The following is a 288,358-nucleotide window of genomic DNA, read 5'->3' as shown; positions in this document are numbered from 1 at the left end:
TGACCAGAGCGGTCCAAGATGAACGGAAGGAGGATACTATGGATGTTCCTAGTGTTGCAGATGCTTCCTGCAGTGATGACTGAAGACCTACGCTGAGGACTTTTATCTGTATTTCCCAAACCCCTACCATTGACGCATTCTGCACAAGTGTTTCCCCGGTTTTTCTCTTCTAATGCTTTGTTACAGTTACCCTTTTTGCCATGGAATGGAGAAATAGCGCCTGTCAGTGATTCATTGCAGCTTCAGCTGAAATGATAATCAATCAGCTGCATGTTTTGACATGCCTATCAATAGTTCTACCAAAGCTAATGCCACATGGATTCGAGGGGTGTCGCCTGCCAGTATTTCCAAAGGCAATGATACCATGCCTTCCCAACATAGATGGGCTCCCTTTTGCAAGGGTACGCATGAGTCACTTGCGCCATGGACTGGACGTCAGGCTAGAAAGGCAACATGGGCTGTAAAAGAAGTATTTTACCTTTTCTCCTTATATTAGCACAGCCCATAATGGCTCATTTTCAGGGTATAATTGGACCTATGAGGATCCTGCTCAGGCAGTAGCTAGTAATCCTTTTAATGTGTGGTTGTTATGTGGAGTGAATTGAATTTACACAGATATCTTTCCTCTGAGCATGTTAATGGGAGGGGGTTGGGGTAATGTAAGCTTTCATTGGAATGGATCTATAGGGTTTGAAACCTCTGTTTCTCAGCTTGCTTATGGGCTTAATGTTTCCTTTAAGGCTACACCTGTCTGTATGTGGCCTCCTTTTGTGTTTATTGTACTGGTTCAGGAGCTTAGACAATCTATCGTCCATATCAACTCCACCCGTGTGGACGTATCTTTAGCTGGAGGACTGGCCAATTGGATCACTACAGCTGCCTCTCGGCTAAAAGAATGGGCAGGACTCACTGGACTCGCCCTGTGCCTGATTCTTATGAGCGTCCTGGCCTTTTAGTGCATTTGCCATATGCGGTTTCATCAACACAGAACTCAAGCCTTAATGATTCAGGCTTTTGCAGCAGTGGAAACAGAACAGTCTCCTTAAGTGTGGCTTGGTATGCTAGAGAAGTAGTCAATGACGGGTAAGACTCCCTGGGCGTGTCACCAACCTAAGACAGGGATCAAACCTAAGCTAATTGTCTCCCAATGATGGGTAAGGGGCATTGCTGCAGGGGGCAATCTAAGACAGGCATTCTCTCTGCCAAAAATATAAAGAAGGGGGAGATGTGGGGAGCAGATGTAGCAACAATCCCAAGATAGTGCACGGACTGCTGCCGAGTCAGCACCTGAAAGTAAGCCACGCCCCATCGTGACAGCTGCGCAGGCGCACCATGACAATAGATCAGGCCATGTGACATGGACCTATGAATGGAGGTTATGCAGACTGGACGGTTGAAGTGGTTGAGGGAGGTTATAAGAGAGTGCGCTCGGGAGCTGGAGAGAGATTGTTGCTGCTTGCATGCAAAAAGGTTCCTGAATAAACTGCTTTGAGAAGAACGTCTTGGTGTTACTCCTTTCCTACTGGTAGGGGTTGGAATCGACACACCCCCCCTCCACTATCCTGCCAGGCTTTGCCATTCCCAGGGGCCTCAAGTCTTTGGAGGGTTTATTGAGGTCAGAGCAGTCAGTGCTCTGCTGTGTATGTGTCCAGGGCTTCATACCAGCAAGTGTATGCTACCTGGTTGGTGGTTCAGTATCTGAGACATCTCAGGGATCTGGGTTAGTTGAGACTGATGGGCTGTTAGTTGATCCTATGGGATCGCTCTCCTCCTCATTTTCTTCTAGCTCTTATCCAATTCAACCAAAGGTGTTCCAGACTTCAGTCCCCTGGCTACATGAAATTATCTGTGTCTGTCTCAGGCAGCTGCTTGTTGGGCCTCTTGCATGGCAGCCATGCTAGGCTCCTGTCTGTAAGCACAACTTAGCATTAGTAATAGTGTCAGGCCTTGGAGCCTTCCCTTGAAATAGATCACAACTTGTATCTCCTTTCTCTCAGCCTCTTCTCCATTTTTGTCTCTGCAGTTCTTTTAGACAGCAACAATTTTGGGTCAGTGTTTTTGACTGTGGGATGGCAACCTCATCCCTCCACTTGATGCCCTGTCTTTCTACTGGTGGTGGACTCGACAAGTTCCTTTTCCCCACTGTTGGGCATTTCATGGAATGTCCCTCCCTTTGAGTCCTGAGAGTCTTTTACCTCCCAGTTTTCTGGTACATTCTAGAGTGTCCCCCCACCTCCCACACCCAAGGTTGCATATTTCCATTCTTTTTGCTGGCCCTAAGGACAGCTGTCCTGTTCCCTCCCACCCTAATATCTGATCATGTTCCCCCTTTCCCCTTCTGCTCTCCACTTCCATCCAGGTGCCTCCTTGCCCCCCCCCAATCCCCATGAATGCTTTTGTTTCCCAAGTGGGATTGAATCATACTCACTTGTGTCCTTCAGTGCTTCTTTACATTCTTGAGCTCAGTGGATTGTATACTGGGTATTAATGTACTTTTATGGCTAATATCCACTTATTAGTGAGTGCATAGCATGCATGTCCTTATGGGTCTGAGTTACCTCACTCAGGATAATATTTTCTAGTTCTATCCATTTGTACCCAAAACTCATGATGTCTTTGTTCTTAATAGCTGGGTAGTACTCCATTGTGTAAATGAACTACATTTTCTGTATCCTTTCTTCAGTTGTGGGACATCTGGCTTGTTTCCAGCTTCTGGCCATCACAGTTAAGGCCACTGTGAACATAGTTGAGCATGTGACTCTTTGGTATGGTGAGAATCATGCATGCTCAAGAGTGGTATAGCTGGGTATTCGAGTTTCCAGAGTTTTGTACTAGTTTGCAATCCTACCAGCTATGGAGGAGTGTTCTTCTTTTTCCACATCCTCACCAAAATGTGCTGTCACCTGAGTTTTTGATGTTTGCCATTCTGATTAGTGTAAGGAGTAATCTCAGTGTTGTTTTAATTTGTATTTCCCTGAAGACTAAGTTCTTTAAATATTTCCTTAGATGTATCTGGGCCATTCGAGATTTCTCTGTTGTGAATTCTCTGTCCAGCTCTATACTCCATTTTTGCTTAGGTTGTTTGGAATTTTGGAGGTTGCTTCTTGTGTTCTTTATATGTTTTTTATATTAGCCCTCTATTGGATGTGTGGTTAGTGAAGTTTTTTCCCAATCTGGAGGTTGCCAATTTGTCCTACCGACTATGTCCTTTGTGTTACAGAAGTTATTTTCAGTTTCATGAGGTCCCACTTGTCAATTCTTATCTTAGCAACTGAGCCATTGGAGTTCTGTTTAGGAAATCCACCCCCACCCCTCCCCGTGCCCATGAGTTTGACACTCTTTATGAATTACTCTTCTGTTTGTTTCAGTGTATCTGATTTTATGTTGAGGTCCTTGATCCACTTGGACTTGAGCTTTACGCAAGGTAACAAATATGGATCTATTTTAATTTTTCTCCATACAGACAACCTGTTAGACCAGCACCATTTATTGAAGATTCTTTCTTTTTTCTGTTTTATATTTTTGCTTTTTTTGCATTTTTATTTTTCAAATAATAAGTATCCATAAGTATGTGGCTTTATTTCTGGGTTCTCAATTCTCCTCCAATGATCAACCTGTTGCCTCTATAAAAATATAATGACATATTTTTATCACTATTGCTATGTGTATAGCTTGAGGTCAAGGATGTTGATTTCCCCAGAAGTTCTTTTATTGTTAAGGAATATTTTTGCTATCCTGGGTCTTTTGTTTTTCAATATGAAATAAAGAAGTGCTTTTTCCATATCTTTAAAGAATTGCGTTGGAATTTTGATGAGGATCTCATTGAATCTAAAAATTGCTTTTGGTAGGATAGCCATTTTTACTATGTTAATCCTACCAATCCGTGAGCGTGGGAAATATCTCCGTTTTCTGAGGTCATCTTTGAATTCTTTCTTAAGAGACTTGAAGTTCTTGTCATACAGATGTTTCACTTGTTTGGTTAATGTTACCCCAAGACATTTTATATTATTTATGATTATTATGAAGTCTATTTCACTATTTTCTTTCTCAGATCATTTAGTATTTGTATAAAGGAAGGCTACTGATTTGTTTGAGTTAATTTTATATCCAGCCACTTGGCTGAAGTTGTTTATCAGCTGGAAAAGTTCTCTGGTAGAAGAGTTGGGGTTGATTATGTATACTATCATATCATCTGCAATTAGTGATACCTTGACTTCTTTGCCAATTTGTATCCCTTTGATCTCCTGTCATTGTCTTATTGATCAAGCTAGAAATTCAAGTACTATATTGAATAGATACAGGGAGAGTGGGCAGCCTCTTCTTGTCCCTGATTTTACTGTGATTGCTTCAAGTATTTTTTCCATTTAATTTGATATTGGCATTTGGTTTATTGTATATTGCTTTTATTATGTATGGGTCTTGAATTTCTGATCTGTCTAATACTATTAACATGATAGTATGCTATATTGTGTCAAATGTTTTTATAGCATCTAATGAGATGGCCATGTGACATTTTTAAATTTATTTATATAGTGGATCACATTAATGTACTTTCATGTATTGAATCAACATTGTATTCTTGGGATGAAGCCTGCTTGATCTTGGTGGATGATGGCTTAGATGTGTTTTTGGATTACCTTTACTAGAATTTTGTTGAATATATATTCATTGATATTTATAAGCGAAATTGGTCTAAAGTTCTCTTTCTTTGTTTTGCTACTGTGTGGTTTAGCTATCAGAGTAATTGTGGCTTCATAGAATGAATTAGGTAGTGTTTCTTCTGGTTTTATCCCTAAAGTGATCTGGTCCCAGGCTTTTTTTTTAGTTGAGAGGTTTCTAATTTCTATTTCCTCAAGGGATATGGATCTGTTTAGATAGTTTACCTGTTCTTGATTTAACTTTGGTACCTGGTATCTGTCTAGAAAATTGTCCATTTCTTCCAGATTTTCCAGATTTGTTGAGTATAGACTTTTGTAGTAGGAGCTGATGATTTTTTGAATTTCCTCAATTTCTGTTGTTATGTCTCCCTTTTCATTTCAGATTTTACTAATTTGAATTCTGTCTCTGTGGGCTATAGTTAATTTGGCTAGGGTTTCTCTAACTTGTGGATTTTCTCAAATAACCAGCTTTTGTTTTCGTTAATTCTTTGTTTATATTGTGTTAATTTCAGTCCAGTATTTGACTATTTTCTCCAGTCTAGTTTCTCTTGGTGTGTTTGCTTTCATTTGTTCTAGAGCTTTTAGGTATCCTATTAACTTTGGGGTAAGACCCCAAAGTTTCTTTAAAAGTGAACTTAGTGCTACAAATTTCCCTCTTAGCACTGCTTTCATTGTGTCCCATATGTCTTTGTAAACTGTGTCATCATTATTATTGAATTCCAGGATATCTGTAATTTCCTTCTTTATTTTTTTCCCTGACCAAGTTATAATTGCATAGAGTGTTGTTCAGTTTCCATGGGATTTCTGTTGTTTTTTGTTGTTATTGAAGTCTTCTTTCTCTTGTATTCTGTTGGTGATGCTTACTTCCATAATTCCTGATATCTTTCCTAGGTTCTCCATTTCAATGGTTGCCTCCATTTTGGCTTTCATTATTGTTACTAATTCCATTTTAAGGTCTTGGACTGCTTTATTCAATTCCTTCACTTGTTTGATTGTATTGTCATGTATTATTTGAAGAGATATATTTGTTTCCTCTTTAAGGGCTTCTACCTGTTTATCTGTGTTTTTATATATTTCTTTCAGTGAGTTATTTATATCCTCTTTTTTTTCATCTGTGACTCCAGACAGGATCCAAAGAGGAGGTGCAGTTTTTCTCTCTGGGTTTTATGGAGACTTCCTTTACCCTTCTGTGTTAGCCTCTTAAAGTACTGGGGCAATATTTATATCCTCTTTAAAGAACAATATTATCTTCACGATCTAGGATTTTAGATCAGCATTATTGTTCTCAGGTGTTTTGGGTTATCCAAACTATTCTCCACAATAAAAGTACTTCTGGGGGATCACCATCTCTGACCTTGAGTGGTATTACAGAGGAATAATGATTAAAAACTGTATGGTATTTGTACAGATATAGGCAGGTAGATCAAGGGAATAGAATAGAAGACCCAGAAATGAATACACATGTCTATGGTCACGTTATCTTCAACAAAGGAGTTGAAACCATCCAATGGACAAGTTAGAGCATTTTTAACAAATTAGACAACAAAAGAAAGTCAAAGGGATACAAATTGGAAAGGAAGAAGTCAAAATATCACTATTTGCAGATGGTAGGATAGTATACTCAAGTACTGTGACTCCAAAAATTCCACCAGAGAAATTCTACAGCTGATAAACAACTTCAGCAAAATGGCTAGATATAAAATTAACTCAAACAAGTCAGTAGACTTTCTTTACTCAAAGGATAATCAGGTTGAAAAAGAAATTAGGGAAATGACAGCCTTCACAATAGTCAAAAATAACATAAAATACCTCAGTGTGACTGTAACCAAACAAGTAAAAGATCTGTATGACAAGAACTTCAAGTCTCTGAAGAAAGAAATTGAAGAAAGTCTCAGAAGATGACAGTTCTATGCTCATGGATTGGCAGGATTAATATAGTAAAAAGGGCCAACTTGCCAAAAACAATATACACATTCGATGCAATACCCATATAAATTCAAACTCAATTATTCATAGAGTTAGAAAGAGCAATTTGCAAATTCAATTGGTATAACATAAAACCCAGAATAGCAAAAACTATTCTCAACAAAAAAAAAGAACTCCTGGGGGAATCACTATCCCTAACCTCCAACTGTATTACAGAGCAATAGTAATACAAAAACTGTATGATATTGGTACAGAGACAGGCAGGTAGATCAATGGAATAGAATTGAAGACCCAGAAGTGGATCCATACACCTATGGTCACTTGATTTTTGACAAAGGAGCTAAAACCATGCAGTAGAAAAATGACAGCATTTTTCAACAAATGGTACTGGTTCAGCTGGAGGCCAGCATGAAGAAAAATGCAAATAGACCCATTCTTATTTCTTTGTAAAAAGCTCAAGTTCAAGTGGATCAAGGACCTCCGCATCAAACCAGATACACACAAACTAATAGAAGAGGAAGTAGGGAAGAGCCTTGAACCCATGTGCACAGGGGAAATTTTCCTGAGCAAAATATCAATGGCTTATGCTCTAAGATCAAGAATCTACAGATGGGAACTTATAAAATTGCAAAGCTTCTATAAGGCAAAGCACACTGTCATTAGGACAAAACAGCAACCTACAGATTAGGAAAAGATCTTTCCCAACCTACATCTGATAGAGAGGTAATATCCAATATATATAAAGAATTCAAGATGTTAGACTCTAGAGAATCAAATAACCTTATTAAAAATGGGGTACAGAGCTAAAAAAGAATTCTCAGCTGAGGATTTCAATGGCTGAGTAGCATGTAAAGAAATGTTCAACAATCTTATTCATTAGGGAAGTGCAACTCAAAACAACCCTGAGATTCCATCTCATATAAGTCAGAATGCCTAAGTTTAAAAACTCAGGTGACAGCAGATGTTGGCAAGGATATACAGAAACAGGAACACTCCACCATTGTTGGTAGTATTGTAAGCTTGCACTGCCACTCTGGAAATTAGTCTGGTGTTTCCTCAGAAAATTGTACATAGTCCTACCAGCTATACCACTCTTGGGTATACCCAAAAGATGCCCCAACATAAAACAAGGACACATGCTCCACTATGTTCATAGCAGCCTTATTTATAATAGCTAGAAGCTGGAAAGGATGAATATGTCCTTCAACAGAATAATGGATACAGAAATTATGTTACACTTACACAATGGAGTACTACTCAGCTATTAAAAACAATGACTTCATGACATTCTTAGGCAAATCAATGGAACAAGAAAATATCATCCTGAGTAAGGTAACTAAATCACAAAAGAACACACATGGTATGCACTCACTGATAAGTAGATATTATCCCAAAAGCTCAGAATAGCCAAGATGCAATTCACAGACCATGAGAAGCTCAAAAAGAAGGAAGTCCAAAATATGGATGTTTCAGTCATTCCTAAAAGTGCAACAAAAATTTTCACAGGAAGAAATATGGAGACAAAGTGGGGAGCATGGACAGAAGAAAAGGTCATCCAGAGACTGCCCCACCTGGGGATTCATCCCATACACAGTCATGAAACCCAGAAACTATTGTGGCTGCCAAGAAGTGCATGCTGACAGGAGCCTGATGGCTGTCTCCTGAGAGGCTTTGCTAGAGCCTGACAAATTCAGAGGCGGATGCTCGCAGCCAACCATTGATTGGAGAATGGAGTCTCTAATAAAGGAGTTGGAGAACTGAGGGAGCTTAAGGGCTTTGCAACCCTGTAAGAATATCAATATCAACCAACCAGACTCCCAGAGCTTCCAAGGACTAAACCACTCTCCCAAGAATACACATTGATGGATCTATTACTCCAGCAGCATATGTAGCAGAGTATGGCCTTGTCAGGCATCAATGGAAGGAGAGGCTCTTGATCTTGTCAAGGCTCAATGCTCCAGTGTAGGGGAATGTCGGGCAGGGAGGTAGGGAGGTGTGTGGGTGGGGAACACCCTAATAGAATCAGAGGAGATAGTGGGTTCTGGATTGGAAACTGGGAAAGGGGATAATATTGAAAATAAAAATCAAAAAGTATCCAATAAAAGAAAAATGTAGAAACAAATCAAATATAATGTCTGCGTGTGAGTGCGTTTCATTTGTAAACATAAACTTTTGAGGCAAGTAGCAACACTGGTCAGGATTTATAATTAATATTCAACAGTTAGTGCCAAACATGTCTGGCAAGAACTCACTTTTAAAAGTTACTTTGAGAGCCTCCTGGACACAGGAACTTAGGAGCAGTTGAAAGAATAAAGATTTTAAACTATCCCCCACTGACCCTGCTGTGAGGACAAGTGCACCTCACAGCAAAGAATAGCATCACATGTTATGGGGAAGTAGTCCAGCCACAGACCACCTGGCCTCGATAAGGTCTGGCTCAACATAAACCATCCGGCCTCGATAAGGCCTGACTCGATGTAAGCCATCTGGCCTCAATAAGGCCTAACTCAACAGTCCTGAGAAAAACAAAAGTTGGGGTCAGCTCGCCCCAGATGCAGGGTGGCCTGGAGTTGAACTGAGCCCAAGTTAGATCATGTGTGCCAATGTAAACAAACCAGTAAAATTGCTTTGCTTTGTGTAACTGTTGCCAACTACCTATGTAATTTTCCCTATAAATATCTTCCCCTAATTGGGCTCGGGGTCGAGTCTTCTGTCTCCTGTGTGAGATACGTGTCGTCCCCAGAGCTCTGGTTCCTCAAATACACCTCTTGTTTATTACATCAAGACCAGTTTCTCGTGAGTTCTTGGGGGGTTGTGTCACCTCGAGATTTGAGTGGGGGTCTTCCCCACTCCGCTGGTCTTTCACAGTCAAGGGCAGGATTATTCTGGTCTCTGCCTGCAACCAGATCAGAAAGCAAGTTGACAAGGGTGCTGACACATCTGAGAGCAGAGTTAAGACCACCTCTTCTGCTCTAAGGGACCTGCCTAGAGCCCTCAGGACATAGCAACCCGAGAGCAGTCTGGGATGGGACCCTTCTGGTTTCTGCCTGGGCCCAGAGATGATCCGGTCCCCCAGCTCTCTGTATCAAGATCCTGCTAGGAGAAAGCCAGTCTCCAAGAGTACTGATACACAGTCTTACAGGAGAGTCAAGGCACTGTAGGAGACGGCAAGACCAGGCAATATCAGAGACAACTAGACGGTGAGAGAGGCAAGTACAGATACCTAAGCAACAGAAAACAAAACTAACTGGCATCATCAGAGCCCATTTCTCCCACCAAAGGAAATACTGGATATCCAAACACACCAGAAAGGCAAGATTTGGATTTAAAATCACATTTCAAGATGATGATAGAGGACTTTATGAAGGACATAAATAACTTTCTTTTAAAAAAAAATACAGGTAAACAAGTAGAAGCACTTAAAGAGAAAATACAAAAATCCCTTAAAGAATCATAGGAAAACAACCGTACAGGTGAAGGAACTGAACAAAACCATCCAGGATCTAAAAATGGAAATAGAAACTATGAAGAAATCACAAGGGAGACAACCTTGAAGATTAAAAACCTAGGAAAGAGATCAGGAGTCATAGACGAATGTATCAACAACAGACTACAAGAGATAGAAGAGAGAATCTCAGAGGCAGAAGATACAATAGAAAACATTGACACAACAGTCAAAGAAAATGCAAAATGCAAAAAACTCCAAACCCAAAAGATCCAGGAAATTCAGGACACAATGAGAAGATCAAACCTAACGACAATAGATAGGGAAGAGAAAATTCCAAATTTCAAGGCCAGTAAATGTTTGCCCTGGAGTTATTATATTTTGATGCTAATTCCACTGCCCCAAGAACAGCTGCCTAGTCACATACTCAGGAATCAGGTGACTTCACCAGAAACTTCTCCCCCACTGAATTTGTAAAATACAGGTGAAGGGCAGGTACAGGATAGAAAGAGGCCTGTCATTGGAGAAGGATGGATGGGAGAGAATTTTGAAGAAAGAGGAGGAGACTGGGATAGAAAAGGAAGAGAGAGAGAGAAGGGGAGAAGCCGTGGCAGGATGATGGTGGCTGACATAAAGATCTCGCTCTGTGTATTTACAGATTGTTATTAATGTTCTCAAGGGATGGATGACACCAGGCTTTATATGCTTAAGTGGGCAATTATATCTTACCAATTAGGTCAAACATTATTGTGTTGTGTGTTCTTTTATGTGACAGTTTGAATGTAGGAAAGTGTGTGGTGGCAAGAGACACTGGGCCACCATGGAATTGGGATGTGTTTCCGCCCAGATATCTTGGGGCACTGCGGTGTTGGGAGCGATGCCCTTGAGACCCTCCATTATTAATGTTATTATTACGGTTAGAACTAAGTATGACTACGTTCTTGGAAAATCCCCAGCCAGCTGCAGAAGACTAATACAAATCTGGTGGTCAAAATAAATAAAAATATGATACTGTGACCTTGCTGAGAAATACATCTGACGTCAAGAATGTGATGATCTGTAACCTTTCTGAAAGACCAACATCCTGCTGACTAATAGATATGACAAACCTGTTACTTTTCTGACAACCTGTCAACACCAGCCTACTCCCTGACCACACGAATATTGTGTCCTTGGCCTGCATAAATGTTTCTTACTTCCCCCCTCCCTCTGTTACCCATGTTATGGTATAAATTCAGCCTTGGGGAAAAATAAAGTTGTCGCCTTGATCAGACTCTTGTCTTGGCGTCCTTCTTCGCGACCCTTGTCCCCCATTCTCTTCCAGGTACCCCAGACCCCTCGTTAAGTGTCCTGCAGGACCTGACACTGTGACATGACCTAGTGGGAGAAAAGACACCTTACTTTTTTTATTTTTATATTTTTACAAAAACAAGTAAATATCTTCAACAAAATTATAGAAGGAAACTTCCCTAACCTAAAGAAAGAGATGCCCATAAATATACAAGAAGCCTAAGGAACTCCAAATAGATTGTACCAGAAAAGAAACTCCTCCCATCACATAATAGTCAAAACACCAAATGCACAAAACAAAGAAAGAATTTTAAAAGCAGTAAGAGAAAAATGTCAAGTTACATATAGGGGCAGACCTGTCAGAATTACATCAGACTTCTCACCAGAGACTATGAAAGCCAGAAGATCCTGGGCAGATGTCATACCTACCCTAATAGAACATAAATGCCAGCCCAGGCTACTATATCCAGCAAAAGTCTCAATTAACATAGATGGAGAAACCAAGATATTCCGTGACAAAACAAAATTTACATAATACCTTTCCAGCCCTACAAAGGATAATAGATGGAAAACTCCAACACAAGGAGGGAAGCTACATCCTAGAAAAAGCAAGAAAGTAATCTTGCAACAAACCCAAAAGAAGAGAGCCACAAAAACATAATTCCACCTCTAATAACAGGAATAGCAGGAAACAACAATGACTACTCCTTAGTATCTCTTCACATCAATGGACTCATTCCCCAATAAAATGACATTGAATAACAGACTGGATACTTAAAGAGGACCCAGAATTTTGCTGCATACAGGAAACACACCTCAGTGACAAAGGCAGAAACTACCTCAGAGTAAAATGCTGGAAAACAGTCTTGCAAGGAAATGGTACCAAGTAACAAGCTGGAGTAGCCATTCTAATATCAAAAACAAACAAACAAACAAACAAACAAAAAACATTGACTTTCAACCAAAAGTTATCAGATAAGAAAGGACACTTCATATTCATCAAAGGAAAAATCCACCAAGATGAACTCTCAATCCTCAGAGCACACATTGCTACTCACACAATAATAGTGGGAGTCTTCAGCACCCTATGCTCATCAATGGAAAGATTATGGAAACAGAAACTCAACAGAGACACAGAGAAACTAAGAGAAGTTTTGAAACAAATGATTTTAACCTATCTACAGAACATTTCATCCTAAAACAAAAGCATATACCTTCTTCTCAGCTCCTCATGGTACTTTCTTCAAGATTGACCATATAATTGGTCACAAAATATGCCTCAATGGATACAAGAAGATTGAAATAATTCCATCTGGTCAGATCACTACTGACAAAGTTGGTCTTAAATAACAACAAAAATGACAGAAAGCCCACATACACATGGAAGTGGAATGATGTTCAATGATAACTTGGTCAAGGAAGAAATAAAGAAAGTAAAGACTTTTTAGAATTTAATGAAAATGAAGGAACAACATACCCAAACTTATAGGACACTATGAAAGAAATGTTAAGAGGAAAACTCATAGCTCTGAGTGCCTCCAAAAAGAAAACACAGAAAGCATACACTTGCAGCTTGACAGCACACTTAAAAGCTCTAGAACAACAACAACAAAAAAAAGGAAATACACCCAAGTGGAGTAGATGGCAGGAAATAATGAAACTCAGGGATTTAATCAACCAAGTAGAAACAGAAAAAACCATTCAAAGAATCAATATAACCAGGAGTTGGTTCTCTGAGAAAATCAATAAGATAGATAAACCCTTAGCAAGACTAACTAGAGGGCACAAAGAGTACCCAAATAAACAAAATCAGAAATGGAAAGGGAGACATAACAACAAAATCTGAGGAAATTTTAAAAAATCATCATATCCTACTACAAAGCCCAAATTCAGCAAAATTGGCAAATCTGGATGAAATGAACAATTTTCTAGACAGATACCAGGTACCGAAATAATATCAGGATCAGATAAACCATCTAAAAAATGCCCATAACTCATGATGAAATAGACAGAGTTATTAAAAGTCTCCCAACCAAAAAAAAAAGGCCCAGATGGGTTTAGTAGACAATTTTATCAGACCTTTCTTAGAAGACCTAATACCAATACTGTCCAAACTATTCCACAAAATAGAAAGTGAAGGAACACTACCAAATATCTTCTATGAAGCCACAGTTATACTTATACCTAAACTACACAAAGACCCAACAGAAAAGAGAAATTCAGGCCAATTTCCCTTAAGGATATTGATGCAAAAGTACTCAATAAAACTTTCAGAAACTGAGAGAAACAAGCCAAGAAAGAAATTAGGGAAATGACACCCTTCATAATAGTCCCAAATAATAAAAAATAATTTGGTGTGACTTTAACCAAGCAAGTGAAAGATCTGTATGGTAAGAACTTCAAGCCTCTGAAGAAAGAAATTGAAGAAGACCTCAGAAGATGGGAAGATCTCCCATGCTCATGGATTGGCCGGATTAATATAGTAAAGATGGTCATTTTACCAAAAGTGATCTACATATTCAATGTAATCTCCATCAAAATATCAATCCAATTCTTCACAGAGTTAGAAGAATTTGCAAATTCATCTGGAATAACAAAAAAACCCAGGATAGCTAAAACTATCCTCAACAATAAAAGGAGTTCTGGGGGAATTACTATCCCTGAACTCAAGCAGTATTACAGAGCTATAGTGATAAAAACTGCATGGTATTGGTACAGAGACAGACAGATAGACCAGTGGAACAGAATTGAAGACCCAGAAATGAACCTACATACCTATGGTCACTTGATTTTTGACAAAGGAGCCAAAACCATCCAATGGAAAAAAGATAGCATTTTCAGCAAATGGTGCTGGTTCAACTGGAGGTCAGCATATGGAAGAATGCAGATCAATCCATGCTTATCACCCTGTACAAAGTTTAAGTCCAAGTGGATCAAGGACCTCCACATCAAACCAGATACACTCAAACTAATAGAAACCAGTTATACCTCTCTTGGGCATATACCCAAAAGATGCCCCAACATATAACAAAGACATGTGCTCCACTACGTTCATAGCAGCCTTATTTATAATAGCCAGAAGCTGGAAAGAACCCAGATGCCCTTCAACAGAGGAATGGATACAGAAAATGTGGTACATCTACACAATGGAGCACTATTCAGCTATCAAAAACAGTATTGAATAAGTAGGGAGAGAGTGGGCAGCCTTGTCTAGTCCCTGATTTCAGTGGGATTGTTTCAAGTTTCTCTCCATTTAGTTTAATGTTAGCAACTGGTTTGCTGTATATGGCTTTTACTATGTTTAGGTATGGGCCTTGAATTCCTATTCTTTCCAGGACTTTTATCATGAAGGGGTGTTGAATTTTGTCAAATGCTTTCTCAGCATCTAATGAAATGATCATGTGGTTCTGTTCTTTCAGTTTGTTTATATGATGGATCACGTTGATGGTTTTCCTTATATTAAACCATCCCTGCATGCCTGGGATGAAGCCTACTTGATCATGGTGGATGATTGTTTTGATGTGCTCTTGAATTCGGTTTGCCAGAATTTTATTGAGTATTTTTGCGTCGATATTCATAAGGGAAATTGGTCTGAAGTTCTCTTTCTTTGTTGGGTCTTTGTGTGGTTTAGGTATAAGAGTAATTGTGGCTTCATAGAAGGAATTCGGTAGGGCTCCATCTGTTTCAATTTTGTGGAATAGTTTGGATAATATTGGTATAAGGTCTTCTATGAAGGTTTGATAGAATTCTGCACTAAACCCGTCTGGACCTGGGCTCTTTTTGGTTGGGAGACCTTTAATGACTGCTTCTATTTCCTTAGGAGTTATGGGGTTGTTTAACTGGTTTATCTGTTCCTGATTTAACTTCGATACCTGGTATCTGTCTAGGAAATTGTCCATTTCCTGAAGATTTTCAAGTTTTGTTGAATATAGGTTTTTATAGTAAGATCTGATGATTTTTTGAATTTCCTCTGAATCTGTAGTTATGTCTCCCTTTTCATTTCTGATTTTGTTAATTTGGACGCACTCTCTGTGTCCTCTCGTTAGTCTGGCTAAGGGTTTATCTATCTTGTTGATTTTCTCAAAGAACCAACTTTTGGTTCTGTTGATTCTTTCTATGGTCCTTTTTGTTTCTACTTGGTTGATTTCAGCTCTGAGTTTGATTATTTCCTGCCTTCTACTCCTCCTGGGTGTATTTGCTTCTTTTTGTTCTAGAGCTTTTAGGTGTGCTGTCAAGCTGCTGACATATGCTCTTTCCTGTTTCTTTCTGCAGGCACTCAGCGCTATGAGTTTTCCTCTTAGCACAGCTTTCATTGTGTCCCATAAGTTTGGGTATGTTGTACCTTCATTTTCATTAAATTCTAAAAAGTTTTTAATTTCTTTCTTTATTTCTTCCTTGACCAGGTTATCATTGAGTAGAGCATTGTTCAATTTCCACGTATATGTGGGCATTCTTCCCTTATTGTTATTGAAGACCAGTTTTAGGCCGTGGTGGTCGGATAGCACGCATGGGATTATTTCTATCTTTCTGTACCTGTTGAGGCCCGTTTTTTGACCAATTATATGGTCAATTTTGGAGAAAGTACCATGAGGAGCTGAGAAGAAGGTATATCCTTTTGCTTTAGGATAGAATGTTCTATAAATATCCGTTAAGTCCATTTGGCTCATGACTTCTCTTAGTCTGTCTACATCTCTGTTTAATTTCTGTTTCCATGATCTGTCCATTGATGAGAGTGGGGTGTTGAAATCTCCCACTATTATTGTGTGAGGTGCAATGTGTGTTTTGAGCTTTAGTAAGGTTTCTTTTACATATGTAGGTGCCCTTGTATTTGGGGCATAGATATTTAGGATTGAGACTTCATCTTGGTGGATTTTTCCTTTGATGAATATGAAGTGTCCTTCCTTATCTTTTTTGATGACTTTTAGTTGAAAATTGATTTTATTTGATATTAGAATGGCTACTCCAGCTTTCTTCTTCTGACCATTTGCTTGGAAAATTGTTTTCCAGCCTTTCACTCTGAGGTAATGTCTGTCTTTGTCTCTGAGGTGTGTTTCCTGTAGGCAGCAGAATGCAGGGTCCTCGTTGCGTATCCAGTTTGTTAATCTATGTCTTTTTATTGGGGAGTTGAGGCCATTGATATTGAGAGATATTAAGGAATAGTGATTATTGCTTCCCGTTATATTCATGTTTGGAAGTGAGGTTATGATTGTGTGCTTTCATTCTCTTTGTTTTGTTGCCAAGATGATTAGTTTCTTGCTTCTAGGGTATAGCTTGCCTCCTTAAGTTGGGCTTTACCCTTTATTATCCTTTGTAGTGCTGGATTTGTAGAAAGATATTGTGTAAATTTGGTTTTGTCATGGAATATCTTGGTTTCTCCATCTATGTTAATTGAGAGTTTTGCAGGATACAGTAACCTGGGCTGGCATTTGTGTTCTCTTAGGGTCTGTATGACATCTGTCCAGGATCTTCTGGCCTTCATAGTTTCTGGCGAAAAGTCTGGTGTGATTCTGATAGGTCTCCCTTTATATGTTATTTGACCTTTTTCCCTTACTGCTTTTAATATTCTTTCTTTATTTTGTGCGTTTGGTGTTTTGACAATTATGTGACGGGAGGTGTTTCTTTTCTGGTCCAATCTATTTGGAGTTCTGTAGGCTTCTTGTATGCCTATGGGTATCTCTTTTTTTAGGTTAGGGAAGTTTTCTTCTATGATTTTGTTGAAGATATTTACTGGTCCTTTGAGCTGGGAGTCTTCACTCTCTTCTATACCTATTATCCTTAGGTTTGATCTTCTCATTGAGTCCTGGATTTCCTGTATGTTTTGGACCAGTAGCTTTTTCCGCTTTACATTATCTTTGACAGTTGAGTCAATGATTTCTATGGAATCTTCTGCTCCCGAGATTCTCTCTTCCATCTCTTGAATTCTGTTGGTGAAGCTTGTATCTACAGCTCCTTGTCTTTTCTTTTGATTTTCTATGTCCAGAGTTGTTTCCATGTGTTCTTCCTTGATTGCTTCTATTTCCATTTTTAATTCCTTCAACTGTTTGATTGTGTTTTCCTGGAATTCTTTCAGGGATTTTTGCGATTCCTCTCTGTAGGCTTCTACTTGTTCTCTAAGGGAGTTCTTTATGTCTTTCTTGAAGTCCTCCAGCATCATGATCAAATATGATTTTGAAACTAGGTCTTGCTTTTCTGGTGTGTTTGGATATTCCGTGTTTGCTTTGGTGGGAGAATTGGGCTCCGATGATGCCATGTAGTCTTGGTTTCTGTTGCTTGGGTTCCTGTGCTTGCCTCTCGCCATCAGATTATCTCTAGTGTTACTTTGTTCTGCTATTTCTGACTGTGGCTAGACTGTCCTATAACCTGTGTGTCAGGAGTGCTGTAGACCTGTTTTCCTGTTTTCTTTCAGCCAGTTATGGGGACAGAGTGTTTTGCTTTCGGGCGTGTAGTTTTTCCTCTCTACAGGTCTTCAGCTGTTCCTGTGGGCCTGTGTCTTGAGTTCACCAGGCAGGTTTCTTGCAGGGGAAAAATTGGTCCTACCTGTGGTTCCAAGGCTCAAGTTTGCTCGTGGGGTACTGCCTAAGTCCTCTCTGCTGTGGCAGCAACCGGGAAAATCTGTGCCGCTCCTTCCGGGAGCCTCCGTGCACCAGGGTTTCAGATGACGTTTGGTGTTTTCCTCTGGCGCCTGGATGTGCACAGAGTGCAGTCTCTTCTGGTTTCCCAGGCGTGTCCGCCTCTCTGAAGGTTCAGCTCTCCCTCCCACGGGATTTGGGTGCAGAGAACTGTTTATCCGGTCTGTTTCCTTCAGGTTCCGGCAGTGTCTCAGGCGCAGGGGTCCTGCCGCTCCCGGGCCCTCCCCTACGGGAACCCAGAGGCCTTATACAGTTGCCTCTTGGGCCAGGGATGTGGGCAGGGGTGGGCAGTGTTGGTGGTCTCCTCCGCTCTGCAGCCTCAGGAGTGCCCACCTGATCAGGCGGTGGGGTCTCTCTCCCACGGGGTTTGGGAGCAGAGAGCTGCTGCGGGCCGGGATCCGCCGGTGTGGGACTTCCGATAAACACAGGAAGTGCCCGGCCTTAGAGGAATTTTGCCTCTGTGTGTCCTGAGTTCACCAGGCAGGTTTCTTGCAAGGGAAAAGTTGGTCCTACCTGCAGTTCCAAGGCTCAAGTTTGCTCGTGGGGTACTGCCTAAGTCCTCTCCGCTGTGGCAGCAACCGGGAAGATCTGCGCCGCTCTTTCCAGGAGCCTCCGTGCACCAGGGTTCCAAATGGCGTTTGGTGTTTTCCTCTGGCGCCTGGATGTGCACAGAGTGCAGTCTCTTCTGGTTTCCCAGGCGTGTCCGCCTCTCCGTAAATTTATTTTTAAAAGAAGCAGAGTGTATTTCGTTTCACACAGACATTTCAATCACTGTGAGCAGTACATTATTAATTAAAGGTTTGAGATAGAGAAATGAAGCACGCTCTCAACTCTATTCTGAACATGATAAAATAAAAATAAAAAAAAAATCAAGGTCCATCTTGTGGTCAATTGAAGAAAATTTGCTGAAAGAATATGGTGGGTTCTAGGTAATATGACATTTCAGTATTTTCGTAGCACCTGGGTATGGTGATTGGTCATCAGGTCAAAGCAGAGGAGAAGAGAAATATTTTAAAAATTAAAATACCATTAGCTAGTGAAGAGCATTTTTCCCACTTTGTCAGAAATTGAAATAGGAGCATGATTATAAGGATCCCAAATTGCACAAATGGATGAAATATTTCATGTGGATCATCATGTCACCTAGGGATAATTTTTCTTTTAATTTTACAAGATATATCACCACTTGGTTACTCTTTTGTCTGCAGTCTAGTTTAACCATATAGGGTTCATTGTACACTATGCCCTGTGTTGCTCCAGACAGAACAGTAGTAGAAATCTGCTACAAGCAGTTCACATGCAGTAAAACAGATTTAAGTGCCTGGCTCGTTAATTATGAAGAAGGACTTGTCATGAAATAAGGAAATAGAATGCTCAGGTAGGGGTGTTTTTTTCTATATATTAGAAATATATTTGCTTCTGTAAAACATTTTAAAGTATCTGGTTATGCACAAAATAGTTGATATCAATATGAAATATTGATATCTACTAATCTTATTTTATTTGTTTATATTTTACTTCATTCTGCAATACTATATTTTTAAAAAAAGTACTTTTGTATTAAAAAGAAAATTGGAAGCAGAAAGAACATTGTGATAAGCTTGAAAACACCAATCCAAAATATGTGACACATAAAAAGTGGTTTAAATGATTAATCCGTTTTCTGTAGATTAGTTTGTACAAGTATAATATTTTTCAGCAAACTTATAATTAATGTTCTAAGTAACAACAGATTGGCATAATATAGAACACAAAAAATCATAATTTTTTACTTTGTAATATACTTTGTGTAAGATCATTAAATTTACACAATCAGTCACAGAAGTCAGTCTATGTTAATAAACATAGTAAAACAATGTGTCCCTTTTTAAAAGATGTTATTGTCATTTGTTACATTTTTGCATCTTCTCTTAAGCCCTCCTTGTTAGACAGCCTCTCTGGGTCCTTAAATTGTTGCTTGATTATCTTTATTTCGTAGTTACTATCCACTTATAAGAGAGTACATGCCATATTTGTATTTCTGGGTCAGGGTAACATCACTACTCAAGGTATTTTTTTTCTAGTTCCAAATTTCATGACATCATCTTTAACAGCTGATTAATACTAAATTCCATTCTTTGGTTGAGGTACAATTAGGTTATTTCCAGATTCTGGCTATAATGCATTAAACTGCAATGAATACAGTTGAGCAAATATCTTCTTGTAGAATAGAGACTACTCTTAGTATGTGGTATGGTAGGCTCTTGAGGTAAATAAATTCCAAATTTTCTAAGGAACTAACATATTGGTTTGTGAGGTGCCTGTACAAGTTTTTTCTTCCAGCAACACTATGGTCCCTATGCACCACATCCACAACAGCCTGAACTGTCAGTTGGGGTCTCAATCTTACCCCTGCTCACATGATGAAATCTCAAATAGACATTTCGATTCAGATTTTTCTGATGGATAAGGATATTGAACATTTTTCTAATTGTTTCTCGGACATTTGTGATGTTTCTCCTGAGAATTTTGTTTAGATCTCTACCACATTTCGATTTAAGCATATAGTTTGATGTTATCTAATTTCTTGAAATATTTAAATATTTTGGATATCAGGTCCGTATCAGATATAGATTTGGTGAAAATCGTTTTCCACTCAGAAGACTTTTTTTTTTAACTACTGATAGTATACTTGCATGAAGTAAGCTTTTCATTCTGGTGAGGTTTCCTGTTATTAACTGCTGATCGTACACCCTTGATGATTGCTGCTCTGTTGAGAAAATGGGGCTCAAGACCCCATAAGAACAACAATGCCAACCAACCAGAGCTTCCAGGGACTAAACCACTACCCAAAGACTGACCCTGGGCTCCAACCTCATAGGTAGCAATGAATAGCCTAGTAAGAGCACCAGTGGAAGGGGAAGCACTTGGTCCTGCCAAGACTGAACCCCCAGTGAACGGGATTGTTGGGGGGAGGGCGGTCATGGGGGGAGGATGGGGAGGGGAACACCCATAAAGAAGGGGAGGGGGAGGAGTTAGGGGGATGTTGGCCGGAAACCGGGAAAGGGAATGACAATCGAAATGTAAATAAGAAATACTCAAGTTAATAAAGATTTTTTAAAAAAAAGAAAAAAAAAGAAAATGTTCTCCTGTGCCAGTGCATCTAAGGCTGTTTTCCAATTTTTCTTCTATCACATTCAGCGTTTCTGGTTTCGTGTTGATGTCTTTGATCCACTTGCACTGGGGCTTTGTACAGGGCGATCAATGAGCATTCTTCAGCCTACTGACATGCAGTGAGATCAGCCATACTTCTAAGTTTAAAGTCTTTTTTTTTTCCAGAGCTGAGGACCGAACCCAGGGCCTTGCGCTTGCTAGGCAAGCGCTCTACCACTGAGCTAAATCCCCAACCAGCCATACTTTAAAAATGGATCCTTTTTTCCATTGTATATTTTGCTTTCTTTATCAAAAATCAGTTGTCTGTAGGTGTGTAGATTTACATCAGGGACTTCAATGCAACTTCGTCACTCAGTATGTCTGTTTTAATGCCTGCATGTCGTTTTTATTACTATTAATCTGCAGTGCACATCGAAATCGTGGAGATTGTTACACCGGGATGCACCTTACTATGTAGGATTGTTTCATATTCCCTGGGGTTTTTTTGTTTGTTTTTTCCATATGAAATTGAATTTTTTTTTTTAGTGTCTGCAAACTACTGCGTTGGAATTTGATGCATTGAATCTGTTGATTGCTTTTGGTAAGATGGCCATTTTTATTTTGCTGATTCTTCAAATCCATGAGTTGGGGAGGTCTTTCTGTCTTCTGATTCCTTTTTAAATTTCCTTCCTCAAAGACATGAAGTTTTTACTCGCTAGGTTAACATTAGCCCAGAAATATTTTATATAATTTGTTGTTGTAAAGGGTGCTGTTTCCCTCTCTCAGTTCATTTATTGTTTCTATAAAGGGTTGGTGATATATTTTTTTGAGTTTACGTTTTATTCTGCTTCCCCCATGAAGGTCTTTATGAGCTAGAGAAGTTCCCTGGTACACGTTTTGGATGATCTATGTATATCACTATCATATGAAAGTTATATTTTCATTTCTTCATTTTCAATTTGAATTATGTCACACTCCTCTAGTTGTATCATTGCTGTATCTAGAACTTTAAGTACTAAATTGAAAAGATATGGAGACAGTGGAGTGCTATTCCTTGTTCCTGATTTTAGGGGAATTGCTTTGGGTTCCTCTCTGATGTTGGCTATAGGGCTGTTTTATATTGCCATACACACACACACACACACACACACACACACACACACACACACACACACACACACAGATTTTCTCCTGAAGATTTTTACCATAAAGCAGTGTTGGATTTTGTCAAAGGCTTTTGAGTATCTATTGAGACGAACATGTGCTTTTTTTCTTTCACATAGTTAATATAGTGGATTACATTGATAAATTTCCATATATTGAGCTATTACTGCATCTCTAGGATGATTCATAATTGGTCATAGCGGATGATTTTTGATGTGTTCTTGGATTCATTTGCAACCACTTATTGAATATTTTTGCTTGTGTGTTCATGAGGGAAAATAGTGTGTAATTCTTTCTTTGTTGAGTCTTTGTGCTGCTTGGATGCGAGAATGTACGTGGCATCATAATGTGAATTTGACAATGTTCCTTTTCTTGTCCATTTTGAGGAATAATTTGAAGAAGTTTGGCATTAGCTCTTCTCTGACAGACTGACAGAATTCTGCTACCAAATCTTCTGGACCTAGTTAGTCCTTTTTTTTCAGTCATGAGGAGTCTTTTAATGGCTCCTTTTATTTCTTCAGGGGTCATAGGTCTATTTAAATTGTTTAAATGTTCTTTATTTAACTTTGGTAATTAGTATCTTTGAAGAAAACTGCCCCTTTCTTTTAAAGTACTCAACTGTGTGGAATACAGGTGTTTAATGTATGATTTTTGGACTTCCTTGGTATCTCTACTTGTGTGAACTCTTTTGTTTCTGATTTTGTTCTTTTAGGTATTCTTATAGTGATTTGGGGTAAGTGTCTATCTTGTTGGTTTTCAGATAATCAACTTTTTTTTTAACTGATACCTTTTATTGTTCTCTTTGTTTCTATTTTACTGATTTCAGCCTTGAGTTGGATTATTTTCCGCTATTCATTTCCTCCTGAGTGTGTTTGCTTCTTTTTCCCTAACATTTTCAGGTGTGCAGTTAAGTTGCTAGTATAATTACTAAATTCTTTATTAAGGTACTTATGTCATACATTTCCTTTCATCACAACTTCATCGTGTTCCATAAGATTGGTTATGTTATGCACTCACATTCACTGAATTATATTAAATTTCCTCTGTTTTTATGCTTCATCCCATTAGCCATATGTTAGAGTTGTTTGGTTTTCATGAATTTGTGTGCTTTCTACTCTTTTTGTTGTTGTTGATATTGATATTGAGTGGCTATTTGATAGGGTTTGGGGGATTATTTCAATTTTCTTGTATCTGTTAACCCCTTGCTTTGTGACTGGGTACATGGTCAGTTTGGAAGAATGTTCTGTGAAATGCTGAGAGGAAAGTAAACTCTTTTGTGTTTGAGTAAAATAATTTTTAGATATCTGTTATGTTCATTTGGTTCACATCGTCTGTTCCTGTATTATTTCTATGTTAAGTTTTTGTCTGGTGACCAGATCATAGGATAAAGTCGGGTACCGATGCCTTCCAATATCAGAATGTGACAGTTGATGTGTGATTTAAGTGTTAGTAATGTTTCATTTCAGGTATGTGTGGCATGAATGTGGGACTTAGATTTGAGAATTTAAATGTCACCTTCTGAGAAGTATGAAGTGGCCTTCCCATCTCTTTTGATTAATCAATTTTGTTTTGAAATCTATTTCGTTAAATATTAGAATAGCTAAATTAACTAGCTTCTTGGTGCCATTTTCTTGGAAAAACCATTTTCTAGCTCCTTCTCTGAGATAATATCTATCTTTCATGTTCAGGTTATTTACTATAAGCAGAAGAAGGATGTCTGCTGTTTTTGAAGGGATTGTGTTAGTCTGTTTTTATTTGGGGGGATTTATGATCAATGATTGTCAATACTTTTATTTTGTTATATGTCATGGTATGGGTTGGTGTGGTAGGAGTGTTAAGGTGTCTCCCTTCTTTGGTTATACCGGTATGAAATTATTTATTGCCTGAGACTTCTTGGCTGTAGATAACCTCCTTAGGTTGGAGTTTTTCTTCTAGTGCTTTCTGTAGGACTAGACATAGATAAATAATGTGCAGTTAAGCTTAGGCTGGAGTGTTCTTCTAGCATATTTTACAAGATACAGAAGGGCTTGATATGTGCAAAGACCATGTTTGAATTTGACTTTAACCATGAAATACCCTCTTTGCTCCTTTGATGTCATTTATTTCTTCTTTTGAGTCTTCACTTGAGATTCCCTCTTGCATTTCCTGGATTCTGTTAGTGTTTCTTTTAACTGTAGTTCCTGATGACTTACCTAGATTGCCCATTTCCAGAATTCCCTCACTTTGTGTTTTCTTTGTTGCTTCTGTTTCCATTTTTAGAATTGAACAGATTACTTAATCCCACTCAACCTTCAACTCTTTGTTCATTGTTTGTTTGTTTGCTTTTCTTGGCTTGTTGACATTTTTACTGTATTTATTAATTTCCTCCAATTTTTCATTGTCTTTTCCTCGATTTATTTCAGGGACTTATTCATTTCCCCTTTAATTTCATCTACTATCTTCATAAAGTTTATATTAAGGTTGCTTTCTTGCACTTGAGGCAAGTTGGAATATTCTGAGCTTGCAATAGTGTAATGGCTGGGCTCTGATAATATCATGTTTCCCTGACAATTTAATTGTGTTCTTACTGTAATATCTACACATCTGGATTTGGAATTATTGCTAGTCTAGGCACCTATTTCTGGCTTTGTTATTGGTGGACTCTGTGTATCTTTGTTCTCATTTTGTTTCCTCATTAGTCTCTGGTCTTCCAGCTGAAGAGGCCCATTCTTGAGTAGTGGATTTATGTCCCAGTTGGTGATTATACTTCTGATGTCATGAAGCCTCTGGTCCAGCAGAGGGTTTTCTGCCAAGTTGGGTACTATATCTCTGGTGAGGTGTGTGGCCTCTTATATGGGCAAGGTTCCTACGGAGTTCAGATTACTGACCTGACCTCTGAAAGAGTTAGAGACTCCCAGGAGAGTTGTCAGATAGTATATTGTGATAAGGAGAGGAAGAGTCATGGCATTACACTGAGTGGATTCAGGCAGGCCATGTGGGAGGCTTACCTGGTTCATAGTAAGCTGGCCAAGATTCTGGTTGTATATAAACCTTCTTCCAGAAGTGTGGACCAGGAAATAGTGGTGAGAGAAATGGTGACTGAGATTATGCTGAGTATGGTTACCATGGGACAGTAAACTTAGGTGGTGTTCAGAAATCTGGCTGGCTACTGGTTTGGTAGGAGGCTTCTGCCAGAGTTATGGGCTAGGATATGGGAATTAATACTAAACTATACCTTCTCAGATTATCAATGAAATGTAGTCATGAAAAAAGTATTTATTTTTATTAATTTATTAATTATTTTATTTACATTCCAAAGGTTGCACCCCTCCTACTCATCCATTCTAGAGTGCTTCATCCATTTACCCTCCCCTTCACCTCTAAGAGGATGCATCATCCCCCTTCTCCATCCAGGCATCCCACCTCCTCAGGGCATCAAGTTTCTATAGGAGTAGGCACATCCACTCCACCTGGCATAAGACAAACCAGTCCTCTGCTACATATGTGTCAGGGAACTCAGAAAAACTTGTGTGTGGTATTTGGTTGGTAGCTTAGTCTTGGAAAGCTCATAGGGTTCCAAGTCAGTTGACACTGTTGGGCTTCCTACGGCGTTACCATCCTCTTCAAACTCTTCAATACTTTCTCTAACTCTTCTATAGGGGCTCCTGAACATAGGCCATTGGTTGGCTGTAAGTATCTGCAATTGTCTCAGTCAGTTGCTGATAGAGACACTTAGAGGACAAACATGCCATGGTCCTCTCTGCCAGCACAGCATAGCATCAGTAATAGTGTCAGGGTTTGGTGACCACCTATGGAAAGAATCCTAATTTGGGTCAATCCCCTTTTCTTCAATCTCTGCTCTATTTTTGTCCCTTCATTGTAGACAGGAACAATTCTGTGTCAAAAAAATTTGAAGATGAGTTGGTGATCCTATTCCTTCACTGAGTGCCCTATCTATCTCCTGGAGGTGGTCTTGTCAGATTCACTCTCCCCACAGTTGGGCACTTTAGCCTAGGTTACCTCCATTATGTCCTGAGAGCCTCTGGAATCCCAGGTCTCTGGGAATTTCTAGAGGTTCCCCACTATCCCCACCTAAACGAAATGCATATTTCCATTCATTCTTCTGGCCCTCTGGGCTTGTGTCCTCTTTCTTGACATATATCATCCTGCCTCCCTATTCCATAAACTGTTTCTTCTCCCACTCATCTCCCTCTAGCCCTCTGTCTCCAGTTATCATTTTTGGTTCCCCTTCAAAGTGGAATTGAAGCACTGGCGCTTGTGCCTTCCTTCTTCAATGTTGTACAATATGTTAGTTGTATCATGGGTATTCTGTACTTTTTGGCAAATATCCACTTATCATCACCTGTTGGTTCTAGGTTACCTCACTCAGGAGATAATTTTTTAGTTCCATCCACTTGCCTGCAAAATAAAGGAAGTCCTCATTTTTAGTAGCTGAATATTATTCCATTGTGTACACAAACCACACCTTCTACACCTATACTTCAGTTCATGGGTATCTGTTTGGTTTTCAGTTATGAATAAGGCTGCTATGCACATAGTGGAGCACACGTCCTCATGGTATTGTGGAGCACTCTTTGGGTATATGCCAAAGAATGGCATACCTGGGTCTATTTCCAAAATCTGAGGAAGTGCCAGATTGGTTTCTAGAGTGGTTATACCAGTTTGCAATCCTATTAGCAGTGGAGGAGTGTTCATTTTTTCATCACATGCTTAAAAGCATGTACTATGACTTGAGAAATTCTTTTTTCTTTTTAAAAGATTGTTGCTCTTTTATCCTTTTTTATAGTCCAATTGTTATCCTCTTCCTGGTCTGTCCTCTGACTGTTCCTCATCCCATTCTTCCTCCCCCATCTCAAAGAGGATGTCCTAATGTCCCACCCCCACCCCCACCAAATCTCCTCACTCTTTGTGGCCTCAAGACCCTCAAGGGTTGGGTGATTTTTCTCTCACTGAGGCCGGACCAGGAAGTCCTCTGCTGCCAGGGGCCTCTGACCAGCTCATATATGCTGCTTGGTTGGTGGCAGGCAGTCTGAGAGTTTTAGGGGTTCAGGTTAGTTGAGCTGCTGGTTTTCTTATGGGATCACCCTCACCCTCAGCTTCTTCCAGGTTTTCCCTAATCAATCACAGGGGTCCCAGGTTTCTGTTCATTTGTTGGGTAAAATTGTCTGCACCCTTTCAGCTGCTTGTTGGGACTTTTAGAGGGCAACCATGCTAGGTTCCATTTTTAAGCACACCACACCATCAGCCTTGGAGCCTTCCCTAGAGCTGGATCCCAATTTAGATTGATCATTTGACCTCTTTTCCCTCTGTCTCTTCTCCATCTTTTTCCTACAGTTCTTTTTGACAGAAACAATTCTGGATCAGAGTTTTTGACTGTGGGATGGCAACCTTCTCCATTCCTCTTGATGCCCTATCTTTCTACATGAGACCGACTACAAATTCTTTCTCCCCACTCTAGGGTATTTAGTATAAGGTACCTCACATTGAGTCCTGAGCATCACTCACATCCCAAATCACTGGTCCATTCTAGAGGGTCCCCATACTTCCTAACTCTCAAGGTGGTCCATTTCCGTTCTTTCTGCTGTCCCTGTGGGCTTCACTCCTGCTCCTTCCAATACCCGATCATGTTCCTCTCTCCCCACACACACTTTCTTACTCAGATCTCCCTCTTTCCCTCCCCCATGGTTGCTTTCTCCCCTCCCCCACCAAGTGGAATTGAGGCATCCTCACTTGGTCCCTTTGCTTCGTTAACTTTCTTGAGTTCTATTGATTGTGTCCTGTGTCTTCTGTACTTTTGGGGCTAATATCTACTTATTACTGAGTATATACCATGCATGTTGTCCTGGGCCTGGGTTACTTCCCTCAAGATGATATTTTCTAGTTTCATACATTTGCCTATAAAACCGATGATGTCATCAATGTGTAAATAAAACAAAGTCTCTGTATCTACTTTTCCCTTGTGGGACATCTGGGTTGTTTCCAGCTTCTGGCTATGAAATAAGGCCTTTATGAAAAGAATGGAGCATGTATCCCTATGCTGTGGTCAGACATCTTTTGGGTATATGCCCAAGACTGTTATGGCTGGGTCTTCAGGTAGATCTATTCACAGTTTTCTGAGTAACCCCCAGATTGATTTCCAGAGTAGCAATTGTACCAGTTCGCAATCCCAGTAGCAATAGAGGGATGTTCCTCTTTCTCCACATCGTTGCCAACAAAGGCTGTCTCCTAAAATTTTTATTGATTTTATTTGTTTGCATTTTAAAATGTTATCTCTTTTCCTGGTTTCCCTTCCAGATATCCCCTATTCCCTCCTCCTTTCCCCAGCTTCTATGAGGATGCCCCCCAAACAACTCATGCACTCCTGCCTCTCCACCTACATGGCATTCCCCTACATGGGAGCATCTAGCCTTCCCATGACCAAGGGACTCTCCTCCCATTGATGTCTGACAATGCCATCCTGTGTGACATATGCAGCTGGAGCCATGGGTCTCCTCATGTGTACTCTTCGATTGATGGTTTAGTTCCAGGAGGCTCTGGGGGGGTCTGGTTGGTGGATATTGTTCTTCCTGTGGATTACAACCTCAGTCAGCTCCTTCAGTTCTTTCTCTAACTCCTCCACCTGGAGCCTGTTCTTAGTCCAATGGTTGATTGTGAGCATCTGCCTCTGCTTTTGTCAGGTTCTGGCAGAGCCTGTCCAGAGACAGCTATGTCAGGTGCCTATCAGCAAGCAGTTCTTGGCATCCACAACAGTGTCAGGGTTTGGTGTCTGTGTATGGGATGGATCCCCAGATGGGGCTATCTCTTGAAAGCCTTTCCTTTAGACGCTGTTCCATGCTTTGTCTCCATATTTCCTCCTTCGAGTATTTTGATTCCCCTTCTAAGAAGGACTGAAGTATCCACACATTGGTCTTTCTTATTCTTGAGCTTCATGTGGTCTGCGAATTGCATCTTGGATAATCTGAGCTTTTGGACTAATATCCACTTATCAGTGAGTACAAACTATGTGTGCTTTTTGTGATTGGGTTACCTCACTCAGCATGGTATTTTCTAGTTCCATCCATTTGCCTATGAAATTCATGAAGTCATTGTTTTTAATAGTTGAATAATACACATTGTGTAGATGTCCCACAATTTCTGTATCCATTCTTCTGTTGAAGGGCATATGGGTACTTTCTAGCTTCTGGCTATTATGAATAAGGCTGCTATGAACATGAGTATGTGTCCTTATTATATGTTGGAGCATCATTTGGCTATATACTCAGGAGTAGAATAGCTGGGGCCTCAGGTAGAGCAATGTCCAATTTTCTGAGGAACCTACAGACTGCTTTTCACAGTGGTTGTACCAACTTGCAATCCCCTCAACAATAAAGAAATGTTCCTATATCTTCACATCCTAGCCAGCATCTGTTGTCACCTGAGGTTTTCTTTTTAAATTGGATTTTTCAAAATTTACATTTCAAATGTTATTCCCTTTGCCTGCTTCCCAGACATAAGCCCCCTATTCTATCCCCCTTCCCTTTTTCTATAAGGATGTTCCCTTCCCCATTGACCTCCCCTTCCCACCTGCTGACATTCCTCTACACTGGGGATCCAACCTTGACAGGACCAAGGGCTTCTTCTTCCATTGGTGCCCAACAAATCCATCCTCTGCTACATATGGAGCCATGGGTCAGTTCATGTGTAGTCTTTGGGTAGTGTTTTAGTACCTGGAAACTCTAGTTGGTTGGCATTGTTGTTCTTATGGGGTTGCAAGCCCCTTCAGCTCTTTCAATTCTTTCTCTAATTCCTCCAAATGGGGTCCGGTTCTCAGTTCAGTGGTTTGCTGCTAGCATTCACCTCTGTATTTGACATGCTCTGGTTGTGTCTCTAGGGCACATATATGTCCGGTTCTTGTCAGCAGGCACTTCTTAGCTTCATCAATCTTAACTACTCTTGGTGCATATATATATGGCACATGTGGGGCAGGCTCAGAATGGCCATTCCTTCAGTCTCTGCTTCAAACTTTGCCTCCATATTCCCTCGCATGAATATGTGTGCCCCCCCCTTTTAAGAAGGAGTGAAGCATCTGCATTTTGATCATCCTTCTTCTTGAGCTTCATATGGTCTGTGTATTGTATCTTGGGTGATTTGAGCTTTTGGGCTAATATCCACAAATCAGTGAGTGCACAGCCTGTGTGTTTTCCTGTGATTGGGTTACCTCATTCAGGATGATATTTTCTAGTTCAATCCATTTGCCTATGAATTTCAGGAAGTCATTGTTTTTGATAGCTGAATAATACTGTGTTGCGAAGATATATCACATTTTTTTAATCCATTCCTCTGTTGAAGGGCATCTGGGTTCTTTCCAGCTTCTGGCTATTATAAATAAGGCTGCTATGAACATAGTGGAGTATGTGTCTTTGTTATATGTTGGAGCATCGTTTGGGTATATGCCGAGGAGAAGTATAGCTGGGTCCTCAGGTAGTCCAATTTTCTGAGGATCATTCAGACTAGTTTCCAGAGTGGTTGTACCAGTCTGCAATCCCACCAACAATGGAGGAGTGTTCCTCTTTCTCCACATCCTTGCCTGCATCTGTTGTCACCTAAGTTTTTATCTTAGCCATTCTTACTGGTGTGAGGTGAAATCTCAGGGTTGTTTTGATTTGCATTTTCCTGATGTCTAAGGATTTTGAGCATTTCTTTAGGTACTTCTCACCATTCGATATTCTTCAGCTGAGAATTCTTTGTTTAGCTCTGTACTCCGTTTTTAATGGGGTTATTTGGCTCTTTGGAGTCTAACTTTTTGAGTTCCTTGTATATATTAAATATTAGCCCTCTATCAGTTGTAGGATTGGTAAAGATCTTTTCCCAATCTGTTGGTTGCTGTTTTGTCCTAATGACAGTGTCCTTTGCCTTACAGAAGCTTTGCAGTTTTATGAGGTCCCATTTATTGATTCTTGATCTTAGAGCATAAGCCATTGGTGTTTTGTTCAGGAAATTTTCCCCAGTGCCCGTGTATTTGAGGCTCTTCCCTACTTTTTCTTCTATTAGCTTGAGTGTATCTGGTTTTATGTGGATGTCCTTGATCCATTTGGACTTGAGCTTTGTACTGGGATCGATTAGCATGCTTCTACATGCTGATCTCCAGTTGAACCAGCACCATTTGTTAAAAATGTGATCTTTTTTCTTCTGGATGGTTTTAGCTTCTTTGTCAAAGATCAAGTGACTAAAGGTGTGTGAATTCATTTCTGGACCTTCGATTCTATTTCATTGATCTTCCTGCCTGTTTCTGTACCAGTACCATACAGATTTTATCACTATTGCTCTGTAATATAGTGTAAGGGACAGTGAAACCCCCAGAAGTTCCTTTATTGTTGAGGATAGTTTTTGCTATCCTGGTTTCTTTGTCATTCCAAATGAATTTGCAAACTGCTATTTCTAACTCTATGAAGAACTGATTTGGAATTTTGATGGGGATTGCATTGAATCTGTAGGTTGCTTTTGGCAAGATGACCATTTTTAATATATTAACCCTGCCAATCCCTGAGCATGGGAGATCATTCCATCTTCTGAGATATTTTTCAATATGTTTCTTCAGAAAGTTGAAGTTTTGTCATACAGATCTTTCACTTACTTGGTTAGAGTCACACCAAGGTATATTATGCCATTTGTGACTTTTATGAAGGGTGTCATTTCCCTAATTTTTTTTCTCAGCCTGTTTATCTTTTGAGTAGAGGAAGGCTACTGATTTTTTGGGGGGGTTAATTTTTTATCTAGCCACTTTGCCGAAGTTGTTTATCAGGCTTAGTAGTTCTCTGGTGAAACTTTTGGGGTCACTTAAGTATACTATGATATCATCTGCAAATAGTGATAATTTGACCTTTCCAATTTGTATCCCTTTGACCTCCTCTTGTCTGATTTCTCTAGCTAGGACTTTGAGTACTATATTGAAATATTAGGGTGAGAGTGGGCAGACTTGTCTAGTGGGCAGACTTGTCTAATTTTAGTGGGATTGCTTCAGGTTTCTCTCCATTTAGTTTGATGTTGGCTGCTAGTTTGCTGTATATTGTTTTTACTCTCTTTAGGTATGGACTTTGTACTCCTGATCTTTCTAAGACTTTTACCCTGAAGGGTGTTGAATTTTGTCAAATAATTCTCAGCATCTAATGAGATTATCATGTGGGTTTTTTCTTTGAGTTTGTTTATATAATGGATTACTTTGATGGATTTCCACACATTGAACTATCCGTGTATCCCTGAGATGAAGCCTACTTGATCACGATGGATGATCATTTTTGTATGTTCTTGTATTCTGTTTGTGAAATTTTTATTGAGTATTTTTGCATTGATTTTCATAAGGGAAATTGGTCTGAAGTTCTCTTTCTTTGTTGAGTCTTTGTGTGGTTTAGGTAAAAGCATAATTGTGGCTTCATAGAAGGAATTTGGTAGTGTTTCTTCTGTTTCTATTTTTTAGAATAGTTTTGGACATTATTAGGTCTTCTATGAAGGTCTGATAGAATTCTGCACTAAACCCACCTGGTGCTGAGCTTTTTTTTTTTTTTTGGTTGGGAGACTTTTACTAACTGCTTCTAATTCTTTGGGAGTTATGGGACTGTTTAGATGGTTTATCTGATCCTAATTTAGCTTTCATAGCTGGTATCTGTGTAGAAAATTGTCCATTTCATCCAGATTTTCCAGTTTTGTTGACTTTTGTGGTAGGATCTGATGAATTTTTTATTCCCTCAGATTTTGTTGTTATATCTCTCTTTTCATTTTTGATTTTGTTAATTTAGATACTGTCTCTGTGCCCTCTGGTTAATCTAACTAAGGATTTATCTATCTTTTGTATTTTCTCAAAGAACCAGCTTCTGGATATGTTGGTTCTTTCTATAGATCTTTTTGTTTCCACTTGGCTGACTTCAGCTCAGAGTTTGATTATTTCCTGCCTTGTACTCATCTTGGGTGTATTTGCTTCCTTTTGTTCTATTGTTTTTAGGTGTGCTGTCAAGCTTCTATAGTATAGTCTCTCCAGTTTATTTTTGGAGCCACCCAGTACTATGATTTTTCCTCTTAACATTGCTTTCATTGTGTTCCATAAGTTTGGGTATGTTTTGCCTTCATTTCATTAAATTCTAAAAAATCTTTAATTTCTTTATATCTTTCTTGACCGAGTTATCATTGAGTAGAGCATTGTTCAACTTCCATGTGTATGTGGGCTGTCGTTTTTGTTATTATTGAAGACCAGCCTTAGTTCATGGCGACCTGATAGGATGGGATTATTTCAATCTCCTTGTATCTGTTAAGGCCTGTTTTGTGACCAATTATATGGTCAGTTTTGGAGAAGGTACCATGAGGAGCTCAGAAAAAGGTATATTATATTGTTTTAGGATGAAACAAAAGATAGATGTCTTTTAAATCTATTTGGTTCATAACTTCTGTTAGTTCCTCTATGTCTCTGTTTAGTTTCTGTTACCACATTCTGTCCATTAATGAGAGTAGGGTGTTGAAGTCTCCCACTATTATTGTGTGAGGTGCTATACACATAGCACTCTTTAGTAAGGTCTCTTCACAAATGTAATTGCTCTTCCATTTGGAGCATTAGATATTCAAGATTGAGAGTTCATCTTGGTGGATTTTTCCATTGATGAATATGAAGAGTCCTTCCTTATCTTTTTGATAACTTTTGGTTGAAAGTAGATGTTTTTTGATATTGGGATTGCTACTCCAGCTTGTTTCTTGGGACCCCTTTTTGCAAAATTGTTTTCCACCATTTTGCTCTGAGACAGTGTCTGTCTTTATCACTTAGGTATGTTTCCTGTATGCAACAAAATGTTGGGGACTCTTTATTTATCCAGTCTGTTATTCTATGTCTTTTTATTGGAAAATTTAGTACGTTGATGTTAAGAGATATTAAGGAATAGTAATTGTTTCCTGTTATTTCTATTGTTAGAGGTAGAACTGTGTTTGTGTAGCTCTCTTCCTTTGGGTTTGTTGCTTTTTCTAGCGTGTACTTTATGTCCTTGTGTTGGAGTTTTCCATATTATCCTTTGTAGGTCAGGATTTGTGGAAGATATTGTGTATATTTCATTTTCTCATGTTCTATCTTGGTTTCTCTGTGTATATTAATTGATAATTTTCCAGGATGTAGTAGCCTGGGCTGGCATTGGTATTCTTTTATTGTCTGTATGGCATCTGCCCAGTATCTTCTGGCTTTCACAGTCTCTGGTGAGAAGTCTGGCATAATTCTAATAGGTCTGCCTTTATAAGTTACTTGATTGTTTTCCCTTACTGCTTTTCATATTCTTTCTTTGTTTTGTGCTTTTGGTGTTTTGAATATTATGTAACAGGAGGTATTTCTTTTCTCGTCCAATCTAATCAGAATTCTGTAGGCTTCTTATTTGTTTATGGGCATCTCTTTCTTTAGATTAGGGGAGTTTTCTTTATAATTTTGTTGAAGATATTTACTGGCCTTTAAATTGGGAATCTTCACCTTAGATTTGATCTTCTCATTGTGTCCTGGTTTTCCTTCATATTTTGGATTAGGAGTTGTTTTGCGTTTTACATTTTCTTTAGCATTTCTGTCAAAGTTTTCTTTTTTTTAATTAACTTGAGAATTTCTTATTTACATTTCGAGTGTTATTCCCTTTCCCGGTTTCCGGGCCAACATCCCCTAACCTCTCCCCCTTCCCTTCTTTATGGGTGTTCCCCTCCCCATCCTCCCCCCATTGCCAACCTCTCCCCAACAATCACGTTCACTGGGGGTTCAGTCTTAGCAGGACCAAGGTCTTCCCCTTCCACTGGTGCTCTTACTAGGCTATTCATTGCTACCTATGAGGTTGGAGCCAAGGGTCAGTCCATGTATAGTCTTTGGGTAGTGGTTTAGTCCCTGGAAGCTGTGGTTGGTTGGCATTGTTGTTCATATGGGGTCTCCAGCCCCTTCAAGCTCTTCCAGTCCTTTCTCTGATTCCTTCAACGGGGGACCCATTCTCAGTTCAGTGGTTTGCTGCTGGCATTCGCCTATGTATTTGATGTATTCTGGCTGTGTCTCTCAGGAGAGATATACATCTGGCTCCTCTCGGCCTGAAATTCTTTGCTTCATCCATCTTGTCTAATTGGGTGGCTGTATATGTAAGGGCCACATGTGGGGCAGGCTCTGAATTGGTGTTCTTTCTGCCTCTGTTTTAATCTTTGCCTCCCTATTCACTGCCAAGCATATTCTTGTTCCCCTTTTAAAGAAGGAGTGAAGCATTCGCATTTTGATCATCCGTCTTGAGTTTCATGTGTTCTGTGCATCTAGGGTAATTCAAGCATTTGGACTAATAGCCACTTATCAATGAGTGCATACCATGTGTATTTTTCTGTGATTAGGTTACCTCACTCAGGATGATATTTTCCAGTTCCCTACATTTGCCTATGAATTTCATAAAGTCATTGTTTTTGATAGCTGAGTAATATTCCATTGTGTAGATGTGCCACATTTTCTGTATCCATTCCTCTGTTGAAGGGCATCTGGGTTCTTTCCAGCTTCTGGCTATTATAAATAAGGCTGCTATGAACATAGTGAAGCACGTGCCTTTTTTATAGGTTGGGGCATCTTTTGGGTATATGCCCAAGAGAGGTATAACTGCGTCCTCAGGTAGTTCAATGTCCAATTTTCTGAGGAACCTCCAGACTGATTTCCAGAATGGTTGTACCAGTCTGCAATCCCACCAACAATGGAGGAGTGTTCCTCTTTCTCTACATCCGCAGCCAGCATGTGCTGTCACCTGAGTTTTTGATCTTAGACATTCTCACTGGTGTGAGGTGAAATCTCAGGGTTGTTTTGATTTGCATTTCCCTTATGACTAAAGATGTTGAACATTTCTTTAAGTGTTTCTCAGCCATTTGGCATTCCTCAGCTGTGAATTCTTTGTATACCTCTGAACCCCATTTTTTAATAGGGTTATTTGTCTCCCTGCGGTCTGACTTCTTGAGTTCTTTGTATATTTTGGATATAAGCCCTCTATCTGTTGTAGGATTGGTAAAGATCTTTTCCTAATCTGTTGGTTGCCATTTTGTCCTAACCACAGTGTCCTTTGCCTTACAGAGAAGCTTTGCAGTTTTATGAGATCCCATTTGTCGAGTCTTGCTCTTAGAGCATAAGCCATTGGTGTTTTGTTCAGGAAATTTTTTCCAGTGCCCATGTGTTCAAGATGCTTCCCCACTTTTTCTTCTATTAGTTTGAGTGTGTCTGGTTTGATGTGGAGGTCCTTGATCCACTTGGACTTAAGCTTTGTACAGGGTGATAAGCGTGGATTGATCTGCATTCTTCTACATGTTGACCTCCAGTTGAACCAGCACCATTTGCTGAAAATGCTATCTCCTTTCCATTGGATGGTTTTGGCTCCTTTGTCAAAAATCAAGTGACCATAGGTGTGTGGGTTCATTTCTGGGTCTTCAATTCTATTCCATTGGCCTATCTGTCTGTCTCTGTACCAATACCATTATCACAACTTTATCACTATTGCTCTGTAATACTGCTTGAGTTCAGGAATAGTGATTCCCCCTAAAGTCCTTTAATTGTTCAAAATAGTTTTAGCTATCCTGGGTTTTTTGTTATTCCAGATGAATTTGCAAATTGTTCTCTCAAACTCTTTGAAGAATTGGATTGGTATTTTGATGGGGATTGCAGTGAATCTGTAGATGGCTTTTGGTAAAATGGCCATTTTTACTATATTAATCCTGCCAATCCATGAGCATGGGAGATCTTTCCATCTTCTGAGGTCTTCTTCAATTTCTTTCTTCAGAGTCTTGAAGTTCTTATTGTACAGATCTTTTACTTGCTTGGTTGAAGTCATACCGAGCATATTATTTGGGACTATTATGAAGGGTGTCGTTTCCCTAATTTCTTTCTCGGCTTGTTTCTCTTTTGTGTAGAGGAAGGCTACTGATTTATTTGAGTTAATTTTATACCCAGCCACTTTGCTGAAGTTGTTTATCAATTTAGTTGTTCTCTGGTGGAACTTTTGGGATCACTTAAATATACTATCATATCATCTGCAAATAGGGATAATTTGACTTCTTTTCCAATCTGTATCCCTTAGATCTCCTTTTGTTGTCCTATTGCTCTGGTTAGAACTTCAAGAACTATATTGAATAAGTAGGGAGAGAGTGGGCAGCCTTGTCTAGTCCCTGATTTTGGTGGGATTGCTTCAAGTTTCTCTCCATTTAGTTTAATGTTAGCAACTGGTTTGCTGTATATGGCTATGTTTAGGTATGGGCCTTGAATTCCTATTCTTTCCAGGACTTTTATCATGAAGGGGTGTTGAATTTTGTTCAATGCTTTCTCAGCATCTAATGAAATGATCATGTGGTTTTTGTTCTTTCAGTTTGTTTATATCATGGATCACATTGATAGTTTTCTGTATATTAAACCATCCCTGCATGACTGGGATGAAGCCTACTGATCATGGTGGATGATTGTTTTGATGTGCTCTTGGATTCGGTTTGCTAGAAATTTACTGAGTATTTTTGCGTCGATATTCATAAGGGAAATTGGTCTGAAGTTCTCTTTCTTTGTTGGGTCTTTGTGTGGTTTAGGTATAAGAGTAATTCTGGCTTCATAGAAGGAATTTGGTAGTCCTCCCTCTGTTTCAATTTTGTGAATAGTTTGGATAGTATTGGTATTAGGTGTTCTATGAAAGTCTGATAGAATTCTGCACTAAACCCGTCTGGACCTGGGCTCTTTTTGGTTGGGAGACCTTTAATGACTGCTTCTATTTCGTTAGGAGTTATGCGGTTGTTTAACTGGTTTATCTGTTCCTGATTTAACTTCAGTACCATCTATCTGTCTAGGAAATTGTCCATTTTCTGCATATTTCAAGTTTTGTAGAATATAGGCTTTTGTAGTAAGATCTGATGATTTTTTAAATTTCCTCTGATTCTGTAGTTAGGGCTCCCTTTTCATTTCTGATTTTGTTAATTTGGACACACTCTCTGTGTCCTCTCGTTAGTCTGGCTAAGGGTTTATCTATCTTGTTGATTTTCTCAATGAACCAACTTTTGTTTCTGTTGATTCTTTCTATGGTCCTTTTTGTTTCTACTTGGGTGATTTCAGCTCTGAGTTTGATTATTTCCTACCTGCTACTCCTCCTGGGTGTATTTGCTTTTTTTTGTTCTAGAGCGTTTAGGTGTGCTGTCAAGATGGTGACATATGCTCTCTCCTGTTTCTTTCTGCATGCACTCAGAGCTATGAATTTTCCTGTTAGCACAGCTTTCATTGTGTCCCATAAGTTTGGGTATGTTGTACCTTCATTTTCATTAAATTGTAAGAAGTCTTTAATTTCTTTCTTTATTTCTTCCTTAACCAGGTTATCATTGAGTAGAGCATTGTTCAACTTCCACGTATATGTGGGCGTTTTTCCCTTATTGTTACTGAAGACTAGCTTTAGGCCGTGGTGGTCTGATAGCACACATGGGATTATTTCTATCTTTCTGTACCTGTTGAGGCCCATTTTTTGACCAATTGTATGGTCAATTTTGGAGAAAGTACCATGATTTGGTGAGAAGAAGGTATATCCTTTTGCTTTAGGATAGAATGTTCTATAAATATCTGTTAAGTCCATTTGGTTCATGGCTTCTCTTAGTCTGTCTATGTCTCTGTTTAATTTCTGTTTCCATGATCTGTCCATTGATGAGAGTGGGGTGTTGAAATCTCCTAGTATTATTGTGTGAGGTGCAATGTGTGTTTTGAGCTTTAATAAGGTTTCTTTTACGTATATAGGTGCCCTTGTATTTGGGGCATAGATATTTAGTACTGAGAGTTCATCTTTTTTTTTTTTAATTAACTTGAGTATTTCTTATATACATTTCAAGTGTTATTCCCTTTCCTGGTTTCCGGACAAACATCACCCTCCCCCCAACCCTTCCTTGTGGGTGTTCCCCTCCCAAACCTCCCCCCATTGACACCCTCCCCGCATAGTCTAGTTCACTGGGGGTTCAGTCTTAGCAGGACCCAGGGCTTCCCCTTCCACTGGTGCTCTTACTAGGACATTCATTGCTACCTATGGGGACAGAATCCAGGGTCAGTCCATGTATAGTCTTTAGGTAGTGGCTTAGTCCCTGGAAGCTCTGGTTGCTTGACATTGTTGTACTTTTGGGGTCTCGAGCACCTTCAAGCTCTTCCAGTTCTTTCTCTGATTCCTTCAACGGGGGTCCTATTCTCAGTTCAGTGGTTTGCTGCTGGCATTCGCCTCTGTATTTGCTGTATTCTGGCTGTGTCTCTCAGGAGCGATCTACATCCGGCTCCTGTCGGTCTGCACTTCTTTGCTTCATCCATCTTGTCTAATTGGGTGGCTGTATATGTATGGGCCACCTGTGGGGCAGGCTCTGAATGGGTGTTCCTTCAGTCTCTGTTTTAATCTTTGCCTCTCCCTTCCCTGCCAAGGGTATTCTTTTTCCTCATTTAAAGAAGGAGTGAAGCATTCACATTTTGATCATCCGTCTTGAGTTTCCTTTGTTCTAGGGATCTAGGGTAATTCAAGCATTTGGGCTAATAGCCACTTATCAATGAGTGCATACCATGTATGTCTTTCTGTGAGTGGGTTAGCTCACTCAGGATGATATTTTCCAGTTCCAACCATTTGCCTACGAATTTCATAAACTCGTTGTTTTTGATAGCTGAGTAATATTCCATTGTGTAGATGTACCACATTTTCTGTATCCATTCCTCTGTTGAAGGGCATCTGGGTTCTTTCCAGTTTCTGGCTATTATAAATAAGGCTGCGATGAACATAGTGGAGCACGTGTCTCTTTTATATGTTGAGGCATCTTTTGGGTATATGCCCAAGAGAGGTATGGCTGGATCCTCAGGCAGTTCAATGTCCAATTTTCTGAGGAACCTCCAGACTGATTTCCAGAATGGTTTTACCAGTCTGCAATCCCACCAACAATGGAGGAGTGTTCCTCTTTCTCCACATCCTCGCCAGCATCTGCTGTCACCTGAGTTTTTGATCTTAGCCAATCGCACTGGTGTGAGGTGAAATCTCAGGGTTGTTTTGATTTGCATTTCCCTTATGACTAAAGATGTTGAACATTTCTTTAGGTGTTTCTCAGCCATTCGGCATTCCTCAGCTGTGAATTCTTTCTTTAGCTCTGAACCCCATTTTTTAATAGGGTTATTTGTTTCCCTGCGGTCTAACTTCTTGAGTTCTTTGTATATTTTGGATATAAGGCCTCTATCTGTTGTAGGATTGGTAAAGATCTTTTCCCAATCTGTTGGTTGCCGTTTTGTCCTAACCACAGTGTCCTTTGCCTTACAGAAGCTTTGCAGTTTTATGAGATCCCATTTGTCGATTCTTGATCTTAGAGCATAAGCCATTGGTGTTTTGTTCAGGAAATTTTTTCCAGTGCCCATGTGTTCCAGATGCTTCCCTAGTTTTTCTTCTATTAGTTTGAGTGTGTCTGGTTTGATGTGGAGGTCCTTGATCCACTTGGACTTAAGCTTTGTACAGGGTGATAAGCATGGATCGATCTGCATTCTTCTACATGTTGCCCTCCAGTTGAACCAGCACCATTTCCTGAAAATGCTATCTTTTTTCCATTGGATGGTTTTGGCTCCTTTGTCAAAAATCAAGTGACCATAGGTGTGTGGGTTCATTTCTGGGTCTTCAATTCTATTCCATTGGTCTATCTGTCTGTCTCTGTACCAATACCATGCAGTTTTTATCACTATTGCTCTGTAATACTGCTTGAGTTCAGGGATAGTGATTCCCCCTGAAGTCCTCTTATTGTTGAGGATAGCTTTAGCTATCCTGGGTTTTTTGTTATTCCAGATGAATTTGCAAATTGTTCTGTCTAACTCTTCGAAGAATTGGATTGGTATTTTGATGGGGATTGCATTGAACCTGTAGATTGCTTTTGGTAAAATGGCCATTTTTACTATATTAATCCTGCCAATCCATGAGCATGGGAGATCTTTCCATCTTCTGAGGTCTTCTTCAATTTCTTTCCTCAGTGTCTTGAAGTTCTTATTGTACAGATCTTTTACTTGCTTGGTTAAAGTCACACCGAGGTACTTTATATTATTTGGGTCTATTATGAAGGGTGTCGTTTCCCTAATTTCTTTCTCGGCTTGTTTCTCTTTTGTATAGAGGAAGGCAACTGATTTATTTGAGTTAATTTTATACCCAGCCACTTTGCTGAAGTTGTTTATCAGCTTTAGTAGTTCTCTGGTGGAACTTTTGGGATCACTTAAATATACTATCATGTCGTCTGCAAATAGTGATATTTTGACCTCTTCTTTTCCGATCTGTATCCCCTTGATCTCCTTTTGTTGTCTGATTGCTCTGGCTAGAACTTCAAGAACTATATTGAATAAGTAGGGAGAGAGTGGGCAGCCTTGTCTAGTCCCTGATTTTAGTGGGATTGCTTCAAGTTTCTCTCCATTTAGTTTAATGTTAGCAACTGGTTTGCTGTATATGGCTTTTACTATGTTTAGGTATGGGCCTTGAATACCTATTCTTTCCAGGACTTTTATCATGAAGGGGTGTTGAATTTTGTCAAATGCTTTCTCAGCATCTAATGAAATGATCATGTGGTTCTGTTCTTTCAGTTTGTTTATATGATGGATCACGTTGATGGTTTTCCTTATATTAAACCATCCCTGCATGCCTGGGATGAAGCCTACTTGATCATGGTGGATGATTGTTTTGATGTGCTCTTGAATTCGGTTTGCCAGAATTTTATTGAGTATTTTTGCGTCGATATTCATAAGGGAAATTGGTCTGAAGTTCTCTTTCTTTGTTGGGTCTTTGTGTGGTTTAGGTATAAGAGTAATTGTGGCTTCATAGAAGGAATTCGGTAGGGCTCCATCTGTTTCAATTTTGTGGAATAGTTTGGATAATATTGGTATAAGGTCTTCTATGAAGGTTTGATAGAATTCTGCACTAAACCCGTCTGGACCTGGGCTCTTTTTGGTTGGGAGACCTTTAATGACTGCTTCTATTTCCTTAGGAGTTATGGGGTTGTTTAACTGGTTTATCTGTTCCTGATTTAACTTCGATACCTGGTATCTGTCTAGGAAATTGTCCATTTCCTGAAGATTTTCAAGTTTTGTTGAATATAGGTTTTTATAGTAAGATCTGATGATTTTTTGAATTTCCTCTGAATCTGTAGTTATGTCTCCCTTTTCATTTCTGATTTTGTTAATTTGGACGCACTCTCTGTGTCCTCTCGTTAGTCTGGCTAAGGGTTTATCTATCTTGTTGATTTTCTCAAAGAACCAACTTTTGGTTCTGTTGATTCTTTCTATGGTCCTTTTTGTTTCTACTTGGTTGATTTCAGCTCCGAGTTTGATTATTTCCTGCCTTCTACTCCTCCTGGGTGTATTTGCTTCTTTTTGTTCTAGAGCTTTTAGGTGTGCTGTCAAGCTGCTGACATATGCTCTTTCCTGTTTCTTTCTGCAGGCACTCAGCGCTATGAGTTTTCCTCTTAGCACAGCTTTCATTGTGTCCCATAAGTTTGGGTATGTTGTACCTTCATTTTCATTAAATTCTAAAAAGTTTTTAATTTCTTTCTTTATTTCTTCCTTGACCAGGTTATCATTGAGTAGAGCATTGTTCAATTTCCACGTATATGTGGGCATTCTTCCCTTATTGTTATTGAAGACCAGTTTTAGGCCGTGGTGGTCCGATAGCATGCATAGGACTATTTCTATCTTTCTGTACCTGTTGAGGCCCGTTTTTTGACCAATTATATGGTCAATGTTGGAGAAAGTACCATGAGGAGCTGAGAAGAAGGTATATCCTTTTGCTTTAGGATAGAATGTTCTATAAATATCCGTTAAGTCCATTTGGCTCATGACTTCTCTTAGTCTGTCTACATCTCTGTTTAATTTCTGTTTCCATGATCTGTCCATTGATGAGAGTGGGGTGTTGAAATCTCCCACTATTATTGTGTGAGGTGCAATGTGTGTTTTGAGCTTTAGTAAGGTTTCTTTTACATATGTAGGTGCCCTTGTATTTGGGGCATAGATATTTAGGATTGAGACTTCATCTTGGTGGATTTTTCCTTTGATGAATATGAAGTGTCCTTCCTTATCTTTTTTGATGACTTTTAGTTGAAAATTGATTTTATTTGATATTAGAATGGCTACTCCAGCTTTCTTCTTCTGACCATTTGCTTGGAAAATTGTTTTCCAGCCTTTCACTCTGAGGTAATGTCTGTCTTTGTCTCTGAGGTGTGTTTCCTGTAGGCAGCAGAATGCAGGGTCCTCGTTGCATATCCAGTTTGTTAATCTATGTCTTTTTATTGGGGAGTTGAGGCCATTGATATTGAGAGATATTAAGGAATAGTGATTATTGCTTCCCGTTATATTCATATTTGGAAGTGAGGTTATGATTGTGTGCTTTCGTTCTCTTTGTTTTGTTGCCAAGATGATTAGTTTCTTGCTTCTAGGGTATAGCTTGCCTCCTTAAGTTGGGCTTTACCCTTTATTATCCTTTGTAGTGCTGGATTTGTAGAAAGATATTGTGTAAATTTGGTTTTGTCATGGAATATCTTGGTTTCTCCATCTATGTTAATTGAGAGTTTTGCAGGATACAGTAACCTGGGCTGGCATTTGTGTTCTCTTAGGGTCTGTATGACATCTGTCCAGGATCTTCTGGCCTTCATAGTTTCTGGCGAAAAGTCTGGTGTGATTCTGATAGGTCTCCCTTTATATGTTACTTGACCTTTTTCCCTTACTGCTTTTAATATTCTTTCTTTATTTTGTGCGTTTGGTGTTTTGACAATTATGTGACGGGAGGTGTTTCTTTTCTGGTCCAATCTATTTGGAGTTCTGTAGGCTTCTTGTATGCCTATGGGTATCTCTTTTTTTAGGTTAGGGAAGTTTTCTTCTATGATTTTGTTGAAGATATTTACTGGTCCTTTGAGCTGGGAGTCTTCACTCTCTTCTATACCTATTATCCTTAGGTTTGATCTTCTCATTGAGTCCTGGATTTCCTGTATGTTTTGGACCAGTAGCTTTTTCCACTTTACATTATCTTTGACAGTTGAGTCAATGATTTCTATGGAATCTTCTGCTCCCGAGATTCTCTCTTCCATCTCTTGGATTCTGTTGGTGAAGCTTGTATCTACAGCTCCTTGTCTTTTCTTTTGATTTTCTATGTCCAGAGTTGTTTCCATGTGTTCTTTCTTGATTGCTTCTATTTCCATTTTTAATTCCTTCAACTGTTTGATTGTGTTTTCCTGGAATTCTTTCAGGGATTTTTGCGATTCCTCTCTGTAGGCTTCTACTTATTCTCTAAGGGAGTTCTTTATGTCTTTCTTGAAGTCCTCCAGCATCATGATCAAATATGATTTTGAAACTAGGTCTTGCTTTTCTGGTGTGTTTGGATATTCCGTGTTTGCTTTGGTGGGAGAATTGGGATCCGATGATGCCATGTAGTCTTGGTTTCTGTTGCTTGGGTTCCTGTGCTTGCCTCTCGCCATCAGATTATCTCTAGTGTTACTTTGTTCTGCTATTTCTGACTGTGGCTAGACTGTCCTATAACCTGTGTGTCAGGAGTGCTGTAGACCTGTTTTCCTGTTTTCTCAGCCAGTTATGGGGACAGAGTGTTCTGCTTTCGGGCGTGTAGTTTTTCCTCTCTACAGGTCTTCAGCTGTTCCTGTGGGCCTGTGTCTTGAGTTCACCAGGCAGGTTTCTTGCAGGGGAAAAATTGGTCCTACCTGTGGTTCCAAGGCTCAAGTTTGCTCGTGGGGTACTGCCTAAGTCCTCTCTGCTGTGGCAGCAACCGGGAAAATCTGTGCCGCTCCTTCCGGGAGCCTCCGTGCACCAGGGTTTCAGATGACGTTTGGTGTTTTCCTCTGGCGCCTGGATGTGCACAGAGTGCAGTCTCTTCTGGTTTCCCAGGCGTGTCCGCCTCTCTGAAGGTTCAGCTCTCCCTCCCACGGGATTTGGGTGCAGAGAACTGTTTATCCGGTCTGTTTCCTTCAGGTTCCGGCAGTGTCTCAGGCGCAGGGGTCCTGCCGCTCCCGGGCCCTCCCCTACGGGAACCCAGAGGCCTTATACAGTTGCCTCTTGGGCCAGGGATGTGGGCAGGGGTGGGCAGTGTTGGTGGTCTCCTCCGCTCTGCAGCCTCAGGAGTGCCCACCTGATCAGGCTGTGGGGTCTCTCTCCCACGGGGTTTGGGAGCAGAGAGCTGCTGCGGGCCGGGATCCGCGGGTGTCGGACTTCCGATAAACACAGGAAGTGCCCGGCCTTAGAGGAATTTTGCCTCTGTGTGTCCTGAGTTCACCAGGCAGGTTTCTTGCAAGGGAAAAGTTGGTCCTACCTGCAGTTCCAAGGCTCAAGTTTGCTCGTGGGGTACTGCCTAAGTCCTCTCCGCTGTGGCAGCAACCGGGAAGATCTGCGCCGCTCTTTCCAGGAGCCTCCGTGCACCAGGGTTCCAGATGACGTTTGGTGTTTTCCTCTGGCGCCTGGATGTGCACAGAGTGCAGTCTCTTCTGGTTTCCCAGGCGTGTCCGCCTCTCTGAAGGTTCAGCTCTCCCTCCCTCGGGATTTGGGTGCAGAGAACTGTTTATCCGGTCTGTTTCCTTCAGGTTCCGGCAGTGTCTCAGGCGCAGGGGTCCTGCCGCTCCCGGGCCCTCCCCTACGGGAACCCAGAGGCCTTATACAGTTGCCTCTTGGGCCAGGGATGTGGGCAGGGGTGGGCAGTGTTGGTGGTCTCCTCCGCTCTGCAGCCTCAGGAGTGCCCACCTGATCAGGCGGTGAGGTCTCTCTCCCACGGGGTTTGGGAGCAGAGAGCTGCTGTGGTCCGGGATCCGCCGGTGTGGCCTGAGAGTTCATCTTGCTGGATTTTTCCTTTGATGAATATGAAGTGTCCTTCCTTATCTTTTTTGATGACTTTTAGTTGAAAATTGATTTTATTTGATATTAGAAGGGATACTCCACCTTGCTTCCTTGACCATTTGCTTGGAAAGTTGTTTTCAGCATTTCACTCTGAGTTAATGTCTGTCTTTGTCTCTGAGGTGTGTTTCCTGTAGGCAGCAGAATGCAGGGTCCTCATTGTGCATCCAGTTTGCTAATCTATGTCTTTTTATTGGGGAGTTGAGACCATTGATGTTGAGAGATATTAAGGAATAGTGATTATTGCTTCCTGTTATATTCATATTTGGATGTGAGGTTATGTTTGAGTGCTTTCCTTCTCTTTGTTCTGTTGCCAAAACGATTAGTTTCTTGCTTTTTCTAGTGTGTAGCTTGCCTCCTTATGTTGGGCTTTACCATTTATTATCCTTTGTAGTGGTGGATTTGTAGAAAGATATTGTGTAAATTTGGTTTTGTCACGGAATATCTTGGTTTCTCCATCTATGTTAATTGAGAGTTTTGCAGGATACAGTAACCTGGGCAGGCATTTGTGTTCTCTTAGGGTCTGTATGACATCTGTCCATGATCTTCTGGCTTTCATAGTCTCTGGCGAGAAGTCTGGTGTGATTCTGCTAGGTCTGCCTTTATATGTTACTTGACCTTTTTCCCTTACTGCTTTTAATATTCTTTCTTTATATTGTGTTTTGACTATTATGTGATGAGAGGAGTTTCTTTTCTGGTCCAATCTATTTGGAGTTCTGTAGGCTTCTTGTATGCTTATGGGCATCTCTTTCTTTAGGTTAGGGAAGTTTTCTTCTATGATTTTGTTGAAGATATTTACTGGTCCTTTGAGCTGGGAGTCTTCACTCTCTTCTATACCTATTATCCTTAGGTTTGATCTTCTCATTGCATCCTGGATTTCCTGTATGTTTTGGACCAGTAGCTTTTTCCGTTTTACATTATCTTTGACAGTTGTATTGATGGTTTCTATGGAATCTTCTGCTCCAGAGGTTCTCTCTTCTATCGCTTGTATTCTGTTGGTGATGCTTGTACCTATGGCTCCTTGTCTCTTCCTTTGGTTTTCTATATCCAGGGTTGTTTCCATGTGTTCTTTTTTGATTGCTTCTATTTCCATTTTTAATTCCTTCAAGTGTTTGATTGTGTTTTCCTGGAATTCTTTCAGGGATTTTTGTGATTCCTCTCTGTAGGCTTCTACTTGTTTATTTATGTTTTCCTGCGTTTCTCTAAGGGAGTTCTTCATGTCTTTCTTGAAGTCCTCCAGCATCATGATCGAATATGATTTTGAATCTAGATCTTGCTTTTCTGGTGTGTTTGGATATTCCATGTTTGCTTTGGTGGGAGAATTGGGCTCAGATGATGCCATGTAGTCTTGGTTTCTGTTGCTTGGGTTCCTGTGGTTGCCTCTCACCATCAGATTATCTCTTGTGTTTCTTTGTTCTGTTATTTCTGACAGTGGCTAGACTGTCCTATAAGCCTGTGTGTCAGGAGTGCTGTAGGCCTGTTTTCCTGTTTTCTTTCAGCCAGTTATCGGGACAGAGTGTTCTGCTTTCGGGCGTTTAGTTTTTCCTATCTACAGGTCTTCAGCTGTTCCTGTGGGCCTGTGTCCTGAGTTCACCAGGCAGGTCTCTTGGAGCAGAAAAGTTGTTCTTACCTGTGGTCCCGAGGCTCAAGATTGCTCGTGGGGTGTTGCTTATGAGCTCTCCGAGAGGGCAGCAACCAGGAGGACCTGCGCCACCCTTTCTGGGAGCCCCCCATGCACCAGGGTCCCAGACGGCGATTGGTGTTTTCCTCTGGAGTCAGAGATGTGGGCCGAGTGTAGACTCTTCTGGTTTCCCAGGCGTGTCTGCCTCTCTGAAGGTTTAGCTCTCCCTCCCACTGGACTTGGGTTCAGAGAACTGTTTATCCAGTCGGTCCCTTCAGGTTCTGGTGGTGTCTCAGATGCCGTGTCAATGTTTTCTATGGTATCTTCTGCCCCTGAGAGTCTCTCCTCTACCTCTTGCAATCTTTTGGTGATGCTTGCATCCATAACTCCTGATCTCTTGCCTAGGTTTACTATCTTTAGGGTTGTCTCCCTTTGTGGTTTCTTTATTAATTCTCTTTCCATTTTTAGGTTTTGAATGGTTTCATTCAATTCCTTAATCTTTTTTATGTGTTTTCCTGTAATTATTTAAGGGATTTTTGTGTTTCCTCTTTAACGGTTTCTACTTGTTTACCTGTGTTGTCTTATAATTTTTTAAATGGAGTTGTTTATGCCCTTCTTAAAATCCTCTATCATCATCATGAGATGTGATTTTTAATACAAATCTTGCTTTTCTGATGAGTTAGGATATCCAGTATTTGCTGTGGTGGGGTAAGAGGGTTCTGATGATGCCAAGTGGCTTTGGTTTCTGTTGCTTAGATTCCTGTTGCCTCTCGCCATCTTGTTGTCTCTGGTTTTAGCTAGTCTTGTTGTTTCTGACAGTAGCTTGACTCTCCTGTAAGCCTGTGTGTCAGCACTCCTGGAGACCAGTTTTCTCCCAGCAGAATTTGGGTACAGAGAGCTGTGTCACAGGGTCAACTCAGAGAACAAATTGAACAAATTGGAAGGGTTCTCTCTCTGAGTGCTCCTGGGTTTCTGTACCCTGAGTTCTCCAGGTGGGTCCCTTGGAGCAGAAATGGTGGTCTTTCCTCTGCATTCATTTGGGTCAGAGCTTCTTTAGACCGGCTCTCAGCTCTGGGTGGAGCCAGAGACAGGAAGTATCCTGTGCCTGAGTTCTTCTAGGTGGCTGGGTCCAGGGGCTCTAGACAGGTTCCTGTAGTGCCAGGAATGTGAGTAGAAGCAGTGGTCTCCACTGAGCTCTCAGGATTGTCTCCACTTCTGAGAATCCAGTTCTCTCTCCCATGGCATTTGGGTATGGAGAGCTGTGGGACTGGGTCTGCTCTGGGCACAGGCAGAAACCAGAAGGATTGGTATTAGCCTTCTAATGTATGTGGGGTCAATGTAGATTATTTTCCCAATATGTATGTTATTAATTTGTCCTATTGAGTTTGTCCTTTGCCTTATAAATGCTTTCCAGTTTCATGAGGTCCCATTTATCAATTACTGATCTTAGAGCCTCAGCCATTGGAGTTCTGTTTAGGAAATTCCTCCGGTGCCCATGTGTTTGACATTCTTTACCAATTACTCTTCTATTAGTGTTGAGCCCACCTCGTCTGGCAAGGATGACGCAACACCGTCGGATCCTTGTCAACAGCCTTTATTCCAGGACACCTTCATTGCTGATACGGGGACCTCAAGCAGCAAGAGTGCTCACCTTATATACACAGCAGGCTGAGGCTATGTTAATTGTCCTTCAGGGATTGTCGGAGCACGAATCACCTCATTAGCATGGTACTGCTCCCTCATTAGCATATTATCAGCCAAATGATGCCAGGTGCAAAGCCTGCTCATGCGCAGTGCCGTTGTTCACCACAGGAGGGCGCCCTACATCTCCCCCTTTTTTGTTTAATAAAATGACTGGTCTAGATCTGGGTGTCATGTCAATCTTGTCATTGCTCCTGTCTTAGGTCGTTCTCATCGAAACTCGGCCTTACCCGTCATAGAGTTACCCCATCGCCACCGGGCCCCATGTCTAAGGTTGGTCCGAGCTCGAGGAAAGTTGCCCGTCTCTGGATACAATGACTGCACATGACAGTGACAAAAATGATCTAGGGCGAACTCTTAATCTTTCAAAGAGGCCAGCCATATGTTGGGAGAGGCACCCTATTTAATGGTGGTCATAGCCTGGTAAACAACCATTTTGTGTCTGGCATGGTCTCTTTTTAAAATGGCCAATAAGCCAGAGACCTACTCTGCATCCCAGGCAAACATGCCCACCCACTCCTTAAAAAGGGAGAAAGCATTGGTAATCCATGAGGTAAAATCTTCAACTGTGATGGGGTCCAACCTAGTGCTGTTGAGGACAGCAATCTGCATCAGCAATTGTCTTGATAGTTACTCTGTTTTCATGGACCAGTTTCCTTTCAGATAATTTGAGATTTCTTTGCTCTGTTGAAAATGCTGAGAAAAGTTAGCTCGCAAAGAATAAGGCATAAACTCTAAAGATGGAAACACAGGACAGCTGCGTCATATGACACAGTGCTTCAATTTGTTCTTAAACTAAATCTATCCTTTGATTAGCTAATAGAAAGCCAGATGCCAAATGGGTACATTGCTCACATTAGAGCTTAAATTATATTGAATATTGTAATGTGGCTCTATGCAACAAAACGCAGGGCAGGGAAGAGTTCTTAACAGTAAAACATAAGGTATGCGACAGAGAAAAGTTAATGGTGGCATACCGTTGGGGCATTTCTCCATTGGGCACTCTATAGTGAACATCATGCAAACAGGAGATAGAGAAAAAAGTTGGCAAAACAGTAGAGTTGCTATGAACTGGCATGGGTACTGGCCAGGATCTGGCAATAGCCCACAAGATGAGTGAATCAACCTGATTACCATTCCCAGTAATAGTAGGGTTCGTAGTCTCATCTTCAGGAAGAGCAGAAGACAATCTTCGAGTCAAGCGCTCAGGTACCCAAATTGGATTCTCTTGATTCTGTGGAAAAACACAAATCGCTCCCCTAGATCTCGAAATCACGGGATCTGGGCCACGCCATTCATCAGTTAAGACATCCTTCCACTTTACTTCTGCATTAGTCATAGGTGTAGTGTCGCGCGCCTAATGTCCTGCCAGTAAGAACGACTTGAGGCAACAGGATTCTTCTGCGAACAAGCCTTTACTGTGTTACAGCTCTTCTTAGTGTTACAGCTCTCTTAGTGTTACAGCTCTCTTGAACAGGGACTCCGAGCAGCAAAATCGCTCGGCTTATATAGACAACAGTATGCTAATTATCTCTCAGGGATTGGTGGGGCTTGGATCACCCCACTACTTGTCCTCCAGGGATTGGCGGAGAATGAATCACCTCATTAGCATATTAACGGTCAACTAACACCTGGTGCATAAACCGCACATGTGCAGTACCGCTGTTCACCACTAGAGGGAGCCCTAGCAAGGGGACAAGCCTGCACATGCGCAGTAAGTCGTTTATATCCAGACAAGGCTGGATGTCGGCGCCATCTTTGTTTCGCCGCGCCGCTCTCTACAGTGTAGTAGCAGCATGGTGATCCGCGGCAGAGCGGCCATGTGCATCCACAATTAAGAAATTTAGAGTAAAAATAGCCAAAGAAAGTTGTTCTTTTGGTGTTCGGCCGCTGGCAATTCCCTCTTTTTGTTTTTGTATAAGCTCTTTTAAGGTACAATGTGCTCTTTCCACAATTCCTTGACCCTGAGGATTGTATGGTAATCCTGTAGTATGACCAACCTGCATTATCTGGCAAAATGCCCAAAAGGACTTTGCAGTGTAGGCAGGCCCATTGTCTGTCTTGAGACTATCAGGCTTTCCCCAGGCTGCCCATGCCTCTAAGTAATGACTAACGGCATTACATGCCTTTTCACCAGTCATCAGAGTAGTGTGTATCAACCGGAACAGGTATCAACAGAAACATGAGCATATTTTAAATTTCCAAATCGAGATATGTGTGTGACATCCATCTGCCAAAGTTTTAGCGGGATCAGACCACGAGGGTTAATCCCCACATGAGGAGGGTGGTGAAATTGAACACAACTCTGGCAACGTAACACCACATCACGAGCTGTAGCCCTAGAGATGTTAAAATTTTTGTTGAAGAGTAAAAGCAGGAACATGAAACATTTGATGAAATTCTCTAGCGAGATCAACCGGAGCAGCATGAAAAATAAACTCTCTACTAGTACTAGCATCCACCAGGGTGTTATTACTGGTCATGGGACCAGGCAAATTAGTATGGGCTCGAATATGTTGTATGAAAAATTTATTTTTTCTGGCCCAAATCAAATTTTGTAATTCTAAAAGAATTTGACATATGGTACTACTCGACCAAATTGGCCCTTCAATTTCAAGTAAGCTCACAACATTAACTACATAAGCAGAGTCAGAAATTAAATTAAAAGAATCATGAAATCTTTTAAAAACTTCCAATACAATTTTACATTCTGTAATTCGGGGGGTGCCTGTACTGTATTGAATTAATACTGGTTCTTGAGAATCAACCTTATAGGCACCTACACCTGTTTTAGAGCCATCTGTATAAATATTTAACGTTCCAGACAAAGGCTCTGATGCAGTGACCTTTGGAAAAATCACTGGATGTTCAATGAAAAATTGTAGCGAAGGATCCTTAGGATAATGATTGTCAAATTCTCCATCAAAACTACAGTGTAATATGGCCCAATCATGTATCAAGGCACACAATGTTTCTATCTGAGCTGTTGTATATGGTATAATAATTTTCTTGGGTAAAATACTAAAATGCTGAATACAAGATTTTACGCCTAACACAGCAAGCTGTGCAACAGCAGAAGGGTAATATTCAAAGGTCTTATTAATCCCATCTCTTTCCACACCTCTGGGCAAAAGGAAGTAGCTTTTGTAGGCTTCACCATGCTTTTATGTTGAGGGTTATATGGAGGTGCTGTTGGTATAACCGCTTTCTTGCCTAATTGTCTGCCACGTTGCCACGTGCACTAGCATGTGGCCAGTCTGGATCATATCTCTCCCTCTCACACTGAGTAGCCTCTTCCTCGAGATCAGCCTCTTCATCCCAAAATCCAGTCTCCAAAACACCGAGTCTATCCTTTATGCTACAAGGTTTGACTGCCAATTCCTACATATGAACGCATGATGGTGCGGTCTCCAATACCCCAACAAAGAGACATTGCCTTAAAATCTTTTAGAAGCCTGGTTTCTAGGATAAGATCTCCATAAAAATATCATCCCAATTTAGACCTGTTTCCCTAGATTGGCTCATGCTACATGTTGTCTAGAATGACTCCATACCAGTTTTATGTCAACTTTCTGTTACCAATGTTACATTTTTTTAACCATATCCAATAACTTAAAAGCCAATAGTCCATAACCAAGGCATGTAGAGAATATTTATACATTTAAAACCAATCAGAAACAAAATTGAAGTGGCTACACATATCTTAGCTACAGGTGCAAGGCTCCAAGGGCCAATTGAAACTGCTTTTTTAAGAGAAGCACCTTGTCACCTGCTAAATCTTCTTGAGACCAGGAATCCAAGTAGGCACACTCTATACAATTCTCAAGACAAAAGTTTATCTTTTTGTTTGATTCTCCTGAATAAATTTTTCAGGCAGTCTACCTCTGTCAAATCTGATCAGTATGACTCTGTGAGGTTTCCAGAGCCTAATCACATACCTAGCAATAGCCTCAACTTGAGCCACAACAAAAGCTGCACTGACCCCATTTTTGTCTCTGCCTTCTCTCTGTTCCTTTTATCTCCTTTTCTTTTCTTTTTTTCTTTTGAGACCTTTTCTCCCTCTGACATACTTTTTTGTTGCTCTGCAAGGACCCTCTGACCTGTCCTAATGGCTTCCTCACATCGTTTATCCTCTAAGCAGGCAGGGACCATTCCCCAAAGAGGTTTTGGTCCCGGCTTAAGCTTGCCCTCTGTGGCTTCTCTATCCCACACAAAGAAAAAAAGAAACAAAATTACAAGCCCTACCCACAAAGGATCAATTGGAAACAGCATTGCCGTAGTTCCCAAACCTTTCAGCCTCTATACCAAGGTTTTCAACTTCACAAACCTTTCGGCCTCTATTCCAAGGCTTTCAACTTCACAAACTTTTCGGCCTCTATTCCAAGGCTTTCAACTTCACTAACCTTTCGGCCTCTATTCCAAGGCTTTCAACTTCACTAACCTTTTGGCCTCTATTCCAAGGCTTTCAACTTCACTAACCTTTTGGCCTCTACTCCAAGGCTTTCAACTTCACAAACTTTTCGGCCTCTATTCCAAGGCTTTCAACTTCACTAACCTTTCGGCCTCTATTCCAAGGCTTTCAACTTCACTAACCTTTTGGCCTCTATTCCAAGGCTTTCAACTTCACTAACCTCTCAGCCTCTATACCAAGGTTTTCAACTTCACTAAACTCTCAGCCTCTATACCAAGGCTTTCAACTTCACAAACCTCTCGACCTCTATACCAAGGCTTTCAACTTCACTAACCTCTCGGCCACTATACCAAGGCTTTCAACTTCACTAACCTTTCGGCCTCTATTCCAAGGCTTTCAACTTCACTAACCTTTTGGCCTCTATTCCAAGGCTTTCAACTTCACTAACCTTTTGGCCTCTATTCCAAGGCTTTCAACTTCACTAACCTCTCAGCCTCTATACCAAGGCTTTCAACTTCACTAACCTCTCGGCCACTATACCAAGGCTTTCAACTTCACTAACCTCTCGGCCTCTATACCAAGGCTTTCAGCTTCTCTGCTTACCTCCAGAGAACCTTATCCGGGAATTTACCGACGTAGTCGTCCTGAATCTGAAGACTTCTGGATCCACGAGAATATTCTCGGGTCTACGTGCAGGCCACCAGTTGTTGCGCCCACCTCGTCTGGCAAGGAAGACGCAACACCGTCAGATCCTTGTCAACAGCCTTAATTGCAGGACACCTTCATTGCTGATATGGTGGACCTCAAGCAGCAAGAGTGCTCACCTTATATAGAAAGCAGGCTGAGGCTATGCTAATTGTCCTTCAGGGATTGGTGGAGCACGAATCACCTCATTAGCATGGTACTGCTCCCTCATTAGCATATTACCGGCCAACTGATGCCAGGTGCAAAGCCTGCGCATGCGCAGTACCGTTGTTCACCACAGGAGGGCGCCCTACATATTAGATTCAATGAATCTGGTTTTATGTTGAGGTCCTTGATCCACTTGGCCTCAAACTTTGTGCAAGATGACAAAAACAGATCCATTTTCATTTTTCTACATATTGACTGACAGCTAGACCAGCATCATTTATTGACAATTCTTTCTCCTTCCCCATTGGACATTTTTGCCTTTTTTGTCAAAGATCAAGTGTCCATAAGTATGTTACTTCATTTTTTTATGTCTTCAATTCTATTCCGTTGATCAACTTCTCTGTGTCTGTACCGATACCATGCAGCCTTTTTCACTATTGCTCTAGAGTATAGTTTGAGGTCAGGGATTGTGATTTTTCCCAGAATTTTGTTTATTGTTCAGAATTGATTTTGCTATGCTGTTTTTTGTTTGTTTGTTTGTTTGTTTGTTTGTTTTTCAGATAAGTTTGAGAATTGCTCTTTTCATGACTTTGAAGAATTGTGTTGGAATTTTGGTGGGGATTGCACTAAATCTCTAGTTTGCTTTTGGTAAGATGGTCATTTTTACTGTGTTAATTCTACCAATCAGTGAGCATGTGAGATCTCTCCACTTTCTGAAGTCTTCTTTAATTTTTTTTTCCTGAGAGACTTGAAGTTTTTGTCATAGAGATTTTTTATTTGTTTGTTTGTTTTATTTATTTATTGTTACAACATATTTTGTATTATTTCTGACTATTGAGAAGAATGTGGTTTCCCTAATTTCTTTCTCAGCCTATTTATCATTTGTATAATGGGAGGCTACTGATTTGTAACAATTAATTTTATATCCAGCCACTTTGCTGAAGTTGTTTATCAACTGTAAAAGTTCTCTGGAAGAATTTTTGGGGTTGCTTATGTATACTATCATATCATTTGAAAATAGTGATACCTTGACTTCTTCTTGTCAGTTTGTATCCCCTTGATCACCTTTTGTTGGCTTATTGCTCTTAGCTAGAACTTTGAGAACTACATTGATTAGATATAACAAGAATGGGCATCCTTGTTTTGTCCTTGATTTTAGGTTATTTCTTCAGGTATCTCTCCATTTAGTTTGATATTGGATTTTGATTTGTTGTATATTGTTTTTATCATATCTAGGTATAGGCCTTGTATTAACGATGTCTCCAATACTTTTAAGATGTATTTTTTTCAAATGCTTTTTTCAGTATCTAATGAAATGACCATGTGCTTTTTCTGAGTTGGTATATATAGCGATTATGTTAATGTATTTTTGTATATTGAAACAACCTTGCATTCCTGGGATGAAGCTTACTTGATCATGGTGAATGAAGGTTGTAATATGTTCTTGGATTTGGTATGTGAGAATTACATTGAGTAAATTTGCATCAATAATCATAAGAGATAATTGTCTCAAGATCTTTTCTTTGGTTGGATGCTCATGTGGTTGCGGTATCAGAGTAATTGTGGCTTCATAGAATAAAGTAGGTAATTTTCCTTCTGATTCTAGTCTGTGGAACATTTTGAGGAATGTTAGCATTAGCTCTTCTTGAATGTCAGGTAGAATTCTGCACTAAAACTATCCATCCCCAGGCTTCTTTTGGTTGAGTGGTGTCTAATGACTACTTCTATTCCCTTAGATGATAAAAAACAGTTTAGGTAGTTTACCTGATTGCGATTTTACTTTGGTCCATGGTATCTATCTAGAAAATCATCCCTTTCACCTAGATTTTACAGTTTTCATGAGTACAGGCCTTTTTAGTAAGATCTGATGGTTGTTTTTAATTTCCTCATTTTCCTTTGTAATGTCTACTTTTTTATGTCTGATTTCATTAATTTGGATACTGTCTCTGTGACCTTTATTTAGTTTGAGTAAGGGTGTTTCTATCTTGTTGATTTTTTTCATTAACCAGCTTCTGGTTTAGGTGATTCTTTGTATTGTCCTCTTTGATTCTATTTGGTTGATTTTATTCCTGAGTTTGGCTATTTCTTGCCATCTACTCCTCTTGGGGGTGTTTGCTTCTTTTTTTTCTAATGCTTTAGGCTGTACTATAAGGTAGGTAATATAGGATAGATATAATTCCTTTATGAAGGCAGGAAGTGCTATGATTTTTTCTCTTAAAAAGGCTTTCATTGTGTCCCATAAGTTTTTATATGCTATACCTACATATTCATTGAATTATAGAAAGTGTTAAATATTTTTACTTATTCCCTGACCAAGTATATGTATGGGCCACATGTGGAACAGGCTCTGAATGGGTGTTCCTCCTGCCTCTGTTTTAAACTTTGCCAACTTGAGTATTTCTTATTTACATTTCAATTGTTATTCCCCTTCCCGGTTTCCGGGCCAACATCCCCCTAACCCCTCCCCCTCCCCCTTTATATGGGTGTTCCCCTTCCCATCCTCCCCCCATTAGCACCCTCCCCCCCAACAATCCCGTTCACTGGGGGTTCAGTCTTGGCAGGACCAAGGGCTTCCCCTTCCACTGGTGCTCTTACTAGGCTATTCATTGCTACTTATGAGGTTGGAGCCCAGGGTCAGTCCATGTATAGTCTTTGGGCTGTGTCTCTCAGGAGAGATCTACATCCGGTTCCTGTCGGCCTGCACTTCACTTCTTTGCTTCATCCATCTTATCTAATTGGGTGGCTGTATATGTATGGGCCACATGTGTGTGTTTCTCTTATTGTGGAATTGTTTTGAGTTGATTAATTCTGTGTCTTTTGTGGGGGGTATAGTTGCCCTTCATGTGTTGGGAGTTTTCCTCCTCTGTAGTTCTAGATTAACAGAAAGAGTTTGTTCAAATTGGGTTTGTCATGAAATATCTTGGTTTATCCATCTATGTTGGCTGGGATTTTTTTCTGAGTGTAGTAGCCTAGGTTGGTATGTGTGGTTTTTTTATGGTCTGTGATATCAGACCCAGATCTTCTGTCTTTTAGAGGATTTTTGAGAAGTCTAGTGCTATTTTGATGGGTCTGCCTTTATTTGTTACTTGATTTTTCTTCCTTATGGATTTATGCAGTGCTGTCTCTTGTTAAGGAGGGCATGCATTTGCCTTAGAATAGTCCTTCTGTGTCCTTTTTAGGGCACACCTCCTTTGTCCCTGGTTAGGGCATACCTCATGGGATCCAGGCCAAATTTGGGAACTCTTGTAGGTAGAGTCTGAGGTGCAGACATGAAAGTCAATGCGGCTCAGGCACAATGGGTTAGATCCCACTTCTGTAGGCTTTGTGGAGGCTCAAGTTATTGTAGGTATTGGGGCAAGGTTCACACTCATGTCTCTGGTTAATGCGGACCTCCTTGAGAGACTGGCACACTATGAGGTATGTGGGAGTAGGCATGTGGAGATGGAGGAGGAGGTGGAGTTGTAGGTGAAGGTATAGGTGGAAGTGGAGGTGCAGACTCCAAGGAGGATAGGGCCCAGGTAGAGCAGGAGAGATCCCCTTACTGCTGGGTTCAGTGGTGGTCTCAGCTGGCATGTGTATTTGGGTGAGGGTCTCACCTGTGTCTCACAGTATGACAGAACTCCTGGGAGACAGACATTCTTTCGGTTTCAGAGTTTGTTGAGCCTCTCTACCCTAGATAGCAGTGTAGTTCAGAAATATTTATTAACACAGAGGACATTTTCAATTTCCACTCATTTTCTACTAATTTATCTCTATATTTTGGCTTCTATATTCATCTATATTTTATGAGAAAGTAATATCAAATAAATAATCAGATATTAAATTGTTATTTCTGCAAAAATATATATTTCATTAGCTTCCTATCCTATTTTCACTAATTTTAAGAGTTTTTCCAATGAAAAAATTGTACCTATTCGGAAAAAGTTTAGTAAATTTAAGTTAAACTCAGCATTTTGACATTTTTATTTATTTCCATGATCCTGCACGATAGTCCATCATATTTCTAATGTGTAATGAGCAAATGTACATTGATAAATATGTGACTTATTAAACATATAATTTATTATTTATATTAATAAATATCTAATTTAAAAGAAATCCTCAATTCTTTCATAGTTATATTTATGGTATACAATGAATGGTTTGTAAGCAGAAATATAAAGATAATAATCAAGTCTGGATGTTTGATTTGTCTACATCATTATCATTGCTTTGTTTTCAGAGAACTGAAGTCTTTTTTTTAATTGGAGCTTATTTTATTTATTAGAGTAATATCACTCTGTCAGATCATATCTTCCCTTTAATTTCGGGATTAAACACATACATGCACACATGCATTTGCTCTAGATTAAGGATAGACCACATTAATATAAACTTACATATTTTATAGGTTGTGTTCTTGAAGAGCATGATGAGATGACAAAATTTGGATCTCATATACTTAAATTTTAGCAACCATGGTTGTAAAATGGAAGAAGACTCAAGAATCACTGAATGACTTGTAGATCATCATAGACCTAATATATTTAAGTCATAGACCCCAATCATTTGATTTTAGTACACATGGTGTTTCTTCTTTTTTTATTTTGTTTTTTTATTAACTTGAGTAATTCTTATTTACATTTCGAATCTTATTCCCTTTCCTGGTTTCCAGGCCAACATACCCCTTACCTCTCCACCTCCCCTTCTATATGGGTGTTCCCCCCATCCTCCCCCCATTACTGCCCTCCTCCCAACAATCATGTTCACTGGGGTTCAGTCTTAGCAGAACCAAGGGCTTCCCCTTCCACTGGTGCTCTTACTAGGCTATTCATTGCTACCTATGAGGTTAGAGTCCAGAGTCAGTCCATGTATAGTCTTTGGGTAGTGGCTTAGTCCCTGGAAGCTCTGGTTGGTTGGCATTGTTGTTCTTATGGGGTCTCAAGCCCCTTCAAGCTCTTCTTGTCCTTTCTCTGATTCCTTCAACGGGGGTCCCATTCTCAGTTCAGTGCTTTGCTGTTGGCATTCGCCTATGTATTTGCTGTATTCTGGGTGTGTCTCTCAGGAGAGATCTACATCCGGTTCCTGTCGGCCTGTACTTCTTTCCTTCATCCATCTTGTCTAATTGGGTGCTTGTATATGTATGGGCCACATGTGGGGAAGGCTCTGAATGGGTGTTCCTTCTGCCTCTGTTTTAATCTTTGCCTCCCTATTCCCTGCCAAAGGTATTCTTGTTCCCCTTTTAAAGGAAGAGTGAAGCATTCGCATTTTGATCATCCGTCTTGAGTTTCATGTGTTCTGTGCATCTAGGGTAATTCAAGCATTTGGGCTAATAGCCACTTATCAATGAGTGCATACTGTGTGTGTTTTTCTGTGATTGGGTTACCTCACACAGGATGATATTTTCCTGTTCGCTCCATTTGCCTATGAATTTCATAAATTCATTGTTTTTGATAGCTGAGTAATATTCCATTGTGTAGATGTACCACATTTTCTGTATCCATTCCTCTGTTCAAGGGCATCTGGGAGAACTGAAGTCTTGCCTGGTATTTATTTTCTGTATTAGATGCTCCAATTCTCTCAGATTATGCTCAAGTCAGAATGCTACAGTGTAAGTTTATCCCTTCAGTCTTAACAGTTCCTCCCATTCAGAAATCATTTGATCAATCTGACTGCTGTATCTCAGCACATATGATTGCTCACTGTGATTATGAAATGCATTTCCCTGACAAATAATAATAGAGCAAATATTCTCAAACATTTTGAATATTGGAAATTTTCTTTTAGAATATGACTGTGCTTTTGGTTTCTGTCAACTTCACACAAATTGGAGTGAACTGAGGAGAAGAAAAGAGCCCTGGAGGGCAAGGTAGAAATCAGCATTTCTCTGCTTTCTACTTCAGTCTCTACCTCCATATATCTTCCTTGAGTTCCTGACTAGACTTCCTTGTCATTAAATGTAAATTGTAAAGTGAAAAAGAGTATTTTTTTGGTCTATGTTACTCTACTTCATGGAATTCCTCAAAGCAGCACAAATAAAAATCTGATACTGATCTTTTAGAAGAAACTCTGCTTTGATTTGCATTAATTTGTAAATCTGGCAGCTGGATCCTGTAACAGTTCTTTGTGTCTTAATTATTTAGTAGATGATTAATGAGGACTAGCCTTTCATATCCAGCAAGTGTTTTCTTCTGTCTGTGACTTCTGTGACTAGATAAAAGGGTTTTAGTCAGCTTCTTAGTACATCTTTAGAATTGTTTATTCTGTGATATATAAATCTACTAAAACACTCTGCCTCCAAAAAGATTCTGCATATGTTGCATAGCTTGACGTTTTCATTTTAGCTATTTGATATAATTTGGAAGAGTGTACATTGGGTGAGAAAAACATTTAAAAAGCAGTCTTTCATGTATGACATTCTGTATTTCAGAACATCCCGTACAAAATCTGTCCTTTCCAGTAGATATTTCTCATTCCTTTATAAAGAATCACATGATTATAGTGTACACAGATATGTGGTCACACTTCATCCTGACTCTCAGACCTATCCTCTTTAACAGTAAAGACCTGCTATTTTGACTCCTTTTTTTTTACATTACATTTTATCTCAGCAGAATCCCAGTCACCTTTCTAGATTAATCTGATTAATCCTAGTACTATGTCCTGCCATGTAGTCAGCTCTACTTACCTCTGCCTCTGTTCACATCCTCTCCTTCACTTCTGTGTCCCACTGATGACTCTTCTGTCTTTGCTTTCTTCCCAGCATCACCCTCTCTCTCTCACAAGTATCACCCTCCACTTTCTGTCCAGCTTTTGGCTGTTAGGTCTTTATTGCGCCCAATGTGCAACACAGGAAAGACAAACATTTATAGAATATGAGAGTGGTGAAATGATATAGAAATCTAAATACCGTGATCTAGATAGAAGTTTAGTACATAGTTCTTGGATGGTTTAGCGGTCAAAAAAAGAATATATAGAGAACCAACATAGAGACATGCCACTTGATCCTACTCAGTATTGTCACAATTCAGCTGTTGGTTTTCTATTTCTGATCTTGGACAATGGTTGCATAAGAATTCATTATTGTTTTTCTATTTCTGTCAGAAATGAAATTGACATTTTCTTGTCAATTTTCCAAATTTCTGCTCGAGGGAATACATGTATATATATGTATATCTATATATATCTATATATGCATAATTTATTCATATATAAAGAATATGATTATATATTTTATAGATGTATCATAATTCATACATTAATAATATAATATAATATATCACAATTATATGTTAAAATAATATAATATAGAGTATATATTATATTTATAGAATATTATACTTTTTATGTAGAATAATATACAGTATTATATATATAATACATTCACTAATTTCATCATATGTAAAAGATATAGCCCATAATTTGTTAATTAAAAGGTTAGCACTTTAACCTGATAAAAAATAAATGTTGTATTTCTAGCTTATAAATTACTGTATCATGTTCATTGGATTTGCAGTGAATTTGTAATTCATATTTGACTGTGTTAATGTGTTTAAAAAGTTTTAAAGCTACTTTTTATCTTTATTAACTTGAGTATTTCTTATTTACATTTCGATTGTTATTCCCCTTCCCAGTTTCCAGGCCAACATCCCCCTAGCCCTTCCACCTCCCCTTCTCTATGGGTTTCCCCTCCCCATTCTCCCCCCATTACCACCCTCCCCCCAACAATCACCTTCACTGGTGGTTCAGTCTTTGCAGGACCAAGGGCTTCCCCTTCCACTGGTGCTCTTACTAGGCTATTCATTGCTACCTATGAGGTTGGAGCCCAGGGTCAGTCCATGTATAGTCTTTGGGTAGTGGCTTAGTCCCTGGAAGCTCTGGTTGCTTGGCATTGTTGTTCTTATGGGGTCTCAAGCCCCTTCAAGCTCTTCCAGTCCTTTCTCTGATTCCTTCAACGGGGGTCCTGTTCTCAGTTCAGTGGTTTGCGGCTGGCATTCGCCTATGTATTTGCTATATTCTGGGTGTGTCTCTCAGGAGAGATCTACATCCGGTTCCTGTCAGCCTGCACTTCTTTGCTTCATCTATCTTATCTAGTTTGGTGGCTGTATATGTATGGGCCACATGTGGGGCAGGCTCTGAATGGTTGTTCCTTCAGTCTCTGTTCTAAACTTTGCTTCCCTTTCCCTTCCCAAGTGTATTCTTGTCCCCCTTTTAAAGAAGGAGTGAAGCATTCACATTTTGGTCATCCTTCTTGAGTTTCATTTGTTCTGTGTATCTAGGGTAATTCAAGCATTTGGGCTAGTAGACATTTATCAATGAGTTAAAGCTACTTTTGAATTGTCTTCATTTCATAATACTAGTAGTGATTTAGATACTCTGGTATAATTTTATCTTTATACTTATAAATATTTCTGAAATATTTATATAATTGCAGTAGTTATGTTCTTATGTTAATTACCACTCAGAAAATTTCTCAATTTACCAAATAATATTGATTTTTATTGAAAATAAATTTTACTGTAAAGACAGTGAATGGTTAAGTATATATCTTAGATGGCAGAGGACTTGCCACACATGACCAAGACTTGTGACATGTGTGTTAGTGTTTGTGTGTGTGTGTGTGTATATGTGTGTATATATATATATATATATATATATATATATATATATATATAGAGAGAGAGAGAGAGAGAGAGAGAGAGAGAGAGAGAGAGTCATCCTAAGTTATAAATATGAATCACTGTCTCTATGGTGAAAAAAAAGTTGAGGTCTATGAATTGATTTTCTTCATTTGCTTTTATGTATCTCAAGACTTTCATATTTTTTTCTATAAAAAGGTTTTGCCTTACAACATCTGCTATTTTTTAATTTTTACCCTTCTTTTCTCTGAAGTAACTATGTATGTGACACAATTGGAAGTCAAGTAATGTAGCAATCATAGCATTAGACTATGTTCTTGTACTCCATGTTGTTTTAATGTGAAAATTTATGAGCCATATTCTTTAGGCATCTTCCTTCTACAACATGCAAATATTGTCAGAAACAGTGAGGAGAGGGGAGAAAGTGCAATGGTAGAGCATTTTCCTGTCATGGAAAGTGAATTACTATTTTCACAACAGTATCATATCAGTGACCACATCTTTGTATGAGTATGTAATATGAAAAGAATATGCATTTTTCTAATTCAGAATAATACTTATCAAATTGATATTCATGCATTCAGAGGGAATGTGATCTCTATAGATCAGTGACAATGTGCAGTGATTTGTTTACTAAGCCTTTCAGCTCAAATAGGTTTCCCAATGTTTAGTGATGGGGAAATTGCTATTCAAAAATATGGTTCTGGAATCACTTTCTATATAATTTACAAACTTGTTATAAGTAAAATCCTTCTCAGTAGTATTTTTATTATACTTATAATGTAATTCTATTATTTGTCTCCTAGCTTTCCTGATCCAAGATCTCCCTTGTCATTCCCACCTTATCATTTCATGCACTGCCATATTCATGCATCTCATATACATGGCCTGCTTTCCTATATTTATTACTGATTACAAATATGTGTACATGTATATAATTATATAACTCTAACCTAATGTGTTGATTTCATGTTGCTTGTATGCATATGGTTTTAATACTGAGTACTTAAAATTGGATATTTGATTGGATGTTCACCTCTAAAAATGAAAGTTTCCCACCTTTCAGCAGCAGTTAGTTGCCTGTGGACTTAATTTTTCTGGGTGGGTCTCTATGAGAATCTTCCATTTGTTGAAGCATGTCTATTATTATTTTTCTAGTTGAATTGTCCCATTGTCGACCATATTATTGGAGTACCATGTGTGTATCTTTTCTGATATTAAGAGGACACAAAGTCTCACATATGTCTTGATCATTTGAAACTTACCACACTTTTTGGCCCAACTTTCTGCAATGTTTCCCAAGGTTAGTAACAGGTGTATGGTAGACATGTAAACTCAACCTGGGCACCCATAAGCATTGCTAATTCTACTTCGAGCAGTTCCATTATTCTGTACTTATCATCAATTGTAAAGAAAATTTTCTTTCATGAGTAATGGGAGGCACCATTATCTTTGGGTATAAGGAAAATATTTAGAAGATATTTAAGTATGGTTCAGGTTTTAAAAGCTTAAAACAACTTTTAAAATTGTAGGAGACTAAATATGAATATGCTGTTGTACCATATTAGGTAGTAAAAAGCAGTGTCTGCATTCTTTACACGTGAATGTCAATGAATTAATCTCCTTGACAAGGTTATTACACACATGAAGAAAATAATATGGCTTAAATGAAGAAAGAAGGGGTCTTCAGATGAACAAATATTTTAGGTCTCCCCCAAATAAATGATTTGAAAATTTAACAACGATGAAGGCTTTTTTTGAACATTACATCTTGAAATCATAATTGTTTGCTTCTTTTTATGTGTAGTTTTTTGACTTCCCAAGTATAAGTTATATTTTTCACTAGAAGTCATACCTTTACAAAGTAAGACATACCACATTATATAAAACAGTCACAGAATAAGTGAGAAATTTAAGCTCAGAATCACAGAGCCCAGATCACACTGGGAATGGCAGTGCCCAGTTATTATAGAAGCAGTCTTACAAGAATATGGGAAGATGATACAGGAAAATTCCCAGAAGCATTCCTAGCATGAGTAGGAGTGACAACATAGACATTCCATCTAGAATGATTTCACTAGGCCTTCAATAGAGGAGTAGTATTTCAGATATGTATTTAAATGGTAATTATAATTAATCACTTACAAACCATTTCCATTGAAGATGTGCTCTGTATATTATAAAAATCAATTATGTATTATATATTAGCCAATGAATGTGTGGTGTTTGGAGGTATGTATTTTTTTCTTGTACATGTTACCATGTGTAGATTGCGATGTTGTTTTTAACACAATGTCTGTATTGAATTAAAATAGATTTCCTCTTTGTCTGATACCATGGGAATTAAAGATTCCTATACCTGACTTTGCATTGATCATTGGTAAATGTATTAGTAGAGGCTCTCCTGTTCCTTTAGTCAAAATACTCTAATAGTATGCAGTGCCTAATTTTAGAGATTTCAACACTCCTAATGCCACATTAATGATATCACTCTATAATAAAAGTGGCTGTACATGAATCAGGAAGAAAACCATAACTTTTCCATTACAATATGTAGAATTTGTAATTAATATCTTTTATCATAGCCATTTCAAATATGTCCTCAGGCAACTATGTCACAGAGGCACACAACAGACCATTATCGAATATTTTGTAGTCCTTTCTTGAGTATCAACATTTGAAGAATGAATATCAAATAAATGAAATTGAACATCTTCAGGATATTTGAAATTGTTTCCTGCTTATATAAAATGTGTAAAATTCAATATCTCTTTCTGAAGGTGTGTAAAATGAGAGAATACCTTGCATCCAATTTTACGTGGCACATTCCTCTACATACCAGTTGAACATTTTTTTTAATGAATACCCGATTCCTTTGAACTAATTGTGAGCTACCATGTGGGTACTGGGAACCGATCTCTGGTCCTCTTCCAAGAGTGGCAAGTATTCCTTTTTTTCCAGATTTATTTATTTAATTTCTTACTTACTTATTTAATTATTTTATATGAGTATTTTTTTTATTTTATGTGAGTTCACTGTAGCTGTCTTCAGACACACTAGAAGAGGCCATTGGATCGCATTACAGATGGTTGTAAGCCACCATGTGGTTACAGGGAATTGAGCTCAGGACCTCTGGAAGAACAGTCAGTGCTCTTAACCGCTGAGCCATCTCTCCAGCCCGCAGTTGGGCATTTTGTTAGTTCATGACCCATGCTTTAATGAGCATATACTTGTCTTACATTTAACACTAAAAAAAGGATTATGGTTACAATAAATAAAAACTTCATTTAATTATGATTTCAACAACTTCATTCATTTTGTCAAGGATTCTTTAAAATAACACCATGGTGTCTGGTTCAGAAAATTCTCTTTTAGCAATGCATTAAAGTTTATTTCCCAATTTCTCTTCTACTAGATTTAGTATGTCTTGTTTTACATTGAGGTCCTTGATCCATTAGTGTTTGAATTTTGTACAGGTTGATAAATATGAATTTATTTGCATTCTTCTGCATGCAGACTTCCAGTTATAATATCAGCAGTTCTGATAATGTTCTCTCTCTCTCTCTCTCTCTCTCTCTCTCTTTCTCTCTCTCGCCTGTCTTTCTTTTTCATAATATGGTTTTGGCTTCTGTATTAGAGTCTTTATGTATGTGTTATTTTTGGATCTTTTATTCTCTTCCATTGATCAACCAGTTTGTTTCTGTACCAATGCCATGCAGTTTTATCACTATTGCTTAAGGTCAGGAATGGTGATTCCTCCAGAAGTTCTTTTATTGTTCAGGAATGTTGGTTCCTGCGATATTTGTTCCTCCATATGAAGTAGAAAGAGTAGAGATCTCTTTCAAGATCAATAAACACTGTTTTGTAATTTTGATGGGAACTGTATTGAATATCTACATTGCTTGTGGTAAGTTGGCCATTTTTACTGTTAATCCTGCCTATCAATGAGTGTGGGAGATCTTTCCATCTCTGATATCTTCTTCAATTTCTTCAGCAAGTTGTTCTTGTCATAAAGATCTTCACTTGCATAGTTACAATTACACTAAGATATTTTATGGTTTTCTTTTTTTTTTTTTTTTTGCTATTGTGAAAGATTTTGTTTCTCTACGTTCTTTTGCTGCCCATCTATTTTCTTTTTATAAATGAGGTCTACTGATTTCTTTGAATTAAATTCATTTGCAGTCACTTTGCTGTATTTGTTCATTAGCTGTAAGAGTTTTTGAGTAAAATATTGCAGGTTATATACACAAGTAGCTATATATTGAGAGCTTCTTTTCTGATTTGTATCCTTGTTCTCCTTTGTTTGTCTTATTGCTCTGTCTAGATCTTTAAGAACTATATTAAATAGATAGGGTGGGAAGTCTTGTGATGTCAATGATTTTAGTGGGATTTCCTCAAGTTTCTCTCCATTTAATGTGATGTTGGTTCTTGCCTTGCTGTATATTGCTTTGATTATGTTTAGGTATGTCCCTTGAATCCATGATCTCTCTAAGTCATTTAACATAATAGGGTGTTGCATTTTGTTGAAGGATTTTTCAGTGTCTGATGAGATGATCCTGTGGTATTTTTTCTTCAGTTTGTATTCATAGTAGAATATGTTGATGGATTGTCATGTATTGAACCATTCCTGCATCAGTATGATGAACCGTACTTGACTTTCTTTTTCTGTTTGTTTATTTTTTTTGTTTTTTCCTCTATCTTTATTAAATTGGGTATTTCTTATTTACATTTCAATTATTATTCCCTTTCCCAGTTTCCAGGCCAACATCCCCCTAACCCCTCACCCTCCACTTCTATATGGGTGATCCATAGCTTTGTGGGTTTATTTTCTGGGTTTCAATTCTGTTCCACTGATGTATCTGCTTGTCTCTGTACCAATACCATACAGTTTTCATGTCTATTGCTCTGTAATACTGTTTGAAGTCAGGGATGATAATTCCCCAGAAGGTCTTTTATTGTTGAGGATAGTTTTCTCTGTCCTGGGTTTTTGTTACTCCAAATGAATTTGCAAATTGCTCTTTCTATCTCTATAAAGAATTGTGTAGAAATTTTGATGGGGATTGTATTGAATCTATAGATTCCTTTTGGCAAAATGGCCATCTTTACTATATTAATCATGCCAATCCATGAGCATGGAAGATCTATCCATCTTCTGAGATCTTCCTCAATTTCTTTCTTCAGAGACTTGAAGTTCTTTTCATCCAGATCTTTCACTTGCTTAGTTAAAGTCACACAAATATATTTAATATTATTTGGGACTATTGTGAAGGGTGTCATTTTCCTAATTTCTTTTGCAGCCTGTTTATCCTTTGAATAGAGGAAGGCTACTGATTTGTTTGAGTTAATTTTATACCCTGACACTTTGCTGCAGTTGTTTATCACGTTAAGTAGTTCTATGGTGGAACTTTTGGGATCACTTAAGTACACTATCATATCATTTGCAAATAGTGATACTTTGATTTCTTGTCTTCCAATTTGTATCCCTTTGACCTCCTTTTGTTGTCTGATTACTCTGGCTAGGACTTTGAGGACTATATTGAATAAGTAGGGAGAGAGTGGGCAGCCTTTTCTAGTCCCTGATTTTAATGGGATTGTTTCAAGTTTCTCTCCATTTAGTTTGATTTTAGCTACTGGTTGGCTGTATGTTGATTTTACTATGTTTAGATATGCAAAATTGACTTTCTGATTTTTCCAGGACTTTCCTCATGAAGTGGTGTTGAATTTTTTCAAATGCTTTGTCAGCATCTAATGAAATGATCATGTGGTTCTTACCTTTGAGTTTGTTTATATAGTGGATTACATTGATGGATTTCTGTATATCAAACCATCCCTGTATCCATGGGATGAAGCCTACTTGATCATGATGGATGATCGTTTTGATGTGTTCTTGGATTCAGTTTGCAAGAATTTTTAATGAGTATTTTTGAGTGGATAGTTGTAAGGCCAATTGGTCTGAGGTTCTCTTTCTTTGTTGGGTCTTTATGTGCTTTAGGTAGAACAGTAATTGTGGTTTCATAGAATGAATTCGGTAGTGCTCCATCTGTTTCAATTTTGTGGAAAGGTTTGGATAGTATTGGTATGAGGTCTACTATGAAGGTCAGATAGAATTCTGCACTAAACCCATCTGGTACTGGGCTCTTTTTGGTTGGGAGAATTTTAGTAACTGCTTCTATTTCTTTACAAGTTATGGGGTTGTTTATACGGTTTATTTGTTCCTGATATAACTTTGGTGCCTGATATCTGTCTAGAAAATTGTCCGTTTCCTGCAGATTTTCAAGTTTTGTTGAATATAGGCTTTTGTAATAAGATCTGATGATTTTTTAATTTCTTCAGATTCTGTTGTTATAGCTCCCTTTTCTTTTATGATTTTATTAAATTGGATACACCTTGTGACTTCTGGTTAGTCTGGCTAAAGGTTTATCTATCTTGTTGATTTTCTCAAAGAACCAGCTCCTGGTTTTGTTGATTCATTGTATAGTCCTTTTTGTTTCTACTTTTGTGATTTCAGTCCTGAGTTTGATTATTTCCTGCCTTCTACTCCTCTTGGGTTTATTTATTTCTTTTTGTTCTAGAGCTTTTAGGTGTGCTGTCAAACTGCTAACATATCCTCTCTCTTGTTTCTTTTTGCAGGCACTCAGAGCTATGAATTTTCCTCTTAGCACAGCTTTCATTGTGTCCCATAAGTTTGGGTATGTTGTACCTTCATTTTCACTAAATTCTAAGAAGTCTTTAATTTCTTTCTTTATTTCTTCCTTGACCAAGTTGAGTAGAGCATTGTTCAACTTTCATGTATATGTGGGCTTTCTGTCATTACTGTTGTTACTGAAGACCAGTCTCAGTCCGTGGTGATCTGACAGGGTGCATGGGATTATTTCCTGTATCTGTTGAGGCCTGTTTTGTGCCTGATTATATGATCAATTTTGGAGAAGTTACCATGAAGTGCTGAGAAGAAGATATATCGTTTTGTTTCAGGGTGAAATGTTCTACAAATATCAGTTAAATCCATTTGATTCATAACTTCTGCCAGTTTCTCTATGTCTCTGTTTAATTTCTGTTTCCATGATCTGTCCATTTATGAGAATGGGGTGTTGAAATCTCCTACTATTATTCTGTGGGGTACAATGTGTGCTATGAGCTTTACTAAGGTTTCTTTTATGAATGAAGGTATCCTTTCATTTGGAGCATAGATATTTAGGATTGAAAGTTCATCTTGGTGAATTTTTCCTTTGATGATTATAAATTGTCCTTCCTTAACTTTTTTTAATGACTTTTTGTTGAAAGTCAATTTTATTTGATATTAGAATATCAACTCCAGCTTGTTTCTTCAGGCCATTTCCTTGGAAAGTTGTTTTCCAGCCATTTACTCTGAGGTAGTATCTATCTTTGTCTCTGAGGTGTGTTTCCTGCATGGAGCACAATGCTGGGTCCTGTTTACGTATCCATTCTGTTAGTCTTTGTCTTTTTATTGGGGAATTGAGTCCATTGTTGTTGAGAGATATTAAGTAATAGTGATTGTGGTTTCCTGTTATTTTCGTTGTTAGACATGGAACTATGTTTGTGTGTCTCTCTTTTGGTTTTATTGCAAGGAAATTATATTCTTGCTTCCTGTATGGTGTGTTTTTTTTCCCTTGTGTTGGAGTTTTCCATCAATTATCCTTTTGTAGGGCTGGATCTGTAGAAAGATATTGTGTAAATTTGGTTTTGTCATGGAATATCTTGGTTTCTCCATCTATATTAGTTGAGAGTTTTGCAGGATACAGTAACCTGGGCTGGCAATTGTGTTCTCTTGGGGTCTGTATGACATCTGTCCAGGATCTTCTGGCTTTCATAGTGTCTAGTGAGAAGTCTGCTGTAATTTTTCTAGGTCTGCCTTGATATGTTACTTGACCTTTTTCCCTTACTGCTTTTAATATTCTTTCTTTGTTTTGTGCATTTGGCATTTTAACTATTATGTGACAGGAAGAATTTCTCTTCTGGTCCAATCTATTTGGAGTTCTGTGGGCTTCTTGTATGTTTTTGGGCATCTTTTTTTCTTTAGGTTAGGGAAGTTTTTTTCTATAATGTAGTTGGATATATTTACTTGCCCTTTAAGTTGGGAGTCTTCACTTTTTTCCATACCTATTATCCTTAGGTTTGATCTTCTCATTGTGTCCCGAATTTCCTGCATGTTTTGGGCTAGGAGCTTTTTGTGTTTTGCTTTATATCTGAGAGTTGTGTCAATGTTTCCTAAGGTATCTTCTGCCCCTGAGATTCTCTCTTCTATCTCTTGCATTCTGTTCGCGATGCTTCTATCTACGGCTCCGTGTCTCTTCCTTAGGTTTTCTATATCCAGTGTTGTTTCCCTTCTTGCTTTCTTTATTGTTTCTATTTCCATTTTCAATTCCTTCACCTGTTTGGTTGTGTTTTCCTGTAATTCTTTCAGGGATTTTTGTGTTTCCTCTCTAAGGGCTTCTACTTCTTTACTTGTGTTTTCCTGCATTTCTTTAAGGGAGTTCTTTATGTCCTTCTTAAAATCCTCCATCATTATCAAGAAATGTGATTTTAAATTTAAATATAGCTTTTATGGTGTGTATGGATATCCAGTATTTTCTTTGGTGAGAGTACTGGGCTCTGATGATGTCAAGTAGTCTTGTTTTCTGTTGCTTAGGTTCCTGTGCTTGCCTCTAGCCATTGGGTTGTCTCTGGTGTTTTCTTATCTTGCTGTTTCTGAGAGTGATTTGACCCTGCTATAGGCCTCTGTGTCAGCACTACTGTAGAACTGATTCCTGTTTTCTTTCCACCTTTCCTGAGAACAGACGTTCTGATTTCAGGTGTGTGGGTACTCCCGGAGACTGTCTTCCAGATCTAGGCAAGAGCAAGAATCAAAGGGTCCTGCCCCTGATTGCTCCTAGGTCCATGCACCCAGGGAGGCACAGTTGGCACTAGTTGATTCCCTCTTGGGTCTGGACTGTGGGCAGAGGGTAGTCTCCTCTGACTTCTCAGCAGTGTCCACACTTCCTAGGTTCCAGCTCTCTCCACTGAGGGATTTCGGTGCAGGAAGCTGTTTGGCCAATCCAGTTCAGTTCTGGACTCAGGCCAGAACCATGGATACCAGTGACTGACTGTTCCTATATTCCTGTGTCCAGAGGCACTGTGCAGTTTTCCCATGGACTGGGGATGTGAGGAGAGGTGTGCAGGAGTGGCAGTCTGTCCTGCAGTCTCAGGATGTCTGCACTTCTCAGTGTTCAGCACTCCTCCTGTCACGCCCACCTCGGCCAGCAAGGAAGACACAACAGGGTCGGATTCTTCTCAACAGCCTTTATTGCAGGACCACCTTCATTGCTGATACGGACACCTCGAGGGGCAAAAGTGCTTGCCTTATATACACAACGGGCTGAGGCTATGCTAATTGTCCTTCAGGGATTGGCGGAGCAAGTATCACCCCACCATCACCCCTGCTACTTGTCCTCCAAGGATTGGCGGAGCCCGAAGCACCTCATTAGCATGGCACCGCCTTGGCCAGACTGATGCCAGATGCAAAACACACGCATGCACAGTAATGCTGTGTCAAAGGAGGGTGCCGGATCACCTCATTATCCTACAGCTGCCCTGGCAAGGGGACGAGCCTGCGCATGCGCGTTAAGTTGTTTACACAGGTTGGACTGGATGTTGGCACCATCTTTGCTCCACCGCGCCGCTCCCCACATCTCCCCCTTCATTGTTTTTTAAAAAAACCATTAGATGGAAGTAGTGGTCTGAGAGAGATCAGACATGCCTCACTGAGTGCCCAGCTCAGCCAGGGCAAGCCACTCTTGCAGTTAGGACTGCACCCCAATGGCTAGAACTGAACTTATGCTGTAACACACCGTTCTCAGCTATACATGTGTGTTTATTGGGGGAGGAACTGGGCAGAGGAGCATTTGACCAGCCCGTATGTTTAAACGGGGTATAGCCACCTCTGCCTATGACTGGTCTAGATCAGAGTGTCACGTCAATATTGTCATTGCTCCTGCCTTAGGTCGTTCCTATCGGCGACTCAGCCTTACCTGTTATTTGGTTACCCTATTGCCACTGGGCCCCGTGTCTTAGGTTGCTCCAAGCCTGAGGAAAGTTGCCCGTCTCTGGATACAATGACTGCACATGACAGTGACACAAACGATCTAGGGCGAACTTTTTTTTTTAATTAACTTGAGTATTTCTTATTTACATTTCGAATGTTATTTCCTTTCCCGGTTTCCGGGGAAATATCCCCTTAATCCCTCACCCTCCCCCTTCTTTATTGGTGTTCCCATCCCCACACTACCCCCATTGCCGCCCTCCCCCCAACAATCACGTTTACTGTGGGTTCACTCTTAGCAGGACCAAGAGCTTCCCCTTCCACTGGTGATCTTACTAGGATATTCATTGCTAACTATGGGGTCAGAGTCCAGGATCAGTCCATGTATAGTCTTTAGGTATTGGCTTAGTCCCTGGAAGCTCTAGTTGCTTGGCATTGTTGTTCATAAGGGGTCTCGAGCCCCTTCAAGCTCCTCCAGTTCTCTCTCTGATTCCTTCAACGGGGGTCCTATTCTCAGTTCAGTGGTTTGCTGCTGGCATTCGCCTCTGTATTTGCAGTGTTCTGGGTGTGTCTCTCAGGATCGATCTACATCCGGCTCCTGTCGCCCTGCACTTCTTTGCTTCATACATCTTGTCTAATTGGGTACTGAATATGTATGGGCCACATGTGGGGAAGGCTCAGAATGGGTGTTCATTCTGTATCTGTTTTAATCTTTGCCTCTCTATTCCCTGCCAAGGGTATTCTTGATCCCCCTTTTAAAGAAGGAGTGAAGCATTCACATTTTGATCATCCGTCTTGAGTTTCATGTGTTCTATGCATCTAGGGTAACTCAAGCATTTGGGCTAATAGCCGCTTATCAATGAGTGCATACCATGTGTGTTTTTCTGTGATTGGATTACCTCACTCAGAATGATATTTTCCATTTCCAACCATTTGTCTGAATAGATCGCTCCTGAGAGACACAGCCAGAATACAGCAAACACAGAGGCAAATGCCAGCAGCAAACCAATTAACTGAGAATAGGACCCCTGTTGAAGGAATCAGAGAAAGAACTGAAAGAGCTTGAAGGGGCTCTAGACCCCATATATATAACAATGCCAAGCAACCAGAGCTTCCAGGGACTAAGCCACTACCTAAAGACTATACATGGACGGACCCTGGACTCTGACCTCATAGGTAGCAATGAATATCCTAGTAAGAGCACCAGTGGAAGGGGAAGCCCTGGGTCCTGCTAAGACTGAACCCCCAGCGAACTACATTGTTGGGGGGAGGACAGGGAGGGGAACACCCATAAGGAAGGGGAGAGAGGAGGGGGATGTTTGCCCGGAAACCGGGAAAGGGAATAACACTCGAAATGTATATAAGAAATACTCAAGTTAATAAAATAAATAAATAAATAAATAAATGAATGAATAAATAAATAAGACTGCTATGAACATAGTGGAGCACGTGTCTTTTTTATATGTTGGGGGATCTTTTGGTTATATGCCCAAGAGAGGTATAGCTGGATCCTCAGGCAGTTCAATGTCCAATTTTGTGAGGAACCTCCAGACTGATTTCCAGAATGGTTTTACCAGTCTGCAATCCCACCAACAATGGAGAAGTGTTCCTCTTTCTCCACATCCTCGCCAGCATTTGTTGTCACCTGAGTTTTTGATCTTAGCCATTCTCACTGGTGTGAGGTGAAATCTCAGGGTTGTTTTGATTTGCATTTCCCTTATGACTAAAGATGTTGAACATTTCTTTAGGTGTTTCTCAGCCATACGGCATTCCTCAGCTGTGAATTCTTTGTATACCTCTGAACCCCATTTTTAATAGGGTTATTTGTCTCCCTGCGATCTGACTTCTTGAGTTCTTTGTATATTTTGGATATAAGCCCTCTATCTGTTGTAGGATTGGTAAAGATCTTGTCCCAATCTGTTGGTTGTCATTTTGTCCTAACTACAGTGTCCTTTCCCTTACACAAGCTTTGCAGTTTTATGAGATCCCATTTGTCGATTCTTGCTCTTAGAGCATAAGCCATTGGTGTTTTGTTCAGGAAATTTTTTCCAATGCCCATGTGTTCGAGATGCTGCCCTAGTTTTTCTTCTATTAGTTTGAATGTATCTGGTTTGATGTGGAGGTCCTTGATCCACTTGGACTTAAGCTTTGTACAGAGTGATAAGCATGGCTCGATCTGCATTCTTCTACATGTTGACCTCCAGTTGAACCAACACCATTTGCTGAAAATGCTATCTTTTCTCCATTGAATGGTGTTGGCTCCTTTGTCAAAAATCAGGTGCCCATAGGTGTGTGGGTTCATTTCTGGGTCTTAATTCTGTTCCATTGGTCTATCTGTCTGTCTCTGTACCAATACCATGCAGTTTTTATCACTATTGCTCTGTAATATGGTTTGAGTTCAGGGATAGTGATTCCCCCTGAAGTCCTTTTATTGTTGAGAATAGTTTTAGCTATCCTGGGTATTTTGTTATTCCAGATGAATTTGCAAATTGTTCTAACTCTTTGAAGAATTGGATTGGTATTTTGATGGGCATTGCATTGAATCTGTAGATCGCTTTTGGTAAAATGGCCATTTTTACTATATTAATCCTGCCAATCCATGAGCATGGGAGATCTTTCCATCTTCTGAGGTCTTCTTCAATTTCTTTCTTCAGAGTCTTGAAGTTCTTACTGTACAGATCTTTTACTTGCTTGGTTAAAGTCACACCAAGGTACTTTATATTGGTTGGGTCTATTATGAAGGGTGTCGTATCCCTAATTTCATTTTCGGCTTGATTCTCTTTTGTGTAGAGGAAGGCTACTGATTTATTTGAGTTAATTTTATACCCAGCCAATTTGCTAAAGTTGTTTATCAGCTTTAGTAGTTCTCTGGTGGAACTTTTGGGATCACTTAAATATACTATCATGTCATCTGCAAATAGTGATATTTTGGTTTCTTCCTTACCAATCTGTATCCCCTTGATTTCCTTTTGTTGTCTGATTGCTCTGGCTAGAACTTCAAGAACTATATTGAATAAGTAGGGAGAGAGTGGGCAGCCTTGTTTAGTCCCTGATTTTCGTGGGATTGCTTCAAGTTTCTCTCCATTTAGTTTAATGTCAGCTACTGGTTTTTATATATGGCTTTTACTATATTTAGGTATGGGCCTTGAATTCCTAATCTTTCCAGGACTTTTATCATGAAGGGGTGTTGAATTTTGTCAAATGCTTTCTCAGCCTCTAATGAAATGATCATGTGGTTTTTTTCTTTCAGTTTGTTTATATAATGGATCACGTTGATAGTTGTCCATATATTAAACCATCCCTGCATGCCTGGGATGAAGCCTACTTGATCATGGTGGATGATTGTTTTGATGTGCTCTTGGATTCGGTTTGCCAGAATTTTATTGAGTGTTTTTGTGTCGATATTCATAAGGGAAATTGGTCTGAAGTTCCCTTTCTTTCTTGGGTCTTTGTGTGGTTTAGATATAAGAGTAATTGTGGCTTCATAGAAGGAATTCGGTAGTGCTCCATCTGTTTCAATTTTGTGGAATAGTTTGGATAATATTGGTAGGAGGTCTTCTATGAAGGTCTAATAGAATTCTGCACTAAACCTGTCTGGACTTGGGCTCTTTTTGATTGGGAGACCTTTAATGACTGCTTCAATTTCCTTAGGAGTTATGCGGTTGTTTAACTGGTTTATCTCTTCCTGATTTAACGTCGGTACCTGATATCTGTCTAGGAAATTGTCCACTTCCTGAAGATTTTCAAGTTTTGTTGAATATAGGCTTTTATAGTAAGATCTGATGATTTTTTTGAATTTCCTCTGATTCTGTAGTTATGTCTCCCTTTTCATTTCTGATTTTGTTAATTTGGACACACTCTCTGTGTCCTCTCGTTAGTCTGGCTAAGGGTTGTTCTGTCTTGTTGATTTTCTCAAAGAACCAACTTTTGGTTCTGTTGATTCTTTCTATGGTCCTCTTTGTTTCTACTTGGTTGATTTCGGCTCTGAGTTTGATTATTTCCTGTCTTCTACTCCTCCTGGGTGTATTTGCTTCTTTTTGTTCTAGAGCTTTTAGGTGTACTGTCAAGCTGCTGATATATTCTCTCTCCTGTTTCTTTCTGCAGGCACTCGGAGCTATGAGTTTTCCTCTTAGCACAGCTTTCATTGTATCCTATAAGTTTGGGTATGTTGTACCTTCATTTTCATTAAATTGTAAGAAGTCTTTAATTTCTTTCTTTATTTCTTCCTTGACCAGATTATCGTTGAGTAGAGCATTGTTCAACTTCCACATATATGTGGGCGTTCTTCCCTTACTGTTATTGAAGACCAGCTTTAGCCCGTGGTGGTCTGATAGCACACATGGGATTATTTCTATCTTTCTGTACCTGTTGAGGCCCGTTTTTTGACCAATTATATGGTCAATTTTGGAGAAAGTACCATGAGGAGCTGAGAAGAAGGTATATCCTTTTGCTTTAGGATAGAATGTTCTATAAATATCTGTTAAGTCCATTTGGTTCATGACTTCTCTTAGTCTGTCTAAGTCTCTGTTTAATTTCTGTTTCCATGATCTGTCCATTGATAAGAGTGGGGTGTTGAAATCTCCTACTATTATTGTGTGAGGTGCAATGTGTGTTTTGAGCTTTAGTAAGGTTTCTTTTACGTATGTAAGTGCCCTTGTATTTGGGGCATAGATATTTAGGATTGAGGTTCGTCTTGGTGGATTTTTGTCGTGCACTATCGTCTCGCCAGCAAGAACCCACGCGGACACCAGGATCCTTCTGCAGCAAAGCGTTTATTGCATCTTGAAGAGGAGAGACCCACTGCCCAGAAAGTTGCTGCTTATAAAACCCTAGCACGGCGCGTCCACGCCTGATTGGTCACTTACCCATGATCTCACTGGCACACCCCGGGGTGGGCAAAGACTTGGTGCGAACACTCTCTTGCACATGCGCACACAGCTAGTTTCCTAAAAGGAAGTCGGGCTGGCGCAGCGGAAGCCAGCGCCATCTTGTAATGGCGAATGCTATCGCGGCTTTCCACGTGGGGCAGAGCTGAAGCCAGTGCCATCTTGTAGTGGTGAATGCTATCGCGGCTTTCCACATCTCCCCCTTTTTGTTTTACTAGAATGAGGCTGGTCTAGGCCTCTGCAGTTACGTCCATCTGCTGTGGTTCCTGTCTCAAGTCGTTCCTCTAATGTCACAGCCTTATCCATCGTAGGGTAACCCTATCGCCACCGGGCCCCATGTCTTAGATTGGTCTGTGCATGAGGAAAGTTGCCCGTCTCTGGATACCACAGTGCTGTGTGACAGTAACTGCTAAACGACCTAGGGCGAACTCTACAAAAGAGGCCAGCCAGAAAATGAGTTAGTGGGGAAATCATGATCACCCTATCGCGTGCAATGGGGAAACCTCAGCGATGTAGAAGGGCTGATCAAAGAATCATTGAGTCTCTCTCATCCCAGTGCAATGGATCCACAAATCCATGGGGTGCAAGTGCAGAGAACTCAGATGCCGACTAATTCCTAAGCATAGATAACCAAATTCCAGAGGAGGCCCCTTGTTCAATGGCCACAAGTGCTTGAGTGACAACGACCTTGTCACGTTTCTGTTGATATCTGAGTTTGCAAACCAACCATAGTATGAACACTAATCCACAGCATAGGGCTGCACCAAACAGAGCCACCCCCATAAGTAGTGGGCACCTCATCTGGTTCACCTCAGCTGTTACCACCAAGGGCCGTAGTCAAGCCGCTCCTATAATAAAATTTAGAATTCCCAATTGTTAGCAACTACTCCAGAAAGTTCATCTACTGTGCTTGTCTAACAATAGATTGGGGGAGGGTAACTGCAGACACTGTAGACACAATGGCTATAGCAGTAAATGGCTGCTACAATAGCAGCGAAAGTAACAAGGTCTTTCCCAGGACAGTTCAGGATCGGTCATTCTTCTCTGGAACAACCAGCAGGCAATGGAACCATGTCTGAGATCTGTACAACCAGGGCAGAGTTCCCCAGTCCACAGCAGCTTCATGCAGAAAGCATTCCTGTGAAGCTACAGACTGCAAAATGACAACACCAGTTAAGGCAGTAAGAGTCACCAGGGGAATGAGGGGGACAGGAGTAACAGCTGGAGTCCAGTCTTCTCCAGCAAGCAGTAGTGTACAGAGGGTCTGAGCGTAGGCCACAGTGGGACGGGACACACACAGTGGTAACACTGACTATATCAATGCCAAAATTTCTGTGATGACAAAAGATGAGGGGGAATCTTCTATCTTCCTCTTAGGGGCACAGGAATGACTTCAGGGACCCAAACCAGGAGAGCTGAATCTTCATGCTCCCAGGATCAGCAAGTCTCACCAGCCACCTCTGGCAACTGGCATACTCTTGTAGCATCCTGTAGAAAAAACACAATGATTCCCTCTTCCCCATAAAAATACCTGGACAGGATCATGCCAATATATGGATCTTTCTATTTCACCTAGGCAGAAGTATGCCTAGTTGTAGGGTGCCATAAACACTCAGAGTTCCTTGGCATCCAAATTTTAAAATTGAAATAAAAGGAGCATTATTTAGCATACAGGGATAACTCCCCCTTTTTATTTATTAAGATATAAACTGTCTAGTATCATTGTCCTCCCTCGTTAAGGGGTCTAGGCAATCCAGTTTGAGTTCTTAAATGGCCTACAAAGGAACAGTACTTAGTGCTCTTAACCACTAAGCCATCTCTACGGCCCCTCACCAACTTTATTTACCTAAACATAAGCATTAATTAGAAATGCCAAATCCTGTAAACAAGGTCCAGATTTAGCCTTATTTAGAAATCCCTGAGTTGGCAGGGTGAGGCTGGGCGTTGAAAGTAAGCAACTGGAGTCTTCCTCTTTTCATGAGGGTGTGTTATCAACTCCATTACCATTTTCAAAGAGCTGGGTCTATGGTTTTGTTTAGTTGTCTGAGGCAGAGCACTGAAAGGACAGTGAGTTGTCAGACAATTTACACTGAAATCATCACTCACTGATTTCATGTAGAAAACTTGCCTCTAGTAAAGCATTTAGTAATTGAAATCAATTGTAAACCACAAGCCACACATTGGCTATCAGTATATGAATTGAAAGCTTGATTTTTTTAAACATTTTAAAAACAGTGGCTAAAGCACAGAATTTAATAATCTGTGCTGAAGCAGCAGAAACTCGAGAATAAACAAGTGATCCAATCATACATGTAACCTTTTCATTAGATGAACCACCTATAAATACAGTAAGTGCATTTTCTATGGGTTGCATGCACAAATTTACAGTAAATCCAAAAGCATGCAAAGAGTAAAATTATCAATTTTGCCTGAAATTTGTATATGTAATAGGCCAAATATCAGTATTTTATAATAACAAATTTGATTGCTGTTTGGAATAAGGTATGTTTCACCAGGTTTCTTTTTAAAATACTTCCATGACTCTAGCCTACAATTTTGTACTAATACGACAAAAGCTTTATCTCCAATGAGGATAACAAAGGCTTAAGTCCTCTGGTAAGGTGAGGTATTTTGGCAATTAACATATCCTTGGAAGCTTAAAATTAGTTTCAAATATTCTTTTCTGGAGTAGTGTAACAGCTACTCCCCAAATATTAAAGCTCATTTTGAGAGCAAAGGTTTGTAGTAAAAATTTCCATATACACCGAAAGATTCAAAGTTCTAACTTCTTACATTGAAGAAGCAACAAAATTACATAATACAAGGCTATTAGCCATTCTTTTGCAAAATTTTTAATGATATTACTTCATGGGTTCTCTAAAATTATAAGCAAGCTCATGAAATGAAAACTCACAATTGCCAGGATGTAAACAAATTGCATAAAATCAATCCTCTAAATCTGTCTTGAAATGGCAGTTGGAGTAAGCAAACTGGCTGTAATGCTCTCACAAGTTCTAAAACCTCATCAATCCTTTGTAAATCCTGTAACACTCTCTACCTGTTTGATTTTTTTCTCAATTTTAAATAAGTTTGAGTTAGTCAATGCAACACTGGCAATCCTTAAGCACAATCCTTAAGTTCTCCTTGTAACACCAGAGCACAACCACAAGGTCACCTGAGTTCTGAGTAGTGACTAGGCAGCTGTTCTTGGGGCAGTGAAATTAGCATCATAATACAGATAAATTCAGGGCAAACCACAACTTTGGAAAGCAAAACTCAACTTCTAACAAACTAGCCTCTAAAATCTAGTCTCCAAAACACCGAGTCTATCCTTCATGCTACAAAGTTTGACTGCCAATTCCTACTTATGAACGCACGATGGTGCGGTCTCCGATACCTCAAAGAGACATTGCCCTAAATTCTTTTGGAAGCCTGATTTCTAGAGTAAGAATTCCATAAAAATATTATCTCAATTTAGACCTATTTCCCTAGGTTGGCTCATGCCACATGTTGTCTAGGATGACTCCATCAAAATTACCAGCTTTATGTCAACTTTCTGTTACCAATATTATACCTTTTTAACCATATCCAATAACTTAAAAGCCAATAGTCCATAACCAAGGCATGTAGAGCATATTTATACATTTAAAACCAATCAGAAACAAAATTGAAGTGGCTACACATGTCTTTAATATTTACACCAAGCACCATTTTTACTTTTTTAGCTATGATTTTAAGAGAAGCACCTTGTCACCTGCTAAGTCTAATAATAAGTCAGGGATTTTTCTAAGAGAAACAGCCATCAGCTCCTGTACCAAAGAAGCTGAGGAGCTGCTGGCGCCTTTAAGATCAGCTCGTGAAGACGCTCAACCCCCGGGCAGCTCCTCCAACTGACCTAGAATCCTGGCTACAGGTACAGGGCTCCAAGGATTGATTGAAACTGCTTTTTATTCATTTGTTCCTTTTTTGAAACGAGTTAAAACCAAATCAAGGTGTGAACGACTGGCAGATAATGTTTTTACCATTTTTCTTTTGAACATGAAACATAAAACATTTAAACAACGAGAAACAAAAACCACAGACATAAACTGACAGACATGGACAGCTTGGTGCACCAAGGACAGACAATAGACAGATGGGAAAAAACTAGATGGTGTCCCACCAAAGGGACCCAGATTCCTATGGGAGTCAGCAGAGAGGTAGGATTTCCCCTTTCCCACCACTTCCATGGTGACCATCCACTCGAGTGGAGTTGATATGGACGATGGATTGTCTCAATTCCTGGACTAGTCCATCAACGTGTTGAAACCAAATTCCTGTAAGATACTGAGATATATTACGGGATATCTGAGCAGCACGACTGACATTCACAAATGGTGTGGAAGTGAAACACAATCCTGAATATTTCCACTCACAACCCAATTACATTAACTCTATCAAGCTGTGCATGGGCGTTGAGATGTCCTTGGGGGTAGGGAGTAGGAAAAATGAAACTAATGCTGTAGCTGATGTGTTCTGACTGGTCCCAGCTAAAAGTCCTTGAGACCAGGAATCCATGTAGGCACACTCTTTAAAATACAACTCTGAAGACAAAAGATTAGAATTGAGGTATCTTTTTGTTTGATTCTCCTGAATAAATGTTTCAGGCGGTCTACCTCTATCAAATCTGATCAGTATGACTCTGTGAAGTTTCCAGAGCCTAATCACACCTTTTACAAGCACAAAGACAAAATTTTTCTCCCAAAATACTGTGTTCCTTTTATCTCCTCCCTTTTTCTCTCCCAGGGCGTCCTTTCCCTTATCTCTCGCTTCCTCGGATCCAAGGTCCTTGGAAGGGCCTCTTTTCTTAGGTGTACCTTTCCTTCTTAAAGCTTCTAATCTTTCACCTCGCTCTGTTTCTGACATGCTGTCCTGTAACTCCTCTAATGTCCCTTGTCCTGCTATTACTGTTGGGCAGCATTTCTCATCTTCTAGGCACGACTTCTGACTGTGCCTATCGGCAGCCGCAAAATCAAAAACCAAAAGAAAAAGAATGAGCGCTGCCAAAACAATAACAAAAGCTTCCACAGCATCTTCTAATGGGGGAGAGAGATGAGAGAGATCAAGACTAAACATGCCTCTCAGAGCTTACCTTTTGTCCTGCAGTTCTGAATCCTCTCCGCGAGCGGAGGCTCTCCTCGGCACCGGCGATGGTGAGGCATTTGTTCCGGGTTTCGGCACCAAATATGGCGTGCCCAATGTCTCGCCAGCAAGAACGACACGCGGATATCAGGATCCTTCTGCAGCTAAGCGTTTACTGCATCTTGAAGAGTAGAGACCCACTGCCCAGAAAGGTACTGCTTATAAAACCCTAGCACGGCGCGTCCACGCCTGATTGGTCGAGTACCCATGATCTCACTGGCACGCCCGGGGTGGGCAAAGACTTGGCGCGAACACACTCTTGCACATGCGCACACAGCTACTTTCCTGAAAGGAAGTCGGGCTGGCGCAGTGGAAGCCAGCGCCATATTGTAATGGCGAATGCTATCGCGGCTTTCCACAGATTTTTCCTTTGATGAATATGAAGTGTCCTTCCTTATCTTTTTTGATGACTTTTAGTTGAAAATTGATTTTATTTGATATTAGAATGGCTACTCCATCTTGCTTCTTCCGACTATTTGCTTGGAAAGTTGATTTCCAGCCTTTCACTCTGAGGTAGTGTCTGTCTTTGTCTCTGAGGTGTGTTTCCTGTAGGCAGCAGAATGCAGGGTCCTCATTGCATATCCATTTTGTTAATCTATGTCTTTTTATTGGGAAGTTGAGACCACTGATGTTGAGAGATATTAAACAATACTGATTATTGCTTCCTGTTATATTCATATTTGGATGTGAGGTTATGTTTGTGTGCTTTTCTTCTCTTTGTTTTGTTGCCAAGACAATTAGTTTCTTGCTTTTTCTAGGGAGTAGCTTGCCTCCTTATGTTGGGCTTTACCATTTATTATCCTTTGTGGCACTGGATTTGTAGAAAGATATTGTGTAAATTTGGTTTTGTCATGGAATATCTTGGTTTCTCCATCTATGTTAATTGAGAGTTTTGCAGGATACAGTAACCTGGGCTGGCATTTGTGTTCTCTTAGGGATATCTGTCCAGGATCTTCTGGCTTTCATAGTCTCTGGCGAAAAGTCTGGTGTGATTCTGATAGGTCTGCCTTTATATGTTACTTGATCTGTTTCCCTTACTGCTTTTAATATTCTTTCTTTATTTTGTGCATTTGGTGTTTTGACTACTATGTGACGGGAGGTGTTTCTTTTCTGGTCCAATCTATTTGGAGTTCTGTAGGCTTCTTGTATGCCTATGGGTATCTCTTTCTTTAGGTTAGGGAAGTTTCCTTCTATGATTTTGTTGAAGATATTTACTGGTCCTTTGAGCTGGGAGTCTTCACTCTCTTCTATACCTATTATCCTTAGGTTTGATCTTCTCATTGAGTTCTGGATTTCCTGTATGTTTTGGACCAGTAGCTTTTTCTGCTTTACATTATCTTTGACTGTTGAGTCAATGATTTCTATGGAATCTTCTGCTCCTGAGATTCTCTCTTCTATCTCTTGCATTCTGTTGGTGAAGCTTGTATCTATGGCTCCTTGTCCCTTCCTTTGGTTTTCTATATCCAGGGTTGTTTCCATGTTTTCTTTCTTGATTGCTTCTATTTCCATTTTTAATTCCTTCAATTGTTTGATTGTGTTTTCCTGGAATTCTTTCAGGGATTTTTGTGATTCCACTCTATAGGCTTCTACTTGTTTCTTTATGTTCTCCTGGAATTCTTTCACGGATTTTTGTGATTCCTCTCTGTAGGCTTCTACTTGTTTATTTATGTATTCCTGTGTTTCTCTAAGGGAGTTCTTCATGTCTTTCTTGAAGTACTCCAGCACCATGATCAAATATGATTTTGAAACTAGATCTTGCTTTTCTGGTGTGTTTGGATATTCAGTGTTTGCTTTGGTGGGAGAATTGGGCTCCGATGATGCCATGTAGTCTTGGTTTCTGTTGCTTGGGTTCCTGCTGTTGCCTCTCACCATCAGATTATCTCTAGTGTTACTTTGTTCTGCTATTTCTGACAGTGACTAGACTGTCCTATAAGCCTGTGTGTCAGGAGTGCTGTACACCTGTTTTCCTGTTTTCTTTCAGCTAGTTATGGGGACAGAGTGTTCTGCTTTCGGGCATGTATTTTTCCTAACTACAGATCTTCAGCTGTTCCTGTGGGCCTGTGTCTTGAGTTCACCAGGCAGGTTGCTTGCAGCAGAAAAGTTGGTCTTACCTGCGGTCCCGAGGCTCAAGTTTGCTCGTGGGGTGTTGCTTATGAGCTCACCATGGCGGCAGCAACCAGGAAGATTTGTGCCGCCCTTTTCAGGAGCTTCCATGCACCAGGGTTCCAGGTAGCGTTTGGTGTTTTCCTCTGGAGTCAGAGATGTGAGCCAAGTGTAGACTCTTCTGGTTTCCCAGGTGTGTCTGCCTCTCTGAAAGTTTAGCTCTCCCTCCCACGGGATTTGGGTGCAAAGAACTGTTTATCTTCTCAGTCCCTTCAGGTTCCGGCGATGTCTCAGACACAGCGGATTTCCTGCTCCTGTGCCCTTATCCAAGGGAACCCAGAGGCCGTATACAGTTTCCTCTTGGGCCAGGGATGTGGGCAGGGGTGGGCACTGTTGGTCGTCTCTTCCGCTCTGCAGTCTCAAGAGTGCCCACCTCTCTCAGCGGTGAGCTCTGTCTCCCACGGGGATTGGGAGCAGTGACAGGATAAAGTCTTAATCTTTCAAAGAGGCCAGGCATATGTGGAAGAAGCACCATTTTCAATGGCGATCATAGCCTGGTAAACAACCGCTTTGCGTCTGGCATGTTCTCTTTTTGTTGTTGTTGTTGTTCTTGTTTGTTTGTTTGTTTGTTTGTTGTTTTCTTATTTTTTTATTAACTTGAGTATTTCTTATATACATATCAAGTGTTATTCCCTTTCCCGGTTTCTGGGCAAACATCCCCCTCCCCCCTCCCCTTCCTTATGGGTGTTCCCCTCCCAACCCTCCCCCCATTGCCGCCCTCCCCCCATAGTCTAGTTCACTGGGGGTTCAGTCTTAGCAGGACCCAGGGCTTCCTCTTCCACTGGTGCTCTTACTAGGATATTCATTGCTACCTATGGGGTCAGAGTCCAGGGTCAGTCCATGTATAGTCTTTAGGTAGTGGCTTAGTCCCTGGAAGCTCTGGTTGCTTGACATTGTTGTACTTTTGGGGTCTCGAGCCCCTTCAAGCTCTTCCAGTTCTTTCTCTGATTCCTTCAACGGGGGACCTATTCTCAGTTCAGTGGTTTGCTGCTGGCATTCGCCTCTGTATTTGCTGTATTCTGGCTGTGTCTCTCAGGAGCGATCTACATCCGGCTCCTGTCGGTCTGCACTTCTTTGCTTCATCCATCTTGTCTAATTGGGTGGCTGTATATGTATGGGCCACATGTGGGGCAGGCTCTGAATGGGTGTTCCTTCAGTCTCTGTTTTAATCTTTGCCTCTCCCTTCCCTGCCAAGGGTATTCTTTTTCCTCATTTAAAGAAGGAGTGAAGCATTCACATTTTGATCATCTGTCTTGAGTTTCGTTTGTTCTAGGGATCTAGGGTAATTCAAGCATTTGGGCTAATAGCCACTTATCAATGAGTGCATACCATGTATGTCTTTCTGTGATTGGGTTAGCTCACTCAGGATGATATTTTCCAGTTCCAACCATTTGCCTACGAATTTCATAAACTCGTTGTTTTTGATAGCTGAGTAATATTCCATTGTGTAGATGTACCACATTTTCTGTATCCATTCCTCTGTTGAAGGGCATCTGGGTTCTTTCCAGTTTCTGGCTATTATAAATAAGGCTGCAATGAACATAGTGGAGCACGTGTCTCTTTTATATGTTGAGGCATCTTTTGGGTATATGCCCAAGAGAGGTATAGCTGGATCCTCAGGCAGTTCACTGTCCAATTTTCTGAGGAACCTCCAGACTGATTTCCAGAATGGTTTTACCAGTCTGCAATCCCACCAATAATGGAGGAGTGTTCCTCTTTCTCCACATCCTCGCCAGCATCTGCTGTCACCTGAGTTTTTGATCTTAGCCATTCTCACTGGTGTGAGGTGAAATCTCAGGGTTGTTTTGATTTGCATTTCCCTTATGACTAAAGATGTTGAACATTTCTTTAGGTGTTTCTCAGCAATTCGGCAGTCCTCAGCTGTGAATTCTTTGTTTAGTTCTGAACCCCATTTCTTAATAGGGTTATTTGTTTCCCTGCGGTCTAACTTCTTGAGTTCTTTGTATATTTTGGATATAAGGCCTCTATCTGTTGTAGGATTGGTAAAGATCTTTTCCCAATCTGTTGGTTGCCGTTTTGTCCTAACCACAGTGTCCTTTGCCTTACAGAAGCTTTGCAGTTTTATGAGATCCCATTTGTCCATTCTTGATCTTAGAGCATAAGCCATTGGTGTTTTGTTCAGGAAATTTTTTCCAGTGCCCATGTGTTCCAGATGCTTCCCTAGTTTTTCTTCTATTAGTTTGAGTGTGTCTTGTTTGATGTGGAGGTCCTTGATCCACTTGGACTTAAGCTTTGTACAGGGTGATAAGGATGGATCGATCTGCATTCTTCTACATGTTGCCCTCCAGTTGAACCAGCACCATTTGCTGAAAATGCTATCTTTTTTCCATTGGATGGTTTTGGCTCCTTTGTCAAAAATCAGGTGCCCATAGGTGTGTGGGTTCATTTCTGGGTCTTCAATTCTATTCCATTGGTCTATCTATCTGTCTCTGTACCGATACCATGCAGTTTTTATCACTATTGCTCTGTAATACTGCTTGAGTTCAGGGATAGTGATTCCCCCTGAAGTCCTTTTATTGTTGAGGATAGCTTTAGCTATCCTGGGTTTTTTGTTATTCCAGATGAATTTGCAAATTGTTCTGTCTAACTCTTTGAAGAATTGGATTGGTATTTTGATGGGGATTGTATTGAATCTGCAGATCGCTTTTGGTAAAATGGCCATTTTTACTATATTAATCCTGCCAATCCATGAGCATGGGAGATCTTTCCATCTTCTGAGGTCTTCTTCAATTTCTTTCCTCAGTGTCTTGAAGTTCTTATTGTACAGATCTTTTACTTGCTTGGTTAAAGTCACACCGAGGTACTTTATATTATTTGGGTCTATTATGAAGGGTGTCGTTTCCCTAATTTCTTTCTCGGCTTGTTTCTCTTTTGTGTAGAGGAAGGCTACTGATTTATTTGAGTTAATTTTATACCCAGCCACTTTGCTGAAGTTGTTTATCAGCTTTAGTAGTTCTCTGGTGGAACTTTTGGGATCACTTAAATATACTATCATGTCATCTGCAAATAGTGATATTTTGACCTCTTCTTTTCCGATCTGTATCCCCTTGATCTCCTTTTGTTGTCTGATTGCTCTGGCTAGAACTTCAAGAACTATATTGAATAAGTAGGGAGAGAGTGGGCAGCCTTGTCTAGTCCCTGATTTTAGTGGGATTGCTTCAAGTTTCTCTCCATTTAGTTTAATGTTAGCAACTGGTTTGCTGTATATGGCTTTTACTATGTTTAGGTATGGGCCTTGAATTCCTATTCTTTCCAGGACTTTTATCATGAAGGGGTGTTGAATTTTGTCAAATGCTTTCTCAGCATCTAATGAAATGATCATGTGGTTCTGTTCTTTCACTTTGTTTATATAATGGATCTCGTTGATGGTTTTCCGTATATTAAACCATCCCTGCATGCCTGGGATGAAGCCTACTTGATCATGGTGGATGATTGTTTTGATGTGCTCTTGAATTCGGTTTGCCAGAATTTTATTGAGTATTTTTGCATCGATATTCATAAGGGAAATTGGTCTGAAGTTCTCTTTCTTTGTTGTGTCTTTGTGTGGTTTAGGTATAAGAGTAATTGTGGCTTCATAGAAGGAATTCGGTAGGGCTCCATCTGTTTCAATTTTGTGGAATAGTTTGGATAATATTGGTATGAGGTCTTCTATGAAGGTTTGATAGAATTCTGCACTAAACCCGTCTGGACCTGGGCTCTTTTTGGTTGGGAGACCTTTAATGACTGCTTCTATTTCCTTAGGAGTTATGGGGTTGTTTAACTGGTTTATCTGTTCCTGATTTAACTTCGATACCTGGTATCTGTCTAGGAAATTGTCCATTTCCTGCAGATTTTCAAGTTTTGTTGAATATAGGTTTTTATAGTAAGATCTGATGATTTTTTGAATTTCCTCTGAATCTGTAGTTATGTCTCCCTTTTCATTTCTGATTTTGTTAATTTGGACGCACTCTCTGTGTCCTCTCGTTAGTCTGGCTAAGGGTTTATCTATCTTGTTGATTTTCTCAAAGAACCAACTTTTGGTTCTGTTGATTCTTTCTATGGTCCTTTTTGTTTCTACTTGGTTGATTTCAGCTCCGAGTTTGATTATTTCCTGCCTTCTACTCCTCCTGGGTGTATTTGCTTCTTTTTGTTCTAGAGCTTTTAGGTGTGCTGTCAAGCTGCTGACATATGCTCTTTCCTGTTTCTTTCTGCAGGCACTCAGCGCTATGAGTTTTCCTCTTAGTACAGCTTTCATTGTGTCCCATAAGTTTGGGTATGTTGTATCTTCATTTTCATTAAATTCTAAAAAGTTTTTAATTTCTTTCTTTATTTCTTCCTTGACCAGGTTATCATTGAGTAGAGCATTGTTCAATTTCCACGTATATGTGGGCATTCTTCCCTTATTGTTATTGAAGACCAGTTTTAGGCTGTGGTGGTCCGATAGCACGCATGGGATTATTTCTATCTTTCTGTACCTGTTGAGGCCCGTTTTTTGACCAAATATATGGTCAATTTTGGAGAAAGTACCATGAGGAGCTGAGAAGAAGGTATATCCTTTTGCTTTAGGATAGAATGTTCTATAAATATCCGTTAAGTCCATTTGGCTCATGACTTCTCTTAGTCTGTCGACATCAGTGTTTAATTTCTGTTTCCATGATCTGTCCATTGATGAGAGTGGGGTGTTGAAATCTCCCACTATTATTGTGTGAGGTTCAATGTGTGTTTTGAGCTTTAGTAAGGTTTCTTTTACGTATGTAGGTGCCCTTGTATTTGGGGCATAGATATTTAGGATTGAGAGTTCATCTTGGTGGATTTTTCCTTTGATGAATATGAAGTGTCCTTCCTTATCTTTTTTGATGACTTTTAGTTTTAAATTGATTTTATTTGATATTAGAATGGCTACTCCAGCTTGCTTCTTCTGACCATTTGCTTGGAAAGTTGTTTTCCAGCCTTTCACTCTGAGGTATTGTCTGTCTTTGTCTCTGAGGTATGTTTCCTGTAGGCAGCAGAATGCAGGGTCCTCGTTGCGTATCCAGTTTGTTAATCTATGTCTTTTTATTGGGAGGTTGAGGCCATTGATATTGAGAGATATTAAGGAATAGTGATTATTGCTTCCCGTTATATTCATATTTGGATGTGAGGTTATGTTTGTGTGCTTTCATTCTCTTTGTTTTGTTGCCAAGACGATTAGTTTCTTGCTTCTTCTAGGGTATAGCTTGCCTCCTTATGTTGGGTTTTACCATTTACTATCCTTTGTAGTGCTGGATTTGTAGAAAGATATTGTGTAAATTTGGTTTTGTCATGGAATATCTTGGTTTCTCCATCAATGTTAATTGAGAGTTTTGCTGGATACAGTAACCTGGGCTGGCATTTGTGTTCTCTTAGGGTCTGTATGACATCAGTCCAGGATCTTCTGGCCTTCATAGTTTCTGGCGAGAAGTCTGGTGTGATTCTGATAGGTCTGCCTTTATATGTTATTTGACCTTTTTCCCTTACTGCTTTTAATATTCTTTCTTTGTTTTGTGCATTTGGTGTTTTGACTATTATGTGACGGGAGAAGTTTCTCTTCTGGTCCAATCTATTTGGAGTTCTGTCGGCTTCTTGTATGTTTATGGGCATCTCTTTCTTTGAGTTAGGGAACTTTTCTTCTATGATTTTGTTGAAGATATTTACTGGTCCTTTGAGCTGGGAGTCTTCACTCTCTTCTATACCTATTATCCTTAGGTTTGATCTTCTCATTGAGTCCTGGATTTCCTGTATGTTTTGGACCAGTAGCTTTTTCCGCTTTACATTATCTTTGACAGTTGAGTCAATGGTTTCTATGGAATCTTCTGCTCCTGAGATTCTCTCTTCCATTTCTTGTATTCTGTTGGTGAAGCTTGTATCTACAGCTCCTTGTCTCTTCTTTTGGTTTTCTATATCCAGGGTTGTTTCCATGTGTTCTTTCTTGATTGCTTCTATATCCATTTTTAATTCCTTCAACTGTTTGATTGTGTTTTCCTGGAATTCTTTCAGGGATTTTTGTGTCTCCTCTCTATGGGCTTCTACTTGTTTATTTATGTTTTCCTGGAATTCTTTCAGGCATTTTTGCGATTCCTCTCTGTAGGCTTCTACTTGTTCTCTAAGGGAGTTCTTCACGTCTTTCTTGAAGTCCTCCAGCATCATGATCAAAAATGATTTTGAAACTAGATCTTGCTTTTCTGGTGTGTTTGGATATTCCATGTTTGTTTTGATGGGAGAATTGGGCTCCGATGGTGCCATGTAGTCTTGGTTTCTGTTGCTTGGGTTCCTGCGCTTGCCTCTCGCCATCAGATTATCTCTAGTGTTACTTTGTTCTGCTATTTCTGACAGTGGCTAGACTGTCCTATAAGCCTGTGTGTCAGGAGTGCTGTAGACCTGTTTTCCTCTCTTTCAGTCAGTTATGGGGACAGAGTGTTCTGCTTTCGGGCATGTAGTTTTTCCTCTCTACAGGTCTTCAGCTGTTCCTGTGGGCCTGTGTCTTGAGTTCACCAGGCAGCTTTCTTGCAGCAGAAAATTTGGTCTTACCTGTGGTCCCGAGGCTCAAGTTCGCTCGTGGGGTGCTGCCCACGGGCTCTCTGCAACGGCAGCAACCAGGAAGACCTGTGCCGCCCCTTCCGGGAGCTTCAGTGCACCAGGGTTCCAGATGGTCTTTGGCTTTTTCCTCTGGCGTCCGAGATGTGTGTGCAGAGAGCAGTCTCTTCTGGTTTCCCAGGCTTGTCTGCCTCTCTGAAGGTTTAGCTCTCCCTCCCACGGGATTTGGGTGCAGAGAACTGTTTATCCGGTCTGTTTCCTTCAGGTTCCAGCGGTGTCTCAGGCAGGGGTCCTGCCGCTCCTGGGCCCTCCCCCACGGGAGCCCAGAGGCCTTATACAGTTTCCTCTTGGGCCAGGGATGTGGGCAGGGGTGAGCAGTGTTGGTGGTCTCTTCCGCTCTGCAGCCTCAGGAGTGCCCACCTGACCAGGAGGTTGGGTCTCTCTCTCACGGGGTCTGGGAGCAGAGAGCTGCTGCGGGCCGGGATCCGCGGGTGTGGGACTTCCGGTAAACACAGAACGTGCCTGGTCCTAGAGGAATTCTGCTTCCGTGTGTCCCAAGCTCATCAGGCAGCTTTCTTGCAGCAGAAAAGTTGGTCTTACCTGTGGTCCCGAGGCTCAAGTTCGCTCGTGGGGTGCTGCCCACGGGCTCTCTGCAGCGGCAGCAACCAGGAAGACCTGTGCCGCCCCTTCCGGGAGCTTCCGGCATGTTCTCCTTTTAAATGACCAATAAGCCAGAGACATACTCCGCATCCCAGGAGGACAATAGCTCCCCAGGCAAACATGCCAGCCCACTCCTTAAAAATGGAGAAGGCATTGGTGATCTATGAGGTAAACTCTTCAACTGTAATGGGGTCCATCCTAGTGCTGTTAAGGACAGCAATCTGCATCAGCAATTGTCTTGATAGTTGCTCTGCTTTCATGGACCAGTTCCCTTTCAGATAATTCGAAATTTCTTTGCTCTGTGGAGAGCGCTGAGAAAAGTTAGCTTGCAAAAGAGTAAAGCATAAACCTCTAAGGAGGAAACACAGGACAGCTGTGTCATATGATACAGTGCTTCAATTTGTTCTTGAACTAAATCTATCCTTTGATTTAATGCTAATAGAAAGCCAGATGCCAAATGGGTACATTGCTCACATTAGAGCTTATATTATATTGACTATTGAAATGTGGCTCTACACAACTAAACGCAAGACAGGGAAGAGTTCTTAACAGTAAAACATAAGATATGCGACAGAGAAAACTTAATGGTGACATACCGCTGGGCCATTTCTTATACAGGGAACATCATGCAAACAGGAGGTATAGAAAAAGGTTGGCAAAACAGTAGAATTGCTATGAACTGGCATGGGTACTGGCCAGGATCTGGCAATAGCCCACAAGATGAGTGAATCAACCTGGATTACCATTCCCAGTAATAGTAGGGTTCATAGTCTCAGGAAGAGCAGAAAGCAATTTTCGAGTCAAGCGCTCAGGTACCCAAATTGGATATTCTTGATTCTGCGGAAAAACCCAAACACCTCCCCTAGATCACGAAATCACGGGATCTGGGCCACGCCATTCATCAGTTAAGACATCCTTCCACTTTTCTTCTGCATTAGTCACAGGCATAGTTGCAGCATAGCGATCCGCAGGAGAGTGGCCATGTGCATCCAAAATTAAGAAATGTAGAGTAAAAAGAGCTAAAGAAAGTTGTTCTTTTGGTGTTCGGCTGCTGGCAATTCCCTCTTTTTGTTTTTGTATAAGCTCTTTTAAGGTACAATGTGCTCTTTCCACAATTCCTTGACCCTGGGGATTGTATGGTAATCCTGTAGTATGATCGGCCTGCATTGTTTGGTAAAATGCCTGAGACGATTTTGCTGTGTAGGCAGGCCCATTGTCTGTCTTGAGACTATCAGGCTTTCCCCCAGGCTGCCCATGCCTCTAAGCAATGACTAATGGCATTACGAGCCTTTTCACCAGTCATCAGAGCAGCGTGTATAATACCGGAACAGGTATCAACAGAAAAATGAGCATATTTTAAATTTCCAAATTGAGATATGTGTGTGACATCCATCTGCCAAAGTTTTAGTGGGATCAGACCATGAGGGTTAATCACCACATGAGGAGGGTGGTGAAATTGAACACAATTTTGGCAACTTAACACCACATCACGAGCTGTAGCCCTAGAGATGTTAAATTTTTGTTGAAGAGTAAAAGCAGGAACATGAAACTTTTGATGAAATTCTCTAGCGAGATCAACCAGAGCAGCATGAAAAATAAACTCTCTGCGAGTACTAGCATCCACCAGGGTGTTATTACTGGTCATGGGACCAGGCAAATTAGTATAGGCTCGAATATGTTGTATGAAAAATTTATTTTTTCTGGCCCAAATCAAATTTTGTAATTCTAAAAGAATTTGACATATGGTACTAGTCGACCGAATTGGCCCTGCAATTTCAAGTGAGCGCACAGCATTAACTATGTAAGCAGGGTCAGAAATTAAATTAAAAGAATCATGAAATCTTTTAAAAACTTCCAATACAATTTTACATTCTGTAATTTGGGGGTGCCTGGACTGTATTGAATTAATACTGGTCCTCGAGAATCAACCATATAGGCACCTACACCTGTTTTGGAGCCATCTGTATAAATATCTAATGCTCCAGATAAAGGCTCTGATGCAGTGACCTTAGGAAAGATCACTGGAGTTCAGTAAAAAATTGTAGCAAAGGATCCTTAGGATAATGATTGTCAAACTCTCCATCAAAACTACAGCGTAATATGGCCCAATCATCTATCAAGGCACACAATGTTTCCATCTGAGCAGTAGTATATGGTATAATAATTTTCTTGGGTTAAATACCAAAATGCTAAATACAAGATTTAACGCCTAACATAGCAAGCTGTGCAACAGAAGAAGGGTAATATTCAAGGGTCTTATTAGGAGAAATATGGGAATAAATCCAAAGAAGCGGTCCTTGTTGCCATAGCACTCCTGTAGGCTTACAAAAGGTTCTCAGTATACACAAAAGGAGATCTTCCTTTTCCTTGTACCTTCTTAGCATTGCCTTTTCCAGTCTTTCTTCTACTTTCCTCAAGGATAATCGTGCTTTCTCAGTTAAAGCACAGGGTGAAGTAAGCTGAGAATCCCCTTTCAGGATCTCATAGAGTGGTTGCAAATCTATATTGGGCATTTTAATATAGGATCGAATCCAATTTATGCTTCCTAGTAATTTCTGAAAGTCATTTAATGTTTTTAAATGATCTTTTCGTAATTCTATTTTCTGAGGGGAAATACTATGAGGAGGGATTTTAGTTCCTAAATATTCCCCTATTTGGCCCATTTTAACCTTTTCAGGTGCTATGAACAATTGATTGTTTTCAAGCACCTTAACCACTTTCGCATAGGCCGCTTTTAAGGTGCCAAGGCCTTTAGCGGAAAGCAAAATATCATCCATAAAATGAATTATTCTTAATTTTGGGAATTGATCATGTACAGGCTGTAGGGCTTGTCCTACATAAAGCTGACACATAGTAGGGCTATTAGCTATACCTTGAGGCAAAACCACCCACTGATAGTGCTTATCAGGCTCTTCGTTATTCATAGAGGGCAAAGTAAATGCAAATCGCACGCTATCTTGTGGGGCAAGAGGGATGGAAAAAAAACAATCTTTAATATCAATAATAATAATAGGCCAAACGGCAGGGATGCTGGAGAGTAATGGCAAACCACCCTGTATGGGACCCATTGTTTGCATCTGAGAATTGATAGCTCTTAAATCCTGCAATAATCGCCATTTTCCTGACTTTTTCTTAATAACAAATATGGGTGTATTCCAAGCTGATCTGGATGTCTTAATATGTCCTAATTGCAATTGTTCAAATACTAATTCGGTAGCAGCAATTAATTTTTCAGAGGATAGAAGCCATTGAGGAATCCATACAGGCTACTCTGTTTCCACATAATGGGTATTCCTCCCTCAATGGCCCCTAGGGAAAACCCAGACCCGTCCTCTCTTGTTTTTGTTTTGACAGTACTGGGTCAACTCGTCCTTGTAAGTTTTTTCCTAGACCCTTTCTAGGTACATAGCCCATTTTTGCCATCATGTCCTTGACTTGTGGGGAGTAATCATTTGTCAGTCTCATGTCTAGATCTATCAAAACATCTCTGTCCCACAGTGTCACAGGAATGTCTATAACATAGGGAGTAATCTTTTCTGATCTCCCTTCTGTATCCTTCCATGTCAATTCTTTGGAGCTTATTAAAGGAGCCATTTCGTACCCTAGACCACATAGGGCCTGAGATGATGTTTGCGTAGGCCACCTAGGTGGCCAGTCATGAGCACAGGTAATACTACGATCTGCTCCAGTGTCCAACAGACCAAGGAATGATCGTCCCTCCACACTCAATGTTAACATTGGACGATCACCCAGTTCCCATGAGATAAAGGCAAATCGGGAGCCTGTAGATCCTAAGCCCCTGTCCCCTCTGATTCTATTTTCAGCAGGAAAGCATTTATGCAAGCTAGGCAGAAGCAGCATTTGAGCGATTCTGTCTCCAAGGGAAATTGCAGTAATTCCCTGGGGGGAGGCTACCAGGACTTTTACTGTGCCTAAATAATCAGGGTCAATCACTCCGGGCACAATTTGCAAACCCTTCAGGGCAGAGGAGGAACATCCCAACAATAACCCAACTGTATCTTTAGGGAGAGGTCCTCTAAAATCTGTGTCTACAGACTGCACTCCCATTTGGGGGGTTAGTATGAGTCTGATGGTGGAGTGAAGGTCCAGTCCTGCGGAGCCTTTAGTGACTATCCTCGGTCCTTCGGGTGGCGAAGGAAAGGCCAAGGCCTCTGATTGTCCTGTCCCTGTCTGTCGCCCTGCAGAGCCCCATATATTTGAGGGCCCTGGGGACGTGGGCCCCGTTGTCCATTTTTTGGCCGTGCACCACCATATCCTGTCGATAGGGGTCGGCCATCCAAGTCCTTCACAGACCGACACTCATTTGCCCAGTGGTTTCCCTTATTACACCGTGGACATAGTCCAGGCTGCTTGGGTCTATTAACAACTTTCCCCCTACTCCCCTCAGGACACTGTCTTCGATAATGCCCTTTATTGGTAACAGGTATCCGAGGTGGCGGTTTTCCTTAATTGCACCACAGCTGCCGCTAGGCCAGCATTAGTTAATGGTCCTCCCAGTTCCCTGCAGACTTTCATCCAAATTTCTAAACCTTTATGTTTGTATGGTGTTATAGCAGTCCTACATTCTTTTGTACATTCCTCATACACTAGCTGCTTAATGAGAGGCATGGCCGTATCAGGGTATCCGAAGATCTTGGTAGCGGCCTCTACCATGCGGGCCACAAAGTCTGAAAACGGCTCTGTGGGCCCTTGCAGAACCTTGGTAAGGTTCCCGGAGACTGTGCCCTTATTAGGCATTGCTTTCCATGCCTTAATGGCAATTTCATTAATTTGGCTATAGACTTGTTCTGGATAACCAGTCTGGTCCAAAGTGAATCTCCCTAGACCCAATAGCATGTCAGCATCCCAATATCTCTGAGGGTCTACTCCTGAGGCCAGATTAATGGCAGCCTGAGTATTAGCATATTCAAAAAGATAAGATTTCCGATCTAAATATTGACCTGAGGAGAGGCAGGCTTTAGCCAGACTCCCCCAATCCCCAGGGGTGAGGCAATACCTAGCAATAGCCTCAAATTGAGCCACAACAAAAGCTGCACTGACCCCATAGGTTCTGACTGATTCTGCAAATTGCTTTATACTCTTAAAGTCAACGGGTTCATGATATCGATGCCCGTTAGTGTCCAGAAATACTGGAAAACTTAATCCCAACTCTTTCCACACTTCTGGGCAAAAGGAAGTACTTTTTGCAGGCTTCACCATGCTTTTATGGTGAGGGCTATATGGAGGTGCTGTTGGTATAACCGCTTCCTTGCCTAATTGCCTGCCTCATCGCCACATGGCACTAGCGTGTGGCCAGTCTGGATCATATCTCTCCCTCTCACACTGAGCAGCCTCTTCCTTGATATCAGCCTCATCATCCTCGCTAAGCTCTGAATCGTCTGACATTTCTAAGGTCCAGGCTTTTAAAGAAGAATATATCTTATTTGTTTCCTGGTCCTGATTATCCTCCTTTTTTATCTCTGCCTTCTCTCTGTTCCCTTTATCTCCTTTTCTTTTCTCTTTTTCGTTTGAGACCTTTCCTCCCTCCGACATACTTTCTTGTTGTTCTGCAAGGACCCTCTGACCTGTCCTAATGGCTGTAATGGCTTCCCACACAAAGAAAAAAATGAACAAAATTACCAGCCTTGCCCACAAAGGATCCATTAGAAACAACATTGCCGTAAGCTTGCCCTCTGTTGTTTCCCTATCCAGATCTTTTCCTAACTTGTTCCCATGCTCTATGAGCTTAATTACGACTGATTTATGGGCAGGGCGGGCTGATGTGTTTATTTCTAACATGTGCAGGGCTATTCCCAGCAGCTGCACTCACGTCCGGGACAGTGGCAATTCAAAAGAAAGCAAATCCACAACACAAAGATGAAAAGAAACAAAATTATAAGTCCTACCCACAAAGGATCAAAAGGAGGAGAAAAGCATTACTCTACCTTGACTGCTTACAATCTTTTCGGCCTCTATACCAAGACTTTCATCATCTCTGCTTACCTCCAGAGAACTTTATTCATCATCTCTGCTTACCTCCAGAGAACTTTATTCATCGTCTCTGCTTATCTCCAGAGAACTTTATCGTCCCTTTTCTGGGAATTTCCAATGTCGCCGTCCTGAAAGCTGAAAAGTTCTGAATCCACGAGGATGTCCTCGGGTCCCCGTATGGGCCACCACTTGTTGCGCGCACCTCGGCCAGCAAGGAAGACACAACACGGTCGGATTCTTCTCAACAGCCTTTATTGCAGGACCACCTTCATTGCTGATACGGGGACCTCGAGCGGCAAAAGCGCTCGCCTTATATACACAACAGGCTGAGGCTATGCTAATTGTCCTTCAGGCATTGGCGGAGCATGTATCACCCCACCATCACCCCTGCTACTTGTCCTCCAAGGATTGGCGGAGAACGAATCGCCTCATTAGCATGGTAGCGCCTTGGCCAGACTGATGCCAGATGGAAAACCCATGCATGCGCAGTACTGCTGGGTCACAGGAGGGTGCCGGATCACCTCATTATCCTACAGCTGCCCTGGCAAGGGGACAAGCCTGTGCATGCGCAATAAGTTGTTTACATAGGTGGGACTGGATGTCGGCGCCATCTTTGCTCCACCGCACCACTCCCCACACCTCCCCATGGGATTTGTGTAGGGAACTGTGGGATGGTATCAGTTCACTTCCAGGCAGAGCCAGAAACAGGAAGTGCCCTGACCCAGAGGACTTCTGCCTCTGTGTGTCCTGAATCCACCAGGCAGGTCACTTGGTAGCAGAAAAGTGGGTCTTACCTCTGCTCTCAGGTGTGTAGGTGCTCCTGGAGACTCTCTTTCAGTTCTAGGCACAGGCAGGAATTAAAGGTTCCTGTCCCTGATTGTTCCTAGGTCCTTGGACCCAGTGGGGCACAGTTGGCACTAGGCAATTCCCTCTTGGTTTTGGACTGTGGATAGAGGGTAGTCTCTTCTGACTTATAAGGATTGCCCACACTTATGAGGGTCCAGCTCTCTCCCCCACAGGATTTGGGTGCAGGGAGCTGTTTGGCTGGTTCAGTTTGGCCCTGGGCACAGACCAGAACCACGGGTACCAGCTGCTGACTGTTCCTATATTCCTGTGTCCAGAGCCACTGTAGAGTTTCTCCTTGGATATGGGCATAGGTGTGCAGAAGGGGCAGTCTGTCCTGCAGTCTCAGGAAGTCAGCCCAGGCATAACTTTCTTACCACTATATCTTCAAAATTGGTTGAATAAAATTAGAACCTAAGTATACATGTCTACAGATGATATATATTACCCATTTTCTTTTACAAATAACAAAAGATTCACATCATGATAATTGGTTCCTGATATCTGATCCTATAATCTAGACAGCATGGTTTTGTAATGTGAATCTGGTTAACAAGAGAAATGTATAGGAGAGTGAACTGTGAGCCTTTGAAGCTTCAAAATGTGGGTGAAGGTGATTGAAAGGTACTTTTTTATAATTTCTGAGGATCATAAAGTAGAGAGAAATCATTATAATGAAGTCACAGTTCACATATGGTCATACAAGAACAAGTATTTTATTGGTCAATATAACCATGTCACATATTTTACATAATTTGAAGCAATATCACCGGTCTGTCTCATGTGATCCTGTCCTCAAAGTCAACGGACTAATTGTTTATATAGCAGGAGAAATGCCAACAATCAGACATTTTGTGCTAGGCCAATGTTTGTCTTGACTGCTATGTTTCAGAATTTTTACTCCTATGCTGTCTTTTTTCTCTGTTTAGAGGAAGTATGTTCCTCTCTGGTCTGAACAAAACAATGTAGCACTTAGGGACAAAGATTAGGGTTAGAATGCTTGCACTGGAAGCCAAGATAGAAAACATTTCCATAGCCACCCTGACCTTCCCAGTGGTGCTGTGGTAGACAGGGAGGAATGTGACCCAGACACTGCAGAACATCAGCATGCTGAAAGCCAGGGCCTTGGATTCATTAAATGTGTCAGGAAGATTCCTGGACATGAAAGCCAAGAGGTAACTACCAAAGGCCATGACTCCCAGGTAGGCCAGAGTACAGTAGAAGCCAATAGCTGAGCCCTTGTTGCATAGAATGATGATGTGCCCATGTTCAGAGTGAGCATCCATGTCAACAAATGGAGGAGATGTTCCCAGCCATATCCCAGAGAAAAGGATTTGCATCAGGGCACAAAGTGGAATGATGAACTGAGGGGCTCTTAATATCAGCAACCATCTTGTCTTTCTTCCTGGAGCAGTAATCTTGAATGCCATAACTACAGTGATAGTTTTGGCCAACACTGTGGATAGAGCCACAGTGAAGAGAAGTCCAAACAAGTTCTGCTGTAGGATACATGTGGCTGTGTTTGGAAGCCCAATGAAGAGCAAGGGACAAAGGAAACAGAGAGTGAGAGTGATGAGCAGGATATAACTGAGAGATCTATTATTGGCCTTCACAATTGGAGTGTTTCTGTGGATTATAAAAACCCCAATAACAAGACCTGTGACAACAAAGAATCCCAGAGACATGAGTGTGAGTCCCGTCCCCAAGGAATCATTATAATCCAGAAAGGTCATAGTCTTCTTCAGGCAGTGACTCTTCTCTGTATTTGCATAATGAGATTCAGGACACTTCACACACTGACCCACATCTGGTTGGAATGAAGTTGGTCATGAATGCATGGTCAAGTATTCTCTTTATCCTTATATGTTTTATAGTTCCAACTCATTGGGTTGTTGTTACAATCGTATTCTCTTGTCAATTAGTTATAAAGAAATGGGTTCTAAGGTGAATGATCCCACAAACTTAGGTTTATACTCCTTTCATAAGACCCCAGGAGCAAAAGCCCCTCCTGGATAAAAGGTACTTTTCCCATCACACAATATAAATTATCACTGAAGAAATCAGGCAGTAACTGAAAGTATAATATAGAGGGAAGAACTGAAGCTGAGGCCATGGGTACAGTGTTGGCTGCCCCGCTTCTACCATCCTCCTCAATCTGCTTTGTTGTGTAGCTCATGAGCACCTCTTCAGAGGTCACACCAACACTATGAGCTAATCTAGACCACACGATCAGTAAAAACTAATATATCCAGTCCAGTACTTGAGAGCAGTTTTTAATTGTGCTTTTCTTTTGTCACATAAACCTAGACTGCATCAAATTGGTAATGAACAGGCCTGAAGCATCACATTACTAGCATCCATTTATTTTAGCTGTATATTGAACTATTCTTATGTTTTCTCTGTTTTTCACCTTTGTTTCATTTAAATATTACAGTACAGTTGAAACATACATTTCAATCTTGAGAATACCAAATTATATCATAAAAGCTAATTCATATTCACCAAAGGAAAAAAATCAAGATGATATCTCAATTCTCAGTATTTATGACCCAAACACAAGGGTACCCACAGATGAAAATCAAATATTGCTAAGGCTTGAACCATACATCAAACTACACTCATTAATATTTAGAGATTTCAAAACATGATTCTTATCCATTGACAGATTATGCAGTCAAATCTAAACAGAAATGATAAAACTTACAGACATCATAAACCAAATGGTCTTAATAGACACCTACAGAGTATTTCACTCAAACACAAAAGGATGTATTTTCTTCTTATCACCTCATGGATTCTTCTCCAAATTGACCATATATTCAGTCATAAAGTAAGACTTCACAGATAAAAGAAAATAGAAATATCACCGTTTTTCTTATCAGACAATCAGGGAGTAAACTGAACTTCAAGGACAACAAAAGAATCACCAGAAAACCTACAAACTCATGGAAATGAACATCTCTGTACATAATGATCTGTGAATCAGGGAAGTAATGTAGAAAATAATTTCTCAAAGTTAATGAAAATAAAGGGATGGCATAGGCAAATTTATGATACACAAAGAAAACAGTGCTAAGAGGAAAATTCATAGCAATAAGTGTCTCCATAAAGTAATTAGAAAGATCTTATATGAGCAATTTAAAAGCATATTTGAAATCTCTAATAAAAAGACAAAAAGGCAGTGAAGAAGAGTACAAGGCAAACAAATAAATCAGGGCTGAAATCAATTTATTAGACAAAGAAAAGAATAAAAAGAGTTAATGAAGCCACAAACTAGTTGCTTGAGAAAATCATCAAGATAGACAAAACCTAAGTGAAAAAAACTAAAAGCCATAGAGACATAGCAAAATAAGTAAAAGAGAATCACAAGGGGTGACAAAACAACAGACAAGGAGAAAAATGAAGTAATAATAATAATAATAATAATAATAATAATAATAAATAATAATAAATAATAAACAATAATAATAGGTCTTCAAAGTTTTTTCTAGTTCCATCCATTTGCCTAAGAATTTCATGAATTCATTGTTTTTAATAATTGAGTAGTACCCCATTGTATAAATGAACCACATTTTCTGTATACATTCCTCCATTGAAAATCATTTGGGTTCATCCTGAGTGAAGTAACCCAGTCACAAAAGAACACACATGGTACACACACATTGATTTGTGGATATTGGTCCAAAAGCTCAAAATGCCCAAGATACAATTCATAGACCACATGAAGCAGAAGAAGAAAGAAGACTCAAGTTTGGATGTTTCAGTCCTTCTTAGAAGGGGAAATCAAATAATCAAGGGAGGAAATTCAGAGGCAAATTGTAGAGGAGAGACTGAAGGAAAGGCCATAAGAGACTGCTTAACCTGGGGATCCATCCTACATCCAGACACCAAACTCAGACACTACAGTGGATGCCAAGAACTGTTTGCTGAGAGAAGCCTGATATGGCTGACTTCTAAGAGGCTCTGCCAGAGCCTGACAAATATGGAAGAATATGCTCACAACCAATCATTGGACTGAGCAAAGGGTCCCCAATGAAGGATCTTTAGAAAGGGCTAAAAAAGCTGAACACATAAGAAGAACAACAATGTCAACCAACCAAACTCACCAGAGCTCCCCAGGGACCAAGCCACCAACAAAAGAGTACACATAGAGAGGCCCATGTCTCCACCCACACATGTAGCAGAGGATGGCCTTGTTGGCATCAATGGGAGGAGAGGCCCTTGGTTCTGTGAACTTTCAATGCCCCTTGTAGCAGAATGCCAGTGTAAGGAGGCAGGAGAGAGTGGGTGGGTGGGATGGGGAGAACTCTCATGGTAGCAGGGAAAGGGGATATGGGATAAGGATTTCTGATGGGGAAACTGGGAAAGGGTATAACATTTGAAATGTAAATAAAGAAAATATCCAACACAAAAAAATCAGATTATGTGAATATAATTTGAAAGAAAGGAGTCAGATGGCATGATAATATACATAAGCAACCACAAATATTATACCAAAGAACACCTACAACTGATGAACACCTCAGGAAAATGGCTGAATACAAAATTGAATTTAAAAAATCAAACAAACAAGCAATAAAAACAAAAACTTAGTCCTCCTTAAAGCAAATGATAGATGAGCTGAGAAGGAAATTAGGCTAAAATGAACCCTTTACAATATCCACAATTAGTATAAAATACCTTCTTGCAACTCTAGCCATGCAAGTCACAACCTATATGACAAGAACTTGGAATCACTGAAAAAAATAATTAAGAGCTTGAAGGGGCTCGAGACCCCATATGAACAACAATGTCAAGCAACCAGAGCTTCCAGGGACTAAGCCACTACCTAAAGACTATACATGGACTGACCCTGGACTCTGACCTCATAGGTAGCAATGAATATCCTAGTAAGAGCACCAGTGGAAGGGGAATCCCTGGGTCCTGCTAAAACTGAACCCCCAGTGAACTAGACTGTTGGGGGGAGGGCGGCAATGGGGGGAGGGTTGGGAGGGGAACACCCATAAGGAAGGGGAGGGGGAGGGGGATGTTTGCCTGGAAACCAAAGAATTATTATTAAGTATTAAATAAATTTTAAAAAAAAGAAATCAAAAAACGGAAAGATCAACCATGCTCTTGGAATGATAGGGTCATAATAATGAAAATGGCTATCTTACCAAAAGCAATCTATTGACACAAGGCAATTCTCCAGCAATGGATTAGGCTCTAAGAAGTAGAATTCATAAATGGAAACATATGACAGTAAAAGTTTGTTTTAGGCAAAGGGCACTAGGAATAGGGACACCAACTCATAACAAAAATTTGACCCAAATTCTTCCTCTCTACAAGAAATGCAGAGACAAGGTGTTGGAGCAGACACTGAGGGGAGGGACAAAGAATAAATGGCCCCCTTGAGTCTTATCCCATGGGCAAATATCACTCCCTGGCATTATTAATAATAGTCTCTTATACTTGCAAAAAGAAGTCCAGCATAACTGTCCCCTGAGATGCTATATCTAGGTGATGACCGAAACAGATGCAGAGACCCACAACCAAAATCCGCCCACCCCCCAATAAGTAACCAAGGAGCTGCTCAGTGTTTATGTGGATCCCTAACAATTAGAGAGAGGGCTATCGGGCTGGAGAGATGGCTCAGCCGTTAAAAGCTAGGCTCACAACCAAAAATATAAGGGAGAGGGCTATCCCTAAAGTGGTTGCCCGTCTGTGAAATATGTTCTCCTAACAGGGCTATCTTCTATGGACTCAATGGAAGAGGATGTGCATAGCCTTGTAGAGAGTTGATTTGATATGGTAGAGCCATAGGTGGGGGCCATAGCCTCTGAGTGTTGAAGTGGAGGATGCATGGGGGTTAGGACTCTATGAGGATGGGATCCAGAGTGTAGGCTTGGATTTTGATGTAGAGTAAATAAAAAAAGGAAAATTGTCAGTTCACTTTCAGAAATGAGTTTTTTCGTGTTAGATATATATGCAAAATGGGATTTATTTCATGCAGCATACTGAATGAATCAACAAATAGCAAATCAACAGTAACTATAGCAAATCCTTTCCATTTATGCTTCCCATTCAACACTGAATAACAGTGCTCATTCTATAACCACTGATTGCAGCTATCTTGTGAGATCCTCATGTTTACTGGTATTATTTTGACACAGTAAACCAACGTGACCCAAGTTTTCCTGGAAATAATGACCCTATATTTCTATACCTTGGGCTTTGACAGGAATGGATAACAGAGCTTGGCATATTCACTCCAGCAACATTACATTCAGAAGCTGTAATACTGAAGTTGCCTTGGAGACCCCAAGATATTTGAAATGCAAGAGCCTTGAGTGAGAGGCCACGGCTGTGGGCTATCTTCTGAGGACAGCGGCTAACAGGGAGTGGAACCAGCCCAGGAGAAAGAAGTTTGTTGCAGTCAACAGAGATGAAAAAGCAGTTGAACATCTGAAGACCGCTTTGATGTCAGACATGTTTGGAGTTTGGAGTTTGACCGGCTGGAGTCCTGTCTTGCTTTGGAGACTATACTTAAAGGATTGGATAAATCTCAGAAGAGACTTTGAACTTTGCTCTTGTTGAGACTTTGAACAGTGTTGAGACTGCTATAGACTATGGAGATTTTTGAATTTTGACTAAATCTGTTTTTATTATGCGATTTTTAGATATGGCCCCCATAGACTCATATGTTTGAATAAGTTTATGGGAGTCAGGGAGTGAAATGTGGTGGTTTCTATATGCTCGGCCCATAGAGTGGCACTAATAGAACATGTGGCCCCGATGGAGTAGGTGTGTCACTGTGGGTGTGGGTTTTAAGACTCCCATCCTAGCTGCCTGGAAGCCAGTATTCTGCTAGCAGCCTTCAGATAAAGATGGTCCAGGTTCTTATTTCAAAGACTGTCAGTGACCCTTCTACATACTTTTACTTTAGTTTCCAATAGTTCTGATGAGAATGTTCATGCACTAGTGAAATTTTGGTATTACTGAGTCAATGAGTAACATCACATATTATAAACTTTGAGAGTACCACCAGCATTGAACTAGATATAATACTAGTTTCAAGATCACTAGTAAATACGCAAATATACAATATCTAAATCATTAATGCTTCATGGAAAATATGAATTAGGTTAATATATAGTATGTGGACCATGAATTCTTTTTTAAATCATATCCCATAAGTCTCTAGTTGTCATTGTCTTGCAGACTGTTCACAGTAATTTAATTTCTTTGTGTAATTTACTTTTACAAATCAATATATTGTGCCAAAAAAAACTTGGGAAAAATATTGTAATTAAGTACATTTAGAATCTTTCAGGTCCCCATTACGAAATAAGACTGATGAACCTGTCATAGCGAAGCTGAAAATATCTAATTTTAAAAGAAACGTAAGTGTAATCTGATTAAAATATGCTTTCAAAATTAGGAAGACTTATGTAATTCAGACTATTGTCAATTCAATTTTATGATGAAATTGAACTTTTGTCTTTGCATAGCAAAGTGATTTCTTGATCCCACAAAGCCTACAATGAATCAGAAGTGAATCACTCATACGTTTTACTTTAAGAGAATATACAGGAAAAAATAGATTACTAAAATGAAATAAAGGAATGGTGATACTGTTTAAGTGCCTAATATTTTCCCTTACTGAGTTTTGTCAGAGCACTGTAGAAAGGATGAGACACCCTCTGAGAGGCTTGGCATTTACCTGTCTCGTTGGAAATCTCTTTATCTGGGCAAGGAGTGCAGTCAAAGCAACAGGCAGGCTTGCTCTCCAGGATGACTTTCCTGTGTCCAGGACTGCAGCTCTCACTGCATACAGACTTTGGAATCTGAAACATATTTAATACAAGATACAAAGTGTTTAGGTCTTAATCAGGTCCAAGTAAACTGTGTTTTATTCTACAGAATGTATATTAATTAAACCTTATATTCCAAATGCATGCTTCCATGTAGCATGATATACAAAGTACATTTTTAAAGTTAGGCTATAAGAACATGATACTTCGTAAGATGTGTAAAGATTTTGGATAGTAGAACCAACCTTATTATATCCTGCATTCCTTTAGCTAAGTATTGCTGACCTTCTCAAAATTGTTCTATCATCTTTGGCATTTGAATGAACATGGAAAATAAGTTTCGTCAGCCACAGCCTTCACCCTCAAATTCCTGAAATCTTCTTAGTTTCCTAAAATCAATGCTGACATAGTGACCTGCCATGATGAATGTCACCCGCAGTTTGTGATGTTCAAACAAAATGTTTCGTTCCTCACATTTGTTGCTTACCTGTTTCCAACAAGACAGATAAGTATAAAAGAGACAACCTCTAACGTTGGTCTATTTTAAGTCTTTTTTAAAATTTTAATTAGACATTCTTTATTACATTTCAAATGTTACAGCCTTTCCCAGTTTCCTATCCATAAAACCCCAAAGCCAACCCCACCCTCTTTTTTTATTATGGTGTTTGCCCTCCACAATCACCCACCACTTCCACCTACACTGACATTCCCCTACAATGGGGTATCCAGCCTTGGCAGGACCAAGGGCTTCTTCTCCCATTGATGCCCAACCAGGCCATGCTCTGCTACATATGAACCTGGAGCCATGGGTCTGTCCGTGTGCACTCTTTGGGTACTGGTTTAGTCCCTGGGAGCTCTGGTTGGTCAGTGTTGTTGTTCATGTGGGGTTGCGGGGCCCTTCGGTCCTTCAATCCTTTCTCTAACTCCTCCAATTGGGAACCTGTTCTCAGTTCAATGGTTGGCTATGAGCATCCACCTCGGTAATTGTCATACTCTGGCAGAGCTGCTCACAAGACAGCTATATCAGCCTCCTGTCAGCACGTACTTAGCATCAGCAATATTGTCTGGGTTTGGTGGCTGTAAGTATATGGTCTGGATCCCCAGGTGAGGCAGTCTCGGAATGATCATTCATTCAGTATCTCCTCCAAAGTTTGTCTCCATATCTTCTCCTAGGAATATTTTTGTTCACTTTTTAGAAGGACTGAGGCATCCCCACTGTGGTCATCCTTCCTCTTGAGCTTCATGTGCTCTGTGGATTTCATCTTGGGTAATTTGAGCTTTGGGCTAATGTACACTTATCAGTGAGGGCATACCATGTGGATTTTTCTGTGATTGGGTTACCCAACTCAGAATCATATTTCCTAGTTCAATCCATTTCCCTATGAATTTCATGAAGTCATTGTTTTTGATAGCTGAGTAGTATTCCACTGTACCACATTTTCTGAATACATTCCTCTGTTGAAGGGCATCTGGGTTCTTTCCAGTTTCTAGCTATTATAAATAAGGCTTCTATGAACATAGTGGAGCATGTATCCTTGTTTCATTTTGGAGCATCTTTTAGGTAGATGTCCAGGAGAGGTATAGCTGGGTCTTCAGGTAGTACTATGTCCAATTTTGGATGGAACCTCAAAGAATGATTTCAAGAGCTGTTACCCAGCGTGCAATCCCACCAACAATGGAGGAGTGTTCCTTTTTCTCCACATCCTCACCAGCATCTGGTGATATCTGAGTTTTTGAACTTAACCATTCTGACTGGTATGAGGAGGAATTTCAGGGTTGTATTGATTTATAATTTTCTGATGAATATGAATGTTGAATATTTCTTTAGGTGCTTCTTGGACATTTGATATTCCTCAGTTGATAATTCTTTGTTTAGACCTCTACCCCATTTTTTTTATTAACTTGAGTATTTCTTATATACATTTCGAGTGTTATTCCCTTTCCCGGTTTCCGGGCAAACGTCCCCCTCCCCCCTCCCCTTCCTTATGGGTGTTCCCCTCCCAACCCTCCCCCCATTGCCGCCCTCCCCCCCCCACAGTCTAGTTCACAGGGGGTTCAGTCTTAGCAGGACCCAGGGCTTCCCCTTCCACTGGTGCTCTTACTAGGATATTCATTGCTACCTATGAGGTCAGAGTCCAGGGTCAGTCCATGTATAGTCTTTAGGTAGTGGGTTAGTCCCTGGAAGCTCTGGTTGCTTGGCATTGTTGTACATATGGGGTCTCGAGCCCCTTCAAGCTCTTCCAGTTCTTTCTCTGATTCCTTCAATAGGGGACCTATTCTCAGTTCAGTGGTTTGCTGCTGGCATTCGCCTCTATATTTGCTGTATTCTGGCTGTGTCTCTCAGGAGCGATCTACATCCGGCTCCTGTCGGTCTGCACTTCTTTGCTTCATCCATCTTGTCTAATTGGGTGGCTGTATATGTATGGGCCACATGTGGGGCAGGCTCTGAATGGGTGTTCCTTCAGTCTCTGTTTTAATCTTTGCCTCTCCCTTCCCTGCCAAGGGTATTCTTTTTCCTCATTTAAAGAAGGAGTGAAGCATTCACATTTTGATCATCCGTCTTGAGTTTCCTTTGTTCTAGGGATCTAGGGTAATTCAAGCATTTGGGCTAATAGCCACTTATCAATGAGTGCATACCATGTATGTCTTTCTGTGATTGGGTTACCTCACTCAGGATGATATTTTCCAGTTCCAACCATTTGCCTACGAATTTCATAAACTCGTTGTTTTTGATAGCTGAGTAATATTCCATTGTGTATATGTACCACATTTTCTGTATCCATTCCTCTGTTGAAGGGCATCTGGGTTCTTTCCAGTTTCTGGCTATTATAAATAAGGCTGTGATGAACATAGTGGAGCACGTGTCTCTTTTATATGTTGAGGCATCTTTTGGGTATATGCCCAAGAGAGGTATAGCTGGATCCTCAGGCAGTTCAATGTCCAATTTTCTGAGGAACCTCCAGACTGATTTCCAGAATGGTTTTACCAGTCTGCAATCCCACCAACAATGGAGGAGTGTTCCTCTTTCTCCACATCCTCGCCAGCATCTGCTGTCACCTGAGTTTTTGATCTTAGCCATTCTCACTGGTGTGAGGTGAACTCTCAGGGTTGTTTTGATTTGCATTTCCCTTATGACTAAAGATGTTGAACATTTCTTTAGGTGTTTCTCAGTCATTTGGCATTCCTCAGCTGTGAATTCTTTGTTTAGCTCTGAACCCCATTTTTAATAGGGTTATTTGTTTCCCTGCGGTCTAACTTCTTGAGTTCTTTGTATATTTTGGATATAAGGCCTCTATCTGTTGTAGGATTGGTAAAGATCTTTTCCCAATCTGTTGGTTGCCGTTTTGTCCTAACTACAGTGTCCTTTGCCTTACAGAAGCTTTGCAGTTTTATGAGATCCCATTTGTCAATTCTTGATCTTAGAGCGTAAGCCATTGGTGTTTTGTTCAGGAAATTTTTTCCAGTGCCCATGTGTTCCAGATGCTTCCCTAGTTTTTCTTCTATTAGTTTGAGTGTGTCTGGTTTGATGTGGAGGTCCTTGATCCACTTGGACTTAAGCTTTTCTACCCCATTTTTAATAGGGTTATTTGATTCTCTGTAGGCTAACTTCTTGAGTTTTTGTATATATTTGATATTAGAACGTTATCAGATATAGGATTAGTAAAAATCTTTTCCCAATCTGTTGGTTGCTGTTTTTTCCTAACAACAATGTCCTTTGATTTACAGAAGCTTTCCAGTTTTATGAGCTCCCATTTGTCCATTCTTGATCTTAGAGCATAAGTCATAGGTGTTCTGTTCAGGAAATTTTCCACAGTGCCCAAGTGTTCAAGGTTCTTCCTCACTTTTTCTATGAGTTTGAGTGCATCTGGTTTTATGTGAAGGTCCTTGATCCACTTGGACCTGACCTTTGTACAGGGTGATAAGAATGGATAGAATTGAATTCTTCTACATGCTGACCTCCAGTTGAACCAGATCATTTGTCCTAAATGTTATGTTTTTTTCCACTGGATGGTTTTAACTCCTTCGGCAAAGATAAAGTGGCCATAGGTGCGTGGGTTCATTTCTAAGTCTTCAATTCTATATCACTGATCAACCTGCCGGTCTCTGGACCAATATCATACAATTTTTATCACTCTTTTTCTGTAATACAGATTGAGGTCAGGGATGGTGATTCCCCAGAAGTTCTTTAATTGTTAAGGATAGTTTTTGCTATCCTGAATTTTTGGTTATTCCAAATGAATTTGCAAATTGCTCTTTCTAGCTCTATGAAGAATTGAGTTGGAATTTTGATGGGGATTGCATTGATCTGTAGATTGGTTTTGGCAAGATGGCCATTTTTACAGTAGGAATCCTGCAAATTCACAAGCATGAGACATCTTTCCATCTTCTGATATCTTTCATTTCTTTCTTCAGAAACTTGAAGTTTTGTCATACTGAACTTACATTTCCCTGGATAAAGTCACACCGAGGTATTTTTTGTTATTTGTGATTATTATGAAGGGTGTCATTTCCCTAATTTCATTCTCAGCCTGTTTATTCTTCGACTATGGGAAGGCTATGGATTTTTCCAGCCACTTTGCTAAATTTGTTTATCAAGATTAGTACATCTCTGGTGGAACTTTTGGGGTCCCTTAAGTATACTATCATACCTGTATATAGTGATATTTTGACTTCTTCCTTTCCAATGAGTATCCCTTTGACCTCCATTTGTTGTCTGACTGCTCTGGCTAGGACTTCAAGTACTATAATGAATAAGAAGGGAAAGAGTGAGCATCCTAGCCCCTTATTTTTGTGGGATTGCTTCAAATTTCTCTCAATTTAGTTTTATGTTGGCTACTGCTTTGCTGTATACTGCTTTTATGATGTTTAGGTATTGATCTTGAATTCCTGATCTTTCTTAGTCTTTTAACATGAAGGGGTGTTGAATTTTGTCAAATGCTTTCTAAATATTTAATGAGAAGATCTTCTGGGATTTTTTGTCTTTTTACATGTGAGTTATGTTGATGGATATCCCTATATTGAACCATCCTTGCATCCCTGGGATTAAGCCTACTTGATCATGATGGATGACCCTTTTGATGTGTTCTTTGATTTGGTTTGTGAGAACTTTATTGAGTACTTCTATGGCAATATTCATGAGGGAAATTGGTCTGAAGTTCTCCTTTTTGTTAGGTCTTTGTGTGGTTTAAGCATAATGAAATTATGGCTTAGTAAAAGGAATTGGGTAGTGTCCCTTTTGTTTCTATTTTGTGGAATGGTTTGGACAGTATTGGTATTAGGTCTTCTATGAAGGTCTGACATAATTCTCAACTAAACCCATCTGTTACTGGGGTTCTTTGGTTTGGGAGAATCTTAATAACTGCTTCTATTGGAGTTTTGGGACTGTTTAGATGGTTTATCTGATCTTGATTTAACTTTGGTACCTGAATATTGTCTAGAATATTGTCCACTTCATCCAGATTTTCCAGTGTTAATGAATATAAAATTTGTAGTAGATCTGATGATTTTTTGAATTTCTTCAGATACTGTTTTTATGTCTCCCTTTTCATTCCTGATATTGTTAATTTGGATGCTCACACTCTGCCCTCTAATTAGTCTAGATAAAGGTTTGTTTTTCTTGTTGATTTTTCTCAAAGAATCAGCTCCTGGTTTTGTTGATCCTTTGTTTAGTTTTTTTTGTTTCTACTTGGTTGATTTCAGCCCTGAGTTTGATAATTTCCTGCCGTCTATTTTTATTGGATGTATTTGCTTCTTTTTGTTCTAGAGCTTTTAGGTGTGCTGTCCAGCTGTTTTGTATGATCTCTCCTGTTTCTTTTTGGAGGCACTCAGAGCTATGAGTTTTCCTCTTAGCACTGTTTTCATTGTGTCTCATAAGTTTGGGTATGTCGTGCCTTCATTTTCATTAAATTTTAAAAAGTCTTTAATTTTTTCTTTATTTCTTCCTTGAGCAAGTTATCATTGAGTAAAACATTATTCAATTTCCACGTGTATGTGGGCCTTCTGTCATTTTTATTGTTACTGAAGACCAACCTCAGTCGTGGAGATCTGATAGGATGCATGCCATTGTTTCAAACTTCTTGTATCCGTTGAGGCCTGTTTTGTGACCGATTATATGGTCAATTTTGGAGAAGGTACTATGAGCTGCTGAGAAGAAGGTATATTCTTTTGTTTTAGGATGAAATCTTGTATAAATATCCATTAAATCCATTTGGTTCATAATTTCTGTTAGTTTCTTTATGTCTCTGTTTAGTTTGTGTTTCCATGATCTGTCCATTGATGAGAATGGGGTATTGAAGTTTCCCACTATTATTTTTGGAGTACATGATGTGTTTTAAATTTTAGCAAGATTTTTTCAGGAATATAGGTGCTCTTGCATTTGGAACATAGTTATTCAGGATTGAGATTACATCTTGGTGGCCTTTTTCTTTGAGATATATGAAATGGCCTTTCTTATCTTTTTTGATAACTTTTGATTGAAAGTCTATTTTATTCCATAACAGAATGCCTACTCCAGCTTGTTACTAGAGGCCATTTTTTTGGAAATTTTTTTCCAGCCTTTTACTCTGAGGTAGTGTCTGTCTTTGTCACTGAGGTGTGTTTCCTGCATGCAGCAAAATGTTGGATGGTCCTTCTTTATCCAGTCTGTTAGTTTTTGTGTTTGTGTTGTAGAATTGAGCCCATTAATGTCTAGAAATGTTAAGGAATAGTGATTGTTGTTTCCTGTTACTTTTGTTGTTAGAGGTGGAATTATGTTTGTGTGGTTCTCTTCATTTGGGTTTGTTGCAACAAGATTAATTTCTTGCTTTTTCTAGGGTATAATTTCCCTCCTTGTGTTGTAGTTTTCCATCCATTATTTTTTGTTGGGCTGGATTTGTGGAAAGATACTGTGTAAATTTGGTTTTCTCATGGAATATCTTGGTTTCTCCATCTATGTCAATTGAGAGTTTTGCTGAATTTTGTACCCTGGGCTGTCCTTTGTGTTCTCTTAGGGTCTGCATGTCATCTGCCCAGGATCATCTGGATTTCATAGTCTCTGGTGAGAATTCTGGTGTAATTCTGATCGGTCTCCCTTTGTAAGTTACTTAAAATTTTTTCCTTACTTCTTTGTTTTGTGACTTCGGTGTTTTGACTATTATGTGATGGGAGGAATTTCTTTTCTAGTCCTATCTATTTTGGAGTTCTGTAGGCTTCTTATATGTTTATGGGCATCTCTTTCTTTTGTTGCAGAAGTTTTCTTCTATAATTTTCTGGAACATATTTACTGGTCCTTTAAGTTGGGAATCTGTGCTCTCTTCTATACCTATTTTCCTTAGGTTTGATCTTCTCATTGTGTCTTAGATTTCCTAGATGTTTTGGGTTAGGAGTTGTTTGCATTTTACATTAACAGTTGAATCAATATTTTCTATGGTATCTTCTGCCCCTGAGAATCTCTCTTTTATCTCTTGTATTCTGTTGGTGATGCTTGAATCTATAACTCCTGATCACTTTCCTAGGTTTTCTATCTCCAGGGTTGTCTCCCTTTGTGTTTTCTTCATTGTTTCTATTTCTGTTTTTAGATCCTGGATGGTTTTGTTCAATTCTTTCACCTATTTGGTTGTGTTTTCCTGTAATTCTTTAAGGAACTTTTGAGTTTCCTGTTTAAGAGCTTCTACTTGTCTACCTGTGTTGTCCTGTATTTCGTTAGGGGAGTTGTTTATGTCCTTCTCAAAGTCCTCTATCATCATCTTGAGATGTAATTTTAAATCCAAATCTTGCTTTTCCATGTTTTTGGATATCCATAATTGGCTTTCGTGGGAGAACTTTGTTCTGATGTTGCCAAGAAGTATTGGTTCCTGTAGCCTAAGTTCCTAGGATTGCCTCTCACTATCTGGTTGCTGGTTTTAGCTGGTCTTTTTGTCTCTGACATTGGCTTGAGCCTTCTGTAAGTCTGCATGTCAGCACTTCTGAAGACCAGCTTTCTCCTTGCCTCTCACTATCTGGTTGCCTCTGGTATTAACTGGTCTTGCTGTCTCTGAAATTAGCTTGAGGATTATGTAAGTCTTCAAGTCACCACTCCTGAATACCAGCTTTTTCCCAGCAGGATCTAGGTCCAGAGAGCTCTGGGACCTGGTCAGCTCCAGGTACAGGCAGAAACTAGGAGGATCCTGTTTCAGATTTTTCCTGGGTTTATGTGTCCTCAGGGCTCCAGGCAAGTCCCTGGGAGCAGGTTACCTCTGCTCTCAGATGTTTCAGTGCTTTTGGTGACTGTTTTTCAGCTCTTGGCACAGACAGAGACCACAAGGGTCCTCTCCCTGGCTATTCCTAGGTTCCTATGTCCAGAGGGCTCTAGGCAGGTGCTTCTTGGGCCAGGAATGTGAGCAGAATTGGTGTTCTCCCCTGAGTTCCAGGATTGTCTGCACTTCTGAGAGTCTAGCTCTCCCCCCCACAAGATTTGTGTACAGAAAGCTGTGGTACCAGGTCTGCTCCAGGCAAAGGCAGGAACCTGGAGGATCCTGTCTCAGACTGTTCAACAGTTTGTGTGTCTTGAGGGCTCCAGGCAGATCCCTCAGAGCAGAAATGGTAGTATTACTTCTGCTCTCAGGTTTGTAAGAACTCCTGGAGCCTGGCTTTCAACTCTGGGCGAAGGCAGAAAAAGAAGGGTCCTGCTCCTGACTGTTCCTTGGTTCCTGTGTCCAGAGGGCTCTAGGCTAGTCCCTCTTGGGACAGAAATGTGAGTAGGCGTGTGTTCTACCCTGAGTTCACATGATTTTCTTCACTTTTGAGAGTCCTGCTCTCTCTGCCATGACATTTGGTTACAGAATGCTGTGGGACTTGGTCAGCTCTGGGTGCAAGCAGAAACCAGAAGGATATTCTCCCAACTGTTCCTAGGTTCCTGTGCCCAGAGGGCTCTAGGCAGGTTCCTCTTGGGCCAGAAATGTGAGGAGAAGTGGTGTTATTCCATAAGCTTTCTGTATTGACAGCATTATGGGAATTCAGCTCTCTCCCCTGTTTGTAAAAGTCTTTTTTTTTTTTCGGAGCTGGGGACTGAACCCAGGGCCTTTCGCTTGCTAGGCAAGCGCTCTACCACTGAGCTAAATCCCCAACCATAAAAGTCTTAAAAAGCAAAGTCCACCTGAAAATTCACTGTGATTATCTAAGATAATATAAGTATAAAATAATATAAGTATAAGATAACTGTAGTCCTATACTTTCTCCTGTGAAAACATAACATGCAAATAGCAAACATGGGGCAGAAAGTTTTATCATCAATGGAAATGAATAACAGGAATTAAAGTAGAAAACTTGAGAAAGTAATAGAAAGAGAGACCACATAGTATTTCTGCTTGCTGTCTTGCTAATCAAGACCTTCTCAACTTTAACTCTGAAACAACTAAAGAAATCCTGTCACCAGTCTGGTTTCTCAGGGTCATTGGTGATGTTAGTCATTTTTCCATTAATTAGTTTTTTGTACATTTTATATACATAATCATCCCGTCTCAAACACTCACTTCCCCTATCATCTTCCCTTCTGTGCTGAGAGGGTGGAAGCCCTCTGGATGTCCTGCCACACTGGTGCATCAAGTGTCTCCAGGGTAGCCTCAACCTCTTCTGCTGTAACCAAACAAGACAGGCAGTTGTGGAATTTATTCCACAGAGAGACATCAGTTTAAGGACAGACCCTAAACCAGATGTTGAGGAACCTACATGAATATTGAGCTTCAAATCTGCTATATATGATGGGGGAGGGATTAGGACTAGCCCATATATCCTTTTCGATTGGTGCCTCAATCTGTCTGAGCCCTGAGTGTTGAGGTTAGTTGACGATCATCTTTTTCTGGAAATCCTATCCCCTTTTGAGCCCTCAGTTCTTCCACAAGATTTCTGAGAGCTCTGTCCTGTATTAGACTGCTGGGTTGAGCCTCTAAGGGGACAGTTATGCTACCTTCTTGTCTGCAAGTATAACAGAATGTCATTAATTGTGTCAGGGATTGGTACTTGCCCCTTAGATATTTCTTATGTTGGGTCTAGAATTGTTTGGCCAGTTAGTTTCTCTGTCTCTGCTCCATTGCTGCATTCCTGTTAGGACAAATTTTGGATCAAAAAATTTGTGGGTGTGTTGATGTCCTTATCTTGCCACTTCATGTGCTGCTTAGCTATAGGATGTATCCTCTTCATGTTCCATATCCCCACTGCTATTCATCTCAGCTATGGTGGGATTTTGGTAGGAGTTGTATTCTATCTGTAGATCCCTTTACTAATTTTATGGGATTTTGATAACAGTCAAAATTGTCCATCTTCACTATTATACTCCAACTTTTCCAAGATCATGGAAGATCTTTCCACCTTCTGGCATATTCTTAAATTTCTTTCTTCAGGAACTTGAAATTATTTTTATATGTCTTTAACTTGCTTCAGTAGAGTTACACCAACATGTTTTATGTTATTTGTGACTATTGCTTATAGTGTTTTTTCACTAATCCCTTTCAACTCCAATCTCATTTTAATATTCCCTTATATGTAAGCCTGGTTTCAGGATAATACTTGACAGGTTTTGTTTCATGCAAGAAGTTGAGATGTATTTTTCCTACTATGATTCCTCTTCCCAGGTAACTGCAATTTTTGCCATTTTGAAAAAATAACTAAGACACTTGAAGTCAATATATACATTCTGACATATTTTTTGTAAGAATTATGTCAGAAATGACTAATTTATACCCTGCATTTAAATGACAAAACACATCCACTGCAAGAGCAATCAATAAAATCTTAATATTGGTAGTTATGTTTGTACTGAAGGGGTCCATATTATGAAACAAGAGTCATTAGATTTAGAATCATACATTATTTCCATACATTAGAATCTTTTAAATAAGAAACACACCAACCTCTGTAAATCCTATGGGCCAGTTAATTTTGTGTTCAGATATCGAAAGTTGTTCCCCCTTGGGAGCACTTGGAGCAAATGTACCCACTTTCACTAATAAGGAAAGACCTGTTGGGAAATTCCAAATATTGGAGATATCATACTCTGTATCCGTCTTCTTTTTCCAGTCCAGAATCACATGATCACCAACAGAATTTATCAGCTGAATGTTCTTCAGAAAAGGGTGAAGCTAAAAATAAATGAAATCCTAAGCTGAAGTTACACTTATATATCTATAATTGAATTAAGGAAATGCTACTTCCAGAATCTAATGTATCTTGTTAATGCTGTTTTAATTAATTTCCATGGCATTAGACAAAGGAAAACTTAGGAGAAAATAACTGTAATGTGGTCTCTACAATGTCAGTTTTTAGAGAAGGTACTTTCATGGAACTCATAGATACACAGGTGATCTGCATATTTCACTGCCTGAGAGTGCCTCATGTTCTTTTTTTTTTTTTATTTTCGGAGCTGGGGACCGAACCCAGGGCCTTGCGCTTCCTAGGCAAGCGCTCTACCACTGAGCTAAATCCCCAGCCCCTCCTCATGTTCTTAAGAATAAAGTGAGACACAAATGCCGCGAGTTCCAAAGACTCAAAATTCAAAACTACCATGAAACATGCCTCTCAAGCCAACTAGACCAGGGCAATTCCACAAGGCTTGATAGTCAATGACTCAGGTTTCAGTTAATTTCAGATGCAGTAAAATTGACAACTAAGACTAGCCATCATAAGTAACTATAGGTAATGCTGTACAACAATAAGTTATTCTTATTTCTCTGAAGCTATAAATTCTCTAACCAACAGTTTCATTGTCTTTACCCTCTAACCACCTTGTCATTGGTAATTACCATTCCACTTCAGAAATACTCTCTGTAATTCTGATCTATATTTGCTTTGCCTATTTTTCTTATTCATTTTAATTTTTTATTCAGTTTCACCTTAATTGCAGCTCTTCCTTCCAGTTTCACTCTTGCACAACCCCTCCACCTCATTGCCATTGCCTTCTCTTCTGAAGGTGGAAACTTCATGAGTGTTCACCACCCTAGGACATCAAATCTCTGCAGAGCTAGGTACAACCATGAAAGTTTGGGTTTTTCCTACTTAGAAATTACCAAGAAATATTTTTGCAGTTGTTACCAAAAGCAGAATTATTCTGTTGAGTGAAGTTTTCTGTAGATCCACTCATCATGTACATAGACATTAAAGTACACTGATATCTTAGCACTGAAATGTATACTACCACTTATAGATCATTAAATGGACAATAAGAAATAATCATAACTAGTTTGAGAGCTTTTAAAGCATCTGATGTCATGTCATTGCTGTTAAAATACAATTAAAGGCACATTACCTGCCAAGGAAATAATATAGTCCTATCTTTATTATCCTGTGGTTGAATTTCTACTTGATGGAGAGCCTTCTCATGGAGACTGTGGGCCACTGCATACACAGCATTGTACACATTGTAACTCTCTTCAGTCATGACTAGCTCAAAAACACCCCCTGGCAACAATTCCAAAGAGGCATTGGGTATACAGTTTTCAAAGATTTTACACTCAGAATGCAAAAGTGGACAATTGAAATACTGGTTCCACAAGATGTGAAGAAAAATGTCTTCTGGATACTTGATAGGGGTGACTTCCTGCATAAAATTTGTGAAATCAGAAATCTCCCCATGATGGGGTGAGAAAGTGAGAGTGCCATGGGCCAATTCTAACATGGTATATTGTTCAATTTTTTGGCCAACCCATTTTGAGGTTATGACCCAAATCTTTTTCATTTCATACTTTCTGTGTTTACTTTGTATTACAATTAATTGAAAAGCAAAATGTCCATAAACTATAATCACATTTGCTGATGACTCTAGAGTCTGCATCTGATTGTGGGTTAGCGGACAATGCAATGATTCCCCCAAAAATATTACTGTTTCCACAAAGGCTATGCAGATTTTATTCTTGTCCAGCTCCTTTCTTAACTCTGATAGAAACTGAGAACCTCTGTTGTCATCTGTGATTAGCAGTCCCACCCAGGTCCAGTTGAAATGAAGCATCAAAGAGGTGATACCACAGAACAGAGGTGTGTCTTTGGGGGCCACCTGGTACACAGATGGAAACTGGTTTCTGCCTATCTGAACAGGATCACACGGCCCAAAATTAAGCTGAAAGAAATACAGTCTTTTCAAAAGGAGAACAAGAATTGCCATTAAAACATGCTTAGTCTTAAGAAAACAGATTTTAAGTTTTGAAGTTTAAATTATGCTCACTATTCCTTAATGTCAAATCCCACTTCTTAAGTGTTTTCAGTAAATTACTGAAAAGTCTCAAGGTTTCAAAATACCTTGTGTACCGTTCATCATTCCTACTGTATTCAAAAGCAAATGGAGAAAGAAAAGAATGTATCTCTGTCTCTCTCACAGCACATAATCAAACTCTCTCCTTTTGGTTTTGCACACAGGAGGTATCTGAGAAACAGACCTGGCTGCCCATCACTCACATGACTTGAACTCACCTGAGGAAATTTGTAAATGTCCAACAAAGTCCCAAAGGTCTCAGATGTTTTCCGTGATATTCCAGTAAGTGCAGCAGCTGATTTGCTATCCTTTCTGCAGGTGTAATTAGGAATGAATTTGCTCAAGCCTGTGAGCCAAGATAGTGCACTCCTCAGAATATTCCGTTCAAAATATGGCAGATTATAAATCTCAAGTCCCAGAGAGGTGTTTGGTAAAATATGGGACTTCACATTGATCTCATTGATCGCAAATATCATGGCCAAAACAAGTTGGTACATTTGTGCATTTATCCTGCAAAGAAATACCACAGCATTCATATAGGGAACTCATAATAATTGTCCCTACAACTATAGTGCAATGGCTTTGATAATCTGAAAGTTTCTTTGCTTAGAAAGCACACTTTTATGTCTACCAAAAAATTCTTTCAATGTAAATATTGTGCTACATAATATTTGTAGTTTATGAAATACTGAAAAGTAATAATTGTTATTTTTTAGACCCGCATCTCTAACTTCTGGATGTGGAAATGTATTATTCTACCATTAAATGAAGTAGACATCTTCAAAAATTATCCACTCTTATTGTCTTTCAGCCTCCAGTTTGTAAAACAATTGTGACAACATTAAGCCATCATACTTTTTATTTGAGGCAGTATTTCTGTCTCTGGTGCAGTTAGATATACATCTGCTGTGGGCAACATAGTTCAATGCTTGTTCATCAAATGCAAAAGAAAACGTCCTATCTTGGCCTTGTTTTTAGCCGTCTTGAGATTATATGTCTTTGTTGTCACCTTTATATATGTCATGGGAGATTCTTGGAGTTTTCCATATCATCTTCCCATCTCATTGTAAGAATACTTCTAAATAACTGGGTAATGCCATTCCCAGTGTGATGTGATCTCTGTGAATCTGAACTCACGTTATCACATGTATTGCAATAATTTTCTTTGCTGTAGCATTCCATAACTTTTACAATAATGTTATCTAGTGAATAATTATAGAATTATACTTCGGAAGGTAAATTGACACATATATATGGAGACAATTATAACTTCAATGTATAATGATCAAAAAGGAAGGCTTCATTATTCTTTTTTGAATATTTTTATGTTTTTACATTTCAAATGTTATCTCCTTTCCCAGTCCCACATACCTCCTTACCACTTCTCCTCTTCTAAGAAGATGCTCCCATTCCAACCCACACACTCCCACCTCAACGCCCTGGCATTTCCATACACTAGGGAAGCAAGCTTTCACAGGACCAAGGGCTTCTCCTCTGTTGATGCCAAACAATGCTATCCTAGGCTACATATGTGGCTAGAGCCATGGGTCCCTCCATATGTATTCTTTGGTTGGTGGTTTAGTTACTGGGGGGTCTGGTAAGTTAATACTGTTGTTCAACCTATGGGATTGCAAACCCATTCAGCTCCTTCAGTCATTTCTCTATCTCCCCCTTTGGGGTCCCCATGCTCAGTCCAATGGTTAGCTACAAGCAACTTCATCTGTCAGGAAGGTTCTGGCAGAGCCTCTCAGGAGACATTCATATCAGTCTCCTGTCAAGGAGCACTTCTTGGCATCAGCAATAGTGACTGAGTTTGGTGGCTGCATATGGAATGGATTTTCCTGTGGGGAAGACTCAGGATGACATTTTCTTTAGTCCCTGCTCCATTCCTTGTCCCTGTATTTCCTCCTGTGAGTATTTGGTTCTCCCTTCTAAAAAGGATTAAAGCATCCACAATTTGGTTTTTCTTCTTCTTGAGCTTAATATGGTCCATGAATTGTTTCTTGGGTATTGTTTCCAAGCTTTTGGGCTAATATCAATTATCAGTGAGTGCATACCATGTGAGTTCTTTTGTGACTGGGTCATCTCACTCAGGATGATATTCAATCCATTTGCCTAAGACTTTCATGTAATCATTCTGTTTAATAGCTGAGTAGTACTATATTGTGTAAATATACAACATTTTCTGTATCCATTCCTCTGTTAAAGGGCATTTGGGTTCTTTCCAGGTTCTGGCTATTATAAATAAGGATGCTATGAACATAGTGGATCATGTGTCCTTGTTATATGTTGGGGCATCTTTTGAGTGTATGCATATGAGTGATATGTCTGGGTCCTCAGGTAGTTCTATGCTGAGTTTTCTGAGGAAACACCAGACTGATTTCCAGAGTGGGGTTTATGAGCTTTCAATCCCACAAGAAATGGGGCAGTGTTCTTAGGCTTCATTATTCTTAAATTTTGTAAAATTGTTCTTTATTGGTGGAACTATAGTTCCTGTATGTATAACGAAAATATTAAAAGCACAATAAAATGTTTCTTTTTTTTTCTTGTTGGAAATATACTTTGGAAAGAGACTAATTCATTGAAGATGATGTGAAAATGAAATGGAGACTGTATTCCACATTCCAGTCTTGGTGTTGTACCATTTTAAAAGGAGAGCTGGATGAGGATATTTTTATTTAATTTTTATTTCTTCTTTATTTTTTTACATCTTTATTAACTTGGGTATTTCTTATTTACACTCCGATTGTTATTCACTTTCCCAGTTTCCAGGCCAACATCCACCAAACCCCTCTCCTTCTCCTTCTATATGTGTGTTCCCCTCCCCATCCTCTCCCCATTACCACCCTCCTCCCAACAATCACATTCACTGGGGGTTGAGTCTTGGCAGGACCAAGGGCTTCCCCTTCCACCAGTGCTCTTACTAGGCTATTCATTGCTACCTGTGAATTTGGAGCCCAGCGTCAGTCCATGTATACTCGTTGGGTAGTGGCTTAGTCCCTGGAAGCTCTGGTTGGTTGGCATTGTTGTTCATATGGGGTCTCGAGCCCCTTCAAGCTCTTTCAGTCCTTTCTCTGATTCCTTCAACAGGGGTCCCGTCCTCAGGTCAGTGGTTTGCTGCTGGCATTCGCCTACGTATTTGCTGTATTCTGGCTGTGTCTCTCAGGAGAGATCTACATCCAGTTACTGTCAGCCTGCACTTCTTTGCTTCATCCATCTTATCTTGTTTGGTGACTGTATATGTATGGGTCACATGTGGGGCAGGCTCTGAATGGTTGTTCCTTCTGCCTCTGTTCTACACTTTGCCTCCCTATCCCCTCCTATGGATATTTTTGTTCCCATTTTAAAGAAGGAGTGAAGCATTTGCATTTTAATCATCCCTCTTGAGTTTCATGTGTTCTGTGCATCTAGAGTAATTCAAGCATTTGGGCTAATATCCACTTCTCAATGAATGCATACCATGTGTGTTTTTTCTGTGATTGGGTTACCTCACTCAGGATGATATTTTCCAGTTCCACCATTTGCCTACGAATTTCGTAAAGTCATTGTTTTTGATAGCTGAGTAATATTCCATTGTGTAGATGTACCACATTTTCTGTATCCATTCCTCTGTTGAGGGGCATCTGGGTTCTTTCCAGCTTCTGGCTATTATAAATAAGGCTGCTATGAACATAGTGGAGCATGTGTCTTTGTTATATGTTGGGGCATCTTTTAGGTATATGCCCAAGAGAGGTATAGCTGGGCCCTCAGGTAGTTCCATGTCCAATTTTCTGAGGAACCTCCAGACTGATTTCCACAATGGTTGTACCAGTCTGCAATCCCACCAACAATGGAGGAATGTTTCTCTTTCTCCACATCCTTGACAGCATCTGCTGTCACCTGACTTTTTGATCTTAGCCATTCTGACTAGTGTGAGGTGGAATCTCAGGGTTGTTTTGATTTGCATTTCCCTTATGACTAAAGATGTTGAATATTTCTTTAGGTGTTTCTCAGCCATTTGGCATTCCTCAGCTGTGCATTCTTTGTTTAGCTCTGAACCCCATTTTTAATAGGGTTATTTGTCTCCCTGCAGTCTAACTTCTTGAGTTATTTGTATATTTTGGATATAAGCCCTCTGTCAGTTGTAGGATTGGTAAAGATCTTTTCCCACTCTGTTGGTTGCCATTTTGTCCTAACAACAGTGTCCTATGCTTTATAGAAGCTTTGCGGTTTTATGAGATCCCATTTGTCGATTCTTGATCTTAGAGCATAAGCCATTGGTGTTTTGTTCAGGAAACTACTAAACTTGATAAACACCTTCAGCAAAGTGGCTGGGTATAAAACTAACTCAAATAAATCAGTAGCCTTCCTCTACACAAAAGAGAAACAAGCCAAGAAAGAAATTAGGGAAACTACACCCTTCATAATAGTCCCAAATGATATAAATTGCCTCGGTGTGACTTTAACCAAGCAAGTGAAAGATCTGTATGATAAGAACTTCAAGCCTCTGAAGAAAGAAATTGAAGAAAACCTCAGAAGATGGAAAGATCTCCCATACTCATGGATTGGCAGGATTAATATAGTAAAAATGGCCATTTTACCAAAAGCAATCTACAGATCCAATGCAATCCCCATCAAAATTCCAACCCAATTCTTCATAGAGTTAGACAGAACAATTTGCAAATTCATCTGGAATAGCAAAAAACCCAGGATAGCTAAAAAAAACTATTCTCAACAATAAAAAGACTTCCAGAGGAATCACTATCCCTGAACTCAAGCAGTATTACAGAGCAATAGTGATAAAAACTGCATGGTATTGGTACAGAGACAGACAGATGGACCAGTGGAATAGAATTGAAGACCCAGAAATGAACCCACACACCTATGGTCACTTGATTTTTGACAAAGGAGCCAAAACCATCCAATAGAAAAAAAGATAGCATTTTCAGCAAACGGTATTGGTTCAACTGGAGGTCAGCATGTAGAAGAATGCAGATCGATCCATGCTTATCACCCTGTACAAAGCTTAAGTCCAAGTGGATCAAGGACCTCCACATCAAACCAGATACACTCAAACTAATACAAGAAAAAGTGGGGAAGAACCTCGAACACATGGGTACTGGAGAAAATTTCCTGGATGAGGATTTTTAAAGCTGAATCATGTCTAACATAATTCAAAGTATTATTGCTTATACCCACAGGTAAGTATAGACCATTTAATTCAGAAATTAATTTTTTGGGACAGATGGTAACTACAGAATAACCCCAGTAATCAAAGCAAAATGAGAAATCCTAATAGACACCAAGGAGTATTAAAAATCTACCACCCGACTGATCCCATCCCACAGCTCCCTACTCCAAAATCCTGTGGGGGAGAGAGTTGAATACCCAGAAGTGCGGAACACACTGAGAGCTAGGACAGACAGCCCCTTCTGTCCATCTTTGCCCACATCCCTGGCCCAAGAGGAAACTGCATGGTGCCTGTGAACCCAGGAATATAGGACCAGTCAGCAGCAGGTACCTGCGGTTCTGGTCTGCATCCAAAACTGAACTGAAACAGTCAAATAGCTCCCTGTATCCAAATCTGGTGGGGAGAGTGCTGGAAACTCAGAAGTGCAGACACTCATGAGAAATCAGAGGAGTCTGCCCTCTGCCCAAATTCCTGACAAAAGAGGGAATTGCCTAGTGTCAGCAGTGCCCCCTGGGAGCAGGGAACAAGGAGTTTTCAGGGTCAGGTCCCTTCTGATTCCTGCTGGCTCCAGGAGTGCCTAAATGCCTGAGAGCAGAGCACTCTGATCTGAGAAAGAGAAAGGTAAAACAGGAGTGCTGACACCGAGGCCTACGGGAGGGTCAAGCCACTGTCAAAAACAGCAAGACAAGCTAACAACAGAGACAACCTGATGGCCAGAGGCAAGCACAGGAACCTAAGCAACAGAAACCAAGACTACTTGGTACCATCAGATCCTAATTCTCCCACCAAAGTAAATACTGGATATCCAATCACACTGAAAAAGCAAGATTTAGATTTAAAATCACATTTGATGATGATGGTGGTGGTGGTGGTGGAGGACTTTAAGAAGAACATAAAACGGGTTGGGGATTTAGCTCAGCGGTAGAGCGCTTGCCTATCGAGCGCAAGGCCCTGGGGTCGGTCCCCAGCTCCGAAAAAAAGAAAAGAAAAAAAAAAGAAGGACATAAAAGACTCCCTTAAGGAAATACAGGAAAACACAAGTAAACAAGTAGAAGTCCTTAAAGAGGAAACAAAACAATCCCTTAAAGAATTACAGGAAAACACAAGTGAGCTGGTGTAGATATTGAACAAACCTTCTAGCATTTAAAAATGGAAAAAGAAACAATGAAGAAAGCACAAAGGGAGACAACAATGGAGATAGAAAGCCTAGGGAACATATCAGGAGTCAAACATGCAAGCATCATCAACAGAATACAAGAGATAGAAGAGAGAATCTCAGGGGCAGAAGATTCCGTAGAAAACATCAACAATCCTTGCTCCCAAACACCATGGGAGAGAGAGCTGATCACCCAGACCAGTGGGAAATCCTGAGACTGCAGGGCAGAAGAGACTGCCACTCCTGCCCAACTTGGCCCACATCCCAAGAGGGATACAGCCTCTGGGCACAGGAAGATAGGGGCAGTCAAGCTGCAGGAGCCCTGTGGTCCAGACTGTGCCCGGATCTGAACAAACCCCATCAAAGAGCTACCGGCACCCAAATCCCATGGGAAGGAGAGGTAGACCATCAGAGGAGGGGCAGGCCCTTCTGGGACAGCAAAGCCAGCGGACAGGAACGATTACACACCTGAAAGCAGAGCACTCTGTTCTCATAACTGGCTGAAAGAAAAGAGGAAAACAGGTCTACAGCACTCCTGACACACAAGACTGTATGACAGAAAAAACAATGTCAGAAATAGCAAAACAAGGTAACACCAGAGATAACCTGATGATAAGAGGCAAGCACAGGAACCCAAGAAATAGAAACCAAGACACATGGCATCATGAGAGCCCAATTCTCACACAAAAGCAAACACTGAATATCCAAACACACCAGAAAAGCAAGATCTATATTTAAAAATCACATTTGATCATGATGATGGAGGACTTTAAGAAAGAAATAAAAACTCCCTTAGAGAAATGCAGGAAAACACAAGTAAGCAAGTAGAAGCCCTTAGAGAGGAAACACAAAAATCCCTGAAAGAATTACAGGAAAACAAAACCAAACAGGTGAAGGAAATGAAATGGAAATAGAAACAATAAAGAAAGCACAAAGGGAGACAACCCTGGATATAGAAAACCAAAGGAAGAGACAAGGAGCCATAGATACAAGCATAACCAACAGAATACAAGAGATAGAAGAGAGAATCTCGGAGGCAGAAGATTCCATAGAAATAAACAACACAACTATCAAAGGTAATGTAAAACAGAAAAAGCTACTGGCCCAAAAGAGCACATCAAAACAATCATCCACCATGATCAAGTAGGCTTCATCCCAGGCATGCAGGGATGATTTAATATACAGAAAACTATCAATGTAATCCATTATATAAACAAACTGAAAGAACAAAACCACATGATCATTTCATGAGATGCTGAGAAAGCATTGGACAAAATTCAACACCCCTTCATGATAAAAGCCCCGGAAGGAACAGGAATTCGAGACCCATACCTAAACATAGTAGAAGCCATATATAACAAACCAGTAGCTAACATTAAACTAAATGGAGAGAAACTTGAACCAATCCCACTAAAATCAGGGACTAGACAAGGCTGCCCACTCTCTCCCTACTTATTCAATATAGTTCTTGAAGTTCTAGCCAGAGCAATCAGACAACAAAAGGAGATCAAGGGGATACAGATCAGAAAAGAAGAAGTCAAAATATCACTATTGCAGATGATATGATAGTATATTTAAGTGACCGCAAAAGTTCCACCAGAGAACTACTAAGCCTAATGAACAACCTCAGCAAAGTGGCTGGATCTAAAATTAACTCAAACAAATCAATAGCCTTCCTCTATTCAAAGGATAAACAGGCTGAGAAAGAATTCAGGGAAATGACACCCTTCACAATAGTCACAAATAACATAAAATACTGTAATCAAGCAAGAGAAAGATCTGTATGAAAGAAAAAATAAAGAATTCTGCTATGAAAATGGCCATTCAGAGCCTGCCTCAATTGAGGATCCTCCCCAAATACATATAGCCACCATAGCCAGACAATATCGCTAATGCCCATTAATGCATGCTGACAGGAGCCTGATCTAGCTGTCTCCTAAGAGGCTCTGCCCAAGCATAACAAATATAAAGGCAAATGCTAGCAGCAAACCATTGAACTAAAAATGGGCTCCCTGTTGAGGGAGTTAGAGAAAGTATTGAAGGAGCTGAAGGGGTTTGTAACCCCAAAAGAACAACTATACCAACAAACCAGAGCTCCCAGGGACTAAACTACCATCCAAAGAATATACATGAACAGACACACGACTCGAGCTGCATAAGTAGCAGAAGATGGCCTTGTTGGGCACCAGTGGGAGGGAAAACCCTTGGGAGCCGAACCCCACCCCCAGTGTAAGGGAATATCAAGGCTAGGAGGCAGGAAGGGGTGGGTGGTTGGGTGCAATAACACCCTTCTAGAAGTAGAATGAAGGGCGATTGGATAGGGATTTATGGATTGGAAACCTGGAAAGGGGACAACATTTAAAATGTAAATAAAAATATCCAATAAAAAAAAAAGAAAATACTTGCTTCAGAGCACCTCTTGGAAACTGTCAATAAATGAACAAAAACTAAGTCACAAATCATGTCTCAACATATACAAAAAAATGAAATAAACCTATATATCTGATCAGACAAATACTAATTAAGATTGGATTTCAACAATGATTGTAACAAAGGCAGCTTAAAAACTCATGGAAACTAAACAATGCTCTACAGGATGACTTCTCCACCAACGTGTAAACAAATGAGGAAATTAAATACTAAAACTCTGTGAAAATAATTGCACATAATACTCAAAGTTACGAAACACAATGAACTTGTGCTAAAGTGAAAGCTTATAGAATTAAGCACTTCCACAATGAAATTGAAGAGATTGCCTACTTTCAACTTAACAGCACACCTGAATGCTCTAGAACAAAAACAAACAAGCACGTGCCAGAGGAGTGCATGGCAGGAAATACTGAAGCTCAGGACTGTAATTAATATGACAGAAATGAGAGAACAATACAAAAAGTCAATTAAACAAGAGCTGATTCTTTAAGAAAATCAATAAGATACAAAAACATTTATCCAAACTTATGCATAGACACAAAGAAAATACACAAGTTAACAATATCAGAAATTAAGTGGGCACACCACAACAGATATCAAAGAAATCCAAAGAGGCAACAGTTCCCGGAACATTAAAGATCCATGTCTACAAAATTGGTAAGGTAAAAGAAAGGGACAATTTTCTTCATAACACTATTTTCCAAAATTAAATCAAAATCTGATATGCAATATATATATAGACCTACAGCCCCTAAAGAAGTAGAAGTCATTAAAATCACCCAACTATTAAAAGAAGAAAAAAAAACATTTCAAGGCCAGACGATTTTAAAGCAGAATTCAACCAGACTTTCAAGAAAAAACAAGGCCTATACTCCTCAAAATACAAACAGCAGGAATATTGCCCAATTAATTTCATGATTCCACTGACACTTTAATGACAAAACGACACAAAGAATAAAAACAATTATAGACTAATTTCCCTTTTGAACATAGATGCAAAAATACCCAGTAAAATACTTGATAACGAATTGAAGGAGCCTTAAGCATATCATCCACTATGATCAATTAACTAGGTTTCATTTCTGAGATACAGCAATAGTTTAATATACAAAAATCTCCCAAAGTAACCAACAATATGAACAACCTGAACACAAAGTATATGATCAGCTCAATAGATGCTGAAACAGCCCTTGAGAAAATCCTACAATGCGTCATGATAAAAGACTTGTAGAGATCAGGAATGCAAGTGACATATTTAACCATAAAAGAAGCAGGTTACACAGCCTATATCCAATACAGCAATTCCTGAAAAATCAGGACCAAGACAAAACTGTCTACTATATTTATATCTATTCAATAGAGAAATTAGAGTTGTGGATAGAACAATAAGACAGGAGAGGTGTTTAAGGGAATCCTAACTGTAACATCATATATCAAAATATCTCTAATCATAGGTGATATGATAACGAACCAAAAATTCTATGATGAAAATCGTACAGCAAAGTGGCTGGACATAAAACTAACTAAAATATATCCGTAACCCTCTTATTTGGAAACAATAATCAGGCTGAGGAAGAAATTAGGGAAACAGCACCATTACCAACAGCCACAAATTATACCAAATATCTTGTGGTTACAAAAACAAATGAAATGAAAATATATATAATAAAAAGGTTAGGTCTTGAACTAATACCATCCCACAGTTCCCTGCACTCAAATCCTGTGGGAAAGAGAGCTGAACACTCAGGACTGCAGACATCCTGAGATTGCAGGCAATCTGACACCTCTGCACACCTCTGCCCACATCCCTTGTCCAAGGGGAAACTGCACAGTGCATCTGGACACAGGGATATAGGAACAGACAGCCGTCATTACCTATAGTTCTGATCTGTGCCCAGGACCGAACTGAACAGGCCAAACAGCTCCCTGCACCAAAATACCTCAGAGGAGAGAGCTGGACCCTCAGAAGTATGGACACTCCTGAAAAGTCAGATGAGACTATCCTCTGCCCACAGTCCAGAACCAAAAGGGAATTGCCTAGTACCAACTGTGCCCCCTGGGCGCAAGGACCTAGGAGAAATCAGGGGCAGGACCCATGGATTCCTGCCCATGCCTAGAGCTGAAAGACAGTCTCCAGGAGCACCAACACACCTGAAATCAGGTCACCTGTTCTCAGAAAAGGCTGAAAGAAAACAGGAAACCAGTTCTAGAAGAGTGCTGACACACAGGCCTACAGCAGGGTCAAGTCACTCTCAGAAAGAGCAAGACAAGAAAACATCAGACACAACCCAATTGCTAGAGGCAAGCGCAGGAACCTAAGCAACAGAAACAAAGACTACTTGGCATCATCTGAGCCCAGTTCTCCCACCAAAGAAAATACTGGATATCCATACACACCATAAAAGCAAGATTTAGATTTAAACTCACATTTTTTGATAATGATGGAGACATTAAGAAAGACATAAAGAATTCCCTTAAAGAAATGCAGGAAAACACAAGTAAATAAGTAGAACCTTTAGAGAAGAAACACAAAAATCCTGGAACTTATTACAGGTAAACACAACCTAACAGGTAAAGGAATTGAAAATGGAAATAGAAACAATAGACAAAGCACAAATGGAGACAACCCTGGGTATAGAAAACCTAGGGAAGAGTCAAGGAGCCAAAGATACAAGCATCACCAACAGAATACAAGATATAGAAGAGAGAATCTCAGGGGCAGGAGATTCCAGAGAAAACATCAACACAACAGTCAAAGAAAATGTGAAACACAAAAAGCTTGTAGCACAAAACATACAGGAAATCCAGGACACAATGAGAAGATCAAACCTAAGGATAATAGGTATAGAAGAGAGTGAAGACTCCCAGCTCAAAGGACCAGTAAATATCTTCAACAAAATCATAGAAGAAAATTTCCCTAACCTAAAGAAAGAGATGCCCATAAACATAAAAGGAGCCTACAGAACTTCAGATAGATTGGACCAGAAAAGAAACTCCCCCTGTCACATAATAGTCAAAACACCAAATACACAAAACAAAGAAAGAATGTTAAAAGCAGTAAGGGGAAAGGCCAAGTGATATATGAAGGCAGACCTATTAGAATTACATCAGACTTCTCACCAGAGACTATGAAAGCCAGAAAATCCTGGACAGATGTCATACAGACCCTAAGAGAACACAAATGCCAGCCCAGGTTAGTGTATCCAGCAAAACTCTCAACTAACATAGATGGAGAAACCAATATATTCCATGACAAAACCAAATTTACACAATATCTTCCTACAAATCCAGCCCTACAAAGAATAATAAATGGTAAAGCCCAACATAAGGACGCAAGCTACACCCTAGAAAAAGCAAGAAATTAATCATTTTGCAAAAAAACAAAGAGAAGACAAGCACACAAACATAATCTCACATCCACATACAAATATAACAGGAAGCAACAATCACTATTCCTTAAGATCTCTCGACATCAATGGACTCAAATTCCCAGTCAAAAGACACAGATTAACAAACTGGATACTCAATGAGGACGAAATATTTTGCTGCCTACAGGAAACATACCTCAGAGACAAAGACAGACACTACCTCAGAGTGAAAGGCTGGAAAATAAATTTCCAAGCAATTGGTCTGAAGAAGCAAGCTGGAGTATCCATTCTAATATCGAATAAAATCAATTTTCAAACAAAAGTCATCAAAAAAGATAAGGAAGGACACTGCATATTCATCAAAGGAAAAATCCTCCAAGATGAACTCTCAATCCTAAATATCTATGCCCCAAATACAAGGGCACCTACATACATAAAAGAAACCTTACTAAAGCTCAAAACACACAATGCACCTCGCACAATAATAGTAGGAGATTTCAACACCCCACTCTCATCAATGGACAGATCATGAAAACAGAAATTAAACAGACACATATGCAGACTAAGAGAAGTCATGAACCAAATGGACTTAACAGATATTTATAGAACATTCTATCCTAAAGCAAAAGGATATACATTCTTCTCACCACCTCATGGTACTTTCTCCAAATTTGACCATAAAATCGGTCATAAAACAGGCCTCAATAGATACAGAAAGATAGAAATAATCCCACCCGTCCTATCAGACCACCCCGGGCTAAAGCTGGTCTTCAATAACAATAAGGGAAGAACGCCCACATATACATGGAAGTCAAATAATGCTCTACTCAATGATAACCTGGTCAAGGAAGAAATAAAGAAAGAAATTAAAGACTTCTTAGAATTTAATGAAAATGAAGGTACAACATACCCAAACTTATGGGACACAATGAAAGCTGTGCTCAGAGGAAAACTCATAGCTCTGAGTGCCTGCAGAAAGAAACAGGAGAGAGCATATGTCACCAGTTTGACAGCACACCTAAAAGCTCTAGAACAAAAAGAAGCAAACACACCCAGGAGGAGTAGAAGGCAGGAAATAATCAAACTCCGAGCTGAAATCAACCAAGTAGAAACAAAAAGGACCATAGAAAGAATCAACAGAACCAAAAGTTGGTTGTTTGAGAAAATCAACAATATAGAAAAACCCTTAGCCAGACTAACCAGAGGACACAGAGAGTGTGTCCAAATTAACAAAATCAGAAATGAAGAGAGATCCATAACAACAGAGCCAGAGGAAATTCAAAAAATTATCAGATCCTATTACAAAAGCCTATATTCAACAAAACTTGAAAATCTGGAGGAAATTGACAATTTCCTAGACAGATATCAGGTACTGAAGTTAAATCAGGAACAAATAAACCATTTAAACAACCCCATAACTCCTAACGAAATAGAAGCAGTCATTAAAATCTCCCAACAAAAAAGAGCCCAGGTCCAGATGGATTTAGTGCAGAATTCTATCAGACCATCATAGAAAACCTCATAGAATACTGTCAAAATTATTCCACAAAATAGAAACAGACAGAGCACTACCAAATTCCTTCTATGAAGCCACAATTACTCTTATACCAAAACCACACAAAAACCCAACAAAGTAAGAGAACTTCAGATCAATTTCCCTTATGAATATTGACCCAAAAAAACTCAATAAAATTCTTGCAAACTGAATCCAAGAACACATCAAATTGATCATCCATCATGATCAAGCAGGGATGGTTTAATATACTAAAATCCATCAATGTAATGCACTATATAAATAAACTCAATGATAAGAACCACATGATCATTTCATTAGATGCTGAGAAAGCATTTGACAAAATTCAACACCCCTTCATGATAAAAGTCCTGGAAAGATCAGGAATTCAAGGCCCATATCTTAACAAAGTAAAAGCCATATACAGCAAACCAGTAGCTAACATCAAACTACATGGAGAAAAACTTGAAGCAATCCCACTGAAATCAGGGACTAGACAAGGCTGCCCACTCTCTCCCTACTTACTCAATATACTACTTGAATTCCTAGCCAGAGCAATCAGACAGCAAAAGGAGGTCAAAAGGATACAAATTGGAAGGGAAGAAATCAAAATATCACTCTTTGCAGATGATATGATAGTGTACTTAAGTGACTCCAAAAGTTCCACCAGAGAATTACTTAACCTGGTAAACACCTTCAGCAAAGGGTCAGGGTATAAAATTAACTCAATCAAATCAGTAGACTTCCTCTACTCAAAGGATAAACAGGCTGAGAAAGAAATTAGGAAAATGACACCCTTCACAATAGTCCCAAATAGTATAAAATATCTCGGTGTGACTTTAACCAAGCAAGTGAAAGATCTGTATGACAAGAACTTCAAGACTCTGAAGAAAGAAATTGAGGAAGATCTCAGAAGATGGAAAGATCTTCCATGCTCATGGATTGGCAGGATTAATATAGTAAAGATGACAATTTTACCAAAAATCAATGTACAGATTCAATGCAATCCCCATGAAAATTCCTACTCAATTCTTTACAGAGATAGAAAGAGTAATTTGCAAATTCATTTGGAATAACAAAAGCACAGGATAGCAAAATCTATAATCAACAATGAAAGAACATCTAGGGGAAACACCATCCCTGACTTCAAGCAGTATTACAGAGCAAGAGTCATAAAAACTGCATTGTATTGGTACAGAGACAGACAGATAGATCAGTGGAACAGAGTTGAAGACCCACAAAGCTATGGTCACTGGATTGGACAAAGGAGCTAAAACCATCCAATGGAAGAAAGATAGCATTGTCAACAAATGGTGCTGGTTCAACTGGAGGTCAACATGTAGAAGAATGCAGATCAATCCATGCTTATCACCCTGTACAAAGCTTAAGTCCAAGTGGATCAAGGACCTCCACATCAAACCAGATACACTCAAACTAATAGAAGAAAAAGTGGGGAAGCGTCTCAAACACATGGGCACTGGGGAAAATTTTCCTGAACAAAACACCAATGGCTTATGCTCTAAGATCAAGAATTAACAAATTGGACCACTTAAAACTGCAAAGCTTAAAAAAACTGCAAAGCTTTTGTAAAGCAAAAGACACTGTTATTAGGACAAAACGGCAACCAACAGATTGGGAAAAGATCTGTACCAATACTACATCTGATAGAGGGCTAATATCTAAAATATACAAAGAACTCAAGAAAGTAGACTCCAGAAAGCCAAATAACCCTATTAAAAAATGAGGTACAGAGCTAAACAAAACATTCTCAGCTGAGGATTATCAAATGGTCAAAAGCACAGAATAATACTAAACTTAATATGTAGAAACAAAAACCATAGTAGGTAAAACAATTGTTCACATTTGCGTACAATAAAGGAAAATTTCAAGTATCACGATCTTTGATTTCAAACTGTGCTACAGGGCAGTAGTAAGAAGAATCCACATTTCATTAGTTTAAAGCAGACAGGGTGACTATTAGAATTGAACAAAAAGGCTAAAAAAATCTAAAATAAAGGAGTTGTGGAATATTTGTTTTGAATACTCTGCAAAGTATTAAGGATACAAAATAGTAATGAAGATAGGCAAATTACTATTTTGTCATTACTCCACTCAAAACAGAGCAGGTTACCTATCACTTTGGAACCTGAAGAAGGATTTCAAAGTCCCAGAGTTCAAAGGCAGTATCTGCTCTAAAACAATCAGGACTTGAATTTGCCCAGTTCACTGAAGTGTTGTGTCAGGCCACTGCTAACATCCCTTCTTGTACAGAACTTGCATAGAAGTAGCACTGGGAAAGGTGAACAAATTGCAATGATCAAATGTGTAACATAGAACTCTGCAATAACATGTTTTCTTTTCCCACTTGAGAGGACAGAAAGACTTACCAAGAAATCAAAATTAAAGAGAGGATCTTGGAAGGGATTATATGGAGCCTCATGATGAGAACTTAGAATAAAGTTCAAATCCACACTTAAACAAGATCACATGAATATTTTTAAATGATTCAATAAACACTTACCATAAAGAATTGTGTGTGTCAAAAGATAATGTTTTCCAATCTATTATTTCACTTACAGGCACGGACTTTAAAACAGGAAAAAATGCACCAATGACCACAGCTCCATCCTGGTGTAGGAGGTATCCTGATTCAGTTAGGCAGGAAGGGGTTGCAATTAAACAGATGAGAGTTCGCATCTGTAGAAACAAGGAGATAAAAAGCCAAGAGAACAGCATATTAGTAGACGTTTCTGCCAAGACCTAAGTTGTACAACCCATGGTATGTAACATATATATTCAGAGTTCATATGGTTGTGTGTGTTTATGTGTGTGGGGGTGAGGGGTTGAGTATAATGGTGTTGATATGATAACTGAGTTATGTCACTCTAATTAGCCCAAGACATTTGCTAGGAGATTTTCTTTCACCCATTGAGAGTTCTGTGGCACGTTACCCTTCAGGCTCTCCATCTGAGGCACCATACTCAGGGAAAAAAACAGGTACTGTGTAATAGAATGTATTCTCTTCTCCAGGCAGAATCACAATTATTTCCTGCAAAATCCCAGAGTTTTATTTAGGTTCTGTGTTTTGGCCAAAAGTCTTTACCAAGAAATTACTTAAGACCCATTGAAAAAAATGACGATGACCTGAAAGGAAATCATTGTTGGAAAAAATAAAAAGGAAACAAAAGTTCCATATTAGGAATTGATGTAAAACTTAAAAATATTCATCTTATGGTTGATATTTTAAGGAACAGGGCAAAGAGAATGGATTGATTTGCATTTTTTTCTACATGCTGACCTCCAGTTGAACCAGCACCATTTGTTGAAAAGGCTATCTTTCTTCCATTGGATGGTTTTAGCTCCTTTGTCAAAGATCAAGTGACCATAGGTGTGTGGGTTCATTTCTGAATCTTCAGTTTTGTTCCACTGATCTATCTGCCTGTCTCTGTACCAATACCATATAGTTTTTATAACTATTGCTCTGTAATACTGCTTGAAGTCAGGAATGGTGATTCCCCCAGAAGTTCTTTTATTGTTGAGTATATTATTCGCTATCCTGGGGTTTCATTTTATTCGAAATCAATTTGCAAATTGCTCTTTCTATCTCTATAAAGAATTGAGTAGGAATTTTGACAGGGATTGCATTGAATCTGTAGATTGTTTTTGGCAAGATGGCCATTTTTACAAGATTAATCCTGCCAATCCATGAGCATGGGAGATCTTTCCATCTTCTGAGATCTTCTTCAATTTCTCTCTTTAGACACTTGAAATTTTTTTCATACAGACATTTAAATTGCTTGGTTAGAATCACACAGTGATATTTTATGTTATTTGTGACTATGTGAAGGGTGCATTTCCCTAATTTCTTTCTCAGCCTGTTTAACCTTTGAGTAGAGGAAGGCTACTGATTCGTTCATGTTAATTTTATATCCAGCCACTTTGCTGAAGTTATTTATCATTCTTGGTCATTGTCTGGTGGAATTTTGGGGGTCACTTCATTATACTATCATATCATATGCAAATAGTGGTATTTTGAATTCGTTCTTCCCAATTTGTATACATTTGACCTATTTTTGTTGTCTGATTTCTCTGGCTAGGACTTAAAGTACTATATGGAATAAGTAGGCAGAGAGTGGGGAGCATTGTCTAGTCCCTGATTTCAGTAGGATTGCTTCAAGTTTCTCTCCATTTAGTTTGATGTTGGCTACTGGTTTGCTGTATATTGCTTTTACTATGTTTAGGTATGGGCCTTGACTTCCTGATCTCTCCAAGACTTTTAACATTAGGGGTGTTGAATTTTGTCAAATGCTCTCTCAGGATCTAATGTGATGATCTTGTGGTATTTTTAGTTTGAGTTTGGTTAGATAGTGGATTGTGTTGATGAATTTTTGGATATTGAACTATCCCTGCATCCCTGGGATGAAGCCTAATTGATCATGATGGCTGACTGTTTGTATGTGTTCTTAGATTCCGTTTGTGCAAATTTCATTTAATACATTTTCTTCTATATTCATAAGAGAAATTGATCTGAAGTTCTCTTTCTTTTGTGGGTCTTTGCATCATTTAAATATAAGTGCAATTGTGTCTTCATAGAAAGAATTGGGTAGTGTTCCTTCTGTGTCTATTTTGTAAAATAGTTTGGACACTGTTGGTATTAGGTTTTCTGTGAAGGTCTGATAGATTTCTGCACTAAATACATCTGGTCCTGTTGATTTTTGGTTGGGAGACTTTTAATCATTGCTTCTATTTCTATAGGAGTTATGGGACTAATAAAAATGGTTTATCTGATACTGATTTAACTTTGGTACCTGGTATCTATCTAGATAATTGTTCATTTCATCCAGATTTTCTAGTTTATTTTTTAACTCTAGGGTATTGTAGTAGTATCTGCTGATATTTTGTATTTCCTCAGTTTCTGCTGTTATGTCTCCCTTTTCATTTCTGGTTTTGGTAATTTGGATACATTCTCTGTTACCTCTGTCTAGTCTGGCTAAGGATTTATCTATCCTGTTGATTTTCTCAAGGAACCAGCTCCTGGTTTTGTTGATTCTTTGTATAGTCCTTTTTGTTTCAACTTAGTTGATTTCAGCCCGAACTTTGATTATTTCCTATCAAATTAAAACAACCAGTAAAATTCCTAATGTTGATAGCTATGGGTATATTGATGGGGCCCAAATAAACAACCAATTGTTGTTGTATCCAAAAGCACAGGTTTTTTTCCTCTATATGCATTAGAATCTTTTAAGTAAGGAACTCAGCCACCTCTGTAAATCCTATGGACCATTGAATCACATTTTCTGATATCAAAAACTGTTGCCCCTTGGGAGCACTTGGAGAAAATGTCTTCACTTTCACAAATAGTAAAAGACGTTTTGGGAAGTTTGAAAATAATATTATACTCTGGGTCTGTCTTCCATTTCAAATCCAGAAACAAATGTTCACCAACCAAATGTTTCACATGAATGTACTTCAGAAAGGGGTAAAGCTAAAATATAAGTGAAATCCTTTAATAAAGTTGGAGTCATAGAGCTATAACAGAACTACAAATATGAAGTTATTTCCTGAATGTAATTTATGATGTTAATACAGTTTCAAATCAAGTATGAATGGTGCTAAACAAAGAAAGGCTCAGGAGAAAATAACTGCTACCTGGTTTCTAAAATGCCTGTTTTTAGAGACTTTACATCACATTTCACATGTTACAATTCAATGAAAAAAATAGTACTGCCAGGGGAGTAACACAGTCCTAACGTTACTTGCCTGTGCCTTCAAATGGAGCTTTATTGAGAGTCATCTGTTGGAGAGTTTGGGCCACTGCATACACTGCTTTGTAAACATTATAACTCTCTTCAGTCATGTCCATTTCAAAAATATTCCCTGGCATCAATTCCAAAGAGGCATTGGGTAGATAGTTTTCAAAGATTTTACAACTAGAATCTAAAAATGAGCAATTGAAAAACCATTTCCATAAGTAATGGAGATAAAACTCTTCAGGGTACTTGTTAGGGGTGGCTTCCTGCATAAAATCTGTGAAACTAAAAATCTCCTCATGATGATGTGAAAAAGTCAGACACCCATGGAATAAATCTAGCATGTAATATTCATAAAAAAATTTGTCCACCCTGTTTTGAGTACATGATCCAAACTTTCCTTGTCATATATTTTTCCATAGAGTTATTATTTTTGTCAATAGAAAAGCAATGCCTGGGCTGGAGAGATGGCTCAGTGGTTAAGAGCATTGACTGCTCTTCCAGAGGTCCTGAGTTCAATTCCCAGCAACCACATGGTGGCTCACAGCCATCTGTAATGGGATCCGATGCCCTCTTCTGGTGTGTCTGAAGACAGCGACAGTGTACTTGTATATGATAAATAAATCTTTTTAAAAAAAAAAGAAAGGAAGAAAAGCAGTGTCTCCATAAATTACATCTACATTTGTTGATGATTCCAAAATATGTACAGACTAGGGAAACTGTAAGAATATAATGATTCCCCAAAGATGGACACCGTTTGTACAAAACCTATGCAGAAGCTATTTCTGTCCATTTCCTCTCTCAAGTCTCATAGAAACTTAGCAACGCTGTAGTCATCTGTGATGAAAAGTCCTACCCAGGTCCAGTTGAAATGATGCAGCAAAGAAGCAATGCCATGCATCAGAGATGTGTCTTTGGGACCACCTGGTACAGAGATGGAAACTGGATTCGGTCGGTCAGAAGATGATCAAAAGGCCCAAAAGTAAGCTAAAAGGAATATAGTATTTTAAACAGGAGAATAAGTATGGCAATAAAAAGTCTTATTGTTAAACAACAGACTGAAGTGATGGAGATAAAAACAGACTCAGTGCCTCTCACATTCACATCTGAATTCCTGAGAGATTCCCAAAAATTACTGAAGTACCTCAAGATTTCAAACTACTCTACACTCTTCATCCTTTTGTTCTGTATTTGAAAGTAAAATATATGCATGTGTCTTTGTTTTGTAGTTGCTCTTCTCTAGTGAAGTAATTAAAATTCCCCATTCTGTTTCACACACAGCTAAATGTGATAAAAGCTACATGGTCCCACATCACTCACCTGAGGAAATTTGTAAAGATGCAGCACTGTCCCTATAAGTTTAGAAGTTTCCCATGATATTCCAGTAAGTGCAGCAGCTGATTTGCTCTCTTTTCTACACCTATAATTAGGGATGAAGATGCTCAAATCGGTGAGCCAATAAAATAATCTTTTCAGAATATTCCATTCAAAATGCAGAAGATTATATACTTCAAATCCCAGAGAGGTATTTAGTAAATTTGGGAGTTTCTGTTAATCCCCTCGATGGCAAATATCAGGGCCAAAACATTTGTAAGTGAAGGGTGTTGGGTGTACCTGGAAGAGAACGGAGAACAAGAGACACGAAGGACGCCAAGACAAGAGTCTGATCAAGGCGACAATTTTATTTTTCTCCAAGGCTGAATTTATACCATAACATGGGTAACAGAGGGAGGGTGGAAATGTGAAACATTTACGCAGGCCAAGGACACAGTATTCGTGTGGTCAGGGAATCAGCTGATGTTGACAGGATGTTAGAAAGGTCACAGGTTTGTCATATTATTAGTCAGCAGGAGAACTTTATTTATTATTATTATTTATCTTGACCACCAGATTTGTATTAGTCTTCTGCAGCTGGCTGGGGATTTTCCATGAACCTAGTCATACTTAATTCTAACCAGAATAATAACATTAATAATGGAGGGCTTCAAGGACATCGCTCCCAACATCTCCCCCTTCCTTATAGTCAAATGAAAAGGTGACCAAATGGCCATGCTGTCCTGAAATGAGCCCCTCGGGAACTGCGTCTATCTTAAGTTGGAGTGATATTTGTCACACAGCCAAGAGAATCTTATGGCCAGGGTCCATCATGGGATAAGGCAGCAGCTAATGGCAGCCCTCCTCTCTTAGGCCCTTTATTCGTGAATATATCATTCTTTTACCCGTCGTTGACTGTCGAGCTCAGCACACAGGGGTGACAATTTGTTGATATTTCAGCAAAGACATCAGGACAACAGGCAGAAAAGAATGTTGGCCTCATTTGGCTGAAGGACAAAATGTTCTTGCCTGGACTGGGAGGAAATGTGTAGGTGAGCTTGGCCATCATCAAAGCATCCTCCATAGCTAGCCTACGATAATATGCCTGAATAGGTTTTGCTGCCCTATTATCTACCTGTTGTTTAATAAAGCTGGTTAAATGATTAAGTGTCCAAGGGCCAAAAGATATAAGCAAAAGAAGTCCTATTAGGGGACCCAACAGAAAAGGAAGCAGGGTGGACAACCAAGGGGAGGTGGAGAACCAGTTTTGATATAAGCTCTCAGCTTTTTCTCTTTCTCATTTACTCTTATCCAAGTCTTTTTTTTTTACTTTTATATCTCTCTTTAACCATATTCTAAGACACAGGAAGTATCCAAACACTGCCTTTCTCTTACAAGCTAGAATTCACTGTGATTGATCAAAGTTGGGAAATTAAAAGCTAAAAGCCAATCAGAAATAAGTATACTTGTTAGCATATACAGCTTATATAAAAGGGGGACCAGACAATTGTTCCTTCTGATTAACCTCTAACTCTTAAAGACAGTGTGGTTTAATATTAAAATATTCAGATATACTTAAAACTCCGCTCTACTTTGGATAGATGTGGAAGTTTAAAAATTGAATGAATTTATATGATTGTAAATGTTTACCATGAAATATCACAGAAGGGATGCCACCAGGCAGGGAATTACAATATTTTTCAACTTTATTAACTTGAGTATTTCTTTTTTTTTGAATGTACAACTGTCTTTATTCAAAAATACAAATAATTTTTCTGTAGACATGAACAATGACAGCAGAAAACAATTATATATTGTCAAAAGAAGCAATAAATGATGGTGGTTATAGTGATCAGTCACCCAGCCCCTCTCTTCAGTCATTTTCTTCAGGTGACTTCTCTGAAGTCTATTGATAAGGAACCTTCTTTGAGCTTCCTGTCATAGATAAGGACAAAGGACTACTTTAGGAATTAGAACATGACACTTCTCATACCTCTTTCATTCCATTCGCTGTGCTGATTCCAGGTCCTTTTCTTCTTTAGGAATTCTGTTACTACAGTTTCAGCTGTAGTTACCAGTAAGGCCATCTCAACAGCATCCAGTAAAGTAGTTCTAACAACCTTTGTTGGATCAATGATTTCTCCTTTCGACATGTTCACAAAATCTCTGAGCATAGCATCATGCCAATGTCTGAGGAGCTATGCAAAATTTTCTCAACTATCAATGATCCTTCAACACAGTCATTCTTAATAGTCATGGAAGGAGATTTTGAGTGCTTCTTTAATAAATTATATACCTATTTCCTGATCTTTATTATCATGCTTTAATAAGTCTAGGGCTGGTATGACTACAAGACAGGACAACCCCTCCTAGAATATTGCCTTCTTGTAGCATCAAGAGCATCTATAACTCTGTCTTTCTTCTCATTCACTTCAACATCACATATCCCCTGAGCCTTCAGGACAGCTACACCATCTGAAAGTTAGCCAGTTTCTCATTCAGCCTTTCCTTTACATACTCACTAGTTGTGATGTCCAGCTGCTCAGTGATTTCTTGAATACATTTTTCAACTTGAGTTTGTCACCAAGTTCAAAAGCTTGTCATCATCTTTGGTTAAGACATGATCCTTCAACACATGCATTCTTTTTCTTAAGACATGGGCTTGAACATCTTCAAGATATAGTTTCCACCCTTCTTCTTGAAATACCATACCACCAGAAACAATAGCCATATGGTTCTCCCTATTGTCTCCAAACCCTAGAGCTCTGATGACTACAACCTGAGGTGCATGTTCAAAACCAGGGAACTTATAGCTTTTCCATCATCATCTTCAGCAATTATGACCAAGGACTTCCAATAAGCATTGCCAATTTCAAGAGAAGGTACAATGAATGGGACACTAGAAATTTTCTTTTCACTCAACAAAAAATAGGCATCTTGGAGTTCACATCTGTCATCTTTTGATGTGTCATTAAAATATGGAAAAATATCTTTCATCAAACTTCATGCTTCACCAATTTCTAACTCATTATTCAGGGGTTTTCCATTCTTTACTGTGATGACACTCTTTCTTCCAATCTCTTTCATTGTTTCAGAAATTTTATTTACAATATCTGTCTCCATTTTCAGGAACTGTAACAACCTGAACAAGTTCCTCAGGAGATGTCACAGGTTTAGATTGTATTTTAAGTTAGGCAATTACAGTATCATCAACCAACATAATCTCTCCAGATTTCTACTGGATTGACCCCCTTTGCTGACCTTCTCAAAGCCCTCCATGGCTGTAGAACATGCTAGAACAGCAGCAGTGGTAGTGTGATCCCCAGACTCTTCATGTGTATTTTTGGTAACATTTTGAACAAGTTTAGTTCCAATATTTTTGAACTTATTCTTTAAATTAATTAACTTTGCAATCAGGACCCCATCTTCTATTACTCTGAAACTCCCTAAGTTTACTCAATAGTTACTGTCCTTCCCTGTGGACCAATTTTTTTTATCATTTTTTTTATTAACTTGAGTATTTCTTATATACATTTCGAGTGTTATTCCCTTTCCCGGTTTCCGGGCAAACATCCCCCTCCCCCCTCCCCTTCCTTATGGGTGTTCCCCTCCCAACCCTCCCCGCATTGCTGCCCTCCCCCCAACAGTCTAGTTCACTGGGGGTTCAGTCTTAGCAGGACCCAGGGCTTCCCCTTCCACTGGTGCTCTTACTAGGATATTCATTGCTACCTATGAGGTCAGAGTCCAGGGTCAGTCCATGTATAGTCTTTAGGTAGTGGCTTAGTCCCTGGAAGCTCTGGTTGCTTGGCATTGTTCTGAACCCCATTTTTATAGGGTTATTTGTCTCCCTGCAGTCTAACTTCTTGAGTTCTTTGTATATTTTGGACATAACCCTCTATCAGATGTAGGATTGGTAAAGATCTTTTCCCAATCTGTTGGGTGCCATTTTGTCCTAACAAGAGTGTCTTTACCTTACAGAAGCTTTGCAGTTTTATGAGATCCCATTTGTCGATTCTTGATCTTAGAGCATAAGCCATTGGTGTTTTCTTCAGGAACTTTTCTCCAGTGCCCATGTGTTTCAGATGCTTCCCCACTTTTTCTTCTATTAGTTTGAGTGTATCTGGTTTGATGTGGAGGTCCTTGATCCCCTTGGACTTAAGCTTTCTACAGGGTGATAAGCATGGATCGATCTGCATTCTTCTACATGCTGACCTCCAGTTGAACCAGCACCATTTGCTGAAAATGCTATCTTTTTTCCATTGGATGGTTTTGCCTCCTTTGTCAAAAATCAAGTGACCATGGGTGGGTGGGTTCATTTCTGGGTCTTCAATTCTATTCCACAGGTCTATCTGTCTGTCTCTGTACCAATACCATGCAGTTTTTATCACTATTGCTCTGTAATACTGCTTGAGTACAGGGATAGTGATTCCCCCGGAAGTCCTTTTATTGTTGAGGATAGTTTTAGTTATCCTGGGTTTTTTGTTATTCCTGATGATTTTGCAAATTGTTCTGTCTTACTCTATGAAGAATTGGATTGGTATTTTGATGGGGATTGCATTGAATCTGTAGATCACTTTTAGTAAAATGGCTATTTTTATTATATTAATCCTGCCAATCCATGAGCATGGGAGACCTTTCCATCTTCTGAGATCTTCTTCAATTGCTTTCTTTAGAGGCTTGAAGTTCTTATCACACAGATCTTTCACTTGCTTTGTTAAAGTCACACCAAGGTATTTTATATTAATTGGGACTATTATGAAGGGTGACGTTTCCCATTTTGTTTCTCGGCTTGTTTCTCTTTTGTGTAGAGGAAGGCTACTGATTTATTTGAGTTAATTTTATACCCAGACACTTTGCTGTAGCTGTTTATCAGCTTTAGTAGTTCTCTGGTGAAACTTTTGGGATCATTTAAATATACTATCATATCATCTGCAAATAGTGATATGTTGACTTCTTCTTTGCCAATATGTATCCCCTTTGATCTCCTTTCCTTGTCTGATTGCTCTGGCAAGGACTTCGAGAACTATATTGAATAAGTAGGGATAGAGTGGGCAGCCTTGTCTAGTCCCTGATTTTAGTGGGATTGCTTCAAGTTTCTCTCCATTTAGTTTAACATTAGCTACTGGTTTGCTGTATATGGCTTTTACTATGTTTAGGTATGGACCTTGAATTCCTGTTCTTTCCAGGACTTTTAACATGAAGGGGTATTGAATTTTGTCAAATGCTTTCTCAGCATCTAATGAAATGATCATGTATATTTTATCTTTCAGTTTGTTTATATAGTGGATTAAATTGATGGTTTTCTGTATATTAAACCATCCCTGCATACCTGGAATGAAGCCTATTTGATCATGATGTATGATTGTTTTGATGTGCTCTTGGAATCGGTTTGTCAAAATTTTATTGAGTATTTTTGCATCGATATTCATAAGGGAAATTGGTCTGAAGTTCTCTTTCTTTGTTGGGTTTTTGTGTGGTTTAGGTAAAAGAGTAATTGTGGCTTCATAGAAGCAATTCGGTAGCACTCCATTTATTTCCATTTTGTGGAATAGTTTGGATAGTATTGGTATGAGGTCTTCTATGAAGGTCTGGTAGAATTCTGCACTGAACCCATCTGGACCTGGGCTCTTTTTGGTTGGGAGACCTTTAATGAGTGCTTCTATTTCCTTAGGACTTGGGGTTCTTTAAATGTTTTGCCTGTTCCTGATTTAACTTCAGTACCTGGTATCTGTCTAGGAAATTGTCCATTTCCTCCAGATTATCAAGTTTTGTTGAATATAGGCTTTTGTAGTAGGACCTGATGATTTTATCCTATTTTTCAGGATCTCTGATTCTGTAGTTATGTCTCCCTTTTCATTTCTGATTTTGTTAATTTGGACACACTCTCTGTGTCCTCTGGTTAGTGTGACTAAGGGTTTATCTATCTTGTTGATTTTCTCAAAGAACCAACTTTTGGTTCTGTTGATTCTTTCTATGGTACTTTTTGTTTCTACTTGGTTGATTTCAGCTCGGAGTTTGATTATTTCCTGCCTTCTACTCCTCCTGGGTGTGTTTGCTTCTTTTTGTTCTAGAGCTTTTAGGTGTGCTGTCAAGCTGGTGACATATGCTCCTGTTTCTTTCTGCAGGCACTCAGAGCTATGAGTTTTCCTCTGAGCACAGCTTTCATTGTGTCCCATAAGTTTGGGTATGTTGTACCTTCATTTTCATTAAATTCTAAGAAGTCTTTAATTTCTTTCTTTATTTCTTCCTTGACCAGGTTATCATTGAGTAGAGCATTGTTTGACTTCCATGTATATGTGGGCGTTCTTCCCTTATTGTTATTGAAGACCAGCTTTAGCCCAGGGTGGTCTGATAGGACGGGTGGGATTATTTCTATCTTTCTGTATCTGTTGAGGCCTGTTTTATGACTGATTTTATGGTCAATTTTGGAGAAAGTACCATGAGGTGGTGAGAAGAATGTATATCCGTTTGTTTCAGGATAGAATGTTCTATAAATATCTGTTAAGTCCATTTGGTTCATGACTTCTCTTAGTCTGCATATGTCTCTGTTTAATTTCTGTTTCTATGACCTGTCCATTGGTGAGAGTGGGGTGTTGAAATCTCCTACTATTATTGTGTGAGGTGCAATGTGTGCTTTGAGCTTTAGTAAGGTTTCTTTTATGTATGTAGTGCCCTTGTATTTGGGACATAGATATTTAGGATTGAGAATTCATCTTGGTGGATTTTTCCTTTCATGAATATGAAGTGTCCTTCCTTATCTTTTTTGATGACTTTTAGTTGAAAATCGATTTCATTCGGTATTAGAATGGCTACTCTAGCTTGCTTCTTCAAACCATTTGCTTGGAAAGTTGTTTTCCAGCCTTTCACTCTGAGGTAGTGTCTGTCTTTGTCTCTGAGGTGTTTCCTGTAGGCAGCAGAATACAGGGTCCTCATTGCGTATCCAGTTTTTTTTTTTAAGATTTATTCATTTATTCTATATAAGTACACTGTAGCTGTCTTCAGACACACCAGAAGAGGGAATCAGATCTCATTACAGATGGTTGTGAGCCACCATATGGTTGCTGGGTTTTGAACTCAGGACCTCTGGAAGAACAGTCAGTGCTCTTAACCACTGAGCCATCTCTCAAGCCCCGCGTATCCAGTTTTAATCTATGTCTTTTTATTGGGGAGTTGAATCCATTGGTGTTGAGAGATATAAAGGAGTAGTGATTGTTGCTTCCTGTTATATTCATATTTTGATGTGAGATTATGTTTGTGTGCTTTTCTTCTCTTTGCTTTGTTGCCAAGACAATTAGTTTCTTGCTTTTTCTAGGGTGTAGCTTGCCTTCTTATGTTCGGCTTTACCATTTATTATCTTTTGTAGGGCTGGATTTGTAGAAAGATATTGTGTAAATTTGGTTTTGTCATGGACTATCTTGGTTTCTCCATCCATGTTAAATGTGAGGTTTGCTGGATACAGTAACCTGGTTTGGCATTTGTGTTCTCTTAGGGTCTCTATGACATCTGTCCAGGATATTCTGGCTTTCATAGTCTCTGGTGAGAAGTCTGGTGTGATTCTGATAGGACTGCTATTATATGTTACTTGACCTTTAATATTCTTTCTTTGTTTTGTGCATTTGGTGTTTTGACTATTATGTGACGGGAGAAGTTTCTCTTCTGGTCCAATCTATTTGGAGTTCTGTCGGCTTCTTGTATGTTTATGGGCATCTCTTTCTTTGAGTTAGGGAACTTTTCTTCTATGATTTTGTTGAAGATATTTACTGGTCCTTTGAGCTGGGAGTCTTCACTCTCTTCTATACCTATTATCCTTATTTTTGATCTTCTCATTGAGTCCTGGATTTCCTGTATGTTTTGGACCAGTAGCTTTTTCTGTTTTACATTATCTTTAACAGTTTTGTCGATTATTTCTATGGAATCTTCTGCTCCTGAAATTCTCTCTTCTATCTCTTGTATTCTATTGGTGATGCTTGTATCTATGGCTCCTTGTCTCTTCCTTTGGTTTTCTATATCCAGGGTTGTTTCCCTTTGTGCTTTCTTTATTGCTTCTATTTCCATTTTTAATTCCTTCACCTGTTTGATTGTGTTTTCCTGTAATTATTTCAGGGATTTTTGTGTTTCCTCTCTATAGGTTTCTACTCTTTTATTCATGTTTTCCTGCATTTCTCTAAGGGAGTTCTTTATGTCTTTCTTGAAGTCCTCCATCATCATGATCAAATGTGATTTAAAATGAAGATCTTGCTTTTCTGTGTGTTTGGATATTCAGTGTTTGCTTTGGTGGGAGAATTGGGCTCTGATGATGCCATGTATTCTTGGGTTTTGTTACTTGGCTTTCTGAGCTTGCTTCTCACCATCAGGTTGTCTCTGGTGTTGCCTTGTTCTGCTATTTCTGACAGTGGTTAGACCATCTTATAGGCCTGTGTGTCAGGAGTGCTGTAGACCTGTTTTCCTGTTTTCTTTCAGCCAGTTATGTGAACAGAGTTTTCTGCTTTTTGTTGTGTAGCCTTTCCTGTCTACTGGTCTTCAGCTGTTCCTGTGGGCGTGTTTCCTGAGTCTACCAGGCAGGTCACTTAGAGCAGAAAAGTTGGTCTTACCTGTGATTCCGTGGCTGAAGTTGCTCTTGGGGGACTCTGCTTCAACTCAGATAGGGCAGCAACCAGAAGGGCCTGCCCCGCCTTTTCTCGACCCCTGTGCACAGGGGTCCCAGATGGCGTTAGGTGTTTTCCTCTAGATTCAGAAATGTGGGCAGAGTGTAGTCTCTTCTGGCTTCCCAGGCATGTCTGCCCCTCTGAAGGTTTAGCTCTCCCTCCCACGGGATTTGGGTTCAGGGAGCTGTTGATCGGGTCCCTTCAGATTCAGATGGTGTCTGGACCACAGGGGACCTGCTGCTTGACTGCACCTATCTTCCTGTTCCAGGAAAGTTGATTTTAAAAACCTTAAGTGACATACCTTAACTTATATTATCTTTTTTAAAAAGACAGACTCAAATTGCTATTTTCTCACATGATCTGAGAGTGATGGTGCAATTCCGGAATTTCATCACTTGAAAGGTGCATGTTTAAGGTCTTTTGTGGCTACAGGTTAAATTGACATAAAAACTTGAGGAACTTGACCAGAATCTGTCATAAAATGGCATTTTATTTAAGGTTCAGTGGACCAGTGATGCCCAAGCAATGAACGGGGTCTAAAATGATCACCCAGTATTCTCTACCACCAAAATGAAAACGGATCAACTTAAACCAATATACTGAAGTAAGTGGATGAGAAGGGCATGCTGTGAGAGGAACCAGCTAGTTGGCTGAAAGAGTAAAGGCACTTGCAACCAAGCCTGAGGCCCTGAGGTCTATACTCAGGATAGAAGGTATTACTTCAACTTTAATGCTTCTAAACTCTGTGGCATGTATCTTTTCACACATTTCAATAGCCTAATTTCTTTCATAAAGAAAACTGAAAACAAAATAAAAAACAGAAAGGGACCAAAACTAAAAAGATCTAGCAAAATACCTAACTACATCCAACCATTGTCCAAAATAGAACCCTGTCCCCCACACCGCCAGAATGACAATGGGAAGCAAAGGTTTACAGTTAACTTCCTACAACTTATCCAGTGATCTCTGCACAGCTTCCAAAAACAGGAAGAAATGAAGAGTTTTACATGGAAATTACCCCCTGGGCATTTCTGCTGCATCAAACCACTAACTCTACTATGAATACCTAGAGAAAGAAAGAAAGAAAGAAGAAAGGAGGATAGACAAAAACAATTAAAACATACGGCATGTGCAAGGTCTGTCTCTGTACTATGGACTCTGCCTCAGGCCTGCTCAGGCTGTGCTTACACAGCATCCAGATTGAAGCCTGAGTGTTTTATGGTCATCAAATTTACTGAGTTCCTTTGGGACAGGAAGAGTTTGTTGTGGGCACTTCTCACGTCTGAAGATCTGAGACCTCAAGATAAGACTGTTCTCCACACACCTGGGAAGTGACTTCCTTGGGGACTAAGGTGCTAGAAGCCATCAATAACATATGCTGCTGTCCTGTGACATTTATGTGTGCTTCTGTAATCTTCACACAGGTACCATGTAGATGATAACCACATGTGACCAATGTCTTATCATGATGTACAGATATGACAGGTGCCAGAGGGCTTAGCTTCACCCCTTCCATCTCTCAGACCCACTCAACAGTCCTGAGACCACCAAGCATCATCAACATGCAGAGCTGCCTTATTGTTGTGGTTTGCCCTGGAGTTATTTGTATTTTGATGCTAATTCCTCTGCCCCAAGGATGGCTCAGGTGACCTTATCAGAACCTTCTCCCATTTAATTTGTAAAATAAAGGCAAGAGCTTGTGATTTGGGCAGAGGAAGGGAAGTTGGAAAGGAGGAGGGGAGGAGTCATTGGAGGACAGAGAGTGAAAGACCCCCAGAGCGGGGAGACCCTCACTCAAGTCTTGGTATGATGTGACTCCCCCAAGAACTCAGGTAAGACCATCCTTGCTGTAAAAACATGAGGTTTATTGATAGGAACCAGTGCACTGGGGTCGAGACTCGTATCCCACATAGGGGCAGAGAAGTTTGACCCTGAGTGGCTGGGAGAAGGGGAATTTAAAGGAAGAAACCACAACCTAAGGGGGTAGGGATGGCGTTATTGGAAAATGTTGAGAATACCAGTGAAAAAAAATCACAAAGAGAAACTCCCTGTTTCTCAAGATTGTTTAAGTTTATGGTCTGCCAGTTCCTGGGAGAAGCTTCCTACTTCTCATGATTGTTCTCTAAGATTTTAATCTAACTTTATGGTCAGCTAGTTCTTGGGAGAGAATTGTTAAACCTGCTGGTGTAATTGTAGTTCCAGGGCTCGACCAGTTTCTTTCTTCTGCTCTAAACTTTTGTCTAGGGGGGCAAAACTTCCACCTTTCAAGAGGAGAGAGGAGTCAGAGGAGGAGAAAGGAGCCTGAGACATGGCATAGAAAAGGTGCAAGTTATGAGGAGTTTCAGAGCTGGAGAATAGGATAGTGTAGTGGTAGATCTGCCCAATCTAGGCGCTAGCTTGTATTCATATTAATTGAGTTGCATTTTCTTTGTGCGGGCCTATTCGGGTTGGAGAGGTTACTGCAACAAATTGGCGCCCAACCTATCCATTAGAACTCAACTAACCTGATAAAAGTTCGCTTCTCTCTCAGCCCCAGAATAGGGCTCTGGCAAAGATCTAGGCTGGAGTACTGGTGGATTGAAAGTTGATTGGGTCTGAAGGGTCTACAGAGAACTGCAGAGAGGCTCCCTGCAGTTCTCTAGCCCCAAACCCCAGACAGAGAGCTACAGCCAAGGGCAGCACCACGAATTGAAAAAAGGGACAGGAGAACCTAGAGCACAACTGCCTGTGAGGTAGTTTTCTGCCCCGCACATTGAACAGGATTCCTGAGATCAGCACACAAGCAAGCACTGCCAGCGGTAACCCAAAGAAGCCCCTCCCTGGGAACAAAGATTAGAGAGGACTGCACATGTTCTGAAGCAAACATCGGGGGGGGGGGGGTGGGAGAAAAAGGTACAAAGGGCTCCGGATCAGGTACTACTTTGGTGTAAAGAGAGATATATAACCTTTTGATACTTAAAGATGAGAAACACAATGAATATCTTTTGGGCCTTATGGAATGATATTTTGAATGGTCTGATGGTTGTGAATTTTGAGGAAATAGACACCTTATCATTTACCGGGATTGCAATATTCATTCTCTTGATTTACTATATCTTCTCAAAAGACAGGGCCCTAGACACCAAATTTCTGGCCTTAGAAAAGAAATTACAAGTAATGCTAGAAAAGAAATTTCTGAAATTTATAGATGAGTCTGAGCAACAGAGTTAAGCTTAAGACTTGGCAGCATGGCATAGAGGAAACATTAGAGCTAAAGGTTCAGGAATTCATAGCTCAAATTGAACAACAGAAAGAAGAGAATGGGCACTCAAGCGGCAGGTCCCCTGCAGTGCAGACACTTGAAGGGACCTGGTCAAAAGCTCCCTGCAACCAAATCCCGTGGGAGGGAGAGCTAAACCTTCAGAGGGGCAGACATGCCTGGGAAGCCAGAAGAGACTACACTCTGCCCACATTTCTGACTCCAGAGGAAAACACCTAATGCCATCTGGGACCCCAGTGCACCGGGGGGGGGGGCGAGAAAAGGTGGCACAGGCCCTCCTGGTTGCCGCCCTCACAGAGAGCTCAAAAGCAGGCCCCCAGGAGCAACTTCAGCCACGGAATCACAGGTAAGACCAAATTTTCTGCTCCAAGCAACCTGCCTAGTGGACTCAGGACACAGGCCCAAAGGAACAGCTGAAGACCAGTAGACAGGAAAGGCTACACAACAAAAAGCAGAAAACTCTGTTCACATAACTGGCTGAAAGAAAACAGGAAAACAGGTCTACAGCACTCCTGACACACAGGCCTATAAGATGGTCTAACCACTGTCAGAAATAGCAGAACAAGGCAACACCAGAGACAACCTGATGGTGAGAAGCAAGCTCAGAAAGCCAAGTAACAAAACCCAAGAATACATGGCATCATCAGAGCCCAATTCTCCCACCAAAGCAAACACTGAATATCCAAACACACAGAAAAGCAAGATCTTCATTTTAAATCACATTTGATCATGATGATGGAGGACTTCAAGAAAGACATAAAGAACTCCCTTAGAGAAATGCAGGAAAACATGAATAAAAGAGTAGAAACCTATAGAGAGGAAACACAAAAATCCCTGAAATAATTACAGGAAAACACAATCAAACAGGTGAAGGAATTAAAAATGGAAATAGAAGCAATAAAGAAAGCACAAAGGGAAACAACCCTGGATATAGAAAACCAAAGGAAGAGACAAGGAGCCATAGATACAAGCATCACCAATAGAATACAAGAGATAGAAGAGAGAATTTCAGGAGCAGAAGATTCCATAGAAATAATCGACAAAACTGTTAAAGATAATGTAAAACAGAAAAAGCTACTGGTCCAAAACATACAGGAAATCCAGGACTCAATGAGAAGATCAAAAATAAGGATAATAGGTATAGAAGAGAGTGAAGAGAAGTCCCACACCGGCGGATCCCGGACCGCAGCAGCTCTCTGCTCCCAAAACCCGTGGGAGAGAGACCTCACCGCCTGATCAGGTGGGCACTCCTGAGGCTGCAGAGCGGAGGAGACCACCAACACTGCCCACCCCTGCCCACATCCCTGGCCCAAGAGGCAACTGTATAAGGCCTCTGGGTTCCCGTAGGGGAGGGCCCGGGAGCGGCAGGACCCCTGCGCCTGAGACACTGCCGGAACCTGAAGGAAACAGACCGGATAAACAGTTCTCTGCACCCAAATCCCGTGGGAGGGAGAGCTGAACCTTCAGAGAGGCGGACACGCCTGGGAAACCAGAAGAGACTGCACTCTGTGCACATCCAGGCGCCAGAGGAAAACACCAAACGCCATCTGGAACCCTGGTGCACGGAGGCTCCCGGAAAGAACGGCGCAGATCTTCCCGGTTGCTGCCACAGCGGAGAGGACTTAGGCAGTACCCCACGAGCAAACTTGAGCCTTGGAACCACAGGTAGGACCAACTTTTCCCCTGCAAGAAACCTGCCTGGTGAACTCAAGACACAGGCCCACAGGAACAGCTGAAGACCTGTAGAGAGGAAAAACTACACGCCCGAAAGCAGAACACTCTGTCCCCATAACTGGCTGAAAGAAAACAGGAAAACAGGTCTACAGCACTCCTGACACACAGGTTATAGGACAGTCTAGCCACTGTCAGAAATAGCAGAACAAAGTAACACTAGAGATAATCTGATGGCGAGAGGCAAGCACAGGAACCCAAGCAACAGAAACCAAGACTACATGGCATCATCGGAGCCCAATTCTCCCACCAAAGCAAACACGGAATATCCAAACACACCAGAAAAGCAAGACCTAGTTTCAAAATCATATTTGATCATGATGCTGGAGGACTTCAAGAAAGACATAAAGAACTCCCTTAGAGAACAAGTAGAAGCCTACAGAGAGGAATCGCAAAAATCCCTGAAAGAATTCCAGGAAAACACAATCAAACAGTTGAAGGAATTAAAAATGGAAATAGAAGCAATCAAGAAAGAACACATGGAAACAACCCTGGACATAGAAAATCAAAAGAAAAGACAAGGAGCTGTAGATACAAGCTTCACCAACAGAATTCAAGAGATGGAAGAGAGAATCTCGGGAGCAGAAGATTCCATAGAAATCATTGACTCAACTGTCAAAGATAATGTAAAGCGGAAAAAGCTACTGTTCCAAAACATACAGGAAATCCAGGACTCAATGAGAAGATCAAACCTAAGGATAATAGGTATAGAAGAGAGTGAAGACTCCCAGCTCAAAGGACCAGTAAATATCTTCAACAAAATCATAGAAGAAAACTTCCCTAACCTAAAAAAAGAGATACCCATAGGCATACAAGAAGCCTACAGAACTCCAAATAGATTGGACCAGAAAAGAAACACCTCCCGTCACATAATTGTCAAAACACCAAACGCACAAAATAAAGAAAGAATATTAAAAGCAGTAAGGGAAAAAGGTCAAGTAACATATAAAGGCAGACCTATCAGAATCACACCAGACTTTTCGCCAGAAACTATGAAGGCCAGAAGATCCTGGACAGATGTCATACAGACCCTAAGAGAACACAAATGCCAGCCCAGGTTACTGTATCCTGCAAAACTCTCAATTAACATAGATGGAGAAACCAAGATATTCCATGACAAAACCATATTTACACAATATCTTTCTACAAGTCCAGCACTACAAAGGATAATAAAGGGTAAAGCCCAACATAAGGAGGCAAGCTATACCCTAGAAGCAAGAAACTAATCGTCTTGGCAACAAAACAAAGAGAATGAAAGCACACAAACATAACCTCACTTCCAAATATGAATATAACGGGAAGCAATAATCACTATTCCTTAATATCTCTCAATATCAATGGCCTCAACTCCCCAATAAAAAGACATAGATTAACAAACTGGATACGCAACGAGGACCCTGCATTCTGCTGCCTACAGGAAACACACCTCAGAGACAAAGACAGACATTACCTCAGAGTGAAAGGCTGGAAAACAATTTTCCAAGCAAATGGTCAGAAGAAGCAAGCTGGAGTAGCCATTCTAATATCAAATAAAATCAATTTTCAACTAAAAGTCATCAAAAAAGATAAGGAAGGACACTTCATATTCATCAAAGGAAAAATCCACCAAGATGAAGTCTCAATCCTAAATATCTATGCCCCAAATACAAGGGCACCTACATATGTAAAAGAAACCTTACTAAAGCTCAAAACACACATTGCACCTCACACAATAATAGTGGGAGATTTCAACACCCCACTCTCATCAATGGACAGATCATGGAAACAGAAATTAAACAGAGATGTAGACAGACTAAGAGAAGTCATGAGCCAAATGGACTTAACGGATATTTATAGAACATTCTATCCTAAAGCAAAAGGATATACCTTCTTCTCAGCTCCTCATGTTACTTTCTCCAAAATTGACCATATAATTGGTCAAAAAACGGGCCTCAACAGGTACAGAAAGATAGAAATAATCCCATGCGTGCTATCGGATCACCACGGCCTAAAACTGGTCTTCAATAACAATAAGGGAAGAATGCCCACATATACGTGGAAATTGAACAATGCTCTACTCAATGATAACCTGGTCAAGGAAGAAATAAAGAAAGAAATTAAAAACTTTTTAGAATTTAATGAAAATGAAGGTACAACATACCCAAACTTATGGGACACAATGAAAGCTGTGCTCAGAGGAAAACTCATAGCTCTGAGTGCCTGCAGAAAGAAACAGGAAAGAGCATATGTCAGCAGCTTGACAGCACACCTAAAAGCTCTAGAACAAAAAGAAGCAAATACACCCAGGAGGAGTAGAAGGCAGGAAATAATCAAACTCAGAGCTGAAATCAACCAAGTAGAAACAAAAAGGACCATAGAAAGAATCAACAGAACCAAAAGTTGGTTCTTTGAGAAAATCAACAAGATAGATAAACCCTTAGCCAGACTAACGAGAGGACACAGAGAGTGCGTCCAAATTAACAAAATCAGAAATGAAAAGGGAGACATAACTACAGATTCAGAGGAAATTCAAAAAATCATCAGATCTTACTATAAAAACCTGTATTTAACAAAACTTGAAAATCTTCAGGAAATGGACAATTTCCTAGACAGATACCAGGTATCGAAGTTAAATCAGGAACAGATAAACCAGTTAAACAACCCCATAACTCCTAAGGAAATAGAAGCAGTCATTAAAGGTCTCCCAACCAAAAAGAGCCCAGGTCCAGACGGGTTTAGTGCAGAATTCTATCAAACCTTCATAGAAGACCTTATACCAATATTATCCAAACTATTCCACAAAATTGAAACAGATGGAGCCCTACCGAATTCCTTCTATGAAGCCACAATTACTCTTATACCTAAACCACACAAAGACACAACAAAGAAAGAGAACTTCAGACCAATTTCCCTTATGAATATCGACGCAAAAATACTCAATAAAATTCTGGCAAACCGAATTCAAGAGCACATCAAAACAATCATCCACCATGATCAAGTAGGCTTCATCCCAGGCATGCAGGAATGGTTTAATATAAGGAAAACCATCAACGTGATCCATCATATAAACAAACTGAAAGAGCAGAACCACATGATCATTTCATTAGATGCTGAGAAAGCATTTGACAAAATTCAGCACCCCTTCATGATAAAAGTCCTGGAAAGAATAGGTATTCAAGGCCCATACCTAAACATAGTAAAAGCCATATACAGCAAACCAGTTGCTAACATTAAACTAAATGGAGAGAAACTTGAAGCAATCCCACCAAAATCAGGGACTAGACAAGGCTGCCCACTCTCTCCCTACTTATTCAATATAGTTCTTGAAGTTCTAGCCAGAGCAATCAGACAACAAAAGGAGATCAAGGGGATACAGATCGGAAAAGAAGAGGTCAAAATATCACTATTTGCAGACGACATGATAGTATATTTAAGTGATCCCAAAAGTTCCACCAGAGAACTACTAAAGCTGATAAACAACTTCAGCAAAGTGGCTGGGTATAAAATTAACTCAAATAAATCAGTTGCCTTCCTCTATACAAAAGAGAAACAAGCCGAGAAAGAAATTAGGAAACGATACCCTTCATAATAGACCCAAATAATATAAAGTACCTCGGTGTGACTTTAACCAAGCAAGTAAAAGATCTGTACAATAAGAACTTCAAGACACTGAGGAAAGAAATTGAAGAAGACCTCAGAAGATGGAAAGATCTCCCATGCTCATGGATTGGCAGGATTAATATAGTAAAAATGGCCATTTTACCAAAAGCAATCTACAGATTCAATGCAATCCCCATCAAAATACCAATCCAATTCTTCAAAGAGTTAGACAGAACAATTTGCAAATTCATCTGGAATAACAAAAAACCCAGGATAGCTAAAGCTATCCTCAACAATAAAAGGACTTCAGGGGGAATCACTATCCCTGAACTCAAGCAGTATTACAGAGCAATAGTGATAAAAACTGCATGGTATTGGTACAGAGACAGACAGATAGACCAATGGAATAGAATTGAAGACCCAGAAATGAACCCACACACCTACGGTCACTTGATTTTTGACAAAGGAGCCAAAACCATCCAATGGAAAAAAGATAGCATTTTCAGCAAATGGTGCTGGTTCAACTGGAGGGCAACATGTAGAAGAATGCAGATCGATCCATGCTTATCACCCTGTACAAAGCTTAAGTCCAAGTGGATCAAGGACCTCCACATCAAACCAGACACACTCAAACTAATAGAAGAAAAACTAGGGAAGCATCTGGAACACATGGGCACTGGAAAAAATTTCCTGAACAAAACACCAATGGCTTATGCTCTAAGATCAAGAATCGACAAATGGGATCTCATAAAACTGCAAAGCTTCTGTAAGGCAAAGGACACTGTGGTTAGGACAAAACGGCAACCAACAGATTGGGAAAAGATCTTTACCAATCCTATAACAGATAGAGGCCTTATATCCAAAATATACAAAGAACTCAAGAAGTTAGACCGCAGGGAAACAAATAACCCTATTAAAAAATGGGGTTCAGAGCTAAACAAAGAATTCACAGCTGAGGAATGCCGAATGGCTGAGAAACACCTAAAGAAATGTTCAACATCTTTAGTCATAAGGGAAATGCAAATCAAAACAACCCTGAGATTTCACCTCACACCAGTGAGAATGGCTAAGATCAAAAACTCAGGTGACAGCAGATGCTGGCGAGGATGTGGAGAAAGAGGAACACTCCTCCATTGTTGGTGGGATTGCAGACTGGTAAAACCATTCTGGAAATCAGTCTGGAGGTTCCTCAGAAAATTGGACATTGATCTGCCTGAGGATCCAGCCATACCTCTCTTGGGCATATACCCAAAAGATGCCTCAACATATAAAAGAGACACGTGCTCCACTATGTTCATCGCAGCCTTATTTATAATAGCCAGAAACTGGAAAGAACCCAGATGCCCTTCAACAGAGGAATGGATACAGAAAATGTGGTACATCTACACAATGGAATATTACTCAGCTATCAAAAACAACGAGTTTATGAAATTCGTAGGCAAATGTTTGGAACTGGAAAATATCATCCTGAGTGAGCTAACCCACTCACAGAAAGACATACATGGTATGCACTCATTGATAAGTGGCTATTAGCCCAAATGCTTGAATTACCCTAGATCCCTAGAACAAAGGAAACTCAAGACGGATGATCAAAATGTGAATGCTTCACTCCTTCTTTAAATGAGGAAAAAGAATACCCTTGGCAGGGAAGGGAGAGGCAAAGATTAAAACAGAGACTGAAGGAACACCCATTCAGAGCCTGCCCCACAGCTGGCCCATACATATACAGCCACCCAATTAGACAAGATGGATGAAGCAAAGAAGTGCAGACCGACAGGAGCCGGATGTAGATCGCTCCTGAGAGACACAGCCAGAATACAGCAAATACAGAGGCGAATGCCAGCAGCAAACCACTGAACTGAGAATAGGTCCCCCGTTGAAGGAATCAGAGAAAGAACTGGAAGAGCTTGAAGGTGCTCGAGACCCCAAAAGTACAACAATGTCAAGCAACCAGAGCTTCCAGGGACTAAGCCACTACCTAAAGACTATACATGGACTGACCCTGGACTCTGTCCCCATAGGTAGCAATGAATATCCTAGTAAGAGCACCAGTGGAAGGGGAAGCCCTGGGTCCTGCTAAGACTGAACCCCCAGTGAACTAGACTATGCGGGGAGGGTGGCAATGGGGGGAGGTTTGGGAGGGGAACACCCATAAGGAAGGGGAGGGGGGAGGGTGATGTTTGTCCGGAAACCGGGAAAGGGAATAACACTTGAAATGTATATAAGAAATACTCAAGTTAATAAAAAAAAAAAAAAAAAAAGAAGAGAGTGAAGACTCCCAGCTCAAAGGACCAGTAAATATCTTCAACAAAATCATAGAAGATAAGTTCCCTAACTCAAAGAAAGAGATGCCCATAAACATACAAGAAGCCGACAGAACTCCAAATAGATTGGACCAGAAGAGAAACTTCTCCCGTCACATAATAGTCAAAACACCAAATGCACAAAACAAAGAAAGAATATTAAAGGTCAAGTAACATATAATAGCAGTCCTATCAGAATCACACCAGACTTCTCACCAGAGACTATGAAAGCCAGAATATCCTGGACGACTGTCATAGAGACCCTAAGAGAACACAAATGCCAAACCAGGTTACTGTATCCAGCAAACCTCACAATTAACATGGATGGAGAAACCAAGATATTCCATGACAAAACCAAATTTACACAATATCTTTCTACAAATCCAGCCCTACAAAAGATAATAAATGGTAAAGCCCAACATAAGGAGGCAAGCTACACCCTAGAAAAAGCAAGAAACTAATTGTCTTGGCAACAAAGCAAAGAGAAGAAAAGCACACAAACATAATCTCACATCAAAATATGAATATAACAGGAAGCAACAATCACTACTCCTTTATATCTCTCAACACCAATGGATTCAACTCCCCAATAAAAAGACATAGATTAAAACTGGATACGCGGGGCTTGAGAGATGGCTCAGTGGTTAAGAGCACTGACTGTTCTTCCAGAGGTCCTGAGTTCAAAACCCAGCAACCATATGGTGGCTCACAACCATCTGTAATGAGATCTGATTCCCTCTTCTGGTGTGTCTGAAGACAGCTACAGTGTACTTATATAGAATAAATGAATAAATCTTAAAAAAAAAAACTGGATACGCAATGAGGACCCTGTATTCTGCTGCCTACAGGAAACACCTCAGAGACAAAGACAGACACTACCTCAGAGTGAAAGGCTGGAAAACAACTTTCCAAGCAAATGGTTTGAAGAAGCAAGCTAGAGTAGCCATTCTAATACCGAATGAAATCGATTTTCAACTAAAAGTCATCAAAAAAGATAAGGAAGGACACTTCATATTCATGAAAGGAAAAATCCACCAAGATGAACTCTCAATCATAAATATCTATGCCCCAAATACAAGGGCACTACATACATAAAAGAAACCTTACTAAAGCTCAAAGCACACATTGCACCTCACACAATAATAGTAGGAGATTTCAACACCCCACTCTCACCAATGGACAGGTCATAGAAACAGAAATTAAACAGAGACATATGCAGACTAAGAGAAGTCATGAACCAAATGGACTTAACAGATATTTATAGAACATTCTATCCTGAAACAAACGGATATACATTCTTCTCACCACCTCATGGTACTTTCTCCAAAATTGACCATAAAATCAGTCATAAAACCGGCCTCAACAGATACAGAAAGATAGAAATAATCCCACCCGTCCTATCAGACCACCCTGGGCTAAAGCTGGTCTTCAATAACAATAAGGGAAGAACGCCCACATATACATGGAAGTCAAACAATGCTCTACTCAATGATAACCTGGTCAAGGAAGAAATAAAGAAAGAAATTAAAGACTTCTTAGAATTTAATGAAAATGAAGGTACAACATACCCAAACTTATGGGACACAATGAAAGCTGTGCTCAGAGGAAAACTCATAGCTCTGAGTGCCTGCAGAAAGAAACAGGAGCATATGTCACCAGCTTGACAGCACACCTAAAAGCTCTAGAACAAAAAGAAGCAAACACACCCAGGAGGAGTAGAAGGCAGGAAATAATCAAACTCAGAGCTGAAATCAACCAAGTAGAAACAAAAAGGACCATAGAAAGAATCAACAGAACCAAAAGTTGGTTCTTTGAGAAAATCAACAAGATAGATAAACCCTTAGTCACACTAACCAGAGGACACAGAGAGTGTGTCCAAATTAACAAAATCAGAAATGAAAAGGGAGACATAACTACAGAATCAGAGATCCTGAAAAATAGGATAAAATCATCAGGTCCTACTACAAAAGCCTATATTCAACAAAACTTGATAATCTGGAGGAAATGGACAATTTCCTAGACAGATACCAGGTACTGAAGTTAAATCAGGAACAGGCGAAACATTTAAAGAACCCCAAGTCCTAAGGAAATAGAAGCACTCATTAAAGGTCTCCCAACCAAAAAGAGCCCAGGTCCAGATGGGTTCAGTGCAGAATTCTACCAGACCTTCATAGAAGACCTCATACCAATACTATCCAAACTATTCCACAAAATGGAAATAAATGGAGTGCTACCGAATTGCTTCTATGAAGCCACAATTACTCTTTTACCTAAACCACACAAAGACACAACAAAGAAAGAGAACTTCAGACCAATTTCCCTTATGAATATCGATGCAAAAATACTCAATAAAATTTTGACAAACCGATTCCAAGAGCACATCAAAACAATCATACATCATGATCAAATAGGCTTCATCCCAGGCATGCAGGGATGGTTTAATATACGGAAAACCATCAATTTAATCCACTATATAAACAAACTGAAAGATAAAATATACATGATCATTTCATTGGATGCTGAGAAAGCATTTGACAAAATTCAACACCCCTTCATGATAAAAGTTCTGGAAAGGATAGGAATTCAAGGTCCATACCTAAACATAGTAAACGCCATATACAGCAAACCAGTAGCTAATATTAAACTAAATGGAGAGAAACGTGAAGCAATCCCACTAAAATCAGGGACTCGACAAGGCTGCCCACTCTCTCCCTACTTATTCAATATAGTTCTCGAAGTCCTAGCCAGAGCAATCAGACAAGGAAAGGAGATCAAAGGGGATACATATTGGAAAAGAAGAAGTCAACATATCACTATTTGCAGATGATATGATAGTATATTTAAGTGATCCCAAAAGTTCCACCAGAGAACTACTAAAGCTGATAAACAGTTACAGCAAAGTGTCTGGGTATAAAATTAACTCAAATAAATCAGTAGCCTTCCTCTACACAAAAGAGAAACAAGCCAAGAAAGAAATTGGGAAACATCACCCTTCATAATAGTCCCAATTAATATAAAATACCTTGGTGTGACTTTAACAAAGCAAGTGAAAGATCTATATGATAAGAACTTCAAGTCTCTAAAGAAAGAAGGTGAAGAAGACCTCAGAAGATGGAAAGATCTCCCACGCTCATGGATTGGCAGGATTAATATTGTAAAAATGACCATTTTACCAAAAGTGATCTACAGATTCAATGCAATCCCCATCAAAATACCAATCCAATTCTTCAAAGAGTTAGACAGAAAAATTTGCAAATTCATCTGGAATAACAAAAAACCCAGGATAGTTAAAACTATCCTCAACAATAAAAGGACTTCCGGGGGAATCATTATCCCTGAACTCAAGCAGTATTACAGAGCAATAGTGATAAAAACTGCATGGTATTGGTACAAAGACAGACAGATAGACCAGTGGAATAGAATTGAAGACCCAGAAATGAACCCACACACCTATAATCACTTGATTTTGACAAAGGAGGCAAAACCATCCAATGGAAAAAGATAGCATTTTCAGCAAATGATGCTGCTTCAACTGGAGGTCAACATGTAGAAGAATGCAGATCAATCCATGCTTATCACCCTGTACAAAGCTAAAGTCCAAGTGGATCAAGGACCTCCACATCAAAGTAGATACACTCAAACTAATAGAAGAAAAAGACGGGAAGCATCTGAAACACATGGGCACTGGAGAAAATTTCCTGAACAAAACACCAGTGGCTTATGCTCTAAGATCAGGAATCAACAAATGGGATCTCATAAAACTGCAAAGCTTCTGTAAGGTAAAGGACACTGTTGTTAGGACAAAATGGCACCCAACAGATTGGGAAAAGATCTTTACCAATCCTACAACAGATAGAGGGCCTATATCCAAAATATACAAAGAACTCAAGAAGTTAGCCTGCAGGGAGACAAAAGACCCTATTAAGAAATGGGGTTCAGAATTAAACAAAGAATTCACAGCTGAGGAATGCCGAAAGACTGAGAAACACCAAAAGAAATGTTCAACATCTTTAGTCATAAGGGAAATGCAAATCAAAACAACCCTGAGATTTCACCTCACACCAGTGAGAATGGCTAAGATCAAAAACTCAGGTGCCAGCAGATGCTGGCGAGAATGTGGAGAAAGAGGAACACTCCTCCATTATTGGTGGGATTGCAGACTGGTTCAACCATTCTGGAAATCAGTCTGGAGGTTCCTCAGAAAATTGGACATTGAACTACCTGAGGGCCCAGCTATACCTCTCTTGGGCATATACCCAAAAGATGCCCCAACATATAACAAAGACACATGCTCCACTATGTTCATAGCAGCTTTATTTATAATAGCCAGAAGCTGGAAAGAACCCAGATGCCCTTCAACAGAGGAATGAATACAGAAAATGTGGTACATCTACACAATGGAATATTACTCAGCTATCAAAAACAATGACTTTATGAAATTCAGAGGCAAATGGATGGAACTGGAAAATATCATCCTGAATGAGGTATCCCAATCATAGAAAAACATACATGGTATGCACTCATTGATAAGTGGATATTAGCCCAAATGCTCCAATTACTCTAGATGCACAGAACACATGAAACTCAAGATGGATGACCAAAATGCAAATGCTTCACTCCTTCTTTAAAATGGGAACAAGAATACCCTTGGGAAGGAATAGGGAGGCAAAGTGTAGAACAGAGGCAGAAGGAACAACCATTCAGAGCCTGCCCCACATGTGGCCCATACATATACAGCCACCAAACCAGATAAGATGGATGAAGCAAAGAATTGCAGGCTGACAGGAACCGGATGTAGATCTCTCCTGAGAGACACAGCCAGAATACAGCAAATACATAGGCAAATGCCAGCAGCAAACCACTGAACTGAGAACAGGACCCCTGTTGAAGGAATCTTAGAAAGGACTGAAAGAGTTTGAAGGGACTTGAGACCCCATATGAACAACAATGCCAACCAACCAGAGCTTCCAGGGACTAAGTCACTACCCAAAGACTATACATGGGACCAACCGCATAAGTAGCAATGAATAGCCTAGTAAGAGCACCAGTGGAAGGGGAAGCCCTTGGTCCTGCCAAGACTGAACCCCCAGTGAATGTGATTGTTGGGAGGAGGGTGGTAATGGGGAGAGGATGGGGAGGGGAACACCCATATAAAGGGAATTGGGAGGGGTTAGGAAGATGTTGGCCCAGAAACCGGGAAAGGGAATAACAATCGAAATGTAAATAAGAAATACCCAATTAATAAAGATGGGGAAAAAATCAACTTTCCTCCTTCTCTATGATGCACCTTTAATCTCTAATTTATTTCTTTCTAGGCCCTATCTTTTCATACAATGATCCTTTTGTTCTCATTTTCATGTGTGAATTCTTTATTTATTTATTCATTTTGAGGTTAGAAATCAGTCTTTTGGGAGCCATGCCAATCCAATACTTTCTCACAGGCACAAGCCCAGTGTCCTTGCTCAAGGACCTACATGACAAGGTCTGTTTTGGTGCTCGAGGTAGAGTCTTGAAGGAGTCAAGGGAGCCAGGCTCTTCGGCCTGAGAGGCTGTGGTTACCACAAGGCCACAGTGTAGTCTGACGTATGTGGTTACCACCCAAGGCCACAGTGTAGTCTGACGTATCCTGGGTTCTTATCAACATTTTAAAATTAGATTTCTACTGACTCAGTCTGCTTTTCCCCCTTGAAAGGGTGCATCAGAGTTGTAGTTCTTAATAAACCTGCATACCAGGAGTCTGAGCTTACACACATTATACTGATATCTCCCCGGACACCTCCCCTTCGGAAACAATAATTACTGGTGTTTGCTCCCATAGACCAAGCTAATTTACGCTTTTGATGCCTTGCCTCCACCTCCCAAAGGTGGCACGAAAGGCCATTGCCACCACAGAAGGCTGGGAAAGTTAATATTTGGCCAACAGTGTACAGCTGAGAAGATGCGAGCAATCCTAAGTGTGCCTTATTGAAATTGCTGATGCCCGGTGAATATCAGTTCGGTGGCTTAAATTTGACCCGAATGGGCTGGGCGTCATTTCATCTGTGAGCAGGAGGACTGTTGGGAGCGATGCCCTTGAAGCCCTTCATTATTGGTGTTTTTATTATGGTTAGAATTAAGTATGACTAGGTTCATGGAAAATCCCCAGCCAGCTGCAGAAGACTAATACCAATCTGGTGGTCAGGATGAATAAATGATATGATAAAACTCTGACCCTGCTGAGAAACACATCTGACGTCAAGACGCCCAATGTGATGACCTGTAACCTTTCTGAAAAACCAACATCCTGCTGATTAATAGATATGACAAGCCTGTGACCTTTCTGACATCCTGTCAACATCAGCCGATTCCCTGACCACAGGAACTGTGTCCTTGGCCTGCGTAAATGTTTCTTACTCCCCCCTCCCCTCTGTTTCCCCTGTTATGGTATAAATTCAACCTTGGGGAAAAATAAAATTGTCGCCTCGATCAGACTCTTGTGGCGTCCTTCTTCACGTCTCTTGTCCCCCATTCTCTTCCAGGTACTCAGCACCCTCGTTGACAGCTAGGAACCACCTCTGCAAGCCACTCTCTCTAACGGAGTTGCTCCTGTCACCAGCCAATCAGGGCCTCGAGGCAGACTGCCAGTCAGAATAGGAGGGGACACTTCCGGTCCGTCATAGTGCAGGCTCCACTGGGTGCTTGAGTGAGGCCCCCCGCGTCTCTATTTCACGCTGTGACTTGCTGCGGGGAGCTGTGAGCCGAGCGGGGAGAGCTCGGAATCCGCACCATGGTGAGCGGGGCCGCTGTCTGTCACGGGGGCGGAGCTGCGGGAGCTTATTCGCCCTGAGCTGCCGGAATGGCAGGAGAGACGTGACACACCGTGAGGTTCCTGCAACCCCTGGAACTCAGGCTCCCGGCAGCCGCTGAATAACTTCCATCCCTGGGTTGCGCCTGTGCAGAATAGGGGATTGGGGGGCTGTGTGTGTGGTTGTCTTGTTGCTGACGTCATCTTGCAGTGTGCGCGCATGCGCGGCTTTCATAGTCCGGGAAGGCAGGTTTTTCTGACTGGCAGAGCTCTAGTTTCTCTGGTGTCGTCTAGAAGTTCTTCCCCTGGCCCTTGACATTGAGGTGGAGGATCCGTCTGCAGTTAACTCTGCGCAGGGCGCAGGTGTAAAGTCTGCGTTATTAACACAGTCGCATGTAGATGCCGCGGAGGTCCAGTCACGTGTGTCAGGAAGGCCAGACTCACTGTTTCCTGACTCAAGTTGGCGAAATTGACCCAATATTAATTGTGACTTTTGTTCTGAGTGTTCACTCGTGTTCTGCTGATCTCTTTATTCTTTCTCAGCAGCACAGTCTTTTTTTTTTTTTTTTTTTTTTCGGAGCTGGGGACCGAACCCAGGGCCTTGCGCTTCCTAGGTAAGCGCTTTATTGCAGGTGTAGGGGAGTTTTGAAGTCAGATGGTGTCACTGTGCTGTCTGTTCAGTCTTGTGTTGTTCATGTTGTCATTCATGATGACCTTTTGTCATCGGTTTTCGTTGTTCTTCGCAGAAATCTCCTTTTGAGGAATTTGTTGAGTCTATAGCTTAGAATGTGTACTGAAATAATATCAAGATTTTTTGTCTACAACCTTGCAATTCCTCTCCTTTGAGTTCCTTGATTCTTTTAGTTACCAAGTTATAATTTTGGCTACAGGTGTTTGTCATATTTCTATGTGTTTCTGGCCATTATATTCCTGCCGACACAATAAGAGATAAGGGAGTCTGTATTTCCAGTTTACTAAGTTTGCCTCCTATGCATGAGTGCTTTGCTTCCATGCATGTGTGGTCGTCACCTGGCTGTTTGGTTTCCACGGAAGACAGAAGAAGCCATTAGATGCCTTGCAACAGGATCTGTAGATAACTTCGTGCCACCGTGTTAGTGCTGGGAACCAGACTCAGGTCTTCTGCAAAAGTGGCCTTAACTGCTGAACCATCTCTCTAGATATAAACTTGACAGATTTTCAAAAATTTACATGTGAATGTGTACATGCTGCAAACTGAGTGTTAAGTGTTACTTAAACATCTCTTTGGGTGTTCGCGGTGACTGAGTAGTTATGCTGGTTAGCCATGATCAGGTTGAAATAAGTTAGAACACACCGGCCTGTGGGTAAATGTATAGGGTATTTTCTAGATTAATGATTGATGTGGTAGTGTCTCTCCCACTGTGGTTGGTGCCTCCTGTGCAGGTTGTCCTGCGTTGTATAAGAAAGCACTTTTAAGGAGTCTTGATAGCCAGAGGGCAGTAAGCAACATTTCTTCAGGTTGACAGCATATGGGGAATGTATACACTTAGTGTGTATGTAAGTTAGCATATCTGTTCTTTGCCAGTTCCTCTGAGTGTTACCCAGAGCTGGAGGCTTGTTTTTATTGAAGAAATTTTTCTTTATTAGAGTCTAACCTTGCTTTCTAAGGTTGACTTGATCCTGTGTGTAGCTCCACAGGGCATTGATATTGCTGCTGTCCTGAATCCACTCCTCATTATTTGGATTAAAGGGTTCTAGTAGCACACAGTTCTAAAACTACCCATTTGAGTCATGAAGTGGACTGTCCATTCAGTAACAGGAAAAGAGTTTGTATGTGGACCATGGCTTTTCCTTTGAGACCAGAATACAGGGAATAATTTATTGTATACACTACATGTGGAAACAGGTTAAGCAGTGAGTTGCAGAGGTCTCTGATATAAAGACAAATTTTATAGGGCAGGATGAGTGCCTTCTGTGTACTTTTCTCAGCATGAGTTAATTCATACCATATGAATGGAGGTAAACTAAATTGGTAGGCATACAATTTCTGGAGGTTAGCTTGAGCCAGTGAAATTTCCAGTTGGGCAATTCTCTCATTTGGGTAAGTCCAAACCTGGTGAGAAGATTGAGACACAGGGAAGTTGGCTGTAACTTCTTTGTCAGTGTACAGCACGCAGTGCGTAACATTTTACATAGGACAGGTTGATACAGTCAGTTATTAATGGCATTCCTGTACCATGAAGTGGCCTACTTTACCTCAACATCACTGTAGCTAAGTGTGCTTTTAGTTATTTTATCTCTTGAAATGCCACGGATTGGTATCTGTGCTGCTGTTCTATTGCTGTAAAGAAAAACCTACTGTTATAAAGGACATTTCACTGGGGCTTGCTTACATTTTCAGAGGTTCAGTCCATTGTCATTATGGAAACAAGGGATTATACCATGCAGATAGAAAAAATAGGTACTTAATCCCAAGTTTGGAGGCCTCACTGGACAGGAAGGGAAGTTTATATTGAAGAAGCCTATAACCTGCCAAAGGAGGAGGCTCCTTCCTTTTTTTTTTAATTAATTAATTTATTTATTTATTTATTTAGTGTATGAGTACGCTGTTGTTGTCTTCAGACACACCAGAAGAGGGCATTAGATCTCATTACAGATGGTTGTGAGCCACCATGTGGTTGCTGGGATTTGAACTCAAGACCTCTAGAACAACAGTCAGGGCTCTTAACCACTGAGCCATTTCTCCAGCCCAGGAGGCTCCTTTCTATTCCGTGTAATGTTTTCTTCTTTTGGTCTTTCTGTTTCTCTGTCTCTTCCCCACCTCCCAAACCCCATCTCTTTTTCTTTTTCTGCTTCTCTCAATTTTTTCCCCTTTCTTTTTCATTAGAGCTTTCTACTTAGGTTATATTTCTGTCATTATTTATATTTACTCAATGGTCTTGGGCTCCTATGTTTCAATGTCTGGTCCTCAATAATTGGAATTAATTTTGCAAAATTATGAGATATGCCCACGTGGCAGTAGGTGTGTCTTGTTTGTTAAGGTGTGTCACTGTAGGTGGGCTTTGAGGTTTTGAAAGCCCTCTGCAAGGTAAACGTTTCTGCCTACTTGCCTGTGTTAGGATGTAACACTTAGCCCCATGTCTGTCCACAAAGATGCTTCCTTGCATGATAATGAACTAACCTGCCACTATAATCAATCCCCAAATTAAAAGCCTTCCATTATAGAGTTGCCTTGTGTACTGGCTAGTTTTGTGTGTCAACTTGACACAAGCTGGAGTTATCACAGAGAAAGGAGCCTCAGTTGAGAAAATGTCTCCATGAGACCCAGCTGTAAGGCATTTTCTCAACTAGTGGTCAAGGGGTGGTGGGGAACCCAGCCCACTGTGGTTGGTGCTGTCCTTGGGCTAGTGGTCTTGGCTTCTATAAGAGAGCAAGCTGAGCAAGCCAGGGGAAGCAAACCAGTAAGAAACATCCCTCCATGGCCTCTGCATCAGCTCCTGCTTCCTTACCTGCTTGAGTTTCAGTCCTGACTTCCTTTGGTGATGAACAACAATGCAGAAATGTAAGCTGTATAAACCCTTTCCTCCCCAACTTGCTTCTTGGTCATGATGTTTGTGCAGGAATAGAAACCCTGACTAAGACACCTTGGTTATAATGTTTCTTTACAGCAATAGAATAGTCACTAAGATGAGTTGTTTGTGTAATATTTTGGCATATTATCTGTCTGTATTCTGCCCACATCGCATGAAATTCAGTAAGGCTGAATGAAAGAGTAATGGGCTGTTTTCTTGACCAAACATTCAGTCTGTGGCATGGTTGTTACTGATGACTCCTGCAGGTCTGTAGAGAAAAGAGTAACAATAGGGACAGAGCACTAGGTAGTTTCAGATGGCAGTCATGTGCTGAAACAGAGGCAGCAACTATCAGGGAGATTAGGGCCATTAAAGAGAAGGCACCTGCTCTTCTTTGAAAAGATAGAATAGGTACTGTAAGGTCACTGCACTGCCCAGCTAAGCGTTTAACTGTGGAAGGAAAAAGACAGGTGATTCATAGTCCCAGAGAGCAGCTTCATACAGGATCTGCTGCTGCTCTGTTCCAGTAGAGCCAGGTCCACCCACAGATAGAATCCACGGTGCTGGTGGCATCTGTAAGCCACTATTTGTTGAAAGAGGAAAGATGAAAGATTTAAAGGTTATGGATTTTCCCTCTATGCTTCTAGTTCAACACTGTTGCAGCCATCTGTTTAGCAGAGTTCCATTTCCAGTGTGGAGACTCTGAGAGTTCATTAAATGAAGCCTTGAAGGTGAAACTTCATTTACATTTTGAGATTACAAGGTGTTAAGATATCCAAGCTTTGAGACATTTGTCATTTGACAGCTTCATGTAGGAAGTGGAAGTAGCCAAAGAGAGGCATGCAAAAAGTCGCAGTGAGAAAGAGTCATCTAAAACCTTTGAAGCCCCAGGTATCTAGCACAGAACTGCAGGATTTGGTGTTTTCCTAGCAGGGTTTCAGGCTTGCTTTGATCTGATCTGTCCTTATTTCTTTAGAGTAAAAGTGTGTATTCTGTGTCATCGTATGCTGGGTAGAAGATATAAATTAGTGTTTTGAATTTACAAGATGTCACAGTAAAGAGATTGTTTTGAGTGTCAGAAGAAACTTTGAACATTCAAATACTGTTGGAACTGTGATATAATCTGGGGAATCTGTAGTTAGACTAGATGCATTTTGCATCATGGGTTGACTGTGATCCTATTATGACCTATGTGAAAATGTGGTAGGTTGAATGAAAGACCTCCAGTGTAGGATGATGTATTTGAACATTTGTCTCTGGTTTGTGCTTTTCACTGAGGTGCTTTAGGAAGAGGAGCCTTCTGGAGGAAGTTAGTCTCTGCGGAAGGGCATTGAGTGTTTATACCCTCACCACACTTCCTTTTCGTTGTGTGGTTGAAACTGAGCAGCCTTGTTTCTTCTCATGCAGCCACACCATCTCCAACATTACAGACTCTATCCCTAAATGATGTGGGATAAAATAGAACAAATTGCTTTTCCATGCCAGGCCATTTTACCAGCCTGATGTTTTGATGTTTATATTTTGGGGTATTTGGATATTTAGGCTTTTGTACGTGTGAAACATTTGATTCTGTTCTTACATGTACTCACACCTTGACTTTTGATCTTTGGCAGAGGGTATCACTTTTACAGCAGGATGGCATGCATTCAAGGCATTAATCTTGAATCTCCTGCATCATTGTGTCTTAATTAGGGTTTCTAAAAACCATGACCAAAAAGCAAGGGTTTTTTTTGTTGTTGTTGTTGTTAATTTTTTGTTTGTTTATCATTTTTGGTTTTTGTTTGTTTACACTTCATATCAGTGTGTTCATTTCTGGAGGATGTGAATACAGGAACTCAAACTGTACAGGAATCTAAGGGCAGGAGGTTATGCAGAAGCCAGAGGGGTTCTGGTTACTGGCTGCTTCCACTGGCTTGCTCAGCCTTTGTTATAGAAATTAGGACCGCCAGTTCCTGGATGGCACCTTCATCAACAAGGCTGGGCTCTCCCTCATCAATTACTAATTGAGAAAATGTACTATAGCAGGATCTCATTTCCTCAACTGAGGCTCCATTCTCTATGATGACTGTAGCTGTATCAAGTTGCCACAAAACCAGCCAACTGACCCCTTGTCAACTTGACACACAAACATATCACTATTAAACTACAACCCTTCCTTTCTTATTCATCCTCAAGAACTTACATTAAAAACATAAATAACTTTAAAAAGTCTCACAATCTTATATGCCATGGCTGGTTGATATTCATGGGAGACCTGCCCTTTTCTGAAGAGAAGCAGAGGAGGAATGAGTAAGGTGGGGGAAAAGGGGAGGTGTGTGGAAGGACTGGAAGGAGGGGAGGAGGAGATAGTGTGGTTGGTAGATCAATCTACTTAAACATTTTTACAAATTTAGACACATTAAAATTTCAATCTCAGGGGCTGGAGAGATGGCTCAGTGGTTAAGAGCAATGGCTGTTCTTCCAGAGGTCCTGAGTTCAATTCCCAGCAACCACATGGTGGTTCACAACCATCTGTAATGGGATCCAATGCCCTCTTCTGGTGTGTCTGAAGACAGCTACAGTGTACTCATCATATACATAAAATAAATAAAATATTAAAAAAAATTTCAATCTCTTTAAAATATCCAATTTCTCTAAAAATACAAAATTTCTTAAATTCAGTCTTTCAGCTGTTGGCTCCTATGGAAATCAAAATTAAACGAAATACCTTCTTCAACGAGGAAGAACCAGGGCAGTCACTATCTGCACCACATAAAACTCTAACAGCATAAACAAGTCAATGTCAAATTATTTGAGACTCACTCATGATCTTCTGTGTCACTTCTCCAGCTTACGCCTCCACACAGCTTGCCCTTTAGCTCCAGCTGGATCCACTCTACTGTACTGGAGGTCATCCCGTGGTACTGTTATTGCCAAAACTACTGGAGTCTTCTGCTCAACTGGGCTTCACTTTCACCAATAGCGTCTCATAGGCTCTCTTCATGGTGCCGAACCTCAAAATCTTTGCATGACCCTTCTATCCTGGGTCTTCAACTGCCACTGAGGCTCTTCCTTTACTAATGGCCTCTCCTGGCCTCTCGAAGTGCCAAGCCTCAGCTGCTCTCCATGCTTTCAAATCCAGTACCATCTGGGTGACTCTTACACTACCAAGCTTGGCTGTCAGGACAAGATACAACCTTGGCCAGTTCTGGAACACAGCTTCTGTGTGCTGACCCTGAGGAAACATTTCCTAGAAGACTCCACCTCAGTAATACTGGTATCTCTTTAATCACCATTGATTTCTTGACTCTAGCTATCCAGCATCAATTTCCCAGTAACACAGAAGTTTCACTTTGAAAGCAAACTAGTAAGCAGCACCTCTCTGTGGTCTCTGTGTTATATCCTTCTTGCAGGGTGCTTGTTGATCATGACTGACTTTTAAGCCCCAGCTAAATCAAAGAGTTTTGGATTAATGGTGTTGGCAGAGAAGATTTCAAGAACAGCCCAGTATTAACTCTGTCATGTGGTTATAAGTGGTCACACTTGTGCAGATTTATAATGAAAACAAGCAGTAAGAAATACAAAATGTATTAAATGTATTAAAGTCCATGTGCAAAGAGATAGAAGTTTGCAGAAAGCCTGATGCTAAATGGAATAAACAGAGTGGTGACCTCTCTCAGCCATCCAACCAGCCGAAGTCCCAACTTGTGGAAAGGAATTAAAGAAAAACTTACGGAACTGAAGGAAACCTTCAGCAACAGAAGACTAGTGCAAATGTAATTGAAGGAGGCGACAAAGTTTCGTCCCTAGGAATCAACAGAACCTGGTAGCTTTGGCCACATCTTTTTGGCTTTAGAGTCAAGGATACATGTGGTGGAATCTCCCTCCCCAGTAAGGAAAGCTACTGAGATCTGGTCTATGTCAGAGGTGTTTGTGTTGGTAGGCTTATGTCAACTTGACACACAAACTAGAGCCCTTGCAAAACAGGAATCCTCAATTGAGAAACTGCCTCCATGTCATCCAGCTGTAGTGATTAATGGGGGAAGGCCCAACTCATTGTGGGTGATGCTGTCCGGGGCTTGGTGGTCCTGGATTCCATAAGAAAGCAGGCTGAACAAGCCATGGGAGAAAGCCAATAAACAGCACACTCCATGGTTTCTGCATCTGGGCATCTGAGACTGGGATGATTATAGGTGTATGACAGGCTGATTGCTGTTTTTTTTTTTTTCTTTCTTTCTTTTTGAGTGGGATTTTTTGTTTCTTGGTTTTTGTTTTCTCTCTGTATTTTCAGGAATTGTAATGGCTATGTGTTGCCTGGTAGAAAATTCTCTTTGGACCTTTTGTTTTGTCCACTTAGGGTTCCAGGTAAAATGCATTGCTGGATATTGGGAGCTGACATTAGGAATGGGGGTGGCTAAATGTTTGAAGGGGTTCATAAGAGAGAGGAGAGCAGAGTTCAGTCAGGATCTGCTTCCTTTGTCTCCTTGGAATGGGGAAGGAAGTGAGAAGAGGTCACTCTATATCAGTGGGAATGAGACTGGTGGGTTGGATCTAGAGAAGGAAAGATGTACAGATAGCTTCCCTGTCCCCTGGCAGGAATGGTCTGTCACTTAGCATGGAGCGAATTCTGGAGTTGGGGCCTGAAATAAAGCAACAAGTGTGGAGAGAGTGGTTAGAAAGGGAAGGTCTGGGGGATTCCCAGGAGATGTGGTCTGAGGGGGAAGGATGGCTATGGCTGTTATTTTGTTGTAGAAATAGGGATGTAACTCAAGGATTGGGTTTGGAGGAGAGGAGGGAATGGCAAAATCTTCAGTAGCTGGTTTCCCAGCCTGTTTGCTGGAGTGTTCACAGTGAACACCTGCTGATGCTGGAGGTTGGGATGTGTTGGGGGGAAAGAAGGTTGGAAGTGATCTTTGTGATCCACTGGGATGAGGTCAGAGAGGAAAAGGAGACCACTGCAGGGTTTCTGCTACAAAGTTGCAGATGAGTCTCTGGAGACTGGATCTGGAGAACTGGATAAATGTGGATCACTATCAGCCTACTTTTGGGAAGAAGGCATAGTCAGTCTGAATATAGTAGAACAAACCCTCAACCATATAAATAGCTCAGTGTCCAGTTGTCTTGGACTCATGATCTTCTCCACTCTACTGTAAGCTGTTCTTGGTGGTCATTCCATTTTAGTGCCATCTCCAATATGTTCAGGCCTCTTGCTGCAATTGGGCTTCTTGTTTACCAGTAACCTCTATGATGGTCTGTATGTGGTGTGGCCCTGTTGGAGTAGGTGTGGCTTTGTTGGAGTAGGTGTGTCACTGTGGATGTGGGGCTTTAAGACCCTCATCCTAGCTGCCTGAAAGTGAGTATTCGGATGGAGATGTAAACCTCTCAGCTCCTCCTGCACCGTGCCTGCCTGGATGCTGCCATGTTTCCACCTTGATGATAGTGGATTGAACCTCTGAACCTGTAAGCCAGTTTCAGTTAGGTGTTATTCTTTGTAAGACTTGCCTTAGTCATGGTGTCTGTTCACAGCAGTAAAACCCAATAAGACAGAAGTTGGTACCAGGGATTGGGGTATTGCTGTGCTAGGCCTGACCATGCTTTTGTTTGGAAGAATGTGGATTTTGGGACTTTGGATTTGGAAAGCTGTGGAATGCTTTAAATGGGGCTTAATGGGCTATCCAAGTAGGAATATGGAAGACTTTGTTACTTAGAATGATTTGAAATGTGTGGACCTGGCCCAAGAGGTTTCAGTTGATGATTTCAATATGTGGCCTAGAAACTGGTTTTGTGATATTTTGGTGAAGAACATGGCTGCCCTTATCTGAAGAGTCTGCCTGAGGCTAAGGTAAAGAGACTCAGATTATTTGTATTGACAAAGGAAGGCTTAGAAACAACCATCATAGGCTTTGTACTCTGGTTAAGTCTCATGAAGAGTGTTTTGAACAAGCATAGCAAGCTGAGGTAGGAAAAATACAAAATATAGGTTTGAGTATTAAAGCATACCAGGAAGGGAAATGAACTGAATCCTGTGTTCACAGATATTAAATTGAATTAAGTGAGTGAGACTTGGGGGCAAGATCCTACCCAACTAAATTTAGATCCAGGCATGGTGATACACAGCTTTAATCCCAGGAGATAAAGTCAAGCAGATCTCTGAATTCAAGGCCCACCTGGGACAGACCAAGTTCTAGGTGAAGAAAAGTTAAGTCCAGGCATGGTGGTATACACTTTTAATCCCAGGAGACAGGCATGCAGATCTCTGAGTTCACGGTCAATTTACAGAACAAGATCCAGGACAGCCAAGTTTAAGCAATGAAGGAGTTGGAAAATAGAAAGCTGCTGATAATGTAAAAGAACAAGGGGGCCATGTTCCAGCTCCTGCAAGAAGCAGAATTCTGCAACTTCGGCCATGTGGCTCTGGTTTTAGAGTCAAGAATAGAAGGGACTATAAAGGCAATTGATGCTGGTTAGCTGGAGCTAAGAAATTAGCGGTGATTAAGAAGAGACCAGCATCACTGAGGTGAAACCTGGGAAGTGTTTTCTGAGAGCACAAAGAAGCTGTGTTCCAGAGATAGCCAAGGTTGTACCTTGTGCTGCAGCTGGACTTGGTAATGTGTAAGAGTCACCACGGTGGTACTGGTTTTGAAGGCATGAAGGGGTCTTGAAGCTGAGGCTTGGCACTGAGAGAGGCCATGGAAGGCCCTTGGCGAAGGTGCAGCCTCGGCTGCAGTTGATGACCCAAGACTGAAAGGATCATGCAAAGAGGTTGAGACCTGGCACCATAAAGAGAGCCTATGAGAGGGTATTGGTGAAGCCTAGGTGCAGTAGAAGATCCCAGTATATTGTAGATGCCAGTACCATGGGATTATATCCAAGAAGAGCAGTGGCAGTGGAGTGGATCAACCTGAGCTTAGAGTGCTACAGAGGGCAGAGCTGGAGGAGCCCAGAAGATCATTTGTGGATCCCAAACATTGAAGATGCTTGAGGTGTGAGCTATCTACTGAGGAAAGCGGCTAACAGGGAGTGGAAGCAGCCCAGGAGAAAGCACTCAACAAAGATGAAAAAGGAGATGGAGATCTGAAGACCACTTTGACATCAGAATTGGAGATGGAGAGTTTGGAGTCTGTCCAGCTGGTTTCCTGTCTCGCTTAGGGTATTACAGTTAAGTGATTGAATGAATCTCAGAAGATACTTTGAGCTTTGGACTTTTAACACTATTGAGACTGCCAAACATTATGACAACTTTTGAAGTTGGACTAAGTGTATTTTGTATTATGCTATGTTTAGGTATGGCCCCCATAAACTCATATGTTTGAACAAGCCCATGGGGGCCAGGAAATGGCACTATTAGAAGGTATGGCCCTGTTGGAGTAGGTGTGTCACTGTGTGTATGGGCTTTAAGACCTTCATCTTAGCTGCCTGGAAGCCCGTATTCTGCTAGCAGCCTTCAGATGAAGATGTAGACCTCTCAGCTCCCCCTGCACCATGCCTGCCTGGATGCTGCCATGCTCCTGCCTTGATGATAGTGGACTGAACCTCTGATCCTGTAAGCCAGCTCTGATTAAATGTTGTTCTTGTAAGAGTTGCCTTGGCCATAGTGTCTGTTCACAGCAGTACAACCCTAACGAAGATAGCCTCTCCCAGGCTTTCTTCATGGTGCCGAGCTATAAATCTGTGCATGATCCCATTCAGTCCTGGCCTGCAACTGCTACTAAAGCTGTACCTTCACCAATGGCCTCTCACAGTGCCAAGCTTCAGCTGCTCTATATGACCCTTTTACATCTTCAAAACCAGTATGGGTGAGTCTTATACTACCAAGCTTGGCTGCTAATAAAAGATATAATCTTGGCCACCTCTGGAATGCAGCTTCTGTGTATTGACTCTGAGAAAACCCTGACCAGAAGATTTCACTTCAGGGATGCTGATCTGTTCTTAAACCTTTGCACATTTTTTAGCTGCAGCTAACTGTTGTCAATTGTCCTAGTAAGACAAAGGTTTTACTTCAGTGTTTCTGGTCTCTTGTTAATCAGAGTTGATTCTTTGGTTCTATGTGACCAGATATCATAGATTCAGCACACAGAAAGGCCTGGTAGAGTCTTTACTGTCCTCTGAAACTTCACAAGCCAGGCTTCCATCTTCTGTAATGTTCTCAATAGTCTGTATCTTCTAAGATTCTACACAACAGCTCCCTGAACTTTCAACACTCAGGGGCCCAAAGTTCCAAAGTCCTTCCACGGTCTTCCCCCAAACATCGTGATTATATCTGTAAAAGTATCTCCCCACTATCCTGGTACCAACCTGTCTGGTTAGGATTTCTACTGCTGGGACGAAGCACAATAACTAAGAAGGAAGTTGAGGTGGAAAGGATTTTATACTGGCTTATACTTCATATCACTGTGCATCAAAGGAAGTCAGGATAGGAAGTAAAATGGCTAGAAGCTGGAGGTATGAGATGAGGAAGAGGCCATGGAAGAGATAACTTACCTGTTGGCTTGCTCAGTCTGCTTTCTTATAGAATCTAGGACAACCAGCCCAAGGATGGCATCACCTACACTGGGCTGGACACTTCATCATCAATCACTAATTAAGAAAATACTGTACAGTTTTGTCCACAGCCTCATCTCCTGTAGGTGTAGTCTTAGTTGTGATGCTTTCCTCTCCAATTCCTGTATCTTGTGTCAAGTTGACATAAAATTATCCAGCACACATGGGTTACAGATGCATAACATTCTCCTTACCTTTGTTTATGTTTAAAGTTTGTCTTTAATTTTAAAAATATGTGCACGAGTCTTTTGAATACACAGACACACACACACACACACACACACACACACACACACACACACACAGAGAGAGAGAGAGAGAGAGAGAGAGAGAGCAGAGCATTGGATTTGTTTGTGCGTTGGGACTTGATCCACATTCTCTGCCAAAACAACACATAATCTTAACTGTTGCTTTCTTCCTGTATCTAGTTTTTTGATCAGCATTTTCTTTGTTAATGTTTTTGAGAACTTTCTCGTGTAATTTATTAAAAATACATTCTTTTGTTGTAGGAATATCATAGTAGCCTTACAGTGTAAACTGGGGCATTCCAGTTTTCTGGAACTAGAGTCATTATAGGGTCTTCTTAGATCTAACACAACTCAAACACCGAGTTGATACAGAAAAGAAAAATGAAATCAAACTGCTTTTGATCAGGGACACAAAACAGACTCGGGAGCTGACCTGTGACCCCAAGCCAAAATGTTACAGAGCCTTTAAGCCTAAAAACTACAAACATCTGCATCAAGTTACAGTTACATTTTTCACCCATCAGAATTTAGGGCTAGTGGACTTCCTTAGGAACATGTATTGGTGGTAAATTTATCCTGTTCTTATTGGTTGTGCAACTTGTCTACTACTCACGTTTCAACTTGACAACAAGGATGTCAGTTACCCAGGTACATGTCTCTGCCAAGCAGGATGTCAGTTACCCAGGGAGGTCTTGGGAACTTTATTTGACCCCTATTTAAAATGAAGTTTGCCCAAAATGGCTTCAGTTCCATTCCTTCCTACAGGGTGAATATTTAACTCTTCGGAGAAATTTTGAGTGCTTTCTATCCTTTTTCATTTGTTTGTTTGAAACAGGGTTTCATTTTGTGCAGGGTTTCTGTCCTGGAAATATCTACATAGACAAGGCTGGCCTTGAAATCACAGATATTTACCTGTCTCTGCCTCTTAAAGTATGGGATTAAAGGTGTGAGCCAACATGCCCTTCTTGTCCAATCTTACTTGAAGTTAGTAATTTTGATACAGTTTTGTTGATGTATAAGCAAAAGTGTTGGCTCTGTTTGCATGTCTTTCTGTATATTGGTTAATAGTCATTTGTATTGCAATGCCACATGCTTTTTCTAGGTCCAGAAAAGAGAGACAGGATTTTTTTTTTTTTTGGTTCCTTTTAAAATGACTTGGTGATTGTGTTTGAAATTCTGTGACATGAAATAAATGTGTGGAGCACACCGAATTATGTAAATATAATCAAAATAAAGTGTACACTACAATGCAGTAAGTCTCACCATTTTTATTATGTACATATATGGGAAATTTTAGGATGCAGTCACCTATGAGGATGTGTATGTGAGTTTTACTCAGGAAGAGTGGGCTTTGCTGAATCCTTCCCAGAAGAATCTCTACAAAGATGTGATGATGCAAACCTGCAGGAACCTCATTGCTATAGGTAAGAATGTTAATTTTTTTCCTTCACCTGTTAGACAAGGGGACAAGTGTTTATTGGTTATTGGTACACTACTTCGATCTCAATTATGAAAGTGGAAGAATGTGGTGAATAAATCAGGTATGATTCTCGGGTTCAACAAAGATAGTAACTTAAATTTTGCATAATTTTTAATAATATAGCAGACATTTTCTGGTACTATATTTTAGGCTACAAATGGAACAGTCAGAATATTGAAGAACATTGTCAGAGTTCTGGAAAACACGAAAGGTACTTCTCTCTTTCCTCCATTCCTTCTCTTTTTCTTTTCAGAAAAGGGGAGCCCTTCCATGATATTATTGAGTCTTGGCATATCAAGCTGCAGTAAGACTAGGTGCATCTTCTTTTATCGAGTCTATATGAAGTAGCCCTGTGGGGGAAAAGATTCCCAAGGGCAGGCAACAGCGTCAGAGACAGCCCTGTTCCAGCTGTTAGATGTCCCACATAAAGACTAAGCTACACAACTATTACAACATGTTCACCAATCATGTGATTGCCCTGATTGGTGGTTCAGTCTCTGTGAGCTTGTTGGCCCAAGTTAGGTGATTCTACAGGTATTCTTGTCATGTCCTTGACCTCTCTGGCTCCTACAGTCCTTCCTGCCCCTGGTCATAGACCCAAAGGTTGGTGGGGTGTCCTTTATGTATATGTTTGGGAATGGTATAGTCGGATCTTGAAATAGATCTACTTCCAATTTTCTGAAAAACCACCAAATTGATTTCCAAAGTGGTTCTTATCCCCATCATCAAAGTGTGTTCCCCTTACTCCACATCCTAACCACCATAAGCTGCTGCTTAAATTTTTGATCTTAGCCATTCTGGTGGGTATAAGATAGAATCTCAGAGTCATTTTGATTTGTATTTCCCTGGTGACTAAGGATGTTGAACATTTCTTTAAGCCACTTCTCTGCCATTAGAGATTCTTCTGTTTAGCATTCTGTGTTTAGATCTGTATCTCATTTTTAATGGGGTTATTTGGTTTGCTGATGTTTAATTTCTTGAGTATATATTTTTAATACCAGCCCTCTGCCAAATGTGGGGTTGGCGAAGATATTTTCCATTCTGTAGGATTCTGTTTTGTCCTTGCAATGGTGTCCTTTGCCTTACTGAAGCTTTTCAGTTTTATGAGGTCTCCTTTATTAATTGTTGATCTTAGTGTCTGAGTTATTAGAGCTCTGTTAAGGATGTTTTCTCCTTTGCCAATAAGTTCAGTGCTATCCCCTACTTTCTTTTCTATCAAGTTTAGTGTGTCTGGATTCATTTTGAGGTCTTTGATCTACTTTGACATGAATTTTGTGCAGGGTAATAGCTATGGATCTATTCACCTTCTTCTATATTCAGATATCCAATTAGACCAGCACCATTTGTTGAAAATGCTTTATTTTTCCCCTTGTATAATTTTAGCTTCTTCATCAAAAATCAAGTGTCCATAGGTGTGTAGATTTATGTCTGAGACTTTGATTCAATTCCATTTATCAAGTTGTTTGTCTTTATGCTAATATCATAAGGTTTTTATTACTATTACTCTGTAAAACAGCTCGAAATCAGGGATGGTGATACTTCCAAAAGTTCTTTTATTATATAGGATCATTTTAAATATCCTGGGTTTTCTGCTTTTTCATATGAAGTTTAGCATTTTTTTTCAAGATCTGTAAAGAATTGTGTTGGACTTTGCTGGGAGTTGCATCGAATCTTCAGATTGTCCTTGTTAAGATGACCATTTTTACATGTTAATCCTATTAATCCATGAGCATAGGGGATTTTATTCTGATGCATTTTATGTGCGTGTTGATACATATGTATTTCTGAAGACATTTTAGTGTGTCCTGAAGCTTTAAGGAAATGCAAGACTGTAAATAAGCACAGTTTTTTATTAAATTTTCACAGTACTCTATACCTCAGTGTCAGGTAGCTGATCAGTGTTTGCAAGGCATTCCTCTAAGAAAGAAGACAATAGAACAAAGCCTTACCAGACGTTAGCATTTTAATCTTAGCCCTGTGAGAGCCATGTTGTAGAACTGTCCATCCATTTAGTTTTGTACCATTCAAGTATAAAAGGTATAACATTGATTAGGGGAATCAGCGTCTGTCCAAGGCCTTTTATAAGCAAATAGTCTATATTAATCCTGGTGTTCCTATGTATTTGTAGTGATTTATGCTAGTATAGTGAGAGGAGCAGTTTATGAGACACAAGAGGGTTGCCGTGGTGGAAGAACCTGAATCCTTATACCACATCTCTGAGATATAAAAGGTTAGACTATGTGAATTCAGTTATTTGTTATTTTATTTGTTATTCTTATTTAATAGGGATATCATCTGCCACTCAGGATACAAGCCATTTGAGCATAAGGACTATGGAAAGATGCAGTTTACCTCTCTTTCTCCAACAACAGTTAGAGGATATATGAATAGATTTCATGAATATGACATGAATTTACAAGCACTTGGTGTTCCAACTACAGTGGGAATGCATCAACAGACTTACAATGGAGAAAAGTCTTATGAGTACCAGGAATATGGGAATTCATTTGTTTATCCAAGTTCACTTTGCATATGTAGCGTGAATCACACTGTAAGAAAATGTTATAAATGCACTCAGTGTAGTAAAGCTCTGAGTTCTCTTCAAAGACATGAAAAAACTCATCTTGGAAGAGGAATTGATAAATGTGAGCCATGTACTAACCATCACACGTATTTTCAAGCACACAAAAGAACCAATAATGAAGAGGATACCTATGAATATAATCTATGTGATAAAGCCTTTAGATCTGATTCTTCCTTACACCAAAGACCTCATTTGGAAGTAGCACCCTATAAATATTATCAGTATGAAAAAGACTTTGCACATCACAGTTGTCTTCAAGAACATAGAACTCATACTGGAGAGAAACCTTATAAATGTAATCAGTGTGGTAAAGCCTTTGCAAGTCGCCATAATCTTAAAATGCATGAAAGAATTCATACTGGAGAGAAACCCTATACATGTAATCAATGTGGTAAAGCCTTTACACTTTACACAAATCTTCGCAAGCATGAAAAAATTCATACTGGAGAGAAACCCTATGAATGTAGTCAGTGTGGTAAAGCCTTTGCACGTCGAAATGAACTTCAAGTACATGAAAGAATTCATACTGGAGAGAAACCCTATGAATGTAGTCAGTGTGGTAAAGCCTTTGCAAGTCGGAGTAATCTTCAAACACATGAAAGAACTCACACTGGAGAGAAACCTTATTTATGTAATCAGTGTGGTAAAGCCTTTGCATGGCGACGTCTTCTTCAAATTCATGAAAGAATTCATACTGGAGAGAAACCCTATGCATGTAATCAATGTGGTAAAGCCTTCACACATTTTCCAAGTCTTCACAATCATAAAAAAATTCATACTGGAGAGAAACCCTATACATGTAATGAATGTGGTAAAGCCTTTGCACATCTCACAAGTTTTCACAATCATAAAAAAATTCATACTGGAGAGAAACCCTATGGATGTAAGCAATGTGGTAAAGCCTTTTCATTTCGCAGTAATCTTCAAATACATGAAACCGCTCATAAAGGAGAGAAGCCCCATGAATGTAATCAATGTGGTAAAGCCTTTGCACATATTGTTTATCTTCAAAGGCATGAAAGAAGTCATGGAGACAAACCATATGAATGTAATCAATGTGGTAAAGGCTTTACACATTTTGGACGTCTTAAAAATCATCTGAAAAGTCATACTGGAGAGAAACCGTATGAGTGTAATCAATGTGGTAAGGTCTTTGCATATCGAAATAATCTTCAAAAACATGAAAGAACTCACACTGGAGAGAAACCCTATGTATGTGATCAGTGTGGTAAAGCCTTTGCAAGTCGCTGTAATCTTCAAAAACATGAAAAAATTCACACCGAAGAGAAACCCTACGTATGTAATCAGTGTGGTAAAGCCTTTGCAAGTCGCTGTAATTTTCAAGTACATGAAAGAATTCATACTGGAGAAAAATCCTATTCATATAATCAGTGTGGTAAAGACTTTGTTAGTCAAAGTAATCTTCAGAAACATGAAGGAAAGCATACTGGAGAAGTAACCTATGGATGTGATTGATGCGGTAAAACTTGGTTACATCAGTGTAAAGCCTACTAATATAATCAATGTGATTGATTATATAAGCCTTTGCATTTACAGTCTTCTTCAAAGGAATGAAAAAAATCCCTAATGAAGAGAAACACCACAAATCTAGTAAATGCAGTAAAGCCATGCATACCAAGCACATTTTCCCCCCATCTTCCTGGTACTCGTGTTAGTATAATCATTTCATCATTAAGGTATAGTTTTGTTTTCAAATTGTATATACATTTTCATCTAAGAATAGAGGTATACCAAACAATTTGACTAATAAAACCTATTTGAAAATGAAAATATTTATACTGCCTCCTTTTGTATGGGTTATGCTAGTTTATTGAGGAATAAGTACATAAGTACTTGTTCTTAACACTTTGTCAGAAATACAAATAAATCTCAGAGAATTGTTGCAGTGGTTAAAAGTGGCTGCTTCTAAGCCTAATGACCTGAGTTTATTCTCTGGGAGACCCACAATACTCATACCAGTTTTTCTCTGATTACTATATTTGGGCTGTGACATATGAAACACACACAATCCAGAACTTAGATACATTTTCTTTAAAGTGAAATGAGGGCCATTGCAGTTACTCAACTGTTTAAGGCACTTGCTCCCAAATATGACTACCTCGGTTTGATTTCTAGTACTGACATAGAGGAAATAGAGAATTGACACCTGTAAATTGTCCTTTGCTTTGCACGTGCATTTCACAGTACAGGTGCTTAAAAAAAATGATAACAGTTTTTAAAGAAATGAACAAAGCAAAGAAAATAACCAAAATATTGAGAACATAGGGAACTATTTACCAGTTGAAATTAATACATTGAAGCATTCTGTGGAGTGTTAATACTCAACAAAATAATGATGGTTTCTGTTTAAATGTTATGTTATTTGTCTCTGACTTAATTCAAAGATAACTCATTTTATGAATATCTCACCTGGACCTAGTGGTGTGTTTTGGAGACAGACAAATGCATCTCTGAGTTTGAGGGCATCTTGATTCACATGGTAAGTTCCAGGACACCAATAGCCATGTAGAGCGATCCTTTCTAAAAAGAACCAAAAAGATTAAGTAAATGTAGCACATATCACATTATAGAACCTTTCCTAATAATACACTGTACTCATCTTTATTCAATTAAACCTTTCCAGGTCCTCACTCACATAAAGAGAACAGCATTAGTAATGAAAATAAGCAATATGCTAAGTTCATTCACAGGAATAGAAATCCATTCAATACTTTCATGACGATGTAGCAGGAACATTTCTTCATGTACAAGGTAGAGCGGGTAATAGGACATCTTCATCTTTTACATTATAATGACATATTTGGGTTCTGGAAAGTTGACTCAATAGTACTGCTCCTGTTGGGTGTCCAACTTGTGTTTCCTAGCACCCACATCAAATGCCTCAGAACTACCTGTAATTCCAGGTCCAAATGTACTCTTCTGGCTTGTTTGGTCACCAGGTATGTAAGTGGTGTAAAGGCATATATACATTTTATATAGTTTTATATATATTATGTTTCTCAATTATAGCAAGCTTGATAGTACTTTTAAAATTATGAACTCATTACATACACATGATTACATGTAAATTATGTAGATATGTGAGTACTTATTGTAAAAGGCCTTTATTTTTTTTAAACAAATTTGAATAGAAATTTTAACTGTACTCTTGGAACATGGTTGTGCTTGTGTGGACACTTCAAGAATACAAGAAAAGGTCTGGAGCAATGGCTCAGTGGCTAAGAGCACTGATTGCTCTTGCAGAGGTTCTGAGTTCAAGTCCCAGCAACCACATGGTGGCTCACAACCATCTGTAATGGGATCTGATGCCCTTTTCTGGTGTGTCTGGAGACAGCTACAGTGTACCAATATATAATCAATCAATCAATCTTTAAAAAAAATACAAGAAAAGTCTGTGACCTTAGTTTCTTTGACCTTAGTTTTTTAAACAGAATTGTTTTTGGAATGTGTTTTCTTTTTCCTAGTGTAGTGGATAAGAGTGAGTTCTCTCCAGATTAATCATTATTGCCCTTGTTATTCAATTAAATGTTTAAACACTCCTTTATATGCCTATATGATAAAACTTGTTAGTTGTTCTTAAAACAAAAATTCCAGCTGTATAGTTTCACCATATGAAGACTCAGGAGCCAGACCCTGGTGAAATCCTGCCAGCTCAGAGAGGTAGAGAAAGCACTCAGCTTACCTTCCTACTCCACCAACATCCCAGAAGAAAAAGGCTCTTTCTCCTTTTCCATGATGTCTTAAAGGCCCTTCTTTCTATTTACTTATGTTCACTCCCTGTCAGCTGGTTAGTTGCTTTACCTCTTGGATTAAGGATGTATGCTTGGGCTAGGCCACACCACAAGTACTCATTTACAGTACACAGAAAGCTCTAGGACCAAAGGCTAAGCCATACCTCAATGAGATACTGTTCATACTACTGGGGTTCACAATGTGGTCAAATACCCTGCAATGCTAGATTTCCATGTCTGGGTTCTTGTGATTGCATACAGCTCAACGTCCTGAAAACTTTACTCATATGATCTTTTTTTAACCCTGAGAATACAAAGTGTGTTGGGCCCTGAATAAAGCTGACTATTGCATGAGACTTTAGTCTATCTCATTTGTTGGCTCCATTCTTCCAGATCTCCTCTAGAGTGGTGACAAGTGTGTCTGAACATAGATCAGAAGTTGGCTACAAAAGAGAATGGGGACTCTCACAGAAAGAGGTGAGTGAAACTAATGGGCAGAAACTAGGGAAACCTTTGACTTTGTTGAGCTTGTGCATCATTTTTACTAAATAAACATTCAATAATTTTAAATATTAAAATCACAACCATTCAATTGCCCATAAGTTGTTTATGATTATAAACTCTGGTTTCCAGATGATGGAACTTTAGATGAAGAAGTATGGAACAGAAACTGAAGTAATATTGGACAGGAACATGAACTAGATGAAAAGTCTTCCTCAGGCTTATATGGATGATATACTGTTGGCCCCCTCCAAAGAGGAAGAGCTACATTCCATATGTAACATGAATCGTGATATGCTACCTAAAAATAGGCATATTGCATCTGAAAAGGTACAATGATTAGACACTAATGATTTGAGGCTACTGATTACTAGAACAACTGTTAAACTACAAAAAATATCCATTAGGTATACTTAACTTTCAGAAATTCTTAGAGAATATTAATTGGATACATCAGATGGCGCCTGTGCTGCCACAGTACCGAGAACTGGGCATAGGCCTGGGGGATTTAACAGAAGACAGAGACTCGGGTCATTCATGCTACTGTCGCGACCACCTCAGCTAGCAAGGAAGACACAACACTGTCAGATTCTTCTCAACAGCCTTTATTGCAGGAACACCTCATTATTGATACGGGGAGCAACAAAGGCACCAGCCTTATATACAAAACAGGCTATGGCTATATACTTGTCCTCTAGGGATTGGTGGAGCATGAAATACCTCATTAGCATGAATATCACTCCAGCCTGATAGCTGCCAGAGAAATGCCAACACATGCGCTTTGTGGGTGTTTAACACAATCGAGTACCAGATGTCGGCGCCATCTTTAGCCGCTCCCTACATCTCCCTCTTTTTTGTTTTCTAAAAATGACTGGTCTAGATCAGGGTGTCACGTAAATTTATGTCATTGCTCCTGTCTTAGGTCGTTCCTCTTCGTGACTCGGACTTACCTGTCATTGGGTTACCCTATTGCCACCGGGCCCCGTGTCTTAGGTTGGTCCAAGCCCAAGGAAAGTTGCCCGTCTCTGGATACAATGACTTCACATGACAGTGACAAAATACGATCTAGGGCAAACTCTTAATTTTTTAAAGAGGCCAGCCATATGTTGGGAGACGCACCATTTTCAATGGTGACCATAGCTTGGTAAACAATCGCTTTGTGTCTGGCATGTTCTCGTTGTAAACAGCAGAAGAGCCATAGACATACTCCGCATCCCAAAAGGACAATGGCCCCCCAGGCAAACATGCCAGCCCATTCTTTAAAAAAGGAGAAAGCATGGGTAATCCATGAGGTGAAATCTCCAAATGTGATAGGTTCCAATCTAGTGCTGTTGAGGACAGCAATCTGCATCAGCAATTGTCTCGATAGTTGCTCTGCTTTCATGGACCAGTTTCCTTTCAGATAATTCGAGATTTCTTTGCTCTGTTGAGAATACTGAGAAAAATTAGCTTGCAAAGGAGTAATGCATAAACCTCTAAGGAAGGAAACGCAGGACAGCTGTGTCATATGTTATAGTGCTTCAATTTGTTCTTGGATTAAATCTATCCGTTGATTAGCTAATAGAAGGCCAGATGCCAAGTGGGTATTAAATTCTTCTTGTACCTCTAGTGCCACTGCGGTCCTTTCCACAATCTGATTGATAGTCTCAGCCGTTTGTACTTGATTAGTCATAGCAATTGCAGCTGTGATAGCTGCAGCAGCAGACAGCACAATAGCTGAAATTATAGCTGCCGTAATACCAAAATCCCTTTTGGTTCTTGTTAAATGAAGTATGGGAAAATTATCTAAATTTGCTTCCACAGGGATAGGCACAAAAGAGGGAATCTTGACCATCACTGAGGTATCATGTGTGCCATTCCAGCATTCAGTTAAATAGCAGACTACATCAGAGTTATTACAATTTAAAGCATCATCGCTTACATTAGTGCTTATCATAAAGAAGAAAGGTGGCCTAACACATACTGAAGCACGAACGGCAGTATCATTTGCTAAAAGGCCATTAATCTTTACATTTACTAAACTGGTTTTGTTATTTGTTCTAGCAGTGGAAATATTATACAATGTAAAGTCTTCACCCAATAATCGGGCAAAAGGAATCAGAGATGTGTATGCTCCCTGCTTATTTGACAATACCCATTGATACCAAGGCCAAAAATTATGCTTACCAGTCTTATTTTTCGCCCAATCATACTGTACATGGTCAAGAGGAGGGGAAAATTCAAATCCCGGCAGGAATTGTTTTGCTCTGTGGTATGGACTTTGACATGGGGTAAAATCAGGTGGAAACTCTTGATATGGGGGGCAAGTAGGTAGGACTCTACGACAGGTAGAGTTATCCAGTGTGTAATTGCCTTGTCCCGGCCATGATGGAAAACTACAATTATGCATCCTAATTAAAGTTGTAATGTTCAACTCAGCAGAATTAATAACTGATGTGTCTCTGCTGCCTGAAGAGGCTCCTTGGATAATTGACTCAAAGCAGCCAGAATGGTCCCAGTGCCCATAGCACTATTGCTCACAGGATCTAACCAATTAGCCAATGTGGTCCTTCGCAGCCATATACAAGGCTGGGAGGAATTTTTAAAAGTAAAACATAATGTATGCAACAAAGAAAGATTAGTGGCAGTATACCGTTGGGGCAATTCTCCATTTGGCACTATACAAGGAACACCATGCAAACAGGAGGTGAAGAAAAAAGTTGGCAAAACAGTAGAATTACTATGAACTGGCATAAGTACTGGCCAGGATCTGGCAATAGCCCACAGGGTGAGCGAATCAACCTGTATTACCATTCCCAGTAGTAATAGTAGAGTTCATAGTCTCATCTTCAGGAAGAGCAGAAGGCACTTTTCGAGTCAAGCGCTCAGGTACCCAAATTGGATTTTCTTGATCCTGCGGAAAAACACAAACAGCTCCCCCAGATCTCGAAATCACGGGATCTGGGCCATGCCATTCATCAGTTAAGACATCCTTCCACTTTACTTCTGCATTAGTCATAGGTGTAGGAGCAGCATGGCGATCTGCGGCAGAGCGACCGTGCACATCCAAAATTAAGAAATTTAGAGTAAAAAGAGCTAAAGAAAGTTGTTCTTTAGGCGTTCAGCCGCTGGCAATTCCCTCTTTTTGTTTTTGTATAAGCTCTTTTAAGGTACGATGTGCTCTTTCCACAATTCCTTGACCCTGGGGATTGTATGGTAATCCTGTAGTATGACCGACCCACATCGTCTGGCAAAATGCCCAAAAGGACTTTGCAGTGTAGGCAGGCCCATTGTCTGTCTTGAGACTAACAGGCTTTCCCCAGGCCACCCATGCCTCTAAGCAATGACTAATGTCATTATGAGCCTTTTCACCAGTCATCAGAGTGGCATGTATAATACCGGAACAGGTATCAACAGAAACATGAGCATATTTTAAAATTCCAAATTGAGATATGTGTGTGACATCCATTTGCCAAAGTTTTAGCGGGAGCAGACCACGAGGGTTAATCCCCACCTGAGGAGGATGGTGAAACTGAACACAATTCTGGCAACATAACACCACATCACGAGCTGCAGCTCTAGAGATTTTAAATTTTTGCTGAAGAGTAAAGGCAGGAACATGAAACTTTTGATGAAATTCTCTAGATCAACCAGAGCAGCATGAAAAATAAACTCTGCGAGTACTAGCATCCACCAGGGCGTTATTGCTGGCCATGGGACCAGGCAAATTAGTATGAGCTCAAATATGTTGTATGAAAAATTTATTTTTTCTGGCCCAAATCAATTTTTGTAATTCTAAAAGAATTTGACATACAGTACTAGTCGACCTAATTGGCCCTGCAATTTCAAGTGAGCACACAGCATTAACCACATAAGCAGAATCAGAAATTAAATTAAAAAAATCATGAAATCTTTTAAAAACTTCCAATACAATTTTACATTCTGTAATTTGGGGGGTGCCTGGACTGTATTGAATTAATACTGGTCCTCGAGAATCAACCATATAGGCACCTACACCTGTTTTGGAGCCATCTGTATAAATATCTAATGCTCCAGACAAAGGCTCTGAGGCAGTGACCTTAGAAAAAATCACTGGATGTTCAGTAAAAAATTGTAGCAAAGGATCCTTAGGATAATGATTGTCAAATTCTTGTAATATGGCCCAATCATCTATCAAGGCACACAATGTTTCCATCTGAGTTGCAGTATATGGTATAATAATTTTCTTGGGTAAAATACCAAAATGCTGAATGCAAGATTTTACACATAGCAAGCTCTGCAATGGCAGAAGGGTAATATTCAAGGGTCTTATTAGGAGAAATATGGGGATAAATCCAAAGAAGCGGTCCTTGTTGCCATAGCACTCCTGTAGGCTGACGAAAGGTTCTCAGTATACACAAAAGGAGATCCTCCTTTTCCTTGTACCTTCTTAGCATTGCCTTTTCCAGTCTATCTTCTACTTTATTTAAAGATAATCGTGCTTCCTTGGTTAGAGCACGGGGTGAAGTAAGCTGAGAATCCCCTTTCAGGATCTCATAGAGTGGTTGTAAATCTACACTGGGCATTTTAATATAGGGTTGAATCCAATTTATGCTTCCTAGTAATTTCTGAAAGTCATTTAATGTTTTTAAATGATCTTTTTGTAATTCTATTTTCTGAGGGGAAATACTATGAGGAGTGATTTTAGTTCCTAAATACTCCCCCATTTGTCCCATTTGAACCTTTTCAAATTGTGCTATGAACAATTGATTGTTTTCAAGCACCTTAACCACTTTCGCATAGGCCGCTTTTAAGGTGTCACAATCTTTTGCGGAAAGCAATATATCATCCATAAAATGTATTATTCTTAATTTTGGGAATAGGTCACATACAGGCTGTAAGGCTTGTCCTACATATAGCTGACACATAGTAGGGCTATTAGCCATACCTTGAGGCAAGACCACCCACTGATAGCGCTTATCAGGCTCTTCATTATTCATAGAATAATCTCTCTCTCTCTCATAATGAGCAGCTTCTTCTCCGAGATCAGCTTTATCATCCTCACTAAGCTCTGAATCATCTGACATTCCTAAAGTCAAGGCCTTTAAAGAGGGATATATCTTATTTGTTTCTTGGTCCTGATTATCCCCTTTTTTTATCTCTGCCTTCTCTCTGTTCCCTTTGTCTCCTTTTCTTTTCTTTTCTTTTCTTCCTTCGGGACCTTTTCTCCTTCTGACATACTTTCTTGTTGCTCTGTGAGGATTTTCTGACCTGTCCTAACAGCCTCCTCACATCGTTTGTCCTGTAAGCAGGCATGGACCATTCACCAGAGAGGTTTGGATCCGGGCTTAAGCTTACCTTCTGTAGCTTCCCTATCCAGATCTTTCCCTAACTTGTCCCATGCTCTTAAAGTAAGAGATCCTGACACTATAAACCACGGAGCACAACAGTCGCACTCATCAAGAAAACGCAACAGGATTTTCCTTTCGATTTTAAGCTTACGCTGACCAAGAAGCTTCTGAAGAGCTGACAGGAGCGGGGTGGAGTGTGAGTTTCCCATGCTCTACGAGCTTATTTACGAGCAATTTACGAGCAGGGCGGGCTGATGTGTTTATTTACACACGATCTTATGGCCCATCATTAGTGGGCTCTTCCCAACAAATGCACTCCATGCCCGGGACGGTGGCAATTCAGACAGTAACAACACCACCACACAAAAAGGGTAAAAGGCAAAAGTGCTAGTCTGATCCACAGGGGATCAATTGGGGAAAACAACATTGCCATGTCCCATATACCTTTTAGCCTCTAAACCAAGGCTTTTATAGTCTCTGCTTACCTCCAGAGAACTTGATGGTCCCTTACCTGGGAGCTTACTGACGTCACCATCCTGAATTTGAAGAGTTCTGAATCCACAAGAATGTCCTCGGGTCTCCGTACAGGCCACCAGCTGTCACGACCACCTCAGCCAGCAAGGAAGACACAACACTGTCGGATTCTTTTCAACAGCCTTTATTGCAGGAACACCTCATTATTGATACAGGGACCCCGAGCAACAAAGGCACCAGCCTTATATAAAAAACAGGCTATGGCTATATACTTGCCCTCTAGGGATTGGTGGAGCATGAAATACCTCATTAGCATGAATATCACTCCAGCCTGATAGCTGCCGGAGAAATGCCAACACATGCGCTTTGTGGGTGTTTAACACAATCGAGTACCAGATGTCGGCGCCATCTTTAGCCGCTCCCTACATGCTACGAGAATGCCAAAGCTTTACTGAGGTTCACAGTATATATACACCACGTCCTCCGGGTAGAAAAACCCCTGGAAGCACAATGGAAAGACAAGTTTACTTCTCAGGATAAAAACAAGAATTGGAAATGACAAAAACAAGTTTACATTCTCAGGATAAAAACAGGAACTGGGGGCTGGGGATTTAGCTCAGTGGTAGAGCGCTTACCTAGGAAGCGCAAGGCCCTGGGTTCGGTCCCCAGCTCCGGAAAAAAAAAGAACCAAAAAAAAAAAAAAACAGGAACTGACTCAATGGTGTTACTGCCCATCAGCCAAAGAGCAAAGGCCAAGATGTTCTTTTCTTAAAAACAAATGTTTCCACATTTGTCTGGAAGACTCAGCAGGGGGCAAACACTGAGGGATCCCAAGAGGGTCCGACATACATCCTACTTTTGGAATACCCAATTATTCAGTAATCATACTATTTAAAACTCTAGAAGGTCAGATGTCATTGCAAAGTCCTCAGCTATTACCTCATTGGGCAAGAAAAAATGATAGCTATTTGAATCCAGACTAAAAGAGTCATTGTTGTAGCATTTGAATTCTTTGCTGCTGCTAAACTTACTCTTTTTCCCCCACTAAATTGTCTCCTACAAGTATTATAGCACAAGAGAATAAATCTTTGGAATGGGTTTACTTACACCATAAGGGCTATGAAATGTTTACTGCCTTCCTTGCTTTTCCTATTTATTTTTTATATTGTCCCTAACAATCTGTTTAAGAGTGTTATAGAACTCTATGGATTCATTTGTAAATAACCTTAGAAGGATAAGAAACCATTACCCACCTGTCCACCAATGTAATTTTCTCATTGAAACTGAATTTATGATTTCAAACCTTTCCACTCTTTTCCCATTCCACAGGCAGATAACTTATTTTATTGATGACTCATCTAATGGTGTAGGAGGGATTCAGGGTCCAGATAGTCATCAATCAATTAATACTTCTTCCTCAAACAGGTGGAACTTTTGTTTTGTCCATCTATTATGATTAATTCGTGAATTTTAAATAACATTTTAGATTTTGTTTATGTAGTGGGATTGTTTCCAGCAAAAAAAAAAAATTGCTTCAGTTTCTTCTTCACATCCTGTTACGCTCTCATTCTATAGGAACTGCACCATCTCCTTGAAACCCTTACATGTCCTTTGTTTATTCCTCTTACTCATGTATACTCTAACTTCCCTGTTTTTAGTGCAGAATATGCAAGATGATACATTAACCTGCCCTCCTTTTACTCCTCCAGAATAGGAACATCAATACACTAATGCTAACAGGTTTCATCTAGCACATCATGCTTAGATGAACATGAAAACTGTGCAGGAGTGTCCTATGTATGCTCTCTTTCACTGTCATGATTATTAAGGTTATTCCCAGAGTTAAAAATACTAATTATGGGGGTTGGGGATTTAGCTCAGTGGTAGAGCGCTTACCTAGGAAGCGCAAGGCCCTGGGTTTGGTCCCCAGCTCCGAAAAAAAGAACCAAAAAAAAAAAAAAATACTAATTATGGCAAGTGAATGTCAGTCACTTTGTCCTTGTACCTTTGATGCCATACCTGCATATCTGCATTGATACATATGCCGATATTTCTTTGGACTGTACCTCAATCCTGAGAGAATCCTTCCGTGGTATGCTCTTCCCTTATACAAACTTTTGCTGCTATGGGCATGCCTTTGTATATAAATAGATGATGAACAGCCTGTAGTTTGTAAAAAGTTTAAGAAGTTCTTTAGAGAATGGAATACTAATCATATTGTAGTCATTCCTTATAACTGAAAGAGCACAGAGAACATTAAAACAATTATTAAAACATAAAAAGTGGGAATACCAGGGGCATTCTTGCACTTATTTACTCTCCACATTTAAAATTTACCTCCAGGCGATTAGTGTTTAAGAGTAAAAAAAACTCCATTTGTCTGCATAGCTTTCTGAACTGCCTTTAATAGGCCTATGTGGTTTGAAGAATTTGAGACTTTGATTTCCAGTTGGCTGAAAAAAATTAGGAAGGTTATGTGTCTATCATTGCTGATTGATCCAGTGAGTCATTATGGATTCCTCTTCAGTTACTCTGGCTCCCAGGCATCAAGGAAAATGGTAGAGGTTGAGGAGACAGTGTAGGTTGCTTCTCTGAAGCAGTCCTGGATGTAGTAAATGCCAGGACTTGACAAGATGATGAAACACACACACACACACACACACACACACACACACACACACATATATATGTTTGTGTGGGGGGGTAGGGAATAAGGTTATATACTTTGGGGATAATTTTTTTCTTATACGTATATTTGAAAGTACATTTGAAATGGTTGGGGTGAGAGGGGTCCCATTCCCATGGCACAGGAGAAGATCCCACACTCTGGAGTAGGTAGCAGGTGAGAACATAGGCTATTGACTGGCAGGTATACTTATCTGGATGGAGTCTATTTGGTCCACAAGAGATCTGAGTGGGTTTCCTGTAGCTTATAAGTTTACAAAAGAGATATATTTGTTAACAATATGAACAGTCTTTAAAATGAGCTTAGGGAAGATAAAAAACCTTTTGTGGAGCAAAAAGGAACAAGAAGGGGGCTGGAGAGATGGCTCAGCGGTTAAGAGCACCCAACTACTCTTCCAGAGGTCCTGAGTTCAATTCCCAGCAACCACATGGTGGCTCACAACCATCTGTAAAGAGATACGATGCCCTCCTCTGGTGTATCTGAAGACAGCTACAGTGTACTCATATATAATAAATGAATAAATCTTAAAAAAAAAAAGGAACAAGAAGGGCTTTTTTCTTTTGTCTAGAAGACTGCATATATATATATGGTTATCATACCATAATCCAGGCAGAATCTTGTCATATATATATATATATATATATATATATATATATATATATATATATGTATATATATACATATATATATATATATATGCAGTGTGTGTGTGTTATAATGATAAACAATTTTAAGTTTACATTTGAAAGAAAAGGAAACTCAAAACCTTGACCTTGTGAATGTAGTTGATTAAATAGTTGATCATATAGTTTTTGTATGAGAAACACCTTAAGTCCATAGGTAAAAGACAATAAAAGAAAATTTAAAATTTGAACATATGATTATACAGTTGGATCATATAATGAAATGTTTTATTTGAGTTGGGCTAATTTATGAGAGCTATACCAATTAATAGTAAGACAGTGACATAGCAAGAAGAGGATATATGAAGCATTTGATCAATGGAAATTGAGTTTACATAAGGAAGTAGAAGGTTACATCTGTGAAGGCTTATATGTGAACTTGTGTATGCTTTATCATAAAGTCTCTTTAATAAGAGATCTAGTAGTCTTAAGTAATTAACAAATTGACTAATGAAGTAATATAGTGGTGGATTACCTTGGGGTAAGGAGCTAGGTCTGTTTTCTAGCTCTCAAGCTTAGCTGTCAATGTAGTCAGAAATCTGGGAAGAATCAATTATAATCTAGGAGTCAGGTATTAATTAAAATAACAGAAGTTGGTCTGTAGTCCACAAAGTAAACAGTTCCCTGTGGTCTCCAGGGCAGTTCTCAGGTTCCTGTGGTTTCCATGGCAACTTGGGTGGAGTCAGTCTGGCTGTCAGGCCCAGAAGATGAAGTTTTTTTCCTGTGGAGTAAATATGTGCGAAATGAGAAATGACCCACCTTGACTTAGGCAATATGAGACATTTAACTCTCTGGGTATCCTGTTTGGCCACAGTGTATGTAGGTCAAGAGCAGGCAAGGCAATAAAGCAGTGTTTCTCAGTGGTTGGAATACCACAGTCCAGGCAGAATCTTGTGTTTGTGCCCATTATCTTCTCAGGGGTCTTGTGGGGAGGGGGTCATGTTAGGCTTTGGGATCTTTGTCTGTCATAAGCTTAAACATTTAGCAGATTTCTGACAAGATTGAGATCAGGTCTATTAAGCATATCTATATTAGACAACCTGTGTTTGTTTAGTTACTTGTTCTAGATGTATCTGGCAAATATAGAGAGCACATTGTGACTAAATGACAGTTGCAGAAAACAAGGGCAGTGATCTTTAACCTTTTACTATGTAGAAATAAGCCTAGAGGAAAGTTTTCTGGCAGAGAAAAACACATAAAGACAGACAGACAGACAGACAGACAGACAGACAGACAGACACACACACACACACACACACACACACAAAGAAACAAATGGCCAAGGTTTGTCTGGAAGTTCATTGGGCATGCTTAAAAATCTAAACATGGGTAATCTTAATTTGCTACAACTTACTATAGCTGTGATGCAACTCTTACTTAAAAATAAATCTGAAAAACAACTATTTTAAATGACAACTACGTGGTTGGCCGCCATCTTTACCAAGGATAAAGGGTACTTGCCATGTGAGTTCATCATCATCTTAAGATGACCACATGGTATGCACCAACTAAGGCAGCGCCTATAAAACTTCTTAGTCCTGCTGAGCTCTCTGCTTATCATTTATACAAAGAAGACAGTAGCAGGCTTCCAGAGTATTTTGGATTGGTGTGGACTTTTGTGTGATGAAATTTCAGGGTTTTTAAGGTCTACTCAGATCAGCAGAAGCTGACTTAGAGAGCTATACCTAACTACTTATGTCTTTGGTAACTGCAATACCAGGTTTCTGAAAAATGTAGATAGGTAACAACATGTGCCTGATAAATAAGGTTTGTATATTTTTAAGGTCTCCTCAGGTTCACGGTAACATTTGTCTAGCTTTCTTTTGTTCATGTTGTTAAGTTTTAGCGATCTGGATAAATGGAGTCATACAATGAAGTCTCTAATGGTATACTGTAAAAGGACCCGGGAAGTTCCCCATCCTTCTGTGGACTGCATTTCTGTAACCCCAGGTGGTCCCGCAGAGCCTGGACAGCAAGTGAGACGTACTGCTCTTCCCAAACGTGGAGAGCATTCCAGTCTTCATGAGTCCCAAACTACAATGCCATGAAGTATGAAGTAGTCATAGAAAAGATTGCACCACAACTTATCATTATTATCAGTGAAAAGGCTGGGAAGTTAGGTCTCAAACCCAGAAGAAATGACCACCAGGTTCTCCCAGCATACCTGGCATACCCTACTCCTTACCCTAGACTTCTTCAGATCGGGTGCTGAGCTGCCCTTCTTTATATAATCCAATCATTTAGGATCCCTGGCTTTTTCATCCACCCTTTTCTCTCTTGGATCTCCCTCTCCATTGACCAGCCCCTCCCTCACATGTCCTGGTTCAGGGTTATGTTCAAATGGACTCTTATAAATGTCTCTGCCTCAAGTTATGCTCTCCTTTTTATCTACCATAAACTGCTCCAACATACCTAGGAGCAGTTATGATCACACATATATAATATATAAAATTATATATATATACACACATATTCATTCACTTATCTAGCTGGGTGACTCTTGCCAAAGCAGATCTCTGAGCAGACTTTGCAGTGGGAATACCAGGGAGCAGCAGCATGTTGTTTCTTTCCAGGATTCTCCTCTGAGGCCAGCATGTGAATCCACTCTGTCCACTGTGCTGCTATCTATGAGTATCTGAGCCACATTGCTTTCCCAGAAATTCATGGTGTTGAGCAAGCAGATCAGGCAGATTGCAAATCATGTGTAGTAGCCTATGTGTCAAGTAACAGGTGTTAAATTACCCTTAAAAGTTGTTTATTGTGTGGTCATGCTAGAAGAATGTTCAAGCGTGGTAAAATTGGAAAGAGACCACCGATTGCAGACTGACACAACCATTCTGGAAATCAGTCTGGAGGTTCCTCAGAAAATTGGACATTGAACTACCTAAGGACTCAGCTATATCACTCTTGGGCATATACCCAAAAGATGCCCCAACATTTAACAAAGACAAATGCTCCACTATGTTCATAGCAGCCTTATTTATAATAGCCAGAAGCTGGAAAGAACCCAGATGCCCTTCAACAGAGGAATGGATACAGAAAATGTGGTACATCTACACAATGGAATATTACTCAGCTATCAAAAACAATGACTTTATGAAATTCAGAGGCAAATGGATGGAACTGGAAAATATCATCCTGAGTGAGGTAACCCAATCACAGAAAAACACACATGGTATGCACTCATTGATAAGTGGCTATTAGCCCAAATGCTTGAATTACCCTAGATGCACAGAACACATGAAACTCAAGAGGGATGACCAAAATGCGAATGCTTCACTCCTTTTTTAAAAGGGGAATAAGAATACCCTTGGGGGGAATAGGGAGGCAAAGTTTAGAACAAAGGCAGAAGGAACACCCATTCAGAGCCTGCCCCACATGTGCCCCATACATATACAGCCACCAAACTAGATAAGATGGATGAAGCAAAGAAGTGCAGGCCAACAGGAATGGGATGTAGATCTCTCCTGAGAGACACAGCCAGAATACAGCAAATACATAGGCAAATGTCAGCAGCAAACCACTGAACTGAGAATGGGACCCTCGTTTAAGGAATCAGAGAAAGGACTGAAAGAGCTTGAAGGTGCTCGAGACCCCATATGAACAACAATGCCAATCAACCAGAGCTTCCAGGGACTGAGCCACTACCCAAAGACTATACATGGACTGACCCTGGGCTCCAACCGCATAGGTAGCAATGAATAGCCTAGTAAGAGCACCAGTGGAAGGGGAAACCCTTGGTCCTGCCAAGACTGAACCCCCAGTGAACGTGATTGTTGTGGTGAGAGTGGTAATGGGGGGGGAGGATGGGGAGGAGAAGCCCATGTAGAAGGGGAAGGGTAGGGGCTAGGGAGATGTTGGCCCGGAAACTGGGAAGGGGAATAACAATCGAAATGTAAATAAGAAATACTCAAGTTAATAAAGATTAAAAAAAAAATAAGAATGGCTATTCCAGCTTGTTTCTCCCGACCATTTCCTTGAAAAGTTGTTTTCCTGCCTTTTACTCTGAGGTAGTGTCTGCCTTTGTCTCTGAGGTGTGTTTCCTGTATGCAGCAAAATGCTGGGCCCTCTTTACGTATCCAGTCTTTTAGTCCATGTCTTTTTATTGGGAAATTGAGTCCATTGATATTGAGAGATATTAAGGAATAGTGATTGTCGCTTTCTATTATTTTTGTATTTAGAGGTGGAATTATGTTTGTTGTTTCTCTTCTTTTGGTTTCATTGCAAGGAGATTACTTTCTTGCTTTTTCTACGTAGTAGTTTCCCTTTCTGTGTTGGAGTTTTCCATCTATTATGCTTTGTAGGGCTGGATTTTTAGAAAGATATTGTATAAATTTGGTTTTGTCATAGAATATCTTGGTTTCTCCATCAATGTTAATTGAGAGTTTTGTTGGATATAGTAGCCAGGGCTGGCATTTGTGTTCTCTTAAGGTCTGTATGACATCTGTCCAGGATCTTCTGGCTTTCATAATCTCTGTTGAGACCTTATAGGTCTTCCTTTATATGTCACTTGACCTTTTTCCCTTACTGCTTTTAATATTCTTTCTTTGTTTTGTGCATTTGGCGTTTTACCTATTATGTGACCAGAGGAGTTTCTTTTCTGGACCAATCTATTTAGAGTTCTCTAGGTTTCTTGTATATTTATGGCCATTTCTTTCTTTAGGTTAAGGAAGTTTTCTTCCCTAATTTTGTTGAAGGTATTTCCTGGGCCTTTAAGTTGGGAATCTTTATTGTATTCTATACCTATCAACCTTAGGTTTGATCTTCTCATTGTGGCCTGGATTTCTTGATTGTTTTGGATTAAGAGCTTTTTGTATTTTACATTTCTTTGATGGTGTGTCAATGTTTTCTATGGTATCTTCTGCCTCTGAGATTCTTCTATTTCTTGTATTCTGTTGGTGATGCTCGCATCTATGACTCCTGGTCTCTTCCTTAGGTTTTCTATTTCAGGGTTGTCTCCCTTTGTGCTTTCTTTATTGTTTCTATTTCCATTTTTACATCCTGGATGGTTTTGTTCAATTCCTTCACCTGTTTGGTTGTGTTTTCCTATAATTCTTCAAGGAATTTTTGTGTTTCCTCTTTAAGGGCTTCTACTCGTTTACTTGTGTTGTCCTGTATTTCTTTGAGGGAGTTATTTATGCCCTTCTTAATGTCCTCCATCATAATTATAAAATGTGATTTTAAATCTAAATCTTGTTTTTCCAGTGTATTTGGATATCCAGTATTTGCTTTGGTGGGAGAACCTGGCTCTGATGGTTTCTGTTGCTTAGGTTCCTGTAGGTCCCTCTTGCCATCCGGTTGCTGTTCCTGACAATGGCTTGACCCTCCTGTAGGCCTGTGTATCAACACTCCTATAGACCTGTTTTCCTGTTTTCTTTCAGCCGTTTCTGGGAACAGACTGCTCTGCTCTCAGAAGGTGACTCTCTTTCAGCCAGGGGCAGGAATGAGAAGGGTCCTGCCCCTGACTGCTCCTAGGTCCCTGAACCCAGGGGGCACAGATGGCACTAGGCAATTCCCTCTTGGGTTGGTAATGTGGGCAGAGGGTAGTCTTCTCTAATTTCTCAGGAGTGTCTGCACTTCTGAGGGTCCAGCTCTCTCCCCTACAGGATTTGGGTGCAGGAAGCTGTTTGACCATTTCAGTTCAGTTTCATTCCGGGAGCAGACCAGAACTGCACGTACCTGCTGCTGACTGCTCCTATATTCCTGTGTCCAGAGACACTGTGCAGTTTCCTGTTGGGCCAGGGATGTGGGCAAAGGTGGGCAGAAGTGGCAGTCTGTCCTGCTGTCTCAGGATAGTCTGCACTTCTGGGTGTTCAGCTCTCTCCCCCACAGGATTTGCAAGTAGGGAGCTGTGGGATGGGATCAGTTAAGTTCTGGGAACCAAATTGACCCATTCTTATCGCCCAAGTGGATCATGGACCTCCACATAAAACCAGATACACTCAAACTAATAGAAGAAAAGGTGGGGAATAGCCTCAAACACATGGGTAGTGAGGGAAAATTCCTGAACAAAACACCAATGACTTATGCTCTAAGATCAAGAATTGTCAGATAGGACCTCATAAAACTACAAAGATTCTGAGAGGCAAAGGACACTTTCATTAGGACAAAAGGGCAACTACAGATTGGGGAAAGATCTTTACCAATCCTACAACTGATAGAGGGCTAATATCCAAAATATAGAAAGAACTCATGAAGTTAGACTCCAGAGAGCCAAATAACCATATTAAAAATGGGGTACAGGGGTTGGGGATTTAGCTCAGTGGTAGAGCACTTGCCTAGCAAGCGCAAGGCCCTGGGTTCGGTCCCCAGCTCCGAAAAAAAGAATAAAAAAAATGGGGTACAGAGCTAAAGAAAGAATTCACGGGGGCTGGAGAGATGGCTCAGAGGTTAAGAGCACTGACTGCTCTTCCAGAGGTCCTGAGTTCAATTCCCAGCAACCACATGGTGGCTCACAAGCATCTGTAATGGGATCTGACAGCCTCTTCTGGTGTGTCTGACAGTGACAGTGTACTCATATAAATAAATACATTAAATTTTAACAACAAAAAAAAAAAAGAATTCACAGCTGAGGAATATCAAATGGCTGAGAAGCACTTAAAGAAGGGGTCAACATCCTTAGTCATCAGGGAAATGCAAATCAAAACAACCCTGAGATTTCACCTCACACCAGTCAGAATGGCTAAAATAAAACACTCAGGTGACAGCAGATGCTGGGGAGAATGTGGAGAAAGAGGAACACTCCTCCATTGTTGGTGGGATTGCAGACTGGTACAACCACTCTGGAAATCAGTCTGGAGGTTCTTCAGATTGGACATAGTACTACCTGAGGACCTAGCTGTACCACTTCTAGGCATATACCCAAAAGATGCCCTAACATATAACAAAGACACATGCTCCACTATGTTCATAGCAGCCTTATTTATAATAGCCAGAAGCTGGAAAGAACCCAGATGCCCTTCAACAGAGGAATGGATACAGAAAATGTGGTACACCTACACAATGGAGCACTATTCAGCTATCAAAAACAGTGACTTCAATGAAATTCATAGGCAAATGGATAGAACTAGAAAAACACACATGGTATGCACTCACTGATAAGTGGATATTAACCTAAAAGCTCGAATTACCCAAGATACAATCCACAGACCACATGAAGCTCAAGAAGGATGACCAAAGTGCAGATGCTTCAGTCCTGCTTAGAAGAGGGAACAAAAATATTCATAGGAGAAGATATGGAGACAAAGTTTGGAGCAGAGATTGAAGGAATGGCCATTCAGAGCCTGCCCCACCTGGGGATACAGCCACCAAAACTAGATAATATTGCTGAGGCCAAGAAGTGCATGCTGGCAGGAGTATTACATAGCTGTCTCCTAAGAGGCTCAGCCAGAGCGTGACAAATATAGAGGGGAATGCTAGCAGCAAACCATTGTACTGAGAACTGGGTCCCCATTGGAATTAGAGAAAGGATTGAAGGAGCTGAAGGGGCTTCTAACCCCATAAGAACAACAATGCCAACCAATCAGTGCTTCCAGGGACTAAACCACCATCCAAAGAGTACACATAGACAGACCCATGGTTCTAGCTGCATATGTAGCAGAGGTTGGCCTTTTGTGCACCAATGGGAGGAGAAGCCCTTGGTCCTGCCAATCTAGACCCTCCAGTGTAGGGGAATGTCAGAGTGGGGAGGCAGGAAGCTGAGGGATTGGGAGGGGAACACCCTTACAAATGAAGAGGAAGGGGGATGGCTAGAGGCCTTATGGACAAGACACTGGGAAAGGGAGTAACGTTTGAAATGTAAATTAAAAATATCCAATTAAAAAAAGACAAAAACAAAAAAAGAAACTTCTTTTTCCTCCTAACTATTCTTTCCCTTCTATGCTTCTTTTGGGTCATTTCCATCACTGTGTCTACACATTATTTTTTATTTTTTCTTCCATTTTTATTAAATTGGGTATTTCTTATTTACATTTCAAATGTTATTCTCTTTCCCGGTTTCCTGTCCATCAGCCCCCTATCTCCTCCTCCTCCCCTTCTACATGGGTGTTCCCCTCCCCATCTACCCTCATTACCACCACCCCCAACAATTCCCTACACTGGGGGTCCAACCTTGGCAGGACCAAGGGCTTCCCCTTCCACTAGTGCCCCAACAAGGCTATTCTCAGTTACCTATGCAGTTGGAGCCCTGGGTCAGTCCATGTATAGTCAGTCTTTGGGTAGTGGTTTAGTCCCTGGAAGCTCTGGTTGGTTGGCATTGTTGTTCATATGGGGTCTCAAGCCCCTTCAGCTCTTTCAGTCCTTTCTCTAATTCCTCCAACAGGGGTCCCATTCTCAGTTCAGTGGTTTGCTACTGGCACTCACCTCTGTATTTGTCATGTTCTGGCTGTGTCTCTCAGGAGACATCTATATCCTGTTCCTGTCAGCATGCACTTCTTAGCTTCATCCATCTTATCTAGTTTTGGTGACTGTATATGTATGGGCTACATGTGGGGCAGGCTCTGAATGGGTGTTTCTTCAGTCTCTGCTCTAAACTTTGCCTCCCTATCCCCTCCTATGGATATTTTTGTTCCCCTTTTAAAGAAGGAGTAAAGCATCTGCATTCTGGTCATCCTTCTTGAGTTTCATGTGGTCTGTGCATTGCATCTTGGGTAATTAAAGTGTCTGCACATTCTTTGTGTTCTTTCCAGTGTGTAATTTGCTCTATGTTCTTTCTAAGATGTGTATGTCTTTCTGAAAATAAACAGTTTTAATAGGAAAAAAAGAAAGAAAGAAATCAAGATGTTAATCTCCACCAAAAAAACAAATAACACAATTTTAAAATGGGGTTCAGAGCTAAACAGAAAAACTACAGAAGAATCTCAAATGGCTGAGAAGCACTTAAAGAAATGTTCAAAATCCTTACTCATCAGAGAAATGCAAATCAAAACAACCCTGAAATTCCACTTCAGACCAATTAGAGTGGCTGAGATCAAAAACTCAGATGCCAGCAGATGCTGGTGAGGATATGGAGAAGGAGGAACACTCTTCCATTGCTGGTGGGACTGCAAGCTCTGGAAATCAGTCTGGAGGTTCCTCAGAAAATTGGAAATAGTTCTACCTATATACACTGTTCTAGCACTCTTGGGCATATACCCAAAAGACACCCCATCACACCCCAAGAACACATGCTCCATGTTTATAGCAGCTTTATTTGTAATAGTCAGAAGCTGAAAACAACCCAGATGTCCCTCAACAGAAAAGTGGATACAGAAAAGGTAGTTCATTTACACAATGAAATACTATTCAGCTGTTAAAAACAACGACTTTGTGAATTTTGAAAGCAAGTGAATGGAACTAGAAAATATCAGCCTGGGTGTGGTAACCCAGACCCAAAAGGACATACGTGGTATGTTCTCGCTCATTAGTAGTTATTTGCCAAAAAGTATGGAATATCTAGTACACAACCCACAGGACATAAGAAGTGTGACAAGTAGAAAGGCCCACGTGAGGATGTTTCAATTCTACTTAGAGGGGGGAGGAAATAACCACAGGAAACAGAGGGAGGAAGGGACCTATGTGAGAGAGGAGAGAGGAAGGGAAAGGGGGAATAGGATCAGGTATGGGGGTCTGGAGACAGAAGGGAAGCCCAGAGGGCCAAGAGAATGAATGGAGATAAGCCACCTCAGGGGATAGGAGGCAGGGCACCATCTAGAAACTACCAGAGACCCTGGAGGTGAGAGACTCTAAGGAGTCAATGGGGGTGACCTTACCCAAAATGCCCAACATTGCAGAGAACTGGAAGATCCCACCTCCAGTAGATAGACAGGGCCTCAAGTGGAGGGACAGGGTTACTAACCCACAGTCAAAATATCTTTTTTTTTTTAATCATTCATATCTTTTTTTTATCATTGATATCTTTTTTTTTTCTTTTTTTTTTTTTTTTTTTTGTCTAAAATGGAGAAGATACTGAAGGAAAGGCAATCCAACGGCCAGCCCGACTTGGGACCAATTTCATGGAGGGCACCAACGCCTGACACTATCACTGATGCTTTGGTGTGTTTACAGACAGGAACCTAGCATCGCTGTCCTCTGAGAGGCCCTACCAGCAGCTGACTGTGATAGACACAGACACTTACAGCCAACCACTGGACTGACGTCAGAGATCCTTGTGGTTAAATTAGAGGAAGGATGAAAGAAGCTGAGGAGGAGGGCGACCCCATAGGAAGACCAACCGTTTCAACTAACCCAAGGGAGGTCCCAGAGACTGAGGCACCAACCAGGAGCATACATGGGCCAGCCTGAGGCCCTTGGCACGAATATAGCAGAGGCCTGCCTGTTCAGGCCTTAATGGCAGAAGATGTGCTTAATCCTTGAGAGATATGAGGCCCCAGGAAAGGGGGAAGCCTGGGGTGGGAAGCACCCTCAAGAGGCAAGGGGGAGGACGAATGGGGTAAGGAGCTGTGGGGGAGGGGACCAAGGCATGAGGGGGCAACAACTGAAATGTAAATAAATTTAAAAAAATAAAATAACAGTCCTCAGCGCCAAAAAAAAAAAAAATTAAAAAATAAAAAATAAAATAAAATGCTTAGTCATCGGGGAAACGTAAATGAAAACAACCCTGAGATCCCATCTTATACCCATCGGTACGGCTAGGATGAAAAGTTCAATGGATCGCACATGCTGGCGAGGATGTGGAGCAAGGGAAACACTCCTCCATCGCTGGTGGGAGTGCACACTGGCAAAACCACTTTGGAAGTCAACTTGATGGTTTCTCAGAAAACTGGGAATAGTTCTACCTCAAGACCCAGCTGTATCATTCTTGGGCATAAACCCAAAATACGTCCCACTAGACCACAGGGACACTTGCTCAACTATGCTCGTAGCAGCCAGACACTGGAAACAATCTAAATGTCCCTCAGCTGAATACTGGATAGAGAAAGTTCGGCATATCTACACAATGGAATACTATTCAGCTATTGAAAACAGTCGTCATCAACTTTGCAGGCAAAAGGATAGAACTTGAGATCATCATTCTGAGGGAGGTACCCCAGTCCCAAAATGACATACACAGTGTGTACTCACTTATAGGTGGATATTAGCCATAAAGTACGGGACACCCATGTTACACACTCCACAGACCCAAGGAAGGTAAACAGGAAGAAGACCCAAGTGAGGATGCTTGAATCTCACTTAGAAAGGGGAATAAAACAGTCACAGGAGGCAGGTGAAGGGAGGGAGAGGGGATAAGGAAGCAAATGAGGGGTTCAGGATCAGGTGGGGAGACAGGAGAGGAGCCCAGAAGGCCAGGAGAATAAATGGAAATCTGCAGCTAATGGGGTTAGGAGTTGGGGGGTATCACAAGGACATACCAAAAACCTGGGATTGGGGAGTCTCCCATAGATCAGTGGGGTGACCTTAGCTGATGGTCACAGCAGTGAGGATTTGAGACCTGAAGAGGCCACTTCCTTGTAGCCAGGCAAGAGACCCATTGGAGCAATAGTGACAGCAACCCACCCCACAAAACCTCTGACTCAAAATTTATCCTGTCTACAAAAAAATGCAGCGACAAAGATGGGACAAAGACTAAGGGATTGACCAACCAAAAACTAGCCCATGGGCAAGCACCAATTCATGACGCTATAATGATACTCTGCTATGCTTGCAGGCAGGAACCTAGCATAACTGTCCTCTAAGAGACTCTGCTGGGGACAACATATGATGACAGGGACTGCCTGCTGTAGGCCGGGATGGAGACATCTCAGTAGCCCACAGAGCAGCTCTCTGTAAAAACTGGTTGTTCGAGAAGCCGTGGCAGGACGATGGATGCTGACGTAAAGATCTCGCTCTGTGTGTTTACAGGTTGTTATCAATATTCCTAAGGGATGGATGGTACTGGGCTTTGTATGTTTAAGTGGGCAATTATATCTTATCAATTGGATCTAAGATTATTGTGTTGTGTGGTTCTTTTATGTGACGGTTTAAGCATAGGAAAGTGTGCGGCGACAGAAGACAGTGGGCCGCCGAGGAGTTGGGATGTGTTTCTGCCAAGATATCTTGGGACACCGCGGTGCAAGGCCTAGGGAGGTAAAAGACAACCATTACATTTTATTATTTTTATATTTTTACAACAACAGATGGCGAGCCAGTGTGATGGGCAAGAATCCACTAGTAATCCTAAGAGTTGAGAGAAAGTTTTTATTTTCTAAGAGGAGGCCGGCACCATGTTAAGTCATGTGATATCTCTAGGGCTGGAATTCAAACAAAGAAAAGGGGAAGCCGCCTGGACTGGCAGGCTGTAGGTCCCCTGCTGCGTGATAAGTAATAGCAGCTCAGAGAGTTAGAGATTAAAATCTGCTTTTTAAAGAAAGTTGTTTAGAAAGTCTTTCAGGATACTCATATTCTTTTTAACGTGGGCTCCACGGGAACTTTGGGTTGAAATCCTAGTTAGACGAGCTACTTCTTAATTACAGGTATTAAAAGGTGATTAAGTTTGTTTTTAGAAAGAAGAGAGTAAAGAGATTACCTGAATCAAGTGGGGATTTTCATCCACGGTTCAGAATTTAGATAGGGAAAAATCTAAATTCTCCAAGTAGAGAGTTGTGATGAATGTCTGTAACACCAGGCAGAGTGAATGCAGACATATATTATAAAAGTTATTAAGGTTAAAGAAAAATCTGTGGCTCCGGGTAGAGAGCTTAACAGATGGATATATTTTGGGCTAAAGTCCTGGTTTGATATGTTGGAATTAATAGAAAGTATTTGGTTTGTTTTATGAATTACTCTGCTAAAGGCCATATGGCTCATTGATGCCGGGTAGTGAGGGTTTGTGGTTACTTTTGATATTTACCACAATAGGAAGCACGAATTCTCTTAACATGGGCTTCACGGGAATTTTGGGTTCATTTCCTGCTATCATAGAGTACAAAAGCCTATCAGGCTCATTGTTTAGCGTGCTTCCTTTTTTTAAAAAATTGTTTAATCTTCATAATGGGTGTGACTTTGAGGGTTTTTTTTTATTATTATTATTCTTTTTTTCGGAGCTGGGGACCGAACCCAGGGCCTTGCGCTTGCTAGGCAAGTGCTCTACCACTGAGCTAAATCTCCAACCCCGATTTTGAGTCTTATAGTTATATTATTACTCTAGGAGAGAGTGCAAGATACAGGCTTTTCTGGTTACAGACTAAGGAACACAGTATTTTGGGAGATTTTGTCTTTGTGTTTTTAAAAAGTGTGATTAGGCTCTGGAAACCTCACAGAGTCATACTGATCAGATTTGATAGAGGTAGACCGCCTGAAAAATTAATGCAGGGGAATCAAACAAAAAGAGAATTCGACTCTAAACTTTTGTCTTGAGAGTTGTATTTTACAGAGTGTGCCTACTTGGATTCCTGGTCTCAAGGACTTTCAGCTGGGTCCAGTCAAGACACATCGGCTACAGCATTTGCTTCATTCTTCCTACCCCCTACCCACAAGGATATCTCAATGCCCATGTACAGCTTGAAGAAGTTATGGAGGAGTCATCGTCCCAATTCCCTGGACTTTTGGGGGGCTGGAAGTGGTTATTCTAAAGTTGTTTTTATGAGGAATTTAAAATTGGCTGTAATTTAACAGGGAAGAATTAGCTAGATTGAGTTGTACAGTCGTAATCTCATTTGGTAACTAAGCTAAAATCATATCTTTGCTTTGATATAGAATTTATTTGTTAAAAGAGTTTAAAAGTACAAGGTTTAGAGCCAGTCCTTCTATTGAGTCCATTACAAACTTCTGAGTTGATTACACATGTGAGTTCAGGGCCAAATAGCAAACATATTACTGAGTTTGTGAGAGTACTTTCAAGATATTATTAAGATATAAAGACAAGAGTAGAGATTGTCTTATATAGGTAGATGGTTTTCAAAAACGTCAGAAATCCACAAAATTTGAGATTTAAAGTTATTTATCTTTTGTTGAGACATATCTGCTCCTAACAGTTCCCCTTTGCCAGATTTAACGAAGAATTTGAACCTCCAGGTGAGGCAATACTTTGTGTCTAGGCAGCCACTGTACAAAACTGCATCTGTTTCATCTGCAGACTAATACTGTCCAGAAAAGGACAAATTATCCAGAATAATAATTCTGCCAAGATAGGGTGATCAGCCCTTCAAAATCTGCATTTCAAGAGTCTGTCAGTTGGGCTGGAGAGATGGCTCAGTGGTTAAGAGCGTTGACTGCTCTTCCAGAGGTCCTGAGTTCAAATCCCAGCAACCACATGGGGGCTCATAACCATCTGTAATGAGATTTGATGCCCTCTTCTGGTGTCTGAAGACAGCTACAGTGTACTTCTTATAATAAATAAATCTTTAAAAAAAAAAAAAATAATAATCTGTCAGTTGATTTTGGGCCAGAAGACTGAAGACTTGCGCTCACATGTTGCTAACAGGGGACTGTGCTAGTGGAAATTTGTCTCTACAACCTCTCAGTTCTGGAAGCCATGTTAGGCTTCCTATGTGTATAGATATTTGGTCATTCCCAGATTTCTGACGGGGTTGAAGATTGATTATAGTCTCATAGCCTATCAGGCTGTTTAACTCTAAATATACATATTTGATTAGATAGTTATCAGATAGTATACAAGCTAGCCAAGATATAATATAGATTTTAAGCCGGAATGGATAACTAAATGTTCTGTTTAATTGATATAGTGATGGACTGGATGTTGAGTATATCATATGCTTTATAAATTGTAGAGTGGTAATATTTGTACTCAATATATATAAGTGAAAAGGCTTTTTAACTGGACAAAAAGGGGGGAATGTTGTGGTTTGCCCTGAAGTAATCTGTATTTTGATGCTAATTCCACTGCCCCAAGGACAGCTGCCTAGTCATGTACTCAAGAATCAGGTGACTTCACCAGAACCTTCTCCCCATTGAATTTGTAAAGTACAGGTGAGGGTCAGGTACAGGACAGAAGGAGGCCTGTCATTGGATGAGAAGGAAGGATGGGCGGGAGAGAAGTTTGAAGGAAGAGGAGGAGACTAGAACAGAAAGGAAGAGACAGGAGGGAGAGAGAGAAGCCGTGGCAGGACGATGGAGGCTGATGTAAAGATCTCGTTCTGTGTATTTACAGGTTGTTATCAATGTTCCTAAGGGATGGATGGTACTGGGCTTTGTTTGTTTACGTGGACAATTATATCTTATCAATTGGATCTAAAAAAAAAAAAAACTGGTTGTTCCCACTTCTCCTAACCTTAGCCCTGGACAACAGCTGTATAGATTTCATTTGTGTGTGACTGCCCTTCAGTTGGCCTTGGTGTGCATAATTATTCTATTATATCTGACTTTCCTACTTCTTTCTCCTTCTGCTCTGGTGAATTCTGTGAAACTAGATGTTACTTGATGTTATGAATCTTAAACAATTGGAAATTGATACATAGGGGCACAGCACAGCACAGCCCTAATGGCCCAGGTGCATGCTGTGTGTTCTCATCTTGGAAACAATGCAATAACTGCGCAACAGTAGTTCCAGATTAATGCTTGACTTGCAAAGAAACTATAAAGAAATTATTAGAAAATGAATTAGAACCAACATTGGGAATCTTAAGAAAGGAAAAAGTTGGGGCTGGGGATTTAGCTCAGTGGTAGAGCGCTTGCCTAGGAAGCACAAGGCCCTGGGTTCGGTCCCCAGCTCCGAAAAAAAGAACCAAAAAAAAAAAAAAAAAAAGGAAAAAGTTATTGAAGTTATGAAATGAGTTTTGTATAACATTTGAGAGTGGTTCCTGGATAAGGAAGTATAGGATATATAAAATTATATACTAGTAAACTTAGTCAAAATACTGGGACTCTTACGAGAGTCATTGTGTGCAAGGAACAGAAAGCTAGCAGAACTACTGAGTTAAGGGTTAACTTGATTTTTTCTGGCCACTGCCTGGCAGCTTTGCCTATGTCATTTATCATTAGAGCTTCCCAGGAAAATGCAAGTAGCTGACCTCGGAGCTTTGAGCTCTGAAGTATAATAAGTCAAAAGTTAAAGTTTGGGAAAAGTCTCAAACACATGGGCACTGGGGAAATTTTCCTGAACAAAACACCAATGGCTCATGCTCTAAGATCAAGAATCGACAAATGGGACCTCATAAAACTACAAAGCTGTTGTAAAGCAAAAGATACTGTCATTAGGACAAAACGGCAACCAACAGATTGGGAAAAGATCTTTACCAATCCTACATCTGATAGAGGGCTAATATCCAAAATATACAAAGAACTCACGAAGTTAGACTCCAAAGAGCCAAATAACCCTATTAAAAAATGGGGTACAGAGCTAAACAAAACATTCTCAGCTGAGGATTATAGAATGGCCAAAAAGCACCTAAAGAAATGTTCAATATTCTTAGTCATCAGGGAAATGCGAATCAAAACAACCCTGAGAGTCTACTTCACACCAGTCAGAATATCTAAGATAAAAAACTCAGGTGACAGCAGATGCTGGCGAGGATGTGGAGAAAGGAACACTCCTCCATTGTTGGTGGGATTGCAGACTGGTACAACCATTCTGGAAATCAGTCTGGAGGTTACTCAGAAAATTGGACATTCCACTACCTGAGGACCCAGCTGTACCATCCTTTGGCATACACCCAAAAGATGCTCCAACATACAACAAAGACACATGCTCCACTATGTTCAGAGCAGCCTTATTTAAAATAGCCAGAAGCTGGAAAGAACCCAGATGCCCTTCAACAGAGGAATAGATTCAAAAAATGTGGTACATCTACACAATGGAGTACTACTCAGCTGTCAAAAAGAATGACTTCATGAAATTCATAGGCAAATGGAATGAACTAGAAAATATCCTGAGTGAGGTAACCCAATCACATAAAAACACACTTGGTATGCGCTCAATGATAAATGGATATTACCCAAAAAGCTCGAACTACCCAAGATGCAATCCACAGACCACAGGAAGCTCAAGAAGGATGACCAAAATGCAGATGCTCCCACTCCTTCTTAAAAGGGGGGAAAATATCCATAGGAGGGGATATGGAAGCAAAGTTTAGTGCAGCGACTCAAGGAACGGCCATTCAGAGTCTGACACACATGTGGTCCATATCTATACAGCCACCAAAACTAGATAAGATTGATGAAGCTAAAAAAATTGCGTGCTGAAAGGGACCGGATATAGACCTCTCCTGAGAGACACATCCAGAGCATGTCCAATACAGAGGTCAATGCTAGCAGCAAACCACCGAACTGAGAATAGGACCCCCATGGGGGGGAATTAAAGGAAGGACTGAAAGAGGTGAAGGAGCTTGCAACCTCATAAGAACAGCAATGCCAACCAACCAGAGCTTCCAGGGATTAAACCACTACCGAAAGACTATACACGGACTGACCCAGGGCTCCAACTGCATAGGTAGCAGAGAATAGCCTTGTTGGGGCACCAGTGGAAGGGAAAGCCCTTGGTCTTGCCAAGGTTGGACCCCCCAGTGCGGGGGGGGGGGGGGCGTGGGCAATAAGGGGAATGTATAGGGGGAATACCTATATGAGGGAAGGGGAGGGGAGGGAATGGGGGCTTATGGACAGGAAACCAGGAAGGGAAATAACCTTTGAAATGTAAGTAAAGAAATATATCTAATAAAAAAATTAAATTAAATTTTAAAAGATTGTGTGTGTGAGTGAAAGGAGAGTGCATGTCGTGTGAGATATGTGTGAGGTGTGTATGAAGAGTGTGTGTGAGAATGAAAAGAGGTGTGCATGAGTGTGGGAGTTCGAGAAAAGAAAAGCACACTGGAGAAAAGCAGAGTGTGCAAGAGAATATAGAGTGTGCAGCCTCAAGGAGAGAGAGAGAGAGAGAGAGAGAGAGAGAGAGAGAGAGAGAGAGAGAAACTTTAAGCTTTGAATTTGCCTCTTAGTTTGCACCCAAAGAGTAGTCTGTGCATATTTATTATGCACCTCCCAGATATCCCTGCTTCGAGTTGAAAACTCCAATCCTGTGTCGAGGCTGGACCCCAACAAGGCTCCACCCAAAAGCTGACTGAAACAGATGCAGATACCTACATCCAAACCAGGGATGAAACTTGGGGACTTGTGTTAGTCAGAGTTCTTTAGAGTCACAGAACTTATGAAATGTCTCTCTATATTGAGGGAATTTATTGTGATGACGTACAGTCTGCAGTCCAACCAACCCAACAGTGGGCAGTTGTGGATGGGAAGTCCGAGAATCCAGTAGTTGCTCAGTCCCACGAGGCTGGTGTTTGAGCTGCTCTTCTGTACAAGTTCCAACAGCCGTGCTGGCCAGTAAGTGCAAGCAGGTGAAGAGGGAGTCTTCCTTCCAATGTCCTTCCGTAGGTCTCCAGCAGAAGGTGTGGCTCAGATTAAAGGTGTGTGCCACCACACCTGGATCTGGGGTTTGCTCTGTCCCAGGGTGACCTTGAACTCAGAGATCTCCTTGCCTCGGTCTCCTAGGAGTAAAGGTGTGTCCTACCTTGCCTGGGCCTAAGCTTTTCATGGCCACCATGCCGCAAGATCTGCCAAGATCCAGGTCAGAAACTTGTGTCTTCCCACCTCAAGATCTGGATCACAGGTGAGCCCTCCAATTCCGGAGTATAGTTCATTCCAGATACAGTCAAGTTGACAACCAGGAATAGCCACTACAGGACTCTTACAGAAGAGTTGAGGGAAGGATTGAGGTCTGGAAGAGGATAGTAATGCCACAGGAAAACCAATAGAGTCAACTAACCCGGACCCTAGGATCCCTCAGAGACTGAATCACCCAACAAAGATGTATGCATGGGCTAGACCTAGGCCTCCCCACACATACATAGCAGATGTGTAATTCGTTCTTCCTGTAGGTCCTCCAACAACTGAAGTAGGGTTTATCCCTAAAACTGTGAAATATGTTTCCCTCACCGGGCTACCTTCTCTGGCCTCAGTGAGAGAGGATGTGCCTAATCCTTCATGCACTAGGGTTGGGGATTCCCAAGGGAGGTCCTCTACCCTCTAAGAGCAAAAGGAGACAGGTGATAAGAAGAGGGACTGGGTAAGGGGGAGACCAAGAGGGAGGGCATCAATCAGGATGTAAAGTGAATAGATAAATAAATATTTTTTCTTTTAAGAGTCTGGGGTTGGATGTAGAAGAATGCATGCAGATCGATCCATGCTTATCACCCTGTACAAAGCTTAAGTCCAAGTGGATCAAGGACCTCCACATCAAACCAGATACACTCAAACTAATAGAAGAAAAAGTGGGGAAGCATCTCGAACACATGGGCACTGGAGAAAATTTCCTGAACAAAACACCAATGGCTTATGCTCTAAGATCAAGAATCGACAAATGGGATCTCATAAAACTGCAAAGCTTCTGTAAGGCAAAGGACACTGTGGTTAGGACAAAACGGCAACCAACAGATTGGGAAAAGATCTTTACCAATCCCACAACGGATAGAGGGCTTATATCCAAAATATACAAAAAACTCAAGAAGTTAGACCGCAGGGAAACAAATAACCCTATTAAAAAATGGGGTTCAGAGCTAAACAAAGAATTCACAGCTGAGGAATGCCGAATGGCTGAGAAGCACCTAAAGAAATGTTCAACATCTTTAGTCATAAGGGAAATGCAAATCAAAACAACCCTGAGATTTCACCTCACACCAGTGAGAATGGCTAAGATCAAAAACTCAGGTGACAGCAGATGCTGGCGAGGATGTGGAGAAAGAGGAACACTCCTCCATTGTTGGTGGGGTTGCAGACTGGTACAACCATTCTGGAAATCAGTCTGAAGGTTCCTCAGAAAATCGGACATTGAGCTACCTGAGGACCCAGCTATACCTCTCTTGGGCATATACCCAAAAGATGCCCCAAAAATATAAAAAAGACACGTGCTCCACTATGTTCATAGCAGCCTTATTTATAATAGCCAGAAGCTGGAAAGAACCCAGATGCCCTTCAACAGAGGAATGGATACAGAAAATGTGGTACATCTACACAATGGAATATTACTCAGCTATCAAAAACAACGAGTTTATGAAATTCGTAGGCAAATGGTTGGAACTGGAAAATATCATCCTGAGTGAGCTAACCCAATCACAGAAAAACACACATGGTATGCACTCATTGATAAGTGGCTATTAGCCCAAATGTTCAAATTACCCTAGATGCACAAAACACATGAAACTCAAGACGGATGGTCAAAATGCGAATGCTTCACTCCTTCTTTAAAAGGGGAACAAGAATACCCTTGGCAGGGAATAGGGAGACAAAGATTAAGACAGAGGCAGAAGGAACACCCATTCAGAGCCTGCCCCACATGTGGCCCATACATATACAGCCACCAAACCAGATAAGATGGATGAAGCAAAGAAGTGCAGACCGACAGGAACTGGATATAGATCTCTCCTGAGAGACACAGCCAGAATACAGCAAATACATAGGCTAATGCCATCATTAAACCACTGAACTGAGAACGGGACCCCTGTTGAAGGAATCAGAGAAAGGACTGGAAGAGCTTGAAGGGGCTCGAGACCCCATCTGAACAACAATGCCAACCAACCAGAGCTTCCAGGGACTAAGCCACTACCTAAAGACTATACATGGACTGACCCTGGACTCTGACCTCATAGGTAGCAATGAATAGCCTGGTAAGATCACCAGTGGAAGGGGAAGCCCTGGGTCCTGCTAAGACTGAACCCCCAGTGAACGTGATTGTTGGGAGGAGGGCGGTAATTGGGGGAGGATGGGGAAGGGAACACCAATATAAAAGGGGAGAGGGAGGGGCTAGGGGGATGTTGGCCCGGAAACCGGGAAAGGGAATAACATTCAAAATGTAAATAAGAAATACTCAAGTTAATAAAAAAAATAAAAAATAAATGTACATAAAATAATACAAAATACATAAAATAAAGTTTTTTAAAAAAAGACAAAAAAAAAAAAAGAGTACGGGGTTGGGGGTGCGGTATGTGCACACATGTGCAACGCCTACAGTGGTCCGAAGAGGGTATCAGACATCGCTGATGATGAGAACAGGCAATCATGGGTTACCTTGCACAATAGCCACTGGGCCACCTCTCCAGTGCGTGCTGTTTTGTAATTAACTAGTCTCTCCCTAGAGCATTGGTTCTCAACCTCCCTACTGCTGCTGCCACCCCTAGTTCCTCATGTTGTGGCGACTCCCAACCACAAGATTATTCCATTGCTACTGCCTAACTGTAATTTTGATACCATTATGAATCGTGATATAAGTATCTGACGTGCGGGATGTCTGGTATGTGACCCCTGTGGGGGTTGTGAACCCCTGTTGAGTTGAGAAACACTGTTTTAGGGGCTTGGTGTGAAGTGTGAAATCAACAGTGTGAAGTCACCTACTTGGTAAAGTTCCAAGCCAATGAGAGACCTTGTTTCCAAAAATAAAATAAAATAAAATAAAATAAAATAAAATAAAATAAAGACATTTGAGGTTGCCCTCTGACCTCCACGTGCAAACGTCCACATGAACATTCACAGACACACAGAAGAATCACTGTAGCCCAAGCTGGTCTCACACTCACCAACCTCCTACCTCAGCCTCCCAGGGCTGGTGTCACAGGTGTGTGCCCCATACCCACTGGCTCTGTGCTGGCCAAACTGAACCAGCACCCAGGATTGAGTCAAATAGGCATGGGTACCTGGGAGAGGCTCAGTTCAGCTGCAGTCTGGCCAAACAAGCATGTGGTCTTCTCACTGGGACCTTCTGCCTCTAACAGAACGGCTGGCACCCATGGGACCCTGCTATGCAGAGTGTTGGCTGGAGGATGCTGTCAGGCAGACACCTAACCAGGAGGTGCATGAAAATGCAGGCTGTCAAAGGCTGAACACTAGCTACCAAGTGCAGAGGCACCCAGCATGCTGAGTTGGGCCTGCTGGCTTTCAGTGGCTGCCAGTGGCACCCAGGATCCTGGTGACCTGATCCTGACCCTCTTCTAAGGAGAGGAAGGAAATGGAGTGGAAGAGTTGCTACTTCTGACTGTCCCCCCATGCTCCCAGACCCAAAGACCTGAAGAATACGTAAGGAGGCTGCCCATTCCCAGGAAAATACATACCCTGTCCTTGGATACAGCAAGACCTGTCAGATCTCCTGCTGCCCCTGGGAGACTGGCCAGGCACCTATCTAGCACGGACCATGAAGGGTCTCCGTGTTCTAAGGTGGACCTAGGGTAAGCGTCCACCACACACAGAGGAAGACCACAGTGTCTATAAGGCTCTCTCTTGTCCTATATACAAGACACCCAGGCCAGGTCTCCGTCCTAAGACTGGCAGGTCCAGCACAACGCACTGAGAAGTAGGACAAGAGAGCCATCTATCAAACCAGGAGGGCTTGAAAATCAACACGCACAACAGAGATACTTGGTACAAAGTTTATAACACACCTTTCCCATGAAACAGTAGCTTGAAGTGTTTTGAAACAGATGGGGATGGCAGATCCAGGACTTCCAATGCCTGGCTACACATTTGGTCCATATGGACAAAGTGGGGACAGGATACGACATCAATCCTGAGGGAGGGGCTTGGAGGCCTCAGGCAGTAATCTTATGCAGGCTTGAGAAAAAGATTCAGACCAAAAGCTACACGTGACCTTCCAGGCAACCCAGACTCCTAGGCAGCCCAAGGGTTGGCAGCCATCTTCACACTTGTGATCCTTGCCCAAGGCCAAGGCCAAGGCCAACCGCCCCACTCAGGCAAACAAGGTATTCACTCCCTGAGGGCCATCAAGGAGGGTGCTGACTTCATGAACAGTCTCGGACCAACCATTCCTGGGGCCATGCTGGGATGGCATTCCTCGAAAACCCATTGGTGATGGGACATGGCGCCCTCAGAGCAGGACCGCATCTTTGGAGGCCATGGAGTCAAGGAACAATGAGGACGGGCCCTGCCCACACTCAGAGCCAGACAGGCACCAAGACCCTGGTCCACAGTCACCAGCCAGGACCCTAGGGCAGCTCCAAAGCCAGCAGTGCCTGATCAGGGACAAGGGGCCAACACGTGACTGGCCCACAGGTGGCTTCCCAGCTTCCGAAGCATAGCAGTTAGGGTCGGTCACCGAGGGTCAACGTCAGTGACAGACTGGGCTTACGCTCCGACTCTTCATTCTCCTGGCAAGACTGGGGTGGCCGAGATTTGAAGAAATCTGAAACGTAGCAGACCTGGGGAAGGGGAAGGCAGTGAGTAGTAGGGCTGAAGGAAGGAGAACATCTGGGAGCCTCCAGGGAGAAGCTGAGAAGGGTTGTAATGTGGATGGATGGGGCCAGCAGTAAGGGGAGAGCAGGACTCACCGTGAGGCAAGCCACCAAGGCTCCCTGCAGGAGGCCAACAAGGACATCACTCCAGTGGTGCTTGTTGTCAGACACTCGGGTATAGCCCACATAGATGGCAAAGGCCACCAAGAAGAACTGAACGGTGGGCCTTAGCAGCCGTGCCCACTTCCAGCAGAGCCGGGCCTGCACGTAGAGCTGTTGGGACATCAGCCTACCGTCAGCCGGGCCTGTGGGTGTCCACAGCCTGCCCAGCCCAGGGCAAAAGTCACAAGCCCACCTACCCTCAGTGCCACCTCTACATACCCCATTGTGCAGTAGGAAAGACCAAGGCCCAGGAAAGGGGTGGCCCCGTAAGGTTCCCTGGGAAGACGACGGACACTCACCGCCAGGAACAACATGCAGTACATGCCAAAGGAGGAGTGGCCAGAGTAGAAGGACAGCCTGCGAGAGAGGACAGCCAGTCAGGGAGAGGCAGAGCCACGAGCTCCGTGGGCAGCTGGCAGCCACAGAGGGGTGCAACTCGAAACTAAGGGAAGTGGGACCAGAAAGGTGGCACCTACATCCTATTGTTCACAACTACCTAAAACTCCAACTCCAGGAAATCTGATGCCTTTGGCCTCTGAGGGTGCCTGTAGTAATAGTCATGCTCTCTCTCTCTCTCTCTTTCTTTCTCTCTCTCTCTCTCTCTCTCTCTCTCTCTCTCTCTCTCTGTGTGTGTGTGTGTGTGTCTGTCTGTCTGTCTGTCTGTCTGTCTCTCTCTCTCTGTGTCTCCCTCTCTGTGTGTGTCTGTCTGTCTGTCTCTCTCTCTCTCTGTGTGTCTCTGTCTCTCCCCCCCTCTCTCTCTGTGTCTCTGACTGCCTCTGTGTGTGTGTGTGTTTCTGTCTCTCTCTCTCCCCCTCTCTCTCTATCTCTATCTCTATGTCTCTCTCTCTCTCTGTGTGCGTGTGTGTGCATGTCTGTCTCTGTGTGTGTGTGTTTGTCTGTATGTGTCTGTCTCTCTCTCCCTCTCTCTCTGTGTCTCTGTGTGTGTGTCTGTCTGCCTCTCTCTCTCTCTCTCTCTCTCTCTCTCTCTCTCTCCCTGTGTGTGTGTGTGTGTATGTGGGTCTCTGTCTCTCTCTCTCCCTCTCTCTCTATGTGTCTCTCTCTCTGTCTCTCTCCCTCCCCCTCCTCTCACACACACACAGCCACATAATCACACACACATCACACATGCACATGTGCACACGCACATGTGCACACACAGTGTACACGCACACAACACACTCATACACACGTAAAAGTAATAAAAATTAATCATCCAAAGATGATTTAGTTATTTTTATTTTAGTGCACGGGTGTTTTGCTTACACCTCTGCCTGTGCACCACATGCACGTGATGCCTGCAGAAGCCAGAAGAAGGCATCAGATCCCCTCGAACTGAAGTTACACATGGCTGTGTGTGGGCTACCTTTTGGGTTCTGAGAATCTAGCACAGATCTCCTGGAAGAGCACACAGTGGTATTAACCACTGAGCCATCTCTCTAGCTCCACAAAACACAATTTTAACCTTCGAGGGACTGAAGAGATGGTGCAACTGTTAAGAGCACTGGATGCTCTTCCAGAGGGCCTCAGTTCAATGTCCAACAACCACATGGTGTCTCATAACCGTCTGTAACTCCAACTCCCAATCCTGGCCTCCTTTGTTACCAGCCATGCATGTGGTGTGCAGAAATATGCAGGCAAAGCAGCAATACACATAAAATAAAAATAAAATTGTAAAACAAAATCTAACCCAAGGGAAGGCTTGCACACAGGACCCTCCCTCGGGAGGTCCTGGAGCAACCATCTCCCCTCCTCGCTCTCGATTCACCAACTCCAACCCCTTGCCTACCCTGGAGCAACCATGGCCAACAGGACCACACTGCCAGGCTCCCCGTTCTGTAGTCACAGCCACTGTTGTGACAGTTGGTGGTCTGTGCTGCTGACCATCACCTACCTCATCTTACAAAGATACCAGTCACGGCTCAGAGGAACCAGTTGTCCCGCTGGATCACCGCCACCCCAGAGCAACTCCCCAATCTTGACAGACAAAATAAGGCTAAGGCAGAGTCCCCAGCCCCACCCCAGCACCCAGAAAACAAAAGCGAAATGTATGTCCAATCCTGCTGACTGCTATGCTGTCAACAAAACCTCATTACAGCATGGCCACCCACAGTTCCCTCATGGGAGCTACTGAATAGACAGTGTTCACAGTGTCCGTTCTCCCTTGACTCGGTGTTAGAGAGATTTGCCTGGCAGGTTCGAGTCAAAGTTGTGGGCTTGGTCTTCACTACAGCCTCAGACAGACACAGACAAAAGTCGCCGTTTTGCAGCAGCAACAACCAAAACTATCCAAGGCCCGCAGAGTAAATGGTTAGCACACGCACAGCATTGCTAAGAGATAGAAGCTGTCTGGGGGCGGGGGGTGGACACGGTCAGCCAGTAACGTGCCCACCGTGCAAGCCTAAGGCCTGAGTTCCACCCCTAATCACCATGTGAGAAGAGGTCGTGCCTTCCTTAACCCAGGGCTGCAGCTTGTTGGCCAGTCTAACAGAGCCGTTCAGCTCAAGGTTTAGAGAGAGACCTTGCCTCAAAATATAATGGGACGAGGGGCTGGAGAGCGGACTTCAGAGTTGAGAGTGCTTAGTGCCCTTGCAGGGGAGGAGGGTTCAGTTATCCACTCGGCAGCTGACAACAGCTTGTAACCCCCATGGACTCTGGCAGGAATCTGATGTATGTATTACATACATTCAGGAAAACACACATACACTATAGTCATATCTATACATATACACAGGCACAGGCACAGGCACAGGCACAGGCACAGGCACAGGCACAGGCACAGCACAGGCACATACATATGAGAGCAATTAGGGAAGACACCACTGAGCGACCACTGAAAACGCACAAACATAAAGCACTCAGTCCACGAGAAGACACAAGCACCAAGGCTTAGGACACTGCAACCAGACCCTTGAAACATTTAGAATGAGAGCACCCATGAAGAATGAAGAAAGGGACAGAAGCCAAGAAGACCTTCTAGGCTGGCAGGGTGGCACGGACCTGTCACCCCCAGCCCTCAGGGAACTGAGGCAGGAGTTTGAGGTCATTCTGGGCTATGTGGCAAAACGCTGTCTCAAAAGTGCGTTACGGATATGAAAGTGCCAATAGTATTCAAAGAGAAAAGGTCCCAGAAGTCCTGATGGCCGACCGGAGACAACAGATAGAGCGGCGCTCAGCAGCGACTACACAGTGAGACGAGGATGCACAGCACAGGGCCAAGCCAAGAATGAACAGTGGGGACCCAGGAGAGCAGGACGCCAGGAAGAGAAACAACGCTAACTGCAAAGCAGCTCACCAACACCTGGAGGGCCTTAAAGAAGCAGGAGCTCACGGCCACAGCAGATCCCTCATCGAGTGCCTCGAGGCACAGGAGGAGGTCACCCCGCCCCTCGGGACTGGCCACTGCCTCCCAGACAAATGAGCCCTGAGACTGCCCACTTGCATACCTGCCCTGTCAAAGATGCAGAGGGAGAGCCATGGCAGTCTCTGTGGACAGATTTTCTCCACCCACCAGGCCCCGGGCTTCCTGTACGTCAGAGCCTTGCCTGGGCTGCAGCCAATACTCACCTGGCCTCGGTGACATTAGCAGGGCTGCCCCTGCACACCTCCACCTGCACGTAGCCAGAGCAGTTGACCCGGCTCCAGTCAGGGTCACACACAGCCAAGAAACTGGGTCGAAGACGGCCAATCATGTACTTGGCCAGGTCAGTCAGAGACTGGCTCACAGCGGCCCCGAACAGAAAGGTTCCCAGAACCTTGTAGATGGCAGCCACATAGTTGTTGAAGTCAGAGCGCGAATAGAGACGGTCTGTGTACACCAGGTAGGCCTCCCCCGATGAGACCTGCCAATGGAACAGCCATAGAGCACTAGGTAGACACGGCTCCCACTGCGCCCATCCTGCTGGGGAGGAGGGGGGAGGCTGGCCCATCCCCCCACCCGAGCCCTTTTCTGCCTTACAAGGACGACAGTAGCTGTGATGATGACCCCAGCCATGAGTCCATGGGTGATTGTGTCTGGACGGTATGGGTAGCGGATGGAGTCGTCTCCACAGTAGAACCCTCTCTTATATGGTGCATTCACCAGAGTCAGAATGATGAAAGGCAGAGAGGCTGTGGGAGGCCGAGGAAGGAAGATGGTTCTCTGCGATGCACATTCCTGACTCTCCTCCCCTCCCCTCCATTATCTTCACTTCTATCGTGGCCACTGTGCATGTCCCCACTGGAAACTACTCCCTTGATTGACTTCATTGAATGAGCCCAACTACTGAGCCGCTCTACCCAACTACAGCCTGGCCTCACTTCGGGCCTCCCTAGAGCTGACTCTTCACCAGCAACCAGGCCTTTGCCCACACACTTCAAGCACTGTGACTCCCCCACATCTCACTTCAGCACCCCTCCTGATGAGCCACCACGGGGTAACTGTTGCTCTTCATGGCTTCTGTCCCCTGTAGACCCATATGGTCACCCCCGTGACAGCTGGCTGGACTGCCCCATCTGTATAGGCACGGCAGGGGCCCTGCTGTGCTCAGGGTGGGGCACTGGGAACTGCTCACTGCCTGGGCAGCGAGACCATCCAGCAACACAACGTGAGACTGTAGTAGGGCTGTGAGGCAGTGTAGCTCACAGCCGAGACAAAGCCAGAGGGCCACCCCTTGAGTCTCTGCTTCTTTATTTACCTTCATTCCAAGTCCTGAGCCAATGCTAGCTACACACTGGACAAGATGGACCAGCCCCGGAGGCAGAAAGCTCAGACCAAAGACAGAGTCACAGACACTTGAAAATGAAGGACCTGGCACAGAAGCTGTGAAAAGGGCTCCAATCTGAAGCCTCCAACCAAGGGAGGTGGGAGGTGGGAGCCAGTCACAAGGACAGTAGGCAGCACCTTGTTCTGCAGGCACAGGAACACAGACACCCCAAAAGGGGCAAACCCCCAAAAGTGCCCTTTGTTCGTGAGCATCGGGGAAGCTGGGTGTGGAGGGCATGGTCCTGGAAGCTAGGAGAACACTGAGGGCAGCCTCAACATGCAGAGGGGAAACGGACTGCCCAGAATACAGTCCCTGTCACAGAACCCAGAGGGATCATGATCCAGGAAGGTGCTAAGGTCATGAAGTTGAGATGTGGGGCTAAGAAGTAAGGGGAGCAGGAGCAGTGTCCCCTGGGAGGAGACAGCTTCATAAGAGTGAGAGAAGTCGGGGGGCTGGGGATTTAGCTCAGTGGTAGAGCGCTTACCTAGGAAGCGCAAGGCCCTGGGTTCGGTCCCCAGCTCCGAAAAAAAGAACCAAAAAAAAAAAAAAAAAAAAAAAAGAGTGAGAGAAGTCGGGCTGGAGAGATGGCTCAGCGGTTAAGAGCACCCGACTGCTCTTCCAGAGGTCCTGAGTTCAATTCCCAGCAACCACATGGTGGCTCACAACCATCTGTAATGGGATCTGATGCCCTCTTCTGGTGTGTCTGAAGGCAGCTACAGTGTACTTACATATAATAAATGAATAAATCTTAAAAAAAAAAAAAAGAGTGAGAGAAGTCTTGAAGTCAGAGGAGAAGGGGAAAAAAATAAATAAATAAATAAATAAATAAATAAATAAATAAATAAATAAATAAATAAAAGAAAACCAGAGGAGAAGGGGAGAGTCAGGGGAGAGGGGGAGAGGGGGAGAGGGAGGGAGAGGGGTGCAGCAGGGGGACAGCAGGGGAGAACAGGCAGACGGTTAGAAGATCAGAGAGTATCAGAAAAGATGGGAGTGAGGGGAGAGAGGTCAGAGGAAACAGAGGAGCCGAGATCAGAGAAGGATGTGGGAGGTCAGAGGGAACACACATCTGCACAGGAGGAGGTGAAGTCCGGGGATCTGGTGATTGAGAGCAACACCGAAGACAACTGAAGTTAGTGGACCCTCAGTGGACATGCCAGGCCGACCACAGCCACAGGGACAGCTGTGCAAGGTCTGGACGGACCTAAAGCCCCAAGCATGGCTGGGTTACATGACAGCTGTGGGCCTGGCTCCCAACTGTGTTCCCTCTTCTTCCTCCACCTGCAATGGGTCTCTGTAAGAGACGTTGTCCCCACCAACAGGACAGGGCCTCCTTCATCCTGGCTGCAAGACTTCCCTCACCACCCAACGTCTGTACTGACTCCAGCGTTCAGCCGCTCAACAGGCAGCATTGGCCTCCTCCTGTTGCGGTGACTCCCCAGGTAGCTCCGCCCCCTGGGGATCCAGGACTTTGCAAGGAAAAATGTAAACTATTTCCAAGTCCTGTGGTGCCTGGCACACAGTTAAAGCAACAGAAATGGTTCAACAAACCCATACACTTAAAAAAGGGTGCCAGTGGCTGAGGGATGTCCCACGGGGCCAATGGGCACAGCTAAAAAGAGTATCCTTCCGGAATATGGAAGGTGAAAGGAGAGGGCGATGCAAAATGGGGGAGGATAGACGGCACCCCGTCACCGCCTTGGGTTAGAATCCAGTCACTGTCCCCTGGGCCCCAACAAACACTTGGCCTTTGTTCGAGCCTGAGGGGTTCGGGATGCTCCTCCCCGCGGCCTGAACCGGACTGGCAGGTTTGTCTGTGCGAGCCTCGCCGTCCCCGCCTCCCGAGGGCACAGTGCTGGACCTTGGCCACGGGTCACTGGCCTCCAGGGTCTTGGTGCCGCCCCGCCCGTGTGAGTCACATCGCTCCACGGCACTCGAGCGACTTCCTGCTGCCAGGACCCTCCACCCGGGAACAGCTACAGGTAGACAAGCAGCCCCGATCCCGCCAGGCGCCCAGGAGGGTTGGTGGGGTGCACAGGGAAATAGAGTGCATCGGTCACCATCGTCCGCATCTCAAACGCACACTGGCCAGAGGGACTGTGGGAGCGTGCACTTGGGAAAGAGTCCCCGCACCCGGGTCTGAGCCTCTTACCAACCAACACGCACAGCACGTCCAGCAGCACGAAGACCCACCTCCGCTGCATGTCACCCCCGCCCAGGGACGCCCGCGACCCCCGCTTGCCCCAACTGTCCCGGCAGCCCCAGGATCACATGGCCGTGGAGACTGCCCGACTCAGGGAAAGGGTTGGGCTTGACGAAAGGGCCCGGGCGAGGCGGAGGCGGGGTTGGGGGAGGGCGTGGCATGAAGAGAAAGTGCGGAGGCGGGAGGGCAGGAGAGGGCGGAGGCCCTGAGGGGTGTGTTAGCCACCTTGAACCGGGCGGGGAGGGGCAGGGGCTTTGGGACTGGGCGGGGGAGGTCTCAGGACAAACAGAAGTCCCCTAGTTGGGAGGGATCTCCAAGCTGGGATCCTGCAATCTGGGATCCTGGAATCTCAGGGCTCAGAAGTGTCACAAAGCTTAACTGGGGTCTCTTTGCTGGAAAGGAGTCTTCCGGCTGGGAGGGGCCCCCAAATCTCAAGGCTGTAAGCTAGAGGTCACCCAGGTGTCCCCAACCCGTGGGCGGGGTTCTGCAGTTATAATGCAGAGTTGCAGAGAGGGCAAGACGCCAGAGCCGCACTCCTGAGTTGATCCCAGCCTTTCCAGAGGAGGGCACCTGAGCTGGACACCGTGACACCCCGACACTTCTAAACCAATAAGTACCTTAGCATGGGGTGACCAAGCTCAGGCAGAACCCACCTTCCCTCTAAGATAGCATCGTGTAGTTCCTGGCAGGTTGGAAGGTTTCTCGACATTTCACAGTGGGAAGGTCAGGATCTTGCCTTAACACCGGCTGTGTGCACTCTAGGGAACGCCACAGAGATTCTGAGGTTGACCTGTGATGGGGCCCAGCCTACCCTGTTCAGGGGGTGTCCTGGGACCCTGGGCCAGGGACATTTGGAAGCCAAGAGCATGTAAACTCTGGAAAGAAAGGCCAGGATCCCAAAAGCCCACACTGGATCCTTCAGGTGTGACCTCCTGAAGGTTAAAAAGGCCACATGGTGAAGCCTCCACTCCAGAGATTACAGCTCCTTGATGCCTGACCAAGACCACACACAGCCACAGTCAGCCCTTCTTCTGCCACAAGGCTGATTTCAGTTCAGAATGTCTGAGACTTGGGGTTGGGGATTTAGCTCAGTGGTAGAGCGCTTGCCTAGCAAGCGCAAGGCCCTGGGTTCGGTCCCCAGCTCCAAAAGAAAAGAAAAGAAAAAAAAAAAAAAAAAAAAAAAAGAATGTCTGAGACTCGAGGGCAGGGAAGGTCCTTGCTGAAGGTCCAAAATGTTTCCTCTGACCTTCCCCTGCGAGAGGTCACCTGAGCAGAGCTAACCTGAGAGGTTCTGAGGGGAACCTTCCCCTGCGAGAGGTCACCTGAGCAGAGCTAACCTGAGAGGTTCTGAGGGGAACTCAAGTGCCTGCGCTTTGGTGCTGGGGGGAGCAATGCACGGTGACCTGTTCAGGGGTGAGGGGGAGCCCCTGCATTCTAGAAGTAGCCTATATCGTGGGCAGGCAGAACTAGCAACACACAGTAACCTGTGCTACAGAGGGCTAGGCAAGGACTGTGCAGAAACCTGGCTTCTCCCTCCCCCATGTCCACCCGACACAAGTGCAGCAGCTCTGACCCCTTAAAGACAAGGGCAGGCCGGGCTCTGGTGAGGGGACACTATCTGAAGGGACTCCAGCATTCGCTCTCATATCCACCCATAGCTCTACAGCACATGGACCCAGGGGTGCCAGGGTTACCCTGTGGGTGACATGTCCCCTAGCTCCTGACAGTTCATATGACCAGCGCCATCTCTAACGCCCCCTTCAACCACTGTTTACTGGGACCTAACCAGAGGAAAGTCTTAGCAGGTCAGAGAACACTGAGTGCCTACTGTGTGCTGAAAGGAGAGCCAGGAAAAATGAGGTGATGAAGGAAACTGGGGCAGGGAGGTGGCGCAGGGAGGCTCCTGAGGAAAGGGGGCAAAAGGACGGTGGGCAGGAGGAGAAAGCTGGAAGACTGGATGGAGAAGGGGAAGCTGGAGAAGGGTGGGAGGAGGGATGTGGCTAGAAGAGGGGGAAGAAGGAAAAAGGGATATGCCTGGAAGAAGACTAATAGGAGGAGGGTGAGTGGGAAGAGGGAGGAAGCTGGAGGAGGGTATGTCGGGGGTGTGGAGAAGCTGGAGAAGAGATGAGGGTGAGGATGGAGACACTAGACAGGGTGGATGGCGGGAGAGATGAGACCGGAGGAGGGAAGCCTGGATAAGCAGGGAGGCTGTGGGAGAATTGAACCTGCACGGAATTGGGTCAGTCGTTAAAATCCCTGGACATACCATATTAAAACCTTATGGAGGTGGCAAAAATTAGGATTAGGGTTAGGATTCAGGTCATGGCTCCTAATCCATTACAGCGTGGCCACACAGCTAGGAACTTCACTAGAACTCTCCCACCAGACCAGGTTGGGCCACGCTGCCTATCCTGTACAGGGGCCCCAGGGAGCCTGACCTTACCCTGGAGCAGAGGGAAGTTACCCCGCTGCCTTTCTAACTTCCTGTTCCCACGGGGCACTGTTGGCCCAGGGCTAGCTCTGGCCCTGGGGAGTCATGACTACTGAGGCATCGGTGTCTCTGAAGGAAGTGGGCAGAGGGACATGCACACATAGACACCACCTGCATTCATAGAACCTCAACTCCCCATCTCTCTGAGGAGCTGAAGGCTGTTTCAGTGCCCATCTCCCCAGAGTCAGGCTCAAGCTCTCACAGAGTCTGATACAAGCACGATGCAGTCCAAAGCAAAAAAAATCTGGGTGTCCCTGCAGACAGACCCCGCACTCTAGGACCTCTGGAAATCAGCACTTAGAAACAGGGTTGAAGGAGAAACTTAAGGGTTCTTTGGAAAGTCAGTTGGATGGCGTTTGGCTGGGGCAAACACATGATTAAAGTGGACACGGGTGTGAAAGGCTAAGGCCGACTTTGAGAAGGAACATTTCGCTGGAGCAGACACAGATGGAAGGATGTTCTACTAAGTCAAGCACGTGAAAGGCCACGTGAGGAAACTCTTTGCTAACAACACACGTGTATTGGTCTGCCTTACACTGCATAGCTGAGCTCCATCTGTCAGGACACCGTAGAAAGAAATGCACAAAAAAACTTGAGGTGGTGTGCTGTAGCTCCTGGAACACAAACCCAGGCTGACTGGATGACGTGCTAAAGCGAGGAGAGGCGTGCCGAGATGAGGCGTGTGCGTGGGGGACACATGACGTTCAGAGGGTATAAATAGGACTCCACAGAGTGACAGCTTGGCTTGCTGGTACAGCTGGCTGTGCAACACTTGTGGGGCTCGAGTCTTCACCGACCCTCACTTCCCCGAGAGAGAGAGAGAGAGAGAGGGGGGGGGGGGCGCACAGCTGAGAACTTCTCCTGGTGTCCCTCCGGGTGCCTCCTGCTGACTCAAGCCAAGGCATGATTCTGCTCAAGCCCGACTGTCTCTGCTAGGTCATTTCACCGCTGTTATTAACCCGCCTCTACCAAACTGAACTGCCGGTGGGTCCATGTGGGAAGTGTTTGCGAGCAGACCAAACTGCCCCTGCTGTCTGTGAACGGAACTGCTGATTTCCAGACAACACAGATGGGAGTTGCTCTAAAGAAGCTTTCTAAACAGGTCCACTTCCCGCCATAGCCTTTCCTTTCCACTGCCTCTGGTGGGTAGTGGGTTACAAGGAAGGTTAAAACATTTAAGAGCCATCCTTAAAAACCGGATTTGAAAAAAATGAAAGTTATGTAGGGTCATACTCTCCAGAAAGCACCCTGCAAGCAGAGTGCAGCCTGGAGAGCAGGCTACCCTCAGACTCAGTGCCCAACACTCTCGGAACTGGTCTTCTCACCACCTTGAGCTCCCACCCCGTGGGCACCTGCCCATTGCCTAGGTACTCCCCTGCATGAGCACAAGGAGGCAGTGGCTGGACAATGGACACACACACGCACACCCTGCACGAGGACCGGGGATGGCTCAACAGTACAAGGGTGTACTAGCAGCAATGGACAGTAGAATGGTAGTTCACTGCTCTTGGGCACAGCAGGAATCTGTGAATAGTCACTTCAGTCCCCACACACCCCTTTGTCAAGCAGGGCAACCCCCTTCCCGGTTGCTGCTCAGGACCCAGTGCATAACAGAAAACAGAAGTGCCATACAGAGGGGCAGGGCAAGAAGGGGCCCCAAGGACAGAGATGAGGGACTGAGCCCTCTGGCACCTGAGGAAGAGACATCTTGGTGACCCTGTTGTCATTGCTTATCCCTCCTGATATCAGTGTCTCTCTGATGGACAAATCTCCAGAGAGGGCAGGGAGTGGTTCTCACCCCAGTGGTCATCCTGACCTCCGTCTGGAGGCTCCCTCATACAAGTTCCACTATGGAAATCTGTAATGAGGCTCTGCCCATCCCAAGTCACCACTCCTCCAGTGATTCATGCCAGTGTCAAAGCCTGGATCCAGGCAAGGCCCAGTCCTCGGCGACTAACCAGGGTAGGGCCGCTGGATCAAGCAAACAAAAAGCAGACCCAGAGGGTCTGAAAACTAGCAGTTTTAACCAGCGGCTTTCAGAGGAAACATGTTTCTTGGTAGTGTGGAACACGGTGCAATGTTAAACAGCCATGGAAATGAGTTCCCTGCATTTTACCTGGTGACCTGGTCAAGGAGCTATAGACTGAGGACCACTGAGAGGAGTTGAACAGAAGTCTGGACAGTGGAGTCAAGCCTGGGCCCATCATACCCCTGAGCTCTGACTAAGCCAGGGAGCCAAAGGCTCAGGGCAGTGGCAGGTCCAGGCCCTCCAGCTCTGGGGGGCTTTCTCCCTCCTCCAAGGCTCAAGCCCCATCCAGGTTCCCTCAAGCCAGCATCCACTTGCTCAGTCCAGCACAGACTCCCACACTTGTTCATAAATGCCTTGGTCCTGGTCCTGAGAAATTTCCCAGCCTGTGGTCTATGTGGGCACATCCTGCAACTCTGGGCTGGAAAGCAGAGGCAGCACTGGTAGGAATGGCTTGTGATATGTGAATTCACGAAGTGGCCTGGCATCTGCCCTATCTGCAGATGGTGAGGGCTGCCAGCCCAGCTCTGCTCCCCAAGTCCTCAGTGTCCAGTACAAAGCAGACACAGATGCTGATGGCAGGCACAGACATCACCAGTACGATGCAGGAGGGTGACTCCTAATTCCAGCCCACCTCAGGTCCCCCAACGTACATTCTGTGGGAACCCTCTTAGCCTTTAAGAGTGTTCTACAGATGGGCCCACGCTCCCCAGAACCAAGCAGAGCATGCCACAGACATGGTAAGTGCTCATTCCTCTCAACTGTCCCCACACACTCAAACAGAAAACCCTGTCTCACTATGGCCGTGAGAAATCTCACCCAAGGATCTGTCGGTGGGACCATGGGAAAGGCCCAGAGGGCTGCCGGCCACTAACCATGCATGGCAGGAACACCAGCCTCCCGAGGCTGCCTGCGCGACCCAACCACATCAATACCCGCATCCTCGGAAACAGTGAGACAGGAAGAAAAGTGGCCTCGGCAGGAACTGCGCTGAAGGGACCCGAATGTGAGCACAGCCTCTGGGACCCCAATTTGCGATGGAGTAGCTTGTCTAAAATACACAGGTCTGCTCTGCACGGTCACTCAGACCTATAATCCCAGGAGTCCGGAAACAGAGCTAGGGAGTACCAGGAACTCAAGGCCAGCCTGGGCTACACAAACAGGGCCAGAGAGACGGCTGAGCAGCTCGTACGCTGTCAAGCCTGACCACCTGAGCTTCACCTTTGGGACCCTAGAGATGGAAGAGAGTGTCTCCTTCACTGTACTCTGACCCCCCCCCAGGCCACACCGCTGACACACACAGCCTCACGTAATATTTAAAAGAGAAAAGGCAGGGCTGGGAACATGTCCATGGTAGAGCACTTGTCTGTCACGTGTTGGGGCCGGGGACCACATTCCAGGAAGAATGGCAGGTCCCAGACCAGCCTCGTCTACAGTGAGGCATCTTAGGCTACATAGCAAGACCCTGTCTGAAAACAAAGCAGAAAACCCACATAAACAATTAACAAAGAGCAGTAATGATTAGAAAAACTAGAGATGGCAGACACTAGGATTCAGGCCTGTGAATGAGCGTGGACTACAAGGCCCGCTTATCTCAGTGTTGACAGCAACCATCTGAACAGGTGGATGGGAACACCCACTGTCTACATAAACGTCTCCCCACAGCCTAGGGGTTCTCAACTCCACGCTGTCCCTCATCTAACTTCCCTTCCTTACTCTGCACTGAGCCCCACTGTCTGGGCCACAATCACCTCACACAGTCGCCTGTCCCTGCCTGACAAGTCTACAGTACCCAAGGAAGTGATACCAGGATCAAGTTTCCAATGGTGACCACACATAGTACCTTCCCCAACCTCCCTAACCCCAGCAAGCACTGGCCGTGCCACGGCACCACTGCCCACCATCCATGACTCTAGTGTCCCCTCTGCCACCGGTCCAGGCAAAGCAGACTGACACTTTATGTTCATCACCTCCAGGACTTGCATGTGTCCCATGCTGTGGGGTCCTCAGGCATCTCGGCTGTACTCTGCTGTGCCATCAGGCTCTTGCCCAGAGTCCCCAAGGGGTGACAAAGGCCCTCTCCAGCCCCTAGAATCCACAAGACACCCCAGGCTTCAAATCAAGTTTAATAAATAAAATAGCATTGGGCAAAGGCAGTCTCGCATCACAGTGTCCTCGGTGGGGCGAGGGACAGTCGAGTCCAGCCGCACAGGCTCAAACAGCACCGCTCTGCCAACACCGGGCGGAGCTGCCTGCCCAGGGACCCCACTCCAAATTGTAAACACCAACATAAATAAAATGAGGGAGGCCGAGGACAAGATGGACCCAGCCACCTGCCAGGAGCCTCCAAAGAAACGAGACCCGCAGGCAGGACAGGTGGGAGGCAGGGTAGTGCTTCCAGAGCGGTGCCCAGAGCGGCCCGAGGAGAGGGGCAGGAAGGGAGCAGATCTGCTCCTCACTCGCCTGGGTTGCTGAGGCCCCACCACGGCACAGGGTGGGGAGCGCAGGCAGGAGGCAGTTGGGGTATAAAGTGCGGCTTTTCCTGAAGTGAGACGGCAAAGGGCCGAGAAGGGCGGCCACAGGGCGAGGTATATGGCTCTGTGCCCCAAAGTCCCACGCTGAGCCAAGGCTGGAGGGGCAACCCCGCAGTGGTGGGCAAAGAGCTGGCCTGTGGAGGGTGCCTGGGCAGAGGCTGCTGGTGCGGGAAGAGTCCTGCCCAAAGCCAGGCAGCACCGCCTGCCCAGCCTCTGCGGCTGAGGGGCCAGTGGCTGGCTCCGTGACTCCATGGTGCGGAGTGTGGTGCTGGGTGCTGAGGTCTGGGGTCTGTGTGGCCCTGGCCACTTCACTGAATCCCATCATTTTGTGACGCAGAGAAGGTCCCACACAGGCCTGCACGGGAAGGGGTCAGGAAGACTGACTCGCAGGCCTGGCAGTGCCGCCACGCCCATGCTGAGCACACACACCCACAGACGGCCAGCGGTCAACAGGTCATCACATTGCACCTACGGGGAACCAAAAGCAAAGGTCAGTGGCCAACCCACCCAGGTCTCGCCCATCCTGACCGCCACCCCCACCCAAAACACAGCTCTGGCTTCTGCCTGGATAGACGGGGCAGAGGGGCGAGCCTGGTGCCTGTACCCACTTGCAGCATTATGGACCAGGAACAATGAAAACTAAAGCTGAAGAGGAGGAGAAAGAAGGCTGCGGCTGCCCACGGCAGGCAGCTGCGGCCCTGGGCACCGGCCAGCCTGCTCACGCTCCAGCCTGCGGAAGGCACTAAGAGTGACACTCACTGTGACAGGGGCTCTGCGTGCAGTGTGGAGGCTGGGCACGCTGGGTGGCCAGTTAGGAAGGGATTCACATCCCCAATGCCAATGAGTCCAAATTCAGTGACCGACAAGGCCACCTGTGCTGGAGCCATGGGCTCTGCAGGGTCGCCATTCAGAGCCACAGGGCTGGACACAAGGGGCAGCTCCTCAGGGAGGGCAAGGTCCACAGCCAGCCTGGGGCTGGTGGCCGGCTCTGGAGCAGCAGCCGCCGGTGGGAGTTCAGTCAGTGGGAGTTCAGCCGAGGTGGCCAGGCTAGTGGGCTGCTGGAGCGAGGGCACGGCAGGGGGTTCATCCAGCTGCTGGAAGGGACTCGGTCCTGGCTCTGAGGACGGGAGGTCATCCGAGTCCACTCCGGGCTGATCAAGCCCACCAGCTTCGATGTCCGCACTCAGAGGCTCTGAAAGGAGAAGTGAGAACGGCCTGAGCAGAGGCTCAGCTCCCCTCAGATCTCATTTATGCGAGGCCTCCTCACAAGAAACCAGCCATGCCAATGGGTCTAGCCAGAGACTATGAGGTCAAGAGAGGGCCATGTCCTCAACATTAGAAACAGGAATCAGAGGCCCAGGAGATAGAGCATGAGGGCTCTACTGGACATGGTGGCACTGGACAGTTCTTCAAACCCATACGCACAAACACAGGGGCCACTGAAGTGATGCCTCTGCCGAGAAGCAGGCCTCGCTGGAGCAGCTTCTTCCCTATTCACGTCCCCTGTGTGAATGCACTTCTGTCACCTCCCAGCCACAGGGTAAACGGGGTTGGCACCTGGGGGCAGGACCAAGCAGGCCCACTGCTCACTGTGGGAACTAACTGCCGAGGGCCTGTCCTCACCCACAGCCCCACCTCATGTCGACTCACCCACGGGCACCCTTGTCTCAGACTGCAGCCGGGCATGGCCATCAGGGTCAAGACCATCCAGGTCCTGTTCAGTATCCCTGTGGAAAGAGAGCTGTAAAGAGGGAAGAAGGACCCCACCAGGAGGGGCTACCCCACACCACACCACGCCACCCTGGCCAGATGGCTAGAATGAGCACGCACGTGGTTCCGGAGGAGACGAACTTCCTCCGACCCAGCCTCGTCTGCTGGGCAAAGTAGTCATAGCGCTCAGACTTCTTCCACAGGTAATAATACTCCACACACTCGCCCACTGACCGCGTGCGGACCTGTGTGAACCACAGGCATGCTGTGGGCCTTACTGCAGGGCCCCATGAGGCCTCACCTACTGCCTCTAGTCCCCACCCCACCAACCAGCACCCGGGGCCTTCTTCCCAGACACCATGAGCGCCAGCCTCCTGCACCTCAGACCCATGCACCAGGACATTTGTGCTTCTCCACACAGACAGACAGAGCCTGCAGCCAGAGCAGCGAAGTCAGGATGCTGACCCATGGGGACAGCCACTATCATTGTGAAATGACCTTGGAGCCATCCTGAAGACACAGCTGAGGACACAACTGCACTGTCAACAACGCAAGAGACACATCTCTACAAGAGTGCTCCAGGGTGCCCAGGAAGAAAGCCCACCCTGCATGTGGGTGGGGTCCAGAATGAATCACAAAGGAAACTAGAAGGCAGCTGAGCACCCCACCTCCCTGTTTCCTGAGAAAGAACTGAGTGTGACCAGCTGCCCGTATTCCTATCACCAGGGTGACTGTGTCCCCAGATCAACCAATAACAGATGTCCTTAGGATGTTTGTGGCCAGAGCTTTGGTCACAGCGACAAGTAAGTGACTAATACAGAAAACTGGTCCTGAGAGGAGGTGGTCCACAAGTGTCTGGGAGGACCGTGAAAGTTTCATGGCCTCCCTGGTGGGAACCCAGAAGAGCAAAATGTGGAGAGAAACGTGCACAATGGAAGCCATGAGCTCCCCAAAAGGAACAAGGCTGGCCTAAGACTACTCTGTTACCTTTGACAAAAATTCTAGCTGCCTCCTGGTTCCTGAACACTGAGGTGGAACTCAAAAGTAACAGACAGAGCTGGACACAGCAGTGCACGCCTTTAATCCCAGCACTCAGGAGGTGAAGGCAGGTGGATGTCAGGGAGTTCAGGCCAGCCTGGTCTACAGAGTGAGTTCCAGGACAGCCAGAGCTACACAGAGAAACTCTAAGTGGTCTTTGCTACTTTATGGGTTCTTTTTCCCACCCTTTATCTTCCTCAAACCCCAATTCACTCCCTATCACTAGACAGGAGAGAAAGAAGGACAGAAAGGAGGGGGAGAGACAGAAGGAGGAAGATCCCTGAATCAGAGCAAAGAAACGCAAGGTTCAGAGGAAGCAAACTTCACTCAAGATCGCAACTGCAGGTCTGCCTCCAAGCACTGAATCCCTGGGCTCTGCACAGGGCGAGCAGCCCTGAGCTCTGCACAGGGCGAGCAGAGAGAGCACAGAACCCACCATGGAGCATACCAATTGTGAAGACCCAAACCCACTTAAAAAGAGCCCTGAACTGAGGTCCCTGAAGGGGCCCTTTCCTCAAAACAAGTGTCCCAGGAAAGTGACTCCCCGAGGTGCAGAAGCCACTGCAGCCCTGGCCCAAGAGGCCACCACATGCTAGGCTGGCAAAAAAAAAAAAAAAAAAAAAAACACAAGTGCAAGGAGCCATGGAGGCTTGCAACAATGTTCTGGAAACCCTGGGGTGCCACCTTGTAAAGTGGTGACGGGGAAGCCCAGATTCCCATGGAGACACCAGGATGCTGGTGGTGCCAGGACCACAGGACATCTGCCAAGGAAGCTGCAGGCATGGAGTGGAACTGGCCCCAGGAGGTTACATGTGCTGTGGGCAACTCAGCCACAGTGCCGGGGCGCGCGCCTTAGACCACTGGAGCCCAGAGGAATCCACCATGAGCAGGCGTGAGCTGGGCACTGGACTCTGCTGTGTGCAGCGCTTAGCTGGCCTCCCTGCGCTATGCAATAGAACAGCAATGCGCACGGAGCACCACTGTATAGAAAATGGAACTCGGGTTTGCTTTGGGTTGTTCTGCTGGATTGTGTTGGTTTTTGTTTTTTTGAGACAGGGTTTCTCTGTGTTCTAGCTGTCCTAGAAATCACTCTGTAGACCAGGCTGGCCCCGAACGTCTTTAAGCCCATGTGCACCATGTCCCTGGCAACTGACTTATTTCCTGTGTCTGAGGATTTGCCTGTATGCGTGAGCACTGAGTCAGCAAGCGCCACGGAGGACTCAAAGGTCACAGGACCGGGGGTGGGGGAGAAGGAGCCTGCGCTTTCCGTCAGTGGTAAAGGCATCTGATGAATACCTGGGAAGCCATGCACAGGCAGCACAGCTGGGGTGAGGGGAGGGGACGCCTCACCCACCTTGTTGGCCTGAATCAGATGGAAGTTCTTCCCGTGAACACGGAAGCCATGTTCAAAGTTCCTGCACTCCTCCTCGCTCCAGGCACACAGCCCATCTGCAAACAGACGGACTGCTTAGCCAGCTCGGGGCAGCAGAGCCAGGGGAGCCAGGGCTGCAGCTCACCTCGGACTCGGGGGCAGCAGAGAGAGCCAGGGGGAGCCAGGGCTGCAGCTCACCTCAGACTCGGGGGCAGCAGAGTCAGGGGGAGCCCAGGGCTGCAGCTCACCTCAGACTCGGGGGCAGCAGAGTCAGGGGGAGCCCAGGGCTGCAGCTCACCTCAGACTCGGGGGCAGCAGAGTCAGGGGGAGCCCAGGGCTGCAGCTCACCTCAGACTCGGGGGCAGCAGAGTCAGGGGGAGCCCAGGGCTGCAGCTCACCTCAGACTCGGGGGCAGCAGAGTCAGGGGGAGCCCAGGGCTGCAGCTCACCTCAGACTCGGGGGCAGCAGAGCCAGGGGGAGCCAGGGCTGCAGCTCACCTCAGACTCGGGGGCAGCAGAGTCAGGGGGAGCCCAGGGCTGCAGCTCACCTCAGACTCGGGGGCAGCAGAGAGAGTCAGGGGAGCCCAGGGCTGCAGCTCACCTCAGACTCGGGGGCAGCAGAGAGAGTCAGGGGAGCCAGGGCTGCAGCTCACCTCAAACTCGGGGGCAGCAGAGAGAGTCAGGGGAGCCAGGGCTGCAGCTCACCTCAGACTCGGGGGCAGCAGAGAGAGTCAGGGGAGCCAGGGCTGCAGCTCACCTCAGACTCGGGGGCAGCAGAGAGAGTCAGGGGAGCCAGGGCTGCAGCTCACCTCGGACTCGGGGGCAGCAGAGCCAGGGGAGCCAGGGCTGCAGCTCACCTCAGACTCGGGGGCAGCAGAGAGAGTCAGGGGAGCCAGGGCTGCAGCTCACCTCGGACTCGGGGGCAGCAGAGCCAGGGGAGCCAGGGCTGCAGCTCACCTCAGACTCGGGGGCAGCAGAGAGAGTCAGGGGAGCCAGGGCTGCAGCTCACCTCGGATCACCTTCACATTGAACCTCAGCCTGCGCAGGGCCTCCTCCACATTGAAATTACACTTCACCAGCTCGTACAGCGCCTAGGGCAGAGCGGTTGACCTTTTTCACCAGTCTACCAGGGCTGGCACAGAGCTTACCTACACCACAGCCCTAGGGCCACATGCTGCCCCCACAGCATGGCTCCCACAGCCACAATGGTGCTTATATCTTGGCCATGACAGCTGTCAGGAGTGCCTACACTGTCATACCAGGAGTGGCATGAAGCACTGACACCACTGTCCCTCACAAGTGGGTTCAATGTGAGCTCCATCCCACTGGCCATACTGTCTGACACCCCCTGGCTGCCTGGCTGCTGCTCAACACGTGGCCCCTACCTGTTCACTGTCCTTCACCACCTCGCCCTCTGGGATCTGGGGGCCAGCCATCTCCTGCCACCGCCGCTTCACTGCCCTGTACAGGAACTCCTCCACCTCCCGCTCTGGGAGCACGGTGGGGCTCCACAGCAGCTGGTCTTCATTTTCATAGACTGTGGAGAGAGGCTGAGAGTCAGGAGTGGCAGTGGCCACCCACAGTGGGGGAGCAGGGCAGGCACCTCAGCACCTCCCAATGGGTAGCACCAACTCCAGACACCAGAGCTCAGCATCAGCCATGGACGCAAGCCAGCTACAGGCTCTCGGGGAGAAGTCAGGATGCAGTGTGCAGACGGCAAACTTGAGGTGTGAAGCCAGTGGAATGAACCTACCAGGAGGTCACAGGTAACTCTGGAGGAGCTGTATGTACTCTTAGGATGTGTCAAAAACACAACAGATACCTCGGAGATGGTGCCACCCAGTGTGGCCATCTGCAGACAGAGTTCCAGTCCTCAGCAGACAAGGGCAGGAGCGCAGGGTAACACAGCATGCAGAGAGCAGGGCACCTCCCCGTCCATGATGCCAGCACTAGAGGGCACTGGCCGGAGGATCAGCTCAGGGCCAGTCTCAACACAGAATTTCTAGGCCAGCCTGGACTACAAGAGACCCCGTCTCAACAGAGTAAAATGAAGCATACAAACAACACATTCGGACATTGGAACACACAGACCGAAGTCTACGAATAATCCATTGACTCTGTCATTTAAAAGTTCATACGAGCACAGCGTGGTGAGCGCATCTTTAATCAGAGCACTCAGGAGGAGGAAGCGGGCGATCTCTGAGTTTGAGGCCAGCCTGGTCTACAGAGTTCCAGGACAGCCAGGGCTATAAAGAGAAAATTTGTGCCAAAAATCAAAACAAGTAAAACCAAAAGTGGACCACAGGCCCACAAGGCCTCGCTGACAAACTCTAACACACACTTTGTGGAACCCACTCTCAAGAAAGGCAACTTCAACACTTCCACAGGGCAGCATAACACTGGTGTTAACACCTGATAAAGAACAGAAGAGCGACTGTCGGCCACTGCCCATGAGCACGCACGTGCAGGATGGCATGGGAGAGACAGACACTCGTGTCAATCCTGCAGCAGGCAAAGACTGCACACCCTGTGCTGCCCACCACAGGCCTGGGCCCCCTGCCCTCTGACTTACACCTTCACCCATCCCTAGGCTTCCACTCAGAGCCCACAGCTGAGCACGTAGCTGGGGTTCACCAGGCTGACCTGTCATGTGCTGGGTCACCAGCTAGGCATTTACAGGAGCCAAACTGAGTAAACGGGTCTCCGGGGCATGCCCATGAAGGTTATACCTGGCCCCCAGTCCCTGCCCCGCCCTGCTTCCTGTGCACCACGCGGCAACCCCATGTCACATGCTCCCCATGCCATACTCCTTTGCCTGGGCACATGGAGCCAACAACTAGGAATGAAGCATCTGAAACTGTAAGCCAAAACAGATTTATTTTTATGCCTGTGCACTCATACACACACGCACACATTCATGAGTGAAGTCTGAAATGCACCTTTCTGCTGTCTCTCCCAGGCACGGGTCACAGCAGCGGTCACCAGGAGCTAATACTCTACCGTTATCTGCCTCCCCTCCTGAACCAGCCTCCACGGAAGGAGCCTTTGTGCACGACACCACTGCAGGTCCACAGCTCAGAGGTATCTACACACAGCAAAGAGTACCATATGCAACCAAAGGGCACCACAGCTATCAGAGGAGGGAGCCAAGCCTCCGTCAGTCACCACACATTCGGGAAAGCACAGCCAGCATCATTTGCTGAGAGAACACAGTTGTAAGACGTCGGACCGCAGCAGCCTGTGAGGACAAGCCTTCATGGCGGGGCTGCTCCAGAATGCAGGCCAGCTCAACAGCGGTGAACCCAGAAGACGGTGCCCTTCACCACAGCGGCCTGATCCAGAACACACATGGACACCAACAACAACTCCTCTGCTCACTGAGGTTGGCAGCTGGACAGAGGGGCTCTTCCTCTACCAAGGCATCAGCCCTGAGCACTGTCTCCGAGCACGGCATGGTGGGAAAGAAACAAGGCAGCTCAGCAGGTGAAGGCATTTGCCACCAAGCCTTAGTCTTAGCCGCAGAACCCACACGGGAGAACAATCCTGCAGGCTGTCCTCTGGCCCCCACATGAGAAAGCATGCACACACGTGCATACATACATAAAGTGTAGAAGGTGTGTGTACAAAAACTGTGAAGACAGAAGCTCAAGTGTCCCCAGCAAATGACATATAACATACACAAGAACCCCCAAAGCACCGGCCAGGCACTGTACATGTGGCCGGAAGATGGAGGCCATGCTGATATCAGGAAGGCAGGCGAGCTACAAGCCGGGGGCTACCAGGAACAGAAGCAACCAAGGCTGTGTCCCAAACACACAAATAACTGCTACGCACCACGAAGTGAGCTGAGCAGGGTTAGGCCCACAGAGCAGGGTGCGGACAATCAGGCAGCAACTGCAGTGCCCGCACAGTGAGGCAACTAGGGACAATGTGACACCAACCAAGAGGTGAGGCAAGGTGCAACCAAGGAGCACCCACCTGGCAGCAGTGCTCAGCAGCGAGCACTCTGCGGGCAGTCCGCAGTGGGCTGTGCAGGTGACGTGCTGTGTACCTGTCTGTCACCACGGGTCCCTGAGCCTGTGGTCAGTGGGCACACCCTGCACAGCCCACATCCCCGCACTCGGCCCCTACAAGGTCCCTGCCCCAGCTGCTCAGCATGGCAGCAAGTGCTCCAAGGCAGTCCTGGCCCTGCTCAGGGCAAAAAGTCCTAACAGGCAGTCGCCTCCCAGATCAAGGGACAGCTGGGGAACTCAGGAGCGGCAGGTGTATTGCCTCAGGGCAGGCCCAATCAGGGAAAGGTGCAGCCAGTGATGTGGCAGAGGCAGGGCAGTGGGGGTGGGAGCCAAGGCTTGGGCAAGGGCTGTTACCCTAGAGCTGGGCTAAGAGTGGTGAGCTCTGCCCACACACAAAAAAGCAGGCGCTTTCAAAAATGGCAGCTATTCCTGGGGCCCCTGGGCAGGACCCCACTAGGTCTCCTAAAACACTTACTCTTGTCACAATGTCGGTTCAAGTGCAGGATGTTGAGGTCAGCTTGGAATTGAGGCCCTACCATGATCTCCTGTAGAGACAAAGGCCAGGGTCACAGTCAGGAAGTGACCAGGGCACCATGGGCTTCAAGCAGAGGTTGTCACAAAGAGCTGTGGGCCTGCCTGCCGATACGCATTTCCATACTGTGTGCGTGAGACAGAACAGCCTGCTGCCTGGCCCTGTACACCAGTGCAGGACACTGGGCCAACCATGGACTCAGTCATCCCCACAGCAGCAGAGCCACAGCCCGAGTCCACACATACAGCGGGGCCCACCCACCACTGAAGCCACAGGGCCCTCCTGCCTCTCAGACAGGCCTCAAAGCCCACGGGCCCTGCCAGCACGGGGTGATGGATGGAGTGACCACGCAGCCCCACACCTTCTTGCACTTGTTGGCGGGAAGGGCGTCCTCTTCGGTGTCGGAGGAGGCTGAGGAGCCTGGGCCGTTGTCACCAGACAAGAACCGGGCTGCAGGCAGAGAGGTGGTGAAGGGCACCCACCGGGGTGCAGCTGGCCCTTCCTGAGGCAGCTCACCCTGCACCCCCCACCCCGCACCATGACCACCCAGCTGCCGGAAGCTGGGAGGCCCGGAGGGCACCTAACGTCTGAAGCTACCACCCCTGAACTGCTTGGCAGAGACCCACTCCTGTCTCAATCCAAACCCACTCTGTGGCAGCTCGCAGGCCAGGACCCCAACCCAACCCGGGCCACCACGGCATGTCCCCTGCAACACACAGCCATGATGGAGGAAGGGCCAGTGACACCTACACCCACTCTGGTTATGAAAGAGGTCCGAGGCCTCATGGGAGGTGACAGATGGGGTGAGGTCGTCAGCGGAGGACTGTGTTTCTTCCTCTTCTTCCCCAGAAAGCAAGTCCTTGGCTATCTGCTCCTTTGAACAGGACAGTAAACGAAGTATGGCAACTGCTGTACCAACACCCAATACCAACACAAAAGGCCAAGCCTGCCGGGGTGAAGGGGACAGAGACGGCCAGCTTAAGCCACCATCTGTGTTAGACCAAGGTACAGACTCCTCCTGCCCTCTGGGCCTCCAGCTCCTTTCCCAGTCACAGTTCCCCGGGATGGCGTCCCTCACCCAGACCAGAACGGGTGTCAGGCCAACCCCAGGCAGGGTTGCCCACGGTCGTGCCAGTGAGGACAGCTCATACTTATTGACACAGTAGTTCCCCCATCATAGGCCTGGCATCCCTCCCACTCAAATCCCACTCAGGACAACCAGGTACCTCCCTGGGCGCTTTTAGGGAGACTCCCACTCACCTTGTCCAAGGTCATGTCTGGGAGGGGTGGAGCCGTGTCACCGCCCTCGCTCTCCTGCTCAGAGATGGGCTCTGACGACTCGTACCCGTACAGTGCGAGCAGCTCATCCAGGGGCATGTCACTGCTCTGGGAAGGAGCACGGGGCCCATCAGAGGATGAAGCCCGTGGTTCTGCCCAAGTCCCGCTAACTCTGAGGCCAGGTCCCCTGTCATTCCTCAGCAAGTCCCCACAGGACAGGACACCTGCATTAGGACCACGGAGGAGGTGAGCAGTGCAGAGACACAGCAGGCTCTGAGGCTGGGCCAGCACAGCACAATGTAAACCCTGTGCATGGGGCTGGACCACGTGGAGCCAAGGAGTGCAACGGGACACAGTCTGGTGAGTCCCCATACCTGGTCGATGAAGTCCTTGTCCAGCTCCTCCTCCGGCCTGTCAGGACCCTGCAGGGCCTCGGCACAGCCTTCTTGGAGGCTGTAGTTCTGTGTCAGGAGCTCAGTGAGGTGAAACTGATGGTCGGCAGAGCCCATGGACACCACTGTGAAAGGATTCAGCAGTAGGCAGGGTGTGGGTCTGAACGGGGTAGGCCAGTCAGGTGATGGTAGAAAGCCATGGAGGGATCTGGTCCCGCAACCACAGTCTTGGCTGCTAATATACACGTGGGGGCACACAGGCAACACCATGCAGGTCACTGGGGGAGTACCAAGTTCTGCTCTCTACTAGTCCACATCCATCTGATGTTTATGGGGGCAGAAGCCTGTAACATTTCACCTTCTTGGGCCCACAGCAGGTGACCAGAAAACTACTAGACACCTTAAAGCCACCAGGCAAGCAGCCACCTCAAGGAGGGCCCTCCTTGGTCATTCGTGGTTAGCTAACCATTAGTCCATAGCTCCCTGATCATTGTGAACACCTCCACCAGACAGGGGACACTGGACCTTTTGAACCCATGCCCCCGCTCAGCCTGGGTCATGCTAAGAACTCTGCCTGTGGAAGTCTGGGACAGACGGGGTGGTACCTGCTGTAGTCTGCAAGCTGGGCTCCCGAGGACAAAGGCTGTGAACAAGGCAGGAGGCCACACGAGGACTCTGCCTCTCCAGAGAGGAGGCCTGCAATGGAAGAGAGGCAGACCTCACGCAGCTACTGAGGCTCGGGTGAGCGCCCAACCACTGGGTAACCTTGAGGACTCCACGGGAAGCAGCCTAGGGACTGTCCAATCACAGCTCCAGGGTAGAGGGACCTTGAAAAGATGAGGCTTGGTGACAGATACAGACATAGAAGGATACACTTGTAACCCTCTTAACAGAAAATGCCAGAACAAACAAAGCAGAGAGTACAGCTGGACTCGAGGGTTCCAGTGGCTGGGGAGAGGACAGTTCGAGGGGTGAAAGCAGGGGCTGAGAGGTCCCACTGTACCCCAGTGACTCCAGGGTGAGTGGCAGCACACTGAGACTCTGGAAAACCAGGACCAAAGATGCCAGGGAAGGGCCTGGACTTGCCCCCACACATATGTGTACTCCCCAACTCCATCAACACTGGCCAAGGCTCCAGTGTCACTGCAGCAGGGTAAACGCCATCTTGTCCCCACACCCCAGCAAAGGACATCCCGTTCATTAAGGAAACAGCCGCTCTCACAGCAGCTAGGTTATACACAGCACATGCTCCCTAAGAATACAGCAATGTTGACAGAGAAAATACTGGTACCAGAGAAAGGAGAGCCCTGTTCCTAGCCAAGGTCCCCATACTGGAAGATGGAGAACCTCTGAAGTGGCCTAGCCAATGCCACCCAAATTGCAGAAAGCAACAAGCCAATTCCAAACAGCATACACGAAACCCACAGAGGGACCCAGAGGAGCAACAACCATCCTCAAACAGGGTGTTCCCGCTTTCAGAAATGACCGGAGGCATAGATGTCTCAGCAGTGGTGTGGGCCCACGATAGGCACAGGCCAGAGACACAAAACTGGAACCTCAGAGACAAGCTCCCCGATGGCCTGAACACACAAGTCCAATACATGTGCCCAAACAAATATATCAACACTGCGTGTGAAAGAACTCATAGACTGGGGAGGAGATACGGGCAAAGCACACATCTGGAAAGCAACGTTGTGTGAGTGAAGATCAAAGACAGCAAGCAGCCCAGCACAGCTCTCCAAAGGCAGGCATATGGCGAGAAGATGCGGAGCTCCTATCAGAACAGAATGCACGGTCCACAAGTAAGTGACACCAGAACAGGCGAAGGGCGTCAGAGCCCAAACGCTAAGGGACAAGTGTGCAGCACCAAAGTCACATGACTATTCACCTCGGTCAGAAGTGGGAGGCTCACATCCACCTGCTGAAGACCAGGCTGAAGACCAGGTAAACCAAACAAAACAACACCACAGCCGAGAGCCAGCAAGCGGGTGAGGTTCTCACATGCACCACGTAAACAAGGCGGGCCCTTGCAAGCACTACTAGGAAACACCCCACGCAGCTGAACCTAGAGAGAGAAGTGGGCCTGTCTGGGCTGAGTGACTGCTCCTGACAGCAGGGCTTCCTTCAGAGGTAATGGAATGCTCTCAAACTGATTGGACTGGCGGTGACACAACTCCGAAATACCAAAAGCCACTCAATTACACACTAAAAGGAAGACAGCACAGGTTTTGTACCTCAGTGAAGTGGCTACAAAAACAAGAGAAAAGAGAAAAGAGAAAAGAGAAAAGAGAAAAGAGAAAAAGAGAAAGAGAGAGAGAGAGAGAGAGAGAGAGAGAGGAGAGAGAAGGGGAGGAGAAGGGGAGGAGGAGGGGAGGGGGGAGGAGGAGGGAAGGGGAAGGGGAAGGGGAAGGGGAAGGGGAAGGGGAAGGGGAAGGGGAAGGGGAAGGGGAAGGGGAAGGGGAAGGGGAAGGGGAAGGGGAAGGGGAAGGGAATGCAGGCTAGAGAGATGGTTCAGTGGTTCAATTCCCAGCACTTGCATGTAACTCCCACAGCCATGTAACTCCAGTTCCACGAGATTCTGCACCCACTTCTGGCAAACACTCAAACACAAAAATAAAGGGGTGTGTTGGTGTGTATTGAGGTGTGTGTGTGTGTGTGTGTGTGTGTGTGTGTGTGTGTGTGTTCGATTTTCAAAAGTTAAAATGCTAAAGTTTAAAATTTAGAACACTGTAGCACTGGGTCCTCAGAGAGGTCGTTTCTTACTCAAGCAAAACCAGAAAGGGCCTCAAACGCCCCCAGCCAGGCCCGTCCCCTGAGCACTGCACCTCGTAGCAAGGGAGCAGTGGGAGGCACCGGGTTGCACCCTCCTAGTAAGAGGCTCTAGTTCAAGAGTGAACACAACCCAACAGACTTTTGAGGGTGCCCCCCACGTGGGGGCAGAGGGCTAAGAAAGAAGATGATGAGGGGCCCACCTGGGGCAGCCACGGGGGCATTCGCCCAGGCACCTGGTATCTTACACTCTGTACCCGGTGTAGTAAGGCAAAGTGTCCAAATCTTGGAACATGGACTAAGACCAGCCCCAAGGGCTAATACTATGAAGCCACAGGGAGAAAGCCCCGGTGTCCTTGGAACTGTGCCCAGTCCTGTCTAGCTCCCTATGGGTGGCTGTCGCTCTCTACACAGGAACTGGCTCTGTCCCCACCATCAGGAACCTTAACTAAGAAGTGGGACACCACAACTGCACAACAGGCTAGCAACAGTCCCCCGGTCTCACTATCTACACAGAGTGGGAATGACCTCCTGCTTCGGGTCAGGGGTCAGGGAGCTGAGAGCAGAACAGTAGGAGACACAGTCAACCTGGGAACCATGCAGCCTGCTCCTTGCCTACTGGGCCAAGTTCATCTCCAGGTGACCCTCAAGGTCCCCAAGACTGACTGACCAAAGCATGTCACTGGACAACCAGGCACATCACTTTAATGCCACTTTAAAGGGTGGGTTCCAAGGCCCTATTTCCCCATGCTGGAAACACTCAAAGACCAGCAAAGCCCCTCAGATCTCTATGTCAGGAGGAAGGGGGAGTCCAGCCTAAGATAATCCAGGTGACAAGACAAACACACTAACGGCTGATCCCCAGCAAGAGGCCAGAGGCAATCAGGTCCTCCAGCAAGAGGATGCGAAGTGGGATGGCATGGACACCACCACCCTGCCTTCTTAGCAAGGAGTCTGGACACAGCACAGGTAGTAGCTCCCGGGCAGGTCTCCCAGGGGGTCTAGGGGACTCCGATCTAGCCAGGCTGAGACTATGGAAGAAGAAAAAGTACTCTCTGGAAGCTGCATCCTGCGATTCCACCTAGCTTCTTGTGAATCACGGACTCCATGCTGTGAGGAAACCCAAGTCACACAGAGGCCTCATGAATGAGTTGTAGCCCACACTCCAAAGGGGTAGAGGCCTCAGCATTAACTAACTCCAAGAATAGTTACCTAGAAACTACAACCCACAAAGGGCCAAGTGGACCCCGAGAAAATGATCCCCATCCACATCCAGGCGAGGGCCCTGTGCCCCTGGTGTCCCAGCCTCGCCCCTCCACTGTGGCGGCTAGGACATCCCGAGAGACAGGTTCAGCCTGTCTCCACCCACATGGAGCTAGGACACGGGACAACAAGGGAGCTAAACCAAGGCACAGGAATGAAGAAAACAAGGGGGAGGCTGGGCAGCTGGGGTCGGAGGTGACATCCTAGGGACCAGATGAGGTGGGACAACTGACAGGCACCGCTATAGGAATTCAGAGTATGAGAAAGGAACCCAGGGGCTGGACGGTCTAAGGATAGGCACAGCGAAGAGATATGGCTTAAACTAAGAACGGGACAAGCCATCACCCCAAAGCCACGGCAGTTTTCTGGGTTCCATCTGCACTGAGACACACATTAACCGAGTAGCTGACACTGAGGACTTCTGGATAACCGTGGCCACTTTTATGAGTTAAAAACACAGATGCGGCAAAACATCCTCTCAGTTATGGGAAGGCACCGCCAGGTTCCCATTGAGATGAGGAAACTGAGACAGACCCCTTCCAAATCCTAGACTCCAGGAGAGCATGTAAGCACAGGCTGGGGAGTCTCCATCACCCACGGCACACAGGGCAGAACAGCCCAAGAGCACCCACTTGGCCACCATGCCCCAAAAGCGGTATCGGTTGATCTGTCTTGCTCGAAAGGTGTGTTTCCCCAAAGTCCCCCTAAAGAAGGAACTAAGCCCCTAAGAACCCTTTGAGTCAACCAGCCAGAGTTGTCCAACGGGGCCCCCAGAGCCCGGCCCTGTGGCCCACGCGCGGGCCTGTTGCTGCCCAAGCTGCCCCACTCGCGCACCGTGCTGAGTTTCAGTACCGGAGTGGCGGATTCGTAGCGCGTCGATAGGGACTGGTCCCGGAGTTCAGCGGCCGCACCCCGAGGTGCAGGTCAGCTCTGGGCTGAGCGCCGCAGCCCCGCACCCGCGGGGAGGCCCGCGCTCTCGCTCCCACAGCCAGACGAACTCCACGCGCGAAACTTTCGGCTCGCAGAGCGCCGTCGACTCCGCGCCCTGCTCATCCCCAGTGCGCTGGGATACGGTCCCCGCGCCGCCGTCCGGGACGCCAGCACCGCACACCCACCCCGTCCGCGGCGCCCTCCCGCCGCGCGGCCCCGGGTCTCGGCCCCGCACTCGGCCGCCCGCGCCTCGCGCCCCTCCCCCCCGGCCCGCGCATGCGCACCGTGAACGAGATGGAGGGGGGGTCGTCGGGCGCTCACGGGGCTCATGCTCCGCCCGGGAACAGTGGGGAGGCTCGAGGCGCTCAGACTGGGAGAGCATGGGTCGGACCCGGTCGACCCAGGGCACGTGTGGGAGGGGCCGCTACCCAGCCGCTCACTCACCTCCGCCATGGCCGAGCGTGCGCGCGGGAGGCGGTGGCCGCGCGGGTCCCCGGATGCGGTGCCGCGCGCTTATTGGCGGAGGAGCTGGGAGGCGGAGTGGGGCGGGACCGCGGGAGGCGCGTAGTAGGTGTGCTGGGGCGGAGCGGAGGTCTATAGCCTGGGTCTGGTGTACCCGCCCAGACATCAGCCAACCAGCTGATTCCTGTGTGGATGCTCAGCCACATAGGGGAACGTCCACAAGTGAGGGAGATGGCGCCAAAGTGAGGGGAACAATCCACAGGTGAAGAACAGTCTACAAGTGAAGAGGGTTCCACAGGTTAGGGGGACGAGCTAGCGGTGAGGGGTTTTGGTCCTGAAGTGAAATGGGAATGGTCTGGAGCTGAGGGGAAGTGATGGGTAATGGACTAGAGGGGAGTAGGGATAGTCCACAGATGAAGGGGACAGTCCACAGGTGAAGGTGATGTCCTGCAGTGAGGGGGGATGGTCTAGACATGAGAGGAGACAACCCGCAGGTGAAGACACTGTTGACTGAAGTGTGGGCTCCAGACCCAGCCTGGAAGGGAAGGTCCGGTTAAATGGTGAGACTGTGCTCTTCAGAACTGCCAGAGGAGGGAGAGCTGTAGAAGCCTCCAAGTTCTGTCAACAACACGAAACACTTGATATTTAATGACCTACAAGACGAGGGAAATGCCACAGAAGCCTCTCAGACTTGATTGCTGGAACTGAATTCAGATCTAAAGATCACTGTCAAGTTTCCCAAAATTGGTAACTAGTTTATGGGTCTGCAAGAGTACAATCTTAATTTGGAAAGTCACAGTGAAGCCAGGTGTGGTAGCTCACACTGATTAGCCTACCGTTGAGGAGGCTAAGGCAGGCTTGCTATAAGACCAAGGCCTGGGCTACTTTGGCAATGTTTTAGTCTATAACCCATGGTAAAGTCACTAGCCCAGGCCAAATTCCATCCCTAGTCCCCACATAGGGACTTACAACTGCCTGTAACTCCAGATCTAGGGGCTTCAGTGTTCCCTGCTGGCCTCCCCTTGAAGCTCTACATGCACTCAGGCACATACACAGAAAATAAAATAAACGTCTCAAAAAAAAAAAAAAAAAGCCCCACAAACAAAAGTGTATCTTAATCAGGGCTTCCTTGCAGTAAAGGGACACCATGACCAAGGCAAGTCTTATAAATGCAAACATTTAATTGGGGCTGGTTTACAGTTTGAGAAGTTCAGGCCATTTTCATCATGGTGGGAAGCATGGCCTCATGCAGGCAGACTTAGCGCTGGAGGAGCCAAGAGTTCTTGATCTGAAAGCAGCCAGAAGGGTCAGATTCCACACTGAGCACACTTGAGCAAATGTATGAGACCTCATAGTCCACTTCCACAGTGACACACTTTCTCTGGCAAGGCCCCACTCACAGCGCCAATCCCCATGGGCCAAGCATTGTCAAACCACCACACGGTAATGGAGAGCTGGCTCAGTGGTTAAGAGACTCTTGCAGAGGACTCAGGTTTGGTTCCCAGCTTACGCGTGACAGCTCACGACCATCTGTAACTCCAGAGGCTTTGCCAGCGTGGCTCAGTCTTCCCTCCACACAGCCCTGCCCCTTCACCCTATGGCTCAGTACATGAACGTTTTTTCAAGAAGGAACCCACGAGCAACTGTTCACCCTAAGGGTTCCTACAGACAGAGGTGCGATTTCCCCTGAAGTCAGTGAGTTTATTGGACTTGCAGAGAGTGTACGTACTCTTTGTACCAAAGCAGCTGACACACCAAGAAGGGACACGGAGCATGGATGGTAGTGTCCCCAGAGCTGTGTAGATAGGGAACAGACATTCTTCCACATCCGGAATCTCCTGAGGGGTCTTGCCCGACTGGGAGGATCCTGTGGCATCTCAGATGGAGGCTTAATGGCACTGTCAGCCTGTTCTGTAAGGGAGCAGCAACCCCCACCCTAAGGCTGTCTTGCAGGTACTCATGACTGCTCTGATAAAGGTGGTTATGGCTGTTAGGCTCTGGAGAAGGACAGCATTCCACAACACCCAGGCTAGACCCCAGTGGTGACCTTGGTGTGTTTCTGCCCATGATGCCTCAAAGTCCATTGTGTCATAATATGGCTTGAGTTGTACTCTGAAAGATTTTTAAATAACAAACCAAAGGACTGCCTTGGTATGTCTGTACTGCTCTAAGAGAATACCACGGCCAAGGAGGAAGATGGGCACGGCTTTGTAGCACAGGAGTGAGAGGCAGGAGGTTTGCTTGAGCCCATGAGTTCAAGGACAGTCAATCTGGCAGCAGAGCAAGATGCCTTAGTTACTTTTAAATTGCCAAAACAAAACACCATGGCCACAGCAACTGACAGAAGAAAGCATTTAAATCGGGGCTTATAGTTCAAAGGTGAGTCCGTAGCCAGTATGGCAGGGAAACAATGTGCAAGCAGTAAGGTGCTGGAGCAGTAACTGAGAACCACAGGCCCAAGACAGACAAACTAGACAGACAGACACTAAATAGGAATATGTAGGTGTTTGAAACCTCCAACCTAGTGACTCACCTCCTTTAACAAGGCCACGCCTTCTGATCCTTTTCAAACGTTCCACCAACTGGGGACCAACTGTTGAAACATATGAGCTCGAGCCCCGGGGCGGGGGGGTGGGGGGGGAGGGTGTCACATTCTCATTCAAACACAAGGCACATCTCAATAATAATAGTCCCACACATGGGTATAAAGAACATAAATTAAATCTGGCATACTGAGCTAGGTAGTGACTGTGCATGATTTAATTCTAGCACTTCAGGAGGCAGAGGCAGTTGAATTTCTGAGTCCAAGGTCACGCTAGTCGACACAGCTAGTTCTAGGACAGCCAGGCCTACACAGAGAAACCCTGTCTCCTAAAAATCAGAAAGCCAGGGGGCTGGAGAGATGGCTCAGCGGTTAAGAGCACCCGACTGCTCTTCCAGAGGTCATGAGTTCAATTCCCAGCAACCACATGGTGGCTCACAACCATCTGTAAAGAGATCCGATGCCCTCTTCTGGTGTGTCTGAAGACAGCTACAGTGTACTTATATATAATAAATAAATAAAAAAAAAATCAGAAAGCCAGCATCTTGCCCCTCGTGTTATTCCTAGCATCTAGAAGGCTGAAGTCAGGAGGATCTAGGTTCAAAAACTGCTTCCTCAAAAATGTATTTCCCAGGACTGGGGCAATGGTTTAGTACAGTGCCTACCACACAAGTGTGAAGAGCGGAGTCTGAATCCTTGATATCACAGAGGAGCCAGATCCACATCACTGTAGCTAGCCCTGGGAGTATGGGGACATGTGGGTCCCAGGACTCACTAGCAGAGCAGTCTAAGCTGGTAGTGCACGCTGGGTCAAGTTCAGGGTCTGTTAAAAAAACCATGCTCTGCTGCGGAGATTGTGTCTTGCTACTGGGTCTTCTAGAGGGGACATATGTTGTGTCTTGACATGGTGCATGGGTGGAAAGGCAAGCAGACAGCCCCCCCCACCTCCTCGACCTCAAATCCTTTTATAAGGTGTGACTCCTTTGAGAGCTCTGTGCTCCAGACTCAGTCACTCTCTACACAATGTAATAGTAACCACAACATAGGAATGAATTTTGGAGGGGACACCATCATTTAAGTCATAAGAACAACAACGTAATAAAGATGGCCCCCAAACAAGATGGTGCTTTGTACTATAAGGAGCTGTGTCAAAGCTACTCTCAGAACAGATGGCAGGATAGCCCTGCCGTGTGCTGCAACCCAGGGGCAACCCATGCACCCATAGCACTCTCTCACTGGTACAGGGCACAACACCGGCACAACATCCCACAACTACCTGCTGTCTACCAATAGGTCCCAGGGCATCTGTGCCTAGTCACTACCAGATACAGCCTGGCTACCAGAAGCTCCATTTGGGAAATCAGCTTTCTCACCATCTTTTTGTGGGATGTGCTCTCTAGAAAGCTGCCTTTGCCTTGGTTGGTTGGTTTTATTTTTTTCAAGACAGGATTTCTTTGTGTATCCCCTGGCTGTCCTGGAATTCTCTGTGTAGACCAGGATGGCCCCAAACTCACAGAGATCTACCTGCCTCTGCCTCTGGAGAGTTGGGATTAAAGGCCACCATTTCCCAGAGCCTTGGTTAGTTTTTATGTCATTTTGATACAAGGTAGATCTATCTGAGAAGAGAGAACCACAATTCAGATCATGCCTCTGTAAGACTGGGCTTCATACAAGCTGGTAAGGCATATTCTTACTGGTTGATAGAGGAGGACCCAGTCCATTGTGGGTGGTGCCATCCCTGGGTTCTATAAGAAAGCCTGAGAAAGCCACAAGGAGCAAGCCATTAAGCAGCACTCCTCCATGGGTTCTGCATCAGCTTCTGCTCCCAGGTTTCTGCTGTGTTTGAGTTTCTGTCCCGACCTTCAGATATGGAAGTGTAAACCAAATGAACCCTTTTCCTCCCCAACTTGCTTTTGGTCACACTGTTTCATCATGGCAATAGTAACCCTAAGACAGAAGTGAACACAGACAGAAAGTTGTGTTGGGGAGAGGAAGGATCCACCATGCACTAAGCAGAGTCCTTGGCTCCAGCAGTAAACCTTACAGAGACCTTGGTGGCCATTCCAGTAGCTAAGACTGCCCCCAGGGAGAGTGTGACATAGAGAGCTGCCTTCCTGGCTGGGGCTAGTGTCTCCCCAGAACTGGATGAAGCCATACACAGTAGCACACACCTTTAATCCCAACACTCAGGAAGCAAAGGCAGGAGGATCTCTATGAGTTTAAGACCAACCTCGTTGAAACACGGAGTTCCAGGACAGCCAGGGCTATGTAGAAAGATTCTGTGTCTCTAAAAATTAGACCAAAAAAAAAAAAAAAAAAGAATTAAGGCAAGCGCTTACTTGTCTCCAGTCAAATGGCCTCTGCATCTTTTGTCCATTCATCCTTGATAATTGACTGGACTTCACTCTGTCCAGACCAACACCATCCAACGGGTAGAGAGAAAAAATCACCCTAAAATCTCCCACTGACTACTCTTCAAAAGGAAAAAGAAACATAAAGTTAAGTTTGGTGTTATGTTTTATTTAATGCTACATATCTTTAAGTATTATTTTCCTAACATACAATCAATCAATATAAAATTATTAATGAGCTTCCAGTCTGCAGCCACACCCAGGAACAGATCCTCCTATGCTCCAGCCCCAACCCTCACCCAGTCCCACCCACACCCGGAGATGGCTTGACCCCCTCAGGAGTTCGGATACCACCAGCTCACTGGAGAGTCGTCTGTCCATCCCCCACCACAGAACCTAACTGGGGATAACCCCCCCCCAATCCCATATGACACAGGACCTCCTACCCTGCCCTAAACACACTTTCCTTCCAATCCACAACTGCACTTGGGAGCAGATCCTGTGCTCCAGCACCCCCCAACCCCATGCACAACCCAGAGTCAGCTTGATTCCCAGGAGATCTGCCACAGCCAGGCTCACAGATCAGGAGCTCAAGATCCCCCTCCCACACCTAAAGACAGCCTAGCCCAAGGAGGCCCAAATTAACCAGGCTCACAGAAGGAACAGGTTCCAAGGTCAGTTAACACCTGAGATAACCAGATGTCGAGAAGCAAGCACAAGGACATAAACAACAGAAACCAATGCTGCTTGGCATCATCAGAACCCAGTTCTCCCACCACAGCAAATTCTGGATACCCCAACACATCTGGAAAGCAAGATTCTGATCTAAAATTTCATCTCATGAGGATGATAGAGGACTTTAGGAAGTGCTATAAAAACTCCCTTAAAGAAATACAGGAGAACACAGGTAAGTAAGTAGAAGCCCTTAAAGAGAAAACACATAATAACAATGCCAACCAACCAGAGCTTCTAGGGACTAAACCACTACCCAAAGACCATACATGGACTGACCCTGGGCTCCAACTGCATAGGTAACAGAGAATAGCCTTGTTGGGCACCAATGGAAGGGGAAGCCCTTGGTACTGCCAAGGTTGGACCCCCAGTGCAGAGGAATGTAGGGGGGAGGGCAAGGGGGGGTTGATGGGAGGGGAAGACCTATATGGGGGAGGGGATTGGGGGCTTATGGACAGGAAACAGGGAAAGGGAACAACATTTGAAATGTAAATAAATATATCTAATAAAAAATAAATAAATATTTTTTTAAAAGAGGAAACACATAAACCCCTTAAAGAAATACAAGAAAAAACAATCAAACAGGTGAAGGAATTGAACAAAAACGTCCAGGATCTAAAAATGGAAATAGAAACAATAAAGAAATCACAAAGGTAGACAACCCTGGAGATGGAAAAACCAAGGAAAGAGATTAGGAGTCAAAGATGCAAGCATCACCCACAGAATACAAGAAAAGAGAGACTCTCAGGAGAAGATACCATAGAAAATAGTGACACAACAGTCAAAGAAAATACAAAGTGCAAAAAGCTCCTAACCCAGAACATCCAGGAAATTTAGAACACAATGAAAAGACCAAACCTCAGAATAATAGGAATACAAGAGAGTGAAGATTCTCAATTCAAAGGTCAGGTAAACATCTTCAATAAAGTCATAGAAAAAATGTCCTAACCTAAAGAAAGAGATACCCACAAGCATACAAGAAGCCTACAGAACTCCAAATAGAAAGGAAATTCATCCCATCACATGATAATCAAAAATCCAAATGCACAAAACAAGAAAGAATATTAAAAACAGCAAGGGAAAAAGATCAAGTAACATATAAAGGCAGACCTATCAAAATTACATCAGACTTCTCACCAGACACTATGAAAGCCAGAAGGTCCTAGGCAAACTTCATACAGACCCTAAGAGGACACAAATGCCAGCCCAGGCTACTATATCCAGCAAAACTAGCAATTTCCATAGATGGAGAAACCAAGGTACTCCAAGACAAAACCAAATTTAACAATATCTTTCCATTAATCTATCCCTACAGAGAATAATAGAAGGAAAAGTTCAAAACAAGGAATTAATCTTTTCATAACAAACCCAAAAGAAGAGAAACACACAAACATACTTCCACCTGTATCAATAAAAATAACAGGAAGCGGGGTTGGGGATTTAGCTCAGTGGTAGAGCGCTTGCCTAGCAAGCACAAGGCCCTGGGTTCGGTCCCCAGCTCCAAAGAAAAAAAAAATAACAGGAAGCAACATCATTGGTACCTAGTATCTCTCAACATCAATGGACTCAATGCTCTAATTAAAAAAAAACCATAGGCTAATAGGATCAAAGACATAAACAGGATCCAGCATTTTGCTGCATACAGGAAACACACCTCAGTGACAAAGACAGACACTATCTCAAAGTAAAAAGCTGGAGAAAAATTTTCCAAGCAAAATGATCCCAAGAAACAAGCTGAAGTAGCCATTATTATATCCAATAAAATAGACTTTCAACCAAAAGTTATCAACAAAGATGTGGATGGACACTTCATATTCATCAAATGAAAATTCCACCAAGATAAACTCTCAATTCTGGACATCTATGCCCCAAATGCAAGGGCACCCACATTTGTTTAAAAAAAAAAGTTTACTAAAGCTCAAAGCACACATTGAAACTTACAGAATAATAGTAGGGGACTTCAACACTCCACTCTTATCAATGGACGGATCATAGAAACAGAAACTAAACAGAGACACAGTAAAACTAACAGAAGTTGTGAACCAAATGAATTTAACCTATATATAAAACATTTCACCCTAAAACCAAAGAATATACCTTCTTCTCAGCACCTCACATTACATTCTCCAAAACTGAGCATATAATCAGACACAAAACATATTCAAGAAGATTGAATTAATCCCATGCATTCTATCAGATCATCACAGGCTAAGGATGGTCTTCAATAACAACAAAAACAACAGAAAGTTCACATACTTGTGGAAGCTAAACAACTCTCAACTCAATGATAACTTGGTCAGGGAAGAAATAAAGACATTAAAGACTTTCTAGAATTTAACAAAAATGAAGATACATCATACCCAAACTTATGGGACACAATGAAAGCAGTGCTAAGAAGAAAACTCATAGCTCTGAGTGCCTTCATAAAGAAATTGGAGAGACTCTGCACTAGCAGCTTAACAGAACATCTGAAAGCTCTAGAACAAAAAGAAGCAAATACACCCAAGAGGAGTAAATGGCTCGAAAAGGGAGACATAACAACAGAAATTAAGGAAATTCAAAAAACCACTAGTTCGGGCTGGAGAGATGGCTCAGCGGTTAAGAGCACCTGACTACTCTTCCAGAGGTCCTGAGTTCAATTCCCAGCAACCACATGGTGGCTCACAACCATCTGTAAGAGACCCAATGCCCTCTTCTGGTGTATCTGATGACAGCTACAGTATACTTATTATAATAAATGAATAAATCTAAAAAAAAAAAAACTAGATCCTACTACAACAGCCTATATTCAACAAAACTGGAAAATCTAGATGAAATGGATGATTTTATAGAGAGATACCAGGTACCAAAATTAAATCAGGATCAGATAAACCATCTAAACAGTCCCATGCATAATAGCATTCTCCCTCTGGTACAGGGCCCAGTCACCTTCACAACATCCCACAATTACTTACTGTCTACCAATAGATTCCTAGGGCATCTGTGCCTATGTGTCCCTTAACCCCTAAGGAAATAGAAGCAGTCATTAAAAGTTTCAAAACCGGGCTGGGGATTTAGCTCAGTGGTAGAGCGCTTACCTAGGAAGCACAAGGCCCTGGGTTCGGTCCCCAGCTCCGAAAAAAAAGAACCAAAAAAAAAAAAAAAGTTTCAAAACCAAAAAATAACCCTCTGGCCAGATAGTTTTAGGGCAGAATTTTATCAGATCTTCAAAGAAGGCCTAACGCCAATACTTCTCAAACTACTCCATAAAATAGAAACAGAAGGAACACTATCTGATTTATTCTATGAAGCCACAGTTGCGCTGATACCTAAACCACACAAAGACCCAACAAAGAAAGAACACCTCAGACTAATTTTGCTTATGAATATAAATGTAAAAATCCACCTTTTCACCAAGATGGCGCCAAAATCGAGGAAGGAAGATCCTGCCCCTCCCAAAGACGAAGCCAAAGCGAAGGCCTTTAAAGCTAAGAAGGCAGGGGTTGGGGATTTAGCTCAGTGGTAGAGTGCTTGCCTAGCAAGCACAAGGTCCTGGGTTCGGTCCCCAGCTCCGATAAAAAAGGAAAAAAAAAAAAAAAAGCTAAGAAAGCAGTGCTGAAAGGCGTCCACAGCCACAAAAAGAAGAAGATCTGAATGTCACCCACTTTCTGGTGGCCCAAGACCCTGAAGCTCCAGAGGCACCCAAAATGTCCTCGAAACAGTGTCCCCCAGGAGAAACAAGCTTGACCACTATGCTGTCATCAAATTCCCACTGACCACTCAGGACAACAATGCGCTTGTGTTCATTGCGGGTGTCCAGGCCAACAAGCACCAGATCAAACAGGCTTTGAACAAACTCTATGACATTTGATGTGGCCAAAGTCAATAACTTGATAAGGCCCAATGGAGAGAAGAAGGCGTATGCTTGCTTGGCTCCTGATTATGACGCTGTAGATGTTGCTAACAAGATTGGGATCATCTAAAGTGAGTCCAGATGGCTAATTCTAAATATACACTTTTTTATTACCATAAAAAATTAAAAAATAAATGTAAAAATCCTCAATAAAATTCTCACAAACTGAATCTAAGAACAAATGAAAATGATCACTCACCATGATCAAGTAGGTTTCATCCCAGGGATGTGGAGATGGTTCAATATACAGATACATCAACATAATCCACTATATAAACAAACTCAAAGAAAAAAATAAATTTGATGCTGAATAAGCCTTTGACAAAACACAACACCCCTTCATGTTAAAAAGTCTTGGAAAGTTTAGGAATTCAAGGCACATACCTAAACATAATAATAACAACATACAGCAAACCAACAGCCAACATCAAACTAAATTTGAAGCAATCCCACTAAAATCAGGAACCAGAAAAGGCAGCCCAATTTCTCTCAATACAGTACTCAAAGTTCAGGCTAGAACTATTAGACAACAAAAGGAGGTCAAAGGGATACAAATTGGAAAGAAAGAAGTCAAGATATCACTATTTGTGGATGATATGATAGTATACTTAAGTGACCCCAAAAATTCTAGCAGAGAACTACTAAGCCTGATAAACAACTTCAGCAAAGTGGATGGGTATAAAATTAACTCAAACAAATCAGTGGCCTTCCTTTACACAAAGGATCAATGGACTGAGAAAAAATTAGGGAAACAACAAATAATATAAAATATCTTGTTGTAGCTCTAACCAAGCAAGTGAAAGATCTGTATGACAAGAACTTCAAGTCTCTGAAGAAAGAAATCGAAGAAGACCTCACAAGATGGGAAGATCTCCCATGCTCATGGATAGGCAAGATTAAGATTAACATAGTGAAAATGGCCATCTTACCAAAAGCAATCTACAGATTCAGTGCAATCTCCTATCAAAATTCCAACTAAATTTGTCACAGAGATAGAAAGAGCAATTCTCAAATTCATCTGGAATAACAAAAAAACCTAGGATAACAAAAACAATTCTCAGGCTGGGGATTTAGCTCAGTGGTAGAGCGCTTACCTAGGAAGCACAAGGCCCTGGGTTCGGTCCCCAGCTCCGAAAAAAAGAACCAAAAAAAAAAAAAAAAAAAACCAATTCTCAACATTAAAAGGACTTCTGGGGGAATCACCATCCCTGACCTCAAGCTGTACTACAGAGCAATCATGATAAAAACCACATGGCTTGGTACAGAGACAAACAGGTAGATCAATGGAATAGAGTTGAAAATCCAGAAATGAACCCACACACCTGTGGTCACTTCAGTTCCAGAGGATTAGATCCCCCACTCTGGCCTGCAAAGGCATCAGGCATACATGTGGAACACAGACATACAAATAGGCAAAACAATCATAAAACAAAAATAAGGGTTTTTTTGGGTTGGGGGGTTTTGGTTGGGTTTTGAGGGGAGGTTGTTTTTTAAGACAGGGTTTCTCTGTGTAGCCCTGGCTGACCTGGAACTCACTCTGTAGTGAGTTCCTGGCCTTAAACTCACAGAGACAGATACCTTGAACCACATACAGCAAGAAAAATAAGATTTAAAAAAAAAGTAGAGCTTTAAAAAAATAAATCTTGGGCTGGAGAGATGGCTCAGTGGTTAAGAGCCCCGACTGCTCTTCCGGAGGTCCTGAGTTCAATTACCAGCAAACACATGGTGGCTCACAACCATCTGTAAAGAGATCTGATGCCCTCTTCTGGTGTATCTGAAGACAGCTACAGTGTACTTACATATAATAAATGAATAAATCTTTTTTAAAAAAATAAATCTTTTAAAGATTGTGATATGGTTGACCCAGATGTCCCACAATGATGTAAGAATGTATACAGAAGGGGCTGGGGATTTAGCTCAGTGGTAGAGCGCTTACCTAGGAAGCGCAAGGCCCTGGGTTCGGTCCCCAGCTCCGAAAAAAAAAAAAAAGAACCAAAAAAGAAGGTTGAGAAGCTAAAGGGCCCAAGTGAGGACGCTTCAATCCCACTTGGGAGGGAGAAGAACACAATCAGAGGAGGTAGAGGGAGAGAGGGGTGTGGGTGGGAGAGGGAAGGGGGGAAGGGAGAACATGGTTAAGTACTGGGGAGGGTGGGGGGGACAGGAGAGAAGCCCTGAGGGCCAGCAGAATGAATGGACATATGTGACCTCACGACGTAGGATGTGGGGGTACCCTCTAGAACGTACCAGAGACCTGAGAGGTGAGAGACTCTCGGGACTCAAAGGGAGGGACCTTAGATGGAATGCCCAACATAGGGAGAGGGAACTCGTAGGATTCATCTCCAGTGGAAAGACGGGGCATCACATGGAGGGATGGGGTTGCCGTCCCACAGTCAAAAACTCCGATCCAGAATTGTTCCTGTCTAAAAGAATTACAGGGGCAGAAATGGAGAAGAGACTGAGGGAAAGGAGGTCCAGTGACAGGCCCAACATGGGATCCATCTCAAAGGGAGGCCCTGGGGTCTGACACTATTACTGATGCTATGGTGTGCTTACAGACAGGAGCCTAGCATAGCTGTCCTCCCAGAGGCCCAACAAGCAGCTGACAGAGACAGACACAGATATTTACACCCAACCATTGAGCTGAAGTGGGGGAACCCTGTGGTTGAATTAGAGAAAGGCTGGAAGATGCTGAGGGGGAGAGTCAATCCATAGAAAGACCAGCAATCTCAACTAACCCAGGCCCCTGAGCTCCCTCAGACCCCGAGCCACCAAACAGGCAGCCTACATGAACGGGTCCAAGGCCCCTGACACATATGCAGCAGAGGACTGCCTGGTCTAGCCTCAGTGGGAAAGGTGCACCTCACCCTCATGAGACTTGCGGTCCCAGGGAGTAGGGAGGGTTGGGGGAGGACATCCTTGTGGATGAAGATGGGATGGGATGAAGAACTGTGGGAGAGCGGACTGTGGGGTGGGCAATGACCGGACCGTAAAAAAATAAATAAATAAAAGTAATAAAAAAGGGGTTGGGGGTTTAGCTCAGTGGTAGAGCGCTTGCCTAGCAAGCGCAAGGCCCTGGGTTCGGTCCCCAGCTCCGAAAAAAAGAAAAAAAAAGTAATCAAATAAATCAAAGTTAATTTTTTATAAAAAGATTGTGGTATATTTGATGTTGTTTCACAATTTTCAGTTCCTCTGTGGTATCTGATATGGACCGTACTCTGCAGTGTCTCTCTGTTCTGATCAGGCGTGGGCTCTCTGAGGTGAGCCTGGCCCCCACCCCTACTATGGGGAGAACTGTGCTCGGGACAGGCTGTGCCACTGGCCTTTAGTCTCCTCAGCAGACAGCAGCTAGCTCCAACCTCAGAGGGCCCAGTCCCATGCGTTCCTCACTCAGCCCTGCACCCCCCTTCACCCCAATGCCTGAGTCAGTGCTGTGGGTCCTTCTGTCCACCGCCTCTTCATAACTGACCGTAAAGTTACACTGAGCAGCTGTGCAGTCCCCCCACAACGTGAGTGGGTTTTTTTCTCAGTAGACTAGCAGGGGGGAACTGTTGTGTATGCCCTTGCAACTTTTAAACCTATTGGCCCAACATGGGGGTGCACATCTCCAATCCTCGGGCTCAGGAGACATGAGCAAGCAGATCTCTGTGAGTGCAAGGCCGCCCTGGTCCACAGAGTGGGTTCTAGGACGGCCAAGGCTATTAGACCCTGTCTCAAAAAAAAAATACACTTTTTAAATTAAACTATCAAATGACACTTGGGAGCTGTATTGAGGAAGAAGGAGAAGGAAACTACAGAACACATACAGAGAGAGGTGCAGAGGTGAAGGGAGAGAGGAGTCTATCCACCAGTGCAGAACTGTTTTCCAGCACAAACCAAAAAGAAAAACCAAAACCTGTATACAAACGGGTCACCTGATGTCCTCCCCAAGCACAGTCACTCTAGTCTGCGCTGACAAGAGCCAGGGCATCCCAGCAAGGTCAAGCCCAAGGGTGTGTGTGCCTCTCGGGATTCCCGGGCTGAGTCAGAATGTTGAAGTTTTGGGGTGACTTTGAATAGCAGTGCTCACAGTATTTGAAGCAACAACATCCTGTCTTGTTTTATTTTGTTCCCACCACACACGGGGAGGGGGACGGGTGGAGGGGGACAATCATGTTGAATCGAGCAGGCTGACCTTGAACTCAAAGAGACCAGCATGCCTCTGCACCCAAGTGCTGGGACTGAAGGCTTGTCATGCAGCTACTTCTAGAAATGTCACCTGAGCCACCACTGCACCACCCCGCTGCCCCACTGCCCACTGACTCGTCCTAGCACTTTCTAAGTTTCTACCGTTGCTACCAATTCCAAGGCTAAAAGGGACACAGAAACCATATGTGGTAGCTCACGCACGCCATCCCACTCTGGGGGCTAAAACGGAAGGATCACCTTGAGTTCAAGGTCAGCTTGGATCACATAATAAGATCCTGGCCAGATGTCTCAAAAAGAAAAAGACCGAAGACCAGAACATTCCTGGGCAGGGAACGTAGAAACCACTGTGCTCTGGTCGCTGTCCTTTCTTGGGCCTTCACTGTGTTCAGTGTGGATGACGTCTGCTTTGGTGACACAAAGGCCCAGCAACGAATGACATCCACCTCCAGTTGGGACAACTGACCTCACTAGGGAATCACCCCTAGGGAGGCAGGTTCACCTTGAGATAATACACTTCTCCCTCTCAAAATTCCCCACCCTCAGGGCAGCGCCTGGGAGTTGCTGTGAGGCTGGCCCAGGTCGGCCAGGTGTTCTGGTGCCTGAGGCCCGACTCGGAAGAAAGCATTTCTTGTTTCTTGTAATGTCTTTTTCTTCCAGATGCTGGCCCAGAGCCTCAGCATGCTTTTAAACTCCCAAACACTCTGCACTTCTTCCTCTCTGTCTAAGCTTCGATGCCACCTGGGACTGCGTTTGGCCAGGGGGCCGACTTCCTGTCTCAGCCTTTCCCCTTTCTCTTTTCATTCTCGTCCCCAACTTCCGGGCAGCTGCAATGTGTCCAGCTTGCCCACCCTGGAGTCTTCCTTTGAAACTCCAATCAACCATCCCAGGTCTCATGTCAGCCCTGCCAGAACTCCCTGTGTTCTCCAGGACGCTTGTTCCTGCCTTGTTGAGGGATGGTCTTGTGCACTGCGTCCTATTCAGATTTTGATGCCCAGAGGTCTGCTCGAAGTCCCACTCTTTGGCAGGGTCAAGCATCTCTGGTTTCTAAATTCTGTAAAAGTAGTTTCCCATCACCTCTGATTGATTAGTAAAGAGCTGACCAGCCAATACACCGGGCAGAACTTCCAATCCCAGTCAGAGGGTCCGAGAGACACCAGACAAACACCATGAGAAGGAAGTATGGGGAGACCATATGGAGAGACCGGGAGGATTCGCCATGAGGTCTCATGTGGACCATAGCAAGCCAAGGTAAGAATCAGATGCAGGAGGGCTGGCGAGAGGGCTCAGCGGTTAGAGCACTGGCTGCTCTTCCAGAGGTCCTGAGTTCAAATCCCAGCAACTACAATGGTGGCTCACAACCATCTGTAATGAGATCTGATATCCTCTTCTGGTGCGTCTGAAGACATCGACAGTGTACTTACATATAAAAAATAAATCTTTAAAAAAAAAAAAAAGAATCAGATGTGGGTAAAAGACCATGTGGCTGGTAGTAGCAGGCTAGTCAGGTTAGGATAGACCAGAATCTGACCAGTAATTAGTGCTAGTAGCTTGTTCACAAAATACCAGGACTGTCGTGTCTTGGTTTGGGAGTTAAAATGGGCTAGCCTGAACATAGAAATGCCCCAACATTACTTGTTACCAAGACAGTCTAAGAAAACCCCCATAGAATTACTTTTACACTGCCTTATAGTTATTTAACTGGCAGAAAAACAGCCACCATATTCCTGCACCCCTAGATGAGCTTCGCTCTGTGTAGGGTTTCAGAGAGTTCTCCACAGCTGAGCAGGTAACAGCATCTTACCCGGCATATTCTCCTTGAGATTAAGTGAAGGACGCTAAACGGGGGACCATCGTGGATCAAGTGTCACCACTGCATCTTCAAAGGAGAGGAGAGTTGGAATGGAGACTGGGAGAGTCTCGACTGCTGGTTCCAGAGGAGGGATGAAGGGCTTCGAGCTGACACAGTGAGCCCCGCACGTTCTCCCCTGGATCTGTCAGGAGGAGCCATCTCTACACCACCGAGCTGTAACACCAGGGTCTGTGTCAGGGCTCCTTACAGACCTGAGATATGATGGGCCCTGCTCGGGGTTTGCTGGGAGCCTGGAAACTGCTCTGTCCGCCTGCTCTGCATAACCAGCTGCCACGTCTGAGGGACTGAGGGACAAAAGTCTCTTTCTCCTAGCCCTGGAAGCCATGTGCTCAGATTCTGAAAAAGCCCATTCTGTTGTTTGTCCCCTGGCTTGTGCGGTGAAGTGCCCTCAGGGCCAAGTGCCCCCTCCTGGCCTCACTGCAAACCCGCTGGGACCCTATGACAGTTTCAACAGTGACACTGAGGACCGTGACAGGAACCCCCTACGAGGAGGATCACCTCCTCATCTGGTCACTAGGGGGACCATGGGGCTGAGCTCGAAACCCTCCGGCAGGCAGGTTTGAGGCAGCTAGGTGGGAACATCCAGGAGGATAGGCAAGGGGCCCAAGGCCCAGCCTCACGGTCTCTCAGTGGGAAGAGAAGCTTGGGAAATAAAGGGGCTGCACATCGGGTTAGATAAAATATGAAAATAACATTATTATTGTTCCGGCCTCCGGCGTCCCTGCCCGCCCCTACCCAAACCACAAAGCTCAGCGAATCACGCACACAGGCGAGGATGCACTTGGTGTTTACTGGGGAATGAGCTGGAGTGTACGTCTGGCTGTCACACTTTCTTGGTGATGTGTTTGGGGACAGCAAGCTCGTAAATTCGAGGAGATGCCTGGGCCACCAGAGAAGCTGGGGAGATGTAGTACGGGTTGTATCCCTCGTTGAGGTCCTTTCGAATTTTGGGCTGGGCCAGGGAGATGATCCGTGAACTGGCCACCGCATTCTTGGTGACATTCAGGACCTCCCACTGAGGACTGCGGTCAGGAACGCACTTTTCTGACAGGGCCTTGGGTGCTAAAGGGCAAAAAAAAAAGAGAGGAACGGTGCCAGGCTCAGACTTCTCGGGCAAAGCTCCAAGCTGGGTCTGTCTATCAGCAAATGAGTGGCAGGTCTCTATGGGCCACGCCCACAGTGTCAAATTCAGAGGACACAGCATTCACATGCTGGACTATTACACAGCCATGAACAGGACCAAGGCTCTGAAAACAATACAGCATGGCGGAAGGGGAGCTCAGGAACAGTAAGAGAGGGCTGGAGAGATGGCTCAGTGGTTAAGAGCACTGACTGCTCTTCCAAAGGTCCTGAGTTCAAATCCCAGCAACCACATGGTGGCTCACAACCTTCTGTAATAGGATCTGATGCCCTCTTCTGGTGTGTCTGAAGACAGCTACAGCGTACTTATATATAATTAAAAAAAAAAAAAAAAAAGAACAGTAAGAGAACCAGACACTGAAGGACAGACAGCATGGGATTCCATGACAGGAAAGATCCAGGGCAGGCGAAAGATCCAGAGAAGGAAGTGAATTTAGAAGTGCCAAGGACTAGGGAGGGGACCAAGTGACTGCTCATGCGGACAAGGCTTTCTTTGTGGCAATTTTGTGAAGATGTTGAAAACCATCTTTTAAGAGGATGAACTGTGAAGAAAACACTTGAGTTGGTCACAGTGCTCAGAAAGGAGGTCACAGGTACCAGGGAGAATGCGGTCTTTCTCCACCTGGGGAAGGGGGGAGCCTGGTCTGTGTCCTCTATACTCTGGGGGTGCTATAGGGGTGGGGCATAGAGAGGCTGCCAAGCCTCCCCATCTACTTGTGCCTTAGTGAAGATGGATAAGGGCCCTGAGCCAACAACCTGACCGCACCAAGGCCCTAGGGAGAGAAAGTAGAACCCTGTGATAGAAAACCACCGTGGAGACACAGCTGTTGGTGTGTCCACAAGAAGCTCTCGTGAAAGGGTCAACAAAGCAAGGAAAGTCCACCCTGAACGTGGCTGCACCCTCCGGCCCCCGGCCTGGAGTCCCAGGCCAAGAATTGAGAAAGCAAGTTGACCACCAGCATGTAGTAAGAATTCTGGATTTTTTGTTTCTCTTTTAAAATCCAGAAATATAAGGATATGTTTTTGTTTTAACCCCGGTGTGGGATGGGGGGCTGCTTCAGACCGTCCGCAGCAGCTGATTGTGATTTGCCACGTGCTCTAGCAGACGTGTGGTTTTGCCAGCTGCAGACAGTTTCTGCAATCATGTGACATTTGGAATTCTGGGGACTTTTCAGAGCTTATATACATGCTAGGGTCCCAGGAGGAAGGGTGAGGCGTTGGTTGTTGTTGGTCATGGTTTGTTAAGTAGTCATGCACAAAGAAGAAACAAAAAGAAGAATGTAGATTTCGAGATGGTGAAGATCAAACTTGCCCAGAGGAACCCCACACCCCTAATCAACAGGAAAGACTGATGATAACGTCGCCCCCTTTGCAACCCCTGATGTTATTCAGAGATCTCGTTCCTTCCCTCTATCCTTTCTTCTCTCTTATCTAGTATTAGGGGGTTGAAAGGTTGGAAGAAAAGGGTGGAGAAGGATAGGAGAAAGAAGAACCCACAAAGTAGCAAAGACCACTACACCAGCACCCATATCTGTTTCCTGACTGCCAACACAGTGTGACCAGCTGCCTCGTGCTGCCACCCCATGGCAGTCCCACCAGGGTGGGCTGTCCCCTCAGACCAAGAGCCTCGGTCAACCCTTCCTCAGGTGCTTTCTTCCGGTACTTTGCCACAGCAAGAGGAAAGGGCAGCTAATACAAGCCCTTTCTCTCAGAGCCCAGGTACCCCAGGCTAGATCAAAGCTCTAACAGCAAAGGTATAATGAGCCAGCATCTGGGACTTGGCGGTCCCAGGGCAGGGGGGAAAGGGGGGAGGTCAACCCTCCCTGGACTCAGGCCACTGAAACTTTCATCTCTTTTTTAAAACGATTTTTATTATTTAATATGTATGAGTGGTGTTGTCTGTGTGCAATTCTGTGCACCGCATGCATGCCTGGTGCAGGCAGAGGCCAGAAGAGCGTGTCTGCTCCGGGACGCTGGAGTTACTGACGGTTGTGAGCTGCCGTGTGGGTGCTGGGAGGAATCGAACCCCGGTCCTCTGGAAGGGCAGCCAGTGCTCTTACCCGCTGAGCCGTCTGTCTAGCCCCAACATCTGGGTGTTTAAGCTCTGTGAAGCACAGTATGACAGTGGAGAAGAGACCCCCCCCCCGCCCGCTCCTGCCCTGACAGAATTGATGGTTGCAGAGCTGGGTGACCACAGCCAAGCACACCCCATTTGCCAGCATTAGAGCGAGCGCCTAGCAAGTGCAGGGCTCCAACTGTACCCTGTCACCTCAGGGAGTCTGACAGAGGGTTAGTGTCCACCTCATACAGAGAACACCTACAAAGTGCAAACCAAAACCTGGAACAGGGATGGCTGAGAAACCCAAAAGGCCAGCCATATGCTCTACCAGCCTCAGACAAGAGCAACCTAGACTTGGGGACTCTACAAAGCTGCTGGCCTCTCGGCGTGCAACAAAGACACACCCAGGCAAGCATCACTCACAGGTAGTGATGCCTGTGCAAAAAGATACGTGGACCACACCAGGGCTCCACGATCTGAGGTGAGCAGGACGCAGGGATGACACTGGAAGGGGAATCCTGAGGTCCCCAACATGCCAGGCAACTGCTGAAGGTTTCTATACCCCCGCTGGCCACTGCATACTCGCCACTGGAGGTGGGAGCCACAGGGCGGGGGAGCAGTGTGCTACAGACACAGCCCACTGGATTCTGGCCTGGTGGGTGTGGAGTGAGGGTGGGGAGATGGCCTGGAGGATGCGTTATAAACTTGTCCACATGGGCTCTGCACTGTGTGTATGAAGCATGTGGACTCTAGGTTGTGACGTTAGATGTTACTTTTCCTTTAGGCTCTTTTGTCTTTTCCATGACAAGGACACATTACTGCTGCCACTGGGAAAGGACTGTTCAACTATTACACAAAATGGAATCAAACAAGCAATTGTTCCAGAGCAGCCCTCAAAGCCCAACCTGGCTGCCTGGTGCCTGCCTTCGGTTTCATCTCCTACTTGCTCTGCCAGTGCCCTCTGCTATTATAACCTCTGGCAGGGTCCAGGATTCGGACTGCAGTGCACGAGGAAGACAGACACCTGGCAAGGACAGGCCTCAAACCCGGGTCTCCTCACCCACCCCACATCCACAAGGGCATCCACTCACTTGCCAGCTGAAGAAGGCGGTTATAGTCTGACACATAAGGCTTGGGTTTTGGCATAGGGTCCCACTCTTCCAACAGGGTGGCTGGGGCCCTGGGCTTTGCCAATCGAAGCGTCCGTGGGGTAGGGACTGCCATCTGGGCTGCCCTGGACACCTGGGAAACCTGAAAGCAGGAATATAGGGAAACTGAATCGGTGACGATTCCGAGCAGTGCACAGAGCAGGAACGCCCCGACTCCCTAATTCAATGTGGGGCATGGGTTCAAAGTCATCCACATAAGTCAATGATTGCACCGTGAACGCCTAACACGCCTAACACACGGAGGGAGGTGGGCACAGAATGAGCTTGTGAGGCAAGGGGCAGGGACAACAGAGGCTGCTGCAGTGAGGATATGGCGGCGCGGTGAGGGGCTGCTGACATGCAAGGGGAGACCACAGAGGGACTGCTGACATGGAACGGGCCAGACCAAGGTAGGTATTTCCCTAAGGTACGTTCTTTTAAAAATATATATACTTTAAGACTGTGCATCACATGTATGCAGTACCAGCAGTAGCCAGAAGAGGGTGCCAGATCCTCTGCAACTGGAGTTACAGCCGGTTGTGCGCCACCAGGGGCATGCTGTGGTGGGGTGGAGCCCAGGTCCTCCAGATGAGCAGCCTGTGCTCCTAACAGCCACCTCACCAGCTCCATTGTCCAAAACCTCAGAATTAGATCTGTGGCTGTCACTCATCACCCACCTTAGAAACACCGCTGCATTTCCCAGCCTGAGTCTTCCCCGCTGACCCTTTAACAGTTCCTTTTTCAAACTTGTTCCCTGGCAGGCCCAGAGAGAAATCTACACATACCGGCAATTTAGCGGGGCTTCGTGAGCTCTACGAGAGCAATGCACACAGGAAGACACAGACCCAGCCCTGGTGCCATGTTTTCCAGAGTACATGAATAACAGAGTAACAGGAGACCGTGGTGGGTTCGGTCCCCAGCTCCGAAAAAAAAACCAAAAAAAAAAAAAAAAAAAAAAAAACAGGAGACCGTGGACCCTGTGTGTTAGGACTAGTGAGAATGCAAAGGTTTCTGGGCAACGCCTGGGCCTGGCTGAGGCTAGACCGTCATCTGTTAAAGGGGAGCAGATTACAGAAGGATAGAAAGTTCCTAGTTGGGCCTCAATCCCAGGCCCAGGAACATGGACTCTCCCAGGGACCATGGCGGCTGGTCTTAGGGAATTGCAGCCCTGAGACACAGGCGTAGCCTACAGGAAGGTGAGCACACTCGGAGTGTGAGGACCAAAGCAAAGACAATGGGTGGGAAGAACCATGTTCTCTACTGGGTCCAAATGAGAAGCAAATTCAAAAGTCAGGACTGAGACAGGCAGGGGATTCCATACAGGTCACACTGGTTTTTTTTTTTTTTTTTTTTTTTTTTTTTTGGTTCTTTTTTTTGGAGCTGGGGACTGAACCCAGGGCCTTGCGCTTCCTAGGCAAGCGCTCTACCACTGAGCTAAATCCCCAACCCCCACACTGTTAATGCTATGGAATCTGTGTGCGTGGTTTTTATCTGCTTTTAATTTTTCCTTGTCTACTAGAAACATGTACGGGAGCCTATGACAGAGGTGACTGGCTGCTGGGACTTTGTTTTCTGTTTTTGAAACAGGGTCTCGGGGTTGGGGATTTAGCTCAGTGGTAGAGTGCTTGCCTAGGAAGCGCAAGGCCCTGGGTTCGGTCCCCAGCTCCGAAAAAAAAAAAAAAAAAGAACCAAAAAAAAGAAAGAAAGAAAGAAAGAAAGAAAGAAAGAAAGAAAGAAAGAAAGAAAGAAAGAAAGAGGGTCTCAGGTAGCCCAGCCTGACCTTGAACTCACTGCATAGTTGAAGGTGACTTCGAACTCACAATGTTCCTAATCCGCCCCAAGAGTGCCGCAGCGGCAGATGTGTGCCACATCTGGCTGGATTTGGGGATGGTGTTGGTATTTTCATGGCTGTTGGTGGTCGGTGGTGGTTTCTTTTCTCTTTTCTTTCTTTCTTCCTTTTTACACAGGCTCTCTCTACACACAGCCCTGGCTGTCCTGGAACTCACTATGTAGACCAAGCTGGATTCAAACTCACAGAGATTCGCTCTCTCCTGCCTCTGCGGCGCTGAGTAAAGGCGAACACCATCATCCTCGACAGGTTTTTTTGTTTAAGAGACAGGGTCTCTCTATGTGTTGGGAACTGGTTCTAATGCTTTGTCTTATTTTGGCTCCCAAAGTCGCGCTTCCTGACCCTCCAGACCTGAGGGTCCCTGCCCCTAGCTGGTTTCCATTGATAATGAAGAATTACTGTACAACCATTGGCTGGGCAGAGAGATGGGGGTGGGACTTTTAGATTGCTCAGGCAAGGGACAGGCGGGGGGGCGGGGGGGCATGACTCAGAGGCGAGGGATCAGATTTAAGAGCTGCAGGACAGAAACCATCCAGCAATCTAGGCAGAAAGGGAACGCAGCCCTATGAGGGGGGCCAACCAGAAGGTAACAGGACAGGACAGCAAAGATAAAATATAGATTTAGAAGGTGTTAAGCCAGGAATACCTGATGGACATGTGTGCCAACCACGGGTTGGTTTAGAAGTGCCTAGCCTTCGAGCTAGTCAAGGCATATCAAAATTAACTGGCGTTTGCATTAACTGTACGTGCGTGCGTGGTACGTGCGTTCGTTGTACGTGCGTGCGTGCATGCGTCGTGCGTCCCATTCGAGAATCCAGAGAGCTCGTGGGCAGGGACAGCAAGCAGGCAACCCACTGAGAGCCAAAGCAATTCAACTAATTCACCGCCACACTATGAAGCCCTGACTAGCCTAGAATTTACTGGTCTGGTCTCAAACTCATAGAACTCTGTCTGCCTCTTGCCTGGGATTCGAGGTGTGCAGAATCATACTGCATCCAAAGACTGATGTCCCCACTGTCCCAACCACTTGAGTGTAGACAAGTGCTGCCTACCTCAGACATGTTAATACTCCAGATGTTATTGCGAATCTTCGGGGTAGCCAGTCGCTTCAGCCGGTTAGAAGCTTGGTACTCCAAAGTGGACCGAGGGATGGGCCAGATGGGCGTAGTCCTAAAAGGCACTTGGAGTTCAGCCATCACCCCACTCCTCTGCAGAGCTGCATGTGCATGGTCTTTCCCAGAATGCACCTGGGATGGGTGAGCCTAAAAACATTGGGCTACAAAATGCCTCCCAGAGGGATATCCCGTGAAGGCCAAGAGAGACCTTTCCCAGCTGTCTGCCCCAGAGCACGAGGTACCCTCCATATGTACTTTCTTTCTTAACCTTCCTGGGTGGCAAAGGGCTAGCTTCCACTCCCATCAGGAGCCACAAAGGGCTAGGGAGATGACTACCCTGAGCTCACAGGGTAACACCAGGTCCCATCTCCACCCTCTCCAAGAACAAGTGCTGCCGACCTCAGCTTCTGCGACTGCTAACTCCAACCCCCCCCCCCCCCCCCGTTGGCTGCCACAAACTGGGATGCAGCACAAGCTGAAATCTATCCCAGCACGAGGGATGTCACCAGCCGCCTGTGCACATGACTTCTCCTTACTCAGATGACAGTTTGGTACTAACACACAACGGGGCTGCTCATAGACACAGTGGTGGCACAGGTCGCACTTCAGCCATCAGTGCGTAGAGAAAGCAAAGGTTTGCCCAAGTGGCTCTGAGGACAGGCTTCAGAAAGCATGGCTACCAGGTTCCTACTCTAAAACTCACAGTCATGAGTGCCAATGTCAGGCTGATCGATCACCAATGGGTACCATACCCTCGATCCCCAAGGTTAGACAGCTAAGGGACATTGGCTAGAACTCTTGAGACTCAACACCCAGAAGCAGGACACGCTAAGCCCCTCTCAGTATGAAACAGAAAGAAGCTCAGATCTTCCCCCTGCCCACCCTCCCTCACCTGTTGTTGTTGTAATATTCCTGGTAGAACCTCTTGGGCCTTGAAAGCTCCTCCACGCGGCGGGACACCTCTGGACAGAAATGGCCCAGTCACTACAGCTACACTGAGTCCCAACAGGACCCACCCTACATCCCAGGGTTCTACTCAGCCCTCCACAGGTCCAAGCATGGGGTACAGACTAGAGACATGGGCAGACACTTTGCCAAAATACATTATACAATTGGCAAGACTATGGCTCCTTCCTCCCCATGGTTAAACACAAGAGGCTTGTAAACTAGGTTTTTATCTGAAGTTGGTGCTGGCCTAGGATTTCTAGGGTTGGGGTGAGGGGCATAGATGAGTCTGGAGCCCCAAGAAAAACCATCCTAGGCTACACTCATCCACAGAGGAGCTCTGTGGGTAGGAGAGCTTTATTTGAAGGAGTCTATGTGCTCAAAGAAGATGGATCCCTTTTGGGAAGGAAGGTATAGGATCTCTGTAGTACAAATGCTAGCCCTGCCCAGATTTGCCTTGGAAACTGCCCTGAACGCCTCTCCCTACAATCCCACAAGATTCCATCAGAAACTGCTCTGAACCCCTCTCCCTGCAATCTCACAGGATTCCAGGCACTCAGGGTGGTAGGGAAGGACTAGAGTCCTTAAGTGGGGGAGGCTTGGAAGATGACTGGTGGTCACGTACTGAGTGGAGTCAGCAGCTGTGGACCAGGCAGAGGACACCCAGGCTGCCCCAGAGAGACAGAACCTACCAGGGACTGTGATGGTCAACGTGGTGTCCTCAATAAATCGCTCCGTCCAGTATACAGAAGGCCTGGAATACAGCCGAGCAGCTCAGGGCAAGCTGCCCTGTGCCCTGCACCCTGCGCCCTGCGCCCTGTGCCCTGCACCCTGCGCCCTACACACTGCACCCTGTGCCCTGCGCCCTGCGCTCTGTGACCTGCGCCCTGCACCCTGTGCCCTGTGACCTGTGCCCTGCACCCTGCAGCCTGCGCCCTGTTCTCTGTGTCCTGCACCCTGTGCCCTGTTAGGGAAGGGAAGCCTGAGGCCCTGGGACAATGCACAGGAGGCTGGGGAACCAGGAAGGGCAGCCTGAGAGAGCAGGAGGATGCAAAAGAACAGAAGGTCAGGCTGGATTAGGGCAGTGAGCACCAGGGAAACACAGATTTATCTAGAGTGAGGCCCGTGTTTCAAGATGGGGCACGTGAAAAGGCCAAGTGCAGCCTGGAGAGCTGGGCCCCTCAGGTACACAGACAGAGCCCAGCAGGCCTGGTGCTCACCAGGAAGGCAGAGTTGGGACAGCCCTAGCTCTAGAGCCCTCCACCCAAAGAACTTGGTCCCTGGAAAGAAGGCAGCTCAGGTGTATCCTTGGAGCCTGGCATGTCCCTGACATGAGCAGGTGACAGAGGGAGGGGACACCCCAACTCACCAATACAGGCAGAACTGCAAGTTGGTCTTGCGTGGGGAAATCCAGACATGGCCCTTACAACAGCGCCCCGTCCTGCGATGAGACAGGGTCCCAGGCCCTGCCTTTGCCTCTGGGTCCCCACTGTTTCCCAGATTCCTCGCTGTTCTCTGGGTACCGCCCAAGGGTCCCACCTCTGGTGCCTTGACTGGTACCCCCCAACAGCCCATTTATTCTCTAGGTGTCCTACCCAAGGTGCCACAGGGGTGATGGGTTGGTGACCGGGCGTCAAAAGAACATAGCAGGCCCAGGCCACCTACTGCCCTTGCCACCTCATGGGCCCCAGCCCTCACCTGTCTTTCAGACACTGCCAGTTGAACTTGGGCTTTGCCAGTTCCAGTAGCCTATGGTTCTTCTTTTTCCTGCACTTGGCTGAGGAGGTGGTGGGAGTAGTCCGCTCATTGATGGACAGGTGGCTGCAAAAGTTTGTCGTCAGGGCCTGCTGGTCTACCTTGCCGTGCCTTGGAGCCTACAGAGCCGTCTTGCTCCCCCATCAGGAGCCTTCAGTCAGCTCTGGGCCCCTGGAGCCTTGGCACTCTCTATGAATGAGTTTGCTGTCACCCAGGCTCCATACTGTCCAGAAACTGAGCCCTGAGCCCACAGAACCAGGAGGAGTCAGCTCCCACCTCCTGGGGCTGTTGCAAGAGTGAACACGACACTCACTTCTCTCCTGTGTTTACTGAGTACCAGGACCCAGAGCAGGACAGAGCTACCTGCAGCATCCCCTTCTCCAAGGGGAAGGACAATGAAGGTGACCAGGATAGACCGGTGCGTTAGCATTTGCCTCTTTGGCACCTACCTGCCCACTAGGTCCCCAACACCCACCTCATTCCAACCACTTCCACCTCCAGGTCTCGTCGAAGAGAATCCTCCAGATTGGAGACCTCGGGGAGCTCTTCCCCAACCATCTCCTCTGGGGGGATTTCCTCTTCTGGATCATCTGTGTTTCGCTCTGTGGTGGCTTGGGAGCTCTGCAGCCAGTGGTCCTCAAATAATGTACTCTGAAGGTCCAAACTGCCATCACTCTCCCTGTACTCTGACCCGCCCGAAGTCTTGGTATCCAGGACTGGGATGCTGAGCAGACTAGACCTAGACCGGTGTTCGCCAAGTTCCCCCATGTGTGCGGCCCCTCCTAACCCTTTAACCTCACTCCCTCAGCACCCAAATGGACCTGTGGTTGCCACAGCAACAGGAGAATGCCCACCCATGGATTCCGAGGCCCCATTCCATCCCAGTGTTGGAGCTGGGTCTGGGGTGCACAGCTCAAGGCCCCGCCCTTCAAGTCTTTCTTTCGGAGTGGGGGACAAGGGACAACAGGGTCTCACTATGTAGCCCAGGCCGGCCTCAAACCTGACTTCCTCCTGCCTCAAGCTCCTGAGTGCTGGGAGGACCCATCTGTGCTGGACTCCAGACTCGAGCCTGGATTCAGATCTCACCGAAGGCTGTGCCCCTCCAGCGGATGGGTTTATGGAATCCATAGGGACTTCTGGGCATGAATTTTTTTTTCCCCTTCAAAAGAGACACAAGAAAGAAACCACCTCTCTGCTTCCTGATTACGATTGGGTTTCTCTTTAATATCTGTTGCTCAAGCAGCCATTCTGTGACCTCAGGGCTCTGATGGCAGGTGAACTTCCGAACATGGTACCTCACAGATGGCTCTGGCTCTCTGCTGCCTCCTTGGTAGCTGACTCTCGGGTCCTCACAGCGCAGGGTCCTATGACACACGCAGATTCTGCCCTGAGTTATAGAAGGACCACCTTCCAAATACACCACCTTGCATCTCAAGTGAGAGTATGGCTGTGGCAGAGGACACTGCCAACACAGCCCCATCTCCAGTCTGGGCACGAGGAGAACTAAGGGCACAGAGGTCTACCGCCCCCATACCACAGCTGGAGAGACTCCATCTCCACTCTCACTGCTTTTACAAGGGTAGGATTGAGATGAGGTCACGGAGCACTGGGAAGGGGCAGAGCCCCAGAGACCAGGGAGCTGAGGAGGCAATACCTGTGCAAAGCTCACAGCCAAGGGGGCCAGAGCCAGGGCGATAACCCAGTCTCTGACAGATGCGCTGGCTAAACTTGACTGTCAATTTTATTTGGATTTTGGATCATCTAAGACCAGCCTGTGAGTGCATCTCCAGGAAGGGAGACCTTCCCCACCGAGTGCGCAGTCCTTCCCAGTGTCCACTCAGCTAAAGTCTAAAGGGAAGGCAGTGTTGCCTACTGGCCTCTGCTTCTTGCTGGTTAGTGTGTCTACTCCGTTGTTGCCTCTCCCGCTGCCACCTTCTTTCGCTGATACCAGAACCCAGAATTTTCAGCTTTCTAGGGTGGTCTGGAGACCAGTGGTTCTGTAGGAAGCCCCTGGCCTTCCGTAGCAGATTAGAACTGCTATGGGGCCCAGCCTTATAGACTAGACAGTTGCCAGGTAATTAGCTGCTGCACGGTGCAGGGAGTCATTGATCCAACCCATATCCTCCTGTGAGCCGATCTAGTAAACGCCTTCCCTCCTGATACCCTGCAGAGCTAACACATAAAAGGTTGTGGAACTGGAGCCACTGCAGGCCCCAGGGACTGTGATGGTGAATGGTGATACATTCTCCATCTTGGGTTTTCCAGGCAGGAAACAAAATAGGTATAGAGAATAGTTGTGCTGAGGGATGCAGGGGACCGGAGTTTGGTTCCTGGTCGATCACAAGTGCCTGTAACTCCATCTCCAGGGGCTCTGACACCGTGTTCTGGCATCGGCGGGTGTCTTAGCCACTGCTCTACTGCTGTGAAGAGACACTAGGACCAAGGCGACTTATTAAAGAAAGCATTTAGTTGGGGGTTTTCGTACAGTGACAGAGTGGGAGCCCACGATGAGCACGGTGGGAAGTGTGGCAGCAGAATAGCAGGCACGGTGCTGCACCGGTACCTAGAGCTTACATCTCAGCTACAAGTGGGAGGCGTAGAACAAGAGAGACTGGACCCTGCAGACGCTTTTAAAAACTCGAAGCCCATACCCAGTGACACACCTCCTCTAACAAGGTCATACCTCCTAGTCACCCCAAAACAATTCTACCGACCGGGGACCAAGCCTGTCTTAGGGTTTCCATTGTTCTGAAGAGACACAAAGGCGACAAAATGTTGTCTCAAAGGACAACATTTCATCGGAGCTCCCTTACAGCCAAAGAGGTTCAGCAAGAATCATGGCAGCATCTAGGCAGGCATGGGTGCTACAGGAGCCGAGAGTTCTACATCTTGATCCAAAACTAGCCAGGAGAGGACTCTGTCTTCCACAGGCAGCCCGGAGGGCACTCTCAAAGCTCACCCACACAGTAACACTTCCTCCAACGAGGCCACGCCTCCTACTAGTGCCACTTCCTGTAGGCACTTGACTTTTCAGAACTTACTTATAATAAAAATTCATGAATGTTTTAACCCCCCCTCCCACCTCCAGTCCATCACCAACCAGAGGCAGTGGAAAAGAAAGATTATTCGGACAGAGGGGAAGTGGGCCACTGCTATCTCCACACTCAGAATATCAGCAGTGCAGTCCGCTAGCAAACCACCAAACAAGAATCAGCAGCTTCAGTCCAGTCCACTTGGCAGACAGTGGCTGTTGGATCTAGAAGAAATTTTGAGGCACCACCAGTAGGCCCAAGTCCATGGAAGCAGCAAGAGGCTGCTAGAATATCATGAGAAGTTCTTTAGCGGGTTACTCTCTGTGAAGTCACGTCGTGACCAGTGAGAGTCAGCAATGCAAGGTGAAGCAACACACAAGCATCGTCAGCCTAGCGAGGCACAGCAAGGCGAACCTATGCTCCAGCCTCGACCCACCATCTACGGCCATATTTACATTCTTTCTATACATTGTGCATCCTTCCATGTGTCTGGTTCAGTAAAACATTCTCTCACCTGTGTACCCCAGCAAAACATCGTTATGAATCTCCAAAGAAACCAGAAATTTCCACCTCGACTTCCCATGGGCCAAGCATATTCGAACCACCACAGAGCCTGTGAGGGCTATTCTCATTCAAACCACCACATTCCACTTTCTGGCCCCAACAGGCTGGTGGCCACATCACAGTGCAAATGTATACGGTTCAATTTCTAAAGTCCCCACAGTCTATCACAGTATTAACACTGTTTAAAATTCCAGTCTCTTCTAAGACTCAGAGCAATCCCTTTAACTTGTAAGTTCAGTTATAAAACTGTAACACCTGACAAAATCAAAAGGCAAATTACATATTTCCAACATAACAATGGCACGAAATATACATTGCCATTCCAAAAGAGAAGCGGTAAGGGGGCATAGTGAGGAAATACTGGGTCAAACCTGAGCAGGGCAAATTCCAAATCCGGTATCTCTGTTTGATGTCAAAGTACTTTGATGGCTGCACACCCTTCCAGCATTATTGACTGCAACACACTTCTCTCTCCCTGGCTGGTTGCACACCCCATCTGCAGTTCTCCTTGGCAGGTGTCCCATGGTTGTTCTGGCATCTCCAACATCGTGGGGTCTCCAAGGTAATCCAGGCGAATCTCTCTCTCTCTCTCTCTCTCTCTCTCTCTCTCTCTCTCTCCTCTCCTCTCCTCTCCTCTCCTCTCCTCTCTCTCCTCTCTCTCTCCTCTCTCTCTCTCTCTCTCTCTCTCTCTCTCTCTCTCTCTCTCTCACACACACACACACACACACACACACACACACACTCGGCCTCAGCAGCATTCCCTAACCATTCAGGAGGATTGATTCCACAGCGCCTTTTACTTCTGTATCCTTGACAAAACCACAACCACACAGCTGACGCTGCCAAGTTCTACTGGCTGCCTGGAGCAGGGAGCTTGGCCCCCTCCCTGAATTAATTTGCATACGTTTTGGCTTGTGCCTGCTCTTTAGGAACAGGCCCTTTCCTACCACCAGTTGCAGAATTAGCTGGGTGTGGTTTTGCCCCCGGGGGCACCACTCCTTGGCTCCACTTAGCTTTTCTTTAAACCCTTCATCTCTCTGAGCACAGGCTTTGCCTCAACATTACACTCTCTGATGCTCTTTTTCTCCTCCACTGTACATTTTGTGTTCTTGCCTTGCTTGCTCTTTTTCACTGCAGATCTGCGTAAGAGTGATCGCTAAAACCCACGTATCCCAGTCAATACCAGGCTGTCTCGAAGCCTCTCCTCTGCCAACAACACAGATCCAAAACTCTTTAATTCAGCCTCAAGTAGATTTTTAGGACAATGGCAGGAAGAGGCATATTCTTTGCTTAAATATCACAAGAATGGTCTCTAGGCCAGTTTCTACTAGTGGTCCTCTCTGAAACCCTTGATCTGGCTCTCCATAGTCCACACTGCTTCCGAGTTCCTATTAGGATGGCCCACTAAGTCCTGTTCAATTGCTTTCCTGACCCAAAGTTCCAAAATCAACATTCCTCCAAGAAACAGCATGGTCAGTCTTGTAACAGCAACACGCCACTCCCTGATACCAGTTTTTGTGTTACTTTTCTATTGCTGAGAAGAGACACTATGACCGAAGCAACTTATAAAAGAATTTGATTGGGGGCTGGATTACAATTTCAGAGGGTGAGTCCATATCATCATGGTGGAGAGCCTGGCAGCAGGCAGGCTTGGTGTGGGAGCACTGGCTGAGAGCGTATCTCCAAGCCACAAGTTGGACAAAGACAACTAGAGCAAGTGAGCCTGTTATGGGCTTTTGAAGTCTCAAAGCCCAACCCTGGTGACACACCTCCTCCAGCAGAACCACACCTCCTAATCCTTCCTAAACGGTTCCGCCAACTGGGGACCAAGTATGTACGCTTACAGGGGCCATTCTCACTCAAACCCCCACAGCAGGAGCCACCACACAAATGGTACATACTCACACATACATAAAAAAACAAAACATTAGGGGCTAGAGAGCTGGCCCAGTGATTAAAAGCGTTCACTGCTCTTCCAGAGGACTCAGGTAGCTCTCAGCACCCACATCAGGCTACTTACAACTGCCTGCAATTCCAACTCCGGGGGATCTAACACTTCCACAGGCACCAGGCACACATGTGGTGCACATAAAAAGCCCACACGTGCACAAAAAATAAATCCGTTATCATCAAGGTGGGAGCACAGCATCGTCCAGACAGGCATGCTGCAGACAGAGCTGAGAGTTCTACGTCTTCATCTGAAGGCTGCTAGGAGAAGACTGGCTCCCACGAGGTTAGGAGGAAGGTCTTAAAACCCATGCCACAGTGACACACTTCCTCCAACAAGACCACACCGCCAAATAGTGCCACTCCCCAGGCCAAGCATATTCAAACCACCACAAGGTATAATATGTAATTTTAGCACTCTCGGGCAAAAAAAGCAAATTTGAACAGTAATGAGATTTGGGCTCATCTGTTTCTACACTAACATTAACTCCTGCTAGGATGTATAATGGATGTCAGGGGACATAAAACAGTTCGAAGCATTTCCAGCACAAAAGAACCCACAGACATACACAGAGAAGGATGGCGATACTAAGTCTTTGCTGTCCGTGATTTAACCGTTATATTTCTATGAAATGGAAAGTGTTGTGCACAATGCAAACACCACAGTCATACACAGTAGCTGGCAGTAAGGGTGTTCGCCTCATTGGTTGTGGCAGCACCACCATCCTGTCCAGAGCTGTGGTGAAGACATGTGATACCACACAGGCGATCAGGACCAGAGACTGTAGCTAGAATTTTGGTTTCAAACAAACAAACAAACAAAAAAAACCCACAGAAATAATATGAGACTATGCTTTCATTTTAACCCCAGGCGTGGGATGTGGGGCTGCTTTGGACTGTCCGCAGCAGCTGACTGTGATTTGCCTCATGCTCTAGCAGAGGCGTGGTTTTGCCAGCTGCAGACAGTTTCTGTGATTGTGTAATGTTTGGAATTCTGGGTACTTTTCAGAGGCTATAAAAATGCTAGGGCCCCACGAGGTGGTTGTTGATGGTCAGTTTGGGGGCGGGGGGGGCTGTTGGATTTCGCTGGCTGCTATTAGTCGAGGTTCATTAAGTAGTCGTGCACAAAGAAGAAACAAGAAGTTATATATCCTGTCGGCAAAGATCAAACTTGCCCCTAGTCAGCAGGAAGTGGTCTAACAATAATGTCGGCCCCTTTCCCTCCCCTGACACGATTTAGGAATCTCTTTCCTCTCCTCTGAATCCTCCTCTGAATACTTTTCTCTCTTATCTAGTGTTAGGGAGTTGTGGAGAAGGGTGGAAGAAAGAGGAACCCACAAAGGAGCCACAAAACAGCTACAAGAGACACCTCAGATTGTTTTTGGTTCTTTTTTTTTTTTTTTTTTTTTTTCGGAGCTGGGGACCGAACCCAGGACCTTGCGCTTCCTAGGCAAGCGCTCTACCACTGAGCTAAATCCCAACCCCGAGACACCTCAGATTGTTATGTTTTTATTTTGAGTTCCTTTTTAGATGTTTTGTGCTTTGAAACCTCTAACTGCCATCCATACCACAGATCCCAACTGCCTCCTAGCCATCCTGTAGGGCAGGATCCTCTCCTCTAACCTCCACTGTTGCCTCCTCTAACCTCCTCTCTGCCCCTTCCGGAACCTCTGTCCTCTCCTCAGCCCCCCACCCCCTTATATCCTTCCCTCAACCCCCTCTCCCTTCTTCCTCCCTTTCCCCTTAGAGCATGGCTTCTCCGTGCTCCAGGCTGCCCTCGACCATGGTGGATTCCCTTCCCTCAGTCCTGCCCCCATTTCTCTCCGACCATCAGGACTTCCTTGCTCTTCTTGTCCATTTGTTTTGGTCCTTGGCACTTCTGTGGTTCTCCATTTCAAAGTAGACATCACGTTTCCCCCGCTGCATTTGGGAAAGGTCCTGAGGAAGGAGGCTGAGCTCAGCAGAGCTGCAAGCCGAGACCATGGGTGATGCTTATGATGACCACTAGGTGGTGGCCTACTCACGGCCACTGGTGCCCTCCTGCGTCAAGGAGACTCCAGACTCGGAACCCGTGTCTTCCCATGGGCAGGATTTTCAAACCAGAAAGAGATGCTAAGTAAGCCAGAGAAGATGACAACTGTCGTTGAACAAAGCTTAGGACCAAAGCAGCCTTCCTGGTACTATAGACAGCCTCGAAGATCCACAGGTGTACTCTTTCCGGGCTCAGTAACCTGTGGTCCAACAGACCCCGGATGTCCGGCTCCCCGGAGAGGGCGAAAACTCAGACCCCTTTTCCTGGATTCCAGCCCCTCAGCCTCCCCAGGGGCAAAGTCTCTGGTGCTGACAGAAGTTTGACCTTCCCAGCATTCCTTTAACCAAGAGCACCGATAGAGAGAGGCGGAAACTTTAAAACACAGCTCTCCTCATCTCCGTTTCTGTTGTTCTCTTTTCAGACAATCTCAAGCTCTCCAGGAGTGACCCACCCAGGACCTGGCTACTTAGCACGGGCTTCGTGGCTTCCCTGAGCACTTGAGGCTATCTGGAGGCCCAGCTGCCCTAGCAGCACCCACGTTCTTCCAAGGTCCCGCAGTTCCGCAGTGGTCACAGCTAGGAAATGCAGCACACGCACGAGGCCACCAGGGGGAGTGGATGCTGCCTGGGGACCTAAGCTATCCTTCAACTTCTGTTCCTACCCCACAGCATCATTCCAGGCAAGACTGTTTTCCATCTGTACAGAAATTTCACCACCCTCCCCACCTGATTGGTGTCAAGCAGTACTCAGGAGTTCATCTAAGAGGGACCTTCCGTTTGGTCTCCTCTGGTTGTACTGAGTCCCGCTAGCTGCCCTGACGTATCTCAAACTCGTGCAGTCACCTGAGGCAGCTTTAGGTTAGGCTGCAGCTCCCGGGTAGAGTCCTAGGTTCAAACACCGGTACCAGCAAGGTAGGAAGGAAACAACAGAAACGGACTCATTCTCGCAAGGTCCAAGTCCTCAAAGTCCAAGTCCACAGTCCTCACTGAGCTAAAGCTGGGTGTCCCGAGGGCAGGAATCCTCCTTAAGAGTAGATTGTCCTCGTAGATCTGAGAAGCCCACACATGTGACGTGGAGCCAACTCAGGGAACAGCAGGCGGAAGCGCGAGGCATTACTGTAGCCAGCGCCATAGCTAAGGAAGCATGAAGCAGGGTGGACGCACCAGTGGACCCTGGGAAGCTGCAGTGTGGAGGGCCCATGGCAGGAGGTGTGGAACACATGTACACACACACACACACACACACACACACACACACACACACACTCCCTACAGGAGCAGGGGTCTGGGAAGAGTCGTCATGCTCAAGCAGAGATGAGTGGCCAGAAGGGGACACCAAGACCATTGCCAAGCTTGTGTTCTTGTGGCTGTTGTCCCACCCCTAATCCTGTGTTTGCTAGTGTCTTATGATCATGCTTAGAGTGAGTCTTGCACACATATCATTCATTATCTCCCAGACTCCAGGAGGCGCTAGCCTTTGTCCTGGGGCTTTGCAAGTCTTTCCCCAAGGTAGACACATTCCAGAACTTGCTCTAAGGAGACAGAAAAGGTAGGAGCTGGCAGCTTTGTCCCAGTTCTCAGGTTTGCCTCTTCCCAAGGCCTTGTCAGCATTCACCAGTCTCATCCTCCATGGCTGTGGGCAGAGGCTGCCGTGAGCATCCACGGGCCCAGGCGTCAGCTCCAGTGTGGTCCTCCATCCTGGCGTTTCCCAGCACAGCCTGGTTCCTATGGAGACACCCAGAGTGGAATCGGCTGAGCTGGGCTTCCCGCCATGCGCCAGGCTCTCTCGCCTGAGACTAAATTAAGTCGTCTTGGTGGGGGAGGTGGAAAGAGAGGATCTAAAATGAGCTGGGGTGAGTCAGCACTGAGGGCCTGAGGGGATGCAGCCAGCCCACCAGGGTCTCATTCGGTGAGGGGGGGAGGGCACACAGCAGCTCCATCTCAGGTTTATGAATAGACAGCAGGTTCTCTGTAACTCAGAAAGGTGACCATCCCACACCAGGCCAGGAACTCCCCTGATCCAAAGAGACACGTACGAGCCCAACAGGACCCAGGATCCCCTAGGTCAGAGTCACCCTGTGTGCAGAAGATTGGGTGAGCGGGTGAGGCGGTGAGCAGCCGCTATGCAGACCACAGACTGGGGCACACCGCCTGCTCTCATTCCCCTCCCCAGCCAGAGGCGGATGCCCCCCCGAGAGCCCTCCTGGTCCAGGCTGGCTGGTAAGGGCAAAGACAGGAAGGATGAGGACCAGTGAGGGATCTAGATGGCAGATCTAGCCACCGTATGGTCTGGCTGGGATGTCTTACATTGGCCACTGAGCTTAGATTCAGGAAAACGCATGGCTCATCTAGATTCAAATTCAATCCTTACTCACAGGGCTGAGCTGTGGGAGCAAGCCCACTGCTGGTGAACTAGAAGTGAGGCCTTCCATGGGCTCTATATGGTATGGGGAGCATCTCACCCCTCTGTATCCTCGCTAACTCAGCCCGACCATCCCCTGCCCTAAAAGGATGATGGAGGTGGGTGTGACGACTGATCTTCCTCAGTCAGCTTGACTCAGCTGGGAAGAGACAGCCTCAGTGAGGAAATGCCCCCACCAGCCAGGCCTGCAGGCACGTCTATGGGGATGTTGTCTTGATTGACAGTTGATGTGGGAGGGTCAGCTCACTAGGGACAGTGCCACCCTGGGAAAGTGATACCTCCAGGTCCCTGCCAATTCATGCCCTCACTTCCCTCGATAGTGAACTGTAACCTGCAGGCCAACAACCTGTAGGACTGTCGCCTGTGCACCCTCCCCGCAAGCTACTTTTTGTCACAGTGTTTTAATTTGTACACTAGGACAGGGGGGAGCAGAGGGGAACTGGGGGAGGAGAATGGTAGGAGGCAGAGGGGAAGAGGGAGGAGGACTGGAAGGCGGCCAGTAAGGAAAAGACAGGCAGGACAACCGGAGGAAGATGGAAGGGTCTAGTAAGACAATGGTGGGTGGGACGGTGGGAGGATGGTGGTGGGAGGATGGTGATGGGAGGATGGTGGTGGGAGGATGGTGGTGGGTGGGACGGTGGGAGGATGGTGATGGAGGATGGTGATGGGAGGATGGTGATGGAGGATGGTGATGGGAGGATGGTGGTGGAGGATGGTGGTGGGAGGATGGTGATGGGAGGATGGTGGTGGGAGGATGGTGATGGAGGATGGTGGTGGGAGGATGGTGATGGAGGATGGTGATGGAGGATGGTGATGGGAAGATGGTTATGGAGGATGGTGGTGGGAGGATGGTGGTGGAGGATGGTGGTGGGTGGGACGGTGGGAGGATGGTGGTGGGAGGATGGTGGTGGGAGGATGGTGGTGGGAGGATGGTGGTGGAGGATGGTGGTGGGAGGATGGTGGTGGGAGGATGGCGATGGGAGGATGGTGATGGGAGAATGGTGATGGAGGATGGTGATGGAGGATGGTGATGGAGGATGGTGATGGAGGATGGTGGTGGGAGAATGGTGATGGAGGATGGTGATGGAGGATGGTGATGGAGGATGGTGATGGAGGATGGTGATGGAGGATGGTGATGGAGGATGGTGGTGGGAGGATGGTGGTGGGAGGATGGTGATGGAGGATGGTGGTGGGAGAATGGTGATGGGAGGATGGTTATGGAGGATGGTGATGGAGGATGGTGATGGGAGGATGGTGATGGAGGATGGTGATGGGAGGATGGTGGTGGGAGGATGGTTATGGAGGATGGTGATGGAGGATGGTGATGGAGGATGGTGGTGGGAGGATGGTGGTGGAGGATGGTGATGGAGGATAGTGATGGGAGGATGGTGATGGAGGATGGTGGTGGGAGGATGGTGATGGAGGATGGTGATGGAGGATGGTGATGGAGGATGGTGGTGGGAGGATGGTGGTGGGAGGATGGTGATGGAGGATGGTGGTGGGAGAATGGTGATGGGAGGATGGTTATGGAGGATGGTGATGGAGGATGGTGATGGAGGATGGTGATGGGAGGATGGTGATGGAGGATGGTGATGGGAGGATGGTGGTGGGAGAATGGTGATGGAGGATGGTGGTGGGAGGATGGTGATGGGAGGATGGTGATGGAGGATGGTGATGGGAGGATGGTGGTGGGAGGATGGTTATGGAGGATGGTGATGGAGGATGGTGGTGGGAGGATGGCGATGGGAGGATGGTGATGGAGGATGGTGATGGAGGATGGTGATGGGAGGATGGTGGTGGGAGGATGGCGATGGGAGGATGGTGATGGAGGATGGTGATGGAGAATGGTGATGGGAGGATGGTGGTGGAGGATGGTGGTGGGAGGATGGTGATGGGAGGATGGTGGTGGGAGGATGGTGATGGAGGATGGTGATGGGAGGATGGTGGTGGGAGGATGGTGATGGAGGATGGTGATGGAGGATGGTGATGGAGGATGGTGGTGGAGGATGGTGGTGGAGGATGGTGATGGAGGATGGTGGTGGAGGATGGTGGTGGGAGGATGGTGATGGAGGATGGTGATGGAGGATGGTGGTGGAGGATGGTGATGGAGGATGGTGATGGGAGGATGGTGGTGGAGGATGGTGGTGGGAGGATGGTGATGGAGGATGGTGATGGAGGATGGTGGTGGAGGATGGTGGTGGAGGATGGTGATGGAGGATGGTGATGGAGGATGGTGATGGAGGATGGTGATGGAGGATGGTGGTGGAGGATGGTGGTGGAGGATGGTGATGGAGGATGGTGGTG

At 43.3% G+C, this 288,358-nt stretch overlaps 5 protein-coding genes, 2 long non-coding RNA genes, 1 other non-coding gene and 2 pseudogenes across 40 annotated transcripts; 3 read left to right on the top strand and 7 right to left on the bottom strand.

The window, feature by feature from the left end:
• Window positions 1-5,768: 5,768 nt before the first annotated feature.
• On the bottom strand, window positions 5,769-5,884 carry LOC120094012 (small nucleolar RNA SNORA26). Its single transcript, XR_015626239.1, has one exon. It is a non-coding gene; the product is annotated as a small nucleolar RNA SNORA26 (small nucleolar RNA).
• Window positions 5,885-97,222: 91,338 nt separating this feature from the next.
• LOC148004458 (igE-binding protein pseudogene) lies at window positions 97,223-98,011 on the bottom strand (annotated as a pseudogene).
• Window positions 98,012-100,317: 2,306 nt separating this feature from the next.
• Window positions 100,318-141,420, bottom strand: Vom2r53 (vomeronasal 2 receptor, 53). 3 transcript variants are annotated; one of them, XM_087555940.1, is made up of 7 exons: window positions 141,321-141,420; window positions 140,857-140,987; window positions 136,772-136,947; window positions 120,832-121,123; window positions 118,284-118,511; window positions 107,328-107,451; window positions 100,318-101,432 (listed from the first exon to the last, which is right to left on the bottom strand). In XM_087555940.1, the coding sequence occupies exons 2-7, from the start codon at window positions 140,899-140,901 to the stop codon at window positions 100,507-100,509; spliced, it is 1,791 nt and encodes a 596-aa protein (XP_087412066.1). In that variant the 5' UTR covers window positions 140,902-140,987; window positions 141,321-141,420; the 3' UTR covers window positions 100,318-100,506.
• A 1,864-nt stretch (window positions 141,421-143,284) lies between these two features.
• Window positions 143,285-144,814, bottom strand: LOC103694900 (60 kDa heat shock protein, mitochondrial pseudogene; annotated as a pseudogene).
• Window positions 144,815-167,308: 22,494 nt separating this feature from the next.
• On the top strand, window positions 167,309-185,776 carry Giot1 (gonadotropin inducible ovarian transcription factor 1). The gene is given in 4 exon segments (NM_133563.1): window positions 167,309-167,600; window positions 181,232-181,358; window positions 181,565-181,625; window positions 183,701-185,776. Coding segments are annotated over 4 exon segments (1,965 nt in total). The 5' UTR covers window positions 167,309-167,597; the 3' UTR covers window positions 185,475-185,776.
• Window positions 185,777-188,138: 2,362 nt separating this feature from the next.
• On the top strand, window positions 188,139-195,145 carry LOC148004457 (uncharacterized). The gene is made up of 2 exons (XR_015625082.1): window positions 188,139-188,227; window positions 194,052-195,145. It is a non-coding gene; the product is annotated as an uncharacterized LOC148004457 (long non-coding RNA).
• A 13,132-nt stretch (window positions 195,146-208,277) lies between these two features.
• On the top strand, window positions 208,278-211,737 carry LOC148004456 (uncharacterized). Its single transcript, XR_015625081.1, has 3 exons — window positions 208,278-209,241; window positions 209,366-209,466; window positions 210,752-211,737. It is a non-coding gene; the product is annotated as an uncharacterized LOC148004456 (long non-coding RNA).
• Window positions 211,738-219,726: 7,989 nt separating this feature from the next.
• Plpp2 (phospholipid phosphatase 2) lies at window positions 219,727-227,758 on the bottom strand. 2 transcript variants are annotated; one of them, XM_087555733.1, is made up of 6 exons: window positions 227,657-227,758; window positions 224,677-224,828; window positions 224,286-224,560; window positions 221,021-221,078; window positions 220,656-220,832; window positions 219,727-220,526 (listed from the first exon to the last, which is right to left on the bottom strand). In XM_087555733.1, the coding sequence occupies exons 2-6, from the start codon at window positions 224,710-224,712 to the stop codon at window positions 220,410-220,412; spliced, it is 663 nt and encodes a 220-aa protein (XP_087411859.1). In that variant the 5' UTR covers window positions 224,713-224,828; window positions 227,657-227,758; the 3' UTR covers window positions 219,727-220,409.
• Window positions 227,759-234,290: 6,532 nt separating this feature from the next.
• On the bottom strand, window positions 234,291-250,505 carry Mier2 (MIER family member 2). Of its 22 annotated transcripts, none has more exons than XR_015624168.1 (15): window positions 250,458-250,505; window positions 245,657-245,878; window positions 245,034-245,176; window positions 244,642-244,767; window positions 244,132-244,255; window positions 243,743-243,831; window positions 243,325-243,394; window positions 240,222-240,373; window positions 239,846-239,927; window positions 238,820-238,914; window positions 236,548-236,672; window positions 236,368-236,444; window positions 236,143-236,220; window positions 235,477-235,909; window positions 234,294-235,185 (listed from the first exon to the last, which is right to left on the bottom strand). XR_015624168.1 is itself a non-coding variant. In NM_001394321.2 (14 exon segments), coding segments are annotated over 14 exon segments (1,638 nt in total). In that variant the 5' UTR covers window positions 250,467-250,487; the 3' UTR covers window positions 234,291-235,163.
• A 16,213-nt stretch (window positions 250,506-266,718) lies between these two features.
• On the bottom strand, window positions 266,719-280,294 carry Spmap2 (sperm microtubule associated protein 2). Of its 9 annotated transcripts, XM_087556190.1 has the most exons (10): window positions 280,026-280,294; window positions 277,354-277,422; window positions 276,534-277,217; window positions 276,002-276,124; window positions 275,673-275,744; window positions 274,996-275,057; window positions 274,251-274,320; window positions 273,296-273,413; window positions 270,338-270,497; window positions 269,039-269,291 (listed from the first exon to the last, which is right to left on the bottom strand). In XM_087556190.1, the coding sequence occupies exons 3-10, from the start codon at window positions 276,824-276,826 to the stop codon at window positions 269,167-269,169; spliced, it is 1,023 nt and encodes a 340-aa protein (XP_087412316.1). In that variant the 5' UTR covers window positions 276,827-277,217; window positions 277,354-277,422; window positions 280,026-280,294; the 3' UTR covers window positions 269,039-269,166.
• Between the last annotated feature and the right edge of the window lie 8,064 nt (window positions 280,295-288,358).

The sequence above is a fragment of the Rattus norvegicus genome, chromosome 7 (assembly GCF_021556685.1).
Source record: "Rattus norvegicus strain SHRSP/BbbUtx chromosome 7, alternate assembly SHRSP_T2T, whole genome shotgun sequence".
Classification (NCBI taxonomy): domain Eukaryota; kingdom Metazoa; phylum Chordata; class Mammalia; order Rodentia; family Muridae; genus Rattus; species Rattus norvegicus.
The sequence above is the reverse complement of the archived record's forward strand: the minus strand, read 5'-3'. Positions and strand labels throughout refer to the sequence as shown.

Bases quoted from the DNA above. Each gene is read 5' to 3' on its own strand.
- Vom2r53 (XM_087555939.1), bottom strand. From the start codon at position 140,901: ATGCATGGCATTGCTTCTTTGCTGCATCATTTCAACTGGACCTGG. The intron at 136,948-140,856 runs GTAGGACTTTTC...TTGTTTCTACAG, and splicing joins ATCATTTCAACTGGACCTGG to ATGCGAACTCTCATCTGTTT. The intron at 107,452-118,283 runs GTTGGTGTGTTT...AATATGTTTCAG, and splicing joins GGCCCATAGGATTTACAGAG to ATTCCAAAGTCTGTATGCAG.
- Plpp2 (XM_087555733.1), bottom strand. From the start codon at position 224,712: ATGGCTGGGGTCATCATCACAGCTACTGTCGTCCTT. The intron at 224,561-224,676 runs GTAAGGCAGAAA...TTCCATTGGCAG, and splicing joins TCACAGCTACTGTCGTCCTT to GTCTCATCGGGGGAGGCCTA. The intron at 220,833-221,020 runs GTGAGTGTCCGT...ATGTCCCAACAG, and splicing joins ACTGCATGTTGTTCCTGGCG to CTCTACGTGCAGGCCCGGCT.
- Mier2 (XM_087557768.1), bottom strand. From the start codon at position 250,466: ATGGCGGAGGTGAGTGAGCGGCTGGGTAGCGGCCCCTCCCACACGTGC. The intron at 239,928-240,221 runs GTAGGGGCCACG...GCTCTGCCCTAG, and splicing joins TGGTGAAGGACAGTGAACAG to GCGCTGTACGAGCTGGTGAA. The intron at 236,445-236,547 runs GTGCGTGCTCAT...CTCTTTCCACAG, and splicing joins TTCGTCTCCTCCGGAACCAC to GGATACTGAACAGGACCTGG.
- Spmap2 (XM_087556190.1), bottom strand. From the start codon at position 276,826: ATGGGGGAACTTGGCGAACACCGGTCTAGGTCTAGTCTGCTCAGCATC. The intron at 276,125-276,533 runs GTGGGTGTTGGG...AAACTTTTGCAG, and splicing joins GTGGAAGTGGTTGGAATGAG to CCACCTGTCCATCAATGAGC. The intron at 273,414-274,250 runs GTGAGGGAGGGT...AGTGCCTTTTAG, and splicing joins GAATATTACAACAACAACAG to GACTACGCCCATCTGGCCCA.